Source organism: Puntigrus tetrazona, chromosome 11 (assembly GCF_018831695.1).
Source record: "Puntigrus tetrazona isolate hp1 chromosome 11, ASM1883169v1, whole genome shotgun sequence".
Lineage (NCBI taxonomy): Eukaryota > Metazoa > Chordata > Actinopteri > Cypriniformes > Cyprinidae > Puntigrus > Puntigrus tetrazona.
Genome location: NC_056709.1, coordinates 4,644,746 through 4,933,103, shown reverse-complemented (window position 1 = coordinate 4,933,103; position 288,358 = coordinate 4,644,746). Strand labels below are relative to the sequence as shown.

Sequence of the window (288,358 nt, the reverse complement as noted above, 5' to 3'; positions counted from 1 at the left end):
AAAAAGCATTCTCTCGCTGAGAAACAACCTTTAAAGCACTTCTAGGCTTGTTTTGACTTCATTTGCTAAGAAGCACTAAAACAGCATTTCTGTTCATGAAAAGTCAAGAACTAAGCAAATTGTGCTTTTGAGCTCTAATATGACTTTTTGTGTCCAAGAGTAGAAACACACTGAAAAGGCTCATTCTGCTTTGAAACTGCATGAAAAAGCATTCTCTCGCTGAGAAACAACCTTTAAAGCACTTCTAGGCTTGTTTTGACTTCATTTGCTAAGAAGCACTAAAACAGCATTTCTGTTCATGAAAAGTCAAGAACTAAGCAAATTGTGCTTTTGAGCTCTAATATGACTTTTTGTGTCCAAGAGTAGAAACACACTGAAAAGGCTCATTCTGCTTTGAAACTGCATGAAAAAGCATTCTCTCGCTGAGAAACAACCTTTAAAGCACTTCTAGGCTTGTTTTGACTTCATTTGCTAAAGCACTAAAACAGCATTTCTGTTCATGAAAAGTCAAGAACTAAGCAAATTGTGCTTTTGAGCTCTAATATGACTTTTTGTGTCCAAGAGTAGAAACACACTGAAAAGGCTCATTCTGCTTTGAAACTGCATGAAAAAGCATTCTCTCGCTGAGAAACAACCTTTAAAGCACTTCTAGGCATTTTGACTTCATTTGCTAAGAAGCACTAAAACAGCATTTCTGTTCATGAAAAGTCAAGAACTAAGCAAATTGTGCTTTTGAGCTCTAATATGACTTTTTGTGTCAAGAGTAGAAACACACTGAAAAGGCTCATTCTGCTTTGAAACTGCATGAAAAAGCATTCTCTCGCTGAGAAACAACCTTTAAAGCACTTCTAGGCTTGTTTTGACTTCATTTGCTAAGAAGCACTAAAACAGCATTTCTGTTCATGAAAAGTCAAGAACTAAGCAAATTGTGCTTTTGAGCTCTAATATGACTTTTTGTGTCCAAGAGTAGAAACACACTGAAAAGGCTCATTCTGCTTTGAAACTGCATGAAAAAGCATTCTCTCGCTGAGAAACAACCTTTAAAAGCACTTCTAGGCTTGTTTTGACTTCATTTGCTAAGAAGCACTAAAACAGCATTTCTGTTCATGAAAAGTCAAGAACTAAGCAAATTGTGCTTTTGAGCTCTAATGACTTTTTGTGTCCAAGAGTAGAAACACACTGAAAAGGCTCATTCTGCTTTGAAACTGCATGAAAAAGCATTCTCTCGCTGAGAAACAACCTTTAAAGCACTTCTAGGCTTGTTTTGACTTCATTTGCTAAGAAGCACTAAAACAGCATTTCTGTTCATGAAAAGTCAAGAACTAAGCAAATTGTGCTTTTGAGCTCTAATATGACTTTTTGTGTCCAAGAGTAGAAACACACTGAAAAGGCTCATTCTGCTTTGAAACTGCATGAAAAAGCATTCTCTCGCTGAGAAACAACCTTTAAAGCACTTCTAGGCTTGTTTTGACTTCATTTGCTAAGAAGCACTAAAACAGCATTTCTGTTCATGAAAAGTCAAGAACTAAGCAAATTGTGCTTTTGAGCTCTAATATGACTTTTTGTGTCCAAGAGTAGAAACACACTGAAAAAGCTCATTCTGCTTTGAAACTGCATGAAAAAGCATTCTCTCGCTGAGAAACAACCTTTAAAGCACTTCTAGGCTTGTTTTGACTTCATTTGCTAAGAAGCACTAAAACAGCATTTCTGTTCATGAAAAGTCAAGAACTAAGCAAATTGTGCTTTTGAGCTCTAATATGACTTTTTGTGTCCAAGAGTAGAAACACACTGAAAAGGCTCATTCTGCTTTGAAACTGCATGAAAAAGCATTCTCTCGCTGAGAAACAACCTTTAAAGCACTTCTAGGCTTGTTTTGACTTCATTTGCTAGAAGCACTAAAACAGCATTTCTGTTCATGAAAAGTCAAGAACTAAGCAAATTGTGCTTTTGAGCTCTAATATGACTTTTTGTGTCCAAGAGTAGAAACACACTGAAAAGGCTCATTCTGCTTTGAAACTGCATGAAAAAGCATTCTCTCGCTGAGAAACAACCTTTAAAAGCACTTCTAGGCTTGTTTTGACTTCATTTGCTAAGAAGCACTAAAACAGCATTTCTGTTCATGAAAAGTCAAGAACTAAGCAAATTGTGCTTTTTTGAGCTCTAATATGACTTTTTGTGTCAAGAGTAGAAACACACAGAAAAAGCTCATTCTGCTTTGAAACTGCATGAAAAAGCATTCTCTCGCTGAGAAACAACCTTTAAAAGCACTTCTAGGCTTGTTTTGACTTCATTTGCTAAGAAGCACTAAAACAGCATTTCTGTTCATGAAAAGTCAAGAACTAAGCAAATTGTGCTTTTGAGCTCTAATATGACTTTTTGTGTCCAAGAGTAGAAACACACTGAAAAGGCTCATTCTGCTTTGAAACTGCATGAAAAAGCATTCTCTCGCTGAAACAACCTTTAAAAAGCACTTCTAGGCATTTTGACTTCATTTGCTAAAAGCACTAAAACAGCATTTCTGTTCATGAAAAGTCAAGAACTAAGCAAATTGTGCTTTTGAGCTCTAATATGACTTTTTGTGTCCAAGAGTAGAAACACACTGAAAAGCTCATTCTGCTTTGAAACTGCATGAAAAAGCATTCTCTCGCTGAGAAACAACCTTTAAAGCACTTCTAGGCTTATTTTTTGACTTCATTTGCTAGAAGCACTAAAACAGCATTTCTGTTCATGAAAAGTCAAGAACTAAGCAAATTGTGCTTTTGAGCTCTAATATGACTTTTTGTGTCCAAGAGTAGAAACACACTGAAAAGGCTCATTCTGCTTTGAAACTGCATGAAAAAGCATTCTCTCGCTGAGAAACAACCTTTAAAGCACTTCTAGGCTTGTTTTGACTTCATTTGCTAAGAAGCACTAAAACAGCATTTCTGTTCATGAAAAGTCAAGAACTAAGCAAATTGTGCTTTTGAGCTCTAATATGACTTTTGTGTCCAAGAGTAGAAACACACTGAAAAGGCTCATTCTGCTTTGAAACTGCATGAAAAAGCATTCTCTCGCTGAGAAACAACCTTTAAAGCACTTCTAGGCTTGTTTTGACTTCATTTGCTAAGAAGCACTAAAACAGCATTTCTGTTCATGAAAAGTCAAGAACTAAGCAAATTGTGCTTTTTTGAGCTCTAATATGACTTTTTGTGTCCAAGAGTAGAAACACACTGAAAAGGCTCATTCTGCTTTGAAACTGCATGAAAAAGCATTCTCTCGCTGAGAAACAACCTTAAAGCACAAAAAGCACTTCTAGGCTTGTTTTGACTTCATTTGCTAAGAAGCACTAAAACAGCATTTCTGTTCATGAAAAGTCAAGAACTAAGCAAATTGTGCTTTTGAGCTCTAATATGACTTTTTGTGCCCAAGAGTAGAAACACACTGAAAAAGCTCATTCTGCTTTGAAACTGCATGAAAAAGCATTCTCTCGCTGAGAAACAACCTTTAAAGCACTTCTAGGCTTGTTTTGACTTCATTTGCTAAGAAGCACTAAAACAGCATTTCTGTTCATGAAAAGTCAAGAACTAAGCAAATTGTGCTTTTGAGCTCTAATATGACTTTTTGTGTCCAAGAGTAGAAACACACTGAAAAGGCTCATTCTGCTTTGAAACTGCATGAAAAAGCATTCTCTCGCTGAGAAACAACCTTTAAAGCACTTCTAGGCTTGTTTTGACTTCATTTGCTAAAAGCACTAAAACAGCATTTCTGTTCATGAAAAGTCAAGAACTAAGCAAATTGTGCTTTTTGAGCTCTAATATGACTTTTTGTGTCCAAGAGTAGAAAACACACTGAAAAAGCTCATTCTGCTTTGAAACTGCATGAAAAAGCATTCTCTCGCTGAGAAACAACCTTTAAAAGCACTTCTAGGCTTGTTTTGACTTCATTTGCTAAGAAGCACTAAAACAGCATTTCTGTTCATGAAAAGTCAAGAAACTAAGCAAATTGTGCTTTTGAGCTCTAATATGACTTTTTGTGTCCAAGAGTAGAAACACACTGAAAAGGCTCATTCTGCTTTGAAACTGCATGAAAAAGCATTCTCTCGCTGAGAAACAACCTTTAAAGCACTTCTAGGCTTGTTTTGACTTCATTTGCTAAGAAGCACTAAAACAGCATTTCTGTTCATGAAAAGTCAAGAACTAAGCAAATTGTGCTTTTTGAGCTCTAATATGACTTTTTGTGTCCAAGAGTAGAAACACACTGAAAAGGCTCATTCTGCTTTGAAACTGCATGAAAAAGCATTCTCTCGCTGAGAAACAACCTTTAAAAAGCACTTCTAGGCTTGTTTTGACTTCATTTGCTAAGAAGCACTAAAACAGCATTTCTGTTCATGAAAAGTCAAGAACTAAGCAAATTGTGCTTTTGAGCTCTAATATGACTTTTTGTGTCCAAGAGTAGAAACACACTAAAAAAGGCTCATTCTGCTTTGAAACTGCATGAAAAAGCATTCTCTCGCTGAGAAACAACCTTTAAAGCACTTCTAGGCTTGTTTTGACTTCATTTGCTAAGAAGCACTAAAACAGCATTTCTGTTCATGAAAAGTCAAGAACTAAGCAAATTGTGCTTTTGAGCTCTAATATGACTTTTTGTGTCCAAGAGTAGAAACACACTGAAAAAGCTCATTCTGCTTTGAAACTGCATGAAAAAGCATTCTCTCGCTGAGAAACAACCTTTAAAGCACTTCTAGGCTTGTTTTGACTTCATTTGCTAAGAAGCACTAAAACAGCATTTCTGTTCATGAAAAGTCAAGAACTAAGCAAATTGTGCTTTTGAGCTCTAATATGACTTTTTGTGTCCAAGAGTAGAAACACACTGAAAAGGCTCATTCTGCTTTGAAACTGCATGAAAAAGCATTCTCTCGCTGAGAAACAACCTTTAAAAAGCACTTCTAGGCTTGTTTTGACTTCATTTGCTAAGAAGCACTAAAACAGCATTTCTGTTCATGAAAAGTCAAGAACTAAGCAAATTGTGCTTTTGAGCTCTAATATGACTTTTTGTGTCCAAGAGTAGAAACACACTGAAAAGGCTCATTCTGCTTTGAAACTGCATGAAAAAGCATTCTCTCGCTGAGAAACAACCTTTAAAGCACTTCTAGGCTTGTTTTGACTTCATTTGCTAGAAGCACTAAAACAGCATTTCTGTTCATGAAAAGTCAAGAACTAAGCAAATTGTGCTTTTTGAGCTCTAATATGACTTTTTGTGTCCAAGAGTAGAAACACACTGAAAAGGCTCATTCTGCTTTGAAACTGCATGAAAAAGCATTCTCTCGCTGAGAAACAACCTTTAAAGCACTTCTAGGCTTGTTTTGACTTCATTTGCTAAAGCACTAAAACAGCATTTCTGTTCATGAAAAGTCAAGAACTAAGCAAATTGTGCTTTTGAGCTCTAATATGACTTTTTGTGTCCAAGAGTAGAAACACACTGAAAAGGCTCATTCTGCTTTGAAACTGCATGAAAAAGCATTCTCTCGCTGAAACAACCTTTAAAGCACTTCTAGGCATTTTGACTTCATTTGCTAGAAGCACTAAAACAGCATTTCTGTTCATGAAAAGTCAAGAACTAAGCAAATTGTGCTTTTGAGCTCTAATATGACTTTTTGTGTCCAAGAGTAGAAACACACTGAAAAGGCTCATTCTGCTTTGAAACTGCATGAAAAAGCATTCTCTCGCTGAGAAACAACCTTTAAAGCACTTCTAGGCTTGTTTTGACTTCATTTGCTAAGAAGCACTAAAACAGCATTTCTGTTCATGAAAAGTCAAGAACTAAGCAAATTGTGCTTTTTGAGCTCTAATATGACTTTTTGTGTCCAAGAGTAGAAACACACTGAAAAGGCTCATTCTGCTTTGAAACTGCATGAAAAAGCATTCTCTCGCTGAGAAACAACCTTTAAAAGCACTTCTAGGCTTGTTTTGACTTCATTTGCTAGAAGCACTAAAACAGCATTTCTGTTCATGAAAAGTCAAGAACTAAGCAAATTGTGCTTTTGAGCTCTAATATGACTTTTTGTGTCCAAGAGTAGAAACACACTGAAAAGGCTCATTCTGCTTTGAAACTGCATGAAAAAGCATTCTCTCGCTGAGAAACAACCTTTAAAAGCACTTCTAGGCTTGTTTTGACTTCATTTGCTAAAGCACTAAAACAGCATTTCTGTTCATGAAAAGTCAAGAACTAAGCAAATTGTGCTTTTGAGCTCTAATATGACTTTTTGTGTCCAAGAGTAGAAACACACTGAAAAGGCTCATTCTGCTTTGAAACTGCATGAAAAAGCATTCTCTCGCTGAGAAACAACCTTTAAAGCACTTCTAGGCTTGTTTTGACTTCATTTGCTAAGAAGCACTAAAACAGCATTTCTGTTCATGAAAAGTCAAGAACTAAGCAAATTGTGCTTTTGAGCTGTAATATGACTTTTTGTGCCCAAGAGTAGAAACACACTGAAAAGGCTCATTCTGCTTTGAAACTGCATGAAAAAGCATTCTCTCGCTGAGAAACAACCTTTAAAGCACTTCTAGGCTTGTTTTGACTTCATTTGCTAAGAAGCACTAAAACAGCATTTCTGTTCATGAAAAGTCAAGAACTAAGCAAATTGTGCTTTTTGAGCTCTAATATGACTTTTTGTGTCCAAGAGTAGAAACACACTGAAAAGGCTCATTCTGCTTTGAAACTGCATGAAAAAGCATTCTCTCGCTGAGAAACAACCTTTAAAGCACTTCTAGGCTTGTTTTGACTTCATTTGCTAAGAAGCACTAAAACAGCATTTCTGTTCATGAAAAGTCAAGAACTAAGCAAATTGTGCTTTTTGAGCTCTAATATGACTTTTTGTGTCCAAGAGTAGAAACACACTGAAAAAGCTCATTCTGCTTTGAAACTGCATGAAAAAGCATTCTCTCGCTGAGAAACAACCTTTAAAGCACTTCTAGGCTTGTTTTGACTTCATTTGCTAGAAGCACTAAAACAGCATTTCTGTTCATGAAAAGTCAAGAACTAAGCAAATTGTGCTTTTGAGCTCTAATATGACTTTTTGTGTCCAAGAGTAGAAACACACTGAAAAGGCTCATTCTGCTTTGAAACTGCATGAAAAAGCATTCTCTCGCTGAGAAACAACCTTTAAAGCACTTCTAGGCTTGTTTTGACTTCATTTGCTAAGAAGCACTAAAACAGCATTTCTGTTCATGAAAAGTCAAGAACTAAGCAAATTGTGCTTTTGAGCTCTAATATGACTTTTTGTGTCCAAGAGTAGAAACACACTGAAAAGGCTCATTCTGCTTTGAAACTGCATGAAAAAGCATTCTCTCGCTGAGAAACAACCTTTAAAGCACTTCTAGGCTTGTTTTGACTTCATTTGCTAGAAGCACTAAAACAGCATTTCTGTTCATGAAAAGTCAAGAACTAAGCAAATTGTGCTTTTGAGCTCTAATATGACTTTTTGTGTCCAAGAGTAGAAACACACTGAAAAGGCTCATTCTGCTTTGAAACTGCATGAAAAAGCATTCTCTCGCTGAGAAACAACCTTTAAAAGCACTTCTAGGCTTGTTTTGACTTCATTTGCTAGAAGCACTAAAACAGCATTTCTGTTCATGAAAAGTCAAGAACTAAGCAAATTGTGCTTTTGAGCTCTAATATGACTTTTTGTGTCCAAGAGTAGAAACACACTGAAAAAGCTCATTCTGCTTTGAAACTGCATGAAAAAGCATTCTCTCGCTGAGAAACAACCTTTAAAGCACTTCTAGGCTTGTTTTGACTTCATTTGCTAAGAAGCACTAAAACAGCATTTCTGTTCATGAAAAGTCAAGAACTAAGCAAATTGTGCTTTTGAGCTCTAATATGACTTTTTGTGTCCAAGAGTAGAAACACACTGAAAAGGCTCATTCTGCTTTGAAACTGCATGAAAAAGCATTCTCTCGCTGAGAAACAACCTTTAAAGCACTTCTAGGCTTGTTTTGACTTCATTTGCTAAAAGCACTAAAACAGCATTTCTGTTCATGAAAAGTCAAGAACTAAGCAAATTGTGCTTTTGAGCTCTAATATGACTTTTTGTGTCAAGACTAGAAACACACTGAAAAGGCTCATTCTGCTTTGAAACTGCATGAAAAAGCATTCTCTCGCTGAGAAACAACCTTTAAAAGCACTTCTAGGCTTGTTTTGACTTCATTTGCTAAGAAGCACTAAAACAGCATTTCTGTTCATGAAAAGTCAAGAACTAAGCAAATTGTGCTTTTGAGCTCTAATATGACTTTTTGTGTCCAAGAGTAGAAACACACTGAAAAGGCTCATTCTGCTTTGAAACTGCATGAAAAAGCATTCTCTCGCTGAGAAACAACCTTTAAAGCACTTCTAGGCTTGTTTTGACTTCATTTGCTAAGAAGCACTAAAACAGCATTTCTGTTCATGAAAAGTCAAGAACTAAGCAAATTGTGCTTTTGAGCTCTAATATGACTTTTTGTGTCCAAGAGTAGAAACACACTGAAAAGGCTCATTCTGCTTTGAAACTGCATGAAAAAGCATTCTCTCGCTGAGAAACAACCTTTAAAGCACTTCTAGGCTTGTTTTGACTTCATTTGCTAAGAAGCACTAAAACAGCATTTCTGTTCATGAAAAGTCAAGAACTAAGCAAATTGTGCTTTTGAGCTCTAATATGACTTTTTGTGTCCAAGAGTAGAAACACACTGAAAAGGCTCATTCTGCTTTGAAACTGCATGAAAAAGCATTCTCTCGCTGAGAAACAACCTTTAAAAGCACTTCTAGGCTTGTTTTGACTTCATTTGCTAAAAGCACTAAAACAGCATTTCTGTTCATGAAAAGTCAAGAACTAAGCAAATTGTGCTTTTGAGCTCTAATATGACTTTTTGTGTCCAAGAGTAGAAACACACTGAAAAGGCTCATTCTGCTTTGAAACTGCATGAAAAAGCATTCTCTCGCTGAGAAACAACCTTTAAAGCACTTCTAGGCTTGTTTTGACTTCATTTGCTAAGAAGCACTAAAACAGCATTTCTGTTCATGAAAAGTCAAGAACTAAGCAAATTGTGCTTTTGAGCTCTAATATGACTTTTTGTGTCCAAGAGTAGAAACACACTGAAAAAGGCTCATTCTGCTTTGAAACTGCATGAAAAAGCATTCTCTCGCTGAGAAACAACCTTTAAAAGCACTTCTAGGCTTGTTTTGACTTCATTTGCTAAGAAGCACTAAAACAGCATTTCTGTTCATGAAAAGTCAAGAACTAAGCAAATTGTGCTTTTGAGCTCTAATATGACTTTTTGTGTCCAAGAGTAGAAACACACTGAAAAGGCTCATTCTGCTTTGAAACTGCATGAAAAAGCATTCTCTAAAGCTGAAACAACCTTTAAAAGCACTTCTAGGCTTGTTTTGACTTCATTTGCTAGAAGCACTAAAACAGCATTTCTGTTCATGAAAAGTCAAGAACTAAGCAAATTGTGCTTTTGAGCTCTAATATGACTTTTTGTGTCCAAGACTAGAAACACACTGAAAAGGCTCATTCTGCTTTGAAACTGCATGAAAAAGCATTCTCTCGCTGAGAAACAACCTTTAAAAGCACTTCTAGGCTTGTTTTGACTTCATTTGCTAAGAAGCACTAAAACAGCATTTCTGTTCATGAAAAGTCAAGAACTAAGCAAATTGTGCTTTTGAGCTCTAATATGACTTTTTGTGTCCAAGAGTAGAAACACACTGAAAAGCTCATTCTGCTTTGAAACTGCATGAAAAAGCATTCTCTCGCTGAGAAACAACCTTTAAAGCACTTCTAGGCTTGTTTTGACTTCATTTGCTAAGAAGCACTAAAACAGCATTTCTGTTCATGAAAAGTCAAGAACTAAGCAAATTGTGCTTTTGAGCTGTAATATGACTTTTTGTGTCAAGAGTAGAAACACACTGAAAAGGCTCATTCTGCTTTGAAACTGCATGAAAAAGCATTCTCTCGCTGAGAAACAACCTTAAAAGCACTTCTAGGCTTGTTTTGACTTCATTTGCTAAGAAGCACTAAAACAGCATTTCTGTTCATGAAAAGTCAAGAACTAAGCAAATTGTGCTTTTTGAGCTCTAATATGACTTTTTGTGTCCAAGAGTAGAAACACACTGAAAAGGCTCATTCTGCTTTGAAACTGCATGAAAAAGCATTCTCTCGCTGAGAAACAACCTTTAAAGCACTTCTAGGCTTGTTTTGACTTCATTTGCTAAGAAGCACTAAAACAGCATTTCTGTTCATGAAAAGTCAAGAACTAAGCAAATTGTGCTTTTGAGCTCTAATATGACTTTTTGTGTCCAAGAGTAGAAACACACTGAAAAGGCTCATTCTGCTTTGAAACTGCATGAAAAAGCATTCTCTCGCTGAGAAACAACCTTTAAAAGCACTTCTAGAACATTTTGACTTCATTTGCTAAGAAGCACTAAAACAGCATTTCTGTTCATGAAAAGTCAAGAACTAAGCAAATTGTGCTTTTGAGCTCTAATATGACTTTTTGTGTCCAAGAGTAGAAACACACTGAAAAGGCTCATTCTGCTTTGAAACTGCATGAAAAAGCATTCTCTCGCTGAGAAACAACCTTTAAAGCACTTCTAGGCTTGTTTTGACTTCATTTGCTAAGAAGCACTAAAACAGCATTTCTGTTCATGAAAAGTCAAGAACTAAGCAAATTGTGCTTTTGAGCTCTAATATGACTTTTTGTGTCCAAGAGTAGAAACACACTGAAAAGGCTCATTCTGCTTTGAAACTGCATGAAAAAGCATTCTCTCGCTGAGAAACAACCTTTAAAGCACTTCTAGGCTTGTTTTGACTTCATTTGCTAAGAAGCACTAAAACAGCATTTCTGTTCATGAAAAGTCAAGAACTAAGCAAATTGTGCTTTTGAGCTCTAATATGACTTTTTGTGTCCAAGAGTAGAAACACACTGAAAAGGCTCATTCTGCTTTGAAACTGCATGAAAAAGCATTCTCTCGCTGAGAAACAACCTTTAAAAAGCACTTCTAGGCTTGTTTTGACTTCATTTGCTAGAAGCACTAAAACAGCATTTCTGTTCATGAAAAGTCAAGAACTAAGCAAATTGTGCTTTTGAGCTCTAATATGACTTTTTGTGTCCAAGAGTAGAAACACACTGAAAAGGCTCATTCTGCTTTGAAACTGCATGAAAAAGCATTCTCTCGCTGAGAAACAACCTTTAAAGCACTTCTAAACATTTTGACTTCATTTGCTAGAAGCACTAAAACAGCATTTCTGTTCATGAAAAGTCAAGAACTAAGCAAATTGTGCTTTTGAGCTCTAATATGACTTTTTGTGTCAAGAGTAGAAACACACTGAAAAGGCTCATTCTGCTTTGAAACTGCATGAAAAAGCATTCTCTCGCTGAGAAACAACCTTTAAAGCACTTCTAGGCTTGTTTTGACTTCATTTGCTAGAAGCACTAAAACAGCATTTCTGTTCATGAAAAGTCAAGAACTAAGCAAATTGTGCTTTTGAGCTCTAATATGACTTTTTGTGTCCAAGAGTAGAAACACACTGAAAAAGCTCATTCTGCTTTGAAACTGCATGAAAAAGCATTCTCTCGCTGAGAAACAACCTTTAAAAGCACTTCTAGGCTTGTTTTGACTTCATTTGCTAAGAAGCACTAAAACAGCATTTCTGTTCATGAAAAGTCAAGAACTAAGCAAATTGTGCTTTTGAGCTCTAATATGACTTTTTGTGTCCAGAGTAGAAACACACTGAAAAGGCTCATTCTGCTTTGAAACTGCATGAAAAAGCATTCTCTCGCTGAGAAACAACCTTTAAAAGCACTTCTAGGCTTGTTTTGACTTCATTTGCTAGAAGCACTAAAACAGCATTTCTGTTCATGAAAAGTCAAGAACTAAGCAAATTGTGCTTTTTGAGCTCTAATATGACTTTTTGTGTCCAAGACTAGAAACACACTGAAAAGGCTCATTCTGCTTTGAAACTGCATGAAAAAGCATTCTCTCGCTGAGAAACAACCTTTAAAGCACTTCTAGGCTTGTTTTGACTTCATTTGCTAGAAGCACTAAAACAGCATTTCTGTTCATGAAAAGTCAAGAACTAAGCAAATTGTGCTTTTGAGCTCTAATATGACTTTTTGTGTCCAAGAGTAGAAACACACTGAAAAGGCTCATTCTGCTTTGAAACTGCATGAAAAAGCATTCTCTCGCTGAGAAACAACCTTTAAAGCACTTCTAGGCTTGTTTTGACTTCATTTGCTAAAAGCACTAAAACAGCATTTCTGTTCATGAAAAGTCAAGAACTAAGCAAATTGTGCTTTTTGAGCTCTAATATGACTTTTTGTGTCCAAGAGTAGAAACACACTGAAAAAGCTCATTCTGCTTTGAAACTGCATGAAAAAAAGCATTCTCTCGCTGAGAAACAACCTTTAAAGCACTTCTAGGCTTGTTTTGACTTCATTTGCTAAGAAGCACTAAAACAGCATTTCTGTTCATGAAAAGTCAAGAACTAAGCAAATTGTGCTTTTTGAGCTCTAATATGACTTTTTGTGTCCAAGACTAGAAACACACTGAAAAGGCTCATTCTGCTTTGAAACTGCATGAAAAAGCATTCTCTCGCTGAAACAACCTTTAAAGCACTTCTAGGCTTGTTTTGACTTCATTTGCTAGAAGCACTAAAACAGCATTTCTGTTCATGAAAAGTCAAGAACTAAGCAAATTGTGCTTTTGAGCTCTAATATGACTTTTTGTGTCCAAGAGTAGAAAACACACTGAAAAGGCTCATTCTGCTTTGAAACTGCATGAAAAAGCATTCTCTCGCTGAGAAACAACCTTTAAAGCACTTCTAGGCTTGTTTTGACTTCATTTGCTAAGAAGCACTAAAACAGCATTTCTGTTCATGAAAAGTCAAGAACTAAGCAAATTGTGCTTTTGAGCTCTAATATGACTTTTTGTGTCCAAGAGTAGAAACACACTGAAAAGCTCATTCTGCTTTGAAACTGCATGAAAAAGCATTCTCTCGCTGAGAAACAACCTTTAAAGCACTTCTAGGCATTTTGACTTCATTTGCTAAGAAGCACTAAAACAGCATTTCTGTTCATGAAAAGTCAAGAACTAAGCAAATTGTGCTTTTGAGCTCTAATATGACTTTTTGTGTCAAGAGTAGAAACACACTGAAAAGGCTCATTCTGCTTTGAAACTGCATGAAAAAGCATTCTCTCGCTGAGAAACAACCTTTAAAAGCACTTCTAGGCTTGTTTTGACTTCATTTGCTAGAAGCACTAAAACAGCATTTCTGTTCATGAAAAGTCAAGAACTAAGCAAATTGTGCTTTTGAGCTCTAATATGACTTTTTGTGTCCAAGAGTAGAAACACACTGAAAAAGCTCATTCTGCTTTGAAACTGCATGAAAAAGCATTCTCTCGCTGAGAAACAACCTTTAAAAGCACTTCTAGGCTTGTTTTGAGTTCATTGGCTAAGAAGCATTAAAACAGCATTTCTGTTCATGAAAAGTCAAGAACTAAGCAAATTGTGCTTTTTGAGCTCTAATATGACTTTTTGTGTCCAAGAGTAGAAACACACTGAAAAAACTCATTCTGCTTTGTAACTGCTTTCTCTCGCTGAGAAACAACCTTTAAAGCACTTCTAGGCTTGTTTTGACTTCATTTGCTAGAAGCACTAAAACAGCATTTCTGTTCATGAAAAGTCAAGAACTAAGCAAATTGTGCTTTTGAGCTCTAATATGACTTTTTGTGTCCAAGAGTAGAAACACACTGAAAAAACTCATTCTGCTTTGAAACTGCATTCTCTCGCTGAGAAACAACCTTTAAAGCACTTCTAGGCTTGTTTTGAGTTCATTTGCTAAGAAGCACTAAAACAGCATTTCTGTTCATGAAAAGTCAAGAACTAAGCAAATTGTGCTTTTTGAGCTCTAATATGACTTTTTGTGTCCAAGAGTAGAAACACACACTGAAAAGGCTCATTCTGCTTTGAAACTGCATGAAAAAGCATTTCTCGCTGAGAAACAACCTTTAAAAGCACTTCTAGGCTTGTTTTGACTCCATTTGCTAAGAAGTACTAAAACAGCATTTCTGTTCATGAAAAGTCAAGAACTAAGCAAATTGTGCTTTTGAGCTCTAATATGACTTTTTGTGCCCAAGAGTAGAAACACACTGAAAAGGCTCATTCTGCTTTGAAACTGCATGAAAAAGCATTCTCTCGCTGAGAAACAACCTTTAAAGCACTTCTAGGCTTGTTTTGACTTCATTTGCTAAGAAGCACTAAAACAGCATTTCTGTTCATGAAAAGTCAAGAACTAAGCAAATTGTGCTTTTGAGCTCTAATATGACTTTTTGTGTCCAAGAGTAGAAACACACTGAAAAGGCTCATTCTGCTTTGAAACTGCATGAAAAAGCATTCTCTCGCTGAGAAACAACCTTTAAAGCACTTCTAGGCTTGTTTTGACTTCATTTGCTAAGAAGCACTAAAACAGCATTTCTGTTCATGAAAAGTCAAGAACTAAGCAAATTGTGCTTTTGAGCTCTAATATGACTTTTTGTGTCCAAGAGTAGAAACACACTGAAAAGGCTCATTCTGCTTTGAAACTGCATGAAAAAGCATTCTCTCGCTGAGAAACAACCTTTAAAGCACTTCTAGGCTTGTTTTGACTTCATTTGCTAAAAGCACTAAAACAGCATTTCTGTTCATGAAAAGTCAAGAACTAAGCAAATTGTGCTTTTGAGCTCTAATATGACTTTTTGTGTCCAAGACTAGAAACACACTGAAAAGGCTCATTCTGCTTTGAAACTGCATGAAAAAGCATTCTCTCGCTGAGAAACAACCTTTAAAGCACTTCTAGGCTTATTTTGACTTCATTTGCTAAGAAGCACTAAAACAGCATTTCTGTTCATGAAAAGTCAAGAACTAAGCAAATTGTGCTTTTGAGCTCTAATATGACTTTTTGTGTCCAAGAGTAGAAACACACTGAAAAAGCTCATTCTGCTTTGAAACTGCATGAAAAAGCATTCTCTCACTGAGAAACAACCTTTAAAGCACTTCTAGGCTTGTTTTGACTTCATTTGCTAGAAGCACTAAAACAGCATTTCTGTTCATGAAAAGTCAAGAACTAAGCAAATTGTGCTTTTGAGCTCTAATATGACTTTTTGTGTCCAAGAGTAGAAACACACTGAAAAAGCTCATTCTGCTTTGAAACTGCATGAAAAAGCATTCTCTCGCTGAGAAACAACCTTTAAAGCACTTCTAGGCTTGTTTTGACTTCATTTGCTAAGAAGCACTAAAACAGCATTTCTGTTCATGAAAAGTCAAGAACTAAGCAAATTGTGCTTTTTGAGCTCTAATATGACTTTTTGTGTCCAAGACTAGAAACACACTGAAAAGGCTCATTCTGCTTTGAAACTGCATGAAAAAGCATTCTCTCGCTGAAACAACCTTTAAAGCACTTCTAGGCTTGTTTTGACTTCATTTGCTAGAAGCACTAAAACAGCATTTCTGTTCATGAAAAGTCAAGAACTAAGCAAATTGTGCTTTTGAGCTCTAATATGACTTTTTGTGTCAAGAGTAGAAACACACTGAAAAGCTCATTCTGCTTTGAAACTGCATGAAAAAGCATTCTCTCGCTGAGAAACAACCTTTAAAGCACTTCTAGGCTTGTTTTGACTTCATTTGCTAAAAGCACTAAAACAGCATTTCTGTTCATGAAAAGTCAAGAACTAAGCAAATTGTGCTTTTGAGCTCTAATATGACTTTTTTGTCCAAGAGTAGAAACACACTGAAAAGGCTCATTCTGCTTTGAAACTGCATGAAAAAGCATTCTCTCGCTGAGAAACAACCTTTAAAGCACTTCTAAGGCTTGTTTTGACTTCATTTGCTAGAAGCACTAAAACAGCATTTCTGTTCATGAAAAGTCAAGAACTAAGCAAATTGTGCTTTTTGAGCTCTAATATGACTTTTGTGTCCAAGACTAGAAACACACTGAAAAGGCTCATTCTGCTTTGAAACTGCATGAAAAAGCATTCTCTCGCTGAGAAACAACCTTTAAAAAGCACTTCTAGGCTTGTTTTGACTTCATTTGCTAAGAAGCACTAAAACAGCATTTCTGTTCATGAAAAGTCAAGAACTAAGCAAATTGTGCTTTTGAGCTCTAATATGACTTTTTGTGTCCAAGAGTAGAAACACACAGAAAAAGCTCATTCTGCTTTGAAACTGCATGAAAAAGCATTCTCTCGCTGAGAAACAACCTTTAAAGCACTTCTAGGCTTGTTTTGACTTCATTTGCTAAGAAGCACTAAAACAGCATTTCTGTTCATGAAAAGTCAAGAACTAAGCAAATTGTGCTTTTGAGCTCTAATATGACTTTTTGTGTCCAAGAGTAGAAACACACTGAAAAGGCTCATTCTGCTTTGAAACTGCATGAAAAAGCATTCTCTCGCTGAGAAACAACCTTTAAAGCACTTCTAGACTTGTTTTGACTTCATTTGCTAAGAAGCACTAAAACAGCATTTCTGTTCATGAAAAGTCAAGAACTAAGCAAATTGTGCTTTTGAGCTCTAATATGACTTTTTGTGTCAAGAGTAGAAACACACTGAAAAAGCTCATTCTGCTTTGAAACTGCATGAAAAAGCATTCTCTCGCTGAGAAACAACCTTTAAAAGCACTTCTAGGCATTTTGACTTCATTTGCTAAGAAGCACTAAAACAGCATTTCTGTTCATGAAAAGTCAAGAACTAAGCAAATTGTGCTTTTTGAGCTCTAATATGACTTTTTGTGTCCAAGAGTAGAAACACACTGAAAAGGCTCATTCTGCTTTGAAACTGCATGAAAAAGCATTCTCTCGCTGAGAAACAACCTTTAAAGCACTTCTAGGCTTGATTTGACTTCATTTGCTAAGAAGCACTAAAACAGCATTTCTGTTCATGAAAAGTCAAGAACTAAGCAAATTGTGCTTTTGAGTCTCTAATATGACTTTGTGTCCAAGACTAGAAACACACTGAAAAGGCTCATTCTGCTTTGAAACTGCATGAAAAAGCATTCTCTCGCTGAGAAACAACCTTTAAAGCACTTCTAGGCTTGTTTTGACTTCATTTGCTAGAAGCACTAAAACAGCATTTCTGTTCATGAAAAGTCAAGAACTAAGCAAATTGTGCTTTTGAGCTCTAATATGACTTTTTGTGTCCAAGAGTAGAAACACACAGAAAAAGCTCATTCTGCTTTGAAACTGCATGAAAAAGCATTCTCTCGCTGAGAAACAACCTTTAAAGCACTTCTAGGCTTGTTTTGACTTCATTTGCTAAGAAGCACTAAAACAGCATTTCTGTTCATGAAAAGTCAAGAACTAAGCAAATTGTGCTTTTTGAGCTCTAATATGACTTTTTGTGTCCAAGACTAGAAACACACTGAAAAGGCTCATTCTGCTTTGAAACTGCATGAAAAAGCATTCTCTCGCTGAGAAACAACCTTTAAAAGCACTTCTAGGCTTGTTTTGACTTCATTTGCTAAAGCACTAAAACAGCATTTCTGTTCATGAAAAGTCAAGAACTAAGCAAATTGTGCTTTTGAGCTCTAATATGACTTTTTGTGCCCAAGAGTAGAAACACACTGAAAAGGCTCATTCTGCTTTGAAACTGCATGAAAAAGCATTCTCTCGCTGAGAAACAACCTTTAAAGCACTTCTAGGCTTGTTTTGACTTCATTTGCTAAGAAGCACTAAAACAGCATTTCTGTTCATAAAAAGTCAAGAACTAAGCAAATTGTGCTTTTGAGCTCTAATATGACTTTTTGTGTCCAAGAGTAGAAACACACTGAAAAGGCTCATTCTGCTTTGAAACTGCATGAAAAAGCATTCTCTCGCTGAGAAACAACCCAACAAAAGCACTTCTAGGCTTGTTTTGACTTCATTTGCTAAGAAACACTAAAACAGCATTTCTGTTCATGAAAATTCAAGAACTCAGCAAATTGTGCTTTTGAGCTGTAATATGACTTTTTGTGTCATAGACTAGAAACACACTGAAAAGGCTCATTCTGCTTTGAAACTGCATGAAAAAGCATTCTCTCGCTGAAAACAACCTTTAAAAGCACTTCTAGGCTTATTTTGACTTCATTTGCTAAGAAGCACTAAAACAGCATTTCTGTTCATGAAAAGTCAAGAACTAAGCAAATTGTGCTTTTGAGCTCTAATATGACTTTTTGTGCCCAAGAGTAGAAACACACTGAAAAAGCTCATTCTGCTTTGAAACTGCATGAAAAAGCATTTCTCTCGCTGAGAAACAACCTTTCTGAAACAAAAAGCACTTCTAGGCTTGTTTTGACTTCATTTGCTAAGAAGCACTAAAACAGCATTTCTGTTCATGAAAAGTCAAGAACTAAGCAAATTGTGCTTTTGAGCTCTAATATGACTTTTTGTGTCCAAGAGTAGAAACACACTGAAAAGGCTCATTCTGCTTTGAAACTGCATGAAAAAGCATTCTCTCGCTGAGAAACAACCTTTAAAGCACTTCTAGGCTTGTTTTGACTTCATTTGCTAAGAAGCACTAAAACAGCATTTCTGTTCATGAAAAGTCAAGAACTAAGCAAATTGTGCTTTTGAGCTCTAATATGACTTTTTGTGTCCAAGAGTAGAAACACACTGAAAAGGCTCATTCTGCTTTGAAACTGCATGAAAAAGCATTCTCTCGCTGAGAAACAACCTTTAAAAGCACTTCTAGGCTTGTTTTGACTTCATTTGCTAAGAAGCACTAAAACAGCATTTCTGTTCATGAAAAGTCAAGAACTAAGCAAATTGTGCTTTTTGAGCTCTAATATGACTTTTTGTGTCCAAGAGTAGAAACACACTGAAAAGGCTCATTCTGCTTTGAAACTGCATGAAAAAGCATTCTCTCGCTGAGAAACAACCTTTAAAAAGCACTTCTAGGCTTGTTTTGACTCCATTTGCTAAGAAGTACTAAAACAGCATTTCTGTTCATGAAAAGTCAAGAACTAAGCAAATTGTGCTTTTGAGCTCTAATATGACTTTTTGTGCCCAAGAGTAGAAACACACTGAAAAGGCTCATTCTGCTTTGAAACTGCATGAAAAAGCATTCTCTCGCTGAGAAACAACCTTTAAAGCACTTCTAGGCTTGTTTTGACTTCATTTGCTAGAAGCACTAAAACAGCATTTCTGTTCATGAAAAGTCAAGAACTAAGCAAATTGTGCTTTTTGAGCTCTAATATGACTTTTTGTGTCCAAGACTAGAAACACACTGAAAAAACTCATTCTGCTTTGAAACTGCATTCTCTCGCTGAGAAACTACCTGTAAAGCACTTCTAGGCTTGTTTTGACTTCATTTGCTAGAAGCACTAAAACAGCATTTCTGTTCATGAAAAGTCAAGAACTAAGCAAATTGTGCTTTTGAGCTCTAATATGACTTTTTGTGTCCAAGAGTAGAAACACACTGAAAAAGCTCATTCTGCTTTGAAACTGCATGAAAAAGCATTCTCTCGCTGAGAAACAACCTTTAAAAAGCACTTCTAGGCTTGTTTTGACTTCATTTGCTAAGAAGCACTAAAACAGCATTTCTGTTCATGAAAAGTCAAGAACTAAGCAAATTGTGCTTTTGAGCTCTAATATGACTTTTTGTGTGTCAAGACTAGAAACACACTGAAAAGGCTCATTCTGCTTTGAAACTGCATGAAAAAGCATTCTCTCAGCTGAGAAACAACCTTTAAAGCACTTCTAGGCTTGTTTTGACTTCATTTGCTAAGAAGCACTAAAACAGCATTTCTGTTCATGAAAAGTCAAGAACTAAGCAAATTGTGCTTTTGAGCTCTAATATGACTTTTTGTGTCCAAGAGTAGAAACACACAGAAAAAGCTCAATTTGCTTTGAAACTGCATGAAAAAGCATTCTCTCGCTGAGAAACAACCTTTAAAGCACTTCTAGGCTTGTTTTGACTTCATTTGCTAAGAAGCACTAAAACAGCATTTCTGTTCATGAAAAGTCAAGAACTAAGCAAATTGTGCTTTTGAGCTCTAATATGACTTTTTGTGTCCAAGAGTAGAAACACACTGAAAAAACTCATTCTGCTTTGAAACTGCATTCTCTCGCTGAGAAACAACCTTTAAAGCACTTCTAAACTTGTTTTGACTTCATTTGCTAAGAAGCACTAAAACAGCATTTCTGTTCATGAAAAGTCAAGAACTAAGCAAATTGTGCTTTTGAGCTCTAATATGACTTTTTGTGTCCAAGACTAGAAACACACTGAAAAGGCTCATTCTGCTTTGAAACTGCATGAAAAAGCATTCTCTCGCTGAGAAACAACCTTTAAAGCACTTCTAGGCTTGTTTTGACTTCATTTGCTAAGAAGCACTAAAACAGCATTTCTGTTCATGAAAAGTCAAGAACTAAGCAAATTGTGCTTTTTGAGCTCTAATATGACTTTTTGTGTCAAGAGTAGAAACACACTGAAAAGGCTCATTCTGCTTTGAAACTGCATGAAAAAGCATTCTCTCGCTGAGAAACAACCTTTAAAGCACTTCTAGGCTTGTTTTGACTTCATTTGCTAAGAAGCACTAAAACAGCATTTCTGTTCATGAAAAGTCAAGAACTAAGCAAATTGTGCTTTTGAGCTCTAATATGACTTTTTGTGTCCAAGAGTAGAAACACACTGAAAAGGCTCATTCTGCTTTGAAACTGCATGAAAAAGCATTCTCTCGCTGAGAAACAACCTTTAAAGCACTTCTAGGCTTGTTTTGACTTCATTTGCTAAGAAGCACTAAAACAGCATTTCTGTTCATGAAAAGTCAAGAACTAAGCAAATTGTGCTTTTGAGCTGTAATATGACTTTTTGTGACCAAGACTAGAAACACACTGAAAAGGCTCATTCTGCTTTGAAACTGCATGAAAAAGCATTCTCTAAGCTGAGAAACAACCTTTAAAGCACTTCTAGGCTTGTTTTGACTTCATTTGCTAGAAGAAGCATTAAAACAGCATTTCTGTTCATAAAAAGTCAAGAACTAAGCAAATTGTGCTTTTTGAGCTCTAATATGACTTTTTGTGCCCAAGAGTAGAAACACACTGAAAAGGCTCATTCTGCTTTAAAACTGCATGAAAAAGCATTCTCTCGCTGAGAAACAACCTTTAAAGCACTTCTAGGCTTGTTTTGACTTCATTTGCTAAGAAGCACTAAAACAGCATTTCTGTTCATGAAAAGTCAAGAACTAAGCAAATTGTGCTTTTTGAGCTCTAATATGACTTTTTGTGTCCAAGAGTAGAAACACACTGAAAAGGCTCATTCTGCTTTGAAACTGCATGAAAAAGCATTCTCTCTCGCTGAGAAACAACCTTTAAAGCACTTCTAGGCTTGTTTTGACTTCATTTGCTAAGAAGCACTAAAACAGCATTTCTGTTCATGAAAAGTCAAGAACTAAGCAAATTGTGCTTTTGAGCTCTAATATGACTTTTTGTGTCCAAGAGTAGAAACACACTGAAAAGGCTCATTCTGCTTTGAAACTGCATGAAAAAGCATTCTCTCGCTGAGAAACAACCTTTAAAGCACTTCTAAACATTTTGACTTCATTTGCTAAGAAGCACTAAAACAGCATTTCTGTTCATGAAAAGTCAAGAACTAAGCAAATTGTGCTTTTTTGAGCTCTAATATGACTTTTTGTGTCCAAGAGTAGAAACACACTGAAAAGGCTCATTCTGCTTTGAAACTGCATGAAAAAGCATTCTCTCGCTGAGAAACAACCTTTAAAGCACTTCTAGGCATTTTGACTTCATTTGCTAAGAAGCACTAAAACAGCATTTCTGTTCATGAAAAGTCAAGAACTAAGCAAATTGTGCTTTTTGAGCTCTAATATGACTTTTTGTGTCCAAGAGTAGAAACACACTGAAAAGGCTCATTCTGCTTTGAAACTGCATGAAAAAGCATTCTCTCGCTGAGAAACAACCTTTAAAGCACTTCTAGGCTTGTTTTGACTTCATTTGCTAAGAAGCACTAAAACAGCATTTCTGTTCATGAAAAGTCAAGAACTAAGCAAATTGTGCTTTTGAGCTCTAATATGACTTTTTGTGTCCAAGAGTAGAAACACACTGAAAAGGCTCATTCTGCTTTGAAACTGCATGAAAAAGCATTCTCTCGCTGAGAAACAACCTTTAAAGCACTTCTAGGCATTTTGACTTCATTTGCTAAAAGCACTAAAACAGCATTTCTGTTCATGAAAAGTCAAGAACTAAGCAAATTGTGCTTTTGAGCTCTAATATGACTTTTTGTGTCCAAGAGTAGAAACACACTGAAAAGGCTCATTCTGCTTTGAAACTGCATGAAAAAGCATTCTCTCGCTGAGAAACAACCTTTAAAGCACTTCTAGGCTTGTTTTGACTTCATTTGCTAAGAAGCACTAAAACAGCATTTCTGTTCATGAAAAGTCAAGAACTAAGCAAATTGTGCTTTTGAGCTCTAATATGACTTTTGTGTCAAGAGTAGAAACACACAGAAAAAGCTCAATTTGCTTTGAAACTGCATGAAAAAGCATTCTCTCGCTGAGAAACAACCTTTAAAAGCACTTCTAGGCTTGTTTTGACTTCATTTGCTAAGAAGCACTAAAACAGCATTTCTGTTCATGAAAAGTCAAGAACTAAGCAAATTGTGCTTTTGAGCTCTAATATGACTTTTTGTGTCCAAGAGTAGAAAACACACTGAAAAGGCTCATTCTGCTTTGAAACTGCATGAAAAAGCATTCTCTCGCTGAAACAACCTTTAAAGCACTTCTAGGCTTGTTTTGACTTCATTTGCTAGAAGCACTAAAACAGCATTTCTGTTCATGAAAAGTCAAGAACTAAGCAAATTGTGCTTTTGAGCTCTAATATGACTTTTTGTGTCCAAGAGTAGAAACACACTGAAAAGGCTCATTCTGCTTTGAAACTGCATGAAAAAGCATTCTCTCGCTGAGAAACAACCTTTAGGCTTATTTTTTATTGCTAAAAGCACTTCTAGGCTTGTTTTGACTTCATTTGCTAGAAGCACTAAAACAGCATTTCTGTTCATGAAAAGTCAAGAACTAAGCAAATTGTGCTTTTGAGCTCTAATATGACTTTTTGTGTCCAAGACTAGAAACACACTGAAAAAGGCTCATTCTGCTTTGAAACTGCATGAAAAAGCATTCTCTCGCTGAGAAACAACCTTTAAAGCACTTCTAGGCATTTGACTTCATTTGCTAAAAGCACTAAAACAGCATTTCTGTTCATGAAAAGTCAAGAACTAAGCAAATTGTGCTTTTTGAGCTCTAATATGACTTTTTGTGTCCAAGAGTAGAAACACACTGAAAAGGCTCATTTGCTTTGAAACTGCATGAAAAAGCATTCTCTCGCTGAAACAACCTTTAAAGCACTTCTAGGCTTGTTTTGACTTCATTTGCTAAGAAGCACTAAAACAGCATTTCTGTTCATGAAAAGTCAAGAACTAAACAAATTGTGCTTTTGAGCTCTAATATGACTTTTTGTGTCCAAGAGTAGAAACACACTGAAAAGGCTCATTCTGCTTTGAAACTGCATGAAAAAGCATTCTCTCGCTGAGAAACAACCTTTAAAGCACTTCTAGGCTTGTTTTGACTTCATTTGCTAGAAGCACTAAAACAGCATTTCTGTTCATGAAAAGTCAAGAACTAAGCAAATTGTGCTTTTGAGCTCTAATATGACTTTTTGTGTCCAAGACTAGAAACACACTGAAAAGGCTCATTCTGCTTTGAAACTGCATGAAAAAGCATTCTCTCACTGAGAAACAACCTTTAAAAGCACTTCTAGGCTTATTTTGACTTCATTTGCTAAGAAGCACTAAAACAGCATTTCTGTTCATGAAAAGTCAAGAACTAAGCAAATTGTGCTTTTGAGCTCTAATATGACTTTTGTGTCCAAGACTAGAAACACACTGAAAAGGCTCATTCTGCATTGAAACTGCATGAAAAAGCATTCTCTCGCTGAGAAACAACCTTTAAAGCACATCTAGGCTTGTTTTGACTTCATTTGCTAAGAAGCACTAAAACAGCATTTCTGTTCATGAAAAGTCAAGAACTAAACAAATTGTGCTTTTGAGCTCTAATATGACTTTTTGTGTCCAAGACTAGAAACACACTGAAAAGGCTCATTCTGCTTTGAAACTGCATGAAAAAGCATTCTCTCGCTGAGAAACAACCTTTAAAGCACTTCTAGGCTTGTTTTGACTTCATTTGCTAGAAGCACTAAAACAGCATTTCTGTTCATGAAAAGTCAAGAACTAAGCAAATTGTGCTTTTGAGCTCTAATATGACTTTTTGTGTCCAAGAGTAGAAACACACTGAAAAGGCTCATTCTGCTTTGAAACTGCATGAAAAAGCATTCTCTCGCTGAGAAACAACCTTTAAAGCACTTCTAGGCTTGTTTTGACTTCATTTGCTAAAAGCACTAAAACAGCATTTCTGTTCATGAAAAGTCAAGAACTAAGCAAATTGTGCTTTTGAGCTCTAATATGACTTTTTGTGTCCAAGAGTAGAAACACACTGAAAAAGCTCATTCTGCTTTGAAACTGCATGAAAAAGCATTCTCTCGCTGAGAAACAACCTTTAAAGCACTTCTAGGCTTGATTTGACTTCATTTGCTAAGAAGCACTAAAACAGCATTTCTGTTCATGAAAAGTCAAGAACTAAGCAAATTGTGCTTTTTGAGCTCTAATATGACTTTTTGTGTCCAAGAGTAGAAACACACTGAAAAAGCTCATTCTGCTTTGAAACTGCATGAAAAAGCATTCTCTCGCTGAGAAACAACCTTTAAAGCACTTCTAGGCATTTTGACTTCATTTGCTAAGAAGCACTAAAACAGCATTTCTGTTCATGAAAAGTCAAGAACTAAGCAAATTGTGCTTTTTGAGCTCTAATATGACTTTTTGTGTCCAAGAGTAGAAACACACTGAAAAGGCTCATTCTGCTTTGAAACTGCATGAAAAAGCATTCTCTCGCTGAGAAACAACCTTTAAAAGCACTTCTAGGCTTATTTTGACTTCATTTGCTAAGAAGCACTAAAACAGCATTTCTGTTCATGAAAAGTCAAGAACTAAGCAAATTGTGCTTTTTGAGCTCTAATATGACTTTTTGTGTCCAAGACTAGAAACACACTGAAAAGGCTCATTCTGCTTTGAAACTGCATGAAAAAGCATTCTCTCGCTGAGAAACAACCTTTAAAGCACTTCTAGGCTTGTTTTGACTTCATTTGCTAAAAGCACTAAAACAACATTTCTGTTCATGAAAAGTCAAGAACTAAGCAAATTGTGCTTTTGAGCTCTAATATGACTTTTTGTGTCAAAGTAGAAACACACAGAAAAAGCTCAATTTGCTTTGAAACTGCATGAAAAAGCATTCTCTCGCTGAGAAACAACCTTTAAAGCACTTCTAGGCTTGTTTTGACTTCATTTGCTAGAAGCACTAAAACAGCATTTCTGTTCATGAAAAGTCAAGAACTAAGCAAATTGTGCTTTTTGAGCTCTAATATGACTTTTTGTGTCCAAGACTAGAAACACACTGAAAAGGCTCATTCTGCTTTGAAACTGCATGAAAAAGCATTCTCTCGCTGAAACAACCTTTAAAGCACTTCTAGGCTTGTTTTGAGTTCATTTTCCAAGAAGCATTAAAACAGCATTTGTGTTCATAAAAAGTCAAGAACTAAGCAAATTGTGCTTTTTGAGCTCTAATATGACTTTTTGTGTCAAGAGTAGAAACACACTGAAAAGGCTCATTCTGCTTTGAAACTGCATGAAAAAGCATTCTCTCGCTGAGAAACAACCTTTAAAAGCACTTCTAGGCTTGTTTTGACTTCATTTGCTAAGAAGCACTAAAACAGCATTTCTGTTCATGAAAAGTCAAAACTAAGCAAATTGTGCTTTTTGAGCTCTAATATGACTTTTTGTGTCCAAGACTAGAAACACACTGAAAAAACTCATTCTGCTTTGAAACTGCATTCTCTCGCTGAGAAACTACCTTTAAAGCACTTCTAGGCTTGTTTTGACTTCATTTGCTAAAGCACTAAAACAGCATTTCTGTTCATGAAAAGTCAAGAACTAAGCAAATTGTGCTTTTGAGCTCTAATATGACTTTTTGTGTCCAAGAGTAGAAACACACTGAAAAAGCTCATTCTGCTTTGAAACTGCATGAAAAAGCATTCTCTCGCTGAGAAACAACCTTTAAAGCACTTCTAGGCATTTTGACTTCATTTGCTAAGAAGCACTAAAACAGCATTTCTGTTCATGAAAAGTCAAGAACTAAGCAAATTGTGCTTTTGAGCTCTAATATGACTTTTTGTGTCAAGAGTAGAAACACACTGAAAAAGCTCAATTCTGCTTTGAAACTGCATGAAAAAGCATTCTCTCGCTGAAACAACCTTTAAAGCACTTCTAGGCTTGTTTTGACTTCATTTGCTAAGAAGCACTAAAACAGCATTTCTGTTCATGAAAAGTCAAGAACTAAGCAAATTGTGCTTTTGAGCTCTAATATGACTTTTTGTGTCCAAGAGTAGAAACACACTGAAAGGCTCATTCTGCTTTGAAACTGCATGAAAAAGCATTCTCTCGCTGAGAAACAACCTTTAAAGCACTTCTAGGCTTGTTTTGACTTCATTTGCTAGAAGCACTAAAACAGCATTTCTGTTCATGAAAAGTCAAGAACTAAGCAAATTGTGCTTTTGAGCTCTAATATGACTTTTTGTGTCCAAGAGTAGAAACACACTGAAAAGGCTCATTCTGCTTTGAAACTGCATGAAAAAGCATTCTCTCGCTGAGAAACAACCTTTAAAGCACTTCTAGGCTTGTTTTGACTTCATTTGCTAAGAAGCACTAAAACAGCATTTCTGTTCATGAAAAGTCAAGAACTAAGCAAATTGTGCTTTTTGAGCTCTAATATGACTTTTTGTGCCCAAGAGTAGAAACACACTGAAAAGGCTCATTCTGCTTTGAAACTGCATGAAAAAGCATTCTCTCGCTGAGAAACAACCTTTAAAAGCACTTCTAGGCTTGTTTTGACTTCATTTGCTAAGAAGCACTAAAACAGCATTTCTGTTCATGAAAAGTCAAGAACTAAGCAAATTGTGCTTTTTGAGCTCTAATATGACTTTTTGTGTCCAAGACTAGAAACACACTGAAAAGGCTCATTCTGCTTTGAAACTGCATGAAAAAGCATTCTCTCGCTGAGAAACAACCTTTAAAGCACTTCTAGGCATTTTGACTTCATTTGCTAGAAGCACTAAAACAGCATTTCTGTTCATGAAAAGTCAAGAACTAAGCAAATTGTGCTTTTGAGCTCTAATATGACTTTTTGTGTCCAAGAGTAGAAACACACAGAAAAAGCTCAATTTGCTTTGAAACTGCATGAAAAAGCATTCTCTCGCTGAGAAACAACCTTTAAAGCACTTCTAGGCTTGTTTTGACTTCATTTGCTAAGAAGCACTAAAACAGCATTTCTGTTCATGAAAAGTCAAGAACTAAGCAAATTGTGCTTTTGAGCTCTAATATGACTTTTTGTGTCCAAGACTAGAAACACACTGAAAAGGCTCATTCTGCTTTGAAACTGCATGAAAAAGCATTCTCTCGCTGAGAAACAACCTTTAAAGCACTTCTAGGCATTTTGACTTCATTTGCTAAGAAGCACTAAAACAGCATTTCTGTTCATGAAAAGTCAAGAACTAAGCAAATTGTGCTTTTGAGCTCTAATATGACTTTTTGTGTCAAGACTAGAAACACACTGAAAAGGCTCATTCTGCTTTGAAACTGCATGAAAAAGCATTCTCTCGCTGAAACAACCTTTAAAGCACTTCTAGGCTTGTTTTGACTTCATTTGCTAAGAAGCACTAAAACAGCACTTCTGTTCATGAAAAGTCAAGAACTAAGCAAATTGTGCTTTTTGAGCTCTAATATGACTTTTTGTGTCCAAGAGTAGAAACACACTGAAAAGGCTCATTCTGCTTTGAAACTGCATGAAAAAGCATTCTCTCGCTGAGAAACAACCTTTAAAAAGCACTTCTAAACATTTTGACTTCATTTGCTAAGAAGCACTAAAACAGCATTTCTGTTCATGAAAAGTCAAGAACTAAGCAAATTGTGCTTTTTGAGCTCTAATATGACTTTTTGTGTCCAAGACTAGAAACACACTGAAAAGGCTCATTCTGCTTTGAAACTGCATGAAAAAGCATTCTCTCGCTGAGAAACAACCTTTAAAAGCACTTCTAGGCTTGTTTTGACTTCATTTGCTAAGAAGCACTAAAACAGCATTTCTGTTCATGAAAAGTCAAGAACTAAGCAAATTGTGCTTTTTGAGCTCTAATATGACTTTTTGTGTCAAGAGTAGAAACACACTGAAAAAGCTCATTCTGCTTTGAAACTGCATGAAAAAGCATTCTCTCGCTGAGAAACAACCTTTAAAGCACTTCTAGGCTTGTTTTGACTTCATTTGCTAGAAGCACTAAAACAGCATTTCTGTTCATGAAAAGTCAAGAACTAAGCAAATTGTGCTTTTTTGAGCTCTAATATGACTTTTTGTGTCCAAGAGTAGAAAACACACAGAAAAAGCTCAATTTGCTTTGAAACTGCATGAAAAAGCATTCTCTCGCTGAAAACAACCTTTAAAGCACTTCTAGGCTTGTTTTGACTTCATTTGCTAAAAGCACTAAAACAGCATTTCTGTTCATGAAAAGTCAAGAACTAAGCAAATTGTGCTTTTGAGCTCTAATATGACTTTTTGTGTCCAAGACTAGAAACACACTGAAAAGGCTCATTCTGCTTTGAAACTGCATGAAAAAGCATTCTCTCGCTGAGAAACAACCTTTAAAGCACTTCTAGGCTTATTTTGACTTCATTTGCTAAGAAGCACTAAAACAGCATTTCTGTTCATGAAAAGTCAAGAACTAAGCAAATTGTGCTTTTGAGCTCTAATATGACTTTTTGTGTCCAAGAGTAGAAACACACAGAAAAAGCTCAATTTGCTTTGAAACTGCATGAAAAAGCATTCTCTCGCTGAGAAACAACCTTTAAAGCACTTCTAGGCTTGTTTTGACTTCATTTGCTAAGAAGCACTAAAACAGCATTTCTGTTCATGAAAAGTCAAGAACTAAGCAAATTGTGCTTTTTGAGCTCTAATATGACTTTTGTGTCCAAGAGTAGAAACACACTGAAAAGGCTCATTCTGCTTTGAAACTGCATGAAAAAGCATTCTCTCGCTGAGAAACAACCTTTAAAGCACTTCTAGGCTTATTTTGACTTCATTTGCTAAGAAGCACTAAAACAGCATTTCTGTTCATGAAAAGTCAAGAACTAAGCAAATTGTGCTTTTGAGCTCTAATATGACTTTTTGTGTCCAAGACTAGAAACACACTGAAAAGGCTCATTCTGCTTTGAAACTGCATGAAAAAGCATTCTCTCGCTGAGAAACAACCTTTAAAAAGCACTTCTAGGCTTGTTTTGACTTCATTTGCTAGAAGCACTAAAACAGCATTTCTGTTCATGAAAAGTCAAGAACTAAGCAAATTGTGCTTTTGAGCTCTAATATGACTTTTTGTGTCCAAGAGTAGAAACACACTGAAAAGGCTCATTCTGCTTTGAAACTGCATGAAAAAGCATTCTCTCGCTGAGAAACAACCTTTAAAGCACTTCTAGGCTTGTTTTGACTTCATTTGCTAAGAAGCACTAAAACAGCATTTCTGTTCATGAAAAGTCAAGAACTAAGCAAATTGTGCTTTTGAGCTCTAATATGACTTTTTGTGTCCAAGACTAGAAACACACTGAAAAGGCTCATTCTGCTTTGAAACTGCATGAAAAAGCATTCTCTCGCTGAGAAACAACCTTTAAAGCACTTCTAGGCTTGTTTTGACTTCATTTGCTAAAGCACTAAAACAGCATTTCTGTTCATGAAAAGTCAAGAACTAAGCAAATTGTGCTTTTGAGCTCTAATATGACTTTTTGTGTCCAAGAGTAGAAACACACAGAAAAGGCTCATTCTGCTTTGAAACTGCATGAAAAAGCATTCTCTCGCTGAGAAACAACCTTTAAAGCACTTCTAGGCTTGTTTTGACTTCATTTGCTAAGAAGCACTAAAACAGCATTTCTGTTCATGAAAAGTCAAGAACTAAGCAAATTGTGCTTTTGAGCTCTAATATGACTTTTTGTGTCCAAGAGTAGAAACACACTGAAAAGGCTCATTCTGCTTTGAAACTGCATGAAAAAGCATTCTCTCGCTGAGAAACAACCTTTAAAGCACTTCTAGGCTTGTTTTGACTTCATTTGCTAAGAAGCACTAAAACAGCATTTCTGTTCATGAAAAGTCAAGAACTAAGCAAATTGTGCTTTTGAGCTCTAATATGACTTTTTGTGTCAAGAGTAGAAACACACTGAAAAAGGCTCATTCTGCTTTGAAACTGCATGAAAAAGCATTCTCTCGCTGAGAAACAACCTTTAAAGCACTTCTAGGCTTGATTTTGACTTCATTTGCTAAGAAGCACTAAAACAGCATTTCTGTTCATGAAAAGTCAAGAACTAAGCAAATTGTGCTTTTGAGCTCTAATATGACTTTTTGTGTCCAAGAGTAGAAACACACTGAAAAAGGCTCATTCTGCTTTGAAACTGCATGAAAAAGCATTCTCTCAGCTGAGAAACAACCTTTAAAGCACTTCTAGGCATTTTGACTTCATTTGCTAAGAAGCACTAAAACAGCATTTCTGTTCATGAAAAGTCAAGAACTAAGCAAATTGTGCTTTTGAGCTCTAATATGACTTTTGTGTCCAAGAGTAGAAACACACAGAAAAAGCTCATTTTGCTTTGAAACTGCATGAAAAAGCATTCTCTCGCTGAGAAACAACCTTTAAAGCACTTCTAGGCTTGTTTTGACTTCATTTGCTAAGAAGCACTAAAACAGCATTTCTGTTCATGAAAAGTCAAGAACTAAGCAAATTGTGCTTTTGAGCTCTAATATGACTTTTTGTGTCCAAGGTAGAAACACACTGAAAAGGCTCATTCTGCTTTGAAACTGCATGAAAAAGCATTCTCTCGCTGAGAAACAACCTTTAAAGCACTTCTAGACTTGATTTGACTTCATTTGCTAGAAGCACTAAAACAGCATTTCTGTTCATGAAAAGTCAAGAACTAAGCAAATTGTGCTTTTGAGCTCTAATATGACTTTTTGTGTCCAAGACTAGAAACACACTGAAAAGGCTCATTCTGCTTTGAAACTGCATGAAAAAGCATTCTCTCGCTGAGAAACAACCTTTAAAGCACTTCTAGGCTTGTTTTGACTTCATTTGCTAAGAAGCACTAAAACAGCATTTCTGTTCATGAAAAGTCAAGAACTAAGCAAATTGTGCTTTTGAGCTCTAATATGACTTTTGTGTCCAAGAGTAGAAACACACTGAAAAGGCTCATTCTGCTTTGAAACTGCATGAAAAAGCATTCTCTCGCTGAGAAACAACCTTTAAAGCACTTCTAGGCTTGTTTTGACTTCATTTGCTAAGAAGCACTAAAACAGCATTTCTGTTCATGAAAAGTCAAGAACTAAGCAAATTGTGCTTTTTGAGCTCTAATATGACTTTTTGTGTCCAAGAGTAGAAACACACAGAAAAAGCTCAATTTGCTTTGAAACTGCATGAAAAAGCATTCTCTCACTGAGAAACAACCTTTAAAGCACTTCTAGGCATTTGACTTCATTTGCTAAGAAGCACTAAAACAGCATTTCTGTTCATGAAAAGTCAAGAACTAAGCAAATTGTGCTTTTTGAGCTCTAATATGACTTTTTGTGTCCAAGAGTAGAAACACACTGAAAAGGCTCATTCTGCTTTGAAACTGCATGAAAAAGCATTCTCTCGCTGAGAAACAACCTTTAAAGCACTTCTAGGCTTGTTTTGACTTCATTTGCTAAGAAGCACTAAAACAGCATTTCTGTTCATGAAAAGTCAAGAACTAAGCAAATTGTGCTTTTGAGCTCTAATATGACTTTTTGTGTCCAAGAGTAGAAACACACTGAAAAGGCTCATTCTGCTTTGAAACTGCATGAAAAAGCATTCTTCGCTGCTGAAACAACCTTTAAAAAGCACTTCTAAACATTTTGACTTCATTTGCTAAGAAGCACTAAAACAGCATTTCTGTTCATGAAAAGTCAAGAACTAAGCAAATTGTGCTTTTGAGCTCTAATATGACTTTTTGTGTCCAAGACTAGAAACACACTGAAAAGGCTCATTCTGCTTTGAAACTGCATGAAAAAGCATTCTCTCGCTGAGAAACAACCTTTAAAGCACTTCTAGGCTTGTTTTGACTTCATTTGCTAAGAAGCACTAAAACAGCATTTCTGTTCATGAAAAGTCAAGAACTAAGCAAATTGTGCTTTTTGAGCTCTAATATGACTTTTTGTGTCCAAGACTAGAAACACACTGAAAAGGCTCATTCTGCTTTGAAACTGCATGAAAAAGCATTCTCTCGCTGAGAAACAACCTTTAAAGCACTTCTAGGCTTGTTTTGACTTCATTTGCTAAGAAGCACTAAAACAGCATTTCTGTTCATGAAAAGTCAAGAACTAAGCAAATTGTGCTTTTGAGCTCTAATATGACTTTTTGTGTCCAAGAGTAGAAACACACTGAAAAGGCTCATTCTGCTTTGAAACTGCATGAAAAAGCATTCTCTCGCTGAGAAACAACCTTTAAAAGCACTTCTAGACTTGTTTTGACTTCATTTGCTAGAAGCACTAAAACAGCATTTCTGTTCATGAAAAGTCAAGAACTAAGCAAATTGTGCTTTTGAGCTCTAATATGACTTTTTGTGTCCAAGAGTAGAAACACACTGAAAAGGCTCATTCTGCTTTGAAACTGCATGAAAAAGCATTCTCTCGCTGAGAAACAACCTTTAAAGCACTTCTAGGCTTGTTTTGACTTCATTTGCTAAGAAGCACTAAAACAGCATTTCTGTTCATGAAAAGTCAAGAACTAAGCAAATTGTGCTTTTGAGCTGTAATATGACTTTTTGTGTCAAGAGTAGAAACACACTGAAAAAGCTCATTCTGCTTTGAAACTGCATGAAAAAGCATTCTCTCGCTGAGAAACAACCTTTAAAAGCACTTCTAGGCTTGTTTTGACTTCATTTGCTAAGAAGCACTAAAACAGCATTTCTGTTCATGAAAAGTCAAGAACTAAGCAAATTGTGCTTTTTGAGCTCTAATATGACTTTTTGTGTCCAAGAGTAGAAACACACTGAAAAGGCTCATTCTGCTTTGAAACTGCATGAAAAAGCATTCTCTCGCTGAGAAACAACCTTTAAAGCACTTCTAGGCTTGTTTTGACTTCATTTGCTAGAAGCACTAAAACAGCATTTCTGTTCATGAAAAGTCAAGAACTAAGCAAATTGTGCTTTTTGAGCTCTAATATGACTTTTTGTGTCCAAGACTAGAAACACACTGAAAAAGGCTCATTCTGCTTTGAAACTGCATGAAAAAGCATTCTCTCGCTGAAACAACCTTTAAAGCACTTCTAGGCTTGTTTTGACTTCATTTGCTAGAAGCACTAAAACAGCATTTCTGTTCATGAAAAGTCAAGAACTAAGCAAATTGTGCTTTTTGAGCTCTAATATGACTTTTTGTGTCCAAGAGTAGAAACACACAGAAAAAGCTCATTCTGCTTTGAAACTGCATGAAAAAGCATTCTCTCGCTGAGAAACAACCTTTAAAGCACTTCTAGGCTTGTTTTGACTTCATTTGCTAAGAAGCACTAAAACAGCATTTCTGTTCATGAAAAGTCAAGAACTAAGCAAATTGTGCTTTTGAGCTCTAATATGACTTTTTGTGTCAAGACTAGAAACACACTGAAAAGGCTCATTCTGCTTTGAAACTGCATGAAAAAGCATTCTCTCGCTGAGAAACAACCTTTAAAGCACTTCTAGGCTTGTTTTGACTTCATTTGCTAAGAAGCACTAAAACAGCACTTCTGTTCATGAAAAGTCAAGAACTAAGCAAATTGTGCTTTTGAGCTCTAATATGACTTTTTGTGTCCAAGAGTAGAAACACACAGAAAAAGCTCATTCTGCTTTGAAACTGCATGAAAAAGCATTCTCTCGCTGAGAAACAACCTTTAAAGCACTTCTAGGCTTGTTTTGACTTCATTTGCTAAGAAGCACTAAAACAGCATTTCTGTTCATGAAAAGTCAAGAACTAAGCAAATTGTGCTTTTGAGCTCTAATATGACTTTTTGTGTCCAAGAGTAGAAACACACTGAAAAGGCTCATTCTGCTTTGAAACTGCATGAAAAAGCATTCTCTCGCTGAGAAACAACCTTTAAAGCACTTCTAGGCTTGTTTTGACTTCATTTGCTAGAAGCACTAAAACAGCATTTCTGTTCATGAAAAGTCAAGAACTAAGCAAATTGTGCTTTTTGAGCTCTAATATGACTTTTTGTGTCCAAGAGTAGAAACACACTGAAAAGGCTCATTCTGCTTTGAAACTGCATGAAAAAGCATTCTCTCGCTGAGAAACAACCTTTAAAAAGCACTTCTAGGCTTGTTTTGACTTCATTTGCTAAGAAGCACTAAAACAGCATTTCTGTTCATGAAAAGTCAAGAACTAAGCAAATTGTGCTTTTTGAGCTCTAATATGACTTTTTGTGTCCAAGAGTAGAAACACACTGAAAAGGCTCATTCTGCTTTGAAACTGCATGAAAAAGCATTCTCTCGCTGAGAAACAACCTTTAAAAAGCACTTCTAGGCTTGTTTTGACTTCATTTGCTAAGAAGCACTAAAACAGCATTTCTGTTCATGAAAAGTCAAGAACTAAGCAAATTGTGCTTTTGAGCTCTAATATGACTTTTTGTGTCCAAGAGTAGAAACACACTGAAAAGCTCATTCTGCTTTGAAACTGCATGAAAAAGCATTCTCTCGCTGAGAAACAACCTTTAAAGCACTTCTAGGCTTGTTTTGACTTCATTTGCTAAGAAGCACTAAAACAGCATTTCTGTTCATGAAAAGTCAAGAACTAAGCAAATTGTGCTTTTGAGCTCTAATATGACTTTTTGTGTCCAAGACTAGAAACACACTGAAAAGGCTCATTCTGCTTTGAAACTGCATGAAAAAGCATTCTCTCGCTGAGAAACAACCTTTAAAAGCACTTCTAGGCTTGATTTGACTTCATTTGCTAAGAAGCACTAAAACAGCATTTCTGTTCATGAAAAGTCAAGAACTAAGCAAATTGTGCTTTTGAGCTCTAATATGACTTTTTGTGTCCAAGAGTAGAAACACACTGAAAAGGCTCATTCTGCTTTGAAACTGCATGAAAAAGCATTCTCTCTGAGAAACAACCTTTAAAGCACTTCTAGGCTTGTTTTGACTTCATTTGCTAAGAAGCACTAAAACAGCATTTCTGTTCATGAAAAGTCAAGAACTAAGCAAATTGTGCTTTTGAGCTCTAATATGACTTTTTGTGTCAGAGTAGAAACACACAGAAAAAGCTCAATTTGCTTTGAAACTGCATGAAAAAGCATTCTCTCACTGAGAAACAACCTTTAAAGCACTTCTAGGCTTGTTTTGACTTCATTTGCTAAGAAGCACTAAAACAGCATTTCTGTTCATGAAAAGTCAAGAACTAAGCAAATTGTGCTTTTGAGCTCTAATATGACTTTTTGTGTCCAAGAGTAGAAACACACTGAAAAAGGCTCATTCTGCTTTGAAACTGCATGAAAAAGCATTCTCTCGCTGAGAAACAACCTTTAAAGCACTTCTAGGCTTGTTTTGACTTCATTTGCTAAGAAGCACTAAAACAGCATTTCTGTTCATGAAAAGTCAAGAACTAAGCAAATTGTGCTTTTTGAGCTCTAATATGACTTTTTGTGTCCAAGAGTAGAAACACACTGAAAAGGCTCATTCTGCTTTGAAACTGCATGAAAAAGCATTCTCTCGCTGAGAAACAACCTTTAAAGCACTTCTAGGCTTGTTTTGACTTCATTTGCTAAGAAGCACTAAAACAGCATTTCTGTTCATGAAAAGTCAAGAACTAAGCAAATTGTGCTTTTTTGAGCTCTAATATGACTTTTTGTGTCCAAGACTAGAAACACACTGAAAAGGCTCATTCTGCTTTGAAACTGCATGAAAAAGCATTCTCTCGCTGAGAAACAACCTTTAAAGCACTTCTAGGCTTGTTTTGACTTCATTTGCTAAGAAGCACTAAAACAGCATTTCTGTTCATGAAAAGTCAAGAACTAAGCAAATTGTGCTTTTGAGCTCTAATATGACTTTTTGTGTCCAAGAGTAGAAACACACTGAAAAGGCTCATTCTGCTTTGAAACTGCATGAAAAAGCATTCTCTCGCTGAGAAACAACCTTTAAAGCACTTCTAGGCTTGTTTTGACTTCATTTGCTAAGAAGCACTAAAACAGCATTTCTGTTCATGAAAAGTCAAGAACTAAGCAAATTGTGCTTTTGAGCTCTAATATGACTTTTTGTGTCCAAGACTAGAAACACACTGAAAAGGCTCATTCTGCTTTGAAACTGCATGAAAAAGCATTCTCTCGCTGAGAAACAACCTTTAAAGCACTTTCTAGGCTTGTTTTGACTTCATTTGCTAAGAAGCACTAAAACAGCATTTCTGTTCATGAAAAGTCAAGAACTAAGCAAATTGTGCTTTTGAGCTCTAATATGACTTTTTGTGTCCAAGACTAGAAACACACTGAAAAAACTCATTCTGCTTTGAAACTGCATTCTCTCGCTGAGAAACAACCTTTAAAGCACTTCTAGGCTTGTTTTGACTTCATTTGCTAAGAAGCACTAAAACAGCATTTCTGTTCATGAAAAGTCAAGAACTAAGCAAATTGTGCTTTTGAGCTCTAATATGACTTTTTGTGTCCAAGAGTAGAAACACACTGAAAAGGCTCATTCTGCTTTGAAACTGCATGAAAAAGCATTCTCTCGCTGAGAAACAACCTTTAAAGCACTTCTAGGCTTGTTTTGACTTCATTTGCTAAGAAGCACTAAAACAGCATTTCTGTTCATGAAAAGTCAAGAACTAAACAAATTGTGCTTTTGAGCTCTAATATGACTTTTTGTGTCCAAGAGTAGAAACACACAGAAAAAAGCTCAATTTGCTTTGAAACTGCATGAAAAAGCATTCTCTCGCTGAGAAACAACCTTTAAAGCACTTCTAGGCTTGTTTTGACTTCATTTGCTAGAAGCACTAAAACAGCATTTCTGTTCATGAAAAGTCAAGAACTAAGCAAATTGTGCTTTTGAGCTCTAATATGACTTTTGTGTCCAAGACTAGAAACACACTGAAAAGGCTCATTCTGCTTTGAAACTGCATGAAAAAGCATTCTCTCGCTGAGAAACAACCTTTAAAGCACTTCTAGGCTTGTTTTGACTTCATTTGCTAAGAAGCACTAAAACAGCATTTCTGTTCATGAAAAGTCAAGAACTAAGCAAATTGTGCTTTTGAGCTCTAATATGACTTTTTGTGTCCAAGAGTAGAAACACACTGAAAAAGCTCATTTTGCTTTGAAACTGCATGAAAAAGCATTCTCTCGCTGAGAAACAACCTTTAAAGCACTTCTAGGCTTGTTTTGACTTCATTTGCTAAGAAGCACTAAAACAGCATTTCTGTTCATGAAAAGTCAAGAACTAAGCAAATTGTGCTTTTTGAGCTCTAATATGACTTTTGTGTCCAAGACTAGAAACACACTGAAAAGGCTCATTCTGCTTTGAAACTGCATGAAAAAGCATTCTCTCGCTGAGAAACAACCTTTAAAGCACTTCTAGGCTTGTTTTGACTTCATTTGCTAAGAAGCACTAAAACAGCACTTCTGTTCATGAAAAGTCAAGAACTAAGCAAATTGTGCTTTTGAGCTCTAATATGACTTTTTGTGTCCAAGAGTAGAAACACACTGAAAAAGCTCATTCTGCTTTGAAACTGCATGAAAAAGCATTCTCTCGCTGCTGAGAAACAACCTTTAAAGCACTTCTAGGCTTGTTTTGACTTCATTTGCTAAGAAGCACTAAAACAGCACTTCTGTTCATGAAAAGTCAAGAACTAAGCAAATTGTGCTTTTGAGCTCTAATATGACTTTTTGTGTCCAAGAGTAGAAACACACTGAAAAGGCTCATTCTGCTTTGAAACTGCATGAAAAAGCATTCTCTCGCTGAGAAACAACCTTTAAAGCACTTCTAGGCTTGATTTGACTTCATTTGCTAGAAGCACTAAAACAGCATTTCTGTTCATGAAAAGTCAAGAACTAAGCAAATTGTGCTTTTGAGCTCTAATATGACTTTTTGTGTCCAAGAGTAGAAACACACAGAGAAAAGCTCAATTTGCTTTGAAACTGCATGAAAAAGCATTCTCGCGCTGAAACAACCTTTAAAGCACTTCTAGGCTTGTTTTGACTTCATTTGCTAGAAGCACTAAAACAGCATTTCTGTTCATGAAAAGTCAAGAACTAAGCAAATTGTGCTTTTGAGCTCTAATATGACTTTTTGTGTCCAAGAGTAGAAACACACAGAAAAAGCTCAATTTGCTTTGAAACTGCATGAAAAAGCATTCTCTCGCTGAGAAACAACCTTTAAAGCACTTCTAGGCTTGTTTTGACTTCATTTGCTAAGAAGCACTAAAACAGCACTTCTGTTCATGAAAAGTCAAGAACTAAGCAAATTGTGCTTTTTGAGCTCTAATATGACTTTTTGTGTCCAAGAGTAGAAACACACTGAAAAGGCTCATTCTGCTTTGAAACTGCATGAAAAAGCATTCTCTCGCTGAGAAACAACCTTTAAAGCACTTCTAGGCTTGATTTGACTTCAATTACTAAGTAGCACTAAAACAGCATTTCTGTTCATGAAAAGTCAAGAACTAAGCAAATTGTGCTTTTTGAGCTCTAATATGACTTTTTGTGTCCAAGACTATAAACACACTGAAAAGGCTCATTCTGCTTTGAAACTGCATGAAAAAGCATTCTCTCGCTGAGAAACAACCTTTAAAGCACTTCTAGGCTTGTTTTAACTTCATTTGCTAAGAAGCACTAAAACAGCATTTCTGTTCATGAAAAGTCAAGAAGAGCGTCTCAGGTTACGAATGTAACCATGGTTCCTCTAGGGAGCGAGGCGGCTGCGTCACAAGCGCTTTAGGAGCGCCTTCAGCGTGCGCCGTTCTGAACCACGTGTAAAGTCTGCCCAATGGAGGGGCGGCGTCATGGGCGAGATAGCGTCGCCGACCAGGAAGTATAAAGTGGCGCTCTGCGATGCGGCACCAGCCTGCGTAGTGAAGTAAGCGCCCGGCAGTGATGCGGGAAGTATGGCATCGGGGCGCGGCGTCGTTCCCTAGAGGAACCATGGTTACATTCGTAACCTGAGGCGTTCCTCTTCAGGAACTCGAGCTGCGTCACAAGCGCTTTGGGAGCGAGATGCCCACGCCGCCATAATTCCAAGGCCCTGCCTGAAAGGGGTCCTCAGACCACCCATCAGGAAAGGACAGAGGAGCCAGGAGCAGCCCTCATGTCCAAGTTATAAAACCGGGCAAAAGTGGAGGCGTGGACCACCCGCAGCGTTGCAGATGTCCCGAGGGGACACCGCTAAGATAGGCCTTAGAGGCCGCCATACCCCTTGTAGAGTGCGCTCTGACCCGAGAGGGCATGGGAGTGCAGAGGCTTCATAGGCCAGGTGGATAGCCTCAACTATCCACCTGCTAACAGATCGCTTAGCGGCAGCAGCGCACCCCTATTTGTCGGACCAAAACAAATAAGTAATTGGTCCGACCTCCGCGAGAGGCGCAGTCCTGCGCACATAAGTGTCCAGTGCTCGCACTGGACACATGCAGTTGAACTTCCGCTGGTCTGGATCCTGGAAGGGGAGGACAGAAGGCCTGCAGTCACGATCGGCTGTGGTGTAACAGAGGGCACTTTAGGTGTATAACCCACTCGTGGGTATAAAAAAGCCTTGGACATGCCTGGGGCAAAGTCCAGGTGAGTAGGGAGCCACTGAGAGGGCCTGCAGATCTCCCACCCTCCGCCCAGAGGTGATGGCGAGGAGAAATGCTGTCTTAAAAGATAAGACCGGTAAGGAACCTCTTGAGGGCTCGAAGGGTGCCTTACACAGAGCCTCTAACACCACAACCAAATCCCAGGGGAATTCTGGTCCGCACTGGAGGTCTCAGCCTCAGCACACCGTGGAGGAATCGTGTAACTAATGGGTGTTTACCCACTGAGTGGCCACCAATAGGGTCATGATATGCAGATATAGCTGCCACGTAGACCTTTAGGGTGGAGTGGGATAACCCGGTGGAGAATCTCGCCTGAAGGAACTCCAGCACTGAACCTACTGGGCAGTTAACTGGGTTTAAGTGGCGATCTCCACACCAGGAAGTGAACATTTCCCACCTCCTGGCATATGCGCTCCTCGTAGAGGAGCTCTGGATTGGAGGATGGTCTCAACAACCTCAGCTGAAAGACCAGAGGCTATGAGTTGTGCCCCCTCAGGGGCCACACCCACAGCTTCAACAACTCCGGGCGAGGGTGAACTATTGTTCCCCCGCCTGAGAGAAAGTAGATCCGGCCTCAGGGGATCTCCACGGATGACCGTCTACTAGGCCGATGAGGTCCGCAAACCATACTCGGCCCGGCCAGAGCGGGGCTACCAACAGTAGTCTGACTCCGTCCTGGCGCACTCTCGCCAGAACCCGGGGAGCAGGGCAATCGGGGAAATGCGTACAGGCGGCGCCTTGGCCACGCCTGTGACATGGCATCCAGTCCCAGGGAGCTGGATGAACTAGAGAACCAGAGGGGACATTGTGCATTCCTCGAGAAGCAAAGAGGTCCACCTCTGCCTGGTAAAATCTCGACCAGATCTGCTTCACCACGTCGGGGTGAAGCATCCATTCCCGGCCTCAACCCCTGTCTCGACAGGGTGTCGGCTCCCGTATTGAGATGCCCAGGGATGTAGATCGCTCTCAGCGAGCAGATTTTGCCCTGGGACCACACAAGGATCTGGTGCGCCAGCTTGTTCAAGGGGCGCGAGCGCGCAGACCTCCTGGTGGTTGATGTAAGAGACCACCGCTGTGTTGTCGGTGTGCACCAACACATGGTGACCTCTCAGGTCTGGGAGAAAGTGCTCAAAAGCACGAAATACCGCTAACATCTCTAGCAGATTGATGTGCCACCTGGTGGTGATCGCTCCACAGACCGTGGGCGGGCGCCCGTTCAATACTGCGCCCCAACCGGTTAGGGATGCATCTGTCGCAAGGGAGGTCGGCGACATAGAGCTCTAACCTTGGGCCCTGATTCAGGAACCAAGGCTTCCTCCACAAGTCTAAGGCCCGAACTGCGGCGTGACACTTTGATCTTGCGGAGTGGGTTTCCCCTCGGGAGAACCCCTTGGTCCTGAGCCACCACTGTAGGGTCTCATGTACAGCAGGCCAAAGGGTATCACGTTGGGCGCAGCTGCCATCAGGCCCAACAGTCTCTGATACTGGCTTGACAGTGAATGACTGGCCTTCCCTGACTCTCTCGACTGACATGAGGATTGACTGCACACGGGCAGGAGACAAGCGTGCCCACATTGTGGTCGAATCCCACACCACGCCTAGGTATGTGGTCCTCTGAGCGGGGCGCAATACACTCTTCTTGGCGTTCAGTCTCAAACCCAGCTCCCCATGTGAGACAGAACAACATCTCGATGTTGAACTGCCATCTGCTCTGATTGAGCTAATATCAACCAATCGTCGATATAATTGAGTATGCGGATGCCCTGGAGTCTCAGTGGAGCCAGAGCTGCATCCATACACTTACGTAAATGTGCGGGGTGAGAGTGCTAGGCGAGCGGAAGTACTCGATATTGGTATGCTACGCCCCTTTGGCGAACCTCAGAAACTTCCTGTGTTGAGGAAGGATGGATATATGGAAGTATCGTCTTTCAGATCTATGTTGACAAACCAGTCCTCGGATCTGATTTGAGTCACCACATGCTTGATGGTAAGCATTTTGAACTTCAGTCTGCTGACTGAGCGGTTCAAGACCCTCAGATCTAGGATAGGGCGCAACCCCCGTCCTTCTTTGGAACAATGAAGTAGCGGCTGTAAAACCCAGATTCCACAGCATGAGAGAGGACCACCTCGATGGCCTCCTTCCTGAGCAGGATCCTACTTCCTGTTCCATCACCAGAGCCTGCTGGGGGCCGACTACTGTCGGTGTGACTCCCCTGAATGTCGGTGGTGGAAAACCGAACTGAATCGATAGCCTTTCTCTATCGTTAGTATGACCCATTGAGATACATTTGGCAGAAGTTTCCACGCTGCTAAATAATCTACTAAGGAATCAGCCTCTCGAGGCTGACCTCTGGTGTGTGAGATACAGGTAACCCGGTGGCCTGAAGCGGTTGACCGGCAGGCAGACAACGGGCTGGCTGTAAGCGGGACCCCGCGCGGGAAGCGCGTTCCCGGCCGTGGCGCACCCTCGGGTGAATCCGGCTGGGAAGCGTGCTGCTTGGAAGCCTCCGCACTCTGGCACGAGGGCAGAGACAGCGGAGTTACTCCTGAGGGCCCTGAGGAGAGCGGGTGCCGTCTGACCCGGCATTAACTGATCCTCCCCAGGAGGCAGCCCTCAGAAGCCCTGAGCCACTCATATCAGGGCTTCTTGGCCGTGGACTTCCTGTCCAAAAGGCCCTCAGGTCTTTAGGACCGGAAGCCCCGGCCCAGAGCGCGCGCCGCCCCTGCTGTTTTTAGGGGGGAACGAGAGGCGACGCTCTGTTTTTGCACATGCCTATATGAGAGCCGGCACGCGGTGGGGGCATCTCTCGTCCCGATGCCCCTGAGATCGGCGCGGGAGGAAACTCTTGAACGCCGCCGCCTGTTTACGGGCCTCCTGGTACCTATCGGCGACCTCATTAGCGGAGTCGCCGAATAGGCCAGAAGGCTGCAGGGGCGTCAATAGGCAGACCCTGTCCCGCTCTTTCATGTCGGACAGGGTCAGCCAGAGATGCCTCTCGCGGCCACAAGGGATGACATAGACCGCCCTACAGCACGCAGGCGGTCTCCTTAGTGACGCGGAGGCAGAGGTCAGCCGTCCGCGCGCAGTTCTGCGATGTCATCGGACCTGACCCCTCTCCTCATCAATCTCTTTCAGCAGGTCGGCTTGGTATGCCTGCAACACCGCCATAGTGTGCATGCAAGCCCCAGCCAATCCTGCTGCCGCGTACCCCTTAGCCATCAAAGCCGACGTTGTTCTCAGCGGCCTTGATGGTAGGTCGAGCCTTCAAAGGCGATGCCGCACCGGGGACAGATAGGTAGCCAGAGACTGCTCTACCGGGCATCGCCTTATAGCCGCACTCCGCGACTCCGCCACATTACCGTAATGACTAGCAGCGGTGGGGAGAAAACACGAGCGAGTCGGCCTTCCCCAGGACCTCGACAGCTCACTGTGGAGGTCTGGGAAGAATGGAAGGCTCCGTCTCAGAGGTGGCTGCTTCGCTCTCAGAAACCTTTCATCCAATTTAGATTTCTGAGGCTCAGCAATTCGCTCGGCGGGCCAATCGATGTTTAATTTGGCAACCGCACGAGTTACCACCTCTAAGAGCTCCTCATATTGCGGCGTGTGCAACGGCGCATCGTCCACCACGTCAACATCAACCTCCTCGGAGGAAGAGTGAGCGCGAGTGGACGTCTCCCCGTGGCGAAGAAGCCGGAGCACGGGCTTCGGACCCACGGGATTGAGCGCCCGACCTGGCGGACTCCGATGGAGAAAGGGACGAGCCCGTCTCCATCTCCTCCGCCAGATCGAGTTGCGATCCCCAGACGTGCGCTCGTCGCTCCGCCTCGGCGGAAGCGGGTCCCGCACCCCTGGGGACGCTGGTGAAGTCTCCCTCGTGAAAGAGAGACCTCCGGGAGCGGAGTGTTACGCGCAGCGGTAGCTGCAAACAATGCGGACAATCAGTCCTCGAGGGCTGACGCGCGTGCTCCGCTCCCAGGCACGCCACGCACAAGCTGTGTGTGTCCCCACCCGTGATATAACGAGGGCGGGGATCAGCACACGCTTGAAAGCGCGACGGCACACCAGCGTGTTTCGCCTTAGATTTTCTCTTTAATTTCTGATCATCAGCCATATATTCTCTTTTAAGCTAGACAATACAGACAATAAATAGACAGACAATAACATGTAGCGCTTACTGAGCGCGAAAGCTGGTGCCGGCATCGCAGAGCGTCACTTTATACTTCCTGGTCGGCGACGTCATCTCGTCCATGACGTCGCTCCCCTCCATTGGGCAGACTTTACACGTGGTTCAGAACGGCGCACGCTGAAGGCGTTCCCAAAGCGTTTGTGACGCAGCTCGAGTTCCTGAAGAGGAACTAAGCAAATTGTGCTTTTTGAGCTCTAATATGACTTTTTGTGTCCAAGACTAGAAACACACTGAAAAGTCTCATTCTGCATTGAAACTGCATGAAAAAGCATTCTCTCGCTGAGAAACAACCTTTAAAGCACTTTTAGGCTTGATTTGACTTCATTTGCTAAGAAGCACTAAAACAGCATTTCTGTTCATGAAAAGTCAAGAACTAAGCAAATTGTGCTTTTTGAGCTCTAATATGACTTTTTGTGTCCAAGACTATAAACACACTGAAAAGGCTCATTCTGCTTTGAAACTGCATGAAAAAGCATTCTCTCGCTGAGAAACAACCTTTAAAGCACTTCTAGGCTTGTTTTGACTTCATTTGCTAAGAAGCACTAAAACAGCATTTCTGTTCATGAAAAGTCAAGAACTAAGCAAATTGTGCTTTTGAGCTCTAATATGACTTTTTGTGTCCAAGAGTAGAAACACACAGAAAAAGCTCAATTTGCTTTGAAACTGCATGAAAAAGCATTCTCTCGCTGAGAAACAACCTTTAAAGCACTTCTAGGCTTGTTTTGACTTCATTTGCTAAGAAGCACTAAAACAGCATTTCTGTTCATGAAAAGTCAAGAACTAAGCAAATTGTGCTTTTTGAGCTCTAATATGACTTTTTGTGTCCAAGAGTAGAAACACACAGAAAAAGCTCAATTTGCTTTGAAACTGCATGGAAAAGCTTTCTCTCACTGAGAAACAACCTTTAAAGCACTTCTAGGCTTGTTTTGACTTCATTTGCTAAGAAGCACTAAAACAGCATTTCTGTTCATGAAAAGTCAAGAACTAAGCAAATTGTGCTTTTTGAGCTCTAATATGACTTTTTGTGTCCAAGAGTAGAAACACACTGAAAAGGCTCATTCTGCTTTGAAACTGCATGAAAAAGCATTCTCTCGCTGAGAAACAACCTTTAAAGCACTTCTAGGCTTGTTTTGACTTCATTTGCTAAGAAGCACTAAAACAGCATTTCTGTTCATGAAAAGTCAAGAACTAAGCAAATTGTGCTTTTTGAGCTCTAATATGACTTTTTGTGTCCAAGACTAGAAACACACTGAAAAGGCTCATTCTGCTTTGAAACTGCATGAAAAAGCATTCTCTCGCTGAGAAACAACCTTTAAAGCACTTCTAGGCTTGTTTTGACTTCATTTGCTAAGTAGCACTAAAACAGCATTTCTGTTCATGAAAAGTCAAGAACTAAGCAAATTGTGCTTTTTGAGCTCTAATATGACTTTTTGTGTCCAAGACTATAAACACACTGAAAAGGCTCATTCTGCTTTGAAACTGCATGAAAAAGCATTCTCTCGCTGAGAAACAACCTTTAAAGCACTTCTAGGCTTGTTTTGACTTCATTTGCTAAGAAGCACTAAAACAGCATTTCTGTTCATGAAAAGTCAAGAACTAAGCAAATTGTGCTTTTGAGCTCTAATATGACTTTTTGTGTCCAAGACTATAAACACACTGAAAAGGCTCATTCTGCTTTGAAACTGCATGAAAAAGCATTCTCTCGCTGAGAAACAACCTTTAAAGCACTTCTAGGCTTGTTTTGACTTCATTTGCTAAGAAGCACTAAAACAGCATTTCTGTTCATGAAAAGTCAAGAACTAAGCAAATTGTGCTTTTGAGCTCTAATATGACTTTTTGTGTCCAAGAGTAGAAACACACTGAAAAGGCTCATTCTGCTTTGAAACTGCATGAAAAAGCATTCTCTCGCTGAGAAACAACCTTTAAAGCACTTCTAGGCTTGTTTTGACTTCATTTGCTAAGAAGCACTAAAACAGCATTTCTGTTCATGAAAAGTCAAGAACTAAGCAAATTGTGCTTTTGAGCTCTAATATGACTTTTTGTGTCCAAGACTAGAAACACACTGAAAAGGCTCATTCTGCTTTGAAACTGCATGAAAAAGCATTCTCTCGCTGAGAAACAACCTTTAAAGCACTTCTAGGCTTGTTTTGACTTCATTTGCTAAGAAGCACTAAAACAGCATTTCTGTTCATGAAAAGTCAAGAACTAAGCAAATTGTGCTTTTGAGCTCTAATATGACTTTTTGTGTCCAAGACTATAAACACACTGAAAAGGCTCATTCTGCTTTGAAACTGCATGAAAAAGCATTCTCTCGCTGAGAAACAACCTTTAAAGCACTTCTAGGCTTGTTTTGACTTCATTTGCTAAGAAGCACTAAAACAGCATTTCTGTTCATGAAAAGTCAAGAACTAAGCAAATTGTGCTTTTGAGCTCTAATATGACTTTTTGTGTCCAAGAGTAGAAACACACTGAAAAGGCTCATTCTGCTTTGAAACTGCATGAAAAAGCATTCTCTCGCTGAGAAACAACCTTTAAAGCACTTCTAGGCTTGTTTTGACTTCATTTGCTAAGAAGCACTAAAACAGCATTTCTGTTCATGAAAAGTCAAGAACTAAGCAAATTGTGCTTTTGAGCTCTAATATGACTTTTTGTGTCCAAGAGTAGAAACACACTGAAAAAGCTCAATTTGCTTTGAAACTGCATGGAAAAGCATTTTCTCTCACTGAGAAACAACCTTTAAAGCACTTCTAGGCTTGATTTGACTTCATTTGCTAAGAAGCACTAAAACAGCATTTCTGTTCATGAAAAGTCAAGAACTAAGCAAATTGTGCTTTTGAGCTCTAATATGACTTTATGACTTTTTGTGTCCAAGAGTAGAAACACACTGAAAAGGCTCATTCTGCTTTGAAACTGCATGAAAAAGCATTCTCTCGCTGAGAAACAACCTTTAAAGCACTTCTAGGCTTGTTTTGACTTCATTTGCTAAGAAGCACTAAAACAGCATTTCTGTTCATGAAAAGTCAAGAACTAAGCAAATTGTGCTTTTGAGCTCTAATATGACTTTTTGTGTCCAAGAGTAGAAACACACTGAAAAGGCTCATTCTGCTTTGAAACTGCATGAAAAAGCATTCTCTCGCTGAGAAACAACCTTTAAAGCACTTCTAGGCTTGTTTTGACTTCATTTGCTAAGAAGCACTAAAACAGCATTTCTGTTCATGAAAAGTCAAGAACTAAGCAAATTGTGCTTTTTGAGCTCTAATATGACTTTTTGTGTCAAGAGTAGAAACACACAGAAAAAGCTCATTTTGCTTTGAAACTGCATGAAAAAGCTTTCTCTCGCTGAGAAACAACCTTTAAAGCACTTCTAGGCTTGATTTGACTTCATTTGCTAAGAAGCACTAAAACAGCATTTCTGTTCATGAAAAGTCAAGAACTAAGCAAATTGTGCTTTTGAGCTCTAATATGACTTTTTGTGTCCAAGACTATAAACACACTGAAAAGGCTCATTCTGCTTTGAAACTGCATGAAAAAGCATTCTCTCGCTGAGAAACAACCTTTAAAGCACTTCTAGGCTTGTTTTGACTTCATTTGCTAAGAAGCACTAAAACAGCATTTCTGTTCATGAAAAGTCAAGAACTAAGCAAATTGTGCTTTTGAGCTCTAATATGACTTTTGTGTCCAAGAGTAGAAACACACTGAAAAGGCTCATTCTGCTTTGAAACTGCATGAAAAAGCATTCTCTCTCGCTGAGAAACAACCTTTAAAGCACTTCTAGGCTTGTTTTGACTTCATTTGCTAAGAAGCACTAAAACAGCATTTCTGTTCATGAAAAGTCAAGAACTAAGCAAATTGTGCTTTTGAGCTCTAATATGACTTTTTGTGTCCAAGACTATAAACACACTGAAAAGGCTCATTCTGCTTTGAAACTGCATGAAAAAGCATTCTCTCGCTGAGAAACAACCTTTAAAGCACTTCTAGGCTTGATTTGACTTCATTTGCTAAGAAGCACTAAAACAGCATTTCTGTTCATGAAAAGTCAAGAACTAAGCAAATTGTGCTTTTGAGCTCTAATATGACTTTTTGTGTCCAAGACTATAAACACACTGAAAAGGCTCATTCTGCTTTGAAACTGCATGAAAAAGCATTCTCTCGCTGAGAAACAACCTTTAAAGCACTTCTAGGCTTGTTTTGACTTCATTTGCTAGAAGCACTAAAACAGCATTTCTGTTCATGAAAAGTCAAGAACTAAGCAAATTGTGCTTTTGAGCTCTAATATGACTTTTTGTGTCCAAGAGTAGAAACACACTGAAAAGGCTCATTCTGCTTTGAAACTGCATGAAAAAGCATTCTCTCGCTGAGAAACAACCTTTAAAGCACTTCTAGGCTTGTTTTGACTTCATTTGCTAAGAAGCACTAAAACAGCATTTCTGTTCATGAAAAGTCAAGAACTAAGCAAATTGTGCTTTTGAGCTCTAATATGACTTTTTGTGTCCAAGAGTAGAAACACACAGAAAAAGCTCAATTTGCTTTGAAACTGCATGAAAAAGCATTCTCTCACTGAGAAACAACCTTTAAAGCACTTCTAGGCTTGATTTGACTTCATTTGCTAAGAAGCACTAAAACAGCATTTCTGTTCATGAAAAGTCAAGAACTAAGCAAATTGTGCTTTTGAGCTCTAATATGACTTTTTGTGTCCAAGAGTAGAAACACACTGAAAAGGCTCATTCTGCTTTGAAACTGCATGAAAAAGCATTCTCTCGCTGAGAAACAACCTTTAAAGCACTTCTAGGCTTGTTTTGACTTCATTTGCTAAGAAGCACTAAAACAGCATTTCTGTTCATGAAAAGTCAAGAACTAAGCAAATTGTGCTTTTGAGCTCTAATATGACTTTTTGTGTCCAAGAGTAGAAACACACTGAAAAGGCTCATTCTGCTTTGAAACTGCATGAAAAAGCATTCTCTCGCTGAGAAACAACCTTTAAAGCACTTCTAGGCTTGATTTGACTTCATTTGCTAAGAAGCACTAAAACAGCATTTCTGTTCATGAAAAGTCAAGAACTAAGCAAATTGTGCTTTTGAGCTCTAATATGACTTTTTGTGTCCAAGACTAGAAACACACTGAAAAGGCTCATTCTGCTTTGAAACTGCATGAAAAAGCATTCTCTCGCTGAGAAACAACCTTTAAAGCACTTCTAGGCTTGTTTTGACTTCATTTGCTAAGAAGCACTAAAACAGCATTTCTGTTCATGAAAAGTCAAGAACTAAGCAAATTGTGCTTTTGAGCTCTAATATGACTTTTTGTGTCCAAGAGTAGAAACACACTGAAAAAGCTCATTCTGCTTTGAAACTGCATGAAAAAGCATTCTCTCGCTGAGAAACAACCTTTAAAGCACTTCTAGGCTTATTTTGACTTCATTTGCTAAGAAGCACTAAAACAGCATTTCTGTTCATGAAAAGTCAAGAACTAAGCAAATTGTGCTTTTTGAGCTCTAATATGACTTTTTGTGTCCAAGACTAGAAACACACTGAAAAGGCTCATTCTGCTTTGAAACTGCATGAAAAAGCATTCTCTCGCTGAGAAACAACCTTTTAAAGCACTTCTAGGCTTGTTTTGACTTCATTTGCTAAGAAGCACTAAAACAGCATTTCTGTTCATGAAAAGTCAAGAACTAAGCAAATTGTGCTTTTTGAGCTCTAATATGACTTTTTGTGTCCAAGACTAGAAACACACTGAAAAGGCTCATTCTGCTTTGAAACTGCATGAAAAAGCATTCTCTCGCTGAGAAACAACCTTTAAAGCACTTCTAGGCTTGATTTGACTTCATTTGCTAAGAAGCACTAAAACAGCATTTCTGTTCATGAAAAGTCAAGAACTAAGCAAACTGTGCTTTTTGAGCTCTAATATGACTTTTTGTGTCCAAGACTAGAAACACACTGAAAAGGCTCATTCTGCTTTGAAACTGCATGAAAAAGCATTCTCTCGCTGAGAAACAACCTTTAAAGCACTTCTAGGCTTGTTTTGACTTCATTTGCTAAGAAGCACTAAAACAGCATTTCTGTTCATGAAAAGTCAAGAACTAAGCAAATTGTGCTTTTGAGCTCTAATATGACTTTTTGTGTCCAAGACTAGAAACACACTGAAAAGGCTCATTCTGCTTTGAAACTGCATGAAAAAGCATTCTCTCGCTGAGAAACAACCTTTAAAGCACTTCTAGACTTGATTTGACTTCATTTGCTAAGAAGCACTAAAACAGCATTTCTGTTCATGAAAAGTCAAGAACTAAGCAAATTGTGCTTTTGAGCTCTAATATGACTTTTTGTGTCCAAGACTATAAACACACTGAAAAGGCTCATTCTGCTTTGAAACTGCATGAAAAAGCATTCTCTCGCTGAGAAACAACCTTTAAAGCACTTCTAGGCTTGTTTTGACTTCATTTGCTAAGAAGCACTAAAACAGCATTTCTGTTCATGAAAAGTCAAGAACTAAGCAAATTGTGCTTTTGAGCTGTAATATGACTTTTTGTGTCCAAGACTAGAAACACACTGAAAAGGCTCATTCTGCTTTGAAACTGCATGAAAAAGCATTCTCTCGCTGAGAAACAACCTTTAAAGCACTTCTAGGCTTGTTTTGACTTCATTTGCTAAGAAGCACTAAAACAGCATTTCTGTTCATGAAAAGTCAAGAACTAAGCAAATTGTGCTTTTGAGCTCTAATATGACTTTTTGTGTCCAAGAGTAGAAACACACTGAAAAGGCTCATTCTGCTTTGAAACTGCATGAAAAAGCATTCTCTCGCTGAGAAACAACCTTTAAAGCACTTCTAGGCTTGTTTTGACTTCATTTGCTAAGAAGCACTAAAACAGCATTTCTGTTCATGAAAAGTCAAGAACTAAGCAAATTGTGCTTTTTGAGCTCTAATATGACTTTTTGTGTCCAAGACTATAAACACACTGAAAAGGCTCATTCTGCTTTGAAACTGCATGAAAAAGCATTTCTCTCGCTGAGAAACAACCTTTAAAGCACTTCTAGGCTTGTTTTGACTTCATTTGCTAAGAAGCACTAAAACAGCATTTCTGTTCATGAAAAGTCAAGAACTAAGCAAATTGTGCTTTTTGAGCTCTAATATGACTTTTTGTGTCCAAGACTAGAAACACACTGAAAAGGCTCATTCTGCTTTGAAACTGCATGAAAAAGCATTCTCTCGCTGAGAAACAACCTTTAAAGCACTTCTAGGCTTGTTTTGACTTCATTTGCTAAGAAGCACTAAAACAGCATTTCTGTTCATGAAAAGTCAAGAACTAAGCAAATTGTGCTTTTGAGCTCTAATATGACTTTTTGTGTCCAAGACTATAAACACACTGAAAAGGCTCATTCTGCTTTGAAACTGCATGAAAAAGCATTCTCTCGCTGAGAAACAACCTTTAAAGCACTTCTAGGCTTGTTTTGACTTCATTTGCTAAGAAGCACTAAAACAGCACATTTCTGTTCATGAAAAGTCAAGAACTAAGCAAATTGTGCTTTTTGAGCTCTAATATGACTTTTTGTGTCCAAGAGTAGAAACACACTGAAAAGGCTCATTCTGCTTTGAAACTGCATGAAAAAGCATTCTCTCGCTGAGAAACAACCTTTAAAGCACTTCTAGGCTTGTTTTGACTTCATTTGCTAAGAAGCACTAAAACAGCATTTCTGTTCATGAAAAGTCAAGAACTAAGCAAATTGTGCTTTTGAGCTCTAATATGACTTTTTGTGTCCAAGAGTAGAAACACACTGAAAAAACTCATTCTGCTTTGTAACTGCTTTCTCTCGCTGAGAAACAACCTTTAAAGCACTTCTAGGCTTGTTTTGACTTCATTTGCTAAGAAGCACTAAAACAGCATTTCTGTTCATGAAAAGTCAAGAACTAAGCAAATTGTGCTTTTGAGCTCTAATATGACTTTTTGTGTCCAAGAGTAGAAACACACTGAAAAGGCTCATTCTGCTTTGAAACTGCATGAAAAAGCATTCTCTCGCTGAGAAACAACCTTTAAAGCACTTCTAGGCTTGTTTTGACTTCATTTGCTAAGAAGCACTAAAACAGCATTTCTGTTCATGAAAAGTCAAGAACTAAGCAAATTGTGCTTTTTGAGCTCTAATATGACTTTTTGTGTCCAAGAGTAGAAACACACTGAAAAGGCTCATTCTGCTTTGAAACTGCATGAAAAAGCATTCTCTCGCTGAGAAACAACCTTTAAAGCACTTCTAGGCTTGTTTTGACTTCATTTGCTAAGAAGCACTAAAACAGCATTTCTGTTCATGAAAAGTCAAGAACTAAGCAAATTGTGCTTTTTGAGCTCTAATATGACTTTTTGTGTCCAAGAGTAGAAACACACAGAAAAAGCTCAATTTGCTTTGAAACTGCATGGAAAAGCTTTCTCTCACTGAGAAACAACCTTTAAAGCACTTCTAGGCTTGATTTGACTTCATTTGCTAAGAAGCACTAAAACAGCATTTCTGTTCATGAAAAGTCAAGAACTAAGCAAATTGTGCTTTTGAGCTCTAATATGACTTTTTGTGTCCAAGAGTAGAAACACACTGAAAAGGCTCATTCTGCTTTGAAACTGCATGAAAAAGCATTCTCTTGCTGAGAAACAACCTTTAAAGCACTTCTAGGCTTGTTTTGACTTCATTTGCTAAGAAGCACTAAAACAGCATTTCTGTTCATGAAAAGTCAAGAACTAAGCAAATTGTGCTTTTTGAGCTCTAATATGACTTTTTGTGTCCAAGAGTAGAAACACACTGAAAAGGCTCATTCTGCTTTGAAACTGCATGAAAAAGCATTCTCTCGCTGAGAAACAACCTTTAAAGCACTTCTAGGCTTGTTTTGACTTCATTTGCTAAGAAGCACTAAAACAGCATTTCTGTTCATGAAAAGTCAAGAACTAAGCAAATTGTGCTTTTTGAGCTCTAATATGACTTTTTGTGTCCAAGAGTAGAAACACACAGAAAAAGCTCAATTTGCTTTGAAACTGCATGGAAAAAGCTTTCTCTCACTGAGAAACAACCTTTAAAGCACTTCTAGGCTTGATTTGACTTCATTTGCTAAGAAGCACTAAAACAGCATTTCTGTTCATGAAAAGTCAAGAACTAAGCAAATTGTGCTTTTTGAGCTCTAATATGACTTTTTGTGTCCAAGACTATAAACACACTGAAAAGGCTCATTCTGCTTTGAAACTGCATGAAAAAGCATTCTCTCGCTGAGAAACAACCTTTAAAGCACTTCTAGGCTTATTTTGACTTCATTTGCTAAGAAGCACTAAAACAGCATTTCTGTTCATGAAAAGTCAAGAACTAAGCAAATTGTGCTTTTTGAGCTCTAATATGACTTTTTGTGTCCAAGAGTAGAAACACACAGAAAAAGCTCAATTTGCTTTGAAACTGCATGGAAAAGCTTTCTCTCACTGAGAAACAACCTTTAAAGCACTTCTAGGCTTGATTTGACTTCATTTGCTAAGAAGCACTAAAACAGCATTTCTGTTCATGAAAAGTCAAGAACTAAGCAAATTGTGCTTTTTGAGCTCTAATATGACTTTTTGTGTCCAAGAGTAGAAACACACTGAAAAGGCTCATTCTGCTTTGAAACTGCATGAAAAAGCATTCTCTCGCTGAGAAACAACCTTTAAAGCACTTCTAGGCTTGTTTTGACTTCATTTGCTAAGAAGCACTAAAACAGCATTTCTGTTCATGAAAAGTCAAGAACTAAGCAAATTGTGCTTTTTGAGCTCTAATATGACTTTTTGTGTCCAAGACTAGAAACACACTGAAAAGGCTCATTCTGCTTTGAAACTGCATGAAAAAGCATTCTCTCGCTGAGAAACAACCTTTAAAGCACTTCTAGGCTTGATTTGACTTCATTTGCTAAGAAGCACTAAAACAGCATTTCTGTTCATGAAAAGTCAAGAACTAAGCAAATTGTGCTTTTGAGCTCTAATATGACTTTTTGTGTCCAAGACTAGAAACACACTGAAAAGGCTCATTCTGCTTTGAAACTGCATGAAAAAGCATTCTCTCGCTGAGAAACAACCTTTAAAGCACTTCTAGGCTTGTTTTGACTTCATTTGCTAAGAAGCACTAAAACAGCATTTCTGTTCATGAAAAGTCAAGAACTAAGCAAATTGTGCTTTTGAGCTCTAATATGACTTTTTGTGTCCAAGAGTAGAAACACACTGAAAAGGCTCATTCTGCTTTGAAACTGCATGAAAAAGCATTCTCTCGCTGAGAAACAACCTTTAAAGCACTTCTAGGCTTGTTTTGACTTCATTTGCTAAGAAGCACTAAAACAGCATTTCTGTTCATGAAAAGTCAAGAACTAAGCAAATTGTGCTTTTTGAGCTCTAATATGACTTTTTGTGTCCAAGACTATAAACACACTGAAAAGGCTCATTCTGCTTTGAAACTGCATGAAAAAGCATTCTCTCGCTGAGAAACAACCTTTAAAGCACTTCTAGGCTTGTTTTGACTTCATTTGCTAAGAAGCACTAAAACAGCATTTCTGTTCATGAAAAGTCAAGAACTAAGCAAATTGTGCTTTTTGAGCTCTAATATGACTTTTTGTGTCCAAGAGTAGAAACACACTGAAAAGGCTCATTCTGCTTTGAAACTGCATGAAAAAGCATTCTCTCGCTGAGAAACAACCTTTAAAGCACTTCTAGGCTTGTTTTGACTTCATTTGCTAAGAAGCACTAAAACAGCATTTCTGTTCATGAAAAGTCAAGAACTAAGCAAATTGTGCTTTTTGAGCTCTAATATGACTTTTTGTGTCCAAGAGTAGAAACACACAGAAAAAGCTCAATTTGCTTTGAAACTGCATGGAAAAGCTTTCTCTCACTGAGAAACAACCTTTAAAGCACTTCTAGGCTTGATTTGACTTCATTTGCTAAGAAGCACTAAAACAGCATTTCTGTTCATGAAAAGTCAAGAACTAAGCAAATTGTGCTTTTTGAGCTCTAATATATGACTTTTGTGTCCAAGAGTAGAAACACACTGAAAAGGCTCATTCTGCTTTGAAACTGCATGAAAAGCATTCCTCTCGCTGAGAAATAACCTTCCAAAGCAATTTCTAGGCTTGTTTTGACTTACTTGCTAAGAAGCACTAAACAGCACTTCTGTTCATGAAAAGTCGAAGAACTAAGCAAATTGTGCTTTTTGAGCTCTAATATGACTTCTTTGTGTCCAAGAGTAGAAACACACTGAAAAGGCCTTCATTCGTTTGAAACTGCATGAAAAAGCATTCTCTCGCTGAGAAACAACCTTAGCACTTCTAGGTTTGTTTTCTTGACTTCATTTGCTAAGAAGCACTAAAACAGCATTCTGTTCATGAAAAAGTCAAGAACTAAGCAAATTGTGCTTTTTGAGCCTCTTAATATGACTTTTGTGTCCAAGAGTAGAAACACACAGAAAAAGCTCAATTTGCTTTGAAACTGCATGGAAAAGCTTTCCTCACTGAGAAACAACTCAGTTAATTTCTAGGCTTGATTTGACTTCATCTAAGAAGCACTAAAACAGCATTTCTGTTCATGAAAAGTCAAGAACTAAGCAAATTGTGCTTTTTGAGCTCTTACTATGACTCTTGTGTCCAAGACTATAAATACACTAAAAATGGCTCATTCTGCTTTGAAACTGCATGAAAAAGCATTCCTCTCGCTGAGAAACAACCTTTAAAGCACTTCTAGGCTTATTTTGACTTCATTTGCGAAGAAGCACTAAAACAGCATTTCTGTTCATGAAAACAAGAACTAAGCAAATTGTGCTTTTGAGCTCAATATGACTTTTGTAGTCCAAGAGAAACACACAGAAAAAGCTCAAATTTGCTTTGAAACTGCATGGAAAAGCTTTCTCTCACTGAGAAACAACCTTTAAAGCACTTCTAGGCTTGTTTTGACTACTTGCTAAGAAGCACTAAAACAGCATTTCTGTTCATGAAAAGTCAAGAATCAAGCAAATTGTGCTTTTTGAGCTCTAATAAGGACTTCTTTGTGTCCAAGACTTATAAACACACTGAAAAGGCTCATTCTGCTTTGAAACTGCATGAAAAAGCATTTTCCGCTGAGAAACAACCTTAAAGCACTTCTAGGCTTGTTTTGACTTCATTTGCTACAGCTAATTAAAACAGCACTTGGTTCATGAAAAGTCAAGAACTAAGTAAATTGTGCTTTTTGAGCTCTAATATGACTTTGTGTCCAAGAGTAGAAACACACTGAAAAGGCCCATTCTGCTTTGAAACTGCATGAAAAAGCATTCTCTCGCTGAGAAACAACCTTAGCACTTCTAGGCTTGTTTTGACTTCCATTTGCTACAGTTGTCTAAACAGCATTTCTGTTCATGAGCAAGTCAAGAACTAAGCAAATTGTGCTTTTTGAGCCTAATATGACTTTTGTGTCCAAGAGTAGAAACAAACAGAAAAGCTCAATTTGTTTTGAAACTGCATGAAAAGCTTTTCACTGAGAAACAACCTTTAAAGCACTTCTAGGCTTGATTTGACTTCATTTGCTAAGAAGCACTAAAACAGCATTTCTGTTCATGAAAAGTCAAGAACTAAGCAAATTGTGCTTTTGAGCTCTAATATGACTTTTTGTGTCCAAGAGTAGAAACACACTGAAAAGGCTCATTCTGCTTTGAAACTGCATGAAAAACACTTTCTCGCTGAGAAATAACCCTAGCACTTCAGGCTTGTTTTGACTTCATTTGCTACAAGCAATTAAACAGCACTTCTGTTCATGAAAAGTCAAAGAACTAAGCAAATTGTGCTTTTGAGCTCTAATATGACTTTTAGGCCCAAGAGTAGAAACACACTGAAAAGGCTCATTCTGCTTTGAAACTGCATGAAAAAAGCATTCTCTCGCTGAGAAACAACCTTAAAGCACTTCTAGGTTTGTTTTTGGACTTCATTTCCATAAGGTTAGCTAACAAACAGCATTTCTGTCTATGAAAAGTCAAGAACTAAGCAAATTGTGCTTTTTGAGCTTCCAATACGACTTCTTTTGTGTCCAAGAGTAGAAAACACAGAAAAGCTCAATTTGCTTTAAAAACTGTATGGAAAAGCTTTCTCTCACTGAGAAATGAATCCTTTAAAGCACTTCTAGGCTTGATTTGACTTCATTTGCTAAGAAGCACTAAAACAGTAGTTTCTGTTCATGAAAAGTCAAGAACTAAGCAAATTAAAGCTTTTGAGCTCTAATATGACTTTTGTGTCCAAGACTATAAAACACACTAAAAATACCATTCTGCTTTTGAAACTGCATGAAAAAGCATTCTCTCAGTTGAGAAACAACCTCAGCACTTCTAGGCTTATTTTGACTTCATTTGCTAAGTACACTAAACAGCATTTCTGTTCATGAAAAGTCAAGAACTAAGCAAATTGTGCTTTTGAGCTCTAATATGACTTTTTGTGTCCAAGAGAAACACATGAAAAAGCCCAATTTGCTTTGAAACTGCATGGAAAAGCTTTCTCTCACTGAGAAACAACCTTTAAAGCACTTCTAGGCTTGTTTTGACTTCATTTGCTAAGAAGCACTAAACAGCATTTCTGTTCATGAAAGTCAAGAACTACAAATTGTGCTTTTGAGCTCTAATATGACTTTTGTGTCCAAGAGTAGAAACACACTGAAAAGGCTCATTCTGCTTTGAACTGCATGAAAAAGCATTCTCTCGCTGAGAAACAACCTTTAAAGCACTTCTAGGCTTGTTTTGACTTCATTTGCTAAGAAGCACTAAAACAGCACTTCTGTTCATGAAAAGTCAAGAACTAAGCAAATTGTGCTTTTTGAGCTCTAATATGACTTTTTGTGTCCAAGAGTAGAAACACACTGAAAAGGCTCATTCTGCTTTGAAACTGCATGAAAAAGCATTCTCTCGCTGAGAAACAACCTTTAAAGCACTTCTAGGCTTGTTTTGACTTCATTTGCTAAGAAGCACTAAAACAGCATTTCTGTTCATGAAAAGTCAAGAACTAAGCAAATTGTGCTTTTTGAGCTCTAATATGACTTTTTGTGTCCAAGAGTAGAAACACACAGAAAAAGCTCAATTTGCTTTGAAACTGCATGAAAAAGCATTCTCTCGCTGAGAAACAACCTTTAAAGCACTTCTAGGCTTGTTTTGACTTCATTTGCTAAGAAGCACTAAAACAGCATTTCTGTTCATGAAAAGTCAAGAACTAAGCAAATTGTGCTTTTTGAGCTCTAATATGACTTTTTGTGTCCAAGAGTAGAAACACACTGAAAAGGCTCATTCTGCTTTGAAACTGCATGAAAAAGCATTCTCTCTCGCTGAGAAACAACCTTTAAAGCACTTCTAGGCTTGTTTTGACTTCATTTGCTAAGAAGCACTAAAACAACATTTCTGTTCATGAAAAGTCAAGAACTAAGCAAATTGTGCTTTTTGAGCTCTAATATGACTTTTTGTGTCCAAGAGTAGAAACACACAGAAAAAGCTCAATTTGCTTTGAAACTGCATGAAAAAGCATTCTCTCGCTGAGAAACAACCTTTAAAGCACTTCTAGGCTTGTTTTGACTTAATTTGCTAAGAAGCACTAAAACAGCATTTCTGTTCATGAAAAGTCAAGAACTAAGCAAATTGTGCTTTTTGAGCTCTAATATGACTTTTTGTGTCCAAGAGTAGAAACACACAGAAAAAGCTCAATTTGCTTTGAAACTGCATGAAAAAGCATTCTCTCGCTGAGAAACAACCTTTAAAGCACTTCTAGGCTTGTTTTGACTTCATTTGCTAAGAAGCACTAAAACAGCACTTCTGTTCATGAAAAGTCAAGAACTAAGCAAATTGTGCTTTTTGAGCTCTAATATGACTTTTTGTGTCCAAGAGTAGAAACACACTGAAAAGGCTCATTCTGCTTTGAAACTGCATGAAAAAGCATTCTCTCGCTGAGAAACAACCTTTAAAGCACTTCTAGGCTTGTTTTGACTTCATTTGCTAAGAAGCACTAAAACAGCATTTCTGTTCATGAAAAGTCAAGAACTAAGCAAATTGTGCTTTTTGAGCTCTAATATGACTTTTTGTGTCCAAGAGTAGAAACACACTGAAAAGGCTCATTCTGCTTTGAAACTGCATGAAAAAGCATTCTCTCGCTGAGAAACAACCTTTAAAGCACTTCTAGGCTTGTTTTGACTTCATTTGCTAAGAAGCACTAAAACAGCACTTCTGTTCATGAAAAGTCAAGAACTAAGCAAATTGTGCTTTTGAGCTCTAATATGACTTTTTGTGTCCAAGAGTAGAAACACACTGAAAAGGCTCATTCTGCTTTGAAACTGCATGAAAAAGCATTCTCTCGCTGAGAAACAACCTTTAAAGCACTTCTAGGCTTGTTTTGACTTCATTTGCTAAGAAGCACTAAAACAGCATTTCTGTTCATGAAAAGTCAAGAACTAAGCAAATTGTGCTTTTTGAGCTCTAATATGACTTTTGTGTCCAAGAGTACAAACACACTGAAAAGGCTCATTCTGCTTTGAAACTGCATGAAAAAGCATTCTCTCGCTGAGAAACAACCTTTAAAGCACTTCTAGGCTTGATTTGACTTCATTTGCTAAGAAGCACTAAAACAGCATTTCTGTTCATGAAAAGTCAAGAACTAAGCAAATTGTGCTTTTGAGCTCTAATATGACTTTTTTGTGTCCAAGAGTAGAAACACACTGAAAAGGCTCATTCTGCTTTGAAACTGCATGAAAAAGCATTCTCTCTCTGAGAAACAACCTTTAAAGCACTTCTAGGCTTGTTTTGACTTCATTTGCTAAGAAGCACTAAAACAGCATTTCTGTTCATGAAAAGTCAAGAACTAAGCAAATTGTGCTTTTGAGCTCTAATATGACTTTTTGTGTCCAAGACTAGAAACACACTGAAAAGGCTCATTCTGCTTTGAAACTGCATGAAAAGCATTCTCTCACTGAGAAACAACCTTTAAAGCACTTTTAGGCTTGATTTGACTTCATTTGCTAAGAAGCACTAAAACAGCATTTCTGTTCATGAAAAGTCAAGAACTAAGCAAATTGTGCTTTTGAGCTCTAATATGACTTTTTGTGTCCAAGAGTAGAAACACACTGAAAAGGCTCATTCTGCTTTGAAACTGCATGAAAAAGCATTCTCTCGCTGAGAAACAACCTTTAAAGCACTTCTAGGCTTGTTTTGACTTCATTTGCTAAGAAGCACTAAAACAGCATTTCTGTTCATGAAAAGTCAAGAACTAAGCAAATTGTGCTTTTGAGCTCTAATATGACTTTTTGTGTCCAAGAGTAGAAACACACTGAAAAGGCTCATTCTGCTTTGAAACTGCATGAAAAGCATTCTCTCGCTGAGAAACAACCTTTAAAGCACTTCTAGGCTTGTTTTGACTTCATTTGCTAAGAAGCACTAAAACAGCATTTCTGTTCATGAAAAGTCAAGAACTAAGCAAATTGTGCTTTTGAGCTCTAATATGACTTTTTGTGTCCAAGAGTAGAAACACACTGAAAAGGCTCATTCTGCTTTGAAACTGCATGAAAAAGCATTCTTCTCGCTGAGAAACAACCTTTAAAAGCACTTCTAGGCTTGTTTTGACTTCATTTGCTAAGAAGCACTAAAACAGCACTTCTGTTCATGAAAAGTCAAGAACTAAGCAAATTGTGCTTTTGAGCTCTAATATGACTTTTTGTGTCCAAGACTAGAAACACACTGAAAAGGCTCATTCTGCTTTGAAACTGCATGAAAAAGCATTCTCTCGCTGAGAAACAACCTTTAAAGCACTTTTAGGCTTGATTTGACTTCATTTGCTAAGAAGCACTAAAACAGCATTTCTGTTCATGAAAAGTCAAGAACTAAGCAAATTGTGCTTTTTGAGCTCTAATATGACTTTTTGTGTCCAAGAGTAGAAACACACTGAAAAGGCTCATTCTGCTTTGAAACTGCATGAAAAAGCATTCTCTCGCTGAGAAACAACCTTTAAAGCACTTCTAGGCTTGTTTTGACTTCATTTGCTAAGAAGCACTAAAACAGCATTTCTGTTCATGAAAAGTCAAGAACTAAGCAAATTGTGCTTTTGAGCTCTAATATGACTTTTTGTGTCCAAGAGTAGAAACACACAGAAAAAGCTCAATTTGCTTTGAAACTGCATGAAAAAGCATTCTCTCGCTGAGAAACAACCTTTAAAGCACTTCTAGGCTTGTTTTGACTTCATTTGCTAAGAAGCACTAAAACAGCATTTCTGTTCATGAAAAGTCAAGAACTAAGCAAATTGTGCTTTTGAGCTCTAATATGACTTTTTGTGTCCAAGAGTAGAAACACACTGAAAAGGCTCATTCTGCTTTGAAACTGCATGAAAAAGCATTCTCTCTCGCTGAGAAACAACCTTTAAAGCACTTCTAGACTTGATTTGACTTAATTTGCTAAGAAGCACTAAAACAGCATTTCTGTTCATGAAAAGTCAAGAACTAAGCAAATTGTGCTTTTTGAGCTCTAATATGACTTTTTGTGTCCAAGACTAGAAACACACTGAAAAGGCTCATTCTGCTTTGAAACTGCATGAAAAAGCATTCTCTCGCTGAGAAACAACCTTTAAAGCACTTCTAGGCTTGTTTTGACTTCATTTGCTAAGAAGCACTAAAACAGCATTTCTGTTCATGAAAAGTCAAGAACTAAGCAAATTGTGCTTTTTGAGCTTTAATATGACTTTTTGTGTCCAAGAGTAGAAACACACAGAAAAAGCTCAATTTGCTTTGAAACTGCATGAAAAAGCATTCTCTCGCTGAGAAACAACCTTTAAAGCACTTCTAGGCTTGTTTTGACTTCATTTGCTAAGAAGCACTAAAACAGCATTTCTGTTCATGAAAAGTCAAGAACTAAGCAAATTGTGCTTTTTGAGCTCTAATATGACTTTTTGTGTCCAAGAGTAGAAACACACTGAAAAAACTCATTCTGCTTTGTAACTGCTTTCTCTCGCTGAGAAACAACCTTTAAAGCACTTCTAGGCTTGTTTTGAGTTCATTTGCTAAGAAGCACTAAAACAGCATTTCTGTTCATGAAAAGTCAAGAACTAAGCAAATTGTGCTTTTTGAGCTCTAATATGACTTTTTGTGTCCAAGAGTAGAAACACACAGAAAAAGCTCAATTTGCTTTGAAACTGCATGAAAAAGCATTCTCTCGCTGAGAAACAACCTTTAAAGCACTTCTAGGCTTGTTTTGACTTCATTTGCTAAGAAGCACTAAAACAGCATTTCTGTTCATGAAAAGTCAAGAACTAAGCAAATTGTGCTTTTGAGCTGTAATATGACTTTTTGTGACCAAGACTAGAAACACACTGAAAAGGCTCATTCTGCTTTGAAACTGCATGAAAAGCATTTTCTCGCTGAGAAACAACCTTTAAAGCACTTCTAGGCTTGTTTTGACTTCATTTGCTAAGAAGCACTAAAACAGCATTTCTGTTCATGAAAAGTCAAGAACTAAGCAAATTGTGCTTTTGAGCTCTAATATGACTTTTTGTGTCCAAGACTAGAAACACACTGAAAAGGCTCATTCTGCTTTGAAACTGCATGAAAAAGCATTCTCTCGCTGAGAAACAACCTTTAAAGCACTTCTAGGCTTGATTTGACTTCATTTGCTAAGAAGCACTAAAACAGCATTTCTGTTCATGAAAAGTCAAGAACTAAGCAAATTGTGCTTTTGAGCTCTAATATGACTTTTTGTGTCCAAGAGTAGAAACACACTGAAAAGGCTCATTCTGCTTTGAAACTGCATGAAAAGCATTCTCTCGCTGAGAAACAACCTTTAAAGCACTTCTAGGCTTGTTTTGACTTCATTTGCTAAGAAGCACTAAAACAGCATTTCTGTTCATGAAAAGTCAAGAACTAAGCAAATTGTGCTTTTTGAGCTCTAATATGACTTTTTGTGTCCAAGACTAGAAACACACTGAAAAGGCTCATTCTGCTTTGAAACTGCATGAAAAAGCATTCTCTCGCTGAGAAACAACCTTTAAAGCACTTTTAGGCTTGATTTGACTTCATTTGCTAAGAAGCACTAAAACAGCATTTCTGTTCATGAAAAGTCAAGAACTAAGCAAATTGTGCTTTTTGAGCTCTAATATGACTTTTTGTGTCCAAGACTAGAAACACACTGAAAAGGCTCATTCTGCTTTGAAACTGCATGAAAAAGCATTCTCTCGCTGAGAAACAACCTTTAAAGCACTTCTAGGCTTGTTTTGACTTCATTTGCTAAGAAGCACTAAAACAGCATTTCTGTTCATGAAAAGTCAAGAACTAAGCAAATTGTGCTTTTGAGCTGTAATATGACTTTTTGTGTCCAAGACTAGAAACACACTGAAAAGGCTCATTCTGCTTTGAAACTGCATGAAAAAGCATTCTCTCGCTGAGAAACAACCTTTAAAGCACTTCTAGGCTTGTTTTGACTTCATTTGCTAAGAAGCACTAAAACAGCATTTCTGTTCATGAAAAGTCAAGAACTAAGCAAATTGTGCTTTTGAGCTCTAATATGACTTTTTGTGTCCAAGAGTAGAAACACACTGAAAAGGCTCATTCTGCTTTGAAACTGCATGAAAAAGCATTCTCTCGCTGAGAAACAACCTTTAAAGCACTTCTAGGCTTGTTTTGACTTCATTTGCTAAGAAGCACTAAAACAGCATTTCTGTTCATGAAAAGTCAAGAACTAAGCAAATTGTGCTTTTGAGCTCTAATATGACTTTTTGTGTCCAAGAGTAGAAACACACTGAAAAGGCTCATTTTGCTTTGAAACTGCATGAAAAAGCATTCTCTCGCTGAGAAACAACCTTTAAAGCACTTCTAGGCTTGTTTTGACTTCATTTGCTAAGAAGCACTAAAACAGCATTTCTGTTCATGAAAAGTCAAGAACTAAGCAAATTGTGCTTTTGAGCTCTAATATGACTTTTTGTGTCCAAGAGTAGAAACACACTGAAAAGGCTCATTCTGCTTTGAAACTGCATGAAAAAGCATTCTCTCGCTGAGAAACAACCTTTAAAGCACTTCTAGGCTTGTTTTGACTTCATTTGCTAAGAAGCACTAAAACAGCATTTCTGTTCATGAAAAGTCAAGAACTAAGCAAATTGTGCTTTTGAGCTCTAATATGACTTTTGTGTCCAAGAGTAGAAACACACAGAAAAAGCTCAATTTGCTTTGAAACTGCATGAAAAAGCATTCTCTCGCTGAGAAACAACCTTTAAAGCACTTCTAGGCTTGTTTTGACTTCATTTGCTAAGAAGCACTAAAACAGCATTTCTGTTCATGAAAAGTCAAGAACTAAGCAAATTGTGCTTTTGAGCTCTAATATGACTTTTTGTGTCCAAGACTATAAAACACACTGAAAAGGCTCATTCTGCTTTGAAACTGCATGAAAAGCATTCTCTCGCTGAGAAACAACCTTTAAAGCACTTCTAGGCTTGTTTTGACTTCATTTGCTAAGAAGCACTAAAACAGCACTTCTGTTCATGAAAAGTCAAGAACTAAGCAAATTGTGCTTTTGAGCTCTAATATGACTTTTTGTGTCCAAGAGTAGAAACACACTGAAAAGGCTCATTCTGCTTTGAAACTGCATGAAAAAGCATTCTCTCGCTGAGAAACAACCTTTAAAGCACTTCTAGGCTTGTTTTGACTTCATTTGCTAAGAAGCACTAAAACAGCATTTCTGTTCATGAAAAGTCAAGAACTAAGCAAATTGTGCTTTTGAGCTCTAATATGACTTTTTGTGTCCAAGAGTAGAAACACACAGAAAAAGCTCAATTTGCTTTGAAACTGCATGAAAAAGCATTCTCTCGCTGAGAGAAACAACCTTTAAAGCACTTCTAGGCTTGTTTTGACTTCATTTGCTAAGAAGCACTAAAACAGCATTTCTGTTCATGAAAAGTCAAGAACTAAGCAAATTGTGCTTTTGAGCTCTAATATGACTTTTTGTGTCCAAGACTATAAACACACTGAAAAGGCTCATTCTGCTTTGAAACTGCATGAAAAAGCATTCTCTCGCTGAGAAACAACCTTTAAAGCACTTCTAGGCTTGTTTTGACTTCATTTGCTAAGAAGCACTAAAACAGCATTTCTGTTCATGAAAAGTCAAGAACTAAGCAAATTGTGCTTTTTGAGCTCTAATATGACTTTTTGTGTCCAAGAGTAGAAACACACTGAAAAGGCTCATTCTGCTTTGAAACTGCATGAAAAAGCATTCTCTCGCTGAGAAACAACCTTTAAAGCACTTCTAGGCTTGTTTTGACTTCATTTGCTAAGAAGCACTAAAACAGCATTTCTGTTCATGAAAAGTCAAGAACTAAGCAAATTGTGCTTTTTGAGCTCTAATATGACTTTTTGTGTCCAAGAGTAGAAACACACAGAAAAAGCTCAATTTGCTTTGAAACTGCATGGAAAAGCTTTCTCTCACTGAGAAACAACCTTTAAAGCACTTCTAGGCTTGATTTGACTTCATTTGCTAAGAAGCACTAAAACAGCATTTCTGTTCATGAAAAGTCAAGAACTAAGCAAATTGTGCTTTTGAGCTCTAATATGACTTTTTGTGTCCAAGAGTAGAAACACACTGAAAAGGCTCATTCTGCTTTGAAACTGCATGAAAAAGCATTCTCTCGCTGAGAAACAACCTTTAAAGCACTTCTAGGCTTGTTTTGACTTCATTTGCTAAGAAGCACTAAAACAGCATTTCTGTTCATGAAAAGTCAAGAACTAAGCAAATTGTGCTTTTGAGCTCTAATATGATGACTTGTGTCCAAGACTATAAACACACTGAAAAGGCTCATTCTGCTTTGAAACTGCATGAAAAAGCATTCTCTCGCTGAGAAACAACCTTTAAAGCACTTCTAGGCTTGTTTTGACTTCATTTGCTAAGAAGCACTAAAACAGCACTTCTGTTCATGAAAAGTCAAGAACTAAGCAAATTGTGCTTTTTGAGCTCTAATATGACTTTTTGTGTCCAAGAGTAGAAACACACTGAAAAGGCTCATTCTGCTTTGAAACTGCATGAAAAAGCATTCTCTCGCTGAGAAACAACCTTTAAAGCACTTCTAGGCTTGTTTTGACTTCATTTGCTAAGAAGCACTAAAACAGCATTTCTGTTCATGAAAAGTCAAGAACTAAGCAAATTGTGCTTTTTGAGCTCTAATATGACTTTTTGTGTCCAAGACTATAAACACACTGAAAAGGCTCATTCTGCTTTGAAACTGCATGAAAAAGCATTCTCTCGCTGAGAAACAACCTTTAAAGCACTTTTAGGCTTGATTTGACTTCATTTGCTAAGAAGCACTAAAACAGCATTTCTGTTCATGAAAAGTCAAGAACTAAGCAAATTGTGCTTTTGAGCTCTAATATGACTTTTTGTGTCCAAGACTATAAACACACTGAAAAGGCTCATTCTGCTTTGAAACTGCATGAAAAAGCATTCTCTCGCTGAGAAACAACCTTTAAAGCACTTCTAGGCTTGTTTTGACTTCATTTGCTAAGAAGCACTAAAACAGCATTTCTGTTCATGAAAAGTCAAGAACTAAGCAAATTGTGCTTTTGAGCTCTAATATGACTTTTTGTGTCCAAGACTAGAAACACACTGAAAAGGCTCATTCTGCTTTGAAACTGCATGAAAAAGCATTCTCTCGCTGAGAAACAACCTTTAAAGCACTTCTAGGCTTGTTTTGACTTCATTTGCTAAGAAGCACTAAAACAGCATTTCTGTTCATGAAAAGTCAAGAACTAAGCAAATTGTGCTTTTGAGCTCTAATATGACTTTTTGTGCCCAAGAGTAGAAACACACTGAAAAGGCTCATTCTGCTTTGAAACTGCATGAAAAAGCATTCTCTCGCTGAGAAACAACCTTTAAAGCACTTCTAGGCTTGATTTGACTTCATTTGCTAAGAAGCACTAAAACAGCATTTCTGTTCATGAAAAGTCAAGAACTAAGCAAATTGTGCTTTTGAGCTCTAATATGACTTTTTGTGTCCAAGACTAGAAACACACTGAAAAGGCTCATTCTGCTTTGAAACTGCATGAAAAACATTATCTCGCTGAGAAACAAGCTTTAAAGCACTTCTAGGCTTGTTTTGACTTCATTTGCTAAGAAGCACTAAAACAGCATTTCTGTTCATGAAAAGTCAAGAACTAAGCAAATTGTGCTTTTGAGCTCTAATATGACTTTTTGTGTCCAAGAGTAGAAACACACAGAAAAAGCTCAATTTGCTTTGAAACTGCATGAAAAAGCATTCTCTCGCTGAGAACAACCTTTAAAGCACTTCTAGGCTTGTTTTGACTTCATTTGCTAAGAAGCACTAAAACAGCATTTCTGTTCATGAAAAGTCAAGAACTAAGCAAATTGTGCTTTTGAGCTCTAATATGACTTTTTGTGTCCAAGAGTAGAAACACACAGAAAAGCTCAATTTGCTTTGAAACTGCATGAAAAAGCATTCTCTCGCTGAGAAACAACCTTTAAAGCACTTCTAGGCTTGTTTGGACTTCATTTGCTAAGAAGCACTAAAACAGCACTTCTGTTCATGAAAAGTCAAGAACTAAGCAAATTGTGCTTTTTGAGCTCTAATATGACTTTTTGTGTCCAAGAGTAGAAACACACTGAAAAGGCTCATTCTGCTTTGAAACTGCATGAAAAAGCATTCTCTCGCTGAGAAACAACCTTTAAAGCACTTCTAGGCTTGTTTTGACTTCATTTGCTAAGAAGCACTAAAACAGCATTTCTGTTCATGAAAAGTCAAGAACTAAGCAAATTGTGCTTTTTGAGCTCTAATATGACTTTTTGTGTCCAAGACTATAAACACACTGAAAAGGCTCATTGTGCTTTGAAACTGCATGAAAAAGCATTCTCTCGCTGAGAAACAACCTTTAAAGAACTTCTAGGCTTGTTTTGACTTCATTTGCTAAGAAGCACTAAAACAGCACTTCTGTTCATGAAAAGTCAAGAACTAAGCAAATTGTGCTTTTTGAGCTCTAATATGACTTTTTGTGTCCAAGACTAGAAACACACTGAAAAGGCTCATTCTGCTTTGAAACTGCATGAAAAAGCATTCTCTCGCTGAGAAACAACCTTTAAAGCACTTCTAGGCTTGTTTTGACTTCATTTGCTAAGAAGCACTAAAACAGCATTTCTGTTCATGAAAAGTCAAGAACTAAGCAAATTGTGCTTTTTGAGCTCTAATATGACTTTTTGTGTCCAAGAGTAGAAACACACAGAAAAAGCTCAATTTGCTTTGAAACTGCATGGAAAAGCGTTCTCTCACTGAGAAACAACCTTTAAAGCACTTCTAGGCTTGATTTGACTTCATTTGCTAAGAAGCACTAAAACAGCATTTCTGTTCATGAAAAGTCAAGAACTAAGCAAATTGTGCTTTTGAGCTCTAATATGACTTTTTGTGTCCAAGAGTAGAAACACACTGAAAAGGCTCATTCTGCTTTGAAACTGCATGAAAAGCATTCTCTCGCTGAGAAACAACCTTTAAAGCACTTCTAGGCTTGTTTTGACTTCATTTGCTAAGAAGCACTAAAACAGCACTTCTGTTCATGAAAAGTCAAGAACTAAGCAAATTGTGCTTTTTGAGCTCTAATATGACTTTTTGTGTCCAAGAGTAGAAACACACTGAAAAGGCTCATTCTGCTTTGAAACTGCATGAAAAAGCATTCTCTCGCTGAGAAACAACCTTTAAAGCACTTCTAGGCTTGTTTTGACTTCATTTGCTAAGAAGCACTAAAACAGCATTTCTGTTCATGAAAAGTCAAGAACTAAGCAAATTGTGCTTTTTGAGCTCTAATATGACTTTTTGTGTCCAAGAGTAGAAACACACAGAAAAAGCTCAATTTGCTTTGAAACTGCATGGAAAAGCTTTCTCTCACTGAGAAACAACCTTTAAAGCACTTCTAGGCTTGATTTGACTTCATTTGCTAAGAAGCACTAAAACAGCATTTCTGTTCATGAAAAGTCAAGAACTAAGCAAATTGTGCTTTTTGAGCTCTAATATGACTTTTTGTGTCCAAGACTATAAACACACTGAAAAGGCTCATTCTGCTTTGAAACTGCATGAAAAAGCATTCTCTCGCTGAGAAACAACCTTTAAAGCACTTCTAGGCTTATTTTGACTTCATTTGCTAAGAAGCACTAAAACAGCATTTCTGTTCATGAAAAGTCAAGAACTAAGCAAATTGTGCTTTTTGAGCTCTAATATGACTTTTTGTGTCCAAGACTAGAAACACACTGAAAAGGCTCATTCTGCTTTGAAACTGCATGAAAAGCATTCTCTCGCTGAGAAACAACCTTTAAAGCACTTTTAGGCTTGATTTGACTTCATTTGCTAAGAAGCACTAAAACAGCATTTCTGTTCATGAAAAGTCAAGAACTAAGCAAATTGTGCTTTTGAGCTCTAATATGACTTTTTGTGTCCAAGACTATAAACACACTGAAAAGGCTCATTCTGCTTTGAAACTGCATGAAAAAGCATTCTCTCGCTGAGAAACAACCTTTAAAGCACTTCTAGGCTTGTTTTGACTTCATTTGCTAAGAAGCACTAAAACAGCACTTCTGTTCATGAAAAGTCAAGAACTAAGCAAATTGTGCTTTTGAGCTCTAATATGACTTTTTGTGTCCAAGACTAGAAACACACTGAAAAGGCTCATTCTGCTTTGAAACTGCATGAAAAAGCATTCTCTCGCTGAGAAACAACCTTTAAAGCACTTCTAGGCTTGTTTTGACTTCATTTGCTAAGAAGCACTAAAACAGCATTTCTGTTCATGAAAAGTCAAGAACTAAGCAAATTGTGCTTTTGAGCTCTAATATGACTTTTTGTGTCCAAGAGTAGAAACACACTGAAAAGGCTCATTCTGCTTTGAAACTGCATGAAAAAGCATTCTCTCGCTGAGAAACAACCTTTAAAGCACTTCTAGGCTTGTTTTGACTTCATTTGCTAAGAAGCACTAAAACAGCATTTCTGTTCATGAAAAGTCAAGAACTAAGCAAATTGTGCTTTTGAGCTCTAATATGACTTTTTGTGTCCAAGACTAGAAACACACTGAAAAGGCTCATTCTGCTTTGAAACTGCATGAAAAAGCATTCTCTCGCTGAGAAACAACCTTTAAAGCACTTCTAGGCTTGATTTGACTTCATTTGCTAAGAAGCACTAAAACAGCATTTCTGTTCATGAAAAGTCAAGAACTAAGCAAATTGTGCTTTTGAGCTCTAATATGACTTTTTGTGTCCAAGACTAGAAACACACTGAAAAGGCTCATTCTGCTTTGAAACTGCATGAAAAGCATTCTCTCGCTGAGAAACAACCTTTAAAGCACTTCTAGGCTTGTTTTGACTTCATTTGCTAAGAAGCACTAAAACAGCATTTCTGTTCATGAAAAGTCAAGAACTAAGCAAATTGTGCTTTTGAGCTCTAATATGACTTTTTGTGTCCAAGAGTAGAAACACACTGAAAAGGCTCATTCTGCTTTGAAACTGCATGAAAAAGCATTCTCTCGCTGAGAAACAACCTTTAAAGCACTTCTAGGCTTGATTTGACTTCATTTGCTAAGAAGCACTAAAACAGCATTTCTGTTCATGAAAAGTCAAGAACTAAGCAAATTGTGCTTTTGAGCTCTAATATGACTTTTTGTGTCCAAGACTAGAAACACACTGAAAAGGCTCATTCTGCTTTGAAACTGCATGAAAAGCATTCTCTCGCTGAGAAACAACCTTTAAAGCACTTCTAGGCTTGTTTTGACTTCATTTGCTAAGAAGCACTAAAACAGCATTTCTGTTCATGAAAAGTCAAGAACTAAGCAAATTGTGCTTTTGAGCTCTAATATGACTTTTTGTGTCCAAGAGTAGAAACACACAGAAAAAGCTCAATTTGCTTTGAAACTGCATGAAAAGCATTCTCTCGCTGAGAAACAACCTTTAAAGCACTTCTAGGCTTGTTTTGACTTCATTTGCTAAGAAGCACTAAAACAGCATTTCTGTTCATGAAAAGTCAAGAACTAAGCAAATTGTGCTTTTGAGCTCTAATATGACTTTTTGTGTCCAAGAGTAGAAACACACAGAAAAAGCTCAATTTGCTTTGAAACTGCATGAAAAGCATTCTCTCGCTGAGAAACAACCTTTAAAGCACTTCTAGGCTTGTTTTGACTTCATTTGCTAAGAAGCACTAAAACAGCATTTCTGTTCATGAAAAGTCAAGAACTAAGCAAATTGTGCTTTTTGAGCTCTAATATGACTTTTTGTGTCCAAGACTATAAACACACACTGAAAAGGCTCATTCTGCTTTGAAACTGCATGAAAAAGCATTCTCTCTGAGAGAAACAACCTTTAAAGCACTTCTAGGCTTGTTTTGACTTCATTTGCTAAGAAGCACTAAAACAGCACTTCTGTTCATGAAAAGTCAAGAACTAAGCAAATTGTGCTTTTTGAGCTCTAATATGACTTTTTGTGTCCAAGAGTAGAAACACACTGAAAAGGCTCATTCTGCTTTGAAACTGCATGAAAAGCATTCTCTCGCTGAGAAACAACCTTTAAAGCACTTCTAGGCTTGTTTTGACTTCATTTGCTAAGAAGCACTAAAACAGCATTTCTGTTCATGAAAAGTCAAGAACTAAGCAAATTGTGCTTTTTGAGCTCTAATATGACTTTTTGTGTCCAAGACTAGAAACACACTGAAAAGGCTCATTCTGCTTTGAAACTGCATGAAAAAGCATTCTCTCGCTGAGAAACAACCTTTAAAGCACTTTCTAGGCTTGATTTGACTTCATTTGCTAAGAAGCACTAAAACAGCATTTCTGTTCATGAAAAGTCAAGAACTAAGCAAATTGTGCTTTTGAGCTCTAATATGACTTTTTGTGTCCAAGACTAGAAACACACTGAAAAGGCTCATTCTGCTTTGAAACTGCATGAAAAAGCATTCTCTCGCTGAGAAACAACCTTTAAAGCACTTCTAGGCTTGTTTTGACTTCATTTGCTAAGAAGCACTAAAACAGCATTTCTGTTCATGAAAAGTCAAGAACTAAGCAAATTGTGCTTTTGAGCTCTAATATGACTTTTTGTGTCCAAGAGTAGAAACACACTGAAAAGGCTCATTCTGCTTTGAAACTGCATGAAAAGCATTCTCTCGCTGAGAAACAACCTTTAAAGCACTTCTAGGCTTGATTTGACTTCATTTGCTAAGAAGCACTAAAACAGCATTTCTGTTCATGAAAAGTCAAGAACTAAGCAAATTGTGCTTTTGAGCTCTAATATGACTTTTTTTGTGTCCAAGACTAGAAACACACTGAAAAGGCTCATTCTGCTTTGAAACTGCATGAAAAAGCATTCTCTCGCTGAGAAACAACCTTTAAAGCACTTCTAGGCTTGTTTTGACTTCATTTGCTAAGAAGCACTAAAACAGCATTTCTGTTCATGAAAAGTCAAGAACTAAGCAAATTGTGCTTTTTGAGCTCTAATATGACTTTTTGTGTCCAAGAGTAGAAACACACTGAAAAGGCTCATTCTGCTTTGAAACTGCATGAAAAAGCATTCTCTCACTGAGAAACAACCTTTAAAGCACTTCTAGGCTTGTTTTGACTTCATTTGCTAAGAAGCACTAAAACAGCATTTCTGTTCATGAAAAGTCAAGAACTAAGCAAATTGTGCTTTTGAGCTCTAATATGACTTTTTGTGTCCAAGAGTAGAAACACACAGAAAAGCTCAATTTGCTTTGAAACTGCATGAAAAAGCATTCTCTCGCTGAGAAACAACCTTTAAAGCACTTCTAGGCTTGTTTTGACTTCATTTGCTAAGAAGCACTAAAACAGCATTTCTGTTCATGAAAAGTCAAGAACTAAGCAAATTGTGCTTTTGAGCTCTAATATGACTTTTTGTGTCCAAGACTAGAAACACACTGAAAAGGCTCATTCTGCTTTGAAACTGCATGAAAAGCATTCTCTCGCTGAGAAACAACCTTTAAAGCACTTCTAGGCTTGTTTTGACTTCATTTGCTAAGAAGCACTAAAACAGCATTTCTGTTCATGAAAAGTCAAGAACTAAGCAAATTGTGCTTTTGAGCTCTAATATGACTTTTTGTGTCCAAGAGTAGAAACACACAGAAAAAGCTCAATTTGCTTTGAAACTGCATGGAAAAGCTTTTCTCTCACTGAGAAACAACCTTTAAAGCACTTCTAGGCTTGATTTGACTTCATTTGCTAAGAAGCACTAAAACAGCATTTCTGTTCATGAAAAGTCAAGAACTAAGCAAATTGTGCTTTTGAGCTCTAATATGACTTTTTGTGTCCAAGAGTAGAAACACACTGAAAAGGCTCATTCTGCTTTGAAACTGCATGAAAAAGCATTCTCTCGCTGAGAAACAACCTTTAAAGCACTTCTAGGCTTGTTTTGACTTCATTTGCTAAGAAGCACTAAAACAGCATTTCTGTTCATGAAAAGTCAAGAACTAAGCAAATTGTGCTTTTGAGCTCTAATATGACTTTTTGTGTCCAAGAGTAGAAACACACTGAAAAGGCTCATTCTGCTTTGAAACTGCATGAAAAAGCATTCTCTCGCTGAGAAACAACCTTTAAAGCACTTCTAGGCTTGTTTTGACTTCATTTGCTAAGAAGCACTAAAACAGCATTTCTGTTCATGAAAAGTCAAGAACTAAGCAAATTGTGCTTTTGAGCTCTAATATGACTTTTTGTGTCCAAGACTAGAAACACACTGAAAAGGCTCATTCTGCTTTGAAACTGCATGAAAAAGCATTCTCTCGCTGAGAAACAACCTTTAAAGCACTTCTAGGCTTGTTTTGACTTCATTTGCTAAGAAGCACTAAAACAGCATTTCTGTTCATGAAAAGTCAAGAACTAAGCAAATTGTGCTTTTGAGCTCTAATATGACTTTTTGTGTCCAAGACTAGAAACACACTGAAAAGGCTCATTCTGCTTTGAAACTGCATGAAAAGCATTCTCTCGCTGAGAAACAACCTTTAAAGCACTTCTAGGCTTGATTTGACTTCATTTGCTAAGAAGCACTAAAACAGCATTTCTGTTCATGAAAAGTCAAGAACTAAGCAAATTGTGCTTTTGAGCTCTAATATGACTTTTTGTGTCCAAGACTAGAAACACACTGAAAAGGCTCATTCTGCTTTGAAACTGCATGAAAAAGCATTCTCTCGCTGAGAAACAACCTTTAAAGCACTTCTAGGCTTGTTTTGACTTCATTTGCTAAGAAGCACTAAAACAGCATTTCTGTTCATGAAAAGTCAAGAACTAAGCAAATTGTGCTTTGAGCTCTAATATGACTTTTTGTGTCCAAGAGTAGAAACACACAGAAAAAAGGCTCAATTTGCTTTGAAACTGCATGAAAAAGCATTCTCTCGCTGAGAAACAACCTTTAAAGCACTTCTAGGCTTGTTTTGACTTCATTTGCTAAGAAGCACTAAAACAGCATTTCTGTTCATGAAAAGTCAAGAACTAAGCAAATTGTGCTTTTGAGCTCTAATATGACTTTTTGTGTCCAAGAGTAGAAACACACAGAAAAGCTCAATTTGCTTTGAAACTGCATGAAAAAGCTTTCTCTCACTGAGAAACAACCTTTAAAGCACTTCTAGGCTTGATTTGACTTCATTTGCTAAGAAGCACTAAAACAGCATTTCTGTTCATGAAAAGTCAAGAACTAAGCAAATTGTGCTTTTTGAGCTCTAATATGACTTTTTGTGTCCAAGAGTAGAAACACACTGAAAAGGCTCATTCTGCTTTGAAACTGCATGAAAAAGCATTCTCTCTCTGGAGAAACAACCTTTAAAGCACTTCTAGGCTTGATTTGACTTCATTTGCTAAGAAGCACTAAAACAGCATTTCTGTTCATGAAAAGTCAAGAACTAAGCAAATTGTGCTTTTTGAGCTCTAATATGACTTTTTGTGTCCAAGACTAGAAACACACTGAAAAGGCTCATTCTGCTTTGAAACTGCATGAAAAAGCATTCTCTCGCTGAGAAACAACCTTTAAAGCACTTCTAGGCTTGTTTTGACTTCATTTGCTAAGAAGCACTAAAACAGCATTTCTGTTCATGAAAAGTCAAGAACTAAGCAAATTGTGCTTTTTGAGCTCTAATATGACTTTTTGTGTCCAAGACTAGAAACACACTGAAAAGGCTCATTCTGCTTTGAAACTGCATGAAAAAGCATTCTCTCGCTGAGAAACAACCTTTAAAGCACTTTTAGGCTTGATTTGACTTCATTTGCTAAGAAGCACTAAAACAGCATTTCTGTTCATGAAAAGTCAAGAACTAAGCAAATTGTGCTTTTGAGCTCTAATATGACTTTTTGTGTCCAAGACTAGAAACACACTGAAAAGGCTCATTCTGCTTTGAAACTGCATGAAAAGCATTCTCTCGCTGAGAAACAACCTTTAAAGCACTTCTAGGCTTGTTTTGACTTCATTTGCTAAGAAGCACTAAAACAGCATTTCTGTTCATGAAAAGTCAAGAACTAAGCAAATTGTGCTTTTGAGCTCTAATATGACTTTTTGTGTCCAAGAGTAGAAACACACTGAAAAGGCTCATTCTGCTTTGAAACTGCATGAAAAAGCATTCTCTCGCTGAGAAACAACCTTTAAAGCACTTCTAGGCTTGATTTGACTTCATTTGCTAAGAAGCACTAAAACAGCATTTCTGTTCATGAAAAGTCAAGAACTAAGCAAATTGTGCTTTTGAGCTCTAATATGACTTTTTGTGTCCAAGACTAGAAACACACTGAAAAGGCTCATTCTGCTTTGAAACTGCATGAAAAAGCATTCTCTCGCTGAGAAACAACCTTTAAAGCACTTCTAGGCTTGTTTTGACTTCATTTGCTAAGAAGCACTAAAACAGCATTTCTGTTCATGAAAAGTCAAGAACTAAGCAAATTGTGCTTTTGAGCTCTAATATGACTTTTTGTGTCCAAGAGTAGAAACACACTGAAAAGGCTCAATTTGCTTTGAAACTGCATGAAAAGCATTCTCTCGCTGAGAAACAACCTTTAAAGCACTTCTAGGCTTGTTTTGACTTCATTTGCTAAGAAGCACTAAAACAGCATTTCTGTTCATGAAAAGTCAAGAACTAAGCAAATTGTGCTTTTTGAGCTCTAATATGACTTTTTGTGTCCAAGAGTAGAAACACACAGAAAAAGCTCAATTTGCTTTGAAACTGCATGAAAAAGCATTCTCTCGCTGAGAAACAACCTTTAAAGCACTTCTAGGCTTGTTTTGACTTCATTTGCTAAGAAGCACTAAAACAGCATTTCTGTTCATGAAAAGTCAAGAACTAAGCAAATTGTGCTTTTGAGCTCTAATATGACTTTTTGTGTCCAAGACTAGAAACACACTGAAAAGGCTCATTCTGCTTTGAAACTGCATGAAAAGCATTCTCTCGCTGAGAAACAACCTTTAAAGCACTTCTAGGCTTGATTTGACTTCATTTGCTAAGAAGCACTAAAACAGCATTTCTGTTCATGAAAAGTCAAGAACTAAGCAAATTGTGCTTTTGAGCTCTAATATGACTTTTGTGTCCAAGACTAGAAACACACTGAAAAGGCTCATTCTGCTTTGAAACTGCATGAAAAAGCATTCTCTCGCTGAGAAACAACCTTTAAAGCACTTCTAGGCTTGTTTTGACTTTATTTGCTAAGAAGCACTAAAACAGCATTTCTGTTCATGAAAAGTCAAGAACTAAGCAAATTGTGCTTTTGAGCTCTAATATGACTTTTTGTGTCCAAGAGTAGAAACACACAGAAAAAGCTCAATTTGCTTTGAAACTGCATGAAAAAGCATTCTCTCGCTTAGAAACAATCTTTAAAGCACTTCTAGGCTTGTTTTGACTTAATTTGCTAAGAAGCACTAAAACAGCATTTCTGTTCATGAAAAGTCAAGAACTAAGCAAATTGTGCTTTTTGAGCTCTAATATGACTTTTTGTGTCCAAGAGTAGAAACACACAGAAAAAGCTCAATTTGCTTTGAAACTGCATGGAAAAGCTTTCTCTCACTGAGAAACAACCTTTAAAGCACTTCTAGGCTTGATTTGACTTCATTTGCTAAGAAGCACTAAAACAGCATTTCTGTTCATGAAAAGTCAAGAACTAAGCAAATTGTGCTTTTTGAGCTGTAATATGACTTTTTGTGTCCAAGAGTAGAAACACACTGAAAAGGCTCATTCTGCTTTGAAACTGCATGAAAAAGCATTCTCTCGCTGAGAAACAACCTTTAAAGCACTTCTAGGCTTGATTTGACTTCATTTGCTAAGAAGCACTAAAACAGCATTTCTGTTCATGAAAAGTCAAGAACTAAGCAAATTGTGCTTTTTGAGCTCTAATATGACTTTTTGTGTCCAAGACTAGAAACACACTGAAAAGGCTCATTCTGCTTTGAAACTGCATGAAAAAGCATTCTCTCGCTGAGAAACAACCTTTAAAGCACTTCTAGGCTTGTTTTGACTTCATTTGCTAAGAAGCACTAAAACAGCACTTCTGTTCATGAAAAGTCAAGAACTAAGCAAATTGTGCTTTTTGAGCTCTAATATGACTTTTTGTGTCCAAGAGTAGAAACACACTGAAAAGGCTCATTCTGCTTTGAAACTGCATGAAAAAGCATTCTCTCGCTGAGAAACAACCTTTAAAGCACTTTTAGGCTTGATTTGACTTCATTTGCTAAGAAGCACTAAAACAGCATTTCTGTTCATGAAAAGTCAAGAACTAAGCAAATTGTGCTTTTGAGCTCTAATATGACTTTTTGTGTCCAAGAGTAGAAACACACTGAAAAGGCTCATTCTGCTTTGAAACTGCATGAAAAAGCATTCTCTCGCTGAGAAACAACCTTTAAAGCACTTCTAGACTTGATTTGACTTAATTTGCTAAGAAGCACTAAAACAGCATTTCTGTTCATGAAAAGTCAAGAACTAAGCAAATTGTGCTTTTGAGCTCTAATATGACTTTTTGTGTCCAAGACTAGAAACACACTGAAAAGGCTCATTCTGCTTTGAAACTGCATGAAAAAGCATTCTCTCGCTGAGAAACAACCTTTAAAGCACTTCTAGGCTTGTTTTGACTTCATTTGCTAAGAAGCACTAAAACAGCATTTCTGTTCATGAAAAGTCAAGAACTAAGCAAATTGTGCTTTTTGAGCTCTAATATGACTTTTTGTGTCCAAGAGTAGAAACACACTGAAAAGGCTCAATTTGCTTTGAAACTGCATGAAAAGCATTCTCTCGCTGAGAAACAACCTTTAAAGCACTTCTAGGCTTGTTTTGACTTCATTTGCTAAGAAGCACTAAAACAGCATTTCTGTTCATGAAAAGTCAAGAACTAAGCAAATTGTGCTTTTTGAGCTCTAATATGACTTTTTGTGTCCAAGAGTAGAAACACACAGAAAAAGCTCAATTTGCTTTGAAACTGCATGAAAAAGCATTCTCTCGCTGAGAAACAACCTTTAAAGCACTTCTAGGCTTGTTTTGACTTCATTTGCTAAGAAGCACTAAAACAGCATTTCTGTTCATGAAAAGTCAAGAACTAAGCAAATTGTGCTTTTGAGCTCTAATATGACTTTTTGTGTCCAAGACTAGAAACACACTGAAAAGGCTCATTCTGCTTTGAAACTGCATGAAAAAGCATTCTCTCGCTGAGAAACAACCTTTAAAGCACTTCTAGGCTTGATTTGACTTCATTTGCTAAGAAGCACTAAAACAGCATTTCTGTTCATGAAAAGTCAAGAACTAAGCAAATTGTGCTTTTTGAGCTCTAATATGACTTTTTGTGTCCAAGACTAGAAACACACTGAAAAGGCTCATTCTGCTTTGAAACTGCATGAAAAGCATTCTCTCGCTGAGAAACAACCTTTAAAGCACTTCTAGGCTTGTTTTGACTTCATTTGCTAAGAAGCACTAAAACAGCATTTCTGTTCATGAAAAGTCAAGAACTAAGCAAATTGTGCTTTTTGAGCTCTAATATGACTTTTTGTGTCCAAGAGTAGAAACACACAGAAAAAGCTCAATTTGCTTTGAAACTGCATGAAAAAGCATTCTCTCGCTGAGAAACAACCTTTAAAGCACTTCTAGGCTTGTTTTGACTTCATTTGCTAAGAAGCACTAAAACAGCACTTCTGTTCATGAAAAGTCAAGAACTAAGCAAATTGTGCTTTTTGAGCTCTAATATGACTTTTTGTGTCCAAGAGTAGAAACACACAGAAAAAGCTCAATTTGCTTTGAAACTGCATGGAAAAGCTTTCTCTCACTGAGAAACAACCTTTAAAGCACTTCTAGGCTTGATTTGACTTCATTTGCTAAGAAGCACTAAAACAGCATTTCTGTTCATGAAAAGTCAAGAACTAAGCAAATTGTGCTTTTTGAGCTCTAATATGACTTTTTGTGTCCAAGAGTAGAAACACACTGAAAAGGCTCATTCTGCTTTGAAACTGCATGAAAAAGCATTCTCTCGCTGAGAAACAACCTTTAAAGCACTTCTAGGCTTGATTTGACTTCATTTGCTAAGAAGCACTAAAACAGCATTTCTGTTCATGAAAAGTCAAGAACTAAGCAAATTGTGCTTTTTGAGCTCTAATATGACTTTTTGTGTCCAAGACTAGAAACACACTGAAAAGGCTCATTCTGCTTTGAAACTGCATGAAAAAGCATTCTCTCGCTGAGAAACAACCTTTAAAGCACTTCTAGGCTTGTTTTGACTTTATTTGCTAAGAAGCACTAAAACAACATTTCTGTTCATGAAAAGTCAAGAACTAAGCAAATTGTGCTTTTTGAGCTCTAATATGACTTTTTGTGTCCAAGACTAGAAACACACTGAAAAGGCTCATTCTGCTTTGAAACTGCATGAAAAAGCATTTTCTCGCTGAGAAACAACCTTTAAAGCACTTTTAGGCTTGATTTGACTTCATTTGCTAAGTAGCACTAAAACAGCATTTCTGTTCATGAAAAGTCAAGAACTAAGCAAATTGTGCTTTTTGAGCTCTAATATGACTTTTTTTGTCCAAGAGTAGAAACACACAGAAAAAGCTCAATTTGCTTTGAAACTGCATGAAAAAGCATTCTCTCGCTGAGAAACAACCTTTAAAGCACTTCTAGGCTTGTTTTGACTTCATTTGCTAAGAAGCACTAAAACAGCATTTCTGTTCATGAAAAGTCAAGAACTAAGCAAATTGTGCTTTTTGAGCTCTAATATGACTTTTTGTGTCCAAGAGTAGAAACACACTGAAAAGGCTCATTCTGCTTTGAAACTGCATGAAAAAGCATTCTCTCGCTGAGAAACAACCTTTAAAGCACTTCTAGACTTGATTTGACTTCATTTGCTAAGAAGCACTAAAACAGCATTTCTGTTCATGAAAAGTCAAGAACTAAGCAAATTGTGCTTTTTGAGCTCTAATATGACTTTTTGTGTCTAAGACTAGAAACACACAGAAAAAGCTCATTCTGCTTTGAAACTGCATAAAAAAGCATTCTCTCGCTGAGAAACAACCTTTAAAGCACTTCTAGGCTTGTTTTGACTTTATTTGCTAAGAAGCACTAAAACAACATTTCTGTTCATGAAAAGTCAAGAACTAAGCAAATTGTGCTTTTTGAGCTCTAATATGACTTTTTGTGTCCAAGACTAGAAACACACTGAAAAGGCTTATTCTGCTTTGAAACTGCATGAAAAAGCATTTTCTCGCTGAGAAACAACCTTTAAAGCACTTTTAGGCTTGATTTGACTTCATTTGCTAAGTAGCACTAAAACAGCATTTCTGTTCATGAAAAGTCAAGAACTAAGCAAATTGTGCTTTTTGAGCTCTAATATGACTTTTTGTGTCCAAGACTATAAACACACTGAAAAGGCTCATTCTGCTTTGAAACTGCATGAAAAAGCATTCTCTCGCTGAGAAACAACCTTTAAAGCACTTCTAGGCTTGTTTTGACTTCATTTGCTAAGAAGCACTAAAACAGCATTTCTGTTCATGAAAAGTCAAGAACTAAGCAAATTGTGCTTTTGAGCTCTAATATGACTTTTTGTGTCCAAGACTAGAAACACACTGAAAAGGCTCATTCTGCTTTGAAACTGCATGAAAAGCATTCTCTCGCTGAGAAACAACCTTTAAAGCACTTCTAGGCTTGATTTGACTTCATTTGCTAAGAAGCACTAAAACAGCATTTCTGTTCATGAAAAGTCAAGAACTAAGCAAATTGTGCTTTTTGAGCTCTAATATGACTTTTTGTGTCCAAGACTACAAACACACTGAAAAGGCTCATTCTGCTTTGAAACTGCATGAAAAAGCATTCTCTCGCTGAGAAACAACCTTTAAATCACTTCTAGGCTTGTTTTGACTTCATTTGCTAAGAAGCACTAAAACAGCACTTCTGTTCATGAAAAGTCAAGAACTAAGCAAATTGTGCTTTTTGAGCTCTAATATGACTTTTTGTGTCCAAGAGTAGAAACACACTGAAAAGGCTCATTCTGCTTTGAAACTGCATGAAAAAGCATTCTCTCGCTGAGAAACAACCTTTAAAGCACTTCTAGGCTTGTTTTGACTTCATTTGCTAAGAGGCACTAAAACAGCATTTCTGTTCATGAAAAGTCAAGAACTAAGCAAATTGTGCTTTTTGAGCTCTAATATGACTTTTTGTGTCCAAGAGTAGAAACACACTGAAAAGGCTCATTCTGCTTTGAAACTGCATGAAAAAGCATTCTCTCGCTGAGAAACAACCTTTAAAGCACTTCTAGACTTGATTTGACTTCATTTGCTAAGAAGCACTAAAACAGCATTTCTGTTCATGAAAAGTCAAGAACTAAGCAAATTGTGCTTTTTGAGCTCTAATATGACTTTTTGTGTCCAAGACTAGAAACACACTGAAAAGGCTCATTCTGCTTTGAAACTGCATAAAAAAGCATTCTCTCGCTGAGAAACAACCTTTAAAGCACTTCTAGGCTTGTTTTGACTTTATCTGCTAAGAAGCACTAAAACAACATTTCTGTTCATGAAAAGTCAAGAACTAAGCAAATTGTGCTTTTTGAGCTCTAATATGACTTTTTGTGTCCAAGAGTAGAAACACACAGAAAAAGCTCAATTTGCTTTGAAACTGCATGAAAAAGCATTCTCTCGCTGAGAAACAACCTTTAAAGCACTTCTAGGCTTGTTTTGACTTCATTTGCTAAGAAGCACTAAAACAGCATTTCTGTTCATGAAAAGTCAAGAACTAAGCAAATTGTGCTTTTTGAGCTCTAATATGACTTTTTGTGTCCAAGACTAGAAACACACTGAAAAAACTCATTCTGCTTTGAAACTGCATTCTCTCGCTGAGAAACAACCTTTAAAGCACTTCTAGGCTTGTTTTGACTTCATTTGCTAAGAAGCACTAAAACAACATTTCTGTTCATGAAAAGTCAAGAACTAAGCAAATTGTGCTTTTTGAGCTCTAATATGACTTTTTGTGTCCAAGAGTAGAAACACACAGAAAAAGCTCAATTTGCTTTGAAACTGCATGAAAAAGCATTCTCTCGCTGAGAAACAACCTTTAAAGCACTTCTAGGCTTGTTTTGACTTAATTTGCTAAGAAGCACTAAAACAGCATTTCTGTTCATGAAAAGTCAAGAACTAAGCAAATTGTGCTTTTTGAGCTCTAATATGACTTTTTGTGTCCAAGAGTAGAAACACACAGAAAAAGCTCAATTTGCTTTGAAACTGCATGAAAAAGCATTCTCTCGCTGAGAAACAACCTTTAAAGCACTTCTAGGCTTGTTTTGACTTAATTTGCTAAGAAGCACTAAAACAGCAATTCTGTTCATGAAAAGTCAAGAACTAAGCAAATTGTGCTTTTTGAGCTCTAATATGACTTTTTGTGTCCAAGAGTAGAAACACACTGAAAAGGCTCATTCTGCTTTGAAGCTGCATGAAAAAGCATTCTCTCGCTGAGAAACAACCTTTAAAGCACTTCTAGGCTTGTTTCGACTTCATTTGCTAAGAAGCACTAAAACAGCACTTCAGTTCATGAAAAGTCAAGAACTAAGCAAATTGAGCTTTTTGAGCTCTAATATGACTTTTTGTGTCCAAGAGTAGAAACACACTGAAAAGGCTCATTCTGCTTTGAAACTGCATGAAAAAGCATTCTCTCGCTGAGAAACAACCTTTAAAGCACTTCTAGACTTGATTTGACTTCATTTGCTAAGAAGCACTAAAACAGCATTTCTGTTCATGAAAAGTCAAGAACTAAGCAAATTGTGCTTTTTGAGCTCTAATATGACTTTTTATGTCCAAGAGTAGAAACACACTGAAAAGGAACATTCTGCTTTGAAACTGCATGAAAAAGCATTTTCTCGCTGAGAAACAACCTTTAAAGCACTTCTAGGCTTGATTTGACTTCATTTGCTAAGAAGCACTAAAACAGCACTTCTGTTCATGAAAAGTCAAGAACTAAGCAAATTGTGCTTTTTGAGCTCTAATATGACTTTTTGTGTCCAAGACTAGAAACACACTGAAAAGGCTCATTCTGCTTTGAAACTGCATGAAAAGCATTCTCTCGCTGAGAAACAACCTTTAAAGCACTTCTAGGCTTGATTTGACTTCATTTGCTAAGAAGCACTAAAACAGCATTTCTGTTCATGAAAAGTCAAGAACTAAGCAAATTGTGCTTTTTGAGCTCTAATATGACTTTTTGTGTCCAAGACTATAAACACACTGAAAAGGCTCATTCTGCTTTGAAACTGCATGAAAAAGCATTCTCTCGCTGAGAAACAACCTTTAAAGCACTTCTAGGCTTGTTTTGACTTCATTTGCTAAGAAGCACTAAAACAGCACTTCTGTTCATGAAAAGTCAAGAACTAAGCAAATTGTGCTTTTGAGCTCTAATATGACTTTTTGTGTCCAAGAGTAGAAACACACTGAAAAGGCTCATTCTGCTTTGAAACTGCATGAAAAAGCATTCTCTCGCTGAGAAACAACCTTTAAAGCACTTCTAGGCTTGTTTTGACTTCATTTGCTAAGAAGCACTAAAACTGCATTTCTGTTCATGAAAAGTCAAGAACTAAGCAAATTGTGCTTTTGAGCTCTAATATGACTTTTTTGTCCAAGAGTAGAAATACACAGAAAAAGCTCAATTTGCTTTGAAACTGCATGAAAAGCATTCTCTCGCTGAGAAACAACCTTTAAAGCACTTCTAGGCTTGTTTTGACTTCATTTGCTAAGAAGCACTAAAACAGCATTTCTGTTCATGAAAAGTCAAGAACTAAGCAAATTGTGCTTTTTGAGCTCTAATATGACTTTTTGTGTCCAAGAGTAGAAACACACTGAAAAGGCTCATTCTGCTTTGAAACTGCATGAAAAAGCATTCTCTCGCTGAGAAACAACCTTTAAAGCACTTCTAGGCTTGTTTTGACTTCATTTGCTAAGAAGCACTAAAACAACATTTCTGTTCATGAAAAGTCAAGAACTAAGCAAATTGTGCTTTTTGAGCTCTAATATGACTTTTTGTGTCCAAGAGTAGAAACACACAGAAAAAGCTCAATTTGCTTTGAAACTGCATGAAAAAGCATTCTCTCGCTGATAAACAACCTTTAAAGCACTTCTAGGCTTGTTTTGACTTAATTTGCTAAGAAGCACTAAAACAGCATTTCTGTTCATGAAAAGTCAAGAACTAAGCAAATTGTGCTTTTTGAGCTCTAATATGACTTTTTGTGTCCAAGAGTAGAAACACACAGAAAAGCTCAATTTGCTTTGAAACTGCATGAAAAAGCATTCTCTCGCTGAGAAACAACCTTTAAAGCATTTCTAGGCTTGTTTTGACTTAATTTGCTAAGAAGCACTAAAACAGCACTTCTGTTCATGAAAAGTCAAGAACTAAGCAAATTGTGCTTTTTGAGCTCTAATATGACTTTTTGTGTCCAAGAGTAGAAACACACTGAAAAGGCTCATTCTGCTTTGAAACTGCATGAAAAAGCATTCTCTCGCTGAGAAACAACCTTTAAAGCACTTCTAGGCTTGTTTTGACTTTATTTGCTAAGAAGCACTAAAACAGCATTTCTGTTCATGAAAAGTCAAGAACTAAGCAAATTGTGCTTTTGAGCTCTAATATGACTTTTTGTGTCCAAGAGTAGAAACACACTGAAAAGGCTCATTCTGCTTTGAAACTGCATGAAAAAGCATTCTCTCGCTGAGAAACAACCTTTAAAGCACTTCTAGGCTTGTTTTGACTTAATTTGCTAAGAAGCACTAAAACAGCACTTCTGTTCATGAAAAGTCAAGAACTAAGCAAATTGTGCTTTTTGAGCTCTAATATGACTTTTTGTGTCCAAGAGTAGAAACACACTGAAAAGGCTCATTCTGCTTTGAAACTGCATGAAAAAGCATTCTCTCGCTGAGAAACAACCTTTAAAGCACTTCTAGGCTTGTTTCGACTTCATTTGCTAAGAAGCACTAAAACAGCACTTCTGTTCATGAAAAGTCAAGAACTAAGCAAATTGAGCTTTTTGAGCTCTAATATGACTTTTTGTGTCCAAGAGTACAAACACACTGAAAAGGCTCATTCTGCTTTGAAACTGCATGAAAAAGCATTCTCTCGCTGAGAAACAACCTTTAAAGCACTTCTAGACTTGATTTGACTTCATTTGCTAAGAAGCACTAAAACAGCATTTCTGTTCATGAAAAGTCAAGAACTAAGCAAATTGTGCTTTTTGAGCTCTAATATGACTTTTTATGTCCAAGAGTAGAAACACACTGAAAAGGAACATTCTGCTTTGAAACTGCATGAAAAAGCATTTTCTCGCTGAGAAACAACCTTTAAAGCACTTCTAGGCTTGATTTGACTTCATTTGCTAAGAAGCACTAAAACAGCACTTCTGTTCATGAAAAGTCAAGAACTAAGCAAATTGTGCTTTTTGAGCTCTTATATGACTTTTTGTGTCCAAGACTAGAAACACACTGAAAAGGCTCATTCTGCTTTGAAACTGCATGAAAAAGCATTCTCTCACCGAGAAACAACCTTTAAAGCACTTTTAGTCTTGATTTGACTTCATTTGCTAAGAAGCACTAAAACAGCATTTCTGTTCATGAAAAGTCAAGAACTAAGCAAATTGTGCTTATGAGCTCTAATATGACTTTTTGTGTCCAAGAGTAGAAACACACTGAAAAGGCTCATTCTGCTTTGAAACTGCATGAAAAAGCATTCTCTCGCTGAGAAACAACCTTTAAAGCACTTCTAGGCTTGTTTTGACTTCATTTGCTAAGAAGCACTAAAACAGCATTTCTGTTCATGAAACGTCAAGAACTAAGCAAATTGTGCTTTTTGAGCTCTAATATGACTTTTTTTGTCCAAGAGTAGAAACACACAGAAAAAGCTCAATTTGCTTTGAAACTGCATGAAAAAGCATTCTCTCGCTGAGAAACAACCTTTAAAGCACTTCTAGACTTGATTTGACTTCATTTGCTAAGAAGCACTAAAACAGCATTTCTGTTCATGAAAAGTCAAGAACTAAGCAAATTGTGCTTTTTGAGCTCTAATATGACTTTTTATGTCCAAGAGTAGAAACACACTGAAAAGGAACATTCTGCTTTGAAACTGCATGAAAAAGCATTTTCTCGCTGAGAAACAACCTTTAAAGCACTTCTAGGCTTGATTTGACTTCATTTGCTAAGAAGCACTAAAACAGCACTTCTGTTCATGAAAAGTCAAGAACTAAGCAAATTGTGCTTTTTGAGCTCTTATATGACTTTTTGTGTCCAAGACTAGAAACACACTGAAAAGGCTCATTCTGCTTTGAAACTGCATGAAAAAGCATTCTCTCTCGCTGAGAAACAACCTTTAAAGCACTTTTAGTCTTGATTTGACTTCATTTGCTAAGAAGCACTAAAACAGCATTTCTGTTCATGAAAAGTCAAGAACTAAGCAAATTGTGCTTATGAGCTCTAATATGACTTTTTGTGTCCAAGAGTAGAAACACACTGAAAAGGCTCATTCTGCTTTGAAACTGCATGAAAAAGCATTCTCTCGCTGAGAAACAACCTTTAAAGCACTTCTAGGCTTGTTTTGACTTCATTTGCTAAGAAGCACTAAAACAGCATTTCTGTTCATGAAAAGTCAAGAACTAAGCAAATTGTGCTTTTGAGCTCTAATATGACTTTTTTGTGTCCAAGAGTAGAAACACACAGAAAAAGCTCAATTTGCTTTGAAACTGCATGAAAAAGCATTCTCTCGCTGAGAAACAACCTTTAAAGCACTTCTAGGCTTGTTTTGACTTCATTTGCTAAGAAGCACTAAAACAGCATTTCTGTTCATGAAAAGTCAAGAACTAAGCAAATTGTGCTTTTGAGCTCTAATATGACTTTTTGTGTCCAAGAGTAGAAACACACTGAAAAGGCTCATTCTGCTTTGAAACTGCATGAAAAAGCATTCTCTCGCTGAGAAACAACCTTTAAAGCACTTCTAGACTTGATTTGACTTAATTTGCTAAGAAGCACTAAAACAGCATTTCTGTTCATGAAAAGTCAAGAACTAAGCAAATTGTGCTTTTTGAGCTCTAATATGACTTTTTGTGTCCAAGACTAAAAACACACTGAAAAGGCTCATTCTGCTTTGAAACTGCATAAAAAAGCATTCTCTCGCTGAGAAACAACCTTTAAAGCACTTCTAGGCTTGTTTTGACTTTATTTGCTAAGAAGCACTAAAACAACATTTCTGTTCATGAAAAGTCAAGAACTAAGAAAATTGTGCTTTTTGAGCTCTAATATGACTTTTTGTGTCCAAGAGTAGAAACACACAGAAAAAGCTCAATTTGCTTTGAAACTGCATGAAAAAGCATTCTCTCGCTGAGAAACAACCTTTAAAGCTTCTAGGCTTGTTTTGACTTCATTTGCTAAGAAGCACTAAAACAGCATTTCTGTTCATGAAAAGTCAAGAACTAAGCAAATTGTGCTTTTTGAGCTCTAATATGACTTTTTGTGTCCAAGAGTAGAAACACACAGAAAAGGCTCAATTTGCTTTGAAACTGCATGAAAAGCATTCTCTCGCTGAGAAACAACCTTTAAAGCACTTCTAGGCTTGTTTTGACTTCATTTGCTAAGAAGCACTAAAACAGCATTTCTGTTCATGAAAAGTCAAGAACTAAGCAAATTGTGCTTTTTGAGCTCTAATATGACTTTTTGTGTCCAAGAGTAGAAACACACAGAAAAAGCTCAATTTGCTTTGAAACTGCATGAAAAAGCATTCTCTCGCTGAGAAACAACCTTTAAAGCACTTCTAGGCTTGTTTTGACTTCATTTGCTAAGAAGCACTAAAACAGCATTTCTGTTCATGAAAAGTCAAGAACTAAGCAAATTGTGCTTTTGAGCTCTAATATGACTTTTTGTGTCCAAGACTAGAAACACACTGAAAAGGCTCATTCTGCTTTGAAACTGCATGAAAAAGCATTTTCTCGCTGAGAAACAACCTTTAAAGCACTTTTAGGCTTGATTTGACTTCATTTGCTAAGTAGCACTAAAACAGCATTTCTGTTCATGAAAAGTCAAGAACTAAGCAAATTGTGCTTTTTGAGCTTTAATATGACTTTTTGTGTCCAAGACTATAAACACACTGAAAAGGCTCATTCTGCTTTGAAACTGCATGAAAAAGCATTCTCTCGCTGAGAAACAACCTTTAAAGCACTTCTAGGCTTGTTTTGACTTCATTTGCTAAGAAGCACTAAAACAGCATTTCTGTTCATGAAAAGTCAAGAACTAAGCAAATTGTGCTTTTGAGCTCTAATATGACTTTTTGTGTCCAAGACTAGAAACACACTGAAAAGGCTCATTCTGCTTTGAAACTGCATGAAAAAGCATTCTCTCGCTGAGAAACAACCTTTAAAGCACTTCTAGGCTTGATTTGACTTCATTTGCTAAGAAGCACTAAAACAGCATTTCTGTTCATGAAAAGTCAAGAACTAAGCAAATTGTGCTTTTGAGCTCTAATATGACTTTTTGTGTCCAAGAGTAGAAACACACTGAAAAGGCTCATTCTGCTTTGAAACTGCATGAAAAAGCATTCTCTCGCTGAGAAACAACCTTTAAAGCACTTCTAGGCTTGTTTTGACTTCATTTGCTAAGAAGCACTAAAACAGCATTTCTGTTCATGAAAAGTCAAGAACTAAGCAAATTGTGCTTTTGAGCTCTAATATGACTTTTTGTGTCCAAGACTAGAAACACACTGAAAAGGCTCATTCTGCTTTGAAACTGCATGAAAAGCATTTTCTCGCTGAGAAACAACCTTTAAAGCACTTCTAGGCTTGATTTGACTTCATTTGCTAAGAAGCACTAAAACAGCATTTCTGTTCATGAAAAGTCAAGAACTAAGCAAATTGTGCTTTTTGAGCTCTAATATGACTTTTTGTGTCCAAGACTAGAAACACACTGAAAAGGCTCATTCTGCTTTGAAACTGCATGAAAAAGCATTCTCTCGCTGAGAAACAACCTTTAAAGCACTTCTAGGCTTGTTTTGACTTCATTTGCTAAGAAGCACTAAAACAGCATTTCTGTTCATGAAAAGTCAAGAACTAAGCAAATTGTGCTTTTTGAGCTCTAATATGACTTTTTGTGTCCAAGACTAGAAACACACTGAAAAGGCTCATTCTGCTTTGAAACTGCATGAAAAGCATTCTCTCGCTGAGAAACAACCTTTAAAGCACTTCTAGGCTTGTTTTGACTTCATTTGCTAAGAAGCACTAAAACAGCACTTCTGTTCATGAAAAGTCAAGAACTAAGCAAATTGTGCTTTTTGAGCTCTAATATGACTTTTTGTGTCCAAGAGTAGAAACACACTGAAAAGGCTCATTCTGCTTTGAAACTGCATGAAAAAGCATTCTCTCGCTGAGAAACAACCTTTAAAGCACTTCTAGGCTTGTTTTGACTTCATTTGCTAAGAAGCACTAAAACAGCATTTCTGTTCATGAAAAGTCAAGAACTAAGCAAATTGTGCTTTTTGAGCTCTAATATGACTTTTTTTGTCCAAGAGTAGAAATACACAGAAAAAGCTCAATTTGCTTTGAAACTGCATGAAAAAGCATTCTCTCGCTGAGAAACAACCTTTAAAGCACTTCTAGGCTTGTTTTGACTTCATTTGCTAAGAAGCACTAAAACAGCATTTCTGTTCATGAAAAGTCAAGAACTAAGCAAATTGTGCTTTTGAGCTCTAATATGACTTTTTGTGTCCAAGAGTAGAAACACACTGAAAAGGCTCATTCTGCTTTGAAACTGCATGAAAAAGCATTCTCTCGCTGATAAACAACCTTTAAAGCACTTCTAGGCTTGTTTTGACTTCATTTGCTAAGAAGCACTAAAACAACATTTCTGTTCATGAAAAGTCAAGAACTAAGCAAATTGTGCTTTTGAGCTCTAATATGACTTTTTGTGTCCAAGAGTAGAAACACACAGAAAAAGCTCAATTTGCTTTGAAACTGCATGAAAAAGCATTCTCTCGCTGAGAAACAACCTTTAAAGCACTTCTAGGCTTGTTTTGACTTCATTTGCTAAGAAGCACTAAAACAGCATTTCTGTTCATGAAAAGTCAAGAACTAAGCAAATTGTGCTTTTGAGCTCTAATATGACTTTTTGTGTCCAAGAGTAGAAACACACAGAAAAGGCTCAATTTGCTTTGAAACTGCATGAAAAGCATTCTCTCACTGAGAAACAACCTTTAAAGCACTTCTAGGCTTGTTTTGACTTAATTTGCTAAGAAGCACTAAAACAGCACTTCTGTTCATGAAAAGTCAAGAACTAAGCAAATTGTGCTTTTGAGCTCTAATATGACTTTTGTGTCCAAGAGTAGAAACACACTGAAAAGGCTCATTCTGCTTTGAAACTGCATGAAAAAGCATTCTCTCGCTGAGAAACAACCTTTAAAGCACTTCTAGGCTTGTTTTGACTTCATTTGCTAAGAAGCACTAAAACAGCATTTCTGTTCATGAAAAGTCAAGAACTAAGCAAATTGTGCTTTTGAGCTCTAATATGACTTTTTGTGTCCAAGAGTAGAAACACACTGAAAAGGCTCATTCTGCTTTGAAACTGCATGAAAAAGCATTCTCTCGCTGAGAAACAACCTTTAAAGCACTTCTAGGCTTGATTTCACTTCATTTGCTAAGAAGCACTAAAACAGCATTTCTGTTCATGAAAAGTCAAGAACTAAGCAAATTGTGCTTTTGAGCTCTAATATGACTTTTTGTGTCCAAGAGTAGAAACACACTGAAAAGGCTCATTCTGCTTTGAAACTGCATGAAAAGCATTTTCTCGCTGAGAAACAACCTTTAAAGCACTTCTAGGCTTGATTTGACTTCATTTGCTAAGAAGCACTAAAACAGCATTTCTGTTCATGAAAAGTCAAGAACTAAGCAAATTGTGCTTTTGAGCTCTAATATGACTTTTTGTGTCCAAGACTAGAAACACACTGAAAAGGCTCATTCTGCTTTGAAACTGCATGAAAAAGCATTCTCTCGCTGAGAAACAACCTTTAAAGCACTTTTAGTCTTGATTTGACTTCATTTGCTAAGAAGCACTAAAACAGCATTTCTGTTCATGAAAAGTCAAGAACTAAGCAAATTGTGCTTATGAGCTCTAATATGACTTTTTGTGTCCAAGAGTAGAAACACACTGAAAAGGCTCATTCTGCTTTGAAACTGCATGAAAAAGCATTCTCTCGCTGAGAAACAACCTTTAAAGCACTTCTAGGCTTGTTTTGACTTCATTTGCTAAGAAGCACTAAAACAGCATTTCTGTTCATGAAAAGTCAAGAACTAAGCAAATTGTGCTTTTTGAGCTCTAATATGACTTTTTGTGTCCAAGAGTAGAAACACACAGAAAAAGCTCAATTTGCTTTGAAACTGCATGAAAAAGCATTCTCTCGCTGAGAAACAACCTTTAAAGCACTTCTAGGCTTGTTTTGACTTCATTTGCTAAGAAGCACTAAAACAGCATTTCTGTTCATGAAAAGTCAAGAACTAAGCAAATTGTGCTTTTTGAGCTCTAATATGACTTTTTGTGTCCAAGAGTAGAAACACACTGAAAAGGCTCATTCTGCTTTGAAACTGCATGAAAAGCATTCTCTCGCTGAGAAACAACCTTTAAAGCACTTCTAGACTTGATTTGACTTCATTTGCTAAGAAGCACTAAAACAGCATTTCTGTTCATGAAAAGTCAAGAACTAAGCAAATTGTGCTTTTTGAGCTCTAATATGACTTTTTGTGTCCAAGACTAGAAACACACTGAAAAGGCTCATTCTGCTTTGAAACTGCATGAAAAAGCATTCTCTCGCTGAGAAACAACCTTTAAAGCACTTCTAGGCTTGTTTTGACTTTATTTGCTAAGAAGCACTAAAACAACATTTCTGTTCATGAAAAGTCAAGAACTAAGCAAATTGTGCTTTTTGAGCTCTAATATGACTTTTTGTGTCCAAGAGTAGAAACACACAGAAAAAGCTCAATTTGCTTTGAAACTGCATGAAAAAGCATTCTCTCGCTGAGAAACAACCTTTAAAGCACTTCTAGGCTTGTTTTGACTTCATTTGCTAAGAAGCACTAAAACAGCATTTCTGTTCATGAAAAGTCAAGAACTAAGCAAATTGTGCTTTTTGAGCTCTAATATGACTTTTTGTGTCCAAGAGTAGAAACACACAGAAAAAGCTCAATTTGCTTTGAAACTGCATGAAAAAGCATTCTCTCGCTGAGAAACAACCTTTAAAGCACTTCTAGGCTTGTTTTGACTTCATTTGCTAAGAAGCACTAAAACAGCATTTCTGTTCATGAAAAGTCAAGAACTAAGCAAATTGTGCTTTTTGAGCTCTAATATGACTTTTTGTGTCCAAGACTAGAAACACACTGAAAAAGCTCAATTTGCTTTGAAACTGCATGAAAAAGCATTCTCTCGCTGAGAAACAACCTTTAAAGCACTTCTAGGCTTGTTTTGACTTCATTTGCTAAGAAGCACTAAAACAGCATTTCTGTTCATGAAAAGTCAAGAACTAAGCAAATTGTGCTTTTTGAGCTCTAATATGACTTTTTGTGTCCAAGACTAGAAACACACTGAAAAGGCTCATTCTGCTTTGAAACTGCATGAAAAAGCATTTTCTCGCTGAGAAACAACCTTTAAAGCACTTTTAGGCTTGATTTGACTTCATTTGCTAAGTAGCACTAAAACAGCATTTCTGTTCATGAAAAGTCAAGAACTAAGCAAATTGTGCTTTTTGAGCTCTAATATGACTTTTTGTGTCCAAGATTATAAACACACTGAAAAGGCTCATTCTGCTTTGAAACTGCTTGAAAAAGCATTCTCTCGCTGAGAAACAACCTTTAAAGCACTTCTAGGCTTGTTTTGACTTCATTTGCTAAGAAGCACTAAAACAGCATTTCTGTTCATGAAAAGTCAAGAACTAAGCAAATTGTGCTTTTTGAGCTCTAATATGACTTTTTGTGTCCAAGACTAGAAACACACTGAAAAGGCTCATTCTGCTTTGAAACTGCATGAAAAAGCATTCTCTCGCTGAGAAACAACCTTTAAAGCACTTTTAGGCTTGATTTGACTTCATTTGCTAAGAAGCACTAAAACAGCATTTCTGTTCATGAAAAGTCAAGAACTAAGCAAATTGTGCTTTTGAGCTCTAATATGACTTTTTGTGTCCAAGACTAGAAACACACTGAAAAGGCTCATTCTGCTTTAAAACTGCATGAAAAACATTATCTCGCTGAGAAACAAGCTTTAAAGCACTTCTAGGCTTGTTTTGACTTCATTTGCTAAGAAGCACTAAAACAGCACTTCTGTTCATGAAAAGTCAAGAACTAAGCAAATTGTGCTTTTTGAGCTCTAATATGACTTTTTGTGTCCAAGAGTAGAAACACACTGAAAAGGCTCATTCTGCTTTGAAACTGCATGAAAAAGCATTCTCTCGCTGAGAAACAACCTTTAAAGCACTTCTAGGCTTGTTTTGACTTCATTTGCTAAGAAGCACTAAAACAGCATTTCTGTTCATGAAAAGTCAAGAACTAAGCAAATTGTGCTTTTGAGCTCTAATATGACTTTTTGTGTCCAAGACTAGAAACACACTGAAAAGGCTCATTCTGCTTTGAAACTGCATGAAAAAGCATTTTCTCGCTGAGAAACAACCTTTAAAGCACTTTTAGGCTTGATTTGACTTCATTTGCTAAGTAGCACTAAAACAGCATTTCTGTTCATGAAAAGTCAAGAACTAAGCAAATTGTGCTTTTTGAGCTCTAATATGACTTTTTGTGTCCAAGACTAGAAACACACTGAAAAGGCTCATTCTGCTTTGAAACTGCATGAAAAGCATTCTCTCGCTGAGAAACAACCTTTAAAGCACTTCTAGGCTTGTTTTGACTTCATTTGCTAAGAAGCACTAAAACAGCATTTCTGTTCATGAAAAGTCAAGAACTAAGCAAATTGTGCTTTTATGAGCTCTAATATGACTTTTTGTGTCCAAGACTAGAAACACACTGAAAAGGCTCATTCTGCTTTGAAACTGCATGAAAAAGCATTCTCTCGCTGAGAAACAACCTTTAAAGCACTTTTAGGCTTGATTTGACTTCATTTGCTAAGAAGCACTAAAACAGCATTTCTGTTCATGAAAAGTCAAGAACTAAGCAAATTGTGCTTTTGAGCTCTAATATGACTTTTTGTGTCCAAGACTAGAAACACACTGAAAAGGCTCATTCTGCTTTGAAACTGCATGAAAAAGCATTCTCTCGCTGAGAAACAACCTTTAAAGCACTTCTAGGCTTGTTTTGACTTCATTTGCTAAGAAGCACTAAAACAGCATTTCTGTTCATGAAAAGTCAAGAACTAAGCAAATTGTGCTTTTTGAGCTCTAATATGACTTTTTGTGTCCAAGAGTAGAAACACACTGAAAAGGCTCATTCTGCTTTGAAACTGCATGAAAAGCATTTTCTCGCTGAGAAACAACCTTTAAAGCACTTCTAGGCTTGATTTGACTTCATTTGCTAAGAAGCACTAAAACAGCATTTCTGTTCATGAAAAGTCAAGAACTAAGCAAATTGTGCTTTTGAGCTCTAATATGACTTTTTGTGTCCAAGACTAGAAACACACTGAAAAGGCTCATTCTGCTTTGAAACTGCATGAAAAGCATTCTCTCGCTGAGAAACAACCTTTAAAGCACTTTTAGTCTTGATTTGACTTCATTTGCTAAGAAGCACTAAAACAGCATTTCTGTTCATGAAAAGTCAAGAACTAAGCAAATTGTGCTTTTTGAGCTCTAATATGACTTTTTGTGTCCAAGAGTAGAAACACACTGAAAAGGCTCATTCTGCTTTGAAACTGCATGAAAAGCATTCTCTCGCTGAGAAACAACCTTTAAAGCACTTCTAGGCTTGTTTTGACTTCATTTGCTAAGAAGCACTAAAACAGCATTTCTGTTCATGAAAAGTCAAGAACTAAGCAAATTGTGCTTTTTGAGCTCTAATATGACTTTTTGTGTCCAAGAGTAGAAACACACTGAAAAGGCTCATTCTGCTTTGAAACTGCATGAAAAAGCATTCTCTCGCTGAGAAACAACCTTTAAAGCACTTCTAGACTTGATTTGACTTAATTTGCTAAGAAGCACTAAAACAGCATTTCTGTTCGTGAAAAGTCAAGAACTAAGCAAATTGTGCTTTTTGAGCTCTAATATGACTTTTTGTGTCCAAGACTAGAAACACACTGAAAAGGCTCATTCTGCTTTGAAACTGCATAAAAAAGCATTCTCTCTCGCTGAGAAACAACCTTTAAAGCACTTCTAGGCTTGTTTTGACTTTATTTGCTAAGAAGCACTAAAACAGCATTTCTGTTCATGAAAAGTCAAGAACTAAGCAAATTGTGCTTTTTGAGCTCTAATATGACTTTTTATGTCCAAGAGTAGAAACACACTGAAAAGGAACATTCTGCTTTGAAACTGCATGAAAAAGCATTTTCTCGCTGAGAAACAACCTTTAAAGCACTTCTAGGCTTGATTTGACTTCATTTGCTAAGAAGCACTAAAACAGCATTTCTGTTCATGAAAAGTCAAGAACTAAGCAAATTGTGCTTTTGAGCTCTAATATGACTTTTTGTGTCCAAGACTAGAAACACACTGAAAAGGCTCATTCTGCTTTGAAACTGCATGAAAAGCATTCTCTCATGAGAAACAACCTTTAAAGCACTTTTAGTCTTGATTTGACTTCATTTGCTAAGAAGCACTAAAACAGCATTTCTGTTCATGAAAAGTCAAGAACTAAGCAAATTGTGCTTTTTGAGCTCTAATATGACTTTTTGTGTCCAAGAGTAGAAACACACTGAAAAGGCTCATTCTGCTTTGAAACTGCATGAAAAGCATTCTCTCGCTGAGAAACAACCTTTAAAGCACTTCTAGACTTGATTTGACTTCATTTGCTAAGAAGCACTAAAACAGCATTTCTGTTCATGAAAAGTCAAGAACTAAGCAAATTGTGCTTTTTGAGCTCTAATATGACTTTTTGTGTCCAAGACTAGAAACACACTGAAAAGGCTCATTCTGCTTTGAAACTGCATGAAAAAGCATTCTCTCACTGAGAAACAACCTTTAAAGCACTTCTAGGCTTGTTTTGACTTCATTTGCTAAGAAGCACTAAAACAACATTTCTGTTCATGAAAAGTCAAGAACTAAGCAAATTGTGCTTTTTGAGCTCTAATATGACTTTTTGTGTCCAAGAGTAGAAACACACTGAAAAAGCTCAATTTGCTTTGAAACTGCATGAAAAAGCATTCTCTCGCTGAGAAACAACCTTTAAAGCACTTCTAGGCTTGTTTTGACTTCATTTGCTAAGAAGCACTAAAACAGCATTTCTGTTCATGAAAAGTCAAGAACTAAGCAAATTGTGCTTTTTGAGCTCTAATATGACTTTTTGTGTCCAAGAGTAGAAACACACAGAAAAAGCTCAATTTGCTTTGAAACTGCATGAAAAAGCATTCTCTCGCTGAGAAACAACCTTTAAAGCACTTCTAGGCTTGTTTTGACTTCATTTGCTAAGAAGCACTAAAACAGCATTTCTGTTCATGAAAAGTCAAGAACTAAGCAAATTGTGCTTTTTGAGCTCTAATATGACTTTTTGTGTCCAAGACTAGAAACACACTGAAAAGGCTCAATTTGCTTTGAAACTGCATGAAAAAGCATTCTCTCGCTGAGAAACAACCTTTAAAGCACTTCTAGGCTTGTTTTGACTTCATTTGCTAAGAAGCACTAAAACAGCATTTCTGTTCATGAAAAGTCAAGAACTAAGCAAATTGTGCTTTTGAGCTCTAATATGACTTTTTGTGTCCAAGACTAGAAACACACTGAAAAGGCTCATTCTGCTTTGAAACTGCATGAAAAAGCATTCTCTCGCTGAGAAACAACCTTTAAAGCACTTCTAGGCTTGTTTTGACTTCATTTGCTAAGAAGCACTAAAACAGCATTTCTGTTCATGAAAAGTCAAGAACTAAGCAAATTGTGCTTTTGAGCTCTAATATGACTTTTTGTGTCCAAGAGTATAAACACACTGAAAAGGCTCATTCTGCTTTGAAACTGCATGAAAAAGCATTCTCTCGCTGAGAAACAACCTTTAAAGCACTTCTAGGCTTGTTTTGACTTCATTTGCTAAGAAGCACTAAAACAGCATTTCTGTTCATGAAAAGTCAAGAACTAAGCAAATTGTGCTTTTGAGCTCTAATATGACTTTTTGTGTCCAAGACTAGAAACACACTGAAAAGGCTCATTCTGCTTTGAAACTGCATGAAAAAGCATTCTCTCGCTGAGAAACAACCTTTAAAGCACTTTTAGGCTTGATTTGACTTCATTTGCTAAGAAGCACTAAAACAGCATTTCTGTTCATGAAAAGTCAAGAACTAAGCAAATTGTGCTTTTGAGCTCTAATATGACTTTTTGTGTCCAAGACTAGAAACACACTGAAAAGGCTCATTCTGCTTTGAAACTGCATGAAAAAGCATTCTCTCGCTGAGAAACAACCTTTAAAGCACTTCTAGGCTTGTTTTGACTTCATTTGCTAAGAAGCACTAAAACAGCACTTCTGTTCATGAAAAGTCAAGAACTAAGCAAATTGTGCTTTTGAGCTCTAATATGACTTTTTGTGTCCAAGAGTAGAAACACACTGAAAAGGCTCATTCTGCTTTGAAACTGCATGAAAAAGCATTCTCTCGCTGAGAAACAACCTTTAAAGCACTTCTAGGCTTGTTTTGACTTCATTTGCTAAGAAGCACTAAAACAGCATTTCTGTTCATGAAAAGTCAAGAACTAAGCAAATTGTGCTTTTGAGCTCTAATATGACTTTTTGTGTCCAAGACTAGAAACACACTGAAAAGGCTCATTCTGCTTTGAAACTGCATGAAAAAGCATTTCTCTGCTGAGAAACAACCTTTAAAGCACTTTTAGGCTTGATTTGACTTCATTTGCTAAGTAGCACTAAAACAGCATTTCTGTTCATGAAAAGTCAAGAACTAAGCAAATTGTGCTTTTTGAGCTCTAATATGACTTTTTGTGTCCAAGACTAGAAACACACTGAAAAGGCTCATTCTGCTTTGAAACTGCATGAAAAGCATTCTCTCGCTGAGAAACAACCTTTAAAGCACTTCTAGGCTTGTTTTGACTTCATTTGCTAAGAAGCACTAAAACAGCATTTCTGTTCATGAAAAGTCAAGAACTAAGCAAATTGTGCTTTTTGAGCTCTAATATGACTTTTTGTGTCCAAGACTAGAAACACACTGAAAAGGCTCATTCTGCTTTGAAACTGCATGAAAAAGCATTCTCTCGCTGAGAAACAACCTTTAAAGCACTTTTAGGCTTGATTTGACTTAATTTGCTAAGAAGCACTAAAACAGCATTTCTGTTCATGAAAAGTCAAGAACTAAGCAAATTGTGCTTTTTGAGCTCTAATATGACTTTTTGTGTCCAAGACTAGAAACACACTGAAAAGGCTCATTCTGCTTTGAAACTGCATGAAAAAGCATTCTCTCGCTGAGAAACAACCTTTAAAGCACTTCTAGGCTTGATTTGACTTCATTTGCTAAGAAGCACTAAAACAGCATTTCTGTTCATGAAAAGTCAAGAACTAAGCAAATTGTGCTTTTTGAGCTCTAATATGACTTTTTATGTCCAAGAGTAGAAACACACTGAAAAGGAACATTCTGCTTTGAAACTGCATGAAAAAGCATTTTCTCGCTGAGAAACAACCTTTAAAGCACTTCTAGGCTTGATTTGACTTCATTTGCTAAGAAGCACTAAAACAGCACTTCTGTTCATGAAAAGTCAAGAACTAAGCAAATTGTGCTTTTTGAGCTCTAATATGACTTTTTGTGTCCAAGACTAGAAACACACTGAAAAGGCTCATTCTGCTTTGAAACTGCATGAAAAAGCATTCTCTCGCTGAGAAACAACCTTTAAAGCACTTTTAGGCTTGATTTGACTTCATTTGCTAAGAAGCACTAAAACAGCATTTCTGTTCATGAAAAGTCAAGAACTAAGCAAATTGTGCTTTTTGAGCTCTAATATGACTTTTTGTGTCCAAGAGTAGAAACACACTGAAAAGGCTCATTCTGCTTTGAAACTGCATGAAAAAGCATTCTCTCGCTGAGAAACAACCTTTAAAGCACTTCTAGGCTTGTTTTGACTTCATTTGCTAAGAAGCACTAAAACAGCATTTCTGTTCATGAAAAGTCAAGAACTAAGCAAATTGTGCTTTTGAGCTCTAATATGACTTTTTGTGTCCAAGAGTAGAAACACACTGAAAAGGCTCATTCTGCTTTGAAACTGCATGAAAAGCATTCTCTCGCTGAGAAACAACCTTTAAAGCACTTCTAGACTTGATTTGACTTAATTTGCTAAGAAGCACTAAAACAGCATTTCTGTTCATGAAAAGTCAAGAACTAAGCAAATTGTGCTTTTTGAGCTCTAATATGACTTTTTGTGTCCAAGACTAGAAACACACTGAAAAGGCTCATTCTGCTTTGAAACTGCATAAAAAAGAATTCTCTCGCTGAGAAACAACCTTTAAAGCACTTCTAGGCTTGTTTTGACTTTATTTGCTAAAAAGCACTAAAACAGCATTTCTGTTTATGAAAAGTCAAGAACTAAGCAAATTGTGCTTTTTGAGCTCTAATATGACTTTTTATGTCCAAGAGTAGAAACACACTGAAAAGGCTCATTCTGCTTTGAAACTGCATGAAAAGCATTTTCTCGCTGAGAAACAACCTTTAAAGCACTTCTAGGCTTGATTTGACTTCATTTGCTAAGAAGCACTAAAACAGCACTTCTGTTCATGAAAAGTCAAGAATTAAGCAAATTGTGCTTTTTGAGCTCTAATATGACTTTTTGTGTCCAAGACTAGAAACACACTGAAAAGGCTCATTCTGCTTTGAAACTGCATGAAAAAGCATTCTCTCGCTGAGAAACAACCTTTAAAGCACTTCTAGTCTTGATTTGACTTCATTTGCTAAGAAGCACTAAAACAGCATTTCTGTTCATGAAAAGTCAAGAACTAAGCAAATTGTGCTTATGAGCTCTAATATGACTTTTTGTGTCCAAGAGTAGAAACACACTGAAAAGGCTCATTCTGCTTTGAAACTGCATGAAAAAGCATTCTCTCGCTGAGAAACAACCTTTAAAGCACTTCTAGGCTTGTTTTGACTTCATTTGCTAAGAAGCACTAAAACAGCATTTCTGTTCATGAAAAGTCAAGAACTAAGCAAATTGTGCTTTTTGAGCTCTAATATGACTTTTTGTGTCCAAGAGTAGAAACACACTGAAAAGGCTCATTCTGCTTTGAAACTGCATGAAAAAGCATTCTCTCGCTGAGAAACAACCTTTAAAGCACTTCTAGGCTTGATTTGACTTCATTTGCTAAGAAGCACTAAAACAGCATTTCTGTTCATGAAAAGTCAAGAACTAAGCAAATTGTGCTTTTTGAGCTCTAATATGACTTTTTGTGTCCAAGACTAGAAACACACTGAAAAGGCTCATTCTGCTTTGAAACTGCATAAAAAAGCATTCTCTCGCTGAGAAACAACCTTTAAAGCACTTCTAGGCTTGTTTTGACTTTATTTGCTAAGAAGCACTAAAACAACATTTCTGTTCATGAAAAGTCAAGAACTAAGAAAATTGTGCTTTTGAGCTCTAATATGACTTTTTGTGTCCAAGAGTAGAAACACACAGAAAAAGCTCAATTTGCTTTGAAACTGCATGAAAAAGCATTCTCTCGCTGAGAAACAACCTTTAAAGCACTTCTAGGCTTGTTTTGACTTCATTTGCTAAGAAGCACTAAAACAGCATTTCTGTTCATGAAAAGTCAAGAACTAAGCAAATTGTGCTTTTTGAGCTCTAATATGACTTTTTGTGTCCAAGAGTAGAAACACACAGAAAAGCTCAATTTGCTTTGAAACTGCATGAAAAGCATTCTCTCGCTGAGAAACAACCTTTAAAGCACTTCTAGGCTTGTTTTGACTTCATTTGCTAAGAAGCACTAAAACAGCATTTCTGTTCATGAAAAGTCAAGAACTAAGCAAATTGTGCTTTTGAGCTCTAATATGACTTTTTGTGTCCAAGAGTAGAAACACACAGAAAAGGCTCAATTTGCTTTGAAACTGCATGAAAAGCATTCTCTCGCTGAGAAACAACCTTTAAAGCACTTCTAGGCTTGTTTGACTTCATTTGCTAAGAAGCACTAAAACAGCATTTCTGTTCATGAAAAGTCAAGAACTAAGCAAATTGTGCTTTTGAGCTCTAATATGACTTTTTGTGTCCAAGAGTAGAAACACACAGAAAAGGCTCAATTTGCTTTGAAACTGCATGAAAAAGCATTCTCTCGCTGAGAAACAACCTTTAAAGCACTTCTAGGCTTGTTTTGACTTCATTTGCTAAGAAGCACTAAAACAGCATTTCTGTTCATGAAAAGTCAAGAACTAAGCAAATTGTGCTTTTGAGCTCTAATATGACTTTTTGTGTCCAAGAGTAGAAACACACAGAAAAAGCTCAATTTGCTTTGAAACTGCATGAAAAAGCATTCTCTCGCTGAGAAACAACCTTTAAAGCACTTCTAGGCTTGTTTTGACTTCATTTGCTAAGAAGCACTAAAACAGCATTTCTGTTCATGAAAAGTCAAGAACTAAGCAAATTGTGCTTTTGAGCTCTAATATGACTTTTTGTGTCCAAGACTACAAACACACTGAAAAGGCTCATTCTGCTTTGAAACTGCATGAAAAAGCATTCTCTCGCTGAGAAACAACCTTTAAAGCACTTCTAGGCTTATTTTGACTTCATTTGCTAAGAAGCACTAAAACAGCATTTCTGTTCATGAAAAGTCAAGAACTAAGCAAATTGTGCTTTTGAGCTCTAATATGACTTTTTGTGTCCAAGACTAGAAACACACTGAAAAGGCTCATTCTGCTTTGAAACTGCATGAAAAAGCATTCTCTCGCTGAGAAACAACCTTTAAGCACTTTTAGGCTTGATTTGACTTCATTTGCTAAGAAGCACTAAAACAGCATTTCTGTTCATGAAAAGTCAAGAACTAAGCAAATTGTGCTTTTGAGCTCTAATATGACTTTTTGTGTCCAAGAGTAGAAACACACTGAAAAAGCTCATTCTGCTTTGAAACTGCATGAAAAAGCATTCTCTCGCTGAGAAACAACCTTTAAAGCACTTCTAGGCTTGTTTTGACTTCATTTGCTAAGAAGCACTAAAACAGCATTTCTGTTCATGAAAAGTCAAGAACTAAGCAAATTGTGCTTTTGAGCTCTAATATGACTTTTTGTGTCCAAGAGTAGAAACACACTGAAAAGGCTCAATTTGCTTTGAAACTGCATGAAAAAGCATTATCTCGCTGAGAAACAACCTTTAAAGCACTTCTAGGCTTGTTTTGACTTCATTTGCTAAGAAGCACTAAAACAGCATTTCTGTTCATGAAAAGTCAAGAACTAAGCAAATTGTGCTTTTGAGCTCTAATATGACTTTTTGTGTCCAAGAGTAGAAACACACTGAAAAGGCTCATTCTGCTTTGAAACTGCATGAAAAGCATTCTCTCGCTGAGAAACAACCTTTAAAGCACTTCTAGGCTTGATTTGACTTCATTTGCTAAGAAGCACTAAAACAGCATTTCTGTTCATGAAAAGTCAAGAACTAAGCAAATTGTGCTTTTGAGCTCTAATATGACTTTTTGTGTCCAAGACTAGAAACACACTGAAAAGGCTCATTCTGCTTTGAAACTGCATGAAAAAGCATTCTCTCGCTGAGAAACAACCTTTAAAGCACTTCTAGGCTTGTTTTGACTTCATTTGCTAAGAAGCACTAAAACAGCATTTCTGTTCATGAAAAGTCAAGAACTAAGCAAATTGTGCTTTTTGAGCTCTAATATGACTTTTTGTGTCCAAGACTAGAAACACACTGAAAAGGCTCATTCTGCTTTGAAACTGCATGAAAAAGCATTTTCTCGCTGAGAAACAACCTTTAAAGCACTTCTAGGCTTGATTTGACTTCATTTGCTAAGAAGCACTAAAACAGCATTTCTGTTCATGAAAAGTCAAGAACTAAGCAAATTGTGCTTTTTGAGCTCTAATATGACTTTTTGTGTCCAAGACTATAAACACACTGAAAAGGCTCATTCTGCTTTGAAACTGCATGAAAAAGCATTCTCTCGCTGAGAAACAACCTTTAAAGCACTTCTAGGCTTGTTTTGACTTCATTTGCTAAGAAGCACTAAAACAGCATTTCTGTTCATGAAAAGTCAAGAACTAAGCAAATTGTGCTTTTGAGCTCTAATATGACTTTTTGTGTCCAAGACTAGAAACACACTGAAAAGGCTCATTCTGCTTTGAAACTGCATGAAAAAGCATTCTCTCGCTGAGAAACAACCTTTAAAGCACTTCTAGGCTTGATTTGACTTCATTTGCTAAGAAGCACTAAAACAGCATTTCTGTTCATGAAAAGTCAAGAACTAAGCAAATTGTGCTTTTGAGCTCTAATATGACTTTTTGTGTCCAAGACTACAAACACACTGAAAAGGCTCATTCTGCTTTGAAACTGCATGAAAAAGCATTCTCTCGCTGAGAAACAACCTTTAAAGCACTTCTAGGCTTGTTTTGACTTCATTTGCTAAGAAGCACTAAAACAGCACTTCTGTTCATGAAAAGTCAAGAACTAAGCAAATTGTGCTTTTGAGCTCTAATATGACTTTTTGTGTCCAAGAGTAGAAACACACTGAAAAGGCTCATTCTGCTTTGAAACTGCATGAAAAAGCATTCTCTCGCTGAGAAACAACCTTTAAAGCACTTCTAGGCTTGTTTTGACTTCATTTGCTAAGAAGCACTAAAACAGCATTTCTGTTCATGAAAAGTCAAGAACTAGCAAATTGTGCTTTTGAGCTCTAATATGACTTTTTGTGTCCAAGAGTAGAAACACACTGAAAAGGCTCATTCTGCTTTGAAACTGCATGAAAAAGCATTCTCTCGCTGAGAAACAACCTTTAAAGCACTTCTAGGCTTGATTTGACTTCATTTGCTAAGAAGCACTAAAACAGCATTTCTGTTCATGAAAAGTCAAGAACTAAGCAAATTGTGCTTTTGAGCTCTAATATGACTTTTTGTGTCCAAGACTAGAAACACACTGAAAAGGCTCATTCTGCTTTGAAACTGCATGAAAAAGCATTCTCTCGCTGAGAAACAACCTTTAAAGCACTTCTAGGCTTGTTTTGACTTCATTTGCTAAGAAGCACTAAAACAGCATTTCTGTTCATGAAAAGTCAAGAACTAAGCAAATTGTGCTTTTGAGCTCTAATATGACTTTTTGTGTCCAAGAGTAGAAACACACAGAAAAGGCTCAATTTGCTTTGAAACTGCATGAAAAGCATTCTCTCGCTGAGAAACAACCTTTAAAGCACTTCTAGGCTTGTTTTGACTTCATTTGCTAAGAAGCACTAAAACAGCATTTCTGTTCATGAAAAGTCAAGAACTAAGCAAATTGTGCTTTTGAGCTCTAATATGACTTTTTGTGTCCAAGACTAGAAACACACTGAAAAGGCTCATTCTTCTGCTTTGAAACTGCATGAAAAAGCATTCTCTCGCTGAGAAACAACCTTTAAAGCACTTCTAGGCTTGTTTTGACTTCATTTGCTAAGAAGCACTAAAACAACATTTCTGTTCATGAAAAGTCAAGAACTAAGCAAATTGTGCTTTTGAGCTCTAATATGACTTTTTGTGTCCAAGAGTAGAAACACACAGAAAAAGCTCAATTTGCTTTGAAACTGCATGAAAAAGCATTCTCTCGCTGAGAAACAACCTTTAAAGCACTTCTAGGCTTGTTTTGACTTCATTTGCTAAGAAGCACTAAAACAGCATTTCTGTTCATGAAAAGTCAAGAACTAAGCAAATTGTGCTTTTGAGCTCTAATATGACTTTTTGTGTCCAAGAGTAGAAACACACAGAAAAAGCTCAATTTGCTTTGAAACTGCATGAAAAAGCATTCTCTCGCTGAGAAACAACCTTTAAAGCACTTCTAGGCTTGTTTTGACTTCATTTGCTAAGAAGCACTAAAACAGCATTTCTGTTCATGAAAAGTCAAGAACTAAGCAAATTGTGCTTTTGAGCTCTAATATGACTTTTTGTGCCCAAGAGTAGAAACACACTGAAAAGGCTCATTCTGCTTTGAAACTGCATGAAAAAGCATTCTCTCGCTGAGAAACAACCTTTAAAGCACTTCTAGGCTTGTTTTGACTTCATTTGCTAAGAAGCACTAAAACAGCATTTCTGTTCATGAAAAGTCAAGAACTAAGCAAATTGTGCTTTTTGAGCTCTAATATGACTTTTTGTGCCCAAGAGTAGAAACACACTGAAAAGGCTCATTCTGCTTTGAAACTGCATGAAAAAGCATTCTCTCGCTGAGAAACAACCTTTAAAGCACTTCTAGGCTTGTTTTGACTTAATTTGCTAAGAAGCACTAAAACAGCATTTCTGTTCATAAAAAGTCAAGAACTAAGCAAATTGTGCTTTTTGAGCTGTAATATGACTTTTTGTGCCCAAAAGTAGAAACACACTGAAAAGGCTCATTCTGCTTTAAAACTGCATGAAAAACATTATCTCGCTTAGAAACAAGCTTTAAAGCACTTCTAGGCTTGTTTTGACTTCATTTGCTAAGAAGCACTAAAACAGCATTTCTGTTCATGAAAAGTCAAGAACTAAGCAAATTGTGCTTTTGAGCTCTAATATGACTTTTTGTGTCCAAGACTAGAAACACACTGAAAAGGCTCATTCTGCTTTGAAACTGCATGAAAAAGCATTCTCTCGCTGAGAAACAACCTTTAAAGCACTTTTAGGCTTGATTTGACTTCATTTGCTAAGAAGCACTAAAACAGCATTTCTGTTCATGAAAAGTCAAGAACTAAGCAAATTGTGCTTTTTGAGCTCTAATATGACTTTTTGTGTCCAAGACTATAAACACACTGAAAAGGCTCATTCTGCTTTGAAACTGCATGAAAAGCATTCTCTCTGCTGAGAAACAACCTTTAAAGCACTTCTAGGCTTGTTTTGACTTCATTTGCTAAGAAGCACTAAAACAGCATTTCTGTTCATGAAAAGTCAAGAACTAAGCAAATTGTGCTTTTTGAGCTCTAATATGACTTTTTGTGTCCAAGAGTAGAAACACACTGAAAAGGCTCATTCTGCTTTGAAACTGCATGAAAAGCATTCTCTCGCTGAGAAACAACCTTTAAAGCACTTCTAGGCTTGTTTTGACTTCATTTGCTAAGAAGCACTAAAACAGCATTTCTGTTCATGAAAAGTCAAGAACTAAGCAAATTGTGCTTTTGAGCTCTAATATGACTTTTTTTGTCCAAGAGTAGAAACACACTGAAAAAAAGGCTCATTCTGCTTTGAAACTGCATGAAAAGCATTCTCTCGCTGAGAAACAACCTTTAAAGCACTTCTAGGCTTGTTTTGACTTCATTTGCTAAGTAGCACTAAAACAGCATTTCTGTTCATGAAAAGTCAAGAACTAAGCAAATTGTGCTTTTGAGCTCTAATATGACTTTTTGTGTCCAAGAGTAGAAACACACTGAAAAGGCTCATTCTGCTTTGAAACTGCATGAAAAAGCATTCTCTCGCTGAGAAACAACCTTTAAAGCACTTCTAGGCTTGTTTTGACTTCATTTGCTAAGAAGCACTAAAACAGCATTTCTGTTCATGAAAAGTCAAGAACTAAGCAAATTGTGCTTTTGAGCTCTAATATGACTTTTTGTGTCCAAGAGTAGAAACACACTGAAAAGGCTCATTTTGCTTTGAAACTGCATGAAAAAGCATTCTCTCGCTGAGAAACAACCTTTAAAGCACTTCTAGGCTTGTTTTGACTTCATTTGCTAAGAAGCACTAAAACAGCATTTCTGTTCATGAAAAGTCAAGAACTAAGCAAATTGTGCTTTTTGAGCTCTAATATGACTTTTTGTGTCCAAGACTAGAAACACACTGAAAAGGCTCATTCTGCTTTGAAACTGCATGAAAAAGCATTCTCTCGCTGAGAAACAACCTTTAAAGCACTTCTAGGCTTGTTTTGACTTCATTTGCTAAGAAGCACTAAAACAGCATTTCTGTTCATGAAAAGTCAAGAACTAAGCAAATTGTGCTTTTGAGCTCTAATATGACTTTTTGTGTCCAAGAGTAGAAACACACTGAAAAAGCTCAATTCTGCTTTGAAACTGCATGAAAAAGCATTCTCTCGCTGAGAAACAACCTTTAAAGCACTTCTAGGCTTGTTTTGACTTCATTTGCTAAGAAGCACTAAAACAGCATTTCTGTTCATGAAAAGTCAAGAACTAAGCAAATTGTGCTTTTGAGCTCTAATATGACTTTTTGTGTCCAAGAGTAGAAACACACAGAAAAGGCTCAATTTGCTTTGAAACTGCATGAAAAAGCATTCTCTCGCTGAGAAACAACCTTTAAAGCACTTCTAGGCTTGTTTTGACTTCATTTGCTAAGAAGCACTAAAACAGCATTTCTGTTCATGAAAAGTCAAGAACTAAGCAAATTGTGCTTTTGAGCTCTAATATGACTTTTTGTGTCCAAGAGTAGAAACACACAGAAAAGGCTCAATTTGCTTTGAAACTGCATGAAAAAGCATTCTCTCGCTGAGAAACAACCTTTAAAGCACTTCTAGGCTTGTTTTGACTTCATTTGCTAAGAAGCACTAAAACAGCATTTCTGTTCATGAAAAGTCAAGAACTAAGCAAATTGTGCTTTTGAGCTCTAATATGACTTTTTGTGTCCAAGAGTAGAAACACACTGAAAAGGCTCATTCTGCTTTGAAACTGCATGAAAAAGCATTCTCTCGCTGAGAAACAACCTTTAAAGCACTTCTAGGCTTGATTTGACTTCATTTGCTAAGAAGCACTAAAACAGCATTTCTGTTCATGAAAAGTCAAGAACTAAGCAAATTGTGCTTTTGAGCTCTAATATGACTTTTTGTGTCCAAGACTAGAAACACACTGAAAAGGCTCATTCTGCTTTGAAACTGCATGAAAAAGCATTCTCTCGCTGAGAAACAACCTTTAAAGCACTTCTAGGCTTGTTTTGACTTCATTTGCTAAGAAGCACTAAAACAGCATTTCTGTTCATGAAAAGTCAAGAACTAAGCAAATTGTGCTTTTGAGCTCTAATATGACTTTTTGTCCAAGAGTAGAAACACACAGAAAAAGCTCAATTTGCTTTGAAACTGCATGAAAAGCATTCTCTCGCTGAGAAACAACCTTTAAAGCACTTCTAGGCTTGTTTTGACTTCATTTGCTAAGAAGCACTAAAACAGCATTTCTGTTCATGAAAAGTCAAGAACTAAGCAAATTGTGCTTTTGAGCTCTAATATGACTTTTTTGTGTCCAAGACTAGAAACACACTGAAAAGGCTCATTCTGCTTTGAAACTGCATGAAAAAGCATTCTCTCGCTGAGAAACAACCTTTAAAGCACTTCTAGGCTTGATTTGACTTCATTTGCTAAGAAGCACTAAAACAGCATTTCTGTTCATGAAAAGTCAAGAACTAAGCAAATTGTGCTTTTGAGCTCTAATATGACTTTTTGTGTCCAAGACTATAAACACACTGAAAAGGCTCATTCTGCTTTGAAACTGCATGAAAAAGCATTCTCTCGCTGAGAAACAACCTTTAAAGCACTTCTAGGCTTGTTTTGACTTCATTTGCTAAGAAGCACTAAAACAGCATTTCTGTTCATGAAAAGTCAAGAACTAAGCAAATTGTGCTTTTGAGCTCTAATATGACTTTTTGTGTCCAAGAGTAGAAACACACAGAAAAGCTCAATTCTGCTTTGAAACTGCATGAAAAAGCATTCTCTCTGAGAAAACAACCTTTAAAGCACTTCTAGGCTTGTTTTGACTTCATTTGCTAAGAAGCACTAAAACAGCATTTCTGTTCATGAAAAGTCAAGAACTAAGCAAATTGTGCTTTTGAGCTCTAATATGACTTTTTGTGTCCAAGAGTAGAAACACACAGAAAAGGCTCAATTTGCTTTGAAACTGCATGAAAAGCATTCTCTCGCTGAGAAACAACCTTTAAAGCACTTCTAGGCTTGTTTTGACTTCATTTGCTAAGAAGCACTAAAACAGCATTTCTGTTCATGAAAAGTCAAGAACTAAGCAAATTGTGCTTTTGAGCTCTAATATGACTTTTTGTGTCCAAGAGTAGAAACACACTGAAAAGGCTCATTCTGCTTTGAAACTGCATGAAAAAGCATTCTCTCGCTGAGAAACAACCTTTAAAGCACTTCTAGGCTTGTTTTGACTTCATTTGCTAAGAAGCACTAAAACAGCATTTCTGTTCATGAAAAGTCAAGAACTAAGCAAATTGTGCTTTTTGAGCTCTAATATGACTTTTTGTGTCCAAGAGTAGAAACACACTGAAAAGGCTCATTCTGCTTTGAAACTGCATGAAAAAGCATTCTCTCGCTGAGAAACAACCTTTAAAGCACTTCTAGGCTTGATTTGACTTCATTTGCTAAGAAGCACTAAAACAGCATTTCTGTTCATGAAAAGTCAAGAACTAAGCAAATTGTGCTTTTGAGCTCTAATATGACTTTTTGTGTCCAAGAGTAGAAACACACTGAAAAGGCTCATTCTGCTTTGAAACTGCATGAAAAAGCATTCTCTCGCTGAGAAACAACCTTTAAAGCACTTCTAGGCTTGATTTGACTTCATTTGCTAAGAAGCACTAAAACAGCATTTCTGTTCATGAAAAGTCAAGAACTAAGCAAATTGTGCTTTTTGAGCTCTAATATGACTTTTTGTGTCCAAGACTAGAAACACACTGAAAAGGCTCATTCTGCTTTGAAACTGCATGAAAAAGCATTCTCTCGCTGAGAAACAACCTTTAAAGCACTTTTAGGCTTGATTTGACTTCATTTGCTAAGAAGCACTAAAACAGCATTTCTGTTCATGAAAAGTCAAGAACTAAGCAAATTGTGCTTTTTTGAGCTCTAATATGACTTTTTGTGTCCAAGACTATAAACACACTGAAAAGGCTCATTCTGCTTTGAAACTGCATGAAAAAGCATTCTCTCGCTGAGAAACAACCTTTAAAGCACTTCTAGGCTTGTTTTGACTTCATTTGCTAAGAAGCACTAAAACAGCATTTCTGTTCATGAAAAGTCAAGAACTAAGCAAATTGTGCTTTTTGAGCTCTAATATGACTTTTTGTGTCCAAGAGTAGAAACACACTGAAAAGGCTCATTCTGCTTTGAAACTGCATGAAAAAGCATTCTCTCGCTGAGAAACAACCTTTAAAGCACTTCTAGGCTTGTTTTGACTTCATTTGCTAAGAAGCACTAAAACAGCATTTCTGTTCATGAAAAGTCAAGAACTAAGCAAATTGTGCTTTTGAGCTCTAATATGACTTTTTGTGTCCAAGAGTAGAAACACACTGAAAAGCTCAATTTGCTTTGAAACTGCATGAAAAAGCATTCTCTCGCTGAGAAACAACCTTTAAAGCACTTCTAGGCTTGTTTTGACTTCATTTGCTAAGAAGCACTAAAACAGCATTTCTGTTCATGAAAAGTCAAGAACTAAGCAAATTGTGCTTTTGAGCTCTAATATGACTTTTTGTGTCCAAGAGTAGAAACACACTGAAAAGGCTCATTCTGCTTTGAAACTGCATGAAAAAGCATTCTCTCGCTGAGAAACAACCTTTAAAGCACTTCTAGGCTTGTTTTGACTTCATTTGCTAAGAAGCACTAAAACAGCATTTCTGTTCATGAAAAGTCAAGAACTAAGCAAATTGTGCTTTTGAGCTCTAATATGACTTTTTGTGTCCAAGAGTAGAAACACACTGAAAAGGCTCATTCTGCTTTGAAACTGCATGAAAAAGCATTCTCTCGCTGAGAAACAACCTTTAAAGCACTTCTAGGCTTGATTTGACTTCATTTGCTAAGAAGCACTAAAACAGCATTTCTGTTCATGAAAAGTCAAGAACTAAGCAAATTGTGCTTTTTGAGCTCTAATATGACTTTTTGTGTCCAAGAGTAGAAACACACTGAAAAGGCTCATTCTGCTTTGAAACTGCATGAAAAGCATTCTCTCGCTGAGAAACAACCTTTAAAGCACTTCTAGGCTTGTTTTGACTTCATTTGCTAAGAAGCACTAAAACAGCATTTCTGTTCATGAAAAGTCAAGAACTAAGCAAATTGTGCTTTTGAGCTCTAATATGACTTTTTGTGTCCAAGACTAGAAACACACTGAAAAGGCTCATTCTGCTTTGAAACTGCATGAAAAAGCATTCTCTCGCTGAGAAACAACCTTTAAAGCACTTTTAGGCTTGATTTGACTTCATTTGCTAAGTAGCACTAAAACAGCATTTCTGTTCATGAAAAGTCAAGAACTAAGCAAATTGTGCTTTTTGAGCTCTAATATGACTTTTTGTGTCCAAGACTATAAACACACTGAAAAGGCTCATTCTGCTTTGAAACTGCATGAAAAAGCATTCTCTCTGCTGAGAAACAACCTTTAAAGCACTTCTAGGCTTGTTTTGACTTCATTTGCTAAGAAGCACTAAAACAGCATTTCTGTTCATGAAAAGTCAAGAACTAAGCAAATTGTGCTTTTGAGCTCTAATATGACTTTTTGTGTCCAAGAGTAGAAACACACTGAAAAGGCTCATTCTGCTTTGAAACTGCATGAAAAAGCATTCTCTCGCTGAGAAACAACCTTTAAAGCACTTCTAGGCTTGTTTTGACTTCATTTGCTAAGAAGCACTAAAACAGCATTTCTGTTCATGAAAAGTCAAGAACTAAGCAAATTGTGCTTTTGAGCTCTAATATGACTTTTTGTGTCCAAGAGTAGAAACACACTGAAAAGGCTCATTCTGCTTTGAAACTGCATGAAAAAGCATTCTCTCGCTGAGAAACAACCTTTAAAGCACTTCTAGGCTTGTTTTGACTTCATTTGCTAAGAAGCACTAAAACAGCATTTCTGTTCATGAAAAGTCAAGAACTAAGCAAATTGTGCTTTTGAGCTCTAATATGACTTTTTGTGTCCAAGAGTAGAAACACACTGAAAAGGCTCATTCTGCTTTGAAACTGCATGAAAAAGCATTCTCTCGCTGAGAAACAACCTTTAAAGCACTTCTAGGCTTGTTTTGACTTCATTTGCTAAGAAGCACTAAAACAGCATTTCTGTTCATGAAAAGTCAAGAACTAAGCAAATTGTGCTTTTGAGCTCTAATATGACTTTTTGTGTCCAAGAGTAGAAACACACAGAAAAAAGGCTCATTCTGCTTTGAAACTGCATGAAAAAGCATTCTCTCGCTGAGAAACAACCTTTAAAGCACTTCTAGGCTTGTTTTGACTTCATTTGCTAAGAAGCACTAAAACAGCATTTCTGTTCATGAAAAGTCAAGAACTAAGCAAATTGTGCTTTTTTAGCTCTAATATGACTTTTTGTGTCCAAGACTAGAAACACAATGAAGAAACTCATTCTGCTTTGAAACTGCATTCTCTCGCTGAGAAACTACCTTTAAAGCACTTCTAGGCTTGTTTTGAGTTCATTTGCTAAGAAGCACTAAAACAGCATTTCTGTTCATGAAAAGTCAAGAACTAAGCAAATTGTGCTTTTGAGCTCTAATATGACTTTTTGTGTCCAAGAGTAGAAACACACAGAAAAAGCTCAATTTGCTTTGAAACTGCATGAAAAAGCATTCTCTCGCTGAGAAACAACCTTTAAAGCACTTCTAGGCTTGTTTTGACTTCATTTGCTAAGAAGTACTAAAACAGCATTTCTGTTCATGAAAAGTCAAGAACTAAGCAAATTGTGCTTTTGAGCTGTAATATGACTTTTTGTGACCAAGACTAGAAACACACTGAAAAGGCTCATTCTGCTTTGAAACTGCATGAAAAAGCATTCTCTCGCTGAGAAACAACCTTTAAAGCACTTCTAGGCTTGTTTTGACTTCATTTGCTAAGAAGCACTAAAACAGCATTTCTGTTCATAAAAAGTCAAGAACTAAGCAAATTGTGCTTTTTGAGCTCTAATATGACTTTTTGTGCCCAAGAGTAGAAACACACTGAAAAAGCTCATTCTGCTTTAAAACTGCATGAAAAAGCATTCTCTCGCTGAGAAACAACCTTTAAAGCACTTCTAGGCTTGTTTTGACTTCATTTGCTAAGAAGCACTAAAACAGCATTTCTGTTCATGAAAAGTCAAGAACTAAGCAAATTGTGCTTTTGAGCTCTAATATGACTTTTTGTGTCCAAGACTAGAAACACACTGAAAAGGCTCATTCTGCTTTGAAACTGCATGAAAAAGCATTCTCTCGCTGAGAAACAACCTTTAAAGCACTTTTAGGCTTGATTTGACTTCATTTGCTAAGAAGCACTAAAACAGCATTTCTGTTCATGAAAAGTCAAGAACTAAGCAAATTGTGCTTTTTGAGCTCTAATATGACTTTTTGTGTCCAAGACTATAAACACACTGAAAAGGCTCATTCTGCTTTGAAACTGCATGAAAAAGCATTCTCTCTGAGAAACAACCTTTAAAGCACTTCTAGGCTTGTTTTGACTTCATTTGCTAAGAAGCACTAAAACAGCATTTCTGTTCATGAAAAGTCAAGAACTAAGCAAATTGTGCTTTTTGAGCTCTAATATGACTTTTTGTGTCCAAGACTAGAAACACACTGAAAAGGCTCATTCTGCTTTGAAACTGCATGAAAAAGCATTCTCTCGCTGAGAAACAACCTTTAAAGCACTTCTAGGCTTGTTTTGACTTCATTTGCTAAGAAGCACTAAAACAGCATTTCTGTTCATGAAAAGTCAAGAACTAAGCAAATTGTGCTTTTTGAGCTCTAATATGACTTTTTGTGTCCAAGAGTAGAAACACACTGAAAAAGCTCAATTTGCTTTGAAACTGCATGAAAAAGCATTCTCTCGCTGAGAAACAACCTTTAAAGCACTTCTAGGCTTGATTTGACTTCATTTGCTAAGAAGCACTAAAACAGCATTTCTGTTCATGAAAAGTCAAGAACTAAGCAAATTGTGCTTTTTGAGCTCTAATATGACTTTTTGTGTCCAAGAGTAGAAACACACTGAAAAGGCTCATTCTGCTTTGAAACTGCATGAAAAAGCATTCTCTCGCTGAGAAACAACCTTTAAAGCACTTCTAGGCTTGTTTTGACTTCATTTGCTAAGAAGCACTAAAACAGCATTTCTGTTCATGAAAAGTCAAGAACTAAGCAAATTGTGCTTTTGAGCTCTAATATGACTTTTTGTGTCCAAGAGTAGAAACACACTGAAAAGGCTCATTCTGCTTTGAAACTGCATGAAAAAGCATTCTCTCGCTGAGAAACAACCTTTAAAGCACTTCTAGGCTTGTTTTGACTTCATTTGCTAAGAAGCACTAAAACAGCATTTCTGTTCATGAAAAGTCAAGAACTAAGCAAATTGTGCTTTTGAGCTCTAATATGACTTTTTGTGTCCAAGAGTAGAAACACACTGAAAAGGCTCATTCTGCTTTGAAACTGCATGAAAAAGCATTCTCTCGCTGAGAAACAACCTTTAAAGCACTTCTAGGCTTGATTTGACTTCATTTGCTAAGAAGCACTAAAACAGCATTTCTGTTCATGAAAAGTCAAGAACTAAGCAAATTGTGCTTTTGAGCTCTAATATGACTTTTTGTGTCCAAGAGTAGAAACACACTGAAAAGGCTCATTCTGCTTTGAAACTGCATGAAAAAGCATTCTCTCGCTGAGAAACAACCTTTAAAGCACTTCTAGGCTTGATTTGACTTCATTTGCTAAGAAGCACTAAAACAGCATTTCTGTTCATGAAAAGTCAAGAACTAAGCAAATTGTGCTTTTGAGCTCTAATATGACTTTTTGTGTCCAAGACTAGAAACACACTGAAAAGGCTCATTCTGCTTTGAAACTGCATGAAAAAGCATTCTCTCGCTGAGAAACAACCTTTAAAGCACTTTTAGGCTTGATTTGACTTCATTTGCTAAGAAGCACTAAAACAGCATTTCTGTTCATGAAAAGTCAAGAACTAAGCAAATTGTGCTTTTGAGCTCTAATATGACTTTTTGTGTCCAAGACTATAAACACACTGAAAAGGCTCATTCTGCTTTGAAACTGCATGAAAAAGCATTCTCTCGCTGAGAAACAACCTTTAAAGCACTTCTAGGCTTGTTTTGACTTCATTTGCTAAGAAGCACTAAAACAGCATTTCTGTTCATGAAAAGTCAAGAACTAAGCAAATTGTGCTTTTGAGCTCTAATATGACTTTTTGTGTCCAAGAGTAGAAACACACTGAAAAGGCTCATTCTGCTTTGAAACTGCATGAAAAGCATTCTCTCGCTGAGAAACAACCTTTAAAGCACTTCTAGGCTTGTTTTGACTTCATTTGCTAAGAAGCACTAAAACAGCATTTCTGTTCATGAAAAGTCAAGAACTAAGCAAATTGTGCTTTTGAGCTCTAATATGACTTTTTGTGTCCAAGAGTAGAAACACACAGAAAAGGCTCATTCTGCTTTGAAACTGCATGAAAAAGCATTCTCTCGCTGAGAAACAACCTTTAAAGCACTTCTAGGCTTGTTTTGACTTCATTTGCTAAGAAGCACTAAAACAGCATTTCTGTTCATGAAAAGTCAAGAACTAAGCAAATTGTGCTTTTGAGCTCTAATATGACTTTTTGTGTCCAAGAGTAGAAACACACTGAAAAGGCTCAATTTGCTTTGAAACTGCATGAAAAAGCATTCTCTCGCTGAGAAACAACCTTTAAAGCACTTCTAGGCTTGTTTTGACTTCATTTGCTAAGAAGCACTAAAACAGCATTTCTGTTCATGAAAAGTCAAGAACTAAGCAAATTGTGCTTTTGAGCTCTAATATGACTTTTTGTGTCCAAGAGTAGAAACACACAGAAAAAGCTCAATTTGCTTTGAAACTGCATGAAAAAGCATTCTCTCGCTGAGAAACAACCTTTAAAGCACTTCTAGGCTTGTTTTGACTTCATTTGCTAAGAAGCACTAAAACAGCATTTCTGTTCATGAAAAGTCAAGAACTAAGCAAATTGTGCTTTTGAGCTCTAATATGACTTTTTGTGTCCAAGAGTAGAAACACACTGAAAAGGCTCATTCTGCTTTGAAACTGCATGAAAAAGCATTCTCTCGCTGAGAAACAACCTTTAAAGCACTTCTAGGCTTGTTTTGACTTCATTTGCTAAGAAGCACTAAAACAGCATTTCTGTTCATGAAAAGTCAAGAACTAAGCAAATTGTGCTTTTGAGCTCTAATATGACTTTTTGTGTCCAAGACTAGAAACACACTGAAAAGGCTCATTCTGCTTTGAAACTGCATGAAAAAGCATTCTCTCGCTGAGAAACAACCTTTAAAGCACTTTTAGGCTTGATTTGACTTCATTTGCTAAGAAGCACTAAAACAGCATTTCTGTTCATGAAAAGTCAAGAACTAAGCAAATTGTGCTTTTGAGCTCTAATATGACTTTTTGTGTCCAAGACTATAAACACACTGAAAAGGCTCATTCTGCTTTGAAACTGCATGAAAAGCATTCTCTCGCTGAGAAACAACCTTTAAAGCACTTCTAGGCTTGTTTTGACTTCATTTGCTAAGAAGCACTAAAACAGCATTTCTGTTCATGAAAAGTCAAGAACTAAGCAAATTGTGCTTTTGAGCTCTAATATGACTTTTTGTGTCCAAGACTAGAAACACACTGAAAAGGCTCATTCTGCTTTGAAACTGCATGAAAAAGCATTTTCTCGCTGAGAAACAACCTTTAAAGCACTTTTAGGCTTGATTTGACTTCATTTGCTAAGAAGCACTAAAACAGCATTTCTGTTCATGAAAAGTCAAGAACTAAGCAAATTGTGCTTTTGAGCTCTAATATGACTTTTTGTGTCCAAGACTAGAAACACACTGAAAAGGCTCATTCTGCTTTGAAACTGCATGAAAAAGCATTCTCTCGCTGAGAAACAACCTTTAAAGCACTTCTAGGCTTGTTTTGACTTCATTTGCTAAGAAGCACTAAAACAGCATTTCTGTTCATGAAAAGTCAAGAACTAAGCAAATTGTGCTTTTGAGCTCTAATATGACTTTTTGTGTCCAAGAGTAGAAACACACTGAAAAGGCTCATTCTGCTTTGAAACTGCATGAAAAAGCATTCTCTCGCTGAGAAACAACCTTTAAAGCACTTCTAGGCTTGTTTTGACTTCATTTGCTAAGAAGCACTAAAACAGCATTTCTGTTCATGAAAAGTCAAGAACTAAGCAAATTGTGCTTTTGAGCTCTAATATGACTTTTTGTGTCCAAGAGTAGAAACACACAGAAAAAGCTCATTCTGCTTTGAAACTGCATGAAAAGCATTCTCTCGCTGAGAAACAACCTTTAAAGCACTTCTAGGCTTGTTTTGACTTCATTTGCTAAGAAGCACTAAAACAGCATTTCTGTTCATGAAAAGTCAAGAACTAAGCAAATTGTGCTTTTGAGCTCTAATATGACTTTTTGTGTCCAAGAGTAGAAACACACTGAAAAGGCTCATTCTGCTTTGAAACTGCATGAAAAAGCATTCTCTCGCTGAGAAACAACCTTTAAAGCACTTCTAGGCTTGTTTTGACTTCATTTGCTAAGAAGCACTAAAACAGCATTTCTGTTCATGAAAAGTCAAGAACTAAGCAAATTGTGCTTTTGAGCTCTAATATGACTTTTTGTGTCCAAGAGTAGAAACACACTGAAAAGGCTCAATTCTGCTTTGAAACTGCATGAAAAAGCATTCTCTCGCTGAGAAACAACCTTTAAAGCACTTCTAGGCTTGTTTTGACTTCATTTGCTAAGAAGCACTAAAACAGCATTTCTGTTCATGAAAAGTCAAGAACTAAGCAAATTGTGCTTTTGAGCTCTAATATGACTTTTTGTGTCCAAGACTAGAAACACACTGAAAAGGCTCATTCTGCTTTGAAACTGCATGAAAAAGCATTCTCTCGCTGAGAAACAACCTTTAAAGCACTTTTAGGCTTGATTTGACTTCATTTGCTAAGAAGCACTAAAACAGCATTTCTGTTCATGAAAAGTCAAGAACTAAGCAAATTGTGCTTTTGAGCTCTAATATGACTTTTTGTGTCCAAGACTATAAACACACTGAAAAGGCTCATTCTGCTTTGAAACTGCATGAAAAAGCATTCTCTCGCTGAGAAACAACCTTTAAAGCACTTCTAGGCTTGTTTTGACTTCATTTGCTAAGAAGCACTAAAACAGCATTTCTGTTCATGAAAAGTCAAGAACTAAGCAAATTGTGCTTTTGAGCTCTAATATGACTTTTTGTGTCCAAGACTAGAAACACACTGAAAAGGCTCATTCTGCTTTGAAACTGCATGAAAAAGCATTCTCTCGCTGAGAAACAACCTTTAAAGCACTTTTAGGCTTGATTTGACTTCATTTGCTAAGAAGCACTAAAACAGCATTTCTGTTCATGAAAAGTCAAGAACTAAGCAAATTGTGCTTTTTGAGCTCTAATATGACTTTTTGTGTCCAAGAGTAGAAACACACTGAAAAGGCTCATTCTGCTTTGAAACTGCATGAAAAAGCATTCTCTCGCTGAGAAACAACCTTTAAAGCACTTCTAGGCTTGTTTTGACTTCATTTGCTAAGAAGCACTAAAACAGCATTTCTGTTCATGAAAAGTCAAGAACTAAGCAAATTGTGCTTTTGAGCTCTAATATGACTTTTTGTGTCCAAGAGTAGAAACACACAGAAAAAGCTCATTCTGCTTTGAAACTGCATGAAAAAGCATTCTCTCGCTGAGAAACAACCTTTAAAGCACTTCTAGGCTTGTTTTGACTTCATTTGCTAAGAAGCACTAAAACAGCATTTCTGTTCATGAAAAGTCAAGAACTAAGCAAATTGTGCTTTTGAGCTCTAATATGACTTTTTGTGTCCAAGAGTAGAAACACACTGAAAAGGCTCATTCTGCTTTGAAACTGCATGAAAAAGCATTCTCTCGCTGAGAAACAACCTTTAAAGCACTTCTAGGCTTGTTTTGACTTCATTTGCTAAGAAGCACTAAAACAGCATTTCTGTTCATGAAAAGTCAAGAACTAAGCAAATTGTGCTTTTGAGCTCTAATATGACTTTTTGTGTCCAAGAGTAGAAACACACTGAAAAGGCTCATTCTGCTTTGAAACTGCATGAAAAAGCATTCTCTCGCTGAGAAACAACCTTTAAAGCACTTCTAGGCTTGTTTTGACTTCATTTGCTAAGAAGCACTAAAACAGCATTTCTGTTCATGAAAAGTCAAGAACTAAGCAAATTGTGCTTTTTGAGCTCTAATATGACTTTTTGTGTCCAAGAGTAGAAACACACAGAAAAAGCTCAATTCTGCTTTGAAACTGCATGAAAAAGCATTCTCTCGCTGAGAAACAACCTTTAAAGCACTTCTAGGCTTGTTTTGACTTCATTTGCTAAGAAGCACTAAAACAGCATTTCTGTTCATGAAAAGTCAAGAACTAAGCAAATTGTGCTTTTTGAGCTCTAATATGACTTTTTGTGTCCAAGACTAGAAACACACTGAAAAGGCTCATTCTGCTTTGAAACTGCATGAAAAAGCATTCTCTCGCTGAGAAACAACCTTTAAAGCACTTCTAGGCTTGTTTTGACTTCATTTGCTAAGAAGCACTAAAACAGCATTTCTGTTCATGAAAAGTCAAGAACTAAGCAAATTGTGCTTTTGAGCTGTAATATGACTTTTTGTGTCCAAGACTAGAAACACACTGAAAAGGCTCATTCTGCTTTGAAACTGCATGAAAAAGCATTCTCTCGCTGAGAAACAACCTTTAAAGCACTTTTAGGCTTGATTTGACTTCATTTGCTAAGAAGCACTAAAACAGCATTTCTGTTCATGAAAAGTCAAGAACTAAGCAAATTGTGCTTTTTGAGCTCTAATATGACTTTTTGTGTCCAAGACTATAAACACACTGAAAAGGCTCATTCTGCTTTGAAACTGCATGAAAAAGCATTCTCTCGCTGAGAAACAACCTTTAAAGCACTTCTAGGCTTGTTTTGACTTCATTTGCTAAGAAGCACTAAAACAGCATTTCTGTTCATGAAAAGTCAAGAACTAAGCAAATTGTGCTTTTGAGCTCTAATATGACTTTTTGTGTCCAAGAGTAGAAACACACTGAAAAGGCTCATTCTGCTTTGAAACTGCATGAAAAAGCATTCTCTCGCTGAGAAACAACCTTTAAAGCACTTCTAGGCTTGTTTTGACTTCATTTGCTAAGAAGCACTAAAACAGCATTTCTGTTCATGAAAAGTCAAGAACTAAGCAAATTGTGCTTTTTGAGCTCTAATATGACTTTTTGTGTCCAAGAGTAGAAACACACTGAAAAGCTCAATTTGCTTTGAAACTGCATGAAAAAGCATTCTCTCGCTGAAAACAACCTTTAAAGCACTTCTAGGCTTGTTTTGACTTCATTTGCTAAGAAGCACTAAAACAGCATTTCTGTTCATGAAAAGTCAAGAACTAAGCAAATTGTGCTTTTGAGCTCTAATATGACTTTTTGTGTCCAAGAGTAGAAACACACAGAAAAGCTCAATTTGCTTTGAAACTGCATGAAAAAGCATTCTCTCGCTGAGAAACAACCTTTAAAGCACTTCTAGGCTTGTTTTGACTTCATTTGCTAAGAAGCACTAAAACAGCATTTCTGTTCATGAAAAGTCAAGAACTAAGCAAATTGTGCTTTTGAGCTCTAATATGACTTTTTGTGTCCAAGAGTAGAAACACACAGAAAAAGCTCAATTTGCTTTGAAACTGCATGAAAAAGCATTCTCTCGCTGAGAAACAACCTTTAAAGCACTTCTAGGCTTGTTTTGACTTCATTTGCTAGAAGCACTAAAACAGCATTTCTGTTCATGAAAAGTCAAGAACTAAGCAAATTGTGCTTTTGAGCTCTAATATGACTTTTTGTGTCCAAGAGTAGAAACACACAGAAAAGGCTCATTTTGCTTTGAAACTGCATGAAAAAGCATTCTCTCGCTGAGAAACAACCTTTAAAGCACTTCTAGGCTTGTTTTGACTTCATTTGCTAAGAAGCACTAAAACAGCATTTCTGTTCATGAAAAGTCAAGAACTAAGCAAATTGTGCTTTTGAGCTCTAATATGACTTTTTGTGTCCAAGAGTAGAAACACACTGAAAAAGCTCATTCTGCTTTGAAACTGCATGAAAAGCATTCTCTCGCTGAGAAACAACCTTTAAAGCACTTCTAGGCTTGTTTTGACTTCATTTGCTAAGAAGCACTAAAACAGCATTTCTGTTCATGAAAAGTCAAGAACTAAGCAAATTGTGCTTTTGAGCTCTAATATGACTTTTTGTGTCCAAGACTAGAAACACACTGAAAAGGCTCATTCTGCTTTGAAACTGCATGAAAAAGCATTTTCTCGCTGAGAAACAACCTTTAAAGCACTTTTAGGCTTGATTTGACTTCATTTGCTAAGAAGCACTAAAACAGCATTTCTGTTCATGAAAAGTCAAGAACTAAGCAAATTGTGCTTTTGAGCTCTAATATGACTTTTTGTGTCCAAGACTATAAACACACTGAAAAGGCTCATTCTGCTTTGAAACTGCATGAAAAAGCATTCTCTCGCTGAGAAACAACCTTTAAAGCACTTCTAGGCTTGTTTGACTTCATTTGCTAAGAAGCACTAAAACAGCATTTCTGTTCATGAAAAGTCAAGAACTAAGCAAATTGTGCTTTTGAGCTCTAATATGACTTTTTGTGTCCAAGACTAGAAACACACTGAAAAGGCTCATTCTGCTTTGAAACTGCATGAAAAAGCATTCTCTCGCTGAGAAACAACCTTTAAAGCACTTCTAGGCTTGTTTTGACTTCATTTTGCTAAGAAGCACTAAAACAACATTTCTGTTCATGAAAAGTCAAGAACTAAGCAAATTGTGCTTTTGAGCTCTAATATGACTTTTTGTGTCCAAGAGTAGAAACACACAGAAAAAGCTCAATTTGCTTTGAAACTGCATGAAAAAGCATTCTCTCGCTGAGAAACAACCTTTAAAGCACTTCTAGGCTTGTTTTGACTTCATTTGCTAAGAAGCACTAAAACAGCATTTCTGTTCATGAAAAGTCAAGAACTAAGCAAATTGTGCTTTTTGAGCTCTAATATGACTTTTTGTGTCCAAGAGTAGAAACACACAGATAAAGCTCAATTTGCTTTGAAACTGCATGAAAAAGCATTCTCTCGCTGAGAAACAACCTTTAAAGCACTTCTAGGCTTGTTTTGACTTCATTTGCTAAGAAGCACTAAAACAGCATTTCTGTTCATGAAAAGTCAAGAACTAAGCAAATTGTGCTTTTTGAGCTCTAATATGACTTTTTGTGTCCAAGAGTAGAAACACACAGAAAAAGCTCAATTTGCTTTGAAACTGCATGAAAAAGCATTCTCTCGCTGAGAAACAACCTTTAAAGCACTTCTAGGCTTGTTTTGACTTAATTTGCTAAGAAGCACTAAAACAGCATTTCTGTTCATGAAAAGTCAAGAACTAAGCAAATTGTGCTTTTTGAGCTCTAATATGACTTTTTGTGTCCAAGACTAGAAACACACTGAAAAGGCTCATTCTGCTTTGAAACTGCATGAAAAAGCATTTTCTCGCTGAGAAACAACCTTTAAAGCACTTCTAGGCTTGTTTTGACTTCATTTGCTAAGAAGCACTAAAACAGCACTTCTGTTCATGAAAAGTCAAGAACTAAGCAAATTGTGCTTTTTGAGCTCTAATATGACTTTTTGTGTCCAAGAGTAGAAACACACTGAAAAGGCTCATTCTGCTTTGAAACTGCATGAAAAAGCATTCTCTCGCTGAGAAACAACCTTTAAAGCACTTCTAGGCTTGTTTTGACTTCATTTGCTAAGAGGCACTAAAACAGCATTTCTGTTCATGAAAAGTCAAGAACTAAGCAAATTGTGCTTTTTGAGCTCTAATATGACTTTTTGTGTCCAAGACTAGAAACACACTGAAAAGGCTCATTCTGCTTTGAAACTGCATGAAAAAGCATTTTCTCGCTGAGAAACAACCTTTAAAGCACTTTTAGGCTTGTTTTGACTTCATTTGCTAAGAAGCACTAAAAGAGCACTTCTGTTCATGAAAAGTCAAGAACTAAGCAAATTGTGCTTTTTGAGCTCTAATATGACTTTTTGTGTCCAAGAGTAGAAACACACAGAAAAAGTTCAATTTGCTTTGAAACTGCATGAAAAAGCATTCTCTCGCTGAGAAACAACCTTTAAAGCACTTCTAGGCTTGTTTTGACTTAATTTGCTAAGAAGCGCTAAAACACCATTTCTGTTCATGAAAAGTCAAGAACTAAGCAAATTGTGCTTTTTGAGCTCTAATATGACTTTTTGTGTCCAAGACTAGAAACACACTGAAAAGGCTCATTCTGCTTTGAAACTGCATGAAAAAGCATTCTCTCGCTGAGAAACAACCTTTAAAGCACTTCTAGGCTTGTTTTGACTTCATTTGCTAAGAAGCACTAAAACAGCACTTCTGTTCATGAAAAGTCAAGAACTAAGCAAATTGTGCTTTTTGAGCTCTAATATGACTTTTTGTGTCCAAGAGTAGAAACACACTGAAAAGGCTCATTCTGCTTTGAAACTGCATGAAAAAGCATTCTCTCGCTGAGAAACAACCTTTAAAGCACTTCTAGGCTTGTTTCGACTTCATTTGCTAAGAAGCACTAAAACAACATTTCTGTTCATGAAAAGTCAAGAACTAAGCAAATTGTGCTTTTTGAGCTCTAATATGACTTTTTGTGTCCAAGACTAGAAACACACTGAAAAAGCTCAATTTGCTTTGAAACTGCATGAAAAAGCATTCTCTCGCTGAGAAACAACCTTTAAAGTACTTCTAGGCTTGTTTTGACTTAATTTGCTAAGAAGCACTAAAACAGCACTTCTGTTCATGAAAAGTCAAGAACGTCTCAGGTTACGAATGTAACCATGGTTCCTCTAGGAACGCAGACGCCGCGCCACAAACGCTTTGGGAACGCCTTCAGCGCGCGCCGCTTCTGAACCACGTAAAAGTCTGTCCAATGGAGGGGCGACGCCATGGACGAGATGACGCCGCCGACCAGGAAGTATAAAGTGACGCTTCTGCGATGCCGGCACCAGCCTCGTAGTGAAGTAAGCGCCCGGCAGGGGTGCGGGAAGTATGGCATCGGGGCGCAGCGTCTCGCTCCCTAGAGGAACCATGGTTACATTCGTAACCTGAGATGTTCCTCTTCAGGAACTCGAGCTGCGCCACAAACGCTTTGGGAACGAGATGCCCACGCCGCCATATTTCCAAGGCCCTGCCTGAAACGGGGTCCTCAGACCACCCATCAGGAAAGGACAGAGGAGCCAGGAGCAGCCCTCATGTCCAAGTTGTAAAACCGGGCAAAGTGGAGGGCGTGGACCACCTCAAGCGTTGCAGATGTCCCCGAGGGGACACTGCTAAGATAGGCCTTAGAGGCCGCCATACCCCTGGTAGAGTGCGCTCTGACCCGAGAGGGCATGGGAGTGCAGAGGCTTCATAGGCCAGGTGGATAGCCTCAACTATCCACCTGCTAACAGTCCGCTTAGCAGCAGCGCCACTTCTATTTGTCGGACCAAAACAAATAAGTAATTGGTCCGACCTCCGCAGAGACGCAGTCCTGCGCACATAAAGTGTCCAGTGCTCGCACTGGACACATGCAGTTGAACTTCCGCTGGTCTGGATCCTGGAAGGGGGGAGGACAGAAGGCCTGCAGTACGATCGGCTGTGGTGTAACAGAGGGCACTTTAGGTGTATAACCCACTCGTGGGTATAAAAAAGCCTTGGACATGCCCGGGGCAAAGTCCAGGTGAGTAGGGGCCACTGAGAGGGCCTGCAGATCTCCCACCCTCCGCAGAGAGGTGATGGCGAGGAGAAATGCTGTCTTAAAAGATAAGACGGGTAAGGGAACCTCTTCGAGGGGCCTTACACAGAGCCTCTAACACCACAACCAAATCCCAGGGGGGAATTCTGGTCCGCACTGGAGGTCTCAGCCTCAGCACACCGTGGAGGAATCGTGTAACTAATGGGTGTTTGCCCACTGAGTGGCCACCAATCGGGTCATGATATGCAGATATAGCTGCCACGTAGACCTTTAGGGTGGAGTGGGATAACCCGGTGGAGAATCTCGCCTGAAGGAACTCCAGCACTGAACCTACTGGGCAGTTAACTGGGTTTAAGTGGCGATCTCCACACCAGGAAGTGAACATTTCCCACCTCCTGGCATACACGCTCCTCGTAGAGGGAGCTCTGGATTGGAGGATGGTCTCAACAACCTCAGCTGAAAGACCAGAGGCTATGAGTTGTGCCCCCTCAGGGGCCACACCCACAGCTTCAATAACTCCGGGCGAGGGTGAACTATTGTTCCCCCCGCCTGAGAGAGTAGATCCGGCCTCAGGGGGATCTCCCACGGATGACCGTCTACTAGGCCGATGAGGTCCGCAAACCATACTCGGCCCGGCCAGAACAGGACTACCAACAGTAGTTTGACTCCGTCCTGGCGCACTCTCGCCAGAACCCCGGGGAGCAGGGCAATCGGGGGAAATGCGTACAGGCGACGCCTCGGCCACGCCTGTGACATGGCATCCAGTCCCAGGGGAGCTGGATGAACTAGAGAGAACCAGAGGGGACATTGTGCATTCCTCGAGAAGCAAAGAGGTCCACCTCTGCCTGGTAAAATCTCGACCAGATCTGCTTCACCACGTCGGGGTGAAGCATCCATTCCCCCGGCCTCAACCCCCGTCTCGACAGGGTGTCGGCTCCCGTATTGAGATGCCCAGGGATGTAGGTCGCTCTCAGCGAGCAGATTTTGTCCTGGGACCACACAAGGATCTGGTGCGCCAGCTTGTTCAAGGGGCGCGAACGCAGACCTCCCTGGTGGTTGATGTAAGAGACCACCGCTGTGTTGTCGGTGTGCACCAACACATGGTGACCTCTCAGGTCTGGGAGAAAGTGCTTCAAAGCACGAAATACCGCTAACATCTCTAGCAGATTGATATGCCACCCGTGGTGATGATCGCTCCACAGACCGTGGGCCGGGCGCCCGTTCAATACTGCGCCCCAACCGGTTAGGGATGCATCTGTCGCAAGGGAGGTCCGGCGACATAGAGCTCCTAACCTTGGGCCCTGATTCAGGAACCAAGGCTTCCTCCACAAGTCTAAGGCCCGAACTGCACGGCGTGACACTTTGATTTTGCGGAGTGGGTTTCCCTCGGGAGAACCCCTTGGTCCTGAGCCACCACTGTAGGGTCTCATGTACAGCAGGCCAAAGGGTATCACGTTGGACGCAGCTGCCATCAGGCCCAGCAGTCTCTGATACTGCTTGACAGTGAATGACTGGCCTTCCCTGACTCTCTCGACTGACATGAGGATTGACTGCACACGGGCAGGAGACAAGCGTGCCCACATTGTGGTCGAATCCCACACCACGCCTAGGTATGTGGTCCTCTGAGCGGGACGCAATACACTCTTCTTGGCGTTCAGTCTCAAACCCAGCTCCCCCATGTGAGACAGAACAACATCTCGATGTTGAACTGCCATCTGCTCTGATTGAGCTAATATCAACCAATCGTCGATATAATTGAGTATGCGGATGCCCTGGAGTCTCAGTGGAGCCAGAGCTGCATCCATACACTTCGTAAATGTGCGGGGTGAGAGTGCTAGGCGAACGGAAGTACTCGATATTGGTATGCTACGCCCCCGAAGCGAACCTCAGAAACTTCCTGTGTTGAGGAAGGATGGATATATGGAAGTATGCGTCTTTCAGATCTATGTTGACAAACCAGTCCTCGGATCTGATTTGAGTCACCACATGCTTGATGGTAAGCATTTTGAACTTCAGTCTGTTGACTGAGCGGTTCAAGACCCTGAGATCTAGGATAGGACGCAACCCCCCGTCCTTCTTTGGAACAATGAAGTAGCGGCTGTAAAACCCAGATTCCACAGCATGAGGAGGGACCACCTCGATGGCCTCCTTCCTGAGCAGGGATCTTACTTCCTGTTCCATCACCAGAGCTTGCTGGGGGCCGACTACTGTCGGTGTGACCCCCCTGAATGTCGGTGGTGGAAAACCGAACTGAATTCGATAGCCTTTCTCTATCGTTAGCATGACCCATTGAGATACATTTGGCAGAAGTTTCCACGCTGCTAAATAATCTACTAAGGGAATCAGCCTCTCGAGGCTGACCTCTGGTGTGTGAGATACATGTAACTCGGTGGCCTGAAATGGTTGACCGGCAGGCAGACAACGGGCTAGCTGTAAACGGGACCCCCGCAGGGGAGGCGCGTTCCCCGGCCGTGACGCACCCTCGGGTGAATCCGGCTGGGGAAACGTGCTGGAAGCCTCCGCACTCTGGCACGAGGGCAGAGATAGCGGAGTTACTCCCTGAGGGCCCTGAGGAGGAACGGGTGCCGTCTGACCAGGCATAACCTGATCCTCCCCAGGAGGGGCAGCCCTCAGAAGCCCTGAACCACTCATATCAGGGCTTCTTGGCCGTGGACTTCCTGTCCAAAAAGGCCCTCAGGTCTTTCAGCGCCGCTTCGCCCCCTGCTGTTTTTTAGGGGGGGAACGAGAGGCGACGCTCTGTTTCTGCACATGCCTATATGAGGAGCTGGCACGCGGTGGGGGCATCTCTCGTCCCGATGCCCCCTGAGATCGACGTGGGAGGAAACTCTTGAAAGCCGCCGCCTGTTTACGGGCCTCCTGGTACCTATCGACGACCTCATTAACGGAGTCGCAGAATAGGCCAGAAGGGGGGCGTCCAATAGGCAGACCCTGTCCCGCTCTTTCATGTCGGACAGGGTCAGCCAGAGATGCCTCTCGCGCGGCCTGAGGATGACATAGACCGCCCCTACAGCACGGGCGGTCTTTTTAGTGACGCGGAGGCAGAGGTCAGCCGTCCGACGCAGTTCTGCGATGTCATCGGACCTGACCCTCTCTCCCTCATCGATCTCTTTCAGCAGGTCGGCTTGGTATGCCTGCAACACCGCCATAGTGTGCATGCACGACCCAGCCAATCCTGCTGCCGCAGTACTTTAGCCATCAAAGCCGACGTTGTTCTCAGCGGCCTTGATGGTAAGGTCGAGCCTTCAAAGACGATGCCGCACCGGGGGACAGATAGGTAGCAAGAGACTGTTCTACCCGGGGCATCGCCTTATAGCCGCACTCCGCGACTCCCGCCACATTACCATAATAACTAGCAGCAGTGGGGGAGAAAACACGAGCGGAGTACGGCCTTCCCCAGGACCTCGACAGCTCACTGTGGAGGTCTGGGAAGAACGGAAGGCTCCGTCTCAGAGGTGGCTGCTTCGCTCTCAGAAATCTTTCATCCAATTTAGATTTCTGAGGCTCAGCGTGTCGCTCGGCGGGCAATCGATGTTTAATTTGGCAACCGCACGAGTTACCACCTCTAAGAGCTCCTCATATTGTGGCGTGTGCAATGGCGCATCGTCCACCACGTCAACATCAACCTCCTCGGAGGAAGAGTGAGCGCGAGTGGACGTCTCCCCGCGGGCGAAGAAGCCGGAGTTCGGGCTTCGACACCACGGATTGAGCGCCCGATCTGGCGGACTCCGATGGAGAAAGGGACGAGCCCGTCTCCATCTCCTCCGTCAGATCGAGTTGCGATCCCCAGACGTGCGTTAAATCGCTCCGCCCGCCGGCGGAAGCGGTCCCGCACCCCTGGGGACGCTGGTGAAGTCTCCCTCGTGAAAGAGAGACCTCCGGGAGCGGAGTGTTCGCAGCGGTAGCTGCAAACAATGCGGACAATCAGTCCCCTCGAGGGCTGATGCCGCGTGCTCCGCTCCCAGGCACGCCACGCACAAGCTGTGTGTGTCCCCACCCGTGATATAACGAGGGCAGGGATCAGCACACCGCTTGAAACGTGACGGAACACCAGCGTGTTTCGTCTTAGATTTTCTTTTTACCTCCTGATTATCAGCCATAATATTTAAGCTAGACAATACAGACAGAAAATAGACAAACAATATACACGTAGCGCTTACTGAACGCAGAAAGCTGGTGCCGGCATCGCAGAGTGTGATTTTATACTTCCTGGTCGGCGACAACATCTCGTCCATGACGTCGCTCCCCTCCATTGGACAGATTTTACACGTGGTTCAGAACGGCGCACGCCGAAGGCGTTCCCAAAGCGTTTGTGACGCAGCTCGAGTTCCTGAAGAGGAACTAGATATATCTCTGATTGTCAATCGTATCATGTGTCCATCCTTTCAATGTCACATACTGTTTTTTTTAGCACCTCCAGTGGACATTTGTGTCTCAAGTCAGACATCCAGATCCATTAGCAAGCGCTTTAATTAGAATGCATCAGAACAGCATCAGAAATATATCAGAGACAGAGGGAGAATCATAAACAGTACCAGACTTGGGTCGAGGCAGGCAGCAAGTGATCAAAGTCAAGAAATCCAGGCAAGGGGTCAAAAGGCAGGCAGCAAACAATCAAAGAAACAGTAACTAGCCCAAGATCAACAAAGAAAATCAACAGTAGAATTAGAACAGTCAGCATTACCAGCCAGGACAAGCATAAGACCTCACACTAAGGGTGAGTCTAAGCAGAGTTTATATAAAGGGTATAAGAAGTTACACATTGGCAGGTAAGGAGCCCTAGGTATGGGGCATGATGGGAAATGCAGTTCAGGATAGCTAGTGCTCAGGGGAGGGTTCCTTCGGTGACTGTCGGAGAGAGTCATAGAAGTGCAGTTCATGACAGTAGAACCTATGAAAGCATATTTCTGCCATGGCCATTTCATGCCATCTTAAAATTCGGACAGTTTTTCTTGCAATTGTGAATTTACAGTATTTCACAATTCTGATAAAGTCTGAATTGCGAGACATAATCTTGCTAATTCCAATAATAGATTTCTGAACTAAGAGATAAAAAGGTCACTGTTTTTTATCTAATGGAATCAAGCTTGCATTGTAACCAAAGACCATGAATGTTGGATTTTTTGTTGATGACTAGAAATTTCAATCAATGTTCCAACAAATTTTTTTGCTAAAGAGTACATTAAAGAGTAAATTACACAAAAAAAATGGTTTTCATATTGTCTATGATATGCAGGTAGAACTTAAACATGGCAAGTAATGTGGTTTTTGTAAAGTCATCAACTGTTAAAATGTTGTTAGTCTATGTGCTATGATTGACTATATATTTCTGTTGGATAGAAAACTAGTGGTAATTTTTTGACTGAATGACTCAATTTTGAATCGGGTTTTGATAAGAGTTAGTATTTTGAATGTTTATATTTATTTAACATGTTACGTCTCATAAGTTTAGGAAGCGCTTATTTTCTATTTTGCTTTGTTTGGTAGTGTTTGTCTATTTTTAGGAGCTTTGGTTGGATGACAGCACTATTGATCTTCCTTAATGGAGATGACGTCGGCTGCACCCACATCAATCAAGAGGAGTCGATGTTCTATAAGGATGCGGATGTGACGCAACACGGGAGAGTGTGTTTTCTCTGAGGGCTCTCGGCTTCCTTGATTTTGGATTTGTTTGGCTCTGGGGGGGTATTCCAGAAAGCTTGGTTAACTTACCATTTGAGAAATCATAACCTCTGGATTGATTTACCCTAAACAGGCATACCATGAGTAAGTTGGTTTCAAAACATCTGAGAAGAGTTAGTTTAATCAATCTCCAACCTCCAAAATCTCCATTTTCAATGGATCACCGATTTCATGAGTCAACATGGAAACTCAAAGCGAAAAAAAGAGAGCAGCGTATTTCACAGAGGCGGAGTTGGAGGTTTTTATGCATGCTTATGAGGAGTTTAAGCCAATAATATTAAAAAGAAGCAATACAGCTGCATTAGCTAAAGCAAGAGAGTTGGCTTGGCAAAAAATAACGGACAGAGTTAATGCGTGAGTGTATTAAATTACAAATTTGGTATTGGCTCCTGTTTTATTATAATGCAAAATAATGAAGTATGACTTATATATCCTTTTGAATATGTTATTTCACTATGAAAGCATTTACTTTTCCTGCCATTTATTTCTTTAGTTTAAAATAATAATGTATATTTCTTATTTAATAAGGTGTAATCCTTCTGGAGCCACAAGAACTTTAAGCCAAGTCAAAATGAAACACAAAAACATTCTGCAAAAATGTAATATTTGATTACACAATTACTGAACTATTATTTTAACAGGATTTAGTATATTCATTCTGTCATGTAGCTAATAGAAAGAAGATTGAAGCCTGTCTAACTGGCAGGGGCTCACCACCACCTCCCCTCACCCCATCTGAGGAGCTGGCTCTGTCCCTTAATAAAGGGCGACCAGTGGTTGCTGGCATTCCAGGGAGCAGTTCATCGCACACACCAAGTGATGGTGAAAAAATGGTGAAATGTAAGTTTACCTCTATGATTTGTTTTCATTTTTTGTCCTAATAAATTACTATCTCTGTCACTTAAAGGCTTTTTGAACAAGATAATTTTTTTATGTCTTATTTTATGCATATGATGTATAGGCTACTGTGATCTTAGATTGACATGTTACTGTTTTCATGTATTATTTTCTTTGATAATATTGAGAATTTTATGGGTTGTGTGTTCTTATAGATACTGATGGACGGATTGTATTATTGGACCCTCCAGAAAGAACACAGTCTGTCAGGTACCTTTAGTTGCTTTTAGGTTTTTTTTTTTTTTTGCCAGATAATGTATACTTGAATATTTCTCCTATAGGATGAAGATGATGAAGATGACGATGAAGAGACCACATCTTCTGTCTCACAATACTGGTAGATCCACTGAGGTATGATGCATACCATTATAATGTATTTTGCATTAGAGTAACAAACTGTCATTGTCCTTTCACAGTACAGGGATTTGCCCACAGATGAGGGTCCTTCAACCTCAGCACACAATCTAAGCAGGGTAACAATTTGTGTCCAGGTGTCCATTTTTTAATTATATTGTCTGACCAAACAATCTCATTTATTAATTTTTTTCCACCTTCCTAGTTGCCAGCAAAGAAGCTGTATAAGGTCCATCTTCAAAAACAAATAAGAAAAAGTGACATGGAGATGGACCTTATACAGTTTCAAATGGAAGAGAAAAGGCTCCTTGTTAAAAAAGCAGCACTATATATATATATATATATATATATATATATATGTGTGTGTGTGTGTGTGTGTGTGTGTGTGTGTGTGTGTGTGTATGTATAAAGCAATATAAAAAACATTTCATTGAATTTTACTTTTATTGTTTTTCAGGAAATAAAGAAATAAACTGCCTGGCAGACCAGTGCAAAAAAGTAATTTTGACAGATCCTGTCTCTCAAAAGTCTTCCGTCTCTGTTGGCCCGTAAAATCTGTAGGTGTTCCTCTGGGCCATCTTCCTCAATACAAGGAGGGTGGCTCTCTCCTCTTATAGTGGCAATATTGTGAAGCACAACACAAGCCACTATAACGTTGCATGCCCTCTCTGGACTAACCCGGAGCCCACGCAGACACTGTGAGCCAGGTTAAACCGTGTCTGTGGTCCAGGCTCAGGTTCAGGGTAGGGTGTCATTAAATAGGGCAGACAAATGTATCCTCTGTCCCCTGTCCCCCAGCAAGTAACCATTGTACTGTCCTGTAATGATTGAAGTGTACAACACAAATATAGTAAAAAGGAAAAAAACAATTTGTATAAAGTAAAACACCCTGCTGAAATGTCTGGCATAATGATGACTCGCGGAAAATTCTGGCATCATGCACAGATCCTGGCCATTTTGTCTCGACATTACTAATGATTTGGGTTGCCTCCCATATTACCTAGTTAGTGGAAAAAGTAATGACTTTAATGATTTTAAGAAGGGAAAAAAGTTGTTTAAGTTGTTACCTGCACATTGATACTATGAATAGATTTCCTATTAACATAGTCTCCCTCATTTATTGATGGAGCTTTAATAGGAATGTGAGTGCCATCAATGCACCCAATTACATTTGGAAACCCTGAAACAGAAATTTATGGAACTATGAAGTGTGTGTGCGCATAATGAATACATGTATAGATATAAACAATATGACTAAATATTAAATATGCGTCATAGATTTTACTACAAAGGACAAACCTGCCACTCTGTGAAATTCGTCTTTAATAACAAGCAGAGGTTCATGGCCAGGGAACTGTACAAACGTGTTTAAGTGCCAGACATACTGTACGAACGGCTCTACACACAGTTGCCTTTCCCACATGCTCTGAATTGCCCACACTGTACAAAAAATGACCAGACGCAAAAAACCTAAGTGCTACGCACAGAATGTTTTCTGTGCTAAGCGCAGAACCGCGGTTTGTCACATTTGCGATACGCGGTTTTAAAAGACGTGTTAAATAAACTAATGAATCTTTTGAAAAACGATAACGCTCTTTCAAATATTCATTAGGGTATGCAAACACATCAATACGTGGTCGTATAACCCTCTCCCGACGAAAAAAATCTCGTATAATTTGTGCTTCTACGTCCACAGGATCCTCATCAAAAGGGCACGCCATGCTCACCAACCTTCTGAAACGAAGTTACACTGAAATATCTTCAGAGAGTTAGTTGGTATGGTTACATACATACCCAGAAAGTTACCTCAGTTTTTGGAACCAAAAGTTGACTGATGTATTTATGTTATGATTATTTATGTTATGATTAGTATTTATGTTTTCATGTCTTTTCTTTTGTTTATATTAGCGTGGGGATTTTTGGGGAGTTATGTAGATTTTTATTTTTATTACTTGTTTTGATTTTCAGCTCCGCTTACGTCTCGCACTTTTGAGCTTCATAACATCTGTGCCATAAACATCTGTGCTTGTTGTTTATGCGAGAGCTACTGTCATCTTGTTTGAATGTTTATTTCTTACTAAAATATTTTTAAATGCTATCTTGTTTGTTTGTCTCATTACGTCACACACCACATTACTGCAATAACCAACAACTTCCCTGACTTTACAAATTAGATATTTATTACTTTATTAGTGATAAATATATAATTTGTAAAGTCAGGGAAGTTGTTGGTTCTTCGTGTTCGACTTCCTTACTCCTTAGACTTAAAATCACAGCAGCCAAATAGGGAGTCGTAAATAACAAAATATGATTTTAGCCAGAAAATTTGTGTGATGTTGCTTTGTTAAGAGATTAAAAAGTACTTTAATTATTAATAATAAAACTGTTGTCTTATCTCCATTCAACCACTAGAGAACGCTCGATGAACAACAAACACAGGCTACCATTTTTACAAAATTAATTTACAAAACTGGCAAATGTTTTTGTACAAATTATTGTTTTTCCATGTAGTTCCAAAAAATGTACATCCTTTTCATTGTTTCAGTTTCCTGGTTATTCTCCCTCCTATAAGTTGCTGGTTTATTAATATTCAGCAAATGATTAGCATACTGTGAAGAAATGCAAATAGAAAAAGTAAAAAGTTACTAGTTACAAAAAAAATAAGAATTAGTTCCATTTTGTCTTAACAAGAAAAAGTATAGTGACATACTTGTCATTATTGTAATAAATATGAAAACACACTAGTATCTCATGATCTCATAGACTTTACAAAAGACACTAGTACCTAAATAAGCACTAGTACTTAATGGATAATATTCTAGTATCTAAAAAAATAAGTTCTAATGACATGGAAATAGATACTAGTGCAGTTTATAGATTAAATGTTAAAACGGCTTGCCATAGGCAGTATAAGAGATGAGGTTAGAATCAGCACATGGTCACTGGATAGAGGGCTTTGTTTTCTAGTGCACATTCATGTTCTTCTGCTGGCATTTATCAAACAGCGTTGCATTGATGTGGACACCCCCTTCTGGATTGGGGGACTTGCCTGTATTCGTAAAGCTGCATACACCGAACTGAGATGTCTGTACTGTGACGGTTTGGTATGAATACATGTATCGTGCCAGGCCTAAAAGCTATGCATCACATAATATGATTGATTCAACATTCTGTCATATTTGTCACAGTAACAGTCTTTATTCTGTTAACATTTTGCTTAATAACAGACTTAACTGTCTAAAACCTGATGATGCTCTTGCATCTACATAAGAGAATTTTCCCTCTTTTCAACACAACCAATCATGTAATAACATTTTTCAAAAATAAACAGGATTATCTTTTGAGCACAAAAATTCAGATTTTTTTTTTTTCAAGCATCTGCCATCCCTCAGGAGAAAATGTTAAGAAGTCTACATACAGAGACAAAAAATGGTAACATATTGATGCATATATCCAGAATAAACAGAGTATAATTACAGTTTCATCTATAGACATTAATTATTGCAGAAGTCTTGAAAGGAAGTGCTTACAGTATCTAGTACCCCTCTGTTAATGGTTTTCTTTTAGGTTACTACACAAGAATGCATAGAACATACAACACATGATGATTGTTTTTCATGACAATGCATATTTTTTTATAATTATATGTATTCTTTTTTTAAATATGTGTTATGCATTTGATTGGAATATACACATACAGTAGGTCAGATATAATGTTACATTCACACTGCTGTATGGTGACATTTTATATGGAAAACCCAAAAGCTCACATTAAATGAGCATATAAAAAAAGTCATAAAGTCAAAGTCATACAGCATAACTTAAATAGAACTCAATGAAAATACAAAAAAGCCTTACATTATAAACTATGGAAAAATAATCAAAAAATAAAATTAATTTTATCATTCGATAATCAGTAACTAGAACACAACCTTGTGAGCTGCCTTGTCTACTGCCTTCCAAGGCAACATCGTGAAACAACATAATTTTAACAATATTTAAAACATTCTGCGATACATTGTCAAATAACTTTCCACACAGACGACCGAGTAATATATTTAAACAAAGAATGCAAGTAATGACATGATAAAAATAAAAATACACATTTTTAGTCATTTATAAAATATTATTATTTCATTTATTCTATATTAGTAACATTTGTCAACCACCATCTTGGATTGTATATTTATACTGAGCCCATTAACAATCATCATGGGCTTTCTTTATAAGTGTTGATTAGAATTGAGACAACAGAGATTTCTAAGACACAGCTTTTGTGTCAGGCCAAAAATGCCTTAATGCCACCTAATAAGCAAGTCAACATAATTTAGAAGCCAAGTTAATATTGAGGATACTCAGTTGACCTAAATAAGACTAAAGAAAGCAAAGAGGTTTATTTTTTTATATAATCATGGCCACAAATTAAAATGATGTGGGGTATACACTTTTTTCAAAAATTTGCCAAATGTCAGGTGTGGGAATCTTTCTAAATGTTATACTGCAAACATCCACAGTTTCTGCATATGCGTAAAACAGTTGAAATGATGAATATTTATATTAACAAGAAAACACTTGATCAAATATTATTCAAAAAGTATATGTAACTTCTGTGTATGTCCATTCTTATACCTATTCAAGTCCTAAGGAAGAGTTTTATAAAAAGCTGTCAGATTAAAAAGGGTAGGATCTAAGTCGGAAGTCACAGAATGAAGTGCATACATGATAGCAATAATTTTCCAACACTTTCAGCCTTTTTAAAAAATCTAAATTAAATGTTAAACTTCTCACATTTACACAAGACTGAAGATAATTCAAACTGCTGTTTATATGTTGAAAGTACTCAGAATGGTACAGAACAGACACCAGATGATAGAAAATTGTCACCAAAATATACAGATCAGTGTGTGATGGCAGAGGAATGGGTGCATGGGTGATTTGTTTTGAGCAAACTGTTCAGTAGCATGAGTAGTTTCAACTGAAATACATAGAACCGGAGCTGATCTTCTCTCCATGTTCCAAATAGCACCTTCTATCGGTCAAGCCTGGAACAATTGGACAAATACACAGTACACACACATACACACACACACACACACAAACAGATGTACAACGGTTAAGTCAAGGTCAGAAACATGCAATAACTCAACTGCAGAGATAAAGCCTATAATTAAAATTCATTTTACTTTAATATACTTTACATTTAATATGTTTAAATATCACCCTCATGGACAATAAGAAATTCTTAGTTTTAGAAATTCAATAACCAATGTTTTTTTTGTTTGCTGTACCTCATATGTTCGATGTTTCTCTTCATATGAAGAGTCTGTTTCCCTTACCACTATGGCCTTAGTCACCAGCATATCAGGGTGCTGTTGTTTTGCCTCCTGTATTGCCATGGCAAGAGCCTGCAGAAAGTTATATATAAAGTAGATTTTATTATACATGTAGCATTATATTATTTGCTGACCTACAAATGCTAAATTAGGTTTAGTGCTTTCCAAATTATACTAAATTTTACATAGTTTTGAGTGAATTTTATACTAGTAGAAGAAAAATAAAAAGTAAAAATACAGGTGAATGTGTCTTAGCAGCCTGAATATTGTCTTTCAGTCAGGCTAAGCAATCATGAAAGGTAGTTTCAACTTTATTTACGGCATGTTAAAATTTAACAACACTGAGCATATATTACATATGAATGTCTTTGCTTACCTGATGTTGATCCACATCATCATCTCCTGTTATGATTATCCTTTTTTCAATCCTGGTCTCTGCATAACCTCCTTTCACTGTCTGAAAACATAAAAAAAAGAATCCCCAACTAAAGATTTTATCAACTTCCATTCATAGTCCTTCACAACCATCCTGTTTATTTAAAGCTTTTTTAAAATAAAAAAAAATCACCTTATTAATGTTTGCAGAGAAATTTACTATAGAGTTTACTATACTGTTTTTTTTTTAAGTTATTTCAAGCTGAATAAAATTGGTGTGTTGGATCAGAGGGTATATTGTTCTCAAACTCAGGGTAACATGTCTCTTACCTTGGTTACTTGAGTCGTGGTTGCTGAGGTAATGTTTTCTGTAGTGACGGTGACAGGAGAAGCAACAAAGTGTCCTTCTAGACTGTTTGACCTTACCTGAAATACAACAATGTGTTATATGTTTTGTTGTTAAAAGTAACAAATAAATAATAATATATAAGTTCACATAGACAACTGTGTATAGTGTACAGAACACATTCAGGATCTGAATAGTGGTGTACATTAGTTTATATTACTATGACAAAAGATATTTGGCTCAGATGCATTCTATTTCCAAGGCAGAGATATGGGAAAGGCTACAAAAAAGCTATTCCAGTGAAAGAGTGGTAAGGAAAAAACCAAAACCTTTCACAATACTAAAACCTTTGATACTTGAACCTGGACAAATGATCCAACCTGATTTCCTGCCTATAACAGGGCAAACAGAGTGTTCAAACATGTTACTTGACATCGGATAGACGGATGATTCAACATTAGGCACACGGACTTAAACTGAACTGCTAGACAATATTTGTCTCATAAACAAAATCTGAAACTGTAAAGGCTAGCAGTTCAAACTCAGGGTCATTTGGGGAAAAAAAAATCATGTGCATTGATGGGAAGTAGACTGGCTGACAATTCAACACTTGAAGAGTAAAATGACAAAATGACTCACTGACTAGGAAGGGCAAGATGAATGATTCTATAAACATGTTTGCAGGGACAACACTTTGACAGGAAACTGGCAAGACAGAGTGTTCACAAATAGCCTCCTAGGCTGGGTAGACAGGATAAGGATTAATAATTGGCCTCCATGGCTGCTTCAGAGCAAGCCAGGAGTTTGCAGATGGCTTCTTTGGCTGGGACAGGAAAGGACAAGAGATCATTGACAGCTTCCATAGCCATGTTAGAGCAGACTAAAGGTTCACAGACAGCTGTGACTAGACCAGCAGAGTGATCATAGTCGACCTCCTTTGATGTGACAGGACAGGAGCTCACATACTGCCTTCTTGTAAAGTAAAATTAATGCCTCTCTATGACCCTTTCCAGGTAAACAGAAATTATTTCTCAAACTGTAACCCCCTTAGGCTTATCTCTAACCAGCAGATGGCAAACTTCTAAGCCCAACATCCAGGTCAACATCCAGAAACAATTTAAAATAATTTAGGCCATTTTTTAAATATTTTTTCCATAAATATATATATATTTCACATGCAAGCTAATAGTATAGTTGAGGAATTTAGTGATAATTAGGTCCAAAATATTCATATCTCTAAAAACACAGCATTCATGTATAGATGTAAAATAATCATATAATATATAAAAATATATATTATTTGTATCATTAGAAATGTATATATTTTTCATAATTACACATAAGATATATGATAAGTCCACTACAATTCCTAAAACCGTGACATGACAGGCTGAAAGTGAATTTCTGGGCGCCACAACCATGCAAGAAGCTCTGAAGCAGGCTCTCTTTTTTGCAGGTTCTGCAGCATGTGTTGCCAACTCTGGAGAAGCTGCAGCAAGCATCATTGCCTTGGTGAACACGGCAGTATGCACCACTAAACTATGCATCATCTTCTACCACTTCTGGAGACATCACAGTGGCTGCCACCGTCTCTAGAGGATTTTATTGGTGGTATATTGCAGCATAAATACACCATAAAGTAATTCCCATTAAGGGATGCGTTACAGATGAGGTAAGTTAAGGAACAGGAAGGACTGAGAGCACAGACTTAGGAATACCAGCTACATGTGCTAACACAAGCGGTGAATCCCTTACATTGGATAACAGACTGGGACACTGAAAAACTGACCTTGAAGATCTGGGTGCAACAGACAGGCAGTGATGAGGCTTTAGATGATCAGCTGTGAGGTGACAAAACTCTGGAAGATTGGCAGAGATGAGACATGATTCTGAAAGGGCAGTTGGGTGGAAATGGACTCATGACAAGCAGATGTGATTTGACTTGACTCATGACAATGAACTGTAACTTGACTTGACTTCTGAAGATCAGCTGTTATGACTTGGTTCACTGTGTCAGTTTTGACATAATGGGGTGCTGTTGTGTCTGCCTGTTTTACAACCATGTATTTTGTGTAATGAGGAGTCAGAGACGGTTGGATTAATTTGCTAGCTCTTTAATAAAAAGGATCAGACATGCAGGAGATCGACAACAATAACAGGGGTGTCAAAGGCAAAAACAGAATCGTAACCAGAATCAAGCGAGGGTCAAGGCAGGCAGATAATATCATGATGATCAACTGTGACTTGACTTGACTCCTGAAGATCAATTGTTATGACTTGGCTCATTAGACAGCTGTGACATAATGGGGTGCTGTTGAAACCCCAGTCTGCTTTGAAATCTTTGTCTGGGAGAGACCTTGTTGATGCAGTATAACTACCTTGTGTCTTGTTGCTCTGCTCAATCTTGCCATGACATGAAACTTTCACAGCTTTTCACAGGCTCACCTTGGTAGCAGAGTTAAAATTAGATCCTTGCTGCATGGTCAGGTGCTCCCTCTGGCCTGGAACTGACATTAATTTATAAATAATATGAAAATAAAGCCATTAGATTTCCTGAGAAACATGCCTTGATTGCAGCCGGAAAGGAAGGCAGAATTGCAACTAATGCATGGTTTCTTGGATCAGCACATATACTGTATCCAGTTGGGTAGCAAAATGTAGTTTTGATTATTTGTATTTTTTACGTTTTACAAAGTTTTACACAGTTTAGATTTTTGTTTAGTGAACATGGCAAGATTTTATTACCATGTTATTGTTGTTAAGTGTTTCTGGGGCTATAATTAAATATTCACATTAGTAGTCAAACTATCTTGTCAGCAGATAAATTCAGTGAGTAATGTAACTGTGGTGGAAAATAAATTTTTACTGAGCTCGTCACTGAGGGTGCCCCCTGCCCCCACAACCATGCAGCCAACGCAGCAGCCCCCATCTAGGCAGTGCCGTGGAGCAGGCAGCAGGGCAGCCGGCCAGCCTGTCCAGGCTCCTGCCAAACCTGGAGGAAACCACAGGTGCAAGAGGCCCTGAGACGGGTGACTCAGGGATAGAAGGAGCTGCTCTTCAGGAGATGGTGAACGCATCACTCCCTCCCCCTGAGGAGGGCCGGGTGGAGAATCTTTGTTTCACTGCTGACCTCATGGTCAGTGCTAAACAAAACCTTGACAAGAGCAGTTTCCTCTATCTCTGGGTCCCCAGGGAGGACGGGGAGTTGAGCGGGCCAGTTCTGCACCACACTCACTCTCCTCTTTGGCTAACATGCAGCAGTAGGAAGACTGGGAGGACGAACCAATGGACTACCCACCTCACTTCTGCGGGAACAGAGGTAAGAGTTGCACACACTCAGACCTCGCTTCGGACCGGCCACGAGACACTCAAGCCAGGTCCCTGCGTTCCCCCTCGCTGCCCCATCACCTGTACATTCCTGAGGTTTAAGATGAACTGAGGTCCATGATCTGAAACAATGTCCTCCGGAAGTCCAAATAACCTGAAAACTTGTTTTAACAGAAGTTCAGCAGTCTCTAGTACGGGTGGGTACCTTCTGAGGCTGGCAGGTCCATGATTAAGTCTATTCCTAGATGTGACCGGGATTACAGTGCTTTGATGCAACCTGTGTTGTTAAAAGCGCTATATAAATAAAATGATTGATTGATTGATTGGAAGTGGGCACAGTTTTCCAACTGCTAAATGTTGCTGAGACTTGGACATCGCACAATCCCTACATCAAGTCACGTACCTTCTCACATCCCTGGCCATCTCAGGCCACCAGAAGCGGTCTTGTAGCAGTTAGAGTATTGTTGGCCCCTGCGAGACCAGTGCCTAAAGATGAAGGTGTGGAGTGGATGAGTTGTGTCTATTGTTTTTGGGGTACAAATTGTTTACCTAGAGGACACTCTGTAGGAATCTTGGGGGCTAGCTCAGAAGTGACAGGGGGAGAGACCCACTGAATAGGGTTTACAAACCCAAAAAAAAAGTTTTCCAGGGAGTATTGTCTCCTCATCCTTTGTGTGGATGCAAGATAAGGCATTGGCTTTCTTGTGTCCAGGTCTGTACGAGATCGTGAAATTGAAATGAGTAAAGAATAGAGCCCATCTCGCCTGTTGGGGATTTAACCTCTTAGCCTCCTTCAGGTACTGGTTCTTGTGGTCCGTCCACACTACAAAATGATGTATTGCTCCATCAAAGCCAGTGCCTCCATTTCTCCAAAGCCAGTTTTATTGCTAATAATTCTTTTCGATATCATAGTTCTTCTCCGCTGAACTGAGTTTCCTTGAGAAGAATGTGCATGGATGGAGTTGCGCTGGTTTCCCCTGCTGCTGTGAAAGAATGGCTCTTACCCCAGTAGTGGATGCATCGACTTCGACAAAAGGAAGTTCAGGGTCAGTATGAACTAAAATAGGTGCTTCCGTGAAAGCCTTTTTTAAAAGGTTAAATGTCTGGGTTACTGCTGGAGTCCATGACAGAGACCTTACCTTTCAAGAGAGAAGTCAAAGGGCTGGTAATGATACTGTACTTATTAATAAATCAACGATAGAAATTGGCAAACCCAAGGAATCTTTGGAGCTCTTTCACTGAGCTAGGTTCTGGTCAGGAGGTCACTGCTTCCACCTTTCCCTTATCCATTTGGTCTCCTCTGGAGTCAATGTTGTAGCCAAGGAATTGGACCTTGGGAAGATGAAGACTGCATTTTTCTGCTTTGAGAAACAGTTGTTGTTCACAGAGTCTTTGTAGTATTGCAGTGAGAGTAAAGTAAGTAAGTAAAGTAAGTGCTAGGATTAATTGGTTAATTGGTCATATGGTGGTGATTTTTTTTTTAAAACCATTTGAATGGTTAAAGACTGGTCGAATTTTCTTTTCATTGCCAGGGCATACATATTGCACATATTGCCTGTTACCTAGATGATTGGTCAATTTGCTTCTATGGAGCAGCAGTCCAGGAGGTTACCCTCTGGAGCTTTTATTTTGAGTTCTCCTTGTCATGTGTTTCTTCATCCCATTACAATATATACACACAGTGCTGTATATATTTAACTCGACATCAACTTTTTTGCTGACCCATGACTAGTGGTTTTCAAAATTCACTCAGCATTTTCAACTGCCACAATTTTGTTAAGAAATTATATTTTAGATTACTACAGTTAAATGTATTTCCATGTATTTTTATTGTTTTGCATATTTAAATTCAATTGTTCCCTAACTGTATTAAATGCATGCCTCGTCTTTTATATGGAATTCTTACATTTTATTAATCATTTGATGCATTTTCAAAGACAGTTTAATAAGATGAAATGTAGCATGAGAATAATTAATGTTAAATCAGTTTTTGTTTTCTTATATATATATATACAATTATGAAATGTTGGAAAAAATACAAAGATAAAGCTGCTTTAAAATATGAAAGTAATAACACCAGTAGGTGGCAGCAAATTACTCTTTTAATGGGTGAGTCATTGAGTCATTTATTTAAGCAATTCATTGAGTTGGTTACACATGTAAATGCAGACATCATGATATGTCAAGGATATTTCATTTGTAGAAATAAAAAAGCGCAAAACGGCTTATAACAAAAATATACTGTCCTTTCTTTCATTCATTACATTCAATTGCCATATATATATTATTATGTGTTATTATTATTATATTATTGCACTAATTTCTCCTATTTTTCATGTCGGGGCTGTTGAGAAAGAAAGCAAGTGCTGTTTCATCTGCTTAAACCATCTCATATCACCGCAAAATTTGTGGTTTGTATCAGAGCCATTGGCTCCAAACTCAAAGACTTCTCACTGGATCCAGTTGAGTGCTATTTAGTGGTCTCTCATAATCAAGATCTGTCAGTGATTAAAGGCATTTGTTCTGAGCTTGCCTTGCACTGTGGTCTGTGCAGCAAGTTTCACACAAGTAGAGCTGTTCCGCATATACATGATTAAATTGTTATCATTCATGTTTCATTGCAGTATTTGGTTTAAAATTTATTGCTGTCATCCTCTTGTGTTGACATTGTGAACTGCATATTTTGTTAATTATGCTTGGGGGGGCACGTATAATATATTTTATTAGACAAGCTGCGGGCCATTTGAACATTGTCCACAGGGCCACATTTCAAATGCAGGCCAAACTTTGGACACCCCTGCTTTAGCAGATCAAATTGCTGGACTATAATATTGCTATGAAATATAATGTTTCTCTAAACATTTAATGTGCAATGCATCTGCCATTACTTTAGCAGATATTCTATATCATAGCAACTACAAAAACGCTGCACTCTCAGCTGGCTAAAAATGCTTTGGAGGGCATGTGGCCTTAAGAGGTTGAGTGAGAGGCAGCTAATCTATTCCACTTCTTCTAAACCCCCCCTTTCTGCCAAAAGTTATATCCATGGTGCTAGAACCCTTCTATCCACCTCCTCACAATTCAACAGAAGCATCCAGAATGCATCTAATTTGCCCAGTCAGGGCACTGAGAAGATACATTTATTGCACACAACAGATAAGGCATATCGATTAGCTGTTTGTCTGTTATGGGTACTCTGTCAAAGCAGAGGCTGGCAAAATGGTCAGGCTGACAGAAATAGCCTATCACCAAATAGAGATGCCTCCTTCTAAAGTAGTGGTGGCCCACTCTACAAGAGGAGTAGCTGCCTCCTAGGCACTGTTTAATTGTGCCTCTCTGAAGGATGTATGTGCAGAAATCTGGTTGGTCATGATCTATGACATTTGCCGAATTGGACGTTGCTACAACAGTAGCAGCAGAGAAGACGTGATCTGCCTTATGTAGACAATATCAAGGTGCTAAAAACTTGTTTATTTGTGTTTTATTGCCATGAATTAGTTTCTTTTATTGCCATGCTTGGGTTCTATCACTACTGACCTCATCTGGTACAGAGTAGACCCACACTGTGGTGTGTTGACAGAGATAAAATAGAATAAAGGGTTATGTAGAAAACCTAGTTCTCTGAATGAATTTAGCACACAGTTAGCACTCCAGTGTGGTCACTCAGGAGTACTTGTCACTAGTGGGCAAAAGAGTGACTGTAAGCGTAGTGTGGTTAATTTGATATACTGTCTCCTGATAGCTCCTGACCTTAGCAAGGCTGATCCATACTGTGAGGTGAACACAGAACTAAATTACCTATGTAACCCTTCATTTTAATCATGTATTGTTGCATCATAAATATTGTGTATAAATTGCAAAAAATCATGCTTTTCCACAACACTGTTAATCTAAACTTTTATTAACTTTAACTTTAGGAATGACGTTGTTATATTCTTACATGATCAGAGATGTCTTTGACAGGAGCCTCAGAGCCATTAGAATGCAGTACCATTTTAACCGCTCCTTTTCTCAACATCTGGGCTGCATTCACTGCACTAGGGTCTTTCTTGGCAACTGGGGGCTGATGAATAAAAAAAGAAAAATAGTCACATTAGTATGTCGGGTATACAGTATGTTTGCTGAGTACTTACAAAAAATAATATCACATAATCCAACAACCCATCAAACAATAATATAACAAATAGTAATATTAAGTAAAATCTATTTTGCTGAACACAAAATTATACGGAAAACAGATTTAAAGGCAATGATCTACACATGCATAATTTCATATAATGCGTTTTGTCTTGTTGAGTACTTATTGAGAGTTGCAATGATAACACGCTACTTGTGCTTATTCCTATTCACAAGGGATGTGTGACAAAGCGTTTGCACCATGGGTCATTGCCACAACACATTTATATTAGCTTGCAACGATTGCTATAATAGTGGCATGTGAGCACCAAGTAATTTTTAGCTTTGAGTATGCATAATTGTGAGATGATGGGTGGAGCTATATTCAGGTCAGTTGTGGAGAGAAGTTTGCAAGCTTCCTCTCCCAGGTTGTTTCAGTCACCTGGAGTGGAAAAGGACATGCTCTTTCCATGGGTTTAGTAAATTTGGGCTAAGTAGACTGTTCCCCCTCTTGAGGACTTGAAGTCTCTGCTTAGAGGGTAGCTGTATATGGAACGTTATGCTGCAGCTCAAGCTTGGTTTGCTTTGCAACTATATTTTAGTCTGATATCTATGACTGGGTTGGTTCCTTTTCAGGAACTCGAGCCGTGTCTTTGACGCTATGGGGAACGCGTCCAGCATGACCATGCTCTGATTAGTATGTATAATCAGTCCAAAGGATGGACAAGATGTCATGGGAGGATGACGTCATTGGACAAGATGCATATAAGCTCGCGGAGCGCAGGCCGGCTTCAGCTTTTTGTCATTCAGCGATGCGCTCTGTGGGTGCATGTCAGTCTTTTGGTAATGCGGTCTTCCTAATTACGATTTATAAGCGAGAGCTGGCAGCATTTGTGTCTGTACTGTTCCTCTTCAGAACTACTTTATGGATGGGTATGCATGCAGTCTAGGTGTTGTCTGCTTGAAGAGTCTTTACCGGCATTCCTCATGCTGGATAGATGCGGTGGCTGTGCTCGGGGTATTGCGGTAAGATTTGATGAAGGGAATGAGAATGGTGATCTCCTATCCTCTTCCCTTTTCACCAGATTTAGTGATTTTGTGCACAAGCAGGTTTTCATTATGAGCAACGTGGGGAACGGAGCTCATGCTGTCGGCTCTCAAAGGGGCTAGTTGCACTTCTGACCCCTCCTTTCTGCTCGCAGTTCTCTCCTGCTGTTGTTGAGGCAAGGTGGCGAGGATCGCATTGGACACTGCTGCTGCTATCACACGTTTCTTCCTAAGGGGAGAAACAGCTTGTGCGTGAAGTAGATACTCTCTGGAGGAAGGAGGCCATCAAAATTCGGGTTCTAAAGCTGGTACTTCGTAGGTTCAGAGACGGATGGTGGGCTGAGGCCTATTTTAGATCTCAGGCTCCTGAACCGCTCAGTGAAGTGATGAAGTTCAGGATGCTCACTGTCAAACAGGGCGTGTCTCAAATAAAGTCTGAGGACTGGTTTTGTCATACTTCACGTGTCTATCCATCCTTCTCACAGGAAGTTCCTGAGGTTCGCTTTCGGGGGCAAAGTATACCAATGCTTCGTCAGTACACCTTTCCCCGATTGCTCTGCTCCTCAGAGTTCTGGAGAGAGTGCACCAGGACGCAGTCAGTCTACTACTTGTTCTGGCCGGGCCAAGTATGGTTCTCTGACCTAGGGGCCTTCCTAGACGGCTCTCCATGGGAGATTCAAGTCAGGAAGGACCTCCTCTCACAGGCAGGGGGCACCTTAATGCACCCTTGCCCGGAACTGTGGAAACTGTGCCCATAGCTTCCGGTCTCTCAACTGAGGTCCCCTCTCGGACCCGCTGGTGACACGTTTCCTCCATGGTGCACTCAGCTTCGGGCTCTTCTTTCTCTCATCTAGCTGTGCAGGTACACACACTAGGCAGGGATTTGCAAGTCTGGGGGCATAGGCATCTTGTTCCACATAGTGCCATTGTCACGGCTCGCCCATCCTTTGGGACTGATTACACATACTATTCAGAGCATGGTCAAGCTTGAGGTGTATGAGGCGTATCACGCGGCATCTTGTACCTTCGAGGAACCATGGTTACATACGTAACCTTGAGACATTTTCCTTTGACACAAGCTCTCTCAGGTAATTACTGAAGTCGTCTTCTGATAATCTGCTATTTGAGGTTAGATGTGTTCACTTGGAGACTGCTCCCCCTTGTGGGTTTTTTAAGTAATGGTCTCCTTGAGCTGATGCCAAGACTGCATCCATCAGGAATTCATCTTGTGGTATTTGTGGGTCCTAGCTCTCCAGTATAGTGATAGGGACACTATACTGTAAAAAGCAATGTCCTTTAGATGTGGTTTGTGGTCATTAAAAATCCCAGGATGTCTTAAAAAAACAGAGTTCTCTCAGCACCCTGGCCAACATCATGGCCTTCTAACACACCTAGTGAATACACCTATGAAGTCACGGCCATGTGGACCTAAAGGACTGGCATTGTTTTACAAATGCTTCAGACAATAAGATTCTTTTTCCCCAAAGTTTTCCTTAGAGGGGACATATAATCTCGTTCCCTTTTGGGGAACAATCGTTATGTGCAAAATGAGACATACTTAGCCTCCATTGTGCATTAAATAATGTAATGCACAGTTAGCTATAGACAACAGAATTATTTAGTATTTTTGTTTGAGTTAAGAGTATGTTTTATTTACGTATTTGTTTTTGAAAAATGTAACAGATTGAAATGTCTGTAATGATATCATTATATAAATAATAATAATATTACTATAAACTGTAATATTGATTAGTACTGATTAGTTCAACCTTAAGCCTATTATTGTTCTGTTTTTTCATACAGAGAGTACGAGGACCTCATTACTTTCACAAATCATGAAGAAATTAAATTACAAATGGACACACAAATTAATCATCTAAGTATGGTTTTCTTGTGGGCACTTTCAAGAGGGGTTGGAGATCATGTGTTTGTTCACATATTTGAGCTGAGCACCTTTGAGAGTGTTTGCAGGTCTTATACTCTAAGGGTCCCTAAATTCAAATTTAGCCCCTCTGCTGCTTCTTTGGTTACTTCCTGTCTGAGGGCCTTATAACCAAAAGCCCTTTATGTGCTAGTTGTGAAGTATTGCCACTCTGACTGTCTTACCAAATGTTTCTCACATATTTTCTGATTGCCATTCTAGTGTATGATCGTTGCCTGTTTTCCTGTCTCACATCTCTCGGTTTCTGTCTACCTGTATTGTTTACCTGATTTGATTGCTAACTTGATATCGACTCACTGACTATGCCCGAACTGCCCTTGAATTTGTCGATGGATTCGACTGCCTGTATGTTACTGACTATCTGCCCACCTTATTGTTTATGTCTATTGTCTTGCCCTCTAATAAACTTCTGCATATGGATTCTACCTTGTCTTCAGCGTCCTCATTACAGAATACTTTGCCTACCATGAATCCAGCGGAGGTTTCCAACCTGCAGGTGCCAATTGCTTAAGTGAGATGCTAAAGAATTATCATGAACAACTCACTAAGTTACAGTCCGTTAATGATCACCTGAGACACTTCATTTGCTCACTCCCTCTGACTTCAACTACAACGGTGAGCTTTGCACTTCCTAATAAATTTGATGGCACCGCTGATCAGTGCAAAGGGTTCATCCGGCAAGTTAAATTTTATCTTGAGCACCAAGAAAGTAAATTAGAGGAAAAGAGATGTGCAGTCCTAATGACGCTACTAACAGGCAAAGCTATTGATTAGGCTGCAGAGGCCTGGGATTCAGATCCCAAATTAAGATTTTCCCTCTACTATTTTCTCCAACTACTTCATAATGTGTTCGAATATCCTGCAGGGGGGAAGGATATTTTCGACCCAACATTTACAACTTTCCCAGGGAAAGAGGTCAGCCGCTGATTTTGCCATTGAGTTCAGGACGCTAGCAGCACAAAGCGGATGGAATGATGTTACTTTTAAAGCAGTGTTTTTCAAAAGTTTATCAAACTGAACCAACATGTAGAGGATAGGAACTACCATTTTCTGACTTTGTCACCCTAACCACAAAGATCAACAATATCATGAGGCAAACACCCAAAACTAGAACCACGAAGCACGAGCAGTATCAACCGGCAGCACCCATGCCCACATTTCAAAACCAAAAATTATGCAACTGGGTTGTTCGAGGCTATCTGAAGGGTAAAGAGAGAGGTGGTAAGTTAACCGTCTATGTTTCTACTGTGGGGCCATGGGACATCAAAGTCTCAGATGCCCACTCAAAAAACCTGCACCCCAGGTAAATCTAGAAAAATTTTCACTCCTTATCAATAAAACCTTCACTCTGCCCGTAATGTTGAAAACTAACTCACTATCTCTTGGCCTAACAGCCATGATAGATTTGGGAGCTGCTTTGAACCTGATTGACAGCAAACTCTCATCCTCCAAGTGGGTCTTTTCTATCAAGAGTCCATATCCCTCTATGTAGTTGACTCCTCCAAGCACAAAATAATTCTCGGATTTCCCTGGTTGTCTGCTCATGATCCAATTATTTCCTGGCAACTTGGTAAACTACTATTGGTAGCCCCTACCATGCATGACCAGTGTTGAAATGCCAGAGACCGATCAAATAGTTCACATCCCTTCTTGTTATTATGATTTTCTGGAAGATTTCAGCAAAGTCAAAGCCACAAAACATCCCCCTCATCGACCCGTAGACTGCGCAATTTAGTTACTCGCCAATGCCATGCCATGCCACCAAAGAGTAAGGTTTATCTCTTCTCACAAAGAGACGAGTCTTGTCATGGAGGAATATATCAGAGGCCCTCAAGTCCGGGTTTATCCGCCCTTCTACCGCACCCAGCCACAGCAGGCTTCTTCTTTGTAGAGAAAAAGGATGGAGGATTAAGACCCTGCATTAATTACTGTGGACTCAACAATGCCACCAAGAAATTCAGGTATCAACTTCCATTAGTCCCATCTGCCCTGGAACAGTTACGGAGGCTACAATTTACACCAAGTTAGACCTGAGAAGTGCATGCAACCTCATCAGGATCAAAGAGGGCGATGAGTGGAAAACCGCCTTTCTCACCATAAGAGGGCACTACGAATATCAGGTGATGCCATATGGGCTCACCAGCTGACAGCTTCCAGCTGTTTTTCATTAATGAAATTTTCAAAGATATTCTTAATCAATTCATCATTGCCTACATTGACGACATTCTGATTTTCTCCAAACCAAGAGCCGAACATATTCAACACATGAGAATCCAAACTCTTGGAGAACCAACTGTATGTGAAGGCAGAGAACTGAGTTTCATTACACCCAAACGTCCTTCCTGGGGTACCAGATCAGTCATAATGGAGTTAAGATGGACGAACTTAAAGTCACTGCCGTGACTGAATGGCCCCAACTCATAACCATCAAAGAGCTTCAATGATTCTTGGGTTTTGCAAATCAGAGATTTATCATAAACTATAGTCTAGTAGCAACCCCCCTTACCTCGCTTCTAAGAAGGAAACCCACCAAGCTGCAATGGACACCAGAAGCCAGTCAAGCCTTCATGTCACTTCATGTCAGCCCCCATTCTCAAACATCCTCACCCGAATTCCCCATTCATCGTAGAGGTCGATGCGTCAGACTGTGGCATCGGAGCCGTCCTCTCCCAAAGATCTGACCCATCAGGTAAACTCCACCCTTGTGCATTCTTCTCCAGAAAACTCACACCCAGTGAGAATAACTATGATGTAGGCAACAAGGAGGTCCTGTCGATGAAAGCGGCAATTGAAGAATGGCGACACTAGCTTGAGGGGGCAGTCCACCGATTCCAAGTAATCACAGACCATCGAAACCTAGAGTACATTAAAAGTGAACAGGAAAGCTGATGCCCTGTCGAGATGCTACGATTGGCAGTCTAATTACCTTCATCCTGAATCCATCCTCTCACCATCCATTATTCTCGCTCCCGTAACTTGGGAACATGGAGGAAACCACTGGACATTGAGGGGGCTCCCACCTACCAGGTGAAGGAATTGCTGGACTCAAGGCGAAGAGAGGGTCAGATTTAATATCTCTTGAATTGGGAGGGCTATAGACCTGAGGAGAGCTCCTGGGTAGCCGCCAGGAGCATTCTGGACTCATCTCTTATCGAAGGATTCCACATAGCTCTACAACCATAAGGACAACCACAGGGACAACCACGTAGAGCTCCAGGAGTCGCTCCTAGAGGGGGGAATTCTGTAATGCCTGACCAACAGAGGGAGCCCTCGCCTAAGTACTAGCTGAGCTCAGTCCCTCTGTTTCTTCTTGGGTTACTTCCTTTCTGAGGGCTTCATAACCAAAGGCCCTCCATGTGCTAGTCGCAAAGTATTGCAACTCTGACTGCCTTACCAAGCATTCTCTTTTATCTTCTGATTGCCATTCTAGTGTTTGATCGTTGCCTGTTTACCTGTTTCACGTCTCAAAGATTCTGTCTATTGTTTGATTGGATTGATGGCTCGATATCGACTCACTGCCTGTCTACTGATCATGCCTCTTGAACTGCCCTTGAACTTGTCAAAGGATTGGACTGCCTGTATGTTACTGACTATCTGCCCGCCTTATGTCTATTGTCTTGCCCTCTAATAAACTTCTGCATATGGATTCTATCTTGGCCTCAGCGTCCTTGTTACAAATAATATTAAGCACAATGAAGTAAAATGAAAATAATTAAAAGTTACAAATTCAAATATGTTTCCATGATATTCAGGATATTCAATGAAATAAAAGACACAATTAGCAAAATAATAATGCACTTTAAATTATGTAATAAATGTCACAATTCTGCATCTCTTTCTCTCTTGACCTGTTTATGGAATACAAACTCGTCCTTACAGGTTCTATATCTTGGTGACCATGAGCTTCAAGGAGATGTTCTCTTCCAGGTGATACATCTTGCAAATTTATGTGACAGGTGGAGTGAGACCTGGCAGTGTTGTCAAAACTTTCCTTGCTTAGCTCTACTTTGTCCTTGTCAACCAGCTCAGTCATGCCTCTAGAAAATTCCTTCACATCACTGTGTAAGTCCATTATGACAGCAAAATCCACCTCGGCTTCCAGGCTTGAAGTGGAGCTCATATTCGAACATTTCCTTTCGACAGCCAGGTAGGTGTCCTTCAAGCCAGCAAACTCACAATTATAGTCTTCCTGGGCAAAGTGAGATTGCTGCTGTTGAGTAAAGAAAAGGGGTAGTGTTTTTCTACATCACATAATGAAACAAACCATAATAATGGAGATATGGAGAAATCATGAGTGTTATTTTGAGCAATTGATCATGCTTGAATGAAATGATCCAGTGTAATGATCCAGTTAAAACAGGTTACTAAAAAAAGAACATAACCAAATAAAAAAATAACCACAAGCATTTAAATACACAATACACAATAAAATGTAGAATATAATGTAAACAAATGAGAAACACCATTTCATAAGTGCCAAAATTAAAGTAGCATAATAAAGCATCTAGAATTATTAATGGTATTAAAGGTGCCCATGAAAATAATCCATTGCATGTTCATTAAAGCAAAATAAGCTACCATATTGCTAAATAATGGCACATGCCTAGTTTTTAGGAACAATAGAATGAATTGACCAAAGACAATTTGCATGTATGCCTTTAAATTAGGACATATTTTTAAAGATTGCACAGACAACTACTGTCAGAAGTCATTGTAATTTTCTAATCCTCCTGAACACTCATTGAGCAGGTAAACTAAACTGTAACTTAAAACAATTAAAAAGTATTCAAAATCATGCTTTAATATTGTTATTTTGGTGTTTAAAAAAAGCTAATTAGAAAGTAGAAAGTTAAGCCTTTTGTAAGAAAAAAAAAACATGTAAGAACATGCAAACAGTGTGGAATGAGACACCTTAACATCATATTGTGGGTCTTCAGAAGTAGAAGCAGTGGACAAAGGCTCCTACAAAGGAAAAGCAGAGCAAGAAAGAAGAGAAGCAGTCTAAACGTAAAGTGTTATCAAAGAAATACAGCAGAAAACAAGGCATACAATGCAACCTAAACACACACAAGCATTTAAAGTGACTATAAAATTCTTTAGTTCTTAAAATGTGATTCCCCTTCAAGGAAAACATTAAATCACCTAGGGACACGCCTGAAGTGGTGAGAATAGGTTTATGGCCCATGCTACTGAGAGACTGGAGTCGGAGTTGCAAGCTGCTCATAGTGACAACATGTTGTAAAATGACTAAGCAAATATATAACCTTATTAAGTGTATTTAAAATATTACTGGTCATAAAAATTTTTTAAAGCTTACACTGCATGATAATTAACAAATCTGAAGGCAAATGCCATGTGCAACCTGTTTATATATTGCAATAATTACCTTCACACACATTGTATTGCAGTACCACATACATTCTAATTACAATGGTAGGATTTAAATACTAATAGTAATTTCCTATGCAAAATATAATATTTTTGCATATTTGATCCATCATCAAGGGCATGTCATCATTACAAAAGTGAGGGGGACATTTTTTTAATGCTTATTTATGTAAGCTTTTAATTGACTATATAAAAAGTACACTGCTAAACAATTACCATTAGTTTGTATTCTGTAATATTTATTTCCTATATATTTCTAATACACTACACTTTTATTAATTTTTTTTAAAGGAATAAAGCATAAAATGTTTTTTTATTCAGCTTTTTTTGTATTTTCTACAAGAGAGTGCCCTCTGGCTTTTCCCCTTCAGCAACTCCAGCTGCATTGAACACTTTGGGAACAAGATCATGCTGCCAGACTGTCAAATCCCTGCCTAGTGTGGAAGTGCAATTCGAGAAAATAGCCAGGAGTGGCATGCCAGCATTGGCATATGAAGGTCATAGAATATCACAAATGTGAGTGTACCAACCTGCAGAATTACAAAAGTCCTGCATAGAGGCACCCAACAGGAAGACCCGAAGGCTGCTACACTTCGGGAACAGTGAGAACTGTACCTGCAAGAATTCCAGCACTGAACCATTGAAGAATGGTCTCAGGAACCTCAGTTGAGAGACCAGAACATATGAGCTGTGCCCTACAAGTGCAGTTCCAAAACGAGAAATACAGACAAAGCCTCAGCCATGTCTATGTCTAGCTGATATCCACAACCTCAGGGTGGACCCTCAAAAACTCTGTAGCAAGAGGAGACCTCACAACACTTGCAAAAACGGTCAATCTGTTGGAGTGGAGGCATCAGCATAACAACTTTCTAAACTGAGAGGATATCTAATAACACTCTCCACACATTGGATATCTTGTAAGGAGGTCCACCTAGAACCTACCACTCAAATACTGATTACACAGATGTTGTCCTAGTGGAGAAAACTCTTCATAGCAAATGGTGACCTAACAGCACTTGCAGTGACTGAAAGGAGGTCCCACAAGGTTCTAGTGCATCTACTTATAAAAGGGGTGCAAATGCAGACTTCCCGGGTGGTTGATATAAGAGACCTACTCTGTGTTGTACTCTGTGCACCAGCACATAGCGATCTTCTTCTGCTTCTTCTTCTTCTTCTTCTTCTTCAGCCGTGGCCTATTGGTTAGAGGGTCTGACTTGTAACCCAAAGGTTGCAGATTTGAGTCTCAGGTCAGACAGGGACTCAGCATACAAGTAATCTTCTATAAAAATCAAGTATGCCCTTGCTCGTTCTACCCCTACGCTGAGAAACACTTGGGGGTAACACTAGAGCTTGGGCCAAACATGAGCTCGGGCTCAGAGGTCCCTCTCTCTGGACAGCATGCCAAATACACATAACCTTTTCTCAATTTAATTATATGTAAGTGTGAACTCATGAATTGCAAGTTTTTGAAAATGTAAGCTGTTCCTGTAGCGTATTGCTCTAAATTTTGATGATTGGTGATATTTGATATGTTAATGATATTAATTAGGAATCGTTTACAAGTCATTACAGGAAGCTGAAATCTTTTATTTTCAATTTATAGATTTCACACCTAAAAGAGAGGCACATGCGCGTTTATGCACAACATTTTATATATGAAGCCCCTGGCCACAGATCATGTAAAATCACCAAGTTAACATTACACAATGACAAGGTGATCCCAGCACTGGCCCTTGTGTAAATCATGTAAAGTAGATTTCCCCTTTAGAAAAACCCCTTGGACTTGCACCACCACTATAGGGGTCCCATGTACAGCAGGCTGAAAGGTAGCTGCCATCCAGCTCTTTCATGTGGGCAACAATTACATCTCGAATCTGAATTGCAATTTGCAATGATTGAGATAAAAAAATCAACCAAGTATACGGATGTTCTGGAGTCACAGAGGAGCCAGAGCAGCATCCAGTAGCCTCTTTCTACATTGTGCAGGACCCGATGAGACACATTTGGCAGACATTTCCACAAGAAGCAACGCTCATTAGCATCCCCTAATGACCACATCAAACTCCTTCCAAAAAAGAAGAGAGGTATTACTCTGTGATCTAACATGAGAAATGAATCCCAAAAGTTTGCTGCTTTTAGATAGGGAGGGTGGAGAAAGGGTGCCTATATCCGAACCCTTAATAAAAAAATTTAACTTCTCCAGCCAGATGAATACACATCATTTATCAGAATTAAATAAAATCAACACAAATAACCAGACAAGTTGCCATGACATAACCTCCTAGATCTATATTTTGTTAAATGGTGGAAACTAATAAAATGTATCTCTGTTTTTAAAAAAGCACTGTTTTAAACAAGTTAATCTAAAATTAATGTGCCTGTCCAAGTGACAATTATCTGCACCTCAGTATTTTAGTACGTTATAAAAAACGCAATAATAACATAAATTATAACTTTAATTCAAATGATTAAATGGATATTAATTCTTATTGGGATATTAAATCCCTCTATACACCTACCCTAACTCTTCCTGATACTTTAAATTCAACTTTTAGATTATTTTATTAGGGCCTGAGCCAATGGCACAGGGCTCTCTTGTTTTCTAAGGATTATTATTATTACTATTTTGACTAAAAATGAAAATAATAATGTACAGCGCCCCCTGGAAAAAAATTCAAACATTTTGCAGTATAGTTCACACATAATTGGACGTATTTATATGAAACCCAGTACACATATAGATCTACACACTGTGCTGAAAACCTGAAAGTCTGTAACTTTTTTGCTCCACCCAACAGGAAGTCTGCTATTTAGAGTTATTTTAAAAAGCCTATGCTGTGGAATTTGATATACTCTGTTGCCTTACAAACCATAGCCACCAAACTCGGTGACCATGATCTCAAGACATTGGGGATGCTAAATTGCGAAGGGATTTTTGATATGTGGGAAACTGAGGAGACTTGCAAACCTTATGTCTTGGTGCCAGACCTCACGGTCTTGACTTTCCATATCCCTCTTAGCTCTTTTCACTTTCTACCAGGGATGAAACTCTCAGTCATCATGAATCAGGACATCTTTGGATTACCCTTCAAGCTGGAAGAATGTGAGTGCAAGACTTTCATTCCAAGACTGCCTTGCTTTATGATTTAGATCCTTGCTAAAAACTTGGCCATGAAAATATCCATTTCGTTTTTTATGAATTTACAATGAATGTTCTCTCAGCGAACAGATTTGTGAATAGCAATGTAATTCTGCCACACAGTTACTACTGGCAGCTGATAATTGCAATTAATTGTAATTATTTATATACATTTTCCTTAATTAGTTAATTTCTTATATTTGTGCAACCAAACCATTTCATAATTTTGTTTATATAGATTTGAACTGTTTTGTCAAACCATAGTTACACAGGATTCGAACTGGAGCTCTTCACCTCTGCACTATGAGTGACCAAATGAACCTCCCACCTATGAAAACCCAAGGATATAAAGTTATGAAATTATATTCTTTAAATAACCGTGCAAAATGATGATTTATTCATCAAAACTTATGTGTAAATTTATGTGAAAAGGAAAACAAGGTGTCAGAGTTTTACTGTCTCTAGTGTTCATTCCTTTAGGAAACTGCTGTGATATATACTTGTTGGTATGTATTTCATGTATGGTTAAAAAGTGCACCCAGTTACATTTATGCCACAGGATTAGGTAAGCAAAATCTTGATGTCTGCCTTCAGTATGTGTGATAATTTTAATGCTATTAGTGCCAATACTGCAGTTCTAGCTATACATGCCAATGGTAAACAAAACTAAAAAAAGATCAGATACTCAGTATGCATCATCAGGATAGAGAGGATAGAGAGAATTTTTTGGACAAAGGAACAACAAAGGAAACCAGGCAGGTAAAATCTTGATCTTCAGGATGTGCGATAATTTTTATGCTATCAAACCATCACCACGGGGTGATGGTTTGATAGCCAGTGTCTGGGTTTTGTGATCGTGGTTCATGTGACTCAATCCATGCAGTGAAGACAGAAAGTCAGTGTGCTAGATTATATTAATATACAAAGTCTTTTGCTCAAACCTCACTCTGTTGTGGTCTAATAAATATATTTTAAATAAACTTACACATAAATGTATTATGAGACAGAAGACAGAAGACAGAAGCCTAGAGGAGAGGAGTGAGATTTTTTAAAAAGTTCCCTTGTGCCAAGGGTGCTCTACCACCACTCCATCACAAGTATAATTCATGCCAATTACCTGTAATATAACTGCATATTTATACAGCAATTCATAGCTAAAATAAGTGATGAAAACACAGGCTGTTGTTATTTTTATCACAAACAAAATTTGCAAAAAGAAACAATAATGCTGATATTGCTTTTATCTTGGCATGTGGTAGGAGAAGAGTTTGCACACTAGTGTTTCAATAAGCCACTTCTAAACACACTGTTATTTTATTATTATTGCCCCCTGCCCCCATGCTCATGCACAAGCATTAAGCTGCCTGCAAAAGATTGTGGAAAAAGAATTTACATTAAAACATTAAAACTTCATCTGACTTTATCTGTCAGTGTCGGCTGCAGGCCAATCACACACCCTCATTCACTATTTTCTACATGTGTTTACTAATATAGACAACCTTACAGAGAGAATGAAGACTATTGACTGAATTCAGCCAATGATGAACAGCTGCTGAAGAAAATAGCAACTACAACTGACTTCAGCCACAGCCTTAGAAGAAATCAACTGAAATTTTATTAAACAATTCCACAAACAGCATGAACAGCTTCATTATAGTCTGACTTTATTCCTGTCATACTGTATATCTACAAAAAGTTTTGTTTGACCTCACCATTGTGAAGATCAGCGTTTGCTTTAGTTGGGCTCTTGACCTTTGACTTTTTAACGCTAGATTTATTTCTGTCTGCTGTAACTGTGTTTGTGGAACACATGTCTTAAAGCAAAAAAAAAGGGCAGGAAAATTTGTAAATGTAAATTAGACTACATGGAGGTGGAGAGTCGGCGCTATAATAGCCTACACCTAAATGCAGAATCCTATTAAAAGATGTCTTGGTATGGTTATTATATTAATAAATTTAAAATAAATGAATTTATTTTATGAATGACTAATTGGCTAAAAAAATCCTTAGTCTGGATCTTAGATCCATTTTTTGGACCACCCGCTACCCTCTCCCTATAGGGGCCCATGGTGACAGTAATCTTCTACTTTCTGTCTCATACATTTATGTGTCAGTTTATTTAAAATATCTTCATTAGGCAACAGTCAGTTTTGAGCAAAAAAATATGTATTAATCTCTGAAATCTTGCACTGCACTGCAGCGACCAATCAATGTATGACATCAAAGTGCCATGAGAACCATTATGTCATGATTTCATCTCGCATTATCTCTCTTTGTTTCATCCCTTAGATCACATTCAACTTCGATCAACACATGTAAATGTCTGTTTACCTGATTATTCTTCTGTCTTGCCCTTTGTATTCCTTGTATGCCAGTTATCTGAACCTGCCAGTGTTTTGACCAAGTTTTTGAAAAAAGATCTGCAAATGCATCCACTTCTCGTCTTGTTGACCATGTTATAGATTATAATGAGCATATGGAACCATCATCTGTCAAACACTCTCTCTGTACTTTGATATCATACACCCATCAGTCACTGGAGCACCGCTTCAATTCAAACACACCTATTATGTTGTAATGTATGGCTGACCAATCAGTGGAGAGGGGCGTTTACTACTGCCAACATGTGGAAATGGAATATTCCACTTGTTTACTCATTTAACTGTGCCTTAATTAAAATTAGGCAGAATTTTTCTTTTTCTTTGAAAAAATTTAACATAAGAATGTCTTTTTTTTTTAGTTGTTCAGATTTTAATATTAAATTAAAAAATAATTATATGACGGTTCACAGACCATCATGCCACCCCTACTGGTAAGTGAAGCTGCAGATTATTTGTTGTTTAATCATCCACTGAGGAGATCTTCAAAAAATTTATGATTTTGACTTGCAGTTTATTTGAACTGACACACAGAGAGCTTCGCTGAATGACAGAAGCAGGCATTGTATCTCTGCAGATGCTTTTAAGCTCTCTGTTTTCTTTGTCACCCCGCCTACAATTTTTGGCATTCCCAAAGCATTCAATGCAGCTTAAGATCCTGAAGGGGAACTACTCATTAATGGTTCAATTGTAGGCTTCTCTAACCTCTCTCTTTATGAGTAAGTAAAAAGTATGATTTTACATGTACTGTAAACAACGGTATATTTAAATTATAAAAAGGTAAACAGTGAATGTGTGAATCAATCTTAAGTTTATGCAGTAAGTTTGTCCAATAACTAAGATGCCATGTTAATTACCAGAAGATTCTTTTTGTTGGCCTCAAGAGTTGGGTCTTTGCTGAAAATGAGACTATTGCGCAGAAAGAAACCTGATTCTCTTGCTTTCTTTGTTTTGACTGGAGGTGTTGGAGGGGCATTTTTTTGGTGAACCGTCTGTCTGGATAAGTGAAGTTCTGAAATTCGTTCATCAGTATGCAGAAGATCTCTGTGGACTATTCTGCTGATATTGTTTGTAGTGTCTTCATTACTTATACCCTCTTCTTTTGGTGAGCTCTCAAGAATCTTTATTGCTTGATGCTCTGAGCACACACAGATGTCCTTTTTTGAGGTGCAGTTTGCATGGAAATAGTTAGTGTCCTTGCTCTCAGCTGCTTTACAGGGGTCAAAGTGTCTCACAAATGACTCATTCATACTGTATCTTTTAAAATTTATTTTCACTAGTTCACTGCCATGTCCAATATCTAGGTCATCGCTGCAGCCTTGGCTCCTCACTCTCTCAGGTTTTAATGGAACAATTCTTGTCATATTTGTTTTCACTTGTCCAGTATCTCTCTGGCTAGTTTTTCTCAGCTCCATGGCAAGTGGGATTTCTGCAGAGTCTTCCAGTTCAAAATTGCTTATCTTCCTTTCAAGATCCAAATCTTCAGTTTCTTTCTTTGCTTTGGCAGATTTCACTTCATTTTCACTATTGTCAATCATGATGACTTTCATGACTTCAAATCTGATATCAGTCTTTGCACTTTTCTGCTCATCTTTGCCAGGGCCACTGAATAAACCTTGGTTTTCTTGTTTGCCTTCCGTGTTCATAATCTTCACTTCGCTGGATAGCTGCTCTTGACATTCTAACTTTCTTGCATTACCAGTCTTTCCTGAATCATGTGAATTTTCATGCATCTTACTTGCTCCCAGATTGGAAATCTGCAAGTCTTTTCCTATTACTCTGTCAAACTCTGTGTTTTCTTTAAGCGGTTTTGCAGCACATGTATTTGTGGCTGGCTGATTAAGCTTTTCAGCCATGGATGATGCCCATGTGTCTGTTGTTGTGCTGTAATTTTCAGGATAACTGATCACAATCTGCTTTATAAGTTCAGTATTGTTGTCCTCATCAGACTCTACACTATCGTGTGTGATGTTTGAACCTTTGTCTGTCTCATAAACAAAGTCCCTCAATTTCCCCAGGTTTAAGCTTTGAGGTCTTTTTTCCCTTCTGACTTTATGTTGATAACTCTCCTCCATGATATCTGTAATTGCAATGTTGTTGTTAGGCTCAGCAAGTGGTGTAGGCTCTTTTTTTGATCTTTCATGAGAACCTGTGATGATATTTTCTTTAGATTCACACAACTTGTCCATTTGTGATATTTTTGAGGATGCAGTCTTCATGTGCAATTGTGTTTCATCACTGTCCTTTCTCATTAGGTCAACGTGCTTCATCTTGGTAATTTCCTGAAGTTTTTTTGTCTCCTCCTTTGGAATGGGAATAGTGACCAGAAAAGGTGGAGGTGTACTAGCTTTGTACTTTCCTTCCTCCTCCATTTCATAGTCGAGCAACACCCATTCTTCACAGCCCTATATTTAATCATATAAATTAAAATTGTTAGTAATTTAACTTTTCATAAAATTATTAACCATTAGTGAATTGTAAATATGTCAAAGTAACCTCATTTGAAGTTACTAGAGTCTTCTGGATGAAGCCCTCCACAGAGAGGCTGTTGTCAGGTTCCTCTACCCCTGCACCAACAGCCCCCTGATAGATGGGCAGCTCCAAGAAAATCAAAAAAGAAATAAGAGGATAAACCAAAAATCATGTCACATTATGAACATCTAAAAAGAAATGTAAGATTTTGAAACAAACAATGATAAACAAAATAAATATCAATACAAGTGAAATTATGTTATAAATAATTGGACTTAACTCAGCACATAAACAAACATGAAAGCATGAATCAGCATAGTGAAAACACAGCAGCAATAATGACTTGGGCAACCATTAAAATACAATAGCAAAGCAAAATGCACGAAACATAGTGAATATAAAACATTTCAAATTAGAATGTTAAAGCAACATAACATACATCTCAAATCCATTATATCTAGTAAAACAAAAATCAACAGCAAACCAAAATTAATTTGATAATAAATATAACACCCACACCACTTAATACTTTCTCATTTTACCTTTACTAGACTAGTCAATGCAAAATTGCTCCAAAAGGTGTAACAACTGTACTGACACTAAGGATTTCTTTGTCAGTTGGGGGAAAACACATTGTACACAATCAGTACAGTGTTGTACAGCATGATGCACATGTAGATGATGATTGCAGCCAAACAAGAAACTAGAGACTAAACCAAGTATCAGCACATGTCTTAAATTCTATCCTAATGCAATATGCATACTCACTGCCGCCTTCTCCGGAGTGCTGCCTGGGGATGTCCCTGACAGACGTTTTTCCCAGTTCATCAGTTTACTGTTGGGTTCCCTCAGGGCCCTCTTCAGCTCATTGATGCTGGCTTGGTGCTTTAACAGAACATCCTCTGATTTGTCTAGAAACTACAGAGAATACCAGAGAAAGAACAGCAATTATCAGAAAACATCTATTGAATTATATAAAATTTATAAATTAGAGAATACAATTATATAACATTATATTCCTTAAAACTGTATAGGTCTAAAATACCATGCCAACCATATCAACATGCTATGGTGTTTACATGATATTCCAAGGCATTTACAGGCATACAACCATGGTATATGTCCAAGAACTGATTTGGTTCATGCTCATTGAAGCTTGGTATATATGTTACAAATTCTGTGCCTCTCCTTCTGTTCGTGCACTACCAGAGGTCACTATCCACCACATGAACACTCTTAAACCACACTACTACTTTACACAGGACTACATTTCCCATTACCCACTGCATTTATTTCACTCACAGCTGTGACACTTCATAAGCCATAAGCGTGATACAAAATCGCATCCTATTCCCTCAAATAGGGCACTGTTTGAGGCAAAAGCAATTTTAAGTGGTGTCTGAAACCATAGTGGACGTTTTCAAGTGTACTCATCCACTACTGCACTCCAAAAACGAGTGTACAACTGATGTACACTCAAAGGCTAGAGAATAATGCAGTGTGATTTTTTTATGCATCCAATTGCACATCCATCTATTCATTTTACAAAGCACTCGTCCATGGTGTAATACACTGCAATACAACACAGGTACAAATTCATTATAAATTGATTATTAAATTGTTTAACTAGGATATATATGTAATTTTTGTGACAGAATCCAATATAAATACTTTAATCTTATTACTAGAACTACCTGTTTTAAATTATTATGAAGCAGCAAGCAAACTGCAAAAGCAGCAGCCTTTTTGGTGCACTCAGTGTCAATTCGGTGCAATCCACTTACTCGTTTAACTTTAAATGAACTGAATAAGTGGACTAATGGACTTCTACCTATGGAGCCATTTTCAGAGTCTAGCCTAACCTTGTTCTTAGTCTGTTTACCAGTGTCTCAATCCATTGTCTTGCTGTTTTGGATTCTGCTTGCCTCTGCCTGGACTATTGCTCATGTTATGGGATCACCTCCCTTGCCGAGCCCTCTGGATACTGTTCGTCGATCAAAGACCTGCACATGTTTACTGGACTGTTTTTGTGACTTGCCCTTTATATATCTATATGTTTGCCAGATTTTTAACAATACTTCTATAGCATTTTTAATCTTACTTAATGCTACTTTCAGCATTTACTAATACATTATTAAAATCACAAGTGGTGTTTGTTAACATTAATGTATTGTGAACTAACATGAACTAATAATGAATGGTTGTATTTCTATTAATTAATGTTAACAAAGATGAATAAATACTGTAATAAATTTATTGTTCATTGATTGTTTATGTTAGTTAATACATTAACTAATTTAAACAAATGACACCTTATTGTAAATTGTTACTGTGTATTTAAATCCAGACAGTGACTTTTTTTGACCAAGCAGTGTATTAAGGTCTCTGAAGCCTGAAACGTTAATAACAGTCTATGATCACCAACGAAAAACAGTGTTTGTCAGGTATTACTGTCATTTGAGTAGATAACAAAAATTAAAAAGTGTTTTTTTGTTTTTTTTTTGTTTTTTTACTTTAAAACAAGAAATGTGGAGTTATTTGCTTTTGCCAAAAAATAAATAATTATATTGAGGGACTGATGTATTCTAAAATCAGTCAGAGCCAAGTTTTTTTTTTTCAGTTATAACAGCTTAGACTTCGATTTTAGTCTGGAATTAGGTTTAAGCCTTGTCTCTGTAACTGAGGGTATGATGGTCATACCATTATCCTTGACCAGGGCATGCAGAGCTGAGTGGTGAGAATTTCCACTGCCCCCTCTCGTGGGTGTTCGTTACACCCACTCCACAGCTCAAAGTTGCTCCATACTGCTCTGCTCAATTTCACTCCCTGCTCACCTAAAATGTTATGCCGCTCCAGTTAAATCGCTTCACGCTCGCTCAAATATAAAACTCCTCTGCATGCCTAACACCTGCCGTTTCCAACTAAAGCCTTACACCTGGGAGACTGCCAGTGTGGTGGACGTGGAGCAGGTCTGCTGTGTGACTGCTTCAGAATTTCTAAATTTGCTTCACTTCTATTCTGTTGCAGGGCCGCTGTTCCTGTGTTTTTGGACTGTACCTGATAGGCGCATGTGACTGCTCTAATCTGTTAACATAGTTACTGAAATGAAAATCAACATGCAGCAATTTAATTGATTATTAGCCAATATTTCCTATTTCAAGCTTGTTCAAAATGAATACATTTTGCTCTGGCCTCCCCATGTTTGCACAACACACTGTCATGTTTCTGCATGACTTACTTCACCACATTCCTGTTCATATTCAACATTGTTATGTTGTCGCACCTGTATCTGTCGGTTTCCTTTCGGAAATATTTCACGAACTCCATCTCTCTTTCCTTCATATTGAACAATTTTTAAAGTGTAGGCTAACAGTTTTACTAATTGTGGAAAGCACATGTGAATTCTGTGTGGATTTGTACATGCCTATGTATTACATGAATATGTAATAAAACGAATGTGATTTCTGAAAAAAAAATCAGTGTTTGAAAATTCATTTAACTTTTCATTTATTTGTGGTACTGTGGTAACTGTGGTAACCAGCTCAAAGCAAAAACATGTTCAACAGAAGAACCGTAAGGAAGATATACCTCCTGTTTGTGTAGAGGTGTTGACTCCTTTTTCAAGTGGAGATGACAGGTAGATGAAAGCAGCAGAGGTCGAGGAATAATCAGGATAAAGGTTGATGTTAGTTACAGAAAAGGTCAGGAGAACAAGAAACATAAGAGCAAGAGTAAGAATTCTACAAGAGTAAGAACAGATCAGGATTAAACAGAATTAGACAGGAAATTTTTTTTTTTTTGTGAAAGATGTTAGTTAGATGTAGGTATGGGACATCAAATGTATGTAGACACTGTACACAACAACGTTTAGTCCAGGAAAGTAACAGAACATACATTTTATCTATGTTGGAGTAATTGGAGAATCATAAAATGCCCAAAAAAATAGAGTAGAGGTCGGCAAGTTGGCATGCAGATAATCATTGGAATTTGAGAAACTGAGATAAAACGGTATATTTAATTTGGATCAATTTCCTTTGCATACTGATCTACATTTTAAGGTAATGGTTTTTTTATTGTTGCATAACCTTTACAGAAATCGGAGTTAAACACTAAGTGTGAGAATTAAACTGTTAACTCAGGTAAAATTGTAGCGCTCCAAATAGTGTGATGAGCGTCCCAAGCAGCCATCAGGAACGTCCTGGCAACAAACACGGAGAACCTGGATACACCCATCACCAGCTGGTCGGTCGGTCGCAGCTGTGACTCATATCCCTCTGGCTTCAAAAGAGGGTGAGTATGAACTCCACATAAGCCTTCAGTAACGTCCTCTCTCTGGTGTCTTTTAGACAGCAGCGTGTAACCAATCAGCCACCACCCCACGGCACGGACCCACTGCACCACTACGGATGACGGAAACCTGGAGAGCACTGCAGCACCAGTCTCCTGGGGACTTTTTGGGAGTTTCATCACCAGTCGTATTTCTTTCTGTTTTCAATAAATCCACTCTCCAGGGTATTTATTTTGAGCTCTCTCTTGCCTTGTGTTTCTTCACCCCACCACAATAGGAAAACAGCAATCCTTTTACTGCAGGTGAGTAGAAGCAAGGGAATCAGGGTTTGATGCCTTGTTCAGGGGTCTCATCTCTGTTGTGGTAATGAAGATGGAAGAGCACTCCACTCACCGACAATCCCTGCTGTTCCAGAGACTCAATTTTGTGACCTTTGGGCCATTGGGCCAAGATTTCCGCCAATACTCAGCTTTTTTACAGGGCAGCCAAAGGCGGATATCATGGGTACCTTGTCGCCAGGGAGGTAAGTGAGATTGAGTAATCTGCAATGGTTGGCAGTTTCCGTGTGCCAGTAAATGTTTGACGGAGGGAGTTTTGAGCATACTCAGCCAGCGGGACATACTGGCTCCAGGTGTTCTGATGTTGTGAGCAGTACGTCCTGAGATACCATGAGATCTCCTGAATCTTCCACTTAGTCTGACCATTGATATGCGGATGATATCCTGATCACAAGCTGTCTTAGGTTCAGAGGAGCTGGAAGAAGGCACGCCAGACCCTGGAGATGAACTGGGGTCCTCTGTCAGACACAATGCCCTCTGGAAGCCCATAGTTCCGGAACACGTTGGAAACAGCGCTTCGGCTTTGGCCTTTCAGGGGGATTAGTTTGCAGGCCTTTAAAAAACGATCTACAACAACAAGGATTGTAGTGTAACCCCGAGAGAGGGGTAAATCTGCAAAATCCACTCCTAGGTGGGTTCAGGGTTGGCGGGGATTGGGCAGCGGTTTCAATTTACCTTCAGATAGATGGCAAGGTGTGGTGGAGACTGCACAGACCGAGCATCCACGGACATATTGAGTGACATCACTTCTGCTGGAGAGTTCCCCTGCTGCCAGGATGTCCTGAGCCAGGAGACGGGAGCGTACTGTCCAGCAGAGGAAGTCGGTGGTTTGTAGGAACATAGGTAAGGCCTGGAGGAACTCCCTGCGGAGCGGGCTCCTCGAGGGTGGTGGCTCGGATTTCCTCATCCAACTGCCATAGGATAGGAGTTAGGAAAACAGAGGAAGATAACACTTGGTCAGGCGTATCGGTGGCTGATTCAGGTGAGTACATGCGAGACAAAACATCTGCTTTAGTGTTCTTGTGACCAGGCTGATAAGTGATCTGGAAGTTAAAGCTGGGGCGAAGAAAAGTGACCAGCAAGCCTGACGGGCATTGACACTTTTGGCGTTTCATAGATATTGGAGATTCTTGTGGTCGGTCATAACAGCTCTCAATGGTGGAGGAGTGGATACGGAGAGAGTGGATCAGAGGCTTTGGGCTTGGTGATGGGAGGTTGTAGCCGTGGCTCTTACATTCCATGCTCCATTTCAGGATTTCCCCTGTGCTCCAATTGATGAGTGGATGGTGTTTCACGAGCCACAGTCTGCCCAACATTATCTGTAGCTCGGAGAAGTACTAGGAGGGTGAGCTTTTCCTGATGATTGTGATGGGAGATGAGATTTAATCTTAATATCTTGCCATCGCCCAATGGTGAGCCCTGGATGGTGATGATCTGGTAATGGGTTTCATAGATCACAGTGGGTATACGGTATTTAGTGATGTAGTGAGAAGAGATGAAGTAGCCTGCCACTCTAGATTCCACCAGCACATGTATGGGGAGAATATGGGAATCAACACCTAGACTGGCTTTGATATGTGGTATGTGACACACTGAAGGAGAGACAGAGGGACTGGGCAGGCACTGATGAAATGAGTAGGCTCTCCACAATACAGGCATAGCCTGTTCCGGATCCGGTGTTTCCGTTCAGAAGCATCAAAAATGGTAGGAGTCAGTGAGCATGGGCTCTTCAGGGTCCAGTTGGGGTGAAAGAACTGGTTAGTGAAACAGCTGGAGTACAGGCAGAGAGGTGCTAAGAGACGCTAATCGTTTTCTTGATGAAAGTTTCCAGGTTGGCGTTATCGTCATAAATGACCATTTGTTTAAGAGTTTGTGGTTAGAGACCTTTACGATACGCTGCTAGGAGGGCGATCTGATTTCATCCACTGGTGGCTGCTAAGGTTCTGAAACATAAGGTATATTCATCAATGTCGGAGGAACCTTGACGCAAGTTTATAAGTTCTTCGTGGACAGAGAGGGGGGTGAGAGCTACTCCAAATACTTCTTTGAAGTGGTTAATAAAAGTGTTGAGAGATTACAATTTAGCATTCTAGAGCGTCTACACCCATTGAAGCGCTCATCCAGTGAGAAGGGGGAAATAATGAAGGCAACCTTGGAGATTTTGTTGGGGAAGTTATGATCATTATTTTCTCTGAACAGGGAACTTTGAAGAATAAAGCCATTGCAGCTGCTCGGGTCACCGAGGCAACACATGAGGCATGAGAGGGGCTTACTACTAATAGGGGAAGCTTTAGCTTCGGTAGCCGAGGAAATGGACTGCATAGACTGACGGAAAGTGTTCACCATTTCAACAAATGGATCTGACGAAGCTCCGGTAGCTGCAGCGTTAACATCCATGGAAGAACTGTAGTTTGCTTTTGTCAGGCTGGAATTCTGTTACATCCACACACAGATAAGAGAAGGCAGATACGAACTTTGTGATATTTATTGAGGTATTTACACAAACAGTACAGGTGAGACTGGTAAGTGAAGTTTCAAGCACACAAATGTTCAAACACAGTTCAACAGGTGAGTTCACGTTCATAGCAAGCACCAGCATGAGTAAGAGTAAATTCCCTTAGATCAGTGTGTTTGTTTATCCACAGGTTCACAAAGGAAATCCTCCTAGGAGCACAGGGGAACAGACACGACAGAGAGAAAATCCACAGAGCAGCGTCCATGCAACTTCGATTCCAGCCAGTGAGTAAATGACAGAGGTGAGCATATGTTTCACAAAAATGACCCAAACACTAAAGAAATGTTGCAAAAAATAACAGAGAGTAACCTCTCCATTCTCTGATCACTTAATTGCCACTTATTTGCAAAGTAATCACTGTTTAGCAATCAAATTAAATATGATAAAAGCTAAATATCTAGGCTACTTGGCTAAAACAAAATGCAACACAGATTTGGATTTAAATTTGATGATATTTATGAATGTACTTTTCTTGAGGATGTTTTGTAAGTAGCCTACTGATGCCACTCATAGAAGCTCCATTACCTATTATGAAGCAAAGTTCATTTAGATTTAAAATAACTATAAGGGGTGATGACTTGTTGATAGGAGTGCAATAATACCAAATGAATGCCCAAAAGATAAACTAAAATCTATGTCCTTTTTGACGCCCTGATTATGCTGCCACCCTAGGCAACTGCCTAGATCGCCTATATGTACGCACCAGCCCTGATATGAGGAAGCCAAAACCCACCTTGTGCGCATTTTATAATCCATTATTTGTGGGAGTTTGTGTGCGACTGTTAGGCCTTAAGCACATTAGCTGGTTGATAAGCACATTTCTGTGGCTGAAATTCAATTCAGCAAACATCCTCTGATTGGGCCATAATCAGCCAGTTGAAGGGCAACAAGTGTTGGCATAAACCGTGGGTACTGTAAGCTGCTGTCAATGAATGTTAATGAAATGCCAGGGTGAGATGAAGGACAATGATTTGATTGATAGATACTTTTTTTTTTTTTTTTTACTTTTTTTTTCATACCAGTGGGAAATTCACAAGGAAATGTTCTTGAGGAAATGTAACTTAGCAATGCTTATAGAGGGAGATTTCCCACCACCTTTTTTGCAGGTAAACACCACTAGACAATGCAATGCAATGGTGTTATTTTGGTATTTCCCATAACATCAGCTAGTTGTACACAGCATCAAGAGACCATCTCGAAAGGGAACTTTAATGAACACATGACCTCCTGAAATATGTCTAAATTGCAAATTTTCACTATCATCTTAATCAAAATGCTGATCTGCATAAAAAGAGAAATATATAATTCCATAAGAACCGTATACACTGATGCTTTAAAATGCCGCCTGCGTATTAAGGCCCAGATATCATTCATACTTTAGCAGGAAAATGTTTAATGGAAGAAATAAATCAGCATTGTTTAACTCTTTTCCTGCCATCGTTTCTGAAAAAAAAAAATGATATTCACAAAATTTCATAGCCTCCACAATAGTTTGTTGTATAAAAATGTGTAATACACCAAAATAAAGAGCAGACCTTCTACTTTTAAACAAAACAATCTGTTTTATTCTTGAATGTAACACTTGAATGTATGTTTTTGCTTGAGTGATTCTAGACTCATTCAAGAGATACGTAATAGCATCCTTAAGTGTATAACATTGAGAATGCAAAAACGAGTAAAATTTCATGTTTCGCAGGGAAGTGTTGTCTCATGAATAACATACAATTCCGTGTTTGACAGGGAAAGAGTTAATGGGCTCTAAAAAATGTAAGTAAAACATTTAAGTAGACAACAGAAGATATATGTTACAGTTAGTTGCAAGATAACTGAAGCATGGGTCTACGAAAAGGTGTTTCCTTATATCGTCAGCAAGCTGTACATAACATTGAGAGGCCATCTCAAAAGAGAATCCTGAACTAATTGATTAGTCACACACATTTCTACTTAACATGAAAATGAAATAAATGTTTTCAGTAAAGTACCCTTTAATAATATTAAATAAGTGTTTTACAAATGAAAGTTTAGTTCAGAAAAGTACAATTGTTCAAAAATTTACACACCAATGTGCATCTGAAGCCTTGAACTTGGAATTAAAAACCATAATAACAACAACAACAAAAAAATAATAATACAGCTGAACATAGTGTGTTCCATAAAACTATAAAATAATTAATCACTGTGATAATAGTATTTGCATTATATATGTTGTATTTTTAAATAAAACAAGCTAAAGATTTGGGTGAAATGCTATTGTATATTGTAAAAATAGAGTATTAAATATTTTTTTAAATAATTTATTTATAGTAAAATTAAAACTTTGATGCTGATATTTACTTTTTATTTTTTAATTATTAGATTTATATTAATTATTAGATTTTTAAAAATCAGTCAGCTTTTATTTTGGCAGGTTGCAGGCAAGTAAATATATGAAACTGGCAGTGCATAGTCTTGATTTGTGCTTTCAGTTTGATGGTACATAAATGAGCGGTCTTAAGTATTTACACAGCACTGTTTTTGGTAGCACATGCATTCTCATGAAATAGTATCTTATTACCTTAATTTCTTTTTTTCTCGTAGGTGTCATAACAGTCTCTTCACTGTTGCTGTGCTCTTGTTCCTGGTCTTGATCCAGACTAAGGTCCGCGTCAGCTTCATCCCCAGAAAAAAACTGCAGCAGCTCACTCTCACTTTTCTGAGACAGACCATCATGAATTTCACCCAGTGTGGATACCGGTTGACAAAATTCTGTTGGACACACAATAGCAAAAGGTTTTTACTTAAAAGGCTTAAAACTGATACAGTCTATTAAAACTGATACAGTGTTTTTATGAGAGAGAGAGAGAAAAGGTATATAAATCACAAAAAAGTGATTATTTTGAGTTTCCAGTAAAAATATCAATAAAATATGATCAGTGAATAATTTTACAGCAGCATACAATTGAAATGTATTTTATTTTGTTTCTTAATAAATGTCATGTAATGTTATATTATATGTATATAATACATTACATCATCTAATATTATATAATGTGCATAGTTTATCTGTTACGGGGAAATGAATGACATTTTATATGTTGCTTTCAAAAAATGCAATTTAATCATAAAACAAATATTTGTCTATATAAGTTATTTATGAATGGCCATGAAACAGGAAAGATGCTCTTTGAGGCTCCTGCCCTGTCTGTCTTTTCTGTGTGTTTTTTATGTTTGTTTTGTGTCTGAGCATGGCTGTCTTTGCTGGCTCTGTTATCTGCCATGTGCTTTTCTGATCTTGCCTTCTTGTTTACCGTTGCCATGCCCCCTTGTTCAATCATCATTTGTCTGAGTGTTGTCGGTCACCTGTCCCTCTTGATCTGTCCTCATTTGTCTTATGCTGGGCATACACAGTGCGATGTCTGAAATTTTCGTGTAACTTCAACAAGGTGTCAACTCACACTGTACAAGAAGATTGCATGCAACGTAAAGCCAAAGCTCACAATTTATGTGCTCACACTTTATGTGATTGTCGAGCATGATTTAATCGGCCTATAATTAAAATTCTCAACTGCCTAGCTAGTTCTATGTGTGGACTTCAAACACTGAAATAACAGCAATGAATATTCAAACAAAGATATTAAAACTTATTACAAAACAGGAAATATCAAAAACTTGTTAAACACAAAAAACATAAATTCTGTTGTTGTATTATAGCCTGCATATCAGCCACACGCTGGTGACGCCTGCTGGTTAAAATGTAAATGTAACAAAAAAATGATAAAAAATGCCATTAAAAATGAAATTCATGTTTAAAATATGTTCATATTAATGTTATATCATGTGTAAATATTTCAAAGGTTTTTATAAAATGGTTAGTTCAATTCCTTTATTTTAATTGGTCAACAGCTGTGTTCTATACACAGTAAACTGTCATGTTTCCGTGGTTTCTCGGGAGAGAAAAGAGCTCGAGACTCGAAATAAACTTAAATAGATTTAATCTTAACGGGCAAAAATAAATATACAAAAGGCAGGTAGGCAGAACAAAAACCACGAAAAAGACCTCGAGAACAAAAATCACTTCTGGACATTGACTACAGACCTTGACTACAGATACTGACAACGTTGACGATCCGACAAACGTGCACACAAAACACAGGGCTTAAAAACACAAGGAAATTAACGAGAGACAGCTGAAGACAATTAAACAATTAAACATGAAGGGAAGGCAGGGCACAGATAGCACGTGGCTCGAGACAAAAAACAATAACAAAAGTCCAGAGATGTGACAGTAAACACTTTCAGTTTCAGATTTCTTTCAGTTTGTGTGGTGCGTGTGGCTCTTGATACCTTGACCTCAGTCTATTCCTCGTGAAGTTCACTTAAATTCTTGAATAAGTTTTGATTGACAATCCACATAAGGCTGCGGTTCTCTCTGTTGGTTGTTTTGTTCTATGTTTGTTCTGTTTTTCTTCTACACTTTTTCCTTCCACTTAACTTTCTGTTAATGTTTCTGGCTTACCCTCCTTGTGAAGGGTGTCAATGATTGTCTTCTGGACAACTGTGAGATCAGCAGTCCTTCTCATGATTGTGTAGCCTAGTTAACCGAACAGAGAGCATTTTTAAGGCTCATTAAACCTTTGAAGGTGTTTTAAGTTGATTAGTTGATTGGCGTGTCACCATATTCTAATTTATTGGGATTTGAATTGGTGGGTTTTTGTTAAATGTGAGCCAAAATCATCACAATCAAAGGAAACAAAGAATTAAAGTACTTCAGTCTTTGTGCACTGAATTTATTTTATACACTAGTTTCACAGTTTGAGTTGAATTACTAAAAGGAACTTTTCCACAACATTCTAATTGACAATTATCTCTTAACATTCTACACAATAACATTCTACTATTTTTTCAGTTTTCCTCAGTTATCTCTCCCTGTTTCTTTTAAGTCTCTCTTCATATTTTATAGGGTCAGATTTTATCTTGTCCCTATAAGGCCTGTGACCTTTCTTTTGTTATCCATAAATATAATAAATATATAAAATATATAAAAAGTATTGTAATATATTATAATATAATATTACACAAATCTACCTTCACATTCCATATTGTACTTGTAACCATAAATGTCATTTCCACCACATGCTGTCTTTTTGTGATGAAGAGTCAGAGATGTTCAAATCCATCTGCAAGCTCTGGGTGAAGTCGCCATTCTCCTGGCCTTCGTCCCCCTCTTGACAAAAGTTGGCTGCTATGTTGTCCTCTCCTAGCAAGTGTACAGCCATTAGGTACACCCCTCAAGCATGAGCCCACAGCAGGAGATCTCGGGCCTTCCTGTGCAGTGATAGTGAATGTACTTCACCCTGATGATTCATGTAGGACTACTATCCTGTCTGAACAAACAATCACCTGCTTCTCCTGAAGCTAAGGAAGAAAATGGATCAAGGTCCGGAATACTGCCTCCAGCTCTACGAGGTTTATGTGTGCTCCTATCCACAAGGCTTCCCATTTTTCCTGTACTGGACTGCCTTGCCAAACAGCACCCCAGCTTGCCTGTGAGGCATCTGTTGTTATGGTCTCCCTGGAACATAACAGGCCCAGCCTAACTCCCTCCTTCAGGCCTGGAGACAAGAGCCACCACTTGACTGCTGTAAAACAATCCAGGTCTCTTAGAATCAGTCACTGTCCACTCTTGTATGGACTCATTTTGTACTTTGCTAGCCATCGCTGTAATGGGTGCATGTAAAGTAACCCCAATCGCACCATCTGATTGGCTGCAGCCATTAGACCAAGTATTCTCTGACTCGACTTCACTGTAACTTGCTCCTTTTTGAGGAACTCGGACAGACACTCCTTCAACACTGACTGCCTCTGTGGAGTCAGAGATGCTGTCATTATAATGAAATTAAGTCAAGCCTAGATATGTCACTACCCTTGAGGTAGAGAGACAACTATTTTTGCTGTGAGTCAGCCAAATTTCTGCAAATGGAATAGGACCACTTTTGTGTTGCTTCTGGTAATCGTCCAGGTAATTGGCAATATGTAAGCCTTGGCGATGAAGAGGAGTTAGTACTGCATGCATAGATTTGTTGAAAGTACGGGGTGCCAATGACAGACCGAAGGGGAGAACATTTTACTCGTAAGCATTGCCCTGAAAGTAAAACCTAAAGTACTTCTTGCTGACCTTTGTGAACTAGGATGTGGAAATAAGCATCTTGTAGATCCACTGTTGTGAACCAATCCCCTTGTCTAATGAATGTTAAAAGGGTTAAAAGACAAAGAACATGGAAGGGCAGTCACTTTAAATTATGATTGAACTTGAATTAGTTCGATTGCTCCTATTTGGCTCAATTACAACAAAGAGGCCCTTCTTTGACTGTCTGAAATGCCTATAAATTAAAGTATAATTATATTTAATTATAAGAAAATACAAATATACTCACCTTACCTTGAATGTGAAGCAAGCACACACACACACACACACACACACACACAGTAGTGTAAGAGGCTCCTTTAATCTCGCAATGTGTTTGTTTACAAAAAGTATGTGCCATCTCGGCAGTTTGAACACAGCCAAATGCAACAAAAGAATATGCAGTAAAATTAAGAAAGTAAAATTTTATCAGCTTTCATCAATAGGTAGGAGGCAAAAAAGAGTAAGCACCAGCTACAGGTGCGAACCTGTATTTATAGACTGTGATTGCAAGTTGGGTGTGGTTAATTTGCTAAACCATCTCCTGACACCTAATCCTTAGCGAGTCCGATCCATACAGTGGAGTGCTGACTGAAATGAAATAGAACTTACTCAAATTCAAGTGCTAATAAAATAGAATGTATAAAGTGGATTTGGTTGTTTTTTCTCTATTCTGTTCTTTCCTTTGTTGTATATTTAGATGTTATTATTAATATTAACAAAATATTCTAGGGGAAAGGAAATATTTGTAAAGATGGTCAAATATGCTGCCGCTGGCTGGCATTTAAAAAAGGGAAAGGGGACACGCACGGATGGGATTAATAAAGAAAAAAAAAGGAAAACAACCTTATTCTAAAGAATTACAAACCAAATTGTTGAGAAATGTTGAGATGTTTTAAAATTTTTAAATAAAAACTAAAATAATTTCAAGTCACATGAGCCAATATTTTATTTATGACAGAACATAGATAAATGTTTAAACTGAGAAATGAAAACATACACAAAATGAGTTCATTTGAAACACAGTCCAGTAACCAGCGCTACCATAAAGCATTATTTATAATCAAACCATTGTCTAAAGAAACCAAATACATGGCTGTGCTGTGATTTCAGCTATGTTTGTATGCAAAATAGAGTTAGAAGCGACAGAATATCTATTTTAACTGAAAGCTCTGCTCTTCTCTGCCACTCACTAAATAGAGCAGATGCAGAGAGAGGTGTGTGAACAATAGAAAAACGCAAGACCTCACGTTCACATAACAATATCTGTAACTCACAGACTTGCTAAGGTTTGTCCAAAAAGTCCTAGATTAACTGTATCTGTTATGAAAAACTGAAAGTATTGGACTGCTAAAATATAGAGTCTGGCCAAGATGCAGAAAATTCTTCTACTGCAAAAGGCAAAGTAGAGGAAAACAAAAGTGTTCTAACCTCCATCCAGACTGCGAGAGAGAAGGTATCTTTTGCTAGTGGTCCGATCAAAGTGAGGAGCGGGTCGATCGATCAGAGCGCTGGCCTGCCGTGTCTGGGCCTGGGTCCTTCCACTGTATCTGAACTTTGATCCCATCACTAGAAAGCCCTTTGGTGGTGGCTCAGGAGAAACTAGCCTAAAACAGACCAATACCGAAAATGTTATTGGTTTACTAATATAATTATTAATTTTACATTAATTAAATAATTAATTAATATAATTAATATTCTGCATCAGAAAACATTGAAAAAACCCATGAATTAATAAACATAGTGGTCGATAGGTAATTGTCTCTAGTCAAAATAGCCCAACCCCATGTGTATTCGGTCTTGGTCCCACTTTAAATTGTAGTGCCTTAAATATCGTGTACTTGCATCAACAAATAAGTACAATGTGCTAATTGTGTTCATATTGTCTCACAAAATACTTGCTGCTACTGAGGTGGGATATGCGTAAGGTTGGGGACAGGTTTGGTGGTATGCATAGGTTTAACGGTGTAAGACATTGGTCAACAGTGTGCATATAATTGTACAGAAATTAATTACAGATGTAGTTACATATAGGTATGTTTGAAAAAAATACAAGTACAATGTAAAAACATGTATGTGCACATTACATTCACTATACCTAATGATTAATTTAAATGTAAATACACAGTAGTTAAGGCCACTTAATATAAAGTGGGACCCTGGTCTAAAGTGGGACCTCAAAATCCCTGGAGCAATGGAGAATATGCCAAAAGAGGCCTTCAATCTAAGATTCTTTATCAATCTCAATCAATTTTACGATCAATCGTAATCTCAAGTTTCTTATACATAAAAAAATAGCAGTATGACTATCAAGAGACCGGAAACAAAACTTATTCAACAGTGTGACAATTTCAGCCATTAGGAGGGTAAACACAAATGATTAACATTGTCATAAATCATAAAAGCTAGTTAATAGGAAAATTGTAACCCAAGGTTTGTCAAGTAAAATATGATGTAAAATAATAGCTACCACATTAACATGAACATGACTACAATGTTGAAATGATATGAATATAATTAGTCCAGCTAGTTTACCTGAAAAAGGTGTGGTGCTCAATGCAAACCTTCCACAGCCTCTTGGCGGCTCGGTGATTAGAAAGCTTAAAGCCAATAGTACTCTCAAATTGTTCATACTGTGTAAAAGAAGAGGAAAAACAAATCACTATCTGGTCAGTTTTTTCTGAAAAACACATAGCCTTTATACATTGAATTCTCCTTGGCTGTATGCTCTCCTGTTCGTTTTGTTTTAGTGTGTAGGGTATGGATCCTTATACTTCTGTCTGCATTCATGTCATTTTAGGTGTGAACATGGCTTCTGTCATTTTTGTTTCTATTTACCATATGTTTTTCTATCTCATGCCTTGTCCCTGTCCTCTTATATCTTGCTAATAGTTCATTTGCCCCACCTGCACTCTCTTAATATTCTTTTAATTTGCTGCTATATTTAACCTCCCTCTCTTATGTGAGAGTCATTGTATGACTTTGAGTGTCTTATGCTGGGCACACACTGAACAAATTTAGCCCCAATTACATAATGTGTGTAATCAAAGGATCTTCGAGAAGCATACTCTAATTCCTGCAGTGTACATTTACAACGAAGAATTAAACAGAACAACAAGACAGCAGCAATATACAAGTGCTGTGATGAGTCTCAGTTAGTCTAGCACAGTGCACGTAGCAAAGATTTTTTTATGCAAGTAAATTTGACAGAATATAATATAATATAATATAAAGTGCTAGTATTTATTGTTTACTGATTGAGGTAAGTAGGTTATTCCACCAGCCGAAGACTCTCCATGAAATTGGTTGCTGTCTAGGAGGTTGTTCTGTGTAAGAAAAATAGAGAGTTGGTTGAACACAACTCCCTCAAGTGTCTTTGCCATGAATGGAAGAAGGGATACTGGCCTGTAGTTCCCTTTCAGTCGGTCACTCTGAGTCAATGACCGATGAATTGGGATCTCGCCTCGAGAGACCAGTCTACTTCGAGTGTATCTAAACAAACCAATTGAAGATTGGCATGCGCTAATTGCATCCAGCTGCCGCTGATTCAGCTTTTCGCTTTGGAGCCGAGTGTGACTGTTCTGCTCCAAAGATCTACAAATGTTGGAGTATGGCGTTTCAGCGGAGGTCGTTTTCCTGCTTCAAGTAGATTGCCACAATCAGGCGGCACTACTCCTCTGTTTGTGTGCAAAGCGGCTATCCCCTGTTGCCTCAGCACTAAAAGAGCATTTGCGGGTGCGTCTTTTTAGAGACAACGTTACATCTGACAAAATCGACGTGTCTTGGAAGACAGTGTGGGTCTTGCTTCAGACGACGTACACCGTGTGTTTCTGGATGCGGTTGTTACCGGTTGTTAGGTGATGGTCACAATCGCTGCCTCGTGTGCTTGGGCAATAAGCATGCTGAGGTGGCGGTTGTGGATGAATCATCTCCTTGCAGGGAGGTGGTCATCTCGGAGTGATGGGCAGGCTCTGTCACCTTGAAAAAAAAAGGGGGCAGAGCTTGTGTTTGCTCAACCTGGTTCTCATCGTGGCTGCAGACAGATCCAGTTTGCTCGGTGTCTACCAGGCGTTGACTGTACTGGATACAGATCTAGAAATGGTGGCTATACTTGCCCAGGTCGCCGGGGGGATCGTGATCGAGTGGAAACCCTACTGCTTCCTGGGCCCTCGAGGCTGGATGATTGGTACTTAAGGGTGGCTCGCGCTGGTTCTCAGTGCCCCACCCTGGTACCTTTCTTCCCGAAAGTGCATGAGGAGCTTACTGGGATATGGAAGGCACCTTTCACTGCCAGAAACTGCCCCAGTTGTTCCTCCTCCTTCACCACCCTTGACAGTGGCGCAGCCAGTGGGTATACGGTGCTCCCCACCCCAGTGGAGCGGTCAGTTGCGATACAGCTGTGTCACAACGTCGTTTCCACTTGGTGCGGTGATCCTGTGCTCCCCTCCTGGGCCTGCAGGTACTCGTCGGCTCTGAATGGGCCGCCTCAGCCAGCTCGTCGCCGAGGGTGAGCCCCCAGCAGTCCAGGTTCCTGCCAAACCTGGAGAAAAGCGCGTGCCGAATCAATGTTGAACTGCTTGAATATGTTCAAGGGCAGGGAGGCAGGCCCACTAAAATATTTTCAGAGGCTCCTGGGGCATATGGCAGCCGCGGTTGCAGTGACGCCGTTGGGACTACTCCATATGAGCTGGGGGGGCATGTACAACGGGCATGCAGTGTCAGAGGTTTGGACGGGCCCTCAACTGCAATGGCACATCAACTGCCTAGATTTGCTGGCAGTATATCTCGCCCTAGGCCATCTCAAGAACCGCCTTCGAGGCTAGCATGTACTAGTCCGCACGGACAACATACCGACCGTTGTGTACATCAACCGACAAGGTGGTCTACGCTCCCGTTGTATGTCACAACTAGCCCGCCACCTCCTTCTATTGAGTCGGACGTTTCTGAGGTCGCTTCACACCATTCACATTCCAGGAGTGTGCAGAGACTTACCATTGCCAGTGGTTTTCTCCCTGACCGAGGGGACACATGGCACGGATGCACTGGCTTACAGCTGACCGCAGGGTCTTCGCAAGTATGTGTTTCCCCCAGTGAGCCTTCTTGCACAGACACTGTGCAAGGTCAGAGAGGACAAGGAGCAGGTCCTGCTAGTAGCACCCTACTGGCCCATGAAGACCTGGTTCCCAGAACTCCTGCTCGCATTGGCCTCCATCAAGAGGGTAGGGGACCGGCAGGCTTTTCCGGTCGACAAATCGTGCCTACAGTTTGGGCCCGCAGATTCCCAGGTAACACTGAGGCCACGACCCGGCTATGTGCCCAAGGTTCCCACTACCCCATTCAGAGACCAGGTGGTGAACCTTCAAGCGCTGCCCCTGGAGGAGGCAGACCCAGCCCTGTCATTGCTTTGTCCCGTTCGAGCACTAAGATGCTACGTTGACCGGACTCAAAGCTTCAGGACCTCAGACCGGCTCTTTGTTTGTCACGGAGGCCAGAAAAAGGGGAATGTCATCTCCAAGCAGAGGATGGCCCACTGGATAGTGGGCGCCATTATCCTGGCCTATCGAGCACAGGGTATGCCCTGCCCCCTCAGGTTATGAGCAAACTCAACAAGAGCTGTTGCATCGTCCTGGACGTTGACTCATGGCACCTCGCTGACAGATATTTGTAGAGCTGCAGGCTGGGAGAACCCTAACACATTCGCTAGATTCTATAGCCTACGTGTGGAACCGGTATCCTCCTGTGTTCTCACCTCAAACGGGTAGAAACACTGAGAGGCCCAGTTTGGGTCGGCTTGTTAACCGCTCCAGAGCGTCCATAAAGTAGACCCTGTCGAGCTCCTCCATTCCCCTTGACAGCCAGATGTAGCGGAGCATCTGGAGCCAGGGCCTCTCGATGAATCCGTGAGAACCGTTGAGGGCTGGGAGCCATGTAAAGTACCCAAAAAGGACTTTATGTGTGTATTTCTACGGCATAGCCTCAGAGCCCTGTGTTTCCCCGGCAGTCCTTCTGCCCACCTAAGAGGGTTCAATCACCTTCAATATTCCATATGCAAACTGAAATATTGTTCATATGCGTATTCGTTCTGAGACCTCCTACAGGAAGGCGGGACTTCCACACGTGAAATGAAGAAGAAATGTCCTGCAGGAGGTGAGTAGGGATAGGATCAAGAGGGCAGGAAATTGTTCCTGGTTGTAGCCACGCCTTACTTCTTATCGCACCAAAACTGCAAAATCACACTTTCACTTCACACTTTCAAAATTTCACTTCACGTTTACCACAGTAAATACATTAAACAAACAATGTGTCCAAGCAATGACAAATGCTCTAAAATCTAATGAGAAAAGATACAAAGCACTAACATACTGCTTTCCTTTATAAAATGTGACTTAATACTGGCAATGACTAACATTCCTTCTATTTGTTTTTCTTGCTAAGCTAAACTCTTCTTTATTGGGTGGCCACATGAGCAAAAACATTCTTTACACCAAAACAGCGAAAGCACACACACACAAAAAGTGTGTAACCTTTCACTTTAATGTGCTATTACTGTTTTCTTTGACCCTTGGTTTAATTAAATCTTGCACATTTTAGTTTTCCTGAAAAAAGATGGGGTTTTTTTTGGTTTTGTTGGTTTTTTTTACAGTGCTAAAAAGTTCTATTAAAAATCACACAGAACAGTTAGATTTTTCATATGAAAATAATAGGCCTATAATATGATAGAATATTTTATATCAATTATTAATTTTACAGAATATTATAAAATGTAAGGAGCTGAATCAAAAACCTGTAAATGCAATAAGACTAATCTGAGAAGGGATATCCAAAGGAACAAAAGGACTTCAAAAAGAGAGTAAACAACACACCCCCTCTCTGTTGCTTTATGACACCCTCCTCACCTCTGCTCTTCCTGCTTCCCCTCCTTCTGCCCAAAAGAGTTGGTTTAAAGTTCATTAGGAATAAGGCATTATATATCATGCGTCTTGTGAACCTACTGTTCTTCACTTTCCTGTTTGGTCTCATTTGAAAGGTCTCAGTGCGATTGGTAAATTGGTCTCAATTTCACAGTAATCACTTATATTATGAAACTTGGTAGAACTGTGTTCTGTTGAGAAGGGGGTGTGTCCTCCTTTTGGGTCTCTGAAAGTGTTCCAGCCAGGTGTTACCCTGGAGCACGGGAACCTAAACACCAAAAGGTTTTTACAACTAAATTTGGGATCTCTTTGTCTGGTCTGAGTGTCAAAACACAACAAGGCGTGATTTTGTAGCCAGATCGGCCCATAGTGTGGTGTGTGTTTCCATACACCATACTATGCACTTTTCTAAAGACCAGGCATTATGACCTTTTAAGTTTGTTTTATTTTGTTTTGTGTTATTTTTTTACTGCTCTGATCAGTTGTGCAAATGTTTATGAATTATCCCAATTTGGAAACTATTCTTGCCTGGCAAAATAACATCAATCTTGGTTCTCTTATAATATTGTCTGAAAAAACTTTTCTAGTAGGTCAGTGACTTCTGAGGTTTTCCGCATTGTTGGCGCGCTTGGGTGAGTCAGATCAACGATTAATGGATGGAGCCGGGGCACGTTTTTGAGATCTTGACTGCTGGCCACCAAACTGGCTTAGCATGCTATTACTTAGGGAACACATAAAAAATTACTCTTTTTAAGTCTATTGAGGAAATGGCTGCATTAAGGTAAGCGATCTACGGGGTAGCCTGTGACTAAGACCTGGACTAGCCCAGATGTGTCGTGAGTCTGTTCTGGCAAAACAAGGTCTCTAAGCGACCCAGACTCCTAACGAACGATAAGTCGAAACTAGGAAATATTATAGTTAATTAATGATACAAATTTAATCACAACTAGAGGGATCAGCAGTTACATTTAAATAAATATAAGTAAAATCACGAAAGATTGGAGTCAGATAAAATTATGTATAAGGTCAGTACTACAATTAGAAACGCAAAAGATTAATAAATATCAGTGATTTTTAAAGAGATGCAAAGAAAAGATCGAATGTGCATTAACCTTGGACCAGGGCCTCTGGATTCTGTTCTTCAGGAAAAGGGTAACCCTTACAAAAATATACTATAATATAATATAAATTGAAATATTAAATATTCAATAATTAAATATTCATAATTGAAATATTAAAATTGAAGTATTTAATCTAATAGAACATAATACAATAGAAATCATTTAAATTGTTTTAAACATGTAAAGTTTAATGTCTTTGAAAAAATTTGAACATGTGAGTAATAGTTACAGTATCTAAACATCCCTATGTTAGATGTTGCTGTAGACACTACTACACCAAGCCACTTTTCTTTAAACCAAGCCACTTTTCTTTCTCACGTCATTGCATTTGTGTTGGCTGAAATGTTTAGCTATTTAGTCCACAACTGTTAAAGTATTTTTTTCTAGAGCAATTAATTTAGCGCACATACTACTAAATCATAAACTGGCATCTCTGATTCTAAATCTATAGCAAGCTAACTCTGTATTAATATAATATATCTTTATTTTACATTTGCTAAACAAATGATTTTCCCAACTAATTTTTGCATGTGTCCTGTGTGTGGCATATTATTCTTCTGTGCAGTAGCAATACACGCACAGATAAACAGAATATTTGCGATGACCTAAAGTGAATAAGAAAGCATAATATAGGGAAGGGAAAGGGCTAGAGTCTACAGGTCTGCAAAAAAAAGCATGCATGGCTTCTGCATGTAACCATAATCATATTCTTCTTTTTATCTTTTTCGCTGCAAACCAGTCCCATACAGAAAAACTTTCTACAGAAAAATCACTTCTTGCATGTGTTTGGTTGTGAATGTAGTATATTTATAGGCTAGACAAAGTTTTCAGTGATTCTTCCTATTAAGAAAGTTGTGCAATGTGTAATGTGCAGTGTGCACACAACAGTGACTAGCTGGTACCCCAGGCAGTAGTGTATTCTTGGCACTAGCGCTGGTCCCGCCTTTTTCAACATGTCCTCCAACCAATACGTCTGTTTAGGTCATTTGCACAAATACCTGAAATATGACCCACTAAAGTGTATACTACAATTGCGCCGCCCCTACACTGTTTTATACTATTTTATCTGCATCATAATTACGGCCTTGTGTAGCTCAGTCTGTAGAGCACTGCGTCTTTCGATGAGATGAGAGACATGCAGATGATTAACAAATGACTAATGCACTATTTACACTGTAATAACTACTATTATCTAACAAGATATTTAACAATTTAGGAGGTAATAGCATTCAGTTAAAACTGATAGTTCACAATTAGCTAATCCAAAACTTTTATATATTCCGGAGAACTCCTAAGAACTACTGTATACAGGTTCGTAATGTGCATTATGCATAATAAATAATTCATTGCAAAATTATGATAATGGTAACCCTCTAGTAGTGACTCAAGTATTACCAAATTCTTCTAAAGAAACTATTAATTACTCGAATCAGTATTTTAAAGTAAAAATCCTTATAACTCCCTAATATCAGCCAATGTCATTGTTAGCTTTTGAGATTTTAGATAGTAATGACTCAAGTGTTACTACTCACTTCTTATGGTTCTGTTCTTGTAGCCCAGCATGCGGCCACACTTTGACAGAGCTGGGAGAGCAGCAATCAAATCCGCAAACAAACCAAAGCCTTTTACCAAATTCAAATTGCATCAGTTGTGTTGGGGGTCAACTACTATTAAGTATTGCATTCTGAGTAGTCATCACCATGTTTTAGACATGCTAAGTAGTGTATAAAGACAATAAATACAAATCATCAGAGGATAACTACTATATTTACATAAAGATTACTGCTTGAACTTACTTGGAATAAATGGACTAATATTTAGAGTATCCCTATTATTTTATTTTTAAGGTATCTAAATATTCTATTGGGAGTCTCCTACAATAGGTTTATATGCATGCAAGGTGATATGCAAAGGGTCATCATTTTGAACATTATTTTGTTTATTTGGTGTAATACAATGTTTTTATGTGGTTTAAGTTTCAAAAGACACATTTTTTTCCACATACTGTTTCCCTTCTAAGCCCTGTCTTTTGAAAAGATTTGTACAAAGCTCACGAGATGCGTGCCTGGTTACCATGGTTCTTCAGGAACTTCAGCCGCATCGAGAAGCCGCCACCCCTCGCGCCCCCGACCAGGAGAGGGGAGCGCGGCCGCCGGACTCCGCCCCTTACCTGGACCCTGCCCCCCCCCTTGGAACACTACCTTACCTGGCACTTTCCCTGCAGCACAACGAGGGCACCAGTTCCCCCTTTTTATTTGGACACTTTCCCCCTGGACACTTTATTTTGTTTAATAAAAAGCCTCTCCGAGGCCTGACGCCACGCCCACTGTTTCTGTCGTTGGCTCCTCCCGTGACAATATATATATATATATATATACACACACACACAATATAACTGTGTGTTCTATTTACTATTTAATGCTTTCACCACTATGCCACAGTTTGCTGTTTCTGTTTTTTCAAGAGACTGATACTTTTGTGAAATTATTATGGTTTAAGATCTTCTGAAAGATCTGATCTGATTACCTCTCCAGGGCGGATTTTGATGTAGAAATTACTCCTTTTGTAGGAGATCTTGAGGATCTTTGGCCAGGCAAATCGATTGATTCTCAGTCTGTCACGGTAAATCAATAGACCACTGGCACACACGCCCAGCATTATGTCAATCCCTTCTGAATCCTGCCTCAGAAAGAATGGGTGATTATTAAAGGCAGTCAGTTGAATTACATAACTTCTACTGCAAGAAGTTTGCCTAATACCATGTTAGTAAACATTTCTTTAGAAAACATTTAAATGTTGAGTGTATGATTTTTAGATTGAATAATGGCTCTAATTATAACCTGCTCGTCATTATACATCCCTATCGTTGTATTATCTTATTTGATTTTGTTAAAAGCACTATATAAATAAAAGTGATTGATTGCTGTAGTGTACATAGCACTTGTAGTTACAGATTGTACCATGTGATTTTTATTTACCTTAGCATGATGCAGGTCAACACCGTACATGGAGAGTTTCTTTGCATTTTCCAAGAAATTCATTTCCGCCTCAGCAGGTGTCATTCCCCTGAGAAAAAGGAAGAAAATAACCATTCTGTTTTTCCAAAGGTGCCCCTTTCTTAGTATTTACAACAGCTTCAAACATAGCTGCAGCTCCACGCAACATTGCAATCAGAACTTGCTTTTGTCATAAAAAAACTGATATATTTATTAAAAGTTTTATAATATTTTTTTTTAAGAAATCAACTAGAACTATTCTGAAATAGTACAGAATTGTTCTTAATTTGGTAATATTATACATTTGGTAATATTATAGACCCTATCCATTGTCATTGCCTTTCTTATGTATGGTTTACAGGGATGCTGGAGCCCATTCCAGCACCTCAGGTCATATATAATATATTTCACATTTGACAAGTACTGTAAAAATTTTCTAGAATAAATACAGTCTATGATATCTCTGTCGACCTGTAAGTTCGATGTAGTTCCATCACCCTCTCCTCCAGTTCACGGGTTTGGTTGGGGGCAAAGTGGAAGTCACTAACATAGTCAGATCCATGATCATCTTGCTCAAAGTCTCCTAGTTCTGCCTGAATGGTGTAGGAGCCCAGCAAAGCATGTGTGACAAAGGAGCAGGGCAGGCGGCCAAAGAGGATGTCATTGCGCAGCTGCAAACACAGGTAGTACCTGTAACAGAGAATATCTCCTGAAAGTATAAAATTTGTCATATTCATGTCTTTGTTGTTAAAGGGTTATTAGACCCCAAAAAAAATATTTCTGGAGAGCACCTTTATCTCCCCAGGGAGTTGAAGTGGCTGTGATGAAGATACAACCAGAAAAAGAGGATCAAACAGCTATGTCGGAACAAATGCATGATGGTTTTCTAGTGTTTTTTGCTTGCACCTATGCATTAAACACAACATGATTTACACAGTCTTCCCTCCCTTTGGGTAAACACAGAGCCGGAAAGCGTGATAACACGACTCAGTCAACTGATCTGGGATCAGCAATAATCAGAGATGCTGAGGTTAAGGTGTGACTCCTCTCAGCATAAATCCCTAGATAAATAAGCACAAGCATGTAATTTACAAGCGTGAGTGGACATTGCGAAAATCTCCAGGCTCCAGTAGGAACCCTTTTGGCCTTTCCTGGTTTTCCTCATACATCACAAAAGTGTGCTCTTTTGCTTCTCCAAACAAAGAGACTTGTAAAAATGCTAATGACTTCTAATAAGGCATGATCAGAATTCCCATTTTTACTAGAGCAAATATATGTAGAGTTACAAACAATCTCCTATAATCCTCTTGTATGTTTTGATGTGTCCATGAAAGCTGCCATTTTAATCTACACATAATCACGTAATAGATAGCAGTTGAAATGAGTGCTAGATATGTGACATTTGGTGTTGAATGAAAGCTTGTGCATAAATGTTTGTTATTTTGTTATATGGGATGTAGGAAACATTCTATAAAGTATAAGACATTGCAGAGATGCTATCTCCAAATGGAATGGAAACTCTGTGTTAATGTATGGTAATTTACACCCCCGGGGTAAGCCGAAACTAGCTGTTTAAAACTTCAAAGCATAAAGCTTTTCGGGAGTTTTCCCTCCATCAGAGAGTTGTTCTCCATCGGAGCATTGCGCATTCCATTACTTGCACTGGAACAACTCCACAAACTTGCTGTACAGAACAACTGAAAGCCGCCAAGGACACAGCGCAAGCTGCTGCAACGTAATTCACTGAACTACTACAGCATTCCTTCAGCAAGAACTTTATTGACCCTCTGTAGCTTCAGCTCTGGAAACTTCCAAAGCTGAGCAGCCCAGCGACAAGAGACTTTCACAAACGCCCATTCAAATCGCCCGAAGCCCAAAGACGCCTTCCAAGACACCGCAACCAACCAGAGAAGCCAGCACTCAGTTTTAGTAATGCAAACAAAGTTTTTCTGCGACTTCGGGTTGGGGGGAGGACTCTCACTGTTATTTGTGCCTACGGGCCGAATGGCAGTGTAGAGTACCCGGCCTTCTTGGAGTCCTTGGGAGGGGTGCTGGAAAGTGCTCTATCGTCCTGCTGGGGGACTTCAACGCTCATGTTGCTGATGCTAATGACACCTGGAGGGGCATGATTGGGAGGAACGGCCCCCCTGATCTAAACCTGAGTGGTGTTCTGTTGTTGGAATTCTGTGCTAGTCACGGTCTGTCCATAACGAACACCATGTTCAAGCATAAGGGTGTCCACCAGTACACGTGGCATCAGGACACTCTAGGGTGGAGGTCAATGATTGACTTTGTGGTTGTATCATCTGATCTCCGGCTGCATGTCTTGGACACTCGGGTGAAGAGAGGGGTGGAGCTGTCAACTGATCACCACCTGGTGGTGAGTTGGATCCGTTGGTGGGGGAGGAGGCCAGACAGACTTGGCAGGCCCAAACGTACCGTGAGGGTGTGTTGGGAACGTTTGGCAGAGACCCCTGTCAGGGAGATCTTCAACTCCCGCCTCCGGCAGAACTTTAACCGGATCCTGAGGGAGGCTGGAGACATTGAGTCCGAGTGGACTATGTTCTCTACCTCTTTGGTCGACGCAGCTGTCCGGAGCTGTGGCCGTAAAGTCTCTGGTGCATGTCGTGGTGGCAACCCCCGAACCCGATGGTGGACACCGGAAGTAAGGGATGCCTTCAAGCTGAAGAAGGAGTCCTATCAGGCCTGGTTGGCTCGTGGGACTCCTGAGGCAGCTGACAGGTACCGGTGGGCCAAGTGGACCGCTGCCCGGGTGGTTGTGCAGGCAAAAACTCGGGTCTGGGAAGAGTTTGGGGAGGCCATGGAAAATGACTATCGGACGGCCTCAAAGAGGTTCTGGCAAACCGTCCGATGCCTCAGAAAAGGGAAGCAGTGCCCTGCCAACACTGTATACAGTGCTGGTGGGAACCTGCTAACCTCGACTGGGGATATTGTCGGGCGGTGGAAGGAATACTTTGAGGACCTCCTCAATCCCGCCAACACGTCTTCCACTGAGGGAGCAGAGGCCGGGGACCCGGGGGAGGGACTCGACCATCACCCTGGCTGAGGTCACTGAGGTTGTTGAGAAGCTCCTCGGTGGCAAGGCACCAGGGGTGGACGAGATCCGCCCGGAGCAGACTGGGGTGGTGGTTCCTCTGTTTAAGAAGGGGGACCGGAGGGTGTGCTCCAACTATAGGGGGATCACACTTCTCAGCCTCCCTGGGAAAGTCTATGCCAGGGTACTGGAGAGGAGAATCCGTCCGACAGTTGAACCTCAGCTTCAAGAGGAACAATGCGGGTTTCGTCCTGGACGTGGAACACTGGACCAGCTCTATACTTCTAATCCTTACGGTGAGTAAATGGGTTCTCCCTGCATCGTCACTTGCACCGTCTGTCACATGTATAGCATATCCTTCTCTGTTAGCGATCAGGGATTCACGTGTGATAAATGCAGGGAAATAGCTAGGCTGACAGAGAAGGAACGTGAAAATAGAGACACCAGCCACCGTAGTCCAATGCTTACCAGGAGCCAGAGCGTCTGACATCTTGTCAAATTTAAAAGTGCTGGCTAATGCTAAACATAAATTTAGAAAGATTGTTATTCACGTCGGCGCTAATGATGTTCGACTTCGCCAGTCAGAGATCACTAAAAATAATATTAAAGAGGTGTGTGAATTTGCAAGTACGATGTCGGACAATGTAATATGCTCTGGTCCCCTCCCTGCTTACCGGGGTGATGAGATTTACAGCAGACTGCTGGGTCTCTATGGCTGGAAGAGGTGCCCGCAGAACAACATAGGCTTTATAGACAATTGGATGAGTTTCTGGGGCAGACCTGACCTGTTAAAAAGAGATGGGCTTCATACCTCCTGGGGTGGTGCTGCTCTTCTATCTAGAAATATGCCATATAGTCTTATAGCTCCAACATGACCAACTAGTGCCCAGGTCAGGAAGCAGACAGACCGGCTAAACCGACCATCTGCTAGCTGCCTCACGTCACAGAAGGCAGTTAATTCTCAGCACATAGAGACTCTTTTACCTAGATATCACACTATAGAGACTGTGTCTGTTCCCCGAATTAGAATATGCAGAGAACGTCCAAACCAAATCAAAAGCAATAATTTAATTAATGTCCAACAAATTAAAACTACCTATAATTCAAATATGCAAACGATAAAACTTGGCTCGCTAAATATTAGATCACTTTCCACAAAAGCACTTTATATATATGATTTGATCAAAGATCAGAAGCTAGATTTGCTTTGTTTGACAGAAACCTGGCTAAAACCAGATGAATATATTACTCTAAATGAATCTTCCCCCCAAAATTACTGCTATAAAAATGAGCCACGTTTAAAAGGTAAAGGGGGAGGTGTTGCTACAATTTATAACAACATTCTTAGTACTTCTCAAAGGGCAGGCTTTAAGTATAACTCATTTGAAGTTTTGGTGCTGCATATAACATTATCTACAGAATCATGTGCTAGTGATAAATCCCCTGTCATGTTTGTACTGGCTACTGTATACAGGCCACCAGGACACAGCACAGATTTCAAGAATTTGCTGATTTTCTGAGTTAGTACTGGCAGCAGATAAAGTCTGTTCTCTAATTTTCCCTTTTCTGTCAAAGATACTAGAAAAGGTAGTATCCTCACAAATATATTCGTTCTTAGAGAAAAATGGTATCAGCGAGGATTTCCAATCAGGATTTAGACCATACCATAGTACTGAGACTGCTCTAATTAGAGTTACTAATGACCTGCTTTTATCATCTGATCGTGGTTTTATCTTGTTATTAGTGCTATTAGATCTTAGCGCAGCGTTCAATATTATCGATCACAACATTCTCTTGGATTGACTAGAAAACTATGTTGGCATTAATGGAAGTGCCTTAGCATGGTTCAAATCATATCTAAGTGACCGCTATCAGTTTGTTGCAGTAAATGAGTAGGTAACATATTGCTCACAAGTGGAGTTCCTCAAGGCTCAGTGCTAGGACCGTTACTTTTCAACCTATACATGTTACCTCTGGGAGATATTATCAGGAGACATGGTGTTAGCTTTCACTGCCATGCTGATGATACTCAGCTGTATATTTCAGCGCAGCCTAGTGACACACATCAAATTGAGAATCTAATAGAATGCATAGTCGATATAAAAAACTGGATGATGAGTAACTTCTTAATGCTAAATTCTGAAAAAAGGGAGGTGATAAAAATTGGACCTAAAATTTTCAGCGGTCTCACCCTCTGAGACTGAGAATCGAGAGTTATTCTACAAGAGCAAGATGTTAATTATTTAACAATATACAAAGAGTTGTAAAACTTTCCCTCCAAAAGTTTAGGACACTGTTGGCTCATTGACAGCCGAAAGGAGTGACCTGTATAGCAGATAATGCTCTCACAACAGTGACCCATCCTAGTCTAACCTTTTGCTCAAGGCCTTGCGGCCTTGTCTTTTCATTCAACCAATGATTCCCTTCACAGTAGTTCCACAGGATTGAGAATTCAGCGTGTGCCATTTCATCAGATTTGTTAGGTAAATCTTATAAAAACACAGGAGAATACATTGCAGATTCAAAATAAAAGCTCAAAAACTCGCCCTGATTTTGCACATTTTGATGTCCTCATATTTATTTAATTAGTGTCTATGTCATGTCTGTTCTAAAGAAATGGTCAAATATTAAAGATTAAATGGACATTTTAAGTAAATGGTGCTTGGTCAATATTAGATTGGTCAATTAGATGGTGCAGTAAACTATAAAACAATTTTGATTTATTATTTTATATGTGCATGTATTTTCTCAAATTCTGGTAAACAATATTTGTGGTAAATACTCCTTTAAAAGGTTTTTTTCTTTCTTTTTTTTGCATTTTATTACTAGCAGACTAGAACACGTGGATATGTTGTCGTCCTTACACTATAATTCTGAATTTTGATTTCAGTGTTTTGGACAATGAGATGAACACTTCCTCCTTGCACTCTATTGCACTTTACTTTTGTTTAAAAAAAAAGATTTGGATTTGGACAGATTTGGACAAAAATTTGGATTTCATTTGATTTTAATAAAATATTCTTAAAAATTATAGATTTTTGTGGAAAATTAATCAATAAATTAGTTGATTAGATTGACTGAAATAAAAACTTTTGTTAGTGGCAGCCCTACAATGCAAGTATTGTACAATAAACTAAACAAAACAGTGTTTAAGTATAAGCTATAGACCACATTATAAATAATACTGATGGTTTTACTCAGATGGTTAACATACTCTTTACATGGTTTCATTCTCTGGTTTTCTTAATATGTTCTTCCATCATCAACTTAACAGTTTGCCCCTTTACGAGTAACTGTAATTATTGTTGATTTGTTTTAGTGTTTAGTTAACACTATAACAGTGTTAATAAACATACACTGAATGTTCTAACAGGAAATTTACTGACAGCTGATATAAATAATTGCAACTAACCATAATTAATTTTGTAATTATGTAAATTTCCCTTTTGAGCTATTTGCTACACTCTAAATAATATTAGAAATGTATGCCATATTAAGTTATCCATGTATCAGCTATCCTGCTTTCTACATATCTGCTAACCCCAACCCCCACCTCCCCCTAAACAAAGGAAATCAATTGAGAAATGGCTTTAGCAACTTTACTCACCTTGTAATGTCTTCCATTAACTGGGAGGGGTCCAGAGGATAAAACTTGACAGCAAAATTAAATTGCCAAGAAGATGCTGTAAAAACATACAAAGTGTCATGTCATGCGAAAGAGGAAAAGTGTTAGGTTATTTTTGTTTTATTTCAACAGTGCAGCATGATCTGTTTATCTTTGTAACCATGGTAACACAGTAACGCACAAGTCATGGATCAGGAGGTAGAACGCTATGATTGTTAGCCGCAGCCACTTGCAAGCTCTCTTAGTCATCCGTTTCTCAAGCGATTATGTTTTCTTCTCCTCTTTGCTGCAGCAACATCTGTGAGCATTTCGTATTATGTAATATTAGGATAGTGTCTACTTTTGATTTTGTGTAAGATTATTGAAACAAACAACATAGTGCGATCACGTTTTATCATACAGATCGGTGCCGTTTAAATCACAAGTGCTGACATTTGAGTTTAGATTTAATATTAATACGTATATATTTTGTTTGTGTTGTATTACAGTTTTATATCCCAATAAAACTATATGGAGGTTAATCATCTGTGCCCTGAAGTTTTTGGGAGTGTTTAAGCTGAATGGAACATAGTCCATGACACAGAGTAAAAAAAAAAACAAAAAAAAAATGAAAAACAGAAAAAACAAAACAAAATGGGAACTTGGGAGGAGGTTCCGGTGGAGGATGGGCCCCCAGGATGGGGTCGGCAAACAGAGTCCAGGGAGGAACAGACGGAGGCATGAGCTAGGGAGGAGACAGGAGGAGTCCGGAGCAGCCATGATGGTCCACGGTGGAGCCGACTAGAGGGAGCGTTCGAGGCGCGGGCACTGGAGGGAGCGCACATGGTGGGGATTCATGACGTGGTTGAAGTGATGGGCTGGGCCCTGGATCCTGAGTGGGGCTGGTCATTTGAGAGTTGCACGACACTAGCACCCACTCGATGTAAGCAGCGATGCTCTCACGAGGACCATTTCCGGACGAGAGTCGTTGGAGAGGACGATGAACATTTCCATATAGTCCTTGAGAGAGCAATCCCCCTGCTCCAGCAGGAGGAGGAAGACATTCGGGTTGACAAACGTGGAAAACATTTCAGGAAAAACAAAAGGGGAAAATACGCTGCTATTTACTTGTACTTTTGTATGGTCCGATCTTCTGTCATGGTGTGGTTTCGTGTTAAGGAGCACTCGACGAGAATATAAAGTTAACGATTTTAATTATGCACACATAAAGAAATAATACCTCTAAATAAAAGTAGGTCACACAGAACACATGGCACACCACAAAAACAACAACAAAAAGGAGTCCACGGGTAACACAGGTCCAGCAGGGCTTGTATGTGGGGGAAGTGAATGTCCAGCACTCTCTCCACCTTTAATACCACAACTGAGATGAGACACTTGAGCAAGGCACCTAACCACCCAACTGCTCTCTGGGCGCTGCAGCATTGGCTGTCCACTGCTCTTTCGGTGCTGTGCACAAAAAAAGGTTCTGTACAGCCCTGCAGTATCTCAAAATATTAGAATATTTCATAAGACCTTAAAAAAAGGATTCGCCAAACAGAAAAGTAGAAGTTCTTTAAAGTATGTTCATTTATGCACTCAACATGGTCAGGGCTCCTTTAGCACAAACGTCAGCATCGGTGAAATGTTTGAGAATACTATTGAGAATTTATTTTGTTTGCATTGTTGGATTGAATGTTTCACATCTTTCTCTTGAAAATATTCTTGATTAAATATGGGATTCTCGTCAGGTATGTTGTCTGGCCAATCAAGCACAGTAATATTATGGTCAGCAAATCACTTGGAAGTGGTTTTGGCACTGTGGGCAGATGCTAAAGTTCTGCTGGAAAAGGAAATCAGCATCTCTATAAAGCTTCTCAGTAGATGAAAGCATAAATTGCTCAAATCTCATTTAGATGGCTGCATTGATTTTGGACTTCATAAAACATAACAGACCAATACCAGCAGATGACGCATCACCCTAAGTCATCAATGACTCCAGAAACTTCAAACTGGGCTTCAAGCAGTTTGGATTCAGTGCCTCTGCAGTCTTTCTCCAGACTCTAGACCTTGATTTCCAAATGAAATGCAAATTTTTTGTTTGTTTGTTTTTTTTATTTAGTGTTTAAATCTGTTTTGCTTGACAGTTTTCTCAAGCTTGCAGTCATCCCTTTTACTTGTGCAGGGTATCCTCTTTGTAGAGGGTGTAAATGATCAGGTTTCCATCCAAGGATGTTTTACAAAAAAATATTTACTTTTTACAGATGTAGCTGATGGAAATGCTATTTATCGATTTCTCAAAATTTCTCATGTGTCAACAAACATTTTTTCTTTTTCACTTTAGCGCATACATTCTATATTGATTGTTTGGAAATGCCTTTTGTTGAGAAAAGGGATTTAATGCAAATAAATGTAGTGTCAGTGTCTAGTTTAAAAGTACATAAATCTAATTTATATTAAACACAAAAATGTAATATTTGGTAAAAAAAAAAAAGAAACTTACTTCTCAAACATACATATCTTAAAAGGTATTAATTTTGTTCTGAAGATAATTACTTGACTTTTTTTCTCCCCCTTTATAAAAGTCGGAGTAGCTTACAATACTCATTCAAGAATAAGACAATATTCAAAACTATTCTAAATATTTATTTTATTTGTGTACAATTACAATAAAAAAAAAAACAGTTGTGCTTTTGTTAATAAAGGAAACTAATTGGATGCCGCTTTCCAAAGAGTGCATCACAAAAATTAACTGAAATTCATCTCAGGTTACTTGACTGTAACCCTGTTCCCTGAAAAAGCGTGAATGAGCTGCACTTAATAGTGCTAATGAGAAAACTTTTTGTTCAACTGGTTGTTGAAGCATGTGTGTCAAACACACCAAAGTTTGGCTCATATAACCTTGCTTACGTCATTACATTAAACGCACCTGGTGGTTATAAATATATCCTCGGGGTAATTTTTGTCTGAAAGAATGTCCAGTCTTGCCTGCAGTGCTGCATTGAAGTGCGGCATCTCGTTCCTGCTTTTTCTGGAAACAGGGTTAGAGTCAAGTAACCCAAGACGTTCCCTTTCAAAAGCTACTCTGCACTGGAAGTGTGTGGAACCCAAGTGTTGTGTAGTGTGTCCGCAGAAACATCAAAGACGTCTCAGACATGACTCTCAACTCAAGGCAAGTCTGCTCTATTGTCAATTCTACCACATCTACAGTACATACATATGGAGAATTGAAATTGTGTTTCTCTCGGACCCTAGGTCAGCTTTCTGAAAGCCTGATGTATAAAGCTATCCTTCAGTCTACTGGTCCTAGCATGGAGACTCCGCAGTCTCTTACCTGATGGCAACAGACTGAAGAAGCTGTGTGTCGGGTGGATAGGGTCACCTGCAATGTTTAGAGCTCTGCAGGTGAGATGACTGTTGTAAATGTACTGGAGGGAAGGGAGAGAGACACCAACGATCTTCTCAGCTGCTCTCACTAAGCGTTGAAGTGTCTTTCGGCAGGATGCACTGCGGGCACCGTACCACACTGTGATACAGCTGGTCAGGATGCTCTCGATGGTGCCTCTGTTGAAGGTGCACATGATGGGAGCTGGGACTCTGGCTCTCCTCATTTTGTGGAGGAATTAGAGACGCTGTTGTCTCCGCACCACCTGGCCAGGCAGCTCACCTCACTCCTGTAGTTAGTCTGATCTCTGTTACTGATGAGACCCACCAAAGTCCTTTCATCCGCAAACTTAATGAAGAGATTGGAGCTGCATGATGGAGTGCAGTAGTGGGTAATTAGGGTGAAGAGGAGGGGGCTCAGCTCACATACTTGAGGTGCCCCAGTGTTTAGTGTCTAAATGCTGAGTCTATGAACAGCATTCTGACGTATGAGTCTTTTTTGTCCAGATGTGTGAGTACTAAGTGGAGAGCAGTGGCAATGGCATCATCAGTAGAGCGGTTGGACTAATATGCAAATTGAAAGGAGTCCAGAGTTGAGGGGAGGGAAGACTTGATGTGGTGCATGACTAGCCGTTCAAAGCACTTCATGAGAATAGGGGTAAGTGCAACTGGATAGTAGTCATTGAAACAGGATCAAGATGACTTCTGCTGCACAATCCCTCAGAACACCCCCAGGAATGTTGTCAGGACCCGGAGCTTTGCGTGCATTGACCCTGCTTCTTCTCACGCTGTCTGGGGACAGCATCATCACCTGGTCGTCGATAGGAGGTGGAATCTTCTGTGCAGTGGTGCTGCCATAGGCTTTGAGCATCTTTGCTGTCACTGAAACGATGGAATAACCTTCTGGAGTACTGCCTCTTAGTCTGCCCTGGAGATTTATGTAAGAAACTACTGAAGTGTTGTCCACCCGCACCAGGACATGGTAGCCTCTTAACTGCTGGAGAAAATATTTCAGGGCCAGAAATAGAGCCATCATTTCGAGGTAATTGATGTGCCATGTGAGAAGATGACCTTTCCAGATCCCTTGGACTAGGATGGCCATCCAAGACCGCTCCCCAGCCCGTGAGAGAAGCATCTGTCGTTAGCATCTTGCGATGACAACATGAACCTAGAGTGGGTGGTCTGAAGCCCCCAACATGACCATTATTTGCCTTTGGGGATTGGCCCTTGGATGAAATCCCACCTTGGATGAAGCCACAACTGGAATGATCTCATGTGCAGAAGACCCAAGAGTATCACCATGGATGCAGCTGCCAGATACCTAGAACTCTCTGAAAGTGAAGAACAGTCACTTTCTGGCCTAGCTTGATTTCCTTTAGGGTGTCTAGAATGGATTTGATGCATGCCAGAGACAGGTGTGCCAGCATTGTGAACGAATGCCATACAACCCCTAAATACGTTGTCTTCTGAGCAGAAGTGAGAACACTTTTCTTGGTGTTAAGTCTCAGCCCCAGTGTTGATAGCGTAAGCTCTTGAGACTGGGCTAAAATTAACCAGTCATCTATGTAATCAGAATGTGGATGCTCTGGAGTTGTAGAGGAGCCAGAGCTGCATCCATACATTTTGTATATGGGCGGGATGACAAGGCTAGGTCAAATGGAAGAACCTGATACTGGCAAGCTTCGCCCCCAAAAGCAAACCTCAGGAACTTCCTCTGCTGTGGCAATATTTCTATGTGAATATATGTGTCCTTCACATTGATTGTAACAAACCAGTCCTCTGGCTGGATTTGACAAACAATCATCTTGATTTGAACTTGTATGTTCTGAGATGATGGTTTAGCCCACAAAGATTTAGAATTGGATGCAACAACCCATCCTTCTTGGGAATCAAGAAATATCGACTGTAATAGCCTGACTCTCTGTCTGGCAAGGGAACATGTTCTATGGCCCCCTTGTTCAGCAGAATCTGTGATTCTTGTGTCAACAAATGCACTCATTCTGGTTTTGTGGAAGTGGGGACCACGCTGTAGAAATGTGGAGGACGATATGCAATTGTTTGATTGATACAGATTGTATCAAGTCACTGAACAGTATTAAATAGAAGAATAGAGCGAAAGTGATGTATAATGACGAGGTTAACATTTTTAAGATTCAAATGTAAATACAACTCAAATGTAAATATTCTAATAATTTGGAATAGTGAATTATTAATTTTCTAATCAATTAATTTTATGATTAGTAAGCTCTAATCATAAAAATTAATCAAACCAAAAAAACTTTTTGAATGTTTTACTTCACATTTAATGAATATAGAATATATGAAAGTTTCACTTTTTAAAACATTTTTTACAATTTCTTTAAAGATGCAGCTGAATGATTTACATTTTCTCTGATCCTTTTTTGAATGCGTTTTGTTTCACAATTCTCTCCAGGGTGCGGTTGTTCCAATTGCCTGTACACTTTTTTTCTACCACATATTTTCCTTCCCTTCACCTCTCTATTAATGTGCTTGAACACAGAGCTTTGTGAACAGCCACCCTCTTTTGCAATTACCTTTTGTGTCTTGCCCTCCTTGTGCAAGGTGCCAATATTCATCTTTTGGACAACCGTCAAGTCATCAGATTTCCCCATGATTGTGTAGCCTACAGAACTAGTTTGGCAGACCATTTAAAGGCCTTTGCAGGTGTTTTGAGTTAATTAGCTGATTAGAGTGGCACCTGGTGTCTTCAATATTGAACCTTTTCACATTATTCTAATTTTCTGAGATACTGAATTTGGGGTTCTAATGCTCAACCAGCAGAGGGAGCCCTTATATTAGCTGTGCTCAGCCCTCCGGCTTCCTCTGCATCTAATTCCTGTTTGTGGTCTTTATAACCAGAGGCCCTCCAAGAGTTAAATGTGAAGTATTGCAAGTTATATATAATATAAATATAAAATATATCATTTATATAATATCCAAGTTTCACTTTTTGAATGGAATTAGTGAAATAAATCAACTTTTTGATGATATTTTAATTATATGACCAGCACCTGTATGTCAGTGCACTGCCCACTAGACAATCAGCGCTTGTAAATTTAGTCATATTCATTATCCATATCCAAAGTATTGACATAGCCATTCATATGAGTAATATACTCACTTCTCATCTGTTTCTTGATTTCTTTGGATAGGTCCAACCAGTTCTGCAAAACACAACAGAAACAACTAAATCTTAAAGCAGGGTCTTTAACCTTATTTAATTCGGGAGCTACTTCTTAAAAATGAAAGCAATGTATTAATTCAAACTGTTATACACAGAATTGTTAAAATGCCATAAACAGTTGTACATAAGCTTATTTCTATTCTATTATCTAATAATAAGTAGCTTATTTTCCATTGACCTTTTATTATTTACAACAATTTGGTCAGATTTTTGCATTGGTCTGAACAAAAAAGTCAAACTTTTATTATTTTTATTATAATATATGAATATATATATATATATATATATATATATATATATATATATATATATATATATATATATATATATATACATACAGTATATATGTGATTTAATTATTTGTATTCTTTTATACACATAGTCTGCATTCTTTCCCTCAGTCATGTTTTCACATAAAACTACTATGCTTGTTGCTAATCTGCATGAGACTTTGATTAAAATTGAGCAGTATTTACTGTGAAATGTCAAATCGTGATAAAAAAAATACTGGTTTACTGATAATTAAAATATAAATCAGGATAATTAAAAGATCTCATGGCTGATATGTCAGGTAGTCTGTCGTGACAAGCTACCTCCAATCAGCCCACAGAGCCATTTCTAGTTTCTCTAGCCTTGTCATAGTTTTCCAAGTCTGCTTTCCCTCTGTTCTGATTCTCACCTGTGTATCTCGTTTTTTTTCTTTTGTCATGTTGTCTGGATTATGTTTGCACCTTGACTGGACTCTTTGCATTTACACTTTTTGCCTCGCTTTCTTGATTATGTTCACTATTGATCAACCCTGACTTGTTTATTGAACTGTGATTGCGTCTTGTTCTCAGTATACCTGTTTGTCTGCTCCCTAAACTCTGTCTGATTTGACCAGGATTTTTAAATAAAAGCTCTGAAAGCCTCTTATCTTATTGGCTCTTGCAGTTGCAAGCCCAGTTTATTCTTCTGTGTCAAACCTATGCTGTAGCTACGCCATAGGCTGATGTGCACCTCTCCAAATGTAAAGGCGTGGACCTCAAGAGTCTTCTAGAACCCCTTCCTCTATATGTTAATGTTACACTGTCTTATTTAAAATAAAACAAAGAAGCACTAGCACCGATGAGCACCATAGCACTATATTTTGCTGTATGTGTACTTCCCTGGTACATACATGGTAAACAAATTGCATCTACAGGCAAATGAGTGGCGATGTAAGGTACTTATCTGAAGTGTATGTACATGTTAATAAATAAGAAACACAGCTGTACTTAACAGTCACACATGCTTGGTAATTAGTTTGTACTGTACATACAAACAAATGTGGGTAAGTTGTAAATATTAGGCAAGTGTGGGTTACAGTTAATGCCCATACATATGCCTGTGCTACGATAGTATCACAGTACTAAAGTGTAATAAAATACCCGCAGTGCCATGTCATTTTTTTTACACCCGTAGTACCATCCATACGGTAGTATAGATATCGCCAAAGTATACTTAGGCCATCCATGTCCACATGCAGTGATTTTCAAATACAACAACGCATGCGCAAGAAAAAGACAGAAGACATGCAAGTCCAAAACGGTTGTACTGCGCATGAGTCTTACTTGGCAATCTGCGCTCATCCGGGAATGAAATCTGTGCGGATGTGGCAGTGTGCAAGACAGAACTGTACGCGGAAAGTGAATTAAACCCAGGCCTTGAGACATGTTATATGCACAACAGAAAACTGTTTAATACGTCCATTTGTGCAAGCATGCCAACAAAAACATTACAAGTTGATTTGCCAAATGTCTTTTTATTTAGTAATTAACTTTTTAGGTTAATGAGTATTTCCTGACACTTCATTTTGCAATGAGAAGTTTGTTCATTTGTTCATTCATTTGCAGTTTGTCAAAAGAAGGGTCTGATGTTATTTAAAAAAAAAGAAATGAATAAAAAGAAATAATAAAAAACAGCAGCTCAAGTGTGTGTGTGTGTGTGTGTGTGTGTGTGTGTGTGTGTGTATATATATATATATATATATATATATATATATATATATATATATATATATACACACACATAATTATGATGTTGAATAAGTGAGGCTTGAGCTGTTGTTTTTTTATTCTTTTTATTCATTTCTTCTTTTTAAATTCTGATAAACTGTTGCAGCTTCTCATTGCAAACTGAACTGAAGTGTCAGAAAACACTTAATACCATAAAGAATTTATAACTATTCAGAGCAAAGCAAAAAGAAATTTGGCAAATCACAGGTAATGTTTTGGCTGGCATGCTTGTACGAGTGTGTGTGTGTGTGTGTGTGTGTGTGTGTGTGTGTGTGTGTGTGTGTGTGTGTATACAAACAGGTGTTGTTCATCAAAACTAACTCCATTTAAAAAGTTAAACTTGTATATTATATTCATATATTACACACAGACTGATATATTTATTTTAATTTTGAGGATTATAACTGACTACTAAAGAAAATCCCAAATTGAGTGAATATTGAATATTACTTAAGAACAATACAAAGAAAGGATTTTTAGAAATCTTGGCCAACTGAAAAGTATGAACAGGAAAAGTATAAGCATTACACCACTCAATACTTGGGGCTCTTTTTGCCTGAATTACTGCAACAATGCGGCGTGGAATGGAGTCGATCAATGTGTGGCACTGGTAAGTTGTTACGTGAGCTCAGGTTGCTCTGATAGTGGCCTTCAGCTCTTCTGGCATATCACATCTTCTTCTTCATAATACCCCATAGATTTTCTATGGGGTTAAGGTCAGGTGAGTTTGCTGGCCAATTAAAAACAGGGATACCATGGTCCTTAAACCAGGTACTGGTAGCTTTGCCACTGTGTGCAGGTGCCAAGTGCTGTTGGAAAATGAAATCTGCATCTCCATAAAGTTGGTAAGCAGCAGGAAGCATGAAGTGCTCTAAAATTTCTTGGTATACAACTGCGTTGACCTTGGACCTCAGAAAACACAGTGGACTAACACCAGCAGATGACATGGCACCCCAAACCATCACTGACTGTGGAAACACTGGACCTCAAGCAACGTTGATTCTGTGCCTCTCTTCTCTTCCTCCAGACTCTGGGACCCTGATTTCCAAAGGAAATCCAAAAACCCTTTGGATTTGCCCTAATAAACTTCTGCAAATGGATTCTAACTCTGTTTCAGCGTCGTCATTACAGAATACTTCACCTCCCAGGAATCTAGAGGAAGTTTCCAGGAACTACCAGGAACAGCTTACCAAACTTTAATCGGTTAACGAATACCTTACACACTTTATTCGATGGCTTCCCCCTACCACGCCTAAAACGGTAAGCTTCGTTATTCCTGACAAATTTGATGGCACTGCTAAACAGTGCAAGTGTTTTATTCGCCAAGTCAGGGTGTATTTTGATCATCAGAGTGAGAAATTTGAATCAGAGGAAAAGAACTGTGTTTTCCTGATAACCTTGTTGACTGGCAGAGCAACTGGGCTGCAGCCATTTGGGACTCGGACTCACAGCACAGATTTCATTAAAGAATTTGCTGATTTTCTAACTGAGTTAGTACTGGCCGCAGATAAAGTCTTAATTGTTGGCAATTTTAATATCCATGTTGATAATGAAAAAGACACATTAGGATCAGCTTTCTTAGACTTTCTGAACTCGTTGGGGTTAGACAACACGTCTCTGGACCTACTCATTGTCGAAATCATACTCTAGATCTAATACTGTCACATGGAATGGATTGAAGTTCTGCAGCAAAGTGATGACATTTCAGATCACTATCTAGTCTTGTGTGAACTCTGTATAGTTAAACCTGTAAACTCTGCACCTTATTACAAGTATGGTAGAACCATCACTTCCACCACAAAAGAAAGCTTTCTAAGTAATCTTCCTGACTTATCTCAATTCCTTAGCACATCCAATACGACACAAAAACTTGATGATATAACAGAAACTATGCACTCTCTTTTTTCTAGCACTTTAGATACAGTTTCTCCTTTGCACTTAAAAAAGATAAAAGAAAATAATCTGACTCCATGGTATAATGAAAACACATGCACCCTAAAGAGAGCAGCCCGGAAAATGGAGCGCAGGTGGAGAAAAACTAAATTAGAAGTATTTCGTATTGCCTGGCGGGAGAGTATCCTGTCATACAGAAAAGCATTAAAAATTGCAAGATCTGATTATTTTTCATCCCTTTTAGAAGAAAACAAACACAACCCCCGGTATTTATTCAGTACAGTAACTAAATTAACAAAAAATAAAACGTCAACAGGTGCTAATATTCCACAAGAGTATAGCTGCAATGAGTTCATGAATTTCATTACTTCTAAGATTGATACCATCAGAGATAAAATTGTAACTATGCAGCCGTCAACTACAGTTTCACATCAGATAGTGAGCTTTAGATCCCCTGAGGAAAAATTACACTTTCTCCATTATAGGAGAAGAAGACTTGTACAAACTTGTTAAATGATCTAAACCAGCAACATGTATGTTAGACCCTATTCCATCTAAACTATTGAAAGATTTGCTTCCAGAAGTCATAGATCCTATTTTGAACATTATTAATTCATCATTGTCATTAGGATATGTTCCCAAAACTTTCAAACTGGCTGTAGTTAAGCCTCTTATTAAGAAACCACATCTTGATCCCTTAGTAAATTACAGACCAATCTCTAATCTCCCTTTTCTGTCAAAGATACTAGAAAAGGTAGTATCCTCACAACTGTACTCCTTTTTAGAAAAAAATGGTGTCTGTGAGGATTTCCAATCAGGTTTTAGACCGTACCATAGTACTGAGACTGCTCTCATTAGAGTTACTAATGACCTGCTTTTATCATCGGATCGTGGTTTTATCTCATTATTAGTGCTATTAGATCTTAGCGCAGCTTTCGATACTATCGATCACAACATTCTCTTGGATAGACTAGAAAACTATGTATGTTAGAGGAAGGGCCTTAGCATGGTTTAAATCATATCTATCTGACCGCTATCAGTTTGTAGCATTAAATGAGGAGGTATCATATCGCTCAAATATGGAGTTCCTCAAGACTCAGCGCTAGGACCGTTACTTTTCAACCTGTACATGTTACCTCTGGGAGATATTATCAGGAGTCATGGTGTGAGCTTTCACTGCTATGCTGATGATACTCAACTCTATATTTCAGCGCAGCCTGGTGATACACACCAACTTGAGAATCTAACAGAATGCATAGTCGATATAAAAAACTGGATGATGACTAACTTCCTAATGCTAAATTCTGAAAAAACAGAGGCGCTAATAATTGGACCTAAAAACCCCACATATAATAATCTAGAACACAGCCTGTCACTTGATGGCTGCTCTGTTAATTCTTCATCTTCAGTTAAGAACCTAGGTGTGCTGTTTGACAGCAATCTTTCCTTCGAAAACCATGTTTTACTAGCATCTGTAAAACTGCGTTTTTCCATCTTAAAAATATATCTAAATTACGACCTATGCTTTCAACCTCTAATGCAGAAATATTAATTCATGCATTTATGACCTCGAGGTTAGATTATTGTAATGCTTTATTGGGTGGTTGTTCTGCACGCTTAATAAACAAACTTCAGCTAGTCCAAAACGCAGCAGCCAGAGTCCTTACTAGAACTAGAAAGTATGATCATATTAGCCCGGTTCTGTCAACACTGCACTGGCTCCCTATCAAACATTGGATAGATTTTAAAATCTTATTAATTACCTATAAAGCCCTGAATGGTTTAGCTCCTCAATACTTGAGCGAGCTCTTATCACATTATAGTCCTGCACGTCCGCTTCTCTAAACTCTGGCCATTTGATAATACCTAGAATATCAAAATCAACTGCGGGCGGCAGATCCTTTTCCTATCTTGCATCTAAACTTTGGAACAATCTCCCTAACTCTGTTCGGGAAGCAGACACACTCTGCCAGTTTAAATCTAGATTAAAGACACATCTTAACATTTTAACTTAGCCTACACATAACACACCAACACACTTTTTATTATTCAAATCCGTTAAAGGATTTTTAGGCTGCATTACTTAGATTAGCTGGAACCGGGAACACTACTCCTAAAACATGATGTACTTGACATTGTAAAAAGAATGGCATCTACGCTAATATTAGTCCTGTCTCTTTCTCAATCTGTTTTCACAGTTTGTATCCAGACTAGATGGTGGATCAGCACACTGAGATTATGTTCATCAGAGACCAGAAAACCTAGATGCGCCCATGGACAGATCACCAGATCCTGATGCACACACACACACACACACACTAAGTCATTTACACTATCTGACACAGCTGCGTTTAAAATTGAACTGGAAGTTAAGTGCTGGGCGTCCGGTCAGAGGAGAACTGACCCCAACTGAGTCTGTTTTCTCCCAAGGTTTTTTTTTCTCCATTCTGTACGCATGGGGTTTTGTTTCCTTGCCGCTGTCGCCTCTGGCTTGCTTGGTTGGGGACACTTAACTTCTAGTGATTTAACGTCGAATTGATTACAGAGACCGTCTCTGCAATTAATAAGAAATTGGTCACTCTCGTCATTATACATCCCTGTCATCGTACTCTTCTACATTATACTGTACAGTGCTTTGATGCAACCTGTGTTGTTAAAAGCGCTATATAAATAAAAATGATTGATTGATTGACTCACGGATTAGGAACTCGCTTGATCATTTCATCCAACAACTCTGGGAAGTGTTTGAATATCCCACTGACGGCAAAGATATATCAATCCAAATCATTAGTATTACCCAGGGCAAACGAACCGCGGCTGAGTATTCCATTGAATTCAGGACTCTAGGTTGGTTCGAAAGCTGTTTCACGGTAGTTTAAGCACCGAGCTACAGACAGAGCTAGCCTGCAAATAAGAAGATTTCTCTTTTTCTAAGTTCGTTAACTTGGCCATCAAGATTAATAACTTCTTGAGACAAACTCGTAAACATAAGATCAGAAAGGGGATCTACATAACTCACCCATACCAGCCAAAGTCAAAGCACGCCATGACGACGAACCCACACAACTTAACCTTTATAGTAGTAGAGGGAGAGGTGCGGCCAACTTCATTTTTGCTTCTACTGGGGCACTGCAGGCCATCTCAGCCTAGGGTTTCCATACAAAACCCGAACCTCACCTAGAGTGAATATAGAACACTTCTCTCTACCCAGTAACAAAATTTTCTCATTGCCTGTTAATCTCAGAACTGATTATTTATCTCTTAAATTAACAGTGATGATAGATCCAGGAGCAGCCCTGAATCTTATCGATAAAAACATTCTCACAAAATTCAACATCCCCACTCAACCATGCACCCCACCCATCAAGATCAAAGCTTTCAGTGACACCATCATTGGAGAAGAAATCACCCAGCAAACCAGAACTCTCACTCTCATTGTGGGTCTGTTTCATCAAGAATCCATCACATTATACATCATGGACTCGCCCAAACATGAAGTAATTCTGGGATTTCCCTGGCTCTCTATTCATGATCCCAACATTTCCTGAGGTGAGTTCACTAACTGGTCTACGTTCTGTAATGATCATTGCTTCCCCAGTTCTGAAATAAACACATAAAAATCCCTTTGTGCTACCACAATCTTGTATTCAGTAAAACCAAGACTACGCAACTACCACCACACTAACCCTGGGACTGTGCAATCAATCTATTGCCCAATGTCATGCTTCCTAAAAGCAAGGTTTGCCCTCTGTCCAGAATTGAAAACCAAGCAATGGAAGAATACATTACCAAAGCCCTCATTTCTGGTTTCATCCATCCCTCTACATCTCCAGCTGCTGCAGGATTCTTTTTTGTTGAAAATAATGATGGAGGATTAAGACCATGCATAGATTATAGAGGACTGCACAATGCCATGGTTAAATTTCTCTGCCCACTTCCACTAGTACCTTCTGCATTGGAACAGCTATGGGAGGCCACTATTTACACAAAACTGGACTTGAGGAGTGCTTATAATTTGATCAGGATCAAGAAAGGTGATGAGCGGAAGACCACTTTTCTCACCACCAGGGGGCACTATGAATATCTGGTTATGCTATATGGACTTGCCAACTCACCCGCCATTTTTCAATCATTCATCAATGAGATCTTTAAGGACACTATCAATCAGTTTGTGATAGCCTACATTGATGACATCTTGATATATTCCAAGACAGAGTCAGAACATATCACCCATGTTAGAACAGTCCTTTCTAAATTATTGGAGAATCAGCTCTAGGTGAAGGCAGAGAAATGCGAGTTCCATGTTAATCAAACCTTATTTCTAGGTTACCACATCAGTCATCCAGGGGACAAGATGAATGAATTAAAGGTTCAAGCAGTAACTGAATGGCCTTAACTCATTCAGAGATTCTTGGCCTTTGCTAATTTTTATTGGCGCTTCATCAGGCCTTAACTTCTCTGCTAAAAGGTAAACCTGCCAAACTAAAGTGGATCAAGGAAGCCAACCAAGCCTGTGTCTCCCTCAAGAAAAAATTCACTTCAGTCCCCATTCTGAAACACCCTTACCCTGATTTATCTTATAGCTGAGGTTGATGCTTCCGACTGCGGGATAGGAACAGTCCTCTCTCAGAGATCCGGCTCATGACCACCAGCTCAATACACCCTAACAAGCAATTTGTGCCTACCAGCCTCCGATGACAGTCTCAGCGTTTCAGCATCGTCGTTACAGGGGTTTTCATTAGCTGTTAGTTATAATCATCAAAATTAAAAGAAATAAACATTTGAAATATATCAGTCTGTGTGTAATGAATGAATATAATATACAAGTTTCACTCTTTGAATGGAATTAGTGAAATAAACTTTTTGATGATATTCTAATTATATGACCAGCACCTATATATAAATACACATAGAGAGAGCGATTTCTTTTCCACTATAAATGAATGTTTCAATATGCATTCTGATAACCCTGAAACTGCAAGCAAAAATACTTCTGTTCAGCAATATGATACGAGCAGTCAAGAATGCTGTTTTTGTGTAGTTTTTTGAGTTACAGATTCACTCAAAACAGTCATTGGTTTAGCTCCAAAAGGACTGTGTGATTCAATTTAAAACACTTGTTGCCACCTGCTGGCTGTTTTAAGTTTTAAGTATAAAATTATTTTCCAATATATTTCTATATTCAGATTTATAAATTTAAACATTAACCTCATAACATTATTTTTATTTATTTATTAATATTTTTATATTCATATTTATATTTATTTATTTACATTAATGAAGAATAGGCATGTCCTTGCAGTATCTGTATGTGGTAACTAATAAAACACATTACTTTATATGATATATAAATGTGTAGTACCTATGAAAAAATGTGGTATTATGTGGTAGCAAACAACACACATACTGTATTTGGTATATACATAATAAATATGTATTAGCAACAAGTGTGTTAATGTTAAATTGCTCTCCACAACAGTGCTTACAAAATTGGAAAGAACTTGTGATTTCTGTGTAATATTTGTGTAAAATGCTTAACTTTATTTTACAGTCCTATTTTCATATACTTATTATGCAAGTACGGGTGTATGTACCTGTTAGTTTATTTACAGAATCATTTATTAGTACTCATGTTGGTGGACCAAGGTATAAACATGCACTCACTGAGTAATTAATGGTACCTATCTACAAACTATTTTATTATTATTATTATTATTATTATTATTATTAATCTTACATATTACACTTACTTGTGATTTAATTCTGTTCTATGGGACTTCAATTCAGAGATTTAATGGTAGAAACATTTGCAATAGTTCTCTGACCTTTTGGCTGTCAGAATCACTGAAGGTCATGCCGAAATAGTCCTTTTCCAATAAGTTTAGATGTTCACACACAAGGTCCAGGAGAACCTGCCCCTTACAATGTTTCTGCAAAAATAACAAAACACAAATGTGAAAGGGGTAAAACATTCACATAAATGATGCAATTAGCAGACAGCGAAAAAAGTAAACATGTTTTATAAGATGTTTTGACTGGTTAATTTGATGATTTGATCCTAATCAGATTAATTCCATGCTCCTACCACATCAGTAAGTTGCTTATTACACATATTTTTTTACTAAAATGCATAAGCATTTATATAAAAATAAACTGTAAGGCAAGCAAAAACACATTGAAATATTTTAAAAAAGTGAAGTGTAAAAAAAGGAAATTACACTACTAAACTACATGAGTATCTTATGTTAAAGCTAATGAATTACTGACTCCATTATAATACACAAAACGTATCCATTTTCCACAAACCTTTTATCTCCTCATGCCGCTTATGTAGTTGTTCATACAACACCACTAAAATACATACATTTATTCATATATATATATATACCTGTATATATGTGTGTGTGTGTGTGTGTGTGTGTGCAGTGGTTGAACAATAAAAACTGAAACGCCTGGTTTTAGACCACAATAATTCATTAGTATGGTGTAGGGCCTCCTTTTGCAGCCAATACAGCATCTATTTGTTTTGGGAATGACAGATACAAGTCTCTGTAATTCTACGCCAGCAGAGGGTACTGACTCATCTCCACACCCTCTGCGCTCATTTCCTGTTTGCCCAGCATAAAGCCAGAGCACCTATTTCAATCACTGCAAAGTATTGCCAGTTTCACTGCCTTACCAAGCATTTCTCTCATGATTATTCTGAATGCTATCTTGTGTATGACCTTGCCTGTTTACCCTGACCATTGTCTCTTCTGATCATCCCTGTATGCTGGTAACCTGATTAGATTGATGTTTCTGATACGACCCATTGCCTGCTTTACTGTCTTTGCTATTTGGAAATACCTTGAACTTGTTTGCCGATCGGACTGCTTAACTGTTAACAAACTTCTGCCTGTTGTATTTGACCATTCTCTGTTGGACTGTCCCAATAAACGTCCGCACATGGATTCACAATCATCATCAGCATCCTCATTACAAAATACTTTGCCTTTCATGAATCCAGCGGTGGTCTCTCAGATGAGAGGTGCTTGCATATCAATGGGAGATGCTCAAGGAATATCAAGAACAACTCGATAAAAGAACATCTCACGCACTATATTCGGGCCATGCCTCCTCCCACATCGACAATGATAAGCTTTGCTCTACCTAACAACTTTGATGGTTCTGATGTGCTTTTATAATGACTTTAATGACTGGGAAAGTGATTTACTGGGCCGCTGCAGTTTGGGAGTCTGACCCACGTTTTAAAGTATCTGTGGATTATTATCTTCAGCAGCTCAGGGAGTTCAAATATCCTGCTGGGGGCAAGGATATTTTGAGTCAACTCATCGACATTACGCAAGGGAAACGTACAGCTACCGAGTTCACCATTGCATTCAGAACTCTCACTGCACAGGGTGGTTGGAATGATGTAGCTCTGAAGGCAATGTTTCAACGCGATCAACATTCTTAAATCAATGTTTTTCTGTTAAACCGGTTATGTTTTGCACTACCAGGATAGAGATCCCAGAGACCCAGAAGGACATAAAAATTTCCTCATGTTACCACAATCTCCTAGAGGTTTTCAGCAAAGTTAAAGCCACCCAACTACCTCCTCAAAGACCATGGGACTGTGCTATTGACCTACTCCCCAATGCCATGCCACCCAAGAGTAAAGTTTATCCACTGTCTCTTAATAAAAGCCAAGCTATGGAGGAGTACATTGATGAGGCTCTCAGTTTAGGTTTTATTCGATCATCTACTTCACCTGTTGGGGCTGGCTACTTCTTCCTCTGCAAGAAGGATGGAGGTCTACGACCTTGTCCTCAATGTCACCGTTAAATTCAGCTACCCTTTTCACCTTGTACCCTCTGCTCTGGAACAATTGAGAGAGGCCACCATATACACCAAACTAGACCTCAGAAGTGCTTATAATCTCATCCACATCAAGGAAGGTGACGAGTGGAAGACAGCGTTTATGACCACCAGGGGGCACTATGAGTATCTTGTTATGCTGTATTGCCTGGCCAATGCTCCAGCTGTATTCCAGTCATTCATCAATGAAATATTCAAGTATCTCCTGAATGTATGTGGTGGCTTACATTGATGATATTCTGATTTATTCCCAAACAGAGGCAGAGCACGTCAAGCATGTAAAGACCATACTTTAAAGACTTCTCTAGAAACAGCTCTATGTCAAGGTGGAGAAGCGTGAATTCCATGTTTCAAAGACTTCCTTCCTGGGCTACCATATCAGCCATCAGGGTGTCAGAATGGACGAAATCAAGGTGAAAGCAGTCACGGAATGGCCACAACCCACAACTGTCAAGGAACTCCAGTATACCATTGTTCTGACTTGAATGTGCTTTTATCAGTTTTAAAAGCAGTTTGTTGGCATTTGAAAAATGGCTAACACTTTACAATAAGTGTACGCTATTGTAGCGTCTGGCTAAGATCAAGATGCTCAATTGGTCTGTGTCTTAAAGGACCCTTTTAGCCTTTTGACATTTGCAGATAAATTACAGACCTGGACCTCATATTTACGTCTTTGTGGGTGTGAAATTGCCCATGGTTCCCCTGTTATCACAGAGATTCTAAACAGATTTGCTCTCTAGTCCCTACATCAAAGCCCCAAAAACATTCCAACGAGGAGTAACAAACCCCTGTGTCATTCACCTATGGATTCATTAGAGACGTGGTCTGGCCACACAATTGCAATACGCATCATACATACACACATAAGGACATTTTCTTTATTTTAAGCAATTATTAAACAGTTAGAAATATACCTCATATAGGTTTGTGTAGTACATATGTCCCTTTACCTTATTATCCTAATTACAACTCCTTATTTGCTTTAGTTAGACCGTAAATGCCTATATTCATGTCTATGAGCATATCTCTACTTGGATATCTTCTAGGGGGTTCTTTCTTGATATCAAAATGATCCTCTTTGGGGGGCGCTAGTGAGCACCACATGGAGTAGTCGTAGTTTGTCGAGCTCTCCTCCATTTCTTTAAATTAGTCGGTTATTTCCATAATTTTCAGGTTTCTTCAGCGCTATTATTTTGGACACTTCTTGGGGCAAGGTTACAAAATGTCTAAGCCGAAAACAGTCAAGGGGAAAAAGATGGATAAAGTTCTGAACGAGGCGCTTGCTCCGTCGCCTTCGGAGTCAGCCGAACAGGCCGCGGCAATCTCGGGAATGAGTTGCGGAGTAGACGCGGAGTCTACCAGTATTCTGTTGGCAATACAGAATATGAGCAAAACGATGACAGACCGGTTTGATCTTTTGGAGGCATCTTTGGCATCTACACAAGCAACCTTAGTGTCTCTCGGAGATAGAATCACGGAGGTGGAAAATGCTGCAGCCGATTATGATCGCCGTCTTTTCACTCGTCGAGCAGAAGTGGCTCAAAATACAGTCAGAAAATACATCCCTTCGTGAGAAATTAATTGATTTGGAGGCTCGCTCCAGGCGACAAAACATTAAAATCGTCGGCTTACCTGAGAAGATAGAAAACGGCAGGCCCACGGAATTTCTGACGGAGTTTATTCCCGATCTGCTGGGCGCTAGTAACTTTTCTAAACCACTTGAGGTGGATCGGGCTCATCGGCTGGGAGGCAGTCACCTGGAGAAAACGCGCGCCGCGTGTGATGATAGCCAAGATTCATCACTTTAAAATGAAGGAAAAAATACTTGAGCTGGCTCGACAACAGTTCCCTCTGTGTTATAAGGAAAGGCCGATACACATTTTTCCGGATCTTCCCGCCGAAATAATGAAACAGCGCCAGGCATTTCAGGATGTCAGGAAACAACTTCGAGATGCCGGGGTGAGGAGCGGGTTCATTTACCCTGCAAGACTGCGTTTTCTTCGCACGGTACCACTGATGAGGTGTTTTCTCTCTCCGAGGAAGCGGTGACCTTTATTGGAACGCTGTCTCAAAACCGCTAAAGACATGTGTTGATATCCTTTGTTTGGGTATGTAGGTGACTTTTCTCAGCAGCGCTATTTAGACTGGAACATTTAGATGACCGCTTGTTTTGTTCTTGAGTTCTTTACATAAGCATGGAGTGGGAGCTACACGACCGAAGTTCCACTGTTCCGATGGTCCGGCAACCCCTTAGTGATTTTTTGGGATGTGTATTCTCACTTTGTTTGGGAAAGTGGGATGGGGGCTGGGGGGTAATGTTCTTTTTTGGTTATTATTTTTCTCTTAATTCTTTTTTTTACTTCAAATGTTTTAAAAGGGCGGCAGGCATATACACTGTTCAATTTTATTTGTGGTATGACTTCTAGGTTACCTTCTAAGGGCAACAGCATTACTTTTACCAGCTGGAACGTGCGAGGTATGGGTCATGTGGTTAAGCGTGCTAAGGTATTTTCACATCTGAAATCCTTGTCTGCAGATGTTATATATTTACAGGAAACACATATTAGGCCCACAAAGGAGAAGATGCTCAAATGCAGCTGGGCAGGCCATATTTTTCAGTCCGTGTTTTCCAGTAAGGCTAGAGGAGTTGCAATTTTAATTCGCAAGACAGTTCCATTCAGACATATTTCTACCCTGAGTGACCCAAATGGTCGATATATTTTGGTAACGGGTTATATTTATTCATTTCATGTCACACTTCTAAATGTCTATGGGCCCAATTTTGACGATCCATCTTTCTTCACCAAAATATTTAACCTATTGTCTGATTTTACTGATTCGCATGTAATTATAGGTGGGGATTTTAATTGTGTGCTTGACAACATTTTGGACAGGTCAACCCAGGTAAGCCAGTTGCCTTCTGCCTCCATGGTTTTGAATGACCTAATGTCCTCCATGAACCTGGTCGATATATGGAGGCTGCTACATCCTCAGGTAGAGACTACTCTTTTTTTCACAAAGACACAAGACTTTTTCCAGAATCGATTATTTTTTATTAGACTCTAAACTTATATCAAATGTGGTCACCTCAGATTATCACAACATTTTAATCTCTGATCACGCACCAACTTCAGTTATTTTTGATTTTGGCCATAAGACTAAACCATATTGCTGGCGTTTTCCCTGCTTTACTCTCTGATGCGACATTTACCCAGTTTATATCTAACAAGATATCAGAATTTTTAGAGATTAATGATAATGCTGAGGTCACTGATTCCATCCTTTGGGAAACCCTTAAGGTGGTGATTAGGGGCCATATTATTTCTTTTGAGTCCTCAGCCAGGCGAGACAAACGTAGGCGCGTCTCCTAGAAATAGAAGAAGAACTATCTAATTTAGAGCCCTCTTATAGAAACTCTTCTAACCCTTCTACACTACAAGCCATTCTAAAATTGAAATATGAATATAATACTATTTTATCTGAGCAGGTATGGGATCAGCTGTTAAGGGTGAGACAAAAATACTTTGAGCTGGGAGATAAGCCTCATAAATTGCTGTCTCGACAACTGAGAGGTTTACAAGCCAATAAATCTATACACAAAATTAAATCAAAATCAGGTGATGTAATTGTTGATCCAAAAGGCATAAATGATTGTTTTAAACAATATTATGAAGAATTGTATTCATCAAAGGCAGGGGGAAATGTTTCTGATTGGCTGAGCTCTGTGAATCTTCCTAAGCTGAGTGACGCTGCCTCTGAGGCCCTGAATTCGGATGTTACGTCCCAAGAGATTGTTGATGCTATAAAGTCCTTCCCCAATGGCAAAGCAGCGGGACCTGATGGTTTCGGTATTGAATTATATAAAAAATATTCTGAGAAGCTGGCCCCCCTTCTATTGAGGATGTTCACGCATTCCCTAGAGACTCAAAAATTTCCTGTAACATTATATAATGCTAATATCTCATTAATACTGAAAGAGGGTAGGGATGGAACTGAGCCTTCATCTTATCGACCTATTGCGTTACTTAATTCTGATATCAAAATCTTTACCAAAATATTAGCTAATAGAGTAAATAAACATATTTCATCCATTATACATGCAGATCAAACAGGTTTTGTCCCCAATAGATTTTCATTTTTTAACGTTAGAAGATTAATGCACATAATGTATAGCAAATATCCAAAAGGTTCTAAAGTGGCTGCTCTGTGTTTAGATGCAGAAAAGGCCTTTGATCAATTAGAATGGCCCTACATGCTAAACGTTTTAGAGGGATTTGGGTTTGGGAGTCGTTTTGTGTCATGGATTAAAACATTATATGCCCATCCATCCTCTTCTGTTCTTACAAATCAGGAAAAATCGAAGCCATTTTTACTACATCGTGGCACGCGACAGGGGTGTCCCCTCAGCCCTTTACTTTTTGCAGTAGCAATTGAACCCCTAGCGATTAATATTAGAAATCATCCATCTATCAAACCTGTAAGACTGGGGAATGTGGACCACTACATCTCATTGTATGCTGATGATATTGCCCTCTTTTTGTCTGATCCTGAACAGTCAGTCCCAATATTATTGGACCTTATAAAATCTTTTGGTACAGTCTCAGGATACACAATTAATTGGCAAAAGAGTGAATTTATGTCTTTAAATGCTAATCTTGATACAGAATTTTTAGAAAATCTCCCTTTCAAAATTACAGATAAACTTAAATATCTTGGTGTTACTCTGCCCAAAAATCCCAAATTAATCTTTAAATTGAATTTCTTACAGAAATTGGAAAACTTAAAATCGGACATTAGTAAATGGAGGACTCTTCCTCTCTCTATGGTAGGTCGTATAAATGCTGTTAAAATGTTGTCTCTACCTAGATTCTTGTATCTATTTCAGAATTTACCTATTTTTTTGACAAAAGCCTTTTTCAAATCACTAGATTCAGTAATTTTACCCTTTATTTGGAGTTTCAAAGCTCACAGAATATCAAAAAAACATTTACAGAAGCCTAGAGAGATGGGTGGGCTGGGGCTACCTTGCTTTTTACACTATTACTGGGCAGCAAATGCAAGGGCTCTTGTTTACTGGCAGGAGGATTATAGTATGGAGATCTCAGTTGATACCCCCCCCTGGATTGCAATTGAGAGAAGTGGTGTTGGGAACAGTTCCCTCCCAGCGCTTCTTTTCTCAGCCCCTGGACTTCCACCTGTAAAGGTGGATAATCTTATTGTCTCGAACTGCCTGAAAATATGGCACCAAATAAAGAAGAATTGTAAATTGCCTGATACTGCAGTCTTTTCCCCGGTGTATCGCAACCATGCATTTCCCCCCTCCTTATTGGATTCAACATTCGGCATATGGAGGCAGAATGGCATTGTTACTTTGGAGGACCTGTATATAAATAAACATTTTGCATCTTTTTCCCAATTAGCAGACAAATTTTCTCTCCCTAAAACACACTTCTTTCGGTACTTGCAGATTAGGAACTATGTACGCCATGCAGTGCCTAATTTTGAAACTCTCCCAGAGGAAAGAAGAATTTATAGGCTGATGTTAGTCCCGCCTGATTCCAAACATTTGGTTTCTGACTTTGTGAATGCACTTTCTAATGAAAGTAGTTGCTCCACACTCTCCCTTAAAAATGCTTGGGAGGAGGAATTGGGTATAGAAATAGGACCTGAGATCTGGGAGGAGAGCCTTAGCAGGATTCGCTCTTGTTCCATTAACTCTAGGCATCAGTTAATTCAATTTAAAGTGATGCACAGATTGCATTATTCAAAGTCTAAACTGCACAGAATTTTCCCCACTATTTCTTCTACATGTGATCGGTGTAAGTCTGCAGAAGGCTCTCTTACCCATCTTTTCTGGACTTGTCCTAAGCTCTATAATTTTTGGTGTGACATTTTCAAATGGTTTTCTGAAATGTATGGTTTTGTGTTGGAGCCTGACCCAGAGATTGCACTATTCGGACATTCTCTTTCTTTAATGGACCATAATGACTCTGTACAAAACACTGTTATTTATGGAATGATTATTGCTAAGAGTATAATTCTACGACTTTGGAAGTCCGAGGATATCCTCAGTTCAAGACTTGGTTAAGCTCTCTTACAGGAATACTGCACATGGAGAGAGTTCGGTTTGGAATTGCAGGCAACATAGATAAATTTTATAACATATGGCAGCCATTTTTGGATCATCTTGCTCAATTTAATAGTGAAAATGACCAGTGATATTGAATTGCAGCATGCTGTTAGCTCTTGTGAAGTGTTTTGTGTTGGAATGTGTATAATACTACATCTGTCCCAATGCCCTAATTGTTATTGTAATTTTTTTTTTTTTTTTTTTTTTTTTTTTTTTTTTTTTTTTTTTTTTTTTTTTAAGAGGAGGGGGAGGGGGTTTCTTGTCTTTTTTTGTTTTTGTTTTTTTTGTTTTTGTTTTTGTTGTAAAATTAAAAATTCGAATAAAAATACTATTTAAAAAAAAAAAAAAATGATCCTCTTTTTATCCTCTGTCACATCTCTGGACTTTATTATTGTTTTTTTTTGTCTCTCAGAGCCACGTGCTATCTGTGCCCTGCCTTCCCTTTGTGTTTAATTGTGTAATTGTCTTCAGCCGTGTCTCGTTAATTTAGTTAATTTCCCTGTGTATTTAAGCCTTGTGTTTTGTGTGCACGTTGGCGGATCATCAATGTTACAATGTTTCAAAGTTACTCTATGTTTTGTTCCCGAGCTCTTTTTCGTGGTTTTTGTTCTGCCTGCCTTTGTATATTTATTTTGCCCCTTTTTTTGCCAGTTTTTGGATTAAATCTATTTAAGTTCATTTTTCGCGTCTCGATTTCTCCTTCTCTCTCTCCCGAGAAACCACAGAAACGTGACAGGATGATCCGACCATAAAAGTGAAGCGGCATATTTCCCCTTTTGTTTTTTGGGGTTTTTTTTGCCATGGATTCCCCCTACAACGACCCAAATTTCCTCATCCTCCTGCTGGAGCAGGAGGATCGCTCTCTCGAGGGCTACACTAAGGACTTCCTCGCCCTCGCGAACGACTCGCGCTTCCCGGACAGCTTCCTGTGCTCGATCCACTTCCGAGGACTAAACACCACCACACGAGCGAAGCTGTCCGGGAATGGCCCTCGAGAGAGCGTCGCCGCTTACATCGAGTGGGTGCTGGTGTCGTGCAATTCACCGATGACTGTTGCGCTGGAGGACAACGACACCAGCCCCACTCCAGATCCAGAACCCAGCCCATCATCTCCCCGCGTCGCGGAGTCCAAACCTGTGCCTACGGAGGGCGCAGTTGCCGAGTCTAGGACGACCACGAAACCATCGCTGAGGAGAGCAACAGAGCCGTGGAGCGCCACCGGACCCGAGCCGACTGCGACAGACCAGGTGCGTGAGCCGGCAACAGAGCTCGCTGAGGTGGAGACAGCCGACGGCAATGAGAGCGCGGAGTGGAGCTCCGCCCACTGCACATCGGCTGAGGATGAGCTGATCATCCACCTGGGGCTGCTGGATCTGCAAGAGGAACTGGATGATGTGGACTTAGACTGGGCACCTCCCGTGTATCCTGAGTTCCTGGTCCCGCCCAGCTGTCCTGTAAGCCCGCTGGTCCCGCCCAGCCGTCCTGTAAGCCCGCTGGTCCCACCCAGCCGTCCTGTAAGCCCGCTGGTCCCGCCCAGCCGTCCTGTTAGCCCGCTGGTCCCGCCCAGCCGTCCTGTTAGTCCGCTGGTCCCGCCCAGCCGTCCTGTATGCCTGCCTCAAGAGCGCACCCTAGAGACTGTTCCAGTGCCCGCGCTCCTTTCTCCCTCCGGCTCCACATCAGTCCTCTGTCGCTCTGGCTCCGCCGCGCCCTTCTTCTTTCCCCGTCTCGCATTGGTCGGCGAAGCCTACGGCGTCGCCTAGGACCTCCAGCGCCTCGACATCACCCTGGCTCTTTGGCTCTCCGCATCGGCCTCAGTCTCCTCCGCCGCCATCGGTCGGACCCATGGAGTCGATGGCCGCTCCTCCTCCATGGCTCCTCCCTCCGTCGGCGCCACCATGGACCATCATGGCTGGGCTCTGGATCTCCTCCTGCTCCGGACTCCTCCTGTGTCCTCCCTCCTTCTGTGCCCCCTGACTCCTGTCTGCTTACCCCCCCTGGGGGCCATCCTCCACCAAAACCTCCTCCCAAGATCCGGTATCCCCAATTTCGAGTCGTTTTGTTTGCTTTTTTTGATGTTACTTTAGGTGCGAGGACGCACCTTCCGGGAGGGGGGCATTCTGTCACATCTCTGGACTTTATTAATGTTTTTTTTTTTTGTCTCGAGCCACGTGCTATCTGTGCCCTGCCTTCCCTTTGTGTTTAATTGTGTAATTGTCTTCAGCCGTGTCTCGTTAATTTAGTTAATTTCCTGTGCATTTAAGCCCTGTGTTTTGTGTGCACGTTGTCGGATCATCAATGTTACAACGCTCCATCGTTACCCTATGTTTTGTTCCCAAGCTCTTTTCATGGTTTTTGTTCTGCCTGCCTTTGTATATTTATTTTGCCCTTGTTGGATTAAATCTATTTAAGTTTATTTCGAGTCTCGAGCGCTCCTTCTCCCGAGAAACCATGGAAACGTGACACCCTCAAATGATGATTTAACGTATCATCACTAGTTAATTGATGTGAAATACTGCCATTCTTCTTCTCTCTATCTTTCTTCCTTACTTTCCTGTATCTTAAGTATATGTGTTTTGTTAATGTGTTGTATGTCTATAGCTTGTTGTTTAAATCCCTTATATTCACAATTAATTGTCTCTGAGTGCTGCTCACAATTTGAAGTCACTGAATGTTGACCCTTGCTACATGCTAAATTACTGCTAGTACTGCAGAGTAGGAAAGCTATTCTTCCTTAACCAGGAATATAACCTTTCCTAGAATTGACAAATAATAATGTCTACTCAGTGGACGAACAGATCAGATAATTGTGTTAATTCTGCAACAGTTAATTCTAAAATATAATCTAAATATTTATTATTAATTATACCTGGCTATAATTGATTATAAATATTCCCCCTTATGAGCTAATTCATTACACTATGAATCATTAGGTAATCATTAGTAAATTGTCAGTACATGCTTTTATAAAGCATTGTTCCAACATTTTTGTTATGTAACATTTTGTGTGTTTCAGGTTGTGGAGTATGCATGACAAAAGTGTTCGTGGATTTTGAAATATGTAGTCATTGCATGCATTTTGTCTGAATGCAATGAAAAATGATTCACAGTTAAGACTGCATCACATTTGAAAATTTGGCTTCAGTATTGAACAATGCTTGTAAGCAATTGAAAAAAACTGTAAGCTAAGTCAGACCTAGTTAGATACTTTATACTAGATACTTAATTACTATGTAATTGCACAATGTACTTATTGTGTTCTTACTGTTTTGCTATTGAGGTGGATACCGTAAGGTTAAGTAAAAGTACAATGTAAAATATATATGTACACAATAAGTGCACTGTACCAAATTATTAATCTAAATGTAAGTATATTATATCTAAGGCCACCTAATACAAAGTGGGACCAACATTTTTAAGCTAAATTAGGAGCTCTGAAAGAATTCTTAGAATATTTAACAATACGGACCCTGATCTCATGATTTCATTGTAGTTGCACATATTTTCATTACACATAATCACACAACACTAAGATCTTTCAACTTAGTACTTTTAAAGGTCCCATGGCATGAAAATGTCACTTTATGAGTTTTTTTAACATTAATGAGCTAGCCTGCCTATGGTCCCTGGATATCCTGCTTCCCCTTTGGGCTATCTGAGCTTTCATTTTCTCAATTCTGGAAACTTCTCTTTATGTCGTCATACAAGGAAAGTTTACCTCCCCTTTCTCTATTGTACACTCACAAGGACAGATGATCTGACAGGATTGTTATTATGAGGTGAATCAGATCTCATCAGTCAACAAATTTTACAGCTACTTTATTATTCCAGCTAACGTTATTAGTCACTAGTCCAGCTAATCAAAACATTGCATATACAATAACACATGATTATATAACAATCGTCAATTTGTCATTTTACACACATGTACGCAGACACTATTGTGAGATGCAATAAAACTTTAGATGCGCCCATAACAACAAAAGACAATACTTCATTGAATCTTTTCTGATAAGAAGTGCACAAACTCAAAAATTTTTGATGACCATTTCTGTCCAGTCTGCTTGTTTCATAGTGTTTTACCACAGCTGTACTACGTCGATTCTGGCATCCAACATCAAAGATATTTTAAGATCCTTTTGTAGCCGAATCTGCATTGTTTTGAAAAAGCCACCTCATTCTTCTCTTGTTTTGCATCCAGCTAGCACTGACACAATTGTGACTTTGTTACATTTGATTGGCCGTCATCATTTCCTTCATCCCCGAACCCATCACCTGGTCACGATCCCAATCACTGGAATTCTAACCTGTAGCCACTCACCTGCTTCCCTATAAAACACACTTTCACCCTTCCTTCCACGGCTGATCATGAGGTTACATACCCCAAACTCTGGTCATCATCCAGCCTGTCTGACTGCCTATCTGCTCATTCTGTCTGCCTGCCGGAAGGCGCCTGTCTCTCAATGATTGTCCTGATTCTGAGTTTGAGCAACCTGCTTATATTTGTGTTCGGCTTCATGCCTCCTAAGTTGTTCTATTAAAAGACTTACCGTGTTGGAAACTATTCAGTGTCTGTCTCATTGACCAGATCGTGACAGATTAACAGAGAAGTAAAGGAGAAGGATTTAAGGATGGGACAACGGCCTGGTGCAACACTGTACACCCACTCTTTCCCTACAAATTTGCTGTCTCCACACTGAAACCATCATCCTGCTGGTCCTGGAGGATGCCACAGTGGATATTATACTGAGTCACCCCTGGCTCCATCCACATCTCCTGCCGCGTCCAGCTTCTTTTTTGTGGCCAAGAAGGATGGAGGACTGACCCTGTATAGACTATCGCATTCTCCCACTGCACTGGAGGAACTGCGTGAAGCAGTATGTAACTGACCCATTCCTACTTCCATAAAACAGTTACAAAAGTTCCTAGGATTCGCTAATTTCTACCATCGGTTCATTGCCAAATATAGTCAGATCTCTGCACCACTCACCTCCCTTCTTGAACATAACGCAAAGACAATAAACTGGAACCCTGATGCCGAGAAAGCCTTTACCCTTCTGAAATCCACTCTCTGCTCGGCTCCAGCTCTCTCTCATCCCGATCCTAACCAACCCTTTGTAGCTGAAGTGGACGCGGAAACTGGTGTGGTCCTGTCCCAGTGGAAAGGTGAGCCTCCTGTACTCTATCCATGCGCCTACTTCTCAAGGACACTGTCCCTGGCGGAGCAGAACTATGATGTAGGTTACCAAAAGCTCCTGGTGATCAAGGCCTTAGAGGAATGGCGTCATTGACTGGAGGGGGCAAAACATCCATTCCAAGTGATTACTGACCATAAAAATCTACAGTATCTCAGAGAAGCCAAACGCCTAAACCCCCGTCAGGCAAGATGGGCCTTTAAAATTTCCTATAGACCCGGTCATAAGAATCTCCCGCCTACACCAACCAGATCCAATCCCTGAAGAATCCAAACCCACAACGTTCCTTGCTCCCATCCAATGGTCCATCAATGACCAAATACTCAAAGCAACTCAAACTGAGCCTGCTCCACCGGGAGGTCCAGAAAGGGAAACTGTACGCTCCATCCACAATTCGGTTTACCCTTCTGGATTCAGTCCACACCTCTCCGGGAACTAGGCACCCAGGTAGCTACCGAACCCTCTCACTCCTCCAAAATAGCTACTGGTGGCCCAATATGGCCCGGGATGTCGGCCGATACATCAAGGGTTGTTCTGTCTGCACCATCACCTCCACTCCTCACTGCCTACATGAAGGTAAACTCCTCCCTTTACCCATTCCATGTTGCCCATGGTCCCATCTGGGCATAGACTTTGCCAACGACCTCCCTCCATCCAACAGATTCACATGCATCCAGGTAGTAGTAGATCGCTTCTCTAAATCTTGCAAGCTGATTCCCCTGCATGGATTACCAACTGTTATGGAGACGGCGGAGGCTCTGTTTCACAATGTCTTTCGGCACTTCGGCCTCCCCGAAGATATCGTATCAGACAGGGAACCACAGTTTACCTCAAGAGTATGGAAAAGCTTATTTTGCCTCCTAGGCATTTCAGTCAGCCTATCCTCCGGCTATCATCCACAGACAAACGGCCAAGCGGAAAGTACAATCCAGGAGATCGGTCTATATCAGTATATAACCCCTTGTGATTGAAAAATCTGGTTTTGAAAGAATGACTAGTGTGATCAGTTTAAAGTTTTGTACTAAGAGGTTTGAAAATGTACATCTTACTTATGAAAATACCAAAACAATAAACAAAATGTAATATACAGTCTCTACCATGATAAAGACTGTAGTGGACTCATTCCAGGGTCCAGATTATTACGGAGCTCCTCTCCGACCACTATAATGGACAAAGATCTGCTAAATTTTGATAGGATCTAGGTGGACTAACATAAGCAAACTTTCCAACTCCATCAGGTAAAGATGCCAGGACAACAGCCAGACACCTCTTAAAGGACAAGAAGACGACCTTTGGTAAAAAGCCCAGGAATTAAAGCACTTCTCATTGGTCAAAATGCAGTTTCTGTCCTTTACCCAACAACAGACTGATTGCTAAGGTTTTGGCCTGTGAACAACATAAATATTCCTTTTGGACCTCTGGATGTAGCAGCAGTGGGTGAAACAAAGAGAGATCACAAAGAGCCACCAAATCCATTAATATCTATTTTATCAAACCTTAAACTGGTGAAACTATAACACACATCTTATACTTCTTCAGAGAAATAAGTATTCTCAGTGACAGCAATGTGTAGTGCAACATCTTACACAAAGAACTACACAAACAAATTCATCATGCTTGGACTTAAAGTGTTCGCAACACTGCCAAATGTATTCTGTTTGTGGTTTGGAAAGTGAGAGAAAGTTTAGTGACACTTTACTGACTTTGTGTTGTGGACTATGCAAATAAGTTCCATAGAGGGAAAGAACGGTGGGCCACACCTTATCCCCTGCTCTAATCACAGCATGGAAATGGAGATTGCAATCTCCTCCTCATTGGAGTTAAAGGTACCCTTCCAAAAGACATTAACAGATACATTAAGGCCTGCAACAGAGCATCTAGTACATAGACACTGTCCCATTAGGGAAAAGGCAACCAGGCCCTGAGTCTCCAACTTCGTACGGCCACATTCTGAGCCTTAAGCTGGCGAGGAAAAACTTTATTCAGAGTCTTTGTCCAGCAAGACAGCAACAGATACTGCACATTCTGAGTCTCCATCCTAAAGAGACAAAGCAGATCAACCAAATTCTCCAAGTTTCTAACCCAGAGAGGCAGAAGACACACAACATGTGCAACCGATGCTCCGATGAGCAAACCTTGACTCCAAGACACCTTTCCTTTTGTGTTCCAGGCAAGGACCTTCTGCACCTGCAATATCTTTGTGTTCGTGATGACAGAGAATGTAACTATCACTTATCCAAACCTCTTCCGGAGACCATTGTTGTGTATATCAGTATATGATTTTCTAATTTTCATCAGAAATTATATAGGTGATTCGGATTGGGATATATAGGGTTCACCTATATATACTGCGCATGTGCATCAACTGGTTCTAAGGGAACCTGAGTCGGAACCGGAGTGATGCAACGGATTTACCAACCAACGATTGGCTCTTTAATTTAGAAGGCATGACTTTCCTGCCATATTTAATATTTAATATAATTTTTCCAAAATTGAGTGAATACAAAAAAAAAGTTGATTTATGAGTTTCTTAAGGGTTCTTTAGTGCATAGCATATGCATAATCTTGAATCTTGAATCATAGCATAAACATAAAGATAACTGTTATGCATACACCACTGAAATGCTTTCACTTACCTCAACATTCTCTTCATAAATAGAACTGTCCAAAAGTGTGATTTTAAAGGAAACGGTCTTGGATTGCTTAGAGCCTTTCTGAGGGGATCTTGGGCTCTTGTTGGATGTTGTTTTGTCCGATGCATCATGTACCTCTCCAGGGTCATCATGAGGCTTGACATCCTATAATCAGTATATTATCAGTTTATCTTACATTATATCAGTTTATATTACATTATATTTAAGGGTTCAAGCTCATATTATTATTTTTCTGCAGTAAAACTGATCGTGCAGCCTAAACCGTAAAACCTTAGATCATAGAGCTCATAGAGCTTTGGGGAGAGGATGACAAAGTCTAAAGATGGCTCTACAGCGCAAAAATACAAACATTTCACACATTTTTGGCCCTAACTGGTACACAGTTTGTCATAAACTCAACAATTTTACATTGTTGCAATCCTTGGGAAAGCGCGAACAAAAGTGTACTGAGATTTTTCTAGGATGCACCACTTTCACAATAATAAATTGAGCTATATCCGAAACCTTTTGTAAACTCGTATTAGGTGTTCCAAGTTCAGAAGTCTTGCAATTACTGTCACCTATTATTTATTTCAAGTATCTAAAATAGCAACACAATGTGTGTTCATGTATGACCATGTAGGTGTGTGTGGGTGTAAACATACTTACTGAATATTAATATAATAGTTTAACCATTTCATATATGTGTGTCTATGAGCCTATTGGCCATTTTTGATGTACTTTACTGTCAGCTGTACATACAGGTTGCCTAGACTCTAAAAGCATACAACCTCAAAGGCCTTAAAATGCTTGAACCCGTGATAATTGCTGTGACAATTAGGCAGTCGTGCAAGTTTACAGGAGTGGGTCCTCTTTGTCATGTCATTAATCTTGTGTTTTTCTTGTCAAATGGTTTCCTGCATGTTGATTGACTATACTGACTTAAGAGTTTTCAAAGGAAAAATAAATGATCAAATATTACAATATTAGTTGTATATATAATTGCCTACCTCTTTTGCCATTTTACCATCTGTGACTGACTCTGGAATGGTTACTTCAGTACCTTTATGTTGGGGTGTCACCTCAGTTCCAAGCCCTGTCTCTGTCCTCATAGTAACTTTTTCTGAAAAGAAAAAAGTTATTTATTCCACATTGATTAATTATTGATTAATATTACTTGGACTTGGATTATTAATAAATCTTGGATTGCAGTACAAAAAAAAGACTACTCAAAAATATGCAGATATATGAAAAATTATGGGTTTTTTCAGTTTCAGATGTAAATGATAAAATGGAGTTAACTGCTTAAAAATATTTAATAAGCTACATCAGACTTGTAGATTTTGTCCTTATTTTGAGAATTTTTGTCTTGTTCTTAACACCTTACTTTGTCTTCGTGTTCATTCACTTGGTAATGCATACAAAAATGGCAAGCAATTTCTAGATCTAATCCATAGGCTCTCAAATAGCCTTAAAACGGTCCTGGATCCTGACTACCACCTTACTTTCACCTATTGAAGCTCTATGGAGTGCAATAGTCTAGATATTTAGTTCTCATTCTGCTAGATCTATCTGCTGCATTTGACATTAATCATCATCATCAATCCGTCTGTTCACCCTCTCATCACTGGGCTTCACCAGAACTGCACTCCCTGGTTTGAATCTTAACTCACTTGTAAGGGTATTGTAAAGGAAATCACATAAACTGGTCACAGGGTTCCTTTGACCCTCCTCTTTCTCTATATACACTAAATCACTGGCACACATTATTCAAGAACATTATTTTTCTAACTCATTTTAACCAGATGATCCAATAGTATCGGATCTCAAACTACCTGACGAACATCTCAGCATGGATGAAATACATCACCTGAAATTAACCAGGCAAAAACAGATATTTTCATCTTTCCAGCTGCTCCATCAGTTCAGCACCATTGTATCATCCAACTGGGCTCATCAACGATAATTCCACTGGGTTCAGCCAAAAACCTTGAGGTGATCCTTGATGATCAGCTGACATAGAACTGACATAGACTGACATAGCAGACATAGAACCTAATGTAAAAAGAAGTATGATCCAAGATGGCGGCGCGGCAGTAGCACGCAGCGGCCACTCCGGAACCAAAATGGTGTTTTTTGTTTGTTCAAGACGTTATTTTGTATGCTTCAGCCAAAATTTCGTAGGGCATGGATACCAACGACAGTCACTGAAACTACTCAGAAACGACGCAACAACTAAACTGTGCGACAACGTTGCACGCGTACTCCGGGACCTCGGCTTGCTGTGCGGACCAAGCCCTCAGTCCTCGGTGTCTCCTGATGCCGAAGGCCGGGGAAGAGGACACCGCAAGTGGTGTTGGAGGAAACGGAAGCGTGGTAAACGGGCGGGTGTCCGTACTGCTAACCCTAGCCCGGCCGGCACTCCCCTCCATCTTTCTGTCCAACGTCTGTTCACCCGACAATAAGATGGACTACATTCGACTTCACCGAGCAACACGGCGTGAGTATGAGGATTGCTGCGTCTTTGTCTTTACGGAAACGTGGCTCAGCGACAGAGTTCCGGACACCGCCATTCAGCTAACCGGGCTAACCGCATTTCGTGCCGACAGGAATGCCGCACTGTGTGGAAAGACTCGCGGTGGTGGCATGTGCATTTATATCAACACGGAATGGTGCAAGGACTCTGTGCTTATATCGAACTATTGCTCATCGCTAGTGGAGTTCATTGTTGTCAAATGCAGACCCTTTTATCTACCCCGGGAATTCACCACCGTCTACACCATCGGAGTTTACATTCCACCCAGTGCTAATGCGAAGGAGGCTCTGAGCGAGCTGTACAAAGCTATGAGCGTGCTGCAGAACGCTCAACCCTCAACCCGACTGTTTATCATTGCCGGAGATTTCAATCACGCAAATCTCAAAACAGTGCTCCCTAAATTCTATCAGCATGTGGACTTTGCTACGAGAGGAGCGAACATGCTGGATCTTGTTTACACAAACATTCCCGGCGCGTTTTTTCATTCTGTATGGATGGGGTTTTGGTTCCTTGCTGCTGTCACCTGTGGTTTGCTTTGTTAGGGACACTTAACTTCTAGTGATTATGGTCGAATTGATTACAGAGACCGTCTCTGCATTTAATAACAAATTGTTCACTCTCGTCATTATACATCCCTGTCATTGTATTCTTCTGCTTTATACTGTACTGTGCTTTGATGCAACCTGTGTTGTTAAAAGCGCTATATAAATAAAAATGATTGATTGATTGATTGATTGATAACTGATCAGCAGTACATATACAAAGCAAAACAAACATAAAAGGTCATTATACCTGGTCTTTAGAAAGTACATAGTATGGTGTATGGGGACACACACCACACTATGGGCCGATCTGGCAGATTCGTGTTTTGTTGTGTTTTGTCACTTTCCTTTTATACTCAGACCAGACAAACAGTTCGCAAATGTAGTTGTAAAAACCTTTTGGTGTTTAGGTTCCCGTGCTCCAGGGTCACACCTGGCTGTGTGTCAACTCAACTTCTGTCAACTCAAATGACAGAAAGCATCAAAAAGCGTTTATCTTTAAAAAGCACAATGTTTTGTTTTCATTGTGTCTGTACACAAACTAAAGCAGACCTTTGTGATGCATTATTATTAAGACAATAAGTGTTTAAAGTTGATTCTGCTGGTAAGTATACAGCCCTGGATGAACTAGAGGGAACCAGAGGGGACATTGCTCTGTCTTGAGATTCAAAGAGGTCCACCTGAGTTTGGTGAGTGATGAAGTTGAAGCGGCTGTAAAACCCGGATGCCTGTAACACCAAAAGAGTGTTCAGACATGCACCAGCCTGACCCGTTGACGAGTACCCCTTGCCCACAAGCGCTGAAGTGATATGCAGAGGGTAAGGACAAAACTTTCAAAGATGATGTCATGACTTCAGTCTGATCAGTTTGTTTAGTGGAACTGGCACTGTGCATGGAGAGACGTCTTCAGCGTCGCCATCAGCGGTGGGCTGCTCGGTCCTCCTGGACCTTGGATGAGGGAGTGGCCAATTCTACCCTTTCCTCCTCACTTCCTACAGCAGACCCAGAACGCATGCAGGTGGGTCGCCTTCGTCTTACTGCCCAGGAGAAGCAGGATCGACTTACTCAAGGCCTCTGCCTATACTGTGGCAAGCCTGGACACAGAGCCATCTGGTGTCCTTTAAAAGCCGGGGATCCTGATGGTCGCTTCTCCATGTTTTGAATCCCCCAAGTCTCATACCCTGCTTCATGTGTCCATTCAGATTGAGGATTCCATTCACTCTTGTCCAGCTCTTGTGGACTCGGGAGCTGAGGGCAATTTTTTGGACACCTCGGTGGCAGCACAGTGGGGCATTCCTGCCATTCCTCTCCATTTCCCTATCCCTGTTCGCTCTCTCAATGGCCTCCTTCTCTTCTCCATGACCCACTCCACCCCTTCAGTAAATCTAGTGGTCTCTGGCAATTACCGTGAGGTAATTGAGCTGTACCTTCTTGACTCTCCGGGAGCCCCTGTTATCCTGGGGCACCTGTAGTTGGTGCAGCACAAGCCTCACATTGATTGGTCAGGAAACTCTGTGCTATCTTGGAGTCAGTTCTGTCTTGCTTCATGTTTGGATGCTGCCTTGTCTCCTGTCTCCCTCTTCTGTGTTTCAGATGGAGACGCTGATCTCTCTGAAGTCCTGGAGGAGTACCACGATCTTTGTCGGTTCTTCAGTAAGTCTCGGGCCACATCCTTACCTCATCACTGGCCGTACAACTGTGCCATCAATACCAGGCACTTCTCTGCCTAGAGGGCATTTGTACTCCCTGTCTGGTCCTGAAAGAGAGGCCATGGACAAGTGTATTAAGGAGTCCTTAAATGCCAATGCCCCAGCTGTTTTCCAGGCCCTGATCAATGACGTGTTGAGAGACATGGTAAACAGATTTGTCTTTGTGTATCTCAATGATATCCTCATCTTCTCACCCTCATTGCAGGTACTCACTCAACATGTTTGTAAGGTGCTACAACGGCTGCTGGAGAACCAGCTTTATACGAAGGCAGAGAAGTGTGTGTTCCACGCCAAGTCATTTTTGCTCTTGGGGCATATTATTTCAGCGGAGGGGATTAAAGCTGATCCTGTCAAGGTAGGGGCCGTAGCCGAGTGGCCAACCCCCGACTCTCAGAAGGCACTGTAACGGTTCTTGGCGTTCGCCAACTTCTATAGGCGATTCATCCGGAACTTTAGCCTGGTAGCTGCACCCTTAATGGCACTTACCTCACCCAAGGTATCATTCAGGTGGAATTCTCAGGCTCAGAAGGCCTCCCGTTTCATCTCTGCTCCTGTTTTTTGTCTTCCAGATCCTGAATGGCAGTTTATTTATTGAGGTAGAGATCGGTGTAGGTGCGGTTCTATGTCAACGGTCCCCTAGAGATGAGAAGGTGCACCCCTTCGTGTTTTTCACTCACCGTCTAAATCCTGCAGAGCAAAACTATGACATAGGTAACAGGGAGCTGCTGGCAGTCAGGCTGGCTCTGGGGGAGTGGCGCCAGTGGTTGGAGGGAGCTGTGCAGCCCTTCTTGGTTTGGAAGGTCATAAGAACCTGCAATATATCCGTTCGGTCAAACGGTTAAATGCTCGCCAGGTCCGCTGGGCACTCTTATTTGGGCGGTTTAACATCTCCCTCTTGTATTGGCTGGGTTCCAAGAAAACTAAGCCTGATGCCCTTTCTTGTCTGTTCGAGGGACCTGGGAGGGATATGGATCCTGATATGGATCCTTGGCTTCCAATGTCAGGCAGTTCGTGTTGGCTTGCTCGGTGTGTGCTCAAAATAAGATTTCTAACCAGTCTCCTGTTGGTCTGTTGCAGCCTTTGCCCATTCCCTTTCTTCCTTGGTCACACCTGACCCTTGACTTTGTTTCTGGCCGTCCCCCATCGAGAGGCAACACCGTGATACTGACAGTGGTGGATTGCTTCTCCAAAGCGGCCCATTTTATTCCTTTGCCCAAACTCCCCTCCATCAAGGAGACCGCACAGGTGGTGGTGAACCACGACTTCCAGATTCATGGCCCTCCGGTGGATGTGGTCTCCAACAGAGGACAGTGTGTGTATCCCAGTTTTGGAAAGAGTTCTGTAGACAGATCGGGGCTTCAATAAGGTCTTCAGGTTTTCACCCCTAGACCAATGGGCAGCCGGGTGAGTCAACCAGGATCTCGAGAGAGCTCTCCGCTGTATGGCATCACATAGTCCGAGCTCCTGGAGTCAGCAGCTTCCATTGGTTGAATATTCCCACAATTCCCTTCCTGTAGCGTCTACAGGTATGTCTCCCTTTCAGTGTTCTATGGGTTATCAACCACCTCTTCTCCTTGCTTAGGAGCCTGAGGTTGCAGTCTTGTCTGCCTTAGCCTTTGTCGGTCGGTGTTGTTGCACCTGGAGGAGGGCTTAGGAGGTCTTGGCCCGGGCTTCCAGACAGACCAAAGCAGCGGCTGTTCGTCACAGGACTCCTGCTCCTCAGTATGTGTGTAGTCAGAAGGTATGGCTTTCCACCAAGAACCTGCCTCTCCAGGTTTCATTCAGGTTCATTGGGCCATATCCAATCACCAAGGTTCTGAGTCCAGTGGCTGTGTGGCTCAAGCTTCCCACACACTTGGTCGGACATGTGTCCAGGGTTAAGCCTTTGTTTCGTTCCCCCCTTAATCTCGTGAGTTCTTCCCTGACTTCCCCTCCTCCCTGTATAGTGGATGGTACTCCAGTGTACACTGTGAGAAAGCTCCTGGATGTTAGACGCCGTGGTCGGAGTTTCCAGTTTCTGGTGGACTAGGAGGGTTATGGCCCGGAGGAGAGGAGTTGGATAACGGCCCAGGACATTCTGGATCAGACTCTGGTTGAGAACTTCCGTCTGCGACAAGGTGAGCCTTAACTCCTTTTTGCTTGCTCTGCCCATTGTTTCCTCCAGACCTCTGCTCCCCTGTTCCTGTCCTGGCTCCTCCAGTGCTGTGTTTTGCAGTTCCTCCTCACCTGCCCCTTTTAGAGTATTCTACAAAGATCTTTTGCTGGGATGTTACAACAGCACTGATGCAGAAGACTATAAGTGCAGATTTCCCTACGCCAAATGCTCCGTGCCTAGTGGAGTGACTGGAGGCTCATTTGTTGACTGTTTATTGATTCTGAAGAAATAAATTTGAGTTCAAACCTTCAACTGAATCCTTGTTTGTTCCTGACAGATGATGCTGCCACAGGTGACAGTTAGCTCACAAACTTCTCACCAACCGGGGGCAGAACAGCTCAATGGCTGATCTGAAGCTTATGGCCTGCAAGCTTCCTGATTGCTTCTGTCTTGCCAACAAATTGAAGTGCATAGAAATGTGCAAGCTATAAACCTACAGCAAAGGGAGAAGCAGGATACTGATATCATGAAATTAGTATTAGTATTAGTATTAGTATATGTATTGTGGCGGGAGGAGCCAATGACAGACACAGTGGGTGTGGCGTCAGGCCTCAGAGAGGCTTTTTATTAACAAAAATATACAAAGTGTACAGGGGAAAAAGTGTCCAAAACAAACAGGGGAACTGGTGTCTTCGTCATGCTGCAGGGGGAGTGCAGGTAGGGTAGTGTTTGAAGGGGAAGGGTCCAGGTAAGGGGCAGAATCCGGTGGCCGCACACGCTCCCCTCTCTGATCTGGGGAGCGAGGGGCGGCGGCTTCTTCCGGTTGGCAGTCAGAAGGGATAAATAGCTGGCATCCTGGCCCATCAGGGGTATACGTGTGCAGTCTTCACCGGGACTACGGAGTCCGACAGCTCGCTTCTCTGGCGGCGTGGCGAGTGCCTTCACGCACTCTTCCTGGACCCACAAGGACACCAGCGTGCATGCACGGGGAAAGAGACTGGTCTCTCGAGGAGAGGCGCGCTCATCATTAAACGGCGGCGGTGACAAGGTTCGATCCACTTCAGGTGTGTCTCATCACACGCCGCCAGAACTGTCCAATGCCATGCCCCTCCTCTGAGACACGCCCACTCTCGCTGGCAGCCTGGTGAAGGGCGGCAAATAAAGGACGGGGGATGATGACAATCAAGGGGAGGGGCAGCCAACTCATCACAGTATTCTGAGGATGATGATGAAGATGAATAAACAAACAGTTTGCAATGACAAAATAAGTTCATGAACAAGGTAGAATTATGTTGTTTTTCTTTGTATGACATTTTGTTCTAATAAAGTTAAAAGATATTTTTGTTCTTTGGCTCAATGGTTAGTGAAACTGAGGGCTGATTTCTGTGAGAAAGCTACCACTAACAAAAGGTTATGATGTTGTAATATCATCTAGAGCAAAGATGATATTTTCTACTTTATACCAAGGGGCCAGATTATTAATCCACGTATTCACACCTTTTACACATCTTCCTCAGTTTACTTTTTATTGAAGGAAATTAAAGTATAACCAATGTAATTTGTTTGTAATTTTAATGTTAATATCTTAGACTGGTATAGGCACCAGAGAATCTGAAGGAGTGAAGATTCTGATGCACAAAAGATATGTAGCTAATGATAATTTATACGAAAAATGTGTTTGAAGTCCTTGTTTTTTCATTTTCTTTTTTCTTATCTTGTCCTGTCCTCTATAAATAAGGCAACTTGTGATCTGAGCTTCGGAGGCAAAAAGAGAGAAACCTGCTTTTTCTCCCGCTTGCAACCGACAGCGCAGTCCTTGCAAGCTAAAATCCAAAGAACTTGTCTTGTGTTTTATTTTGCTTGAGTTGATCCTTCCTGGTAAAGAGCCATTTGAGTGAAATAGTCTCAACAAAGTCTTTGTCAGTGGAAAGAAATATTACTTCAACAAACCAATGTAAATGTTCTAAATGCATAGTCTGTAAATTTGTAACAAACAAATGTACAGAAATCATTTTTAGTAGTGGCCAACAGAACAACTTTAGAACTGTTAAAAGGGCTTATTCAAGAAAAAAAAAGTTATTCCAAATTGTACAATCTAAATAACCTGATATATGCAGGATTTTTATCATCAAATTTAAAAACTTTAAAGACCTTTTTAAAGATCTGAAGTTCACATTTCAGCCTTTAAACAATTTTTAAGAAAAGAAATGAGTCAAAAGTATAATTTATTAATATTTTAAAATTTATTATCTGAGTCTAATATGATCCAGCGGGCTGTGCTAAAAGACAGTACGGTCCACCAGTTGCCCATCCTCTATGCAGGTGAATTTGCATTTTCATAATTGGACAGGAAATATGCTTGTGTTTCATGTTGACTGTCACGGTGTGGTGTTGCATGAAGGAGCACTCGACAAGAATAAATAAACAAACAGTTTTAATCCTCTTCAAACGAGCAAAATAATAATATACAGGTAGGCAGGCAGACAGGCAGAACATAAACCACATGTATAAACCTCGACGATCGGACCAAGGTGAACTCAAACACACAGGTGCGTCCTCACATCGAAAAAAACAAAACAAAAACGGGAACTTGGAAAGAGGTTCCGGTGGAGGACAGGCCCCCAGGAGGGGGTCGGCAAACAGAGTCCAGAGAGGAACAGACGGAAGGAGGAGCCAGGGAGGATCCAGGAGAAGTAAGGAGCAGGAGGAGATCCAGACGACCCAGAACCCAGCCATGATGGTCCATGGTGGAGCTGACGGAGGGAGAAGCCATGGAGGAGGAATGGCCGTCGATGCCATTGCGGCCAACCAATGGCGGCAGAGCAGGTGGTGGAGGAGACCGAGGCGAAGAGCCGAAGAGCCAGGGTGACACCGAGATCCTGGAGGACCTAGGCGATGCTGCAGGCTTCGGCGAGCGATGCGGAGAGGGGGGACGAGAAGGACGCGACGGAGAGTGACAGAGGACAGAGGATGGAGGGATGGAGGGACGAGGCGAAGCCGGAAGAGAGGAATCCTGAGGCGACGGATGGTCGACGACACACCAAGGCAGAGCCGGAGAGACGATGGAGCCTGGTGGAGCTGATGGCCTGATAGACAAAGGTGGAGAGGAGGGAGCATAGGATCCCAGAAGATCACAGAAGATCCAGCAGCCCCAGATATATGATTAGCTCATCCTCAGCCGTTGTGAAGTGGGAGGAGCTCCACTCTGCACACTCGTTGCATCCGTCTGTCTCCACTGTGGTGAGCTCTGTTGCCGCCTCACGCACCTTGTCTGATTCAGTCGTTTGGGTCCGGTGGCGCTCCACGATTCTGTCGCTCTCTTCGGCGAAGGTTCCGTGGTCGTGCCAGACTCTGCAACTGCGCCATCGGTGGGCTCAGGCTGGGGCTCCGCGATGCAGGGAGATGGTGGGCTGGGCTCTGGATCGGGAGTGGGGCTGATGTTATTGTCCATTGGCTGAAAGGTCATTGGCAAGTTACATGACACCAGCACCCACTCAAGACAACAACTTTATACATCTGCACTTTCAGATAAAAAAAATTGGAGGATGATTTCATTCACTTATAACTGTGTTACACACTACATGAAAGGTCATTTTTAGGCTGCAATGTCATCTCCATCAATGTTCTGTTCATTATAAGCAAGATCTTAAGTTTTGGCATCCAGCTCTTTTGAAGGTGCACTAAGCAAATTTTACCAAACGATGCTGATACCCAGTTGGGTACCACAGTTCATGGGCCCAGGTCATATTTTTAACTAATTGGGAACGACCAAAGGTGGATTTTTTTTAAAGACTATATCTCTAGATCAGAGATGGGCAACTGGACGTATATGGCCCACAGTGTCTTACAGCCTGCTGGATCAAATTAGACTAGGATATGAACTTTTAAAAAGCAAGATATAAAAAGATTGCTTTCTGTTTAATGTTGATACTATCGCCAACCAAGAGAGGTCACTCTAGCTGCTTCCCATATTAATTTCAGTGCAGTACATTGTGCACTCTAATGTAAACATTGCCTCAACTTTCAAAGGTAAAATGCATTAGTCAATTAAAGCACTTTGCCAAATGCATGACAGAAATGTTTGCACTGAACTATGTGGTTTGCATGGGTCACGTCTTCAGTTAAATGGTTTATGTTTAATGCCACGGAAACTCTTAAATGGTACAAAAAGTCTAAATTGGAAGAGGTAATAAATTTGGGGATGGAAGAACAACAATTGCTATATGTTTTAATATTAAAATTAAAAAGGCTACAATTTCACTAAATAAACTTTAGCGATGCAGGCTTTGTGTCCATTCATTACTGGGGAAACCACTATATTTTTACAGTTCTGAAAGAGCAACCTGATGGATGAAATTGAATTGAATGAATTAGCTTTTTCATTAAACCCTTTTGCTGGTTTTGCTACATGTTTTAAATGCGAACCAGTGCACTGAATCGAATGCATTCTAAAACTCACAACAATTAAAATACTAGATATGTTACTAGAAGTTCTGGCCCCACAAAACTAAGAGATCCCAGTGAGCACTCAGGATGAGAGGGATCTGGCAGGTGCTCTAGAAGAGCAGGCAGAGCTGCGGAACGGAATCCACTGGAATGGCTCTTCTGACCGTAATTGCAGGGATCCACAGGAGTCAGGAATGGAAACAGTTCTCCTGGCCATGCTTGAGGAATGGGATCCGTAAGAATCAGAAATGCTAACGGCTCTCCTGGCCATGCTTACGGAACAGGATCCACAGGAATCAGGAACGGGAATGGCTCTCCTGGCTGTGATTGCAAAACAGGATCTGGGGGAAACAGAGACAGCTGCCTTTTTTTCGGTCAGGCTTGGATGCTTCCCGGACACTGATAGATGGCCTCTCAAAGGTCCAAGGTGAACAGTTACAAGTGGGACCTATTTAACTAATAATGACCAATGAGGACAGGAACAACCAAATAAGGAAAGACATGAACTGAACGGGAAACAAGAGAATGAAACACACAGAAATTGTGACAGTTATTTAATAAAATAATTTATAATAATAATACTTTAAATTAATTTCATAATAGATTATTTATTGTATCATTTGGAATGACTTTTTTTCTTGAATAAGTCCTTTTAACAGTCCTCTTAAGTAGTTCTGTTTGCCACTACTAAAAAGGACCTCTATGCATTTGTTTATTGCAATTTACAGACCATAAATTCAAATTTATGGTGTAAAAGTTAATAAGTACATGGATTAGTAATATGGTCCCTTGGTATAAGGGAGAAAAAAATACTGGCCCTTGTCACTATCAAAGTAACAACTCCCTAATCTAGAGTGAACACAACCCCTGTCATTTCTGGAAACCAGAAAATATTGGCTGTAGCAGCCTAGCTCTCTGTCAGGGAGGGAAGATGTTCTACAACCTCCTTGTCCAGCAGATCTTGCAATTCCATTGTCTACAAATATGATTGTTCTGGTTTCATGGTAGTGTAGACCATGCCTTTGGCTGGAGAGGAGCCGTAAATCTAGATCCAGTGGCTTAAGACCGCCCTGATTAACATTAAACTCTAAATGCAAGGGAACAAGTGCAGGGAAGTCAGTGTGCAAGTCAGATAATTTTGTATTAATATGCCAGGTTTGTGCAATGTAGTTTAAATCTGATTAAAGTTTTGATTAATGCTCATTTTTTTTACTAAATATGAAATAAATATTCAAATATTTGATTTGCAGTATTATTTGATTTCCATTGTTTGCTATTCTAAAACCTTTCCGGTCATTCTAAAACTGTGCAATATAATTTTACTTGCACTCTTAAATATTAGTTCCACGCTTATTTTCCCTGACTGTAACACATTTGGCGAGACTCTGAAGCAATAGTACAATAGTGATTCAGGACAGGCCAAAACACATTTATGATTTATGGTGCATTCGCTTGTTGTATATTTTTTACATTTTTATTTATGCAAATAAAAGTATGGCAGTGTTACTAATTTTATTTGTTGTTTGTTGGTTTTTGACATAAAACACGTTATAATTTTTTTCTTTTTATTTCCCTTAATAATACACTGGCTCATGCAAAATCAAATTCAATCACTGGTCTTACTAAAATTATCAGTTACTAATCCCCAACCCCAAGCACGGTACCTGACACAGAGATTCCATTGTTTCAGCATGCACAGTAAGGTCATAAATGGAGGAATAAATGTTAAGCTATGTTATGTAATGAAACACAGAACTTTGTTGTGTTCAACTGCAGTAGAATGTAGAAAAAATAAGTTTGCAGTGCCTAAATTATGCATTTTAACTGAAGAACATACTCCACAAACACATGGTTCCAAATAATTGGTTGAAATATGTCAAACATTTTTAAAATATCTCACGACACTGTTAATTTGGTCACTTAATTAGGTTATATTTTTCAATTATATTTTTGTTACAAATGCCCATCAATTTGCTTCAGAGGACATGTGATAACCCCAGAAAGGCATATAGGTTAGTTTTCCGATGCAGTACTTGAGGATATATCCGATTTATAGAGCTTCAAAATCATGGTCACTATCCACCAGTATTACCAAGCTTGGAAGAGCCAGCATACATTTTTTAAAAACTCTGACTGTTCGTCTGAAATAAAAAAGTGATATACAAAAGCACTTTAATATATTTTAATGTAAACCTCCCTGTTTAAAATGAAACAAAGCAAAGAACAAGTGTCTTATTTATTACACTACACAGCATTATCCATCAGTAGTTGTCCATGACAAAGAGGGCAGATTTATGCACTTGCCTATGCTTGCTCAAACACAAGAGATATATAATATTTTTGTTATACTATGGGATATCTAAAACAGTAAAAGAACAAAAACCTAAAAGAAGATACTGAACAAATAAATATAACAAACAATACAGTAAAACTGACAAACTATGTCCATGGAGACAGAGACAGACAGAAACTTTTTTTTTCAGTGCTGCGACATGAATTTATCAATACAACAGTTTTGCAAGCTAAGTGACATTTCTCAGTAGCAAGGTTGAGTAGCAGTGCTGGTCAGGGACAGCCGAAGGGGAGGAATTTGTACTCATACACCTGACCCTCGATAAAATTAAGACGTGAAAGTGTGCGTCCACATGACAGGATGCACGTCTGTGTCAACATTTGGAATAGTGGCCAGTGAAGGGACCGTTTCAAGACTCTCAGATCCAAGATTGGTCACAACCCGTCGCTTTTCGTTGGTAAGATGAAGCCAAGGTAATAGCATCCACCATTTAGTTGGCCAACATCTGCTTGGAGACAGAGGTTGAGTTCTGCAAATTAGGTTCCGGGTGGGCCAGTACAACACAAACAACAGGACCTGTTCCTCGCCCTTCCTGACCTGGAACAGAATCTGTGTGACCAGGCTCACTGGGGGGGGAATACTTGCGTAGAGCCCGATGCCAAAATGAGCAAGTTATCTGATGCCCACTTCGAGAGAAGCACACCTCCATGGAGACAGGGAGAGCCCAAATGGGAGGACTTTTTACTTTCATGCTCAACCTTCGACCGCAAAACATAGGAATAGTCTATGGAGAGGAAGAATGGAGACATGGAAATACGCATACCTCAGGTCGACCACTGCAAACCAATGCTGGTGCTGCACACATTTGAAGATGTGTTTCTGGGTGATCATTTTGAATGGGATCTTGTGAAGGCCCTGGTTCAAAACCTGCAGATCCAGGATTGGAGGCCACCACCTTTTTTTGGGTACAATGGAGTAGGGGATGTAAACCCCTACCCTTTATCTCAGGTGGAGGAAACGGCTCGACTGCATCCTTTGCCAGAAGGAGAGTAATCTCCTCGCGCAAGACAGGAGCGTTCCCAACTTCCACTGAAGTCTCAAGAATGCCATTAAGCCTCGAAGGTCGTGGGGAGAACTAGATCACATAGCCAAGGGTGAATCATCTGGATAAGCCAACTCGATGGGTTGGGCAGTGCCATCCACACATCCAAACTCCTCACGAGTGGCATCACTGGCGTACCAAAGGGCGTGCAGAGATAAACAGCCAGACTGGGCAACGGAGATGCCAGAAATTTACAGAACTAAAAGTTTTAGAACAAAAATTAAAAAAAAATTAAAAACTGGAAAGACAACATCTATAATAGCATAAGCTTTACACTTACAATTAGTTGGACAAATAAGATAAGGATGGTGAAACTGTGGTAAATAAATTCAATTTTTTTTTTGTAATTAAACTGTTCTGGTTTTCAAAGCATAAGGTAATAAAAAACAAAACATTAAGTCATCGGTTTTCCCAGTCAGCCATAAAACACAGATCCCCTAAAACAGCGGTATAAAAGTGTTGCTGTGGATAGAATAAAAATATTGATTTAAATAATGGCTTATCAACTGAAAGTCATTTAGCTAACTAACCACTGTTTAGAGACGTAGCCTTTGCAAAAGTAGTGTGTATCTGTGCATGTGCCGTTAAATGCACAGCTTTTGGTGTAATAGCACAGTTAGAAAGATTGCTGTAATAACTGTAATAGTTGTATGCAATAGTTGTAACAGAAAAAAAACCCAAATACTTGCTTTTCGTGATTGGCATGGTGATTCCACATCATAGAAAGAAAAGATTATTTAAAATAAGTATTGTTTGTTTAGTTTTTAGCATTGTCATAGAATTGTAGAACACTGTCATTTAATTGATCAATAAAAATATATTCTGTTGGATTTCTTTTGGGAGTTTAACCTTGTTAAACCCTAATTAAAACCCCTAATTACAGAATATAAAACGACAAATTAAATTTCTTCACTTAGAGAACAATGTTAAAATCTTATCAATTAAAAGTTATTAAATTGTCCTTAACTATTGTAGCTTTATGAATATAACTAGAATAAAAGTTTAAGAAAATTTACAGTAAGAATGTCAATTTTCTCTTATTCCAATATATTACCTCGGTTTCTTTAAATGGTGGTACCAGCTTTATGTGCTTTGTCACATCGAAAACGGAGTGAAATCCCTGTATATCTGCTGAAATATTGGTTTGCCCACTAGCAGGGTAAGAAGGAAAGCCTTTGCCGTAAATTCGCTTCCTCTATGTCCAGAGAACGCATTTTAATATCTCTGAGACTGTACCTCTAACATACAAAGATAGATTTGCTGAAGCTCTTGTTCCTGTTTCTTTAAGGCAAGATCTAATTCCTTAAATTTCAGTGCAAGCACAGGAACAAAACGTAGACTGGTTGGATCAATACTCTGAGGCAGAGGAGGTAGAGCAGCAAGAGAGCCCACACCCACAATCCCAGTATTCCCCTACATGTCTTCTGAAGCAATCGGCAAAATACCAGCGTTGACTAACTCTGTGTAAAGCTTATCTTTAATTATACACTTAGCAGCTTCTCTTGAAACATTGATCAGTCAAGCAAACAAGAAGAAATAGCCTTTTTGAAAAACTTTGAGACGAGCCCCCAAATATGTTACGGTCCCCCTTAAGTCTAGAGGTGACAGGGACATATCATTTAACAAAAAGTGAGTGAAAACATAAGTGAGAGAGAGTATTGGCTTAGTCTGTAATCCCAGCACTCACACACTATATAATAAATTCTTAAATAATTTATTAACAGAAGTAGTGCTCTAGTACAGAAATTGGAAATAACTATTTAATTCAGATAACATAAGAGAAAAACAGAACACTTCAAACTTCCGGAGGGGGTTAAGGCCAAAATAACAAACAAAAACAAAAGCTACCTAAGGTATAAAAAAAAAAAAAAAAAAAAAAAAAAAAAACTACCTAACAAACAAACAAAAACTAAATAAATAACAGCTTTTCCCTGACTTCCTTACTTCATCCAAAAACCAGGAGAAAAGCTGATGACGGTAAAAGAAAAGGCACCCACCTCTGTACTGCGTCTGCAATCAAATACAAACAAACAGCAAGAAATAAACAAATAATGAGCAACTATACACAGTCACTATAGCTGGTTTAACAGAAATTCTCCAGCAACAACTAAGGCTCAGAGCATTTCACTGATACAACAAGCTTTCCCTCTCCACCCTCTCCACAGCTCTAATGAGGGTCAGGTGATCTTAATCAAACTCCTGTGAGAGGACAGAGAGAGAGAGAGAGAGAGAGAGAGAGAGAGAGAGAGAGAGAAAAAGAGAGAGAGAGGGGAACACAGGCAACACTACACTTTCCAGCAGACTGTTCAATACTGAGAGGCAAATCTCAGACACAGTTTCACAACTCAACAAAGAAAGGAATTTTGGGACTTAACACTAGCTAAATGATAAAAACTAATTTAAGTACATTGTTGGCAGTTCATGGGGTCTGAGAAAGCTTTATACCAGGGGTGTTAAACTCAATTCCTGGAGGGCCGGAGCCCTGCAGAGTTTAGATTCAACCCCAGGCCCACCAGGAACTGAGTTTGACACCCCTGCTTTAGACCAAAGCTTTAGTTTAAAGATGTGATTAACTACAAACTACAAGCATTGCAAACGTTAACAAACCAATACAATTGTTAAAAAGTCATAAGAAAAGTTTGTGTTTTGAAGCAACTTATTTCTTTTGTCAATTTAAATTAATATCATAGAATCACTCTGAATTATATAATTTTACTCGTTCATGTCCTGTCCTGTACTGTATACATATTGGAGATAAATGTGTAAACTCCAGTATTTTAATCAATCTAAAGCAATTAGTTTGTCATTACAAATCTGTCAGTAGACAAAAGTCTTTCATGTATTCCATTTTTTATTCTTATTTTTTTAAACTACTTTTACAGATACTTAACATCTTAAAGCTTCTGTATTAGTAAGATATTATCACAAACCATCAGGCTGTAAGGAGCTGAATCAAACACCTGTAATGCAATAAGGCTAATCTGAGAAGGGATATCCAAAGGAACAAAAGGACATCAAAAAGAGAGTAAACACCACCCCTGTTTTTGGTCACCTCTCCATGTTGCTTTTATGACACCCTCTTCACCTCTCTTGCTCTTCCTGCTTCCCCTCCTTCTGCCCAAAAGACTTGGCTTAAAGTTCATTAGGAATAAGGTGAACCTATTGTTCTTCACAGTCATGTTTGGTCTCATTTGAAAGGTCTCAGTGCGATTGGTAAATTGGTCTCAATTTCACAGTAATCACTTATATTATGGAAAAGATTAAGAACTTGGTAGAACTGTGTTCTGTGTAAAAGTGGGTGTGTCCTCCTTTTGGGTCTCTGAAAGTGTTCCAGCCAGGTGTGACTCTGGAGCATGGGAACCTAAACACCAAATGGTTTTTACAACAAAATTTGGGAACTGTTTGTCTGGTCTGAGTATATAAGAAAAGTGGCTTGGCAAAACACAACAAGGCGCGATTCTGTAGCCAGATCGGCCCATACTATGTATTTTCTAAAGACTAAGTATAATGACCTTTTATGTTTGTTTTATTTTGTGTTGTTTTTGTACTGCTGATCAGTTGTGCAAATGTTTATGAATTAGTAATTTTTAAGAAATGCAAGGAAAAGACCGAACGCGTATTAACCTTCGACCAGGGCCTGTTATTAAGATGAACTTATCAATTGTTTAAATAATTTCTTCTGTCAATTATTTTATCACACCTTAGTAAAAATAAACCTATATAATCAAGTTGTTTGTATTAAAAAAACCCATTATACTATGGAAAAATAAATATGCTGCATTTAAACACCATGGCTAATAATACAATTTTAAAAGTGAGAAAGAAAGTATAATCTGTTGTAAAGATTCTGTGAGACTTTTCTATTTCTATTTTCTATTTTTGTTTAAAAAATATTTTTGTTGAAACAACATGTGACAACTAATTTTCATACTTAGAAAAAATCTCTGTTGGTTTGAAAGATCTAAAAAACTTAAAATATAACAACAACAACAATAGTTATATCATTGTTTAATCATGTTTTTCATCATCTAGAGATAGCCCTTGTGTAATTTTATAAGTTTTTATTTGTAAAAGGGTTATGACATATCATAAAACTGTTTAATTGTTTAACTGTAGGATTGTTTATGTGTGCATGTTTGTGTCGAGTGTTTTTGTACTTTTGTTTGTCTTTGCGTTTCTGTGTATGATGGTGCATGCATAAGTTTTTATGTTTGTGTTTATGTGTGCATGTTTATGTTGAGTGTTTGTGTTTTAATTTGTGTGTGATTGAGTGTACATAAATGTACAAAATTATGTACATCAAGTGTACATAATTTTTAGGCACATACCTGTACTGTGGAAAACTAAATATGTTGCATTTAAACACCATGGTTAATCATACCACTTTTAAAGTGAGAAAGAAAGTCTAATCTGTTGAAAGGATCCTGTGAGAAATGTTTAGCACCTAAGGAAAACCTCAGTTTTAAAGATCTAAAAAGAACTTATACTGAACAATAAAATACTATTAACATTATTATTCATATTATTCATTATTTTTCATCATCTTGCAGAGATAGCCCCTCTGTAATTCCATAAAGTTTTTACTTGTAAAAGTTTGTATGACCCAACTCTAAATGTTTAACTTTAGGGTTGTTTATATGTGCATGTTTGTGTCAAGTGTTTTTGTTTGTCTTTGTGTTTGTTTGTGTTTATGTCTTTATGTTTCTGTGTGTGATTGAGTGTTTGTGCTCATGTTTGTTTGTGTTTGTGTGTGTGTTGATGCTTGAAAAACCTGTGAATGAATAAAGAAATGAAAGAAAATTAAGTAAAATTAAATTGATCAGTGATGTTTAGCCTAAACGTTTGACAAAAAGGTTTATCAGGGCCAGAAGTAGTCACCTGTGCATGTTGTAAAAGAACAAAAATCTGTTTTGATCACTGAACTTTTTACCTAACACCTCACAAAAGTTCACATAGCCAGATCTCTCAAAACTGAACAGATTGAGATTACAAAACATCCCTAGATGTTTTATTTATTTATTACATTCTTCGTTGATCTGATATTGGCACGTTACACTTCTGCATCCATCTTCGAACCATCTCTCATTTCATTGTGCTGCTTGACACTCTAACTTTATGTTAAAACAGCAATAATGGTGTAATCAGTTAAGAAATATTAAAAACTAATTAAAAATAACCTTTATTCTAATGTTAAAATGTTTGTTTAAAATCTATCTTTGTGCCGATCTCTTCTTACATGCATATGTGCTAGGGGCGGGGGCTAGTGGGTGTAGTTTGGGAGTGGATGATTGTTTATTCTCTGATTTGACAACACCATTGGATTATTTTTTGTCTTATGATGTGCCCAGCAAATCATTTGGTGTACTGATGGATCAGATGACGATAGCGGCATTGGGGGATGAGCGATTGTCCTCTGAGGATGAAGTTTTAATGGGGCTGTCCCCTCTGGGGGTTATGGCCACCACCAATTTGGACCCAGAGTTGACAGCAATGCTTTCCTGGGCCGCTGTGAATATTGAACTGAGCCTTGCAGCGAGAGGATTAGTTCCTTGGTATGGGCGTGGCTCATGACCACACCGTGCCCTGGTTCTTTTTTTATTCACAAAGGATCATATAGGAGCAGACAAGCTTGTTTATGGCCCCTTTTTCAGCCGGAAGCTGCTTGTCTGCCTCCCCTATCCTCACTACCCTCGATGGTGAGGTGGCTAGGGGGTACACTGACAATCCCCAGGTGGAGAGTGCAGTTGCAGTGCATCTGTGCATGCAAAACGCTGTCCTCGTTTCCCGTCGGGGCCTGTTGGCTGTCATCTGCTCCAGTGGCTGAGGTATGCAATCCTGTGAGCCAAGCCGCCTCCTACCTGCATGTCTGGCTGTCTTGCAAGAATACTGAGCCAAAATGCACTGGATACTGGCACTAAAATGCATAAGGGTAGTACCAACCAAAGGTTGATGCAGGAACTGTATTTATCGACTGACATCGCCTGGGGCGTTGAAAGTCCACAGCACAGTCCCTTGGGAAGAAGATGTTCACACTTGTGGGTCAAGAGTGGCATTACATTGACGACCTCCAGGCATTTTTGGTCAGCTAAAAATTCCTTGTGATCCGGCCGGCCTACTCTCACGTCATCTTGAGACCCTGGCCTGGATATGTGCCAAAGGTTCCCACAACTCCTTATGCGATCAAGTAGTGAACCTGCAAGCACTGCCCCTGGAGGAGGCAGACCCAGCCTTGACGTTGCGCTTGTCCCGTAAGGGTCTTGCGTGTATACATGGACTGCACCCGGAGCTTCTGGAGTTCTAAGCAGCTCTTTGTCTGTTACGGTGGTCAACAGAAAAGGAAGGCTGTATCCAAGCAAAGGTTTGTTCACTGGATAGTGGACGCCATCGCCTGGGCGTACCATTCCCAAGGCGAGCTGCGCCCCCTGGGTGTAAGGCCCATTCCACTCAGAGTGTGGCCTCCTCTGATAAGTTGGCGCACAGCGCCTCTCTGGCAGACATTGCAGAGCTGCGGGCTGGGTGACACTGAATACCTTTGAGTGGTATTACAACCATTAACATTGAATCAGTTTCGTCCAATGGTTTGAGTAACTGGTTAGAGCTGGTCGGTGTCCTGCTTCATGCCCCATTCCCCACACAGGGATATGTGCGTCTTTCACTCCCAGTCGTGTTCCCCAGACAATGAACCCCGGTTAAGCATCCTCCAGCAACCCCGGCAATCTGACTGGGCAGAGCAGTCTGACACCAGGCCCAATGTCAGTGTTAGTTGCACTGGGCTAGGTGGCCATATGGTCGATTCACTGCAGGCGATCCCATATGTGTATTTGCATGGTAAGATTTCCCTACGGGTGAATTCGTGTCTTCCCTTGGCAGATCTTCTGTCTGTCTCCGCTATCTGTTTCCCACCCCCTTCCTTGGGCAGGACCTGACACAGAGACCTAGATCTTGCACTGCCCTGGCTAAGTCAGTCCATGGGTGTCTCCACATATCACCTCCCTTCAGGCAGGATGTGGTCTCTATAGCGGCTTTCTCCGGAAGGTTTGTTTACCCCTTTGTTCTGCCAAACTGTAACAACAAATAGGGAGATTGAAGCATTTTTTAAAGGTCAAAATCCCCTCTCTTAAGAATGTATTTCTATCTTAGGAACAACGGTTTGGCCTCTCCAGCAGCAATGTAGGTCCCTGTGGGCGCCAAGGTCAGCCAATTTGCTCTGGGGGCGTTGGGAAGGTTACGACCTTGCATAGCATTTGCCTGACACGCTGTGGCCTGTCAGCATTTGTAGTGCCATTGGTTGTGACGGGGTTCAGGTTGTGGCGTTTTCCATATGGACCCTAGTCTGTTGTCACGACATACAGACAGGGAATGTCTTGAGTACGTATGTAACCCTCATTCCCTGATGGAGGGAAAGATTCCATGAGGGAACGAGGGTTATAAGCAAAATAATATTTACATCATTTTAAAGTAAATATTCTAGGCTAGAAGAATGATTTCTCTAAAGTTTTATGCAGAACTATTCTGTATGAGTTTTATGACCTTATTTCAGCTAGATGTATTTCCCAAAAATATACAAACCACACATATTTTTTTTCTAGAAAATATATATGTACATCCATCTTTTTCACATATTGTAGCACAGTGTGTGCTGAAATCAAAATAATTGATCTATAGTGTGTTATAAGTAGCAGAAATAAGCACAAAAAAGGGCCCAAATATCACCTCAGACCCCAGAGGGTTAAATAAAGTTTAAAGAGAATGAAAGATAACATTCTTGATTTCATGGCATTTCACAAAACATCCCAACCTTTCTGGAATTGGGGTCTGGAACATTATAAATCACTGATAAAAGCACTGATAAATCATAATAATACCAAGACAGTGCATTGAGAAATAAACAGGATCAAAAACTACATTTGAATTTAATTCAAATTTAAAGAAATGTTGCTAAAAATAACATTATTTTGTACATTTGGTTTAAGGAAATGTGTTTATGTGGTTTAGGTTTTTTGAGACACCTGGATTAGAGGTTTAAAAGAAACCCCAATTAGAATATTTAATTCCAATATAGTCCTGCCTGGCATGTAATGTAATTTTTTGCTCTCTCTAACAAGAAAATACTTGTTCATAGGTGAGGTACTTTGTGATGGATGTGACAGGAAATATAGTTGGGCGTAACTGGGTGTACCATGTACTCTTTCTGTAAACCAGGCAGTTTCTTTAGGTGTGGTTTGTAAGACATTTGTAAGAATAGAGCTCAACAGTGACAACCAACTATTCTAAGTAGCCTTGGAATTTTCACATTCATTCTTTCTATGAGCATTTTTATTGCTCTGCATAATGACCTCCAGTAGGTGTGAATGTCTCTGACCAAACAATCAGAAATAGACTTCATGAGGATGGCAGGAGGGATGCACAGACCCCTACAGGCTTGACAGTGGCACCCTTGCTGCCATTAGGTTATTGGGATTAAATCCTTGAACCCATTGTCAGATCCTACACTGGTGTAGTGGGTCCTGGGTTCCTCCTAGTGCATGACAATGCCTGCCTGCCTTCTCATATCTGATTATTGTCTCAGCCCTTAATAAACGACTGCACATAGATTCAAACTCAGCCTCCGCGTTCTCGTTTCACAGCATCGCATGATTATATGTTTATAATGTGTGTTAGCATTACATGTAGATTTCAGTTTTTGTTCAATCTAATCTCTTATTGTCAAACCATTCAAATTTTTATAAAATGAAATTGTTTTGACCCAAAACACAAATTATTTTACCTTAAAACTGGTTGTCTTTAAAATACAACTTAATCCTTTCTGGATTACATTCTGCCATTAAAATTATGCTTTGCATTGGGTAGTTCTTAGCCTCCACATTGTGCATTTAAAATTGTCCCATTTACTCCATGGTAATTTGCTAAGTTATAGACAAGTTAAAACCCCAGTATTACCCTTTGCAGTAAAAATCATGGTTATTTTTGTCAGTTACGGTGCATTAGATCTAGTGTTCTGCCCACTTCAAATCAGACACAGAGATGAAATAGTGTGGTAGGATTACATTTATTTTAATGAATTATAGATTTATTTTAATTAATTAAATCTAATATCTGTAGGCTTTTTTATGTATTAATAAAAGTCGAGCGGTAGCATTGACAAGTTTGTTTATGTGTGTGTGTGCATGGCAATCTGTGATTTTATCTCTTGATAGAGAGAGGGAGAGAGTGATGTTTCTGGATTTGTGTGTATCAATTAAAGAAGCACATTAATATGGAACGATGATTAAACTGCCTTGGAACTACCTGTGCATTAAACAATTTTAATGCATATCTGCCCACTAATCAGAATCAAGTATTCAGACAGACCATGGAATAAATGTTATTATTCCAGCTGCTGTGTGAATCATTACTAATGATCTGCCTTCTATGTTTACACATGTGACGTAATGATGGCTTATATTGCTAGATGAGTCTAACAGTATTCATTTACAGAAACTGATTAATCAAATGTAAAATATTACCACATAATCTTGTATAATCACACATAAATTAAATATGTTAAAGTTACAAAAGTGATTTTGTACAAACAAAAACAAAAAGTGTTCTGTTGTTTGATTAACAATTGATACAGAAGGCAGAAACTGCTATGAACCAATATATTGTTACACACATCCATTTTCATTACCTAACCTAAGCAATAACCTAAGCATAATCTGTGTTTACAAGGATACTTGCAGAGACATGCATTTTGCATTCACTGTGTTTACACTGGACACAAGCAGTGCAGCGTGGTGAAGCAAAATACAATAGAACCGGTCTACATAGTCTACACTAAATGTGGTACAGTGCATCATAACAAATTCCTACCAGTAAACTGATACCTCTAATTATGATAACTGACACAAAGTTGAAATGATTGTCAATGGTCAATGGTCAATGGTCACTTTGTCATGTCTGTTGTAAGCAGTCTTTAGGGATGTTTGCATGCATATATGCACAACAAAGCAGAAGTTTCAATAAAGGATAAATGGATTTCCAGCACTTGCAGTAGATTTGTTTAAAATAGCTATCTATTTACAGCTGTCATGTCACGGTGTCCTGATAGCAATGCTGAAACAATGTATCGTGCAGCCCTGTTATGTACTGCACTTGCTCAAAAATTTACTTTGGATCATTTTAAACCACAAAAAGTTATGGAGTGCTGCTTTAATTATAATTTTCTAATTTTGTACTGATTACACAAAAGAACGGTACCAAAGGTTCTTGTTTACATGTGCAACCATAGACATGCTGTAGAGAGGCATAAGGACTGCTCAGAGCAATAAACTGCAATTTCCATAAAGACACCTGAGATTCATTTCACACATACGCTCTTTGCAGTGCAGTTGTGGTGCATACAGAGGTGGTACATCAATGCATTCCAGATGTGGTGCATTTGCAGCAGTGCAGTGATTGTTTCCGCAACAAGACTATCTTTGCTGTGCACTAACAACTAAATTAAAATAAAAGTGCATTGTTTGTGCACAAACATGGATTGACACAAAATTGTAGTAATTACACTATAAATGCATATCATTTCTAAGACACAGATGGCACAGTCCGATAGAGTAGACACCTGACTAGAGTAGCAATTAAATTATCCAACAATGCTTAGATGATAATGATAATAATACCAACTTCATTATATTTATAATAATATATATTATTATACAGTAGTTATATCTGTAATTAATTTCTGTAATTACATTTATAATACATTTGTAATTACACTGATGACCCATCCCTTACACCTTAACCCACCCTTAAACCTACCCATCCCACCAAACCTGTCCCTAACCCTTTCCATATCCCACCTCAATAGCAGCAAAAGTGTTTTACAACATGAACACAATAAGTAAATTTGAATGCGTTGACAATTATACATAATTCTATAAATACATACATGGCCTTAACCGCTATGTATTTACAGATTTTTTTTTGTAATTCCATACATAGCAGTTAAGGCCACCTAATATAAAGTGTGACTGAAAATACAAAAAAATAGTCAAACTTACCTGGCCAAATAGTTAAACCCACTTCGTACTACAGACGGCAAAAGATTTCAGGTGGGACTACTGTTCGGATGACCAGCGGCAGTTGAAGGAGAAATTTGGAAACCTGTATAAAAACAGTTTAAAATCATTATTTTGCACTACATAGGATCCCACCAAAATGCGAATTACATAATTTACCTTTAACTACAGCCAACCATTTCAAATACAACTACATAACATTTTTTTATTGTAGCTTTATTTTTGGCTTGGTTACCTGCAGTGGCATATTCAATCAATAAGAAAACGGTTAAATCCCATAACCAAATACAAAATATGCTAAAACTTGTTGGACCTATGAGTTAGTATTCCGTGCAAGGTTTATAATCAGAACAACAGCATCCCCATGGTCAAACATGAAGGTGAACTACACTTGTTATGGGGGTACTTTGCAGATACAGGAAATGAAAATCTTGGCATAGGGACAATGTGGATTCTTTGAAGTACCAGACCATTCTGGAAACCATTCTGTATGTGTGTGGGTCTCCACAAGGACAAAAATACCAATAAATTATCTGAACCATTGATACCTCACACTGCTACTCTTTCATTAGATGCAATGAAACCATTCAACAATTTGGAGTGGAACTATTTGTGGGCAGTGCCAGATCACCTAGGTTTTAGCTCTAACTTTATAAATATGATTAAAATCCTTCAGCTACCATTCTTACTGGACAAAGTTCACAAAAATTTCCAATTGGAAAGGGACTCGCCAGGGTGTCCTCTTTCACCATTACTATTTGCTCTATCTCTAGAACCTCTTGCTCAAGCTGTACGGCAGTCAGTACTTATATTTCCAATATCTGTTAAGAATACTTCACATCACATATCTTTATTTGCAAATAATATATTGCTATTTTTAGACAATCCAATTTACTTAAATTTATTTAATCAGTTTAGTAATCTATCAGGGTAAAAAATCAATTGGACAAAGTCATATCTGCTCCCTCTCAATTTTTGTTGGGTGTGCAACATTTTCTGGTTTTATTCCAGTTGTGCAATCTTTTACATACTTAGATATCTATCCATGCGTACAGGATATTGTCTCAAAAATCTTAACAAAAACTTGGCTAAAGTCACCTCAGAGAGGCAAATTGGACATATCTTCCTACTTCTTTCCATTCAAGAATATCTGTTAAAATGAACATTCATCTATGATTCCTCTACCCCCACCAGCTTGCTATTGGAAAAAACTTGATTCAGTAATTTCTCAGTATATTTGGAAAGGTAAACATACCCAAAATAAATTATCTACTTTACAGAGTAACAGATCAGATTGCAGCTGGTCCTTCCCCAATTTAAAATTATATGCTGACTCCTTTACTCTTCGTGCAATGGTGCCTGGATTAAACCAAATGTGTCAACCTCATGGTGGGCCATTGAAGAATCTCTTGTTTCTCCACACAGTATAGAGCATTTGGTTTTTGCTTCTCACTTAGACAATGTAAACTTTGTTTTGGCCCTATCATAACATATTTTTTATCTACTTGGAGAACTGTTGCCAGGAAAATAGAGCCAAACTTGAAATGGCATCGTCATTTGTTTAACTATAATATTTTTTATCAAGTAAAAACTCACTTTCCTGCCCACAATGGATTAAATGTAACTTAAATTGGTGTCATTTTTGATGACAAAGGCCTGAAATCATTTCAAGATACTAAGACCCTTTTAACCTACCAGGAACCTCCTTTTTTATGTACCAGGTCAGTGCTTTGCGCATACACAGTTCCCTTGGATGCACAATTACATGTACATCCCTTGTGAAAAGTAATTCTTCCCACAGATAATTCTGTAATTTCTGCTTCAATTATTTACTATTTTCTCCTCAAACAATCACACAAACCAATGTCCCTAATAACTATCTTGTAAAAGGATACCAGTGGTGACTTACAAACTTTTTTTTGATCAAATGTGGCAGACAATTACATCATCAACAAAAAATCCAAGTCATTAGATGATCCATTGGCATAGACTTTATTTGTCTCCTTTAAAACGCTTCTATGTGCATGTGTCACCTTCCCCAAATTGCAATCCATGTCGGTACATATTTACTTTTTTGGGGAATGCTCTACAGTTTCTCCTTTCTGGTCTCAGCTTGCTCATGACATATCATTCTTACTGGAAAGGGATGTGTGCTGACTCCAGATCTTTTCTTCTTAAATGACTTTTCAGAATTTACTTTGTCTCCGCAACAGAGGAAATTACGCTTAACTGCTCTTACTGCTGCAAAGAAAATTAGTCAGTCTCTGGGTCCCTCCCCATTCAATGACCAGACGTCTATGGGGCTTATTTTTGCTGGACATTGTTTCTATGGAACTATCCACAGCTTGTATTCATGGAGCAAAGACAAATACTTGTCTTGTGGAGTGCCATTTTTGACATTACATGATATTACACTTTGTATGTTCCTCCACTGCAATATTATATATTTTCTGCAGAACATTTGCGCGCTGTCATATACATGTACTTTTCAGTGTGTGCTGTATGTAATTTAAGTATTACCTTGAGTTTATTTGAAAAAAAAAAAATGGATTCCCAATGCACACAAACTTCCCAGAATACTGAGTGCCTAGTTGGTTACAGTGCTTACTTCATTTTAAATTTTATTTTTATGCAATATTTATTAAATATTTATTTATTTGTAAAAATTTCTGGGACATCACACTAGCAGAGGGAGACCTCTCCTCTCCCTTTTGCTACACAGGTGCACTTCCTTTTCCCTCTTTATTTTTGACTAATGTGTGTATGATTATTGCCTTGTTTTATTCACATTCACAGATTTCCTCTTGCTTTGCTTGGACTGCCTTCCTGCTTATGAACTCTGCCTGCCAACGTTTATGTTTTCTGTATACTGATTTGAATTAGTTTGCTGTGGAATCTAATAAACATCTGCATATCAAGATTCAAGATTTTATTTGTCACATACAATTTGTAAAAGTACAACTTGTAGTCAAATGTTATTCTGGTACATTCCAGGACTGTGCAAAGAGAAAGAAGAAAATGTATTAAATGTAGAATGTAAAATAAATACAGCAAAAAATATACATAAAAATAACAATCTATAATGACAATAAAATAAAATGTAAAAATGTACACTGTAAACAGGTAAGTGGCTATGTAGAGGTAGAGTGTGCAAATGTACAAATTATGTTAGTAAAGTGCAGATGCAAGAGTAACAATGGCATTATACTATCGCAGTTCTTATAGTGCGGCAATTGTCTGTGCAGAGGAGACTGATGGCCTGGGGGAAGACTACTCTGCACAGACAATTGCCGCACTATAAGAAGGATAAGGATATGGATCCATAAGGATATGGATCCAAACACAGCCTCAGCCTCGTTACATAATACTTTGCCACTAAATGATTCAGTGGAAGTTTACAATCTGCAAGCGACATTTGCTTATCAAAACAACATTCTCCAAGACTATCAGGGACATCTGGGTAAACTACAAGCTGCTAATGACTACCTTACACAGCACATCTGATTGCTACCACCAGCTATGCCTAAGAATGCACGTATTGCTCTACCCGATAAATTGATGGTACAGGCGGGCAGAAATCTTTTTCAGACATGGGGGATGATTTTGTGTCTGATGAGAAGAAATGAGCTTTCCTCATGTCTCTGTTAATTGGTAAAGCGATTGACTGGGCCACAGCTGTCTGGGACAGGAATAGTTTTTTTTTTAAAGTTAATATATGAATATATAATATATGAATATTGTGATGAGCGTCCCGAGGAACAGCATCGCCTGATTTATTGTAATGGCCACAAATGACGTCGAAGCATACCTTGGGACAACTGCAAGGGCTGAAGGGTGGCACCTGGACGGCTGGGCTAGAGTGTTGCCATCCCTTCTCTCTCCCCCGCAAGGTAGCGGAAAAGTACTGGAACTCAAAGAGAGATCCACGCTCTCCTCGGAATGTCTTCCATCTCGGCCTGCAGTTGTTCCATGACTGGTGTGCTGCGTCGGCTGCCTCTCCCCTTGAGTGTCACCATCACCTCATCCCTTATTCGGCACCCTTCACCAGGCTCCCAATGGGAGTGGGCATGTGTGAGAGAAGAGGTGTGGTATTGGACATGTCTAACGGTGTATGGCGAGGCACGCCTGAAGTGGATCAAGCTTAGTCACCGCCGCAGTTAAATGACGAGCGTGCCTCTCCTCAGGAGACCGGTCTCTTCCCCCGTGCATGCACGCTGATGTCATGTCTGTCAATAGCTCCTCCCACCACACTGGGAATATAATCCTCGGGTGCCAGCCCAACCACAAGCGGCCAAACTCTCTCGCCTGGCCCAGCACTGGCTGTTAGAGGGGGCCCCGTCAGCCAGCCAGGTGGCGGAGCGTGTTGTGGTCGATTGGTTCCTGCGAGCCCTTTCCCGAACGCACCATCAGGCAAACTACACACTGCCTTTGAAACACATGGAACAAATATTTTGCTTTTATGTATTCCCCAAGGATATTGTTTCTGACCGAGGCCCGCGGATTACATCCTGTGTATGAAGGACACCTGCTGTCAACAGCTCAACATTAACGTGAGCCTTACCTCCAGTTACCTTCCATAGGCCAGTGGCCAATTTGAAAGACTTAACCAAGAAATCTGACTCCTGTGCAAGAAATTCAATTATGTGTGTCCATTTCGAATTCTCAGACAGATTACACCAAATTCTTACCATTTAGATTTACATTTCAATTACCATATCTCACCCACTTTTCATGTCTCCCTGCTCAAGCACACTTGTAGAGGGGAGAGAGGGACCAGGATGAAGTCTCTGAAGAGAATAGGTCTTATTTAGTTCTCTCTTCTGTCATCCCAATTAAACAGGGATTTCATGTTGTGCACTCTGTAGCTCCTCTGTGTGAGCATGATGTCTCCTCTGAATTGTGAATAGCAAAAATGCATCAGGCAAATGTTCTAATCAGGGACAGAAATGAACTTTTTCATTCACCAGTGAATTTGGCTACAAAATTGTTGTTACATTGATAACTTCTATTAGCAAAGAAAAAAAACACATAAATAAACCAACAACTTGAGGCTGTCTACACTGGACATAACAAAGCAACTGTTGCAAATCATTTAGAGTCAGTACTACGAGTGTGCGACAAACAAAATATTTTCATTGATTTTATTGATAAAGATAATTAGACAATATTTTGCTGAGTGTGTTATTTTGCTAATATCTTAAGCACTGCCGTGGACAGCTGACTTCTAATGTTTTTAATATTTTTGGTATCCTGTGTAGCGGTCAGTTCACAGCAGTGTTAAAAAATGTATCTTTCCAATACGTTTAAACTGATTTTTACATTTAAATTTTTCACCTTTATAAAGCCATTTTTTAGAAATTTTCAAATTGCTATATTTAATCAGTTAATTATAATAAAAAATAAATGTAGGCTGTTTACTTAAATTAAATCAGTATGAAGGAAATTCATCTTTGCAGAAGTTGCAATGAAGTGGCATTTAGATATGTTTGCTCTCACAGTGTTTACAGAAACATTTCAGAAACATTTTCATTAGCAAGTTCTAATAAAATTCTAAATAAACATACCATTTAAATATCAATAAAATGGGGGGTGTATATGCTTTTATCATTTGTTATAACAGTATAACAGTGCGAATAAACAGTGCTAAAAAAGCTTTACTGTTCTAACAACACAGATTTGGTTATTATTATAATTGAATTGTTACAATAAACACGCAACACACATTGTCTTTGTCATCACAGAATCTGACCAATGAGAATATGTACGTCATTATCAAGGCTCTCGCAGACGGTTCTGAGCAACTGAAAAGTTTGATTATGGCCCTCTTTGTGTGATACCAATTAACTAGATGAACTGTTATAAATTATATATATATCTGGCCGCTTATCTTGAATTATGTGCTCATTCAAGTCTGAATCGAGTAGTGAAAGAATGCTGTCTAAATGTGCCAGGTTAGTCTACCAGCTGAGTAATCATAACATACAAAAATTAACCCGCCAAACTAGTAATTTAACAGCATTCCCCACCATAGCTGATTTTACTCACATTTGGTGGGTGTTAATTTCAAACCATGATTCTAAAAAATTAACAAAGAATGGAGTCATTTCAGATAGTTGCAGATATGTGGTCATGATTGGCATGTGCTTGGATGCCAAGCGGAGATCCTGTCATGGATAGCAAAAGACAGTTTTCTTAAAAACAGTAAGACAGTGTTGTCTCACACAGTGCCTGTCATACTCTGCCAGACTCATATCAGCAAACAAAAAAGTCAGCTGGCACTGGCTTTTTCTTTAAAAAAGATGAGAGAGACAGGGAATGATTGAAACACAGAATATAAATTAAACACAGACTCAAAGTGCCACATCTAAAGGAATTTAGAGATAGATTGTAATTGACTCTGTTAGAGTTAACAAACTAAACCTTGTTGGCAAGTGTTGGTAAATGAATAATACTGTAGGCAACAGCATATTTTAGGTATTCTAGGGCCCAGTTTTAAGGCAGGTCCCTCTGACTTCCACAGTGGAGAAAGGCAATAAATTGTGATTGGATCTTGGTGGATTAAACACAAAGTTCCGTATTATACACTGCAAAAAAACACAATTTGAAAACACATCAGATCTCAGTAGAAAAAACTATAATTCTGGATATTTATCCTGATATAAACTGGGTCATTTGTTAGGAATGAAAAGATTACACATCATTTGATTGAAATTAAAATTATCAACTACAAACGGCTGAATTCACAGAAACCGCAAAAATCAAAGTGAAATTATGCAGCAGGCTAGTTCATTCTGCTAAAATTTCATTGCAGCAACTTAAAATTGTACTCATTATTTTTTATGGCCCCACATGAATGTATGCATACCTGACAACATTGGGGCATATTCATTAATGAGACGACAGATGGTGTTCTGCGTACTTTCGCCACTTGAGGCCAGGCATTGTGCACCAGGAGGAACCCAGGACCGACTGCACCAGCACAGGTTCTGACAATGGGTCTAAATATTTCATTTTGATACCTAATGACAGTTTATTGCAATGAAAGATATCTCATTGCGAATAGGAGGAGGATTAAACACATGTAGCATGATTGTGCGTGGTGCAGAAGTAGTAGGAACCTTCGCAGTGTTACCTGTTTGTGGGTACAAAAAAGCTTTTGCCAGACCTGGCGCAAATTCTTAGGTTGGGCCACTGAAAGGTCTTCTACTCTCTTCAGAGAAGTGATCGCAAGTAAGAACGCAGTCTTAATAGTGAGATGGCGATCAGAAATCTCTTCTATAGGCTCAAAAAGGGGTCTGCCCAGTAGCACCACTGCCAGGTCCTACATAGAGACACAAGCTCGTACTGGAGGTCTCAACCTTAGCGTACCACGTAGGAAGCGTATTTCTAGGGGGTGTCCTGCCTTCAAATGGTGATTGGTAAGCCAATAATGCCGCCACGTGCACCTTTAATGTGGAGTGGGATAACCCTGCAGAGAATCTAGCCTACAGATACTCCGGAATCGTACCAACTGTGCAGTTAACTCAGCCTTGCTGGCAAACTCTACACCATAAAGTGAAGAACTTCCACTTCAGAGCATACACTTTCCCAAAACCCCATCCATACAGAAAGGAGAAAAAAACCCTTCATTAATCTAGGTGTTCTGGTCTCTGATGGTGCTGATCCACCATCTAATCTGGATACAAACTGAGAAACAGAATAAGAAAGAAACAAGACTAATATTAGTGCAGATACCATTCTTTTTACAATGTCACAAATACATTGTGTTTTATGAGGAGTGCCCACCAAAGTGGGCATAATGCTGAAATTTGACGGAGGAAACTCGAACTGGATTCAGTAACCTCTCTCTACAATCTGCAGGACCCATTGAGACATCTTCCACACTGGTAAATGGTTTACTAAGCCTCTCGAAACTGGCCTCTGCTTGCACATGTGTGTCTGCTGACAGTCATAGTCGCCACTGAGTACTCATGCCCCAAACCGTCAGTATAGCACATAACACCTTGGGGTGCAAAGGTGGAGGCACGCTGTTTGACAGAGAGCTTGGCAGTGAAGCCGACTTTGCCGCTTTTGCTTTTATGCTTTCTTGGTTGCTGATGTCACCCGCCATGACGTCACACCCTTCCTTTGGTCCGATTCTACAGCAGATTCAGAGCGTGGTCAAGCGAGAGGCATTCCCATAGGATTTCTGGACGCAGTTCGAGTTCCCAAAAAGGAACTGGCATTTTGGATGAGTAAAACAGATATTTTTTTAAACAGGGTCCCAGAGTAGATAAATCTGAAAATGTTTTCTGAAACAATGATGGCATCAGTTGACGTCTCAGCCCTAATCAGACTCAGCAGCAACAAAAACATGAACAAACACTGAACGATTATCCTTCCTAGCACTAACACAGATTAATAAATGTATTGTTCCATGTTTGTTGTATACCACATACAAGGGCAGGGCACCCAAAGCCCCAAACACTAGGGGCTCCTCAAGACAATTTGCTGTTGCATTTCAAGTAGAGTTGCCAACCGACTCATATTTAAGGTATCAGATTTTGCAGTCATACGTGTAGTTGTCCAACTGAATTGATGGTCAATACTTGTCAACTGATGTTTTACATTACATTAAGGAACATTAAGGCAGACAGAAAAGTTTAATCAGCCTCTAACAGTAAAACTTATCTTATCAAGATGGATCTTAACTCTCCTTACTAGTCCATCTGAATCTATAGTTGTTTCTACGATTCTACCTAGAGGCCATTTATGTCTAGGCAAATCATTGTCCTTGACAATCACTATGTCTCCTGCTGACAAGTTTCTTCTTGGGGTATGCCAGCGCTGTCTAAGAGCAATGTTAGAAAGATACTCTTTAAGCCAGCGACCCCAGAATTGCTCGGCAAGATACTGCACATGACGCCATCTCTTTCTTGCATAAAGATCTTCCTCAGTAAACCTACCAGGAGGAGGTAAAGCAACGGAGGACTTCATGGTAAGAAGATGGTTTGGTGTTAATGGTTCAAGATTGTTTGTCACTTAGATTGTCAACAGTTAATGGGCGACCATTTACAATCGACATTGCTTCATAGAAAAATGTCATTAGAGATGAGTCGTTGATTATTTCAGACGTGACTGAAAGTGTGGACTTGAGAACACTCTTCACCGTCCGAATCTGATGCTCCCATATGCCTCCTGCATGACTTGCAGATGGTGCATTCATCACAAGATCACATTGATTCTCAGCCAAGAATGTTTTCAACCTATTGGAATCCAGTTCTTTAAAGGCTTCAGCAAACTCATTTTTTGCACCAACAAAGTTAGTCCCTTGATCAGATTTAATCTGTCGAACCGCTCCACGAATGGCAATAAGACAGCGCAAGCCATTAATAAAGGAATCTGTGGAAAGTGTATCGAGCATTTCAATATGAATGGCACGAGAGGAAAAACAAGTAAAGAGGAGTCCATATCTATTGTGTCGTTCAACCTTGCTTGACAGGGAATGGGCCAAAACAATCCATACCACAATAAGTGAAGGGTGGAGAGGGATTCACTCTCTCTGAAGGTAAACAAGCCATTTTTTGCTTCTCTACTGATCTCCTAAGTTTTCTGCAAATCACACAGTTGCGAATATAAGATGCAGCAGCATGATTAATGCCAAGAATCCAATAGCCCCTTGCACGGATTCCATTAATGGTAAAACCTCTACCTTGATGCTTAATTCCTTCGTGGCAATCAGCTATAATCCATCTTGTGATGTGATGGTCTTTAGGAAGGATTACAGGATTTTTAAATAGACTACAAGACACATTGTCAAGCCTTCCTCCCACCTTAAGTATACCATCACTGTCAAGAAATGGATTGAGATAAAGAGGAGATGGCGCCGTTGAGTTTGGCTGCCGTCACGACCGCTCCTGCAAAACTTTTTGTTTTTCTGTTAATTGTTAGTATTTTGGATAGTCTGCGCGGTTTTCTTTATATAAGATGGCTATTACTACATACGACCGAGCCACTCTTATATCTATTGGTGTACAACTTTCGCCGCTTTTAAACCCAGACCCATGTTGGCCGTGTGGGGCCTTGATGAACAGACACGAACCATAAAAGGGGGAATTGCTCTAGAACCAGGTCGCAAAACCGCGCATCCTCCGCACCCCGGACCATAAAGGCAATCAAGATGGTCCGCAGAGCGATGCAGAGCGCCGCAAAGTCTACCAAACATTCTCAAGGGACTGTCGCTGCAGTGAGCTCGGCCAATCCGAGTGTACCCACGTCAAGATTGGGATGATTGAAATGCAGCATCTGGTCGACAGCCCGATAACGCGTTCGGTGCACTGACCTGGGACCAGTTCTACCAAGCCACCAAGTCAAAAGGTGATGAGACTCCCGCCGTGAATCAACGTGTGTTCAGGACAACCTTACACTTTCAACCCCCCCAAGGAGGTTTGCTCTGTCCCAACACACATTCCTTAAAAGCGCGCCTTTTCCCTTTCGCTACAACAAAGGAACTGCCAGAACACACATAAAACTACTAAACGAACAATCTAAATGCCTTCCTTTCAAACAAATATAGGTTCATTTGCAAATGACTGTTCAATAAATGTTTTGGGGATGTATGTAGGAACCGCTATATACTCTCTAAATAATCCTCTAACAGAGAGCGTTCCATAAGCGCTAGATAATGCATGTTTGATATCAAATTGAAGCTTACGATGTTTCCAATATCGTGGTGAATGAATATGTGTGTTTGTGCAATGCACAACAGTGTATTCCACTTATAAGCTTTTGATAAGGAACAGAAGTGCAGAATGTCAATTCTAACTGGGATAAAGTATGCACGAAACCGGAGTCGAAAGCAGGCGTGAACACGCCCCTTCGACCTCGGGATTGGACAACTGCCCAGGGCACGGCCCAAAACTTGCACCTCAAAACGCAGGAACAGAGCTCCCTTGTCGAGTCGAGTCAGTCGGAGTCGAGTCGAGAAAACTTCTTCGGAACCACCGGGAGTCGCAGGGGAATTCGGGTCGCTGCAGGAATTGCCACGGAAACGGAGAAACTTCGGAACTTGGAGAAGTTAGAAGACTCTGAACAAGAACGACCCGATACCCTCGACTCCGGTCCGCTCCGTCACATCACTCCACGGACACTCACTGCCCTTTCCATAACCAACCCGGTTCATCCAAAGCGAACCACCAAGCTAGAGAGACTTCATTCAAACGGCCCGGGAAACCCGACCGCGTCATCCCACGGACGAGCCTGACCAATCAGCAAGCCGGGATTTCCCCAGACAAGCCGAGTGGTAAAACTACCTTTTCATCTCTACTGAATTGGCGCAGACACATATAAGCAAGGCTAAAACCTAACTTTGCTTTGTTGGTGCTCTTAGTGCGATCTCAGAACTAGCTAACAGACTTTGGACAGACAATTATCCATCGTGAATGTATGTGCATGTTTAGTCTTCTCAGTGTAGTCTTGTCAATTAGTAGGTACTGTTTAATAAATTTTGTTTCATTATTACGAATTCTCGTTTGTGTGTTATGTGACTGGAAAGTTAAACTCATGCCCAGATCCGTTGTTACCTGCTCGAGGTAAAGCGAAAATCAGATAAACAGGTAAAGTCCAATTGATTTATTTTGCTGATCACAGAGTAAATTCATATTGGTAACATACATTTAAATTGCCCTAAAACGCTGGACGTATTAGGTGATTTAAAGGTATACTTGAATTGCATACCAACGTGAATCTTTTAAGATTCAATTCCCCAAACTTGAATTAAGAGCTAATCCAAGTGATAATTCATAATTATCATAATTATAATTAATTAAAAGATTATAATCTTACAGCCGAGCGAGATCCTGACGAAGACAAAAGGACGCGACCCGCACCGGCGTCCACGAGGGAAACGAGCCGGCGTCAGGAACAGGTTGAGGGCACGCTCACACCGCGCTCCCCTACCTAGTGTCCTGTTAGCCAACGTCAAGTCTCTGGAAAACAAGCTTGATGACCTCAGGGCAAGGATCAAGTTCCGGAGAGACATTCGGGACTGCAACCTCCTCTGCTTCTCCGAGACATGGCTGAACCCAGCAGTACCGGACCACGCCATACAACCGGCCGAGTTTTTCTCTGTTTACCGCATGGACAGAACAATGGAGTCGGGGAAGACACGGGGAGGTGGAGTGTGTCTGATGGTGAACAACCGCTGGTGCGACAGCGCGAGCGTTGTTCCTCTCTCACGCTCCTGCACACCAAACCTGGAACTTCTGACCATCAAATGTCGCCCTTTCTATCTTCCACGGGAATTCAGCTCGGTCATAGTCAGTGCCGTTTATATTCCACCTCAAGCGGACATGGACACTGCAATATGGGACTTACACGACCACCTCACAACACACCAGTCACAGCACCGGGACGCCGCACTCATTGTGCTGGGGGATTTTAACAGTGCAAACCTTAAGCGCGCACTGCCGAACTTTCACCAGCACATCACCTGCCCCACCAGGGGCGAAAGGACACTGGATCACTGCTACACACCCTTCAGAGACAGCTACAAGGCAAAATCATGCCCACCGTTTGGTAAATCGGACCATGCCGCAATTTTCCTCGTACCTCTTTACAAACAGAGGCTGAAACAGGAAGCCCCGGTACAGAGGGAGGTGTCACGCTGGTCTGACCATTCGGTGGCCGCTCTGCAGGATGCTTTGGATGACGCAGACTGGGCCATGTTCAGGTGTAGCTCCGAGGACGTCAACGTGTTCATGGAAGCGGTGGTGGGATTCATCGGGAAATGACACGGTAGAGAAAACCGTCATCAGGACGTTTCCCAACCAGAAGCCGTGGGTAGACAAAACTATCCGCGACTCTCTGAGATCCTGCTCCGCAGCCTATAACACGGGATAGTCACCGGGGATATGACCAAATACAAGGCTGCGTCGTACAGCGTGCGCAGAGCGGTAAAGGAGGCAAAGAGGTGCTACAAGAGGAAACTAGAGTCACAGTTTCAACACAGTGACTCTAGGAGCCTTTGGCAGGGACTGAGAAACATCACGGACTATAAAACGCCAACCTCCAGAGTGGAGAGCGCAGATGCTTCTCTGGCAGACGAGCTAAATAACTTTTATGCTCGTTTCGAGGCTGCAGCTAATCACGCTAGCGCCGCTAGCGGCATGATGAACAGCATGCATGCCGAGAGAGCCAGAGAGGAAATCGCGTTCACCATTTCGGAGCACGACGTAAGGAGGGCATTCAGGAGAGTGAACACCAGGAAGGCAGCAGGACCTAACGGCATCACAGGTCGGGTTCTGAGAGCCTGTGCTGACCAGCTAGCACCGGTGTTCACTGAGATATTTAATCTCTCCCTGAAACAGTCTACAGTCCCCTCGTGTTTCAAACAGTCCATCATTGTTCCTGTGCCGAAGAAACCTCAACCATCTTGCCTGAATGATTACCGCCCTGTAGCTCTGACATCTGTAGTGATGAAGTGCTTCGAGAGACTCGTCAGAGACTTCATCACCGCATCACTACCGGACACACTGGACCCACTACAGTTTGCCTACCGCCAAAACCGGTCTACGGAGGATGCCATCACACACCTCCTCCACACAACCACAAGCCACCTGGATTTTAGTACAGGGAACTATGTGAAAATGCTGTTCGTGGACTATAGTTCAGCGTTCAACACCATAGTTCCCTCCACGCTCACCTCGAAGTTGGAGGTCCTGGGACTCAGTCCATCCCTGCGTCACTGGATCAGCAACTTTCTGACCGACAGACTACAAGCCGAACGGATGGGAAAACACACCTCATCCTCCCTCACTCTCAGCACTGGAGCCCCTCAGGGTTGTGTTCTGAGCCCCCTGCTGTACTCGCTGTACATGACTGTGTGGCCACTACAAACTCCACCACCATCGTTAAATTTGCTGACGACACTGTCGTGGTGGGCCTGATCTCCAACAACGATGAGATGGCCTACCTTCAGGAGATCAACAACCTGGAGAGATGGTGTCAGGAGAACAATCTGCTCCTGAACGTCAGCAAAACAAAGGAGTTAATAGTGAACTTCAGCACGAAGCAGGTGCGCTCTTACCATCCCATCATGATCGACGGGACCCCAGTGGAGAGAGTGGACAGTTTTCGGTACCTGGGTGTTAACATCATGCAGGACCTGTCTTGGTCCTGTCACATCAACACCCTGGTGAAGAAGGCCCGGCAGCGTCTATACCATCTGAGGCGCTTAAGGGACTTCAGACTCCCATCTCAGGTGCTCAGGAACTTTTACACCTGCACCATTGAGAGTGTCCTGACGGGGAACATAGGTGAAAACAGCACCATGCAGGACAGGCGAGCTCTTCAGAGGGTGGTGCGGTCAGCTGAGCGCACCATCCGCACTGAGCTCCCTGTGCTGCAGCACATCTACAACAAGCGGTGCTGTACCAGGGCCAGGAAGATCGTGGAAGACCTCAGCCATCCCAACAATGGACTCTTTTCTCTGCTGCGTTCAGGAAAGCGCTTTCGTTCCCTGAAGGCAAACACAGAGAGAATGAGGAGGAGTTTCTTCCCGCAGGCCATTCAAAGTCTGAACCAGAGAACACCCTAATCACCGGGATTCCCATGTTCACCCCTCTTTCCCCAGATACTCGCCACTTACATTTGGACAATTGCACTAGTCACTTTGCACTGGACATTGGCACAGCCACTTTACACTTTACACTTTATATCTTATACTTTATATTCTATACTTTATTTTATTTTTTATATTTTACTTTGCACACTTCTTTTTATACATATTTTTTATATTTTATATTTATATATACATTTAAATTTTGTTTTCTATTTTGATGCTGGACGGTTGTAAAGAACATTTCACTGCATGTCATTACCATGTATGTATGTGTATGTGACAAATAAAATTTGAATTTGAATTTGAATTTGAGATTGTACAAGTCACTATGAGATGACAGTGATGTTCTCTTGCTTAACACTTTCAAATCCTCTTGGAATATATCCTTTTGTAAATGTGTAATTATTATGTGCTCTGCCCTTTTTCTTTCCTCAACAATAGGAAAATCAATCCCTTTGAACTTACGAATTCGTCGTTGGATGCATGCAATTGCTTTAACTGCCTGAGACCAAGATTAAAACTTGGAAAAATGATCGACAAAGCTTCTATGTTCTATGGCTTGTGAATTAAGTACCAGAGCACCTCGGACTTCTACATCATCTGGTTGCAGCTCAAGGACCTCATTGAAGACTGGAATTATTTCCTTGTTCCACAAAAATGTTGGCCCTGTAAACCAGTCAGAGGAAGTCAGTTCCTTAACAGTGAGGCCTCTTGAAGCGTAGTCTGCTGGATTCTCTTTTGTTGAGACATACCTCCATTGTTGTGGAGTGGTACGTAGATGGATCTTTTGTACTCGGTTCGCAACAAAGGTATGAAATCGTCGCACCTCATTATTGATGTATCCTAGGACCACCTTGGAATCTGTCCAAAAGAACTCCTTGATGTCAGTATACTAAAGTTCTCTTTTGAGGATCTGACTGACATCCACAGAAACAACAGCTGCTGTTAATTCCAATCTTGGGATAGTTGTTACTTTTATTGGAGACACACGAGATACAAATTTGTGAAGTCTAAGGACACCAGTAGCAAAGAGTTTTCTGGCTTCCTGGGCCAGTTGGATTGCTTCCTTTGCTGTCTGTACGCTTGTGACACCATCATCCACATAGAAATCATTCATTATGAACTGGAAACCCAAGGGATACTGATTTTTATTACCTTCCGCTAGGTACTTTAGTCCATAGTTCACACATCCAGGGGATGAAGATGTTCCAAACGGATGTACTGTCATTCGGTACTCCTGAGGCAGTTCTGATAAGTCTCCATTCCTCCACCACAAGAAATGTAGGAAATCTCTGTCGGCTTCACGCGCATAAAACTGGTTAAACATTTTCTCCACATCGCATATTAATGCAACAGGGTGCTGACGAAATCTAAGAAGGATACCAATCAAACTATTCATCAGATCAGGTCCTTGCAGAAGATAATCGTTTAGACTAACAATCAAAGACTACTCTCAGCTTGTCTAATTTTTTGGGGTGATAAACCCGTGATGGGAACATACCATTTTTCACCTTCAGACTCATCATCCTCGATTTCTTCTGCTTCTCCCATATCAATGATATCCTCCATAAATTTCACATAACGCTCCTTATAGCTTTGATCCTTTAACAATTTCCTCTTCAGATGATTAAGCCTTACGAGGGTATATTGTCTATTGTTTGTCAATTTAGGTCTCTCCTTAAAGGGCAAAGGCATTTCTAAGTGTCCAGCACTGTTTTCCTTAATATCCTTGCTTAATTGATTCAAAAATTAATATCATCTTGAGACAGAGTTTTACCATCATCACTAATATCCTTAAAATCTGATTCAAGAATGCCTATAGCATCTGATGGAGTCAGCAGAGGTATTTCTTTAACAGAAACGCGATGACAAAAACTCGGACCAACAACAGAACTAAGTTGGGGTGCAGAAGGTCCAACAATACTCCATCCTAAATCAATTTTAACAGCATATGGATCATCATTGCCTCCTTGTCTTGGAGCTAAGGCTCTAGCACAGTAATATCCAATCAATAGTCCATTCTCACAATCCATCAGAGGAGGAATCTCATTACTCACAGCAGAAAGATGTTTCCAGAGTTTAGCAGTTTCACATGTTGGTATATGTGCACGATTAACTGGAATGCATTCTTTAGTATAGGCAGGAGGAAGTTCAATATAAGTGGCAGAACTATAGCCTCTCACACAAAGTCCTTGAACCCTTTCACTTTTCACTACAGTATCTCTTCCAGTCATAGTAGTTAGTTTTAGCTTCACAGGAATCTTATCTACCTGCAAATTGTTGCTTACTTCTTGGTCAATGAAAGTTGTGTCACTTTGGGAATCAAGTAAGGCATAAACTAGTTTCTCTATGCTGGGGTTGGCACTTGAGGATACCCATACTGGTACAACCATTGAAGTATGGGAAGATGTTTCACGATCCACAATAAGTGACAGAACAGATGTAGAATCATTTTCTAAATTTTGAGCAGATACTGCTACTGCTACTGCTGATTGGGTTTCCCTTTTTAATGTAATTATCATCATGAAGACAAGTAGGATGCTTTCCTTTACATGTTTTGGAGAACAGACGATAACGGCAGTCTCTTGCGCTATGACCCTGGTTCAAGCAACCATAACAGGGATTGTTTTCTCTTACATAAATCCTTCTCTCTTCTAAGGTCTTAGTCATTACTTTATGACAATCATTGAACTGATGCTTAGGGTCATGGCAGAAAATACATGAAGATTTTGCATTGCTCTTCAAAACCCTCTGCTTATCTGTTCCCAGAACAGCCCGAGTATGAAAAACGTTACCCTTATTGCCTCTGCCTTCTTTAAGGCTTCATTTTTCGATGGCTCCCAAGCTAAGGGCATAAGAAGAAGTGACTGGATTGCATACAACTTCTGATTCCAATGGCACAAAATCTGCAAAGGCCTTAAAATCAGGGAAAGTTTGCCTTTCTCTCAAACTCTGAGTAACTTGATGATTCCAGCGTGATGCAGCCCATTCAGGTAGCTTTTGAACGTTTTTGATTTTCTTCGCAATCATTCAATATCTGTAAGCCTTCCACATGAGGCATGGCCTCTTGACAAGCATTAAGAAAATCTGAAAAATCTCTAAGTCCAGCAGCATCTTTGTACTGAACCTTTAGCCAACTTGCCAGTTTCTGTCTGAAGGCGCGTTGTATAATAAATGGCTGCCCATATCTTTGATCTAATTTATTCCAGGCATCTTTGTAGGCCTCATTATCGCTTCTACAAAACATGCCATCTAAAATTTTACGTGCTACTCCACCCACATACCTTTTTAGATAGTAAAGTTTATCAGCGGGAGATATACTCTTTTTATCAATCGATGACACAAAAGAGGCCTTCCATTCAACATACTGGATGGGATCGCCATTAAATACAAAGGGTTCTTGAGTCGGTAGTCTATTCAGATTTATGCTATCTTGAAATACATCCAGAAGAAACTTCATTTTGAGATGGAGAGATTTGATTAATAGATTGATTAGAAGAACTCTGAGAAGTATGCTGCTGTTCTCTAGCGACATTATTTTCTGAGGAATTTTCAACTCCTTGCGTCACTATTTGATCATAGGCCTTGAACCTAGCTTGTGCTACTCTCAGATCCTTTTCAGCCTGTAGTCGCTCAAGTTCACGTCTTTGTATATCTAGGTCCTTCTTTTGCCTTTAAAACTCTTGCCTGTAATTCCAGAATTTCTGTTTATTTTCCTCCATCAATATCTTGAACACCTCTTCCCTTACTGCCAGTTCTGCAGCTGCTTCAGCATGCTTTGACGCTACATGAGAGGATCCAGTATGATGGCTTAGTTGGTCAACAGACTTACAACTGATTCTGGAGACAGTCGATCCAACTCATCGAGGCCTGAAATTCTCTCATAGGCAATTTTCATTATATCTGCTGTTACTGCTTCACAAGCATCAATACGACGTCTTAATTCTGTAGATGGAGTAACAGTATCTCAAACTTCCTTATAGATCTCCATAACAGTCTCCCTTTCATTTTCCAAACTTTAACTGAGGGATGCAATGTCGCTCTCAGATAAATCAGACTTAAGTTGGTTTCGGGCCGCACGTGCTAGAATTTTCCATTTTTCATATGCAGAAATTAACTTTCTTTCCCTTTTCTGAGCATTCTCTTCTTGCAATGCAGCCATTTTTACAGTAGAATTCCGTGAATGAACTGAATGTCGAGGGCCTTGAGATTCTAAACAGACTTCTTGAATTCCAGTATTACATTCATATAAATCGTGTTCTTCACCCTCGGTTCTATCTGTAATTTGACACTTCGCTACAGTTTCAGTTGGTTTTTGAAATACCTTGTTAAGAGTCTGAACAACATGTTGGGAACCATTAACTTCACTTTCAATATTGTCAAATGAGCAATGTGGCTCTATCATTTTAAACAATAACAAAACACAAAAATAACTAAAGACGCTTACAGTGTAATTGATATAACCCAGACAATATAAACAGCATACAGCATCAACATTAATATTAAAAAAGGGTTTTAAAACTGTATTAGGATGTTAAGAAATATGTTGCTCTTAAAACAGAGTCTCTTTAAAGACTTTAAAATGTTTCAAACTCCTCCTTTTTAAATAAAAACGAAGAAATGTCTCTTGATTAAGATTGTGTTTGAAGGATGAATGTCACCTTAAAAGGAATTCGGTTCTTTTCAATCCATAATGCGTAGATTAATCTTCCCTTGTCCGTGATTAGCGAACCATATGACCATCAGGACTGACTCGCTGCACATACGCTTTCGCTTTAAGAAGACCCATCAACATGGACACCAGTCTTAAATGCAGTTGTCGTCAATCATCCACACGAATGGCCAAGCTCTTACTGTAGATGTCCCACTGAATTGATGGTCAATACTCGTCAACTGATGTTTCCAAAAAATGTTTAATACGTTGACATTTAGATAAAACACCGAAAGAGCTATAAAGAAACAAAACAAACACATAGCAACCATTAACACATTACAACAATAAGCTGATGTTATCACTAGTGCGATAAAAAGGGCACTTCAATCGTAGACCACGAGATTATAGGCAACACACACAACACATTTACCTTATAACCCTTTCAGTGAGAAGCACAATATCAAAGTGAAAAGAGGAAAATCCACACTGCATTCTGCATTCCTCGACCATGCACAAACATTCCTGTGAATCTAGGAAATGCGAAGCACCTTATACGTCACATCACAAGCTTATCTATCAAAATAAAAGTCCTTAACTCAAATACAGAAATATCACATTAAATAAGCAAGTAATAAATGAAACGAAACAAAAATACATCAAGGCATAATTTAAAAAGTGACATGGGTCACTTACAATACGCTTTTTGCACCTCATTGGGTCTCATTTTGTATTAGGCGTACCCAATTATTAGTGAATGAGTCCCACTGTTTGAATTGTGATTATAGCCACTTCAGGAAGGCTTTAAGACCAAGCCAAATTCTCTGCCACCTAGTTTCTCCCACTTCAGTGTGTGGAATCACGTTTTGATTTCAATAAATTAGTTTGGATCAATTCAGAAATGTGATTAGTGATCGTTAGCACAACATCCAGCTAAAAAACAATGTACTGTGTCAATCTCGAGCCTCCTGATCTCATTGCAGTAGACCAATTGCAGTATTGCAGTAGACCAATCTCAGTGATGGATGTATTCAAAGATGCATTTCTGCATGAGCATTTTGAACGGAAGCTTGTTCAGGGCCTGGTTCAAAATGTGTAGATCCAAGATTGGTCATAACCCAACACCTTTCTTGGTTACTATGAAGTAAAACCCCCTTTAAAACCCTGTCCTCATATCAGCTGGAGGGACCGGCTCTATTGCATCCTTCGCCATTAGGACTGTGATCTCTGCACGCAAGACAGGGGGATTTACAGTCTTATCTGAAGTGAAGCAGACCATAGGATACATGTTGGTTTGCACTCCCAATCCACCCACTGCTGCTAACTGGCAAGAGAGAAGAGTGAATATGATCCTGGGCTGGCCTGTTCACAACTCACCATCCCCTCTGAGAACCTGATAGAGAACTCTGCTAGAGAAAACTGCCCTGTTGTTGAGATTTTATTTACCACTGACCACAAGGACAGTGGAGGGAAAAACAAAACAAAAGATTCTCTGCCCAAGAGGAAATGGTGAATTCACCTTCATCTCTGGGTCATAACACCATCAAAAAAGAGGCTTGAATCACACGGAGAAGGTGAGATCACAACCAATTAGCTCTGAAACAAAAAGCTGCCTATTTATACTCATGCTGTGAACAGTGTCAATCACTGCACTGCACATTGGCTCATTTAGATACACTAGAAATGGATTGGTCTCTCTAAGGCAGATTCCAATTTTGTTGGCTATCTGACTTGATGTCAAGAGTGAAAGGGAACTGAAAGGGAACCTACTGAAAGGGAACCTACAATACTCTTCAACACTTGATGGCTACTCTGTCAAGTCTTCGTCAACAGTTAGGACTTTGAGTGTGATATTTGATGGTAATCTTTCATTATAAAGACATATATCTAGCATTAATAAAATGCATCTAAATTATAACAGAAAAGTTCATTCATGCATGTTTATGAGTCCTGGTTAGAGAGGCAGGCACATTTTTTTCAGTTTAATTGTAGACTATAGACTAAACTTTTAAGCACAAATGAATTAATGAAATGATATCAATCCACAATCTAATTTGTGATACAGCCTGGAATTAAATCACACCATGTTGGCTTGGCCAAAGGAAAATTGGCACCCCAACTGAGCTTGGTTCCTTCCAAAGTTTTTTTTTTATTCAATTTTTGTCTCTGATAGAGTTTGGGTTCCTTGCTTGTCATGTCCATAGAGTTTTGCTGTGTATTTTTCTTCTGGTGCTTTCAGAATCATTAGAAAGGTGTCTGAAGTATGGCTGCAATAGTTGACTTATTTGATAAGTACTTTAACTTATTTACTTTTCATTTACTCATGTAAATAATTACTTTTTTATTGTTTAAAATGAAAATCTTTCTCAATTTGCAAACAAACATGTTAATGATGAGGAAAAATGTTACATTGCATAGAAATATTTCACCCAATTCTTAATTTATTGGCTTAATATTTTAATTATAAATTATACATTAATAAGAAGAATCAATATTTCATGTTAAAGAAGTTTATGTTATTTCATGTTTTATTTATCTTTTTTTTAGTTTAAAGCTGCTTTTGTCGTTTATCAATGACTGATTATTGTGCTGTGTTTTAGACATATTTTTATTCATATGTGGAGTGTGGGTTATGTGGTGATTCATTCATTCAATGTGATAATAGTAGTAAAATATATGAGAAATTTTAAAAGATTGAATTATCATCTTGATATTGTGAAAGGCATAAACCATGAGCAATTTTTTGCTGAGTTAAACACACATAAAAAAGAGAGATGTCACATATGCTGTCACCAGATTACAGTATGCTGTGAAAAAACACCAAGAGCACTTGCTTACTGCAGCGATATGTGTGTTCCAGAGAATGTTTAGCACCACAAGGCATTTTTGCATGCTGGAGAGCATGTGTGAGAACACGTGTCTGCTTTCACATGCTTGTGCTTGTGTGACTGGGAGTGATGTTACAGAACTGAGTGAAGAGGTGTTTTTTTCTGAGTAAACAGGCAGATTTCTCTGCTTACAGAAGGTTTGGTTTAACAGTGTGGAACAAAAATGACCATTGCTCTGCCATTTAAAGGGTTAGTTGACCCCAAAATGAAAATTACATCATGCTAAATTAAAATATTTTGATGAAATCAGAGAACAATACAACTGAAATGATCCCAGATCCAGAAACAATACTCAAAAATGTGAAATGAAGTTAGAAATAGAGCGTATTATGTGTTATCAAATTTGATTTATTGCCAGTGATAAAAACACAACTGGACACTGGTTGGACATCTGTTTAAGACACCTGTGTATGTACATCCCTCATCCATCTAACTGACCATCTCTTTAGAGTTGTTTCGCATGAATATTAAATATTAAAATATTAAAATATTAAACTGTAGCACGTAATAAAGCATTGTCTTGCAGCCTTTGAAACACAGCTATTTGTTATATTAAACAAACTGTTTTTAATGCCCCTTTCACCCAACCAATGGTCACTAAAAGTGTAACAATGAGGGTCTGTGGACCCTTCCCCATAAACGCATTTTAACACTTTTGTTTATATAGCTCTTGTAGGTTGTATCAAAAACTGAACATTATTATTAAATGCAGAGACAGTCTTTGTAATGTAATCAACAATAATCACTAGAAATTAAGTGTCCCCAACTAAGCAAGCCAGAGGCGACACCTCAAAAAGCCAGAACAGGACTCTGGTTTCCTGGCAACCAACTGATTTAGAGCTAGTTTACTGCTCTAAGGTATCTCCCTTTTGGAAAGACAATGGGCTTTTTTCTTATTGATTCACAGGAAAACTTTTTTTTAAGTACACACATACCTTTCAGGTCATTGTGTATATTGTTATTGTTCTTGCATATCCTCACATAAGATGAGGATAGGAGCTCCACTGCAACCCTTAAGTTTCTTTCTTTTCATAGCCTCATTCTCTGCTTCAACTTATTCACAAAGCTGCTGAGACAAGCTTTTAACATAAGAGAAAAGAAAAGTTTGACCTCATCAAAACTATGCATCATACACTACATCAGTGAGGATCATACATTACTTTAAAGTAGTTCCAATCACAACAAACTCTTGTAGAAACATGAGCCTTGTTGCTAGGAGACACATGACAACTGAAAACTGTGTTCTAAAATCCACCTAAAAATCTCTGATTGGATGGTTCAAATCATATTTATCTGAGATGCTAATTATTGAAGTTGACAGATAAAACCCCACGTGTAATAACCTAGGACACTGTCTAACACTTAATGGCTGTTTCTGGTATTCTGGTATTCTTCTTCATCAGTTAGGAACCTAGGTGTGCTGTTTGATAGCAATCTTTTAATCATTTAAATGCAGAATTCATTGATGTGTTTATGACCTTGAGGATAGACTATTGTAAAGCCTTATTGGGTGTGTATGTTTGATAGACAAACTTCAGCTGGTCCAAAACACAGCAGCTAGTCCTTAGTAGAACTAGGAAGTATGATAATATTAACACAGATCTGTCAACACTGCAATGGCTCCCTATCAAACATTCCCTATCAGATTGTAAAATCTTTTTGAATTGTTTTTTAATTACTTATAAATCCCTGAACAGCTTAGCTCCTCAATACTTGAGTGAACTCTTATCACACTATAGTCCTGCACATCTCGCTGCATTCTCAAAACTCTGGCCATTTGATAATATCTAGAATATCAAAATTGAGTGCAATCCTATTTATATTTAGCACCCAAACTCTTGAACAATGTTCCTAATACTGTTCGGGAAGCAGACACACTGTATCAGTTTAAATCTAGACTAAAGACACATCTCCTTAACCTAGCTTACACACTATACACTTCTATTATTCAAATCCGTTAAAGGATTGTTAGGCTGCATTAATTAGATCAGCCGGAACTGAGAACTGAGAAAACTGCCCAGAAACCATGATGTACTTGTTAAATCATAAAAAGAATGGCATCAGCACTAATATTAGTCTGTTTCTTTCCTATTCTGTTTCTCAGATGGTGGATCAGCACCAACACACACTAAAAGTCCTTTGCACAACAATCTAACATGCTTAAAACTGAAGTGGAAATTAAGTGCTGGGTGTCTGGCCAGAGGAGAACTAACTCCCAACTGAGAATTGTTTCTCCCAAGGTTTTTTTTCTCCATTCTGTCACGGATGGGGTTTCGGTTCCTTGCCGCTGTCACCTCTGGTTTGCTTAGTTGGGGACAGTTAATTTCTAGTGATTATCATCAATTTAATTACAGATATCATCTCTGCATTTAATTAAAAAAAATAAAAATAGTGTTTAATAAATCATTATGCATTACTATCACTCTATTCTCCTATTTGATACAGTTCAGTGCTTTGATAAAATCTGTACTGTTAAAAGCGCTATATAAATAAAAGTGACTGATTGATTGAATGAAATCAAAGTCTGAAGCTAAAAACATACTCTGTGACCATAATACACTACTCAATTTTCTATGGAATCTGTCAACTTCAATCTGCATACTGGTTCTGATTTTCCTTAACTAGCTTTAACTTGTTCAGACTAAAAAAAGTAGCATCTAATTTAGCAAAGAAATTTCTAACTAGGAATATTAGATTAAAAGTGACTCAAGATTAACTATAAATTGAAGAAAAGATAAAAGGTGTGTTATGAGACCATTTGGTGCATGACATCAATGTACCGTGTGAGTTTTGTACTGACCCTCATTTACAAAGCAGTCTGGTGAAAATGATTCATGCAAACATAAACTCATTTAGGTGAACTTTGCCCAGAATCTGTAAAAGGCTTGTTCTAAGAAAGTGCTTATGATTTGTGGGGATTAAAAAAAAAACACTAGGTGGATTTCTAACATATGGTTATAGGGGTGATTGTGTACAGACGCATTTAAGATCAAACATATTCTAAAAGTAAATTTTGCATGTAATGTCCTCTAAAAATAGTAATATCACAACAGCTTGCACAGTTTAAAGTTCCAATTTCTACAGCACAAAAATATCTGAGAAGACATCTCAGATCTCTAGAAAAATCTGAATAAGTATGGACATTACTAATAGTAAAAGGACATTTGATTCACCTAGGCCTACATAATGACAGATTCACTACATTTACTGCACAAGTGCATTTAGAGACACCTTTGGAAAACATTAAAAAGTGACCTACTAAACAGAAGGTGTTCAGGTGTTCACAGTCAAAGAGCTTGGCATCCAACACATTTGAGTTGCAAATGTCTGCTCAGTCACACATTCAGATTCCCACTGCTCCTCTTTATATACACTCACATGGGTGATTTTTTTCACTAAGGTACCCTTTTTAACTAGTTGAAAGTTTAAAATCTTCTTTATATTTAATTTTTAATTTTATGTCATATGTCTAAAAGTGTTAGAGTGTAAAGTTACAGTTCCAAAGACTAAAAATATTCTTTATAAAATTTATGACTTGTCCACACCCCCTTTAAAATGACTCGTTTAATTCACATTTTGTTTTATGGACATTTTATTGCGAAAATGTTTACACAAAGAAGAAATGTGGAACTATTATTCTAGCTGTAGTGTTGCTGCTGGTTGCCGGAGATGTGTTTCATTGACTGGATTGCTGGTCAATCAGAGCACAACATGTGAAAAATAATGTGTTTTTTTTTTTTATTTAAACCACATAAACATATCGCATTACACCAATTACACAAAATGATGTTCTTTTTAGTAATATCTATGACCCCTTTAGCAATACTGTGTTGTATTACAAATTTATAAAAGGTTAAACACAGATTCCAATATAACAGTATATGCTGAATGTGTATTGTGATTTACATTCTAAGAGCAGGAAGCCCAAGCCCCGAGACAGTTATCTTTTGTCTTTCAGTTCTTGAACATCTGGTAGATCAAGTGTGAATGCTAATCCTGAGGTACAACTGTGCCTTTTGTTTTAGTCTCTATAACACCTATGCATTTGAATGATACTAAGATGCTAAATAGATCAAGGATCGGGAAAGTTCCTGTTCTGGGCTAAGTTCCTGATCTGCATTGGCATACTTTTGTTTTACTGGTCTCCACCCCTGTGTACTTCTCCTTCTGAAACATATAAACTTCAACCTAGCATGTTTCAGTTAGATTTTTTGCTTGGAGATTTCTTGAAGATTTTCTTGGAGATTGCTTGACGATTTTCTTAAAGATTTCTTGAAGACTTCTTGCAGATGACTACAGCAACAAAATAAAAACGAACTCCTGCTTTACCAAGAATCTCCTGGTCTCTTCTCAAAAAGAAGCTAAAAAGTTTCCAACAACTGTTAACAATAAGAGCTCATATTTATATAAATCAGGAATTTTAGATGAATTTTAAAATGAAGTTACAGTAATACATTACCATTACCAACATCAATTAACCATAAGGCACAGACAAAATATACAGGTCTGGAGAGTAATAAAATACATGTAATGTCATTACATATTTAAAATACAATATATGAGTTAATGTATTTTGTTAAAGTTACATATTAAATGGGTGCTAATAAAATTACAGTTACATCCAAAAAGTATTTTAGATTACCAAAGTGATTATGCAGCCTGTTTAAACTGTAGCCTGTTTAAACTGTAGCCTGTTACGATTCACTAAATTGCAAGAAATCAATCAGAAAAAATCTGAAATCAAGCATATGGAAGGTTTTTCAGGATTATTTCCAAATGAAATTGCAAATTATATTTTCATTACCATTTGCCTTTTCGCTTTTGGGAATGTACAATGACTGCCACATTTCAAATAAAAAAGTCTATCGGTATTTATATTCTATAGAGTGAAACATAAGGTTAAAATGACTGTTCTGTAAATTTATTTTCATTCCATAGTTCATTTAATAGCTTAAATAAGGTAATATTTAGTAATATTTAGTCCAGAGAGTCACAACCGGGCTCGCAAAAGAGAGTGGCCTGTGCACAGTGGTGAGGGCGTAGAAAGAGAGCGATGATACATACTATGTGATCAAATGTGGCTACCTCATGATGTTAACCTCTTATGTTTAATAAATCAAGTGTTAAGATCCACTGATCTCCCTGTTGGTGTTCTCCTTGATACAAAGCCAAGAACCCACAAATCTGTGAAGTTGCATATATAAACAACACAAGTTACACTGGTGGTAGCACTGGTTGGCTTGTTTTACTTGTTTGTTTTTTTTTATTTTGAATGAAGTAGATATCACCACTTTGATGAAAGTGAAAGCCGACTATCAGTTGGACCACTGTTTTGGGCAGCAGATTTCCAGTCTTCAGCTGGAGTGACATGTTCCACACACTCTCCACCTCAGACTTGTGGACCTGTGGACTATGACATCACAGCACACCATCACTAGTCTTCCATGGACAATCATCATCAATGCCGACACTGCTGCTGTGCTGCACTACATACGCAGAGAATTCAACAACGCCCATTGGATGACTGCTGTTCTCCCCAATGCCAACATGGCTACTGAACATGACCAACTACCCCAAACTGATGACTTCTCCTGCCAAAAGACATTGTAGCTACTCATTTTTTTCCCATAGCTGTGAGTCACACACTCCTCACACCACACAGTTTGATGAATACACCCCCATAGATATCATAATGGAAACTCCAGGTCTGGCCACTCTCCTTCACTGGAGCGCCGGCCTGGTTTTGACCATGAACATGGAACCCGCAATGCTCACTCACCCTCCCCCAGTCAACAGTAGAGACCTTCCAGTTATCACAGAGATAGTTCTCAGTCACTACCCCCCATTCCTATAGTTCACCAACGTATTACACCTCTACCACACAACATGTACACTCCTCTCAGGCTCACAGTAGGGAAAGCCCCATATTTTCCACAGCGGGAAAAGAGTAGAAGTTGTCATTGGGGACCAAATGCCAGCTTCATCTTATATAATACTCCACTCTGACACAACTGATTGTAGCTCTAATTCACCTATGCCGGGATTGAACTCAATGCTTTGGTGGATTCAGAGTCAGGCCTATCTCTCATTATGGATGACTACCATAGATTCATACCAGCTTTGTCTACTCAGTCTATCAGCAAGTCTTTTGTGTTAGCATCATCAGTTACTGGACAGCTACTGGACATACCTGGCTCTGTGACAGCTTCTATACATATTGGCAATGTCTCATTTTCTTATGTGTTCCATGTAGTACACACTGCTACACATCCTGTTCTTATAGGCTGGGATTTACTAATTGAGCACAACATTACCACGCATGATATACCATGTGCATGTTGACAATTTTATAATACTTCAGTGCCTCTTTCACTATCACAATCACTTAATGATGGATGCCCTTTAGGTCAGCTTTTGCCATTCACTGGCAATACCAATGATGAGTATGCATTAGTCTCAGCTCACTTCTACAGAAGCTGTCCATCCAATGACTGCAGTGCATTTGCAGGATACCCAGATAAATTTTAAAAAACAGACCCAGCTCAAGAGCCTGCTGGCTGAGTTTGCTGACAGTTTCAGCTCTCATTTTCATGGTAAAACAAATTTGAACAAATATATCACTGATGATGCTGCTCCAATAAAACTGCACCAATATAGAACATCGCTAGCTACTCAGGCTGTACTGCAACAAGAAATGTCAAAGCTCTTTGATCACAACATCATTGAGGAGTCTCAAAATCCATGGTCGCCTCCAGTTGTGCTTATTCGAAAAAAGGATAGCACACAATGGTTCTAAGTCAATTACAGACAACTCAGTGATGTTACAATGAAAGACTCACACCCCTTTCCTCGGGTGGATGATACCCTTGACAGGCATTCTGTAGGCATTCTGAGTGTTTAGCACTATTTATATGACTGCTGGTTACTGGCAAATACCTCTTAACCCAAAAGACAAAGAAAAGACTGCTGTCTCTACTAGTACTGGGCTTTATCAATTCTGTATGATGCCAGTGGGCATCTCCAATGCACTGTCCAGTTTCAAGCACTTAATGGAACTTGTGCCTGCACTGGGTACAAATTTAGATTATATTATTGTCTACAGTGCCAATTTTCTGCAACACCTACAGCACTTATGTGAAGTTTTAGTTTTCTTGGTCAGCTGAAGCAAATGAACCTTTTTTGACTTGACCAAGTTTGTCAGTCTCTATTGACTGACATTGGCAGGTTGCATCTTTCACTAAATCCCACAACATGGTGTTCCTGAGGCTCTACACTCAAATCAGAACAGAATCTGATATGATTAAACACCTTTGTAACTTGTTGGCAATCAAAAAGCTGAGAATTGTTGAGAGATTTAATCACACATCTAAAAGATGAACTCTCTGAGTCTTTTTTCAACTTGACAGAGTGGGATGAGCAACTCCCGCAGGTTGCATTACCTTTTAACACTACTAAGCACACTATCACAGGATTGACACCCTTCTTCCTGGCTCATGGCCGGGAAGCCCACATTCCCTAGATTAATTACTCCAGGACATGTCTCCAGTTCAGCGACAGTTTGTGTAAAAGACTGGTCTGTGCTTAATGCTCTACAACTGCTTTCCAGGACAAGGCTCCGGACTAACAATGTCTGAACTATGACCATCATTTGAAATACACTCCGTACAACACTGATGACTTGGCGGTGACTGCATCAACATTGGGTGGGTCCATATAAGTTTCTGCAACCAATATGCCCATTTGGTAGTTCTACCCCTGCTAATTTTGAAGCTAGGGATGTATCCAGACTTCATGCGAAAGCAAAAATGCAACAGTTGCAACCTCAACCCCAATTTTAACTGTCTGGAAAGCTACAACCGTCTTGCCCTATGGATAATGTGCTGGGCTTTAACATTGCACTGTTGCTTCCAACAGTGGGCACACCTGAAACTGAATTGTCAACAGATGTTTCTGATGCACCAGATACTCCAGCATCGAATTAGAATGTGCTTCCCAGGATACATTGATTGCCTTACCATTTGAAAGATTTAGCATTTCACTGATGTTCTCTGTATTTGGTTTTTTTTGTTCATGTACAGGGTTAATACCTGTAACAGTAGAAATCTTGATGGTCATTTTCTTCTATACTGATGCTTTATGGGCCTTTTGACACTGATTTATATCTATATATAAATATAAAAATATAAAAAGGATATATAAAAATATATATAAATATAATGTATATATAATGTATACATCTGTATACATCAAACCCACAAACCAGCACGTTACAACATATGCCTATTTGGGACACATGCCTAGTGATAAGATTTTAGTTTGAATACGCCTCATGCCAAATTAATTCCCCATATTTGAAAACATAACTTCCTCTAATATGTTTTTATTTCTAAGTTCAAAATGTTTTAAATATTAATCTTATACATTATTTATACATTTATAATTGTTTTAAATGTATTTATGCCACCTATTTAAGTAGAGGTGATTATATACATAAAAACAAGACATCAAAATTAATATGTCCTTTACATGTATTACAACTATTCCAAAGTATTTAGATAAAGTTACTAAAATTCAGTATTCTACTGAAATACATTACAAAATACTTTTTAAAGCATGTATTTTGTAATCTGTAATGAAATACATTTTAAAAGTAGCCTTCCGTGAAAATATATACTTAATATCTGTGATATCAGACTTTCTATCTATGCCAGATGTTAATTTTGATTAAAACATCTAACTGCACTGAAATTTTGATGATTTTATTACATTCTAATTTATTACATTCAGTTCATGTAAACAGCAATTAATATTGAATAACAACAAGGTAATGCCAATGAGGCTCACACAGCCAGACTTTTGAGAATTCAAAACAAACAAACTGCACGCAGAGGAAAAAAGTATATTTGTTTTTATATTTATAACATATAGCCTAATTAAACAACATGACACAACCAGGAGGGAAGTTTCTTGAAAACCATGTTTGCAAATTTGACAAGATTTAAAAGTAGTCAACATACATTTTATTTCAGTATTTGAATTAGAATTTATTGAAAAGGTATACTGTTCATTGCTTTTGCTTCATTTGGTTAACAAAAATAGTTACAAACAAAGATCAAAGTAGCTGTGTTTTGTTAATGAATGATTAGCGTTTTTGAATTCTGAATCATTTGAGTCAATGATTCAGTGGTCCATTCATAAGGACAGGCACTTGCTTCATATTTCAATGAATCAGTTGTCTGAATGAATCGTTTGAAAGCTTCAACGACTCCTAATTGTGTCATTGAAGATGCTGCCACCTTTTGGCGTTTTAGATCATGATTCCATATGATTGGTAACAGCCCTATATTATCTTCTTATATTAAGTGAAAGTATTAATAAAATGCAAGAATTTATTATAAAAGATTGCATGCATTTAAAATGATAAGGCGGACATGCCCTTTTAATAGGTAAAATGACACTGAAATATTTGTGTGCAGTAGTAAGTCATATAAAATGTAATTTTCCTACAAGAAAATTGTAGCCAGTAAAAATGCTGGCTAACAAATTTGAAAAACACTAGCCACAGTGGCTGGATAGAAAAATGTAATGTCAAGCCTTGCTTATAAAAATAATAATAATAATAATAATAATAATAATAATAATAATAATAATAACAATAATAATCACTTCTACAGCTAACATATTTTGTAAATGTTTGGCAATAAACAGAGTCCCAACAGGCCCCATTGTGAGAAGAAAAACAACAGTCATTGTCATGTTGCAACAACTGCAGGAGTAATTAGTGTCGGCATCCTTGGTATGATAGAAATTTTTGCTGTTACATTAAACTAGGGACCTCTTAAAACATATCTTCATTCATTCATTCATTCATTCACATTTGTGCGTTTTGTAAAACCTAAATAAACCAACATTTATTAACTCTCACAAGAACAATACATTTCAGTAGCTCAAATACTTTCAAGCTGAACTTGTTTTTCAGACTTGTGGCAGAGGTCTGTAGGAACGCCTGACTGAACTTGCAATTCCCAGGGTGTTTTCTTAACTGTTTGGGAGGGAGATGTCACATGCAGTGTTGGCATAAACAGTCAAATATGTGTGCATGCATCTCTGTAACATTGTGAGCTTGTAAATCTGCTCGATACATTGCACAGACAAGTGTTAGAAGTCACAGCCACATAAGGCCACAAAACACAAACATCTAAACTTTTAACTACACAAATTTTACAAGTGAAATAAAAACTTAATTTGGTCTGACAGTCAAACTGAGATGACCGATGACAAATTGATAAATTCAAAGATAGCATAAGAACCTGCATGCTTTTCAAAGAGTGATTTCAATTTTATGCAAATGAGCAGTGACAAGCAATAGGATGGTGGAACAAGAATTTCAACACACCATTTCCTGTTTACTACTGTAAAGCTACACAATCTTGTAAATTTTAAAATTGTAAATTTGTAAAAGTGCTATGTAAATAATGGTGACTTGACTAGAAATGGCCAGTGCACTCTACATAAAGGATAGTTCTCTTTAATGAAAGACAATTTTGATATATCAACAGACAATGTTGAACGATGAGGACATTGATGACAGTGCCCTATCACACACCTGCCTGACTGACTGTGTTGTACAAGAGATAAAAACAATATAAACACTGTTTGTTTTCTCACATAATCCTTTGGTTCATGTCTTAGGCCATAAATGTATCGTTATGATGGGGTATGGTTTAATTTTGAGTTCTCTGGGGTTTTTTTTAATCTCATAGAGAAAGTTCCCTATTATATGACTGACAGACTACAACGTTTTGTCTTAAAAATCCCAAAATTTTATTGGTCTGTTCTTTTAAATGAATCATCCACAGCTTGCACATAGTGTGCTTGACATAAATGTCAACACAAGCAGGGGTTACAAGAAATGTTTACCACTTGTGAAGCCCAAAATGTCTAGCTTCATGCAAACATGCTTATCCAAGAGTGCCGTCTACACATTTGTTGAACTGACTGCAGTAATTGATGATTGCAGCAGATGACAATTAATCTAAGCTGTTACGAAATTAACAGAGTTACTTATGTAAATTGCATGCAGCATAAAATATGGCAAATAAATATGCAGATGATCTGCTGCAGCAACACCTACCAAAAGTAAAAGAGCTATATGACTGCAAGTGATTACTAAATCCATATCCACCTTGAAAAGAACCAATACGTCTTACTGTTCTTAACGCTGCCATGATGTGGCAAGTCACTGAACTGATGTTTTAAATCGTTTGAAGTGTTTTTCTCTTCCGTGTGAATGTCGCACAACCTTTAGAGAATGCTGACTGCACTAAATAGATTTCATGCAAAACTACAAATGCACCAGAATTCCTAAATTATGCACACACACACACACACACACACACACACACACACACACACACACACACACACACAAATAAATAAATAAATAAATAAAATAGAAAAGAATGCGTATTATGCCTTAAAGATTAAACGTTCTTAGAATACCACACACAAATACTACTGTACATAATGCCAAATACCAGGTTTCTTACATAAGACATTCATTCAAACAAATCATATAAGAAGCCGATACGCTTCTGAATTTGATCTATAATTGTCGATTTAATAGTACAATCAATCTACAGCATATGAAAACATGACATAACTGCGATCTCTTCCATGCATCAGTAAGTAGATGCCCTGACAGTGTCTGCGTACTTTCATGACGTGATTGTCATTGAATATGCACAGCTATTGCTTCAGTATCAATTGTCCTTTTCTAGGTTTTCTCTCACTTACATAGATTACATTTACGACGCAATCAGCTATAATGGCTATTGATCAAAAGGTTGTAGCCTATTGGTTTTACACATGCATGATTTTCTTTCTTATTTTTGTAATGCGTTCGCGCACTAAAGCTGAATCCAGGATTTGTACCGTAGTAGCCTATACAGCAGTGTTGCGCATGACATAATCTTTCTCATAAATGTTCTTTCGCCTCTGCAAAACAGTACTAATAATAATTTACAAATGCACCGGTGTTTCGATTAATTGTACGTTAAACTACAACATGTTGACACGCAGCCTGTCACTCACCTGAGGTATCAAGCGGTCGTCCAGGTGGATCATGGAGATTTCAGAGTAAATGAAGTACAAGCAGTAGAGGCGATTCAGTCCCGCCCAGATCCCGTCGACTGTTTCTCGGTAAGGCACCAACCCAATGCTACAGTGAGAGCAACTGAGCACGGTTAAAGGGAGGGACGTCACTAAGAGGGTATAAGAGAGTATGAGAAGTGTTGAGTATGTAAAACCCTGGGGAAATAATTTTAATTACTGAATGACTTTTTAGGGTCGACGCTTTTAATTTTGGTTTGGGTTTTTGGGGGGCTTTTTTTGTCATTTGTGTCAATACTTTTATGAGCACTATTAGTTGAAACCAAATGCACTTCTTAGCACAGTTAGCTAACATTAATATTAAAAGGTGTTCAACGATATGCAATCTTATTTTATAATTATGGGACGGGTGTTTTTTTTCCGCTTGAGCACTTGTTCCCCAAAATGTCTATGCAAATAAAAAACAGCAATACCCACACAAATATAAATCTAGATCTTTTTTTTTTTTGAAACAGAAAAAAGTGTCTTGAGAAGAGGGTAAATGGAGAGCATTCTGTCTCTAGCCCAAAGAGAAAGTCTGGCACAGACCAGTGAATGCTGTGCAGTCCATAAAAAGATGTGTTGAAGCTGGACAAATTAAATGCACCAATCAGTTCAGTTCATAATGGCTGTCAATGCAAAATGCCCAAAGAAGACCAGGATAGGTGATCAATTTTCCTTCCAGTAGAGGGCTTTATCATGGAGCATGTATTTTGGTTCATTATAATAATTATTAATAATCCATTTTGTGGTGGGGTACTTGTTAGGGTCACATGTCATATTATATTACACGATATAATACTGCAAGTGTCTTAGACTACACAACAACTAACCAAAAGTGTTTACATATGTGTTGCAGACTTTATAAAATGTAATTATAAATTTAAGTACAATCGAAATAAGCGACTTAAAATAGTGTCAAGATTGTACTAAAGTGTACAAATAGCTGTAACAGACTCAGCCTGTTACATCTACATAATTAAAAACTTAATAACTTAGTTACGTGGAAGGTACATTTTGGTTCATGTAAGTACAACGCCTACTACTTAGTATTTAATAAGGTAATGACTTTGTATTATGACACCTTAAAATGAAGTGTTAAGTTTTGAAAACAAAGTTGTTCCTATATCTATGTTCAAGAGGATCTTAATTTCATAAGCTGTAAATGTGCTCATGATAAACCACCTTAAAGGTCAAATAAGGGTTTTGGGTGTGTGTTCTCCAAAGATTGTTTGCATGAGGAGGCACACCCTGTCACGAGTCACCTCTCATGCATGACCCAGCAGTAGTTTGCCTGGTCACAGCTGCACAGGATAATGTGCATCCTGAACTCTGGCTTTTGCCCCTTGCCAACTCGCTAGCATCTTCACAAACACAACAATATCTTACCTGCTTTAGTCACCCTTTCAATATATTTAGTTTTGAGTTTGTCTGTGTGGTATGTATTAATTTAAGTCAAACTAAGAAATGTCTGAATGTAACTGCATTAGATAAATTAAAAAATGATGTGGAATTTATTTAAAAGATTTCACAAGCACATTCCTCCTTTTAAAACATTTCAGTATTTTGTCAGGTTTTAAACAATAAAACAGCAACAATTGTTTAAATTATTTATTTAAGCCTTTAAACAACAAAACATGAAATCACAATCCTCACAGGACTTTGATTAATATAAATAACAAACACATTTAAAAATCTTTAAAAAGACACATACACCCAACAGAAAATTTGCTTTTACCATGGATATGGTTTTTTCACAATGTCCTAACTCCTAGCTCAGATTGTTCCAGCAAATCCACCACAAGATGGCGCCATGACTCAACAACAACAAAAAAATGTAATCTTCATTATGTAAAGCAATGTACAAGCTCTCCCAAAATCTGTAATTTATTATTTAAAATTGTACATTTTTTTCTAAATTGTATCTAATGTCAAAATATAATGGTATACAGTTTAAAATATTAGTACTAGACATAAATAACAGCACATGACATTCTACTATATGTTGTCTCATGTTCAACATCAAACGTAGTTAAAGGCCCTAAAGGAATCTGTGGCAGTTATGGGTGCAGCGTCCATAGCTCTGAGATAATTCCTAGCTAGAAATTCTATTAAGAACACTCTGGTATAGAGAGTGTTGCCATAAAAAGGCTATACAAATGCATTAACGCGATAATAGTGTTTTGGTGCTCCTGAAAATGCTAACGCTTGAAAAAAGTTATTTGAAAATGATATCATTGTCCTTGTTTAAACAATAAAAAAACATGCATTTGTGAAAACAGGGTTTGTTTCTGCACATTTTTTTCAATCAGCTCCTTTCAATCAGTCTTAAAGACTTCACTTGTGCTTGCATGGCATGAATTCTAAGCCAGAGGTTTTGTTTCTCCTAGAGCTATAGTGGCAGAGTAAGACAAATCAGCTTTCAAGACACAAGGCTGAACATTAGCTAAAAAGATCCACATCACACCCTCTTGTGATTTTACTTCACTGGCTCCCCAATTGTGGTCCCAATCAAATTTAAGAATGAATACCATGTAAAGTTTACTACTTATCACTGAGTCTTTCTAATAAAATTGTACCTCAGTTCACCCATAAAACTGCATTTGTATAATTCCTCCTGCAAGTTACGGTCACTGAACAGATGGTG

General features: G+C 38.7%; 1 protein-coding gene, 1 long non-coding RNA gene and 1 pseudogene across 19 annotated transcripts; all 3 read right to left on the bottom strand.

The window, feature by feature from the left end:
- Positions 1-131,052: 131,052 nt before the first annotated feature.
- On the bottom strand, positions 131,053-134,180 carry LOC122354353 (annotated as a pseudogene).
- A 1,452-nt stretch (positions 134,181-135,632) lies between these two features.
- On the bottom strand, positions 135,633-285,799 carry LOC122354128 (band 4.1-like protein 1). 18 transcript variants are annotated; one of them, XM_043252168.1, is made up of 24 exons: positions 285,655-285,799; positions 251,406-251,508; positions 226,654-226,766; positions 225,647-225,808; positions 209,657-209,761; positions 199,840-199,882; positions 193,317-193,392; positions 187,126-187,344; positions 186,637-186,724; positions 186,185-186,337; positions 178,162-178,259; positions 177,058-177,233; positions 172,018-172,208; positions 165,911-165,937; positions 163,091-163,240; positions 162,347-162,460; positions 160,708-162,255; positions 153,857-153,907; positions 152,823-153,155; positions 145,781-145,903; positions 138,498-138,593; positions 138,169-138,249; positions 137,748-137,864; positions 135,633-137,501 (listed from the first exon to the last, which is right to left on the bottom strand). In XM_043252168.1, the coding sequence occupies exons 3-24, from the start codon at positions 226,753-226,755 to the stop codon at positions 137,496-137,498; spliced, it is 4,059 nt and encodes a 1,352-aa protein (XP_043108103.1). In that variant the 5' UTR covers positions 226,756-226,766; positions 251,406-251,508; positions 285,655-285,799; the 3' UTR covers positions 135,633-137,495. The 18 variants fall into 18 exon arrangements, with proteins under 18 accessions (XP_043108103.1, XP_043108104.1, XP_043108097.1 ...); XM_043252169.1 differs by lacking the exons at positions 251,406-251,508; positions 285,655-285,799 and adding an exon at positions 227,514-227,744 and having other exon boundaries at positions 137,796-137,864; XM_043252162.1 differs by lacking the exons at positions 251,406-251,508; positions 285,655-285,799 and adding an exon at positions 227,514-227,702.
- Positions 218,623-219,034, bottom strand: LOC122354131. Its single transcript, XR_006252087.1, has 2 exons — positions 218,903-219,034; positions 218,623-218,843 (listed from the first exon to the last, which is right to left on the bottom strand). It is a non-coding gene; the product is annotated as an uncharacterized LOC122354131 (long non-coding RNA).
- Positions 285,800-288,358: the final 2,559 nt, after the last annotated feature.

What these genes read in the sequence shown, in the direction of transcription:
- LOC122354128 (XM_043252162.1), bottom strand. Translation starts at nt 227,547, where the DNA reads ATGAAAATATCTGTTTTTGCCTGGTTAATTTCAG. An exon ending in CTCTAGTAACTTCAAATGAG is followed by an intron (nt 162,256 to 162,346) that starts GTTACTTTGACA and finishes GATTAAATATAG; the next exon opens with GGCTGTGAAGAATGGGTGTT. An exon ending in ATGATGTGGATCAACATCAG is followed by an intron (nt 137,865 to 138,168) that starts GTAAGCAAAGAC and finishes AACTTTCTGCAG; the next exon opens with GCTCTTGCCATGGCAATACA.